Genomic DNA, 280,074 nt, shown 5'->3' with positions numbered 1-280,074 from the left:
TCTTTCACTGCCTGGGTTCCAGTGTCCCTCCCTCTAGTAAGTCTTTCTGACCCTCAGCTGCATCTGTCCTACTCGCCTGGTCCTACAGACTTTGAGCTTGATGTTGGGAGCAACCAGCTCACTTTTTCTAACTCATTCTCACAACCAGAATCTAACGTTACCGAGGACAGAGACCGTAAGTCAGGCTTCTGTCATCCTTACTACAAGGCACACAGTAGGCATTTGGTGTTTGCTGACTTTATTAGGCTACTCTATTAATGGTTCCCTGGTGCTTACAGGTGAAGATTTAACTCCTCAGAGTGACATTCAAGGCTTCCTTTGAAATACTGACACCAACATACATTTCCCACACCCTTCAGCACTCCTCCCACACATCACACTGGACTACATACAGCTACATATTGGCACCAGTGTTCCTTCTGCCGAAAGGCACCCCTCCCCCATCTAGCTCCCACCTCCTTCTTCACATGGGTAACTCCTCATTTTTCAAAGTCTAGCTCAAATGTCACCACCTCTGTGAAATCATCTGACTGCCCTCTCCCCAGCCCAGGCGGCAGTCTGACTCTCACTCCTCTCTTCTTCCTCAGAAACAGCACTGGCTGCACACTGCTGGGTGCGTGCTGGCCACCCACACCCTACCAGGGGTGTCCCACCTGTAGCCTGCAGGCTGCATGCGGCCCAGGATGGCTCTGAATCTGGCCCAACACAAAACTGTAAATTTACTTAAAACCCTTTTTTTGCTCCTCAGTTTTCATTAGTGTTGTGTATTTAATGTGTGGCCCAAGACAACTCTTCTTCCAGTGCTGCTGAGCGATGCCGAAAGGTTGGACACCCCTGCGGACCTAGACTGTGAGGTCCAGGCCATAGACCATGTCTTAAATATCTGTATCCAACAGAGGGCCTGACTCACAGAGGGCATCAGCAAATACTTGGATGAATTTTGTTTTCAGAACTGAGCACACAGCATGCAATCCAGGGTTTAAACGCATCTCCCAACTAGCCTCTCAGTGGGGAGAGGTTCCTGAGACACAGTGAGGGTGCTCTGCTACCCCTCCCTCAGACCAGCCCTGTTTGTAGCCCAGGTGGTGGAGAAACTACTTACCGGCTTGAAAATAGCCTCATAGGACTCGTCATCGATCCCATCTCGGAGCGGGTAGTTAACAGCGTAATACTTGCCTTTGCCAGCACCAATATCCTAATCAAGGGAGACAGTAAAGTAAAACTGAAAAGTGGAGCTAGGAGAAAGTTCAAGGTTGGGGGCTGGAAGGCTAAAGAAAGAGACAGTGGTTCTGAGAGAGACAAGCTGGGCCCATGAGGTGGGCCAGGGGCAGAGCAGGGACACCTTGGTTAGTGCCATTCTCCTCAACAGCAAATCTAGCTCACATCTCTTGTCATACCACTGAGCCTGTACCCAAACTGAGAACCGTTTACGGGGCCAGAGATTAAATATCCTACTCCACAGCACAAAGACCCTACCTTTGGATTGGGTTAGAGCTGGCTGGTGACTGGGTCACAGAACACCTACCCGTAACAATCCTTTTCAGAGAGCTTTCCTGCTCTCCCACCCCTACCCACCCACCCTCTCCTCCTCTCTGGGGAGGGATGGAGGGGAAGCAAAGGGAGAAAAAGAGTTCTTCAAAATAGTAAATGTTCAGTTACTCTTATGCTTGCCATACCACACAAAATAGTGCCACTTTTTCACCCAAGGGCTACTGGCATGACAAAGCAGCTGGTTTCACTGTATTCATGCTAACAACAGAACTGTTCGATAAAGTAGCTTCTGATGGTTCTTACAGGTCCACGGATGCAATAGTTAAGGAGAGGTGTCTATTAATTATTTGCTATCAGATGCAAAATTCATGTACTTTTCTGGGGAGAGAGTCCATGGGTTTCAGTCAAATGGTCAAATGGGAAGTAACCTAAAAATGTTGAGAAACCCTGAGATGGTTCATAAGGGTCCCGATTCCTAGCCAAGGGGAGAGAACATGATGTTTCTAGACTACAATTCAAGCCACGTGGGACATGTGAATAGCGTACTGCAATTCAGCTGTGGCCAGGAGGGAAGTGCATGAGTCAGGCGATCCCTACCCCTCCCAACCCTGTATGTCCCATCATCTCCTTCCTCCAGAATGAGGGAGGAAGGAGACTGTGGGCAGGTGTCCCAGGCTGGAATATGGTGTTCTAAATGGCAGAAGAGACAGGAAGTAGTTTTTGGTGACATAAGACCGGAGAGTTAGAGCTGGCAGCTGAAGGTGAGCTGGTTGGCCCCTGAGGGGAGTTCTCACCCGTAGGTCCCCAGTTCCTGGGAAGTACTCTCCATACTTATGAAAGGACACAGTCATGACCCGGTCTGTGGTATAGAAGGCCTCTTCCACACCATCGCCGTGGTGAATATCAATGTCAATATACAGCACTCTCTGGTGATACCTAGGATCAAAAGGGGGTCAGGGATCTGGGAGCTCTTTCACAGTGGGACGCGCCAAGGGCGCCAGGTCCCAGCTTACCGAGCTGGCTGCCTCCCTCAGGTATCTCTAAGCACCAGAGACGAGGAAACTGGCTGAAGTAAGGTAGAAGAGCGGCAGGGTGTCTCCACAGGCCTGACCAAGCCGACCAAGTCCGATCTTCCTACTCTATAGCCAGGGTCAACTCCGGCCACACAGGCACACTCTGGAGGCAGGATCTGAGCAGCACCTGCCCCTGATCTTGCCGTGGGCTCAGATCAAATCAAGACCCCGTCAAGGAAAGAATGGCCAGAGACACTCACCAAACATATCCTAGCCAGCACACCGCTAGGAAAAGCAAACTAGGGAGGCAAGCCCCGGGGAAAGGTAAGTGGGAACCTGGCCTAAGGTGCTCCTCCAAAAGACAAGGCCAGGCAGGCATACTTTAGCAGTTCCAGGATGGCCAAGACGATATCATTGACGTAACAGAAGCCAGATGCCTCGGACTTCTTTGCATGGTGCAGGCCCCCAGCCCAATTCACAGCGATGTCCGTCTGCTGCTTATTAAGTTTCACAGCACTTGCTGGGCGTGGGAAGAGAGAACATAAGCCTATTACCAAGCCACTCTCCCCCTCCCCCTCTCCCAAAGAAACCCAGAGAACCCAGTGAGAGGTAGGACCTGACTATAAAGACAGCTGTACTGTACAATCCAGCCAGCCTTCTCCCTCGCACCCCATTCCAACAGGGTTATAAACATGGGATTAGTACTTTAAAAAACTATTTTCTAACTGAAGGTGGTAACCCCTCAGTAGATCTTAAAGTTGGTTTAGTGGGTCATGACTAGTATATATATTTTTAAATGAAACAGTAGAGTAAAAATATGAGAATGACAGTAAAGGTAACTGCTCTTCAGTAAAACTGGCTTCAGAGGGAGAAAGGGTTTTGAGTGTGCGTGTGTGTGTGTGTGTGTGTGTATACACACAACCTGGACTGAAAGTATAAATGTATTTCTTACCATAGTTCACAATAAGACAAATTTTGAAGATACCAAAGGTGGTAGAGGCTTAAAGTACAAACAGGTCCAAGAAGTGAGAGAGAAATAGACACTCAAGTGTTCAAGTGCATTTGTGGCATTTGTTAAAGTGTAATTTTAACAGTAATTAAAAACATGAAACAATCCAAATGACCCAACAAGAGGGGACCAACTATATCAACTGAAGAAGGTCCATAACACGGAATAATCATGTAGCCATTAAAATTCATGTTGCATCTACCACAGATAGGGAAACTTTAAAGAATAACTAAGTAAAAAACTGCAGCCAAAAATCTATATAGATATAATGCACACATTTATATGAAACATAGAGGTATATATGTTATGTCAAGATATATACACATAGAAAAATAAATGGATGTACAAACTCCAAAACGGTGAGAATGGTTATCCATGGCAGTGTAATTGTGGGCATTTTTTTTCCGTGCACTTCTTTGTTTTCTGAGATTACACTGGGTGGTGGGAGGGAGGGGGGAGGAGAGAAAACAATGATCATAAGAAAATAAGTACTTGTTAAGCCCTGGCCAGGTAGCTCAGTTGGTTAGAGCATCACTCTGATACACCAAGGTTGTGGGTTCAATCCTCGGTCAGAGCACGTACAAGACTCAATCAAGAAATGCATAAATAAGTTGAACAACAAATTGATGTTTCTCTCTCCCCCACCCCTTCCTCTCTCTCTAAAATCAATAAGTAAAATAAAATTTAAAAAGAAAATAAGTACTTGTTAAGGAAAAGTGTTTAGAGTAATCCTAGAGGTAATCTAAAAGTTACTAATGGAAGTGAGCAATATATATGGCATCTTTGTGATCTCAAAGATAACTACCATGCTCTTTTGTAAGACACAAATGATACTTCCCATTTTTACAGCACTATGCAATTCACAAACTGCTTTTACATACAGCATCTCAACAACCCGTAAGATCAGCAGGGAATTCCTGTACGTAAGACTGCACGGCAGGAGAGGACAGTCAAGGACACCTGTCAGTACCATGTCAGAGGTTGAGCCTGGGTTGGGACTGAACCAGGACACTTGGAAGACCTAAGCTAAAAACCCACAGGACCATTTCATATGGTCACAGACCAACCTTACTAGGACAATGATCGCAAAGACAGATCTCACTATGACAACCCAGCACAGCGCTCAAGGAGGGAGGTGTGTTCCTTACCCACAGAGCCACCAGTAGACAACTGACAGAACTCAAACAGGCCGTCAAATACCGGACAGTCCTCACCAACGTTGACTTGAAAGACATAAGCGAAAGGTTATTTTCCAGAGTTTTCTTTAGTTTGTGTTTATGGATTTATGAGCTGATGGAAAAAACAGAATTTGGATTCAGAAAGCTTGGATTCTAGTCCAGTCTCTACTACTTACTGTCTGTGTAATTGGGTCATCTCAATTATCTTCATCCAGCTGTGGCTCATTGTAACAAGTGATCACGATACCCACCTCACCCCATTGTTGAGAAGATTAATAGAAATCTTATATGGGGAAGGACTTAGCAAGTAAGTACTTGGAAATTGCTGGTTCATTCCTTGAGAGAGAAAAATTTGGCCTCTTGTTCCAGCCTGGGTTTTTTCCTGGACCTCACTCTGGCTGACCAACAAGGAGATGAAGGACAGAGACCTATAGAACTATCGTTCTCTGAATGTTTAACAACACGCCAGACACTGCTAAAGGCTTTCAATACCTGATACGATTTATCCTCACACAACCATAATTGGTAAAATTTGGTTCTATTTTTTTAAATGGGGAAACAGGCCCCAAGAGGTGAACTGCTAGTAAATGGCAGAGGCAGTACTGAAGTATTGGTCTGTCTGTCCTAAAAGCCTATGAAAAATATACTCTGGCTTCTCCCCAGTGATTTCTCATCTGATCCTCATAACAACCCCATGAGCTGGATGGACAGATAACCCCACTGCAGAGGAGCAAACAGATATAGAGAAGTTAGTTGACTTGCCCAAGGTTAGTTACACAACCAGGCGACGGCAGAACCAGAATCAGAGTCCAGGCGTCCTGACTCTCATGGTCCAGTGCTCTTTCCACTATACCCACAAGTGACAACTGCAGTAAAGTTATTTCAGGCCTAAAGGGGCAGAAGTACCAACTAACACATAATGATGAAACACATGCAAACCATAATGTAAATGAAATGAAAAACGACAGGAAGGGAACCACACCTGACGGCTGTAGACTCACAGAGCTAGAGGAACCTTATGGCTCCAAGTCTCCTCTCATAAAAGGAAACTGCTGAGACATCAATGATAGACAGGAAGTTAGAGGCAAGGGTAGGGCTAGAGCCTTATTCTCTTGTCCCAGCCTTCCCACTGCATCCACTGTTATCAATAGGGGCTTCCAAATTAGAGCAAGGAGAGGGACAGCTAGGATGAGGAGAATAGGAGAGCCCAGCTTGGACTGTGGTGACCTCTTGAGACACAGCTGAAGCTCAAGGTGTGCAATAAGCACAAGAGTTACCAACTCGCGCAATGCCCTAAACTGGGAGGGTGCCCTGCCCTGATGTCCTGCCAACACAGTGCTCTGAGGAAGTGTGGCCTGCATGAGGGAGAGTGCGGTGGGTGGCTCTCCCCAGCTCCCTGGGTAAATACTGGGAGACTGTGTCAATAAGAACTTTGGTCCCTGGGGCCAGGCTATTTATCCCCTGACTACCAGTTCCCTGCTCTGGCTGCTTCCTCCTGCAGTGGATTTTGCCTGTCTGGGTTCCCAGAGTTTTGCTTGCATCCCCATTCGGGATGTGGAGACTACATGGGAGGAAATGGTGTTTCAGACACAAGGAAAAAATATTTCCCTCCAGGCCCCAAACCAACATGTGGCTCAAAAGGCCAGCCCATTGTTCCCAGCTCAATGAGCTGTGTGATTAGAGATGGAAAGAGGGGAAAATGGGAAAGCAGATCGTCATTTGGACTAATCTGTAAGGTGAGGAAGGACTTTTCTATGGGTTTTCCATTTCCTACTAGAAATACTTTTCTCATTCTTAGGCTGGCTTTAGACTGAAGGTGAGCAATATTGGATGAGAGATGGGGAGTGGAAATGGGCAGAGAGGCCGTAAAAAGCATACTGCAGAAAGAGATGCATGGGATTGAACACTGACTTCTGGACAATGCTTATACCTTGGCAGTGGTGGTAATGGGGGGAGGGGGGCATAGGAAAGAAAGGTATGTGATCAACAAGAGGTGCCTGGAGGGGCTCCAACTGTACTGGTAGTATTTTCTTTCTTAGACAGGTAATGGGTACATGGATGTTCGTTATGTTACTTTTTTATACTTCTTTTATGTCTAAAATACTTTACATGCAACATATTTTAAAACATTCCAGAATCAAGAGACTAGAATTCCATTTTCATCCTACCACTGAAGAATTCCTTTTTCCATTCTTTAAAAAAATATATTTTATTTATTTTTAGAGAGGGGAGGGAGGGAGAAAGAGAAGGAGAGAAACAATGATGTGTGGTTGCCTCTTGTGCACCCCCTACTGGGGACCTGGCCCACAACACAGGCATGTGCCCTGAGAGGGAATCAAACCAGCAACCTTTAGGTTCACAGGCTGACGCTCAATCCACTGAGCCACACCAGCCAGGATTCATTTTCCATTCTTGCTGTGTGACTCTAGCAAAAGCATTTTACCTCCCTGGGTCCCAGTTTGTACATCTATAAAACGGACAAGAATGGTTCCAAATTTTACCACCATAAATCCCTTTTGTCATGTTTCCACCACAAGCCTCATGTTCTGACAGACTATCTGCCCAAAAAACTGCATTTATTCATGTTCCCATTTTAGCTTCTTATCAAGCCTCTCAAAGACTCAAAGTGACCACAAAGCATTTATCATTCTAGCCAAGAGCAAGGAAACCTGACTTAGCTGGTCTTGTTACAGCTACTACAGGTACAATTTCCTAAGTTAGGTATTGGTAAATATTTAAAAAGAGCTCAGTTCTTACATCCCTGGTACTTCTGTAGACACCCCTGGTTATAAAGCACTGTACCAAGTGACATCTCTGTATAACCCTATAAATCAAGGCAATAAGGTGCCTTGTCATCCTTAAAGAGCCTCATTCTTCCTACTCCACATCTTCAATGAGGGAAAATCCCAGACCTAGTTTATGAATGTGTAAGTTTAGGGTTGGTTTCAGGAAAATTAGAGCAATCTGGGAACCAGAGCCGAACTTGTACACTCCCAAGGTCCTATTATTTTGTCTGCCTTGACAGATCTGAAAATAAAAAAGTTGTAAGTCATACTAGCAAAAGCTACTATTCAGTGAGTGCTTTGTTAGTGCTTTGAATACATTATCTCACTCATCCCCTGCCCCCAACCTCCACTACGAGATAGGCACTACTGTCTTCTTTTTAGAGAAGGGAAAACAGGCTCAGAGAGGCGAAGAGACTTACTCAAGAACATATTTCTATGTGGCAGAGCTAAGGGATTCAAACCAAGACATGAAACTCATTTTCTTGCCTTAATACCAAGCTGCTCCTCTAATAAGAGCCCTCTCTGCTGACAGTAGAGCCTGACTACTAGCCTACATAGGTAATGAAAACCCCTAAAGCCATCTAGAGCAAAGGAATGAATTTGTCTCACCTTGAAAGGAAATAAGACCCTGCTAATTCAGAGAGCAAATACTTCACTTAGAGAGGCCAGCGGCTCCTGCAGTTGTGAAATGTAATGTTTCAAAGAAGGTCTCTGTGGTTCTGTAATCATTACCTGCACAATTACTGCAACGAATAAATAACTTTCTGCTTCGGGACTCAGACTACCTTGTGGCCAGTAGCAACAAACAAATGCCATGGATTTCCTGATATTTCAAAATAAGCTGTCATAAGCTATCAAAACTTCTTCTGAACAATGCTGTTACAGTATGTTGTTTTACTGAGATCTTAGGTGCTAAGTGAGAATTTCTAAAATCACACAAGGGAAAAGTCATATGATAGTTCCTCCCAATTTTGAACACATTTTCCCCCCACAGCTAAAATATTCCCCCAGAATTCCTACAAATTGAGTTTTGCTTCTGAGATGGAACCTGTTCTGAGTTTCAAGTCCCAGAGGGCAGAGGTAGAATCACCTCAACTCAAAGATTGTATCAGCTAGAGTCTGTCCTAACCGACTGCTGAATTCTCTCTCTCTTTTTAAATTATAGTTTGATTATGCTATTATGGTTATCCCAATTTTTTCCCCTTCTTCCCTCTCCATCCAGCACCCTCCCCTCTCTCAGGTAATTCCCACACCTTTGTTCATGTCCATTAAACTCTCAATTAATACTAACACAGTGGGAGGTCAGTTGCACAGGATGACATCCAGTCCATTTTACAAAAGAAGAATCTGAGGGGAAGTGACTTGCCCAGTTAGTTGTCAGAGCCAGGAGGTGTATATATGTTCCCCACTCCCAGAGGTCAGTGCTTTTTCCATTACAGTAACTATGGTTTTCTTGGCAAAATGTTGTGAACCTAACTGGACAAGGTTCAATCTCTATTCCTTACCATCAGAAACAAGGAAAACCAGACTTGAGAAAAAAGTACTTTAGCACGTTTGGGAGGTAAGGGAAATCAGGTGTCAGGTAAATGCGAGGTACTAAGGAAAGCAGGGTGGGCCCCTCCAACTGAAAAGAAGATCCAAACGGGGGCTTGAAAGCAGGAAGAAAACAGAATGGACTTACATCTCTGCATCTGCTTGCTATACTCAGACATGTTGTCTGGGCGGATGGAGCGCAAAAATTTTATGTAGTCATCACTGTGATACTTGGTCATCTCTTCAGCATTGGCTTTGTGAGGGCGCTAGAGGGCAGAGAGGAGAAAGGGCGTGTTATTCTTGACTACACAGCAATCTTCACTCAGTCTAGTTTGAATGCATATCTGCCCAGCATTAAACTAGACGCTGTGAAGGATAAAAATAAATTATTGATTAGATTCTGACCTCAAGAAACTTACAGTCTAGTTAGGCAAATAAAATTATCAAAGGAGAGTCCTCATCAGAAGACCCAGACTGCAACTCAAACTCTGTTGCTGAGGCAAGTCTACCTCTTGAGCTTCAATTTCCTCATTTATTATATACAGATAGCATCCACCTTACAGGGAAGTTGTGAGAATTGAATAAGATTGTTAAATCTTTATAAATTGTGAAGTGCTTTACAAATTATTACTTCTTTTTTTTTTTTGTATCCTTGCCCCAGGATACATTTATTGTTTTGAGAGAGAGAGAAAGAAAAAGAGAGAGAGAGAGAGAGAGAGAAAGGGAAAGAAAAAGGGAGAGAGAGAGAGAAAATTCATGTGAGACAGAAACAAAGATTGCAGGTCATAGGACAATGCCCCAGCCAACCAAGCCACACCGAGCCAGGGCCAAATGATTACTTCTTTTTATTTTATTTCTTAAAGATGTTATTTATTTATTTATAGACAGAGGGGAAGAGAGGGACAGAGGAAGAGAAACATCAATGTGCAGTTACCTCTCACATGCACCCCACTGGGGACCTAGCCATAACCCAGGCGGGTACCCTGACTGGGAATTGAACCAGTGACCCTTTGGTTCGCAGACCGGCACTCAGTCCACTGAACCACACCAGCCAGGGCTACTTCTTTTTAATATTAAACATGACAATATATGATTATGGGCCAATGGCTCAAAAAATTCAAAAAGAAGGGGTGACTAATAATTAAACTACGAGGTCAGTCCAGAAGGAATCCAGCCATGTAATTTGAAAAATACGGATATCTACTGAAGATATAAGATACAAGAAACATTGTACATATGACAATGACACCTCAGTCCCTTTCAAAGGAGGCACCTTGGGACCTCATACAGTTTTCCCAATCGCCATTATCTGCCCCATTGTATTTTCCTGAATGCTATTGATGGTCTGAAGTCTCTTCCATTTCAAACGTGATTTTAATTTTGGGTAAAGCCACAAGTCACAGGGCACCAACTCTGGGCTGTAGGGGGGATGAGTCATCTGGGTGATTTGATGTTTCAACAAAAAACTCTGCAAGGGACATGATGCATGAGCGGGCACATCATCATCATGAAACTACCAATCACCAGTTGCCCATAGCTGCAGCCTTCTGATTCATCCGAATAGTTTCCATGGAGGAATGTTCAAGCTTAACACAAAATTTGGTGCAGACTAGTTGCTCTACTCATTTTGAATGCAATAGCCACACAGTACACATGCTTACTCAATGGTGTCTACCACCCCACTGACCAGTACAGTGAAGTCGTCATTGTTCATGCATGCACATTCCAATCCACTCTCCTTGGCTGCCAGGTTACATCGATGTCACGTAAACTCTTCTCATTATATTAACAGTGGCTGGACTTTTTTCAGATAGACCTCATAGATGGAAAATCTTTTATAAATCATCATTATGCCAACAATTCTGATGACATCCTTCCCTTTAAGTAATTTCCTGGGTAGCCCAACATTCTGATTTCTCCTTCCCTCTTTTAAAAAACTCTCTTCTCACTGTAACTGGTGTGGCTCAGTGGATTTGAGTGCTGGCCTGTGAACCAAAGGGTTGCTGGTTCGATTCCTAGTCAGGGCACATGCCTGGGTTGCAGGCCAGGTCCCCAGTGGAGGGGGGGTGCTTGAGAGGCAACCACACATTGATGTTTCTCTCCCTCTCTAAAAATAAATAAAATCTAAAAAAAAAAAAGTTATCTTCTCATGCCCTGGCTGGTATGGCTAGGTGGATTGAGCACTGCCCTGTAAACCGAAAGGAACCACAAGGTCGCTGGTTCAATTCCCAGTCAGGGCACATGCCCGCATTGCAGGCCAGATCCCTAGTTGGGGGCATGCATGAGGCAACCAATTGATCTCTTGCACATTGCTGTTTCTCTCCTTCCCTCTCTCCCTCCCTTCCCCTCTCGCTAAAAGTAAAATAATCTTTTACAAAATGATTATTAATACTGAACCTTTAAAAAAATTCTCTTCTCCTTGCCTCATCCCATCAAGGTAGGTCTTCTTCAAAGATGGCACTCTTCTAATTACAAATACATTTATAACTTATAAAGCATTTTCAACTAACATTCTCACATATAGCTAACACTGAGTGCTCGGTGCCAGTTACTGTTTCAGACACTTTATGTACTATTTCATACGGTCCTTACAATAGCCTTTTAAACTTCATACTATTATCATCCTCACTTTGCAGTAGGGAAACTGCAGCAGAGAGGTTCAGTAATTTGCCCAAGGTTAGAAACAAGTAAATTGGATTAGGAAACTCAGAAGTCTGGCTCCAGGTACAATCGGATTCTCATTTAATCCTCCTCACTAAATATAATGAGAAATGTAAGACTGAAAGATGGGCACTGTTTTATTTTAAAAAACCCACCTATACTGAAAGAAACAAGGCTTGGCTCCAAATACTAAGGTGTTTTTTGTTTGTTTTTGTTTTACTATTTTAAGCCCTTTGCTCTCTTGGCAATGTTATCAAAGCTCACTTTAACTATCTCCTCTAGACAGATGACTACCCAAACTCTCCATCTGAATCTCTGTTCTCAGCTCCACATTCACAATTCCAACAGCTTCCCAGCCAGCTCTGCCCAAGAATCCCAGAGGTACTTCGTATTTAACTTATCTCCCAGAATTCCTCTTTCACTATTTTTTGTGAATGATGCCAACATCCACACAGGCCGAAAACCTAAGTGCCAACTTAAACTCCATCCTTTCTTGCCTTCCACTTCAATCAACTGTCAATCCCTTTTACATTATCCCTCCATAAACTTGATCACATCCACCACCTTATTTCTCCTATGCTTCTCTTTCCTGGGTTTCCTATTCTAACCACCATCCACCCAGTTGCTCAAGACAGAAGTCTGAGTTATCACCCTTGATTCCTCTTTCCTCAACTACTACATTCAGCTTCTCCTGAAACTACTGCCACTGTATCCATTAAATCTGTCTACTTCCATCCCCAGGTCACCACATTTTTGGCTTGGATCAGTGGCAATAATCTCCTAACTGGTATCCCAGCCTCAACTTTAACAATTGTGGGTCTGTTCTCAATCCTACCGCCCTACAGCCAGAGTAATCTAAGTTTCAACTGAATCATGTCACATCCTCCTAAAAACCCTTCAGAGGCTTCATTACTTACAGGATCAAGTTTGAACTCTTTAACCTAGCTTGGGAAACCAAAATGATCTCGTCCTGATCCCTGCTCACCTTTTTAGAATCCCTCTAAATATTTTATAATCTAGCCCAGGAAATACCAAGTACAAAGCACTTAAAAGAGCCAGTAGGTAAACCAACCTGGTACTTAAACAAAAAATCTCATGCATTAATTGTACCATTCTGCCAAGCACAATTTTACTTGCAATTCTTCAATGGACTTCTCTCTCATCTTTAAAACTTTGCACATGCTATGGCCTACATTACTATTCTCTTCACCCCCTCTACTCAACCTTTAGGTTGCAATGGAAAAGTTAATTCCCCTAGAACACTGTCCTTGACGTCTAGAGTCTCAGTTAAGAAACTCACTGATGCCTTGGCCACCTAGCTCAGCTGTTAGATCATTGTCCCAATAAAGCCAAGGTTGCAGATGGATCCCTGAGGTCAGGACACACACAAGAATCAACAAATTGATGTTTCTACTTCTCTATAAAATGAATTAAAAAAGAAAAAGAAAAGAAACTCACTGAAGTAACACCCCTAAGAATCCTTACTTCCCTTATCACGTTCAAAGTGCACGGGAACTGCATTTGTTTGGTCCACTCTGGAAGGCCAGGAGCAGGTCTGTCTTTATTCTAAGCAACTAGCACAATGCCTGGCACTTAGCAGGTGCTCAGTAAGTACCTGTTGCCATAATAAACTCTCACTTGGATTATTTTTGGCCTCCTAATTGGTCCCATTTATAGCCAGCCTCATTCTCTTCCAATCCAGCTTCTGTAATGCTGTCACAAAAATCTTAAAAAGTCAATGCCCTGCTCTCAAACATTCAATGGCTCCATAACTATAAAAGATTCTGACCCTGGCCAGGTAGCTTAGTTGGTCCCAATATGCCAGGGTTGCGAGTTCAATCCCCAGTCAGGACACATACAACCAATGAATGCATAAATAAGTGAAATAACAAATCAGTGTTTCTCTAAAACCAATTAACTTAAAAAAACAGATTCTAAATTCTGACATGGTAATCGAGGAACTTTAGAAGTTTCCTTTTCCAATCAAATCCCTCCCTGCCCCGTTTCATAAATATTATACTGCAGACAAACAGCTCTTCTTCTACAAGACCTACAGAGCTTCCCAGCATAGTCTTGATCACGTTCTTCCTGCAATTTGAAATTCACCCTTATCAAATATCTGGAGGACAAAGCCCATCTCAAAAGCTGAATTCTTTTACAAAGATAAAGCAAATCTCACTCTAAGAACCCATATTCCTCGCCCTGACTGGTATGGCTCAGCGGGTTGGGCATCACCCCACACTGAAAGGTCTCCAGTTCGATTCCCAGTCAGGGCACATGCCTGAGTTGTAGGCCTGGTCCCCAGCTGGGGGTGTATGAGAGGCAACTGATAGATGTTTCTCCCTCTAACATTGATGTTTCTCTCCTGCTCTTTCTCCCTCCCTTCCCCGCTCTCTAAAAGTAAATAAATTTAAATCTTTCTTTTAATGAATGCATAAATAAATAAGTGGAACAAATCAGTATTTCTCTCTTTCCCTCTCCTGAAAATCAATAAATAAAAATTTTAAGAAAAGAAAATTGAAAAACAAGTAAATGAATACTATATATTGTTTAGGCACATGCGCATAGGATAACTATTTTTTTAAAAAAGCAAGAGAACAAACACAAAATTTAGAGGAGTGATTGGGCTGTAACAATGTGGATGTTCCTTGCATTATGAAAATATTAAGTAAATTAATTAATACATAGAAAATAAAATCAATTTTTAAAAAAGAAGAATTGAGTACGGGCCTTCTTTTGATGCTTATGAGCCAAGGATAATGATTAACCCTATTCTGTGCATCTGAGGTCCAGTTAAACAAAAATAAAACCCGGACAACCAAATGGAAAAATGGACAAAAAGCTTGAATAGAAACTTTAATAGGGAAACCTGAATGGTCAATAAATATCCAAAAAGATCCTCAAAGCCCACTAGTAACCAAGGAAATACAAGTTAAAGCAATCGTAAGATACCATTTCACACCTACTCAAATTGGCAAAAAAATAAAAAATACAAAAATACAAAATAAAAGTAAACTAAATTGACAAAATCAAGTCAAGAAATTAGAACAATGCAATTCTTCTACATTGCTGGCAACTGGAACCATGATGGCGCTATCTACTAAGTGTGACCATGTGCACACCTCCTACCCAGCAATTCTACTCTTAGTAAGCCTTCTAGTGAAATTCCAACGTTATACCTGCACACGTTTAAAAATGTTCACAGCAGCAGTGTTAATAATAGCACAAAACTAGAAACCAACTGAAGGCCCACCGATAATAAAATAGGCAAATTATAGTAACTCTTTCAATGAAATACAGTGAAAATAAATTCAGCCACATGCATCAACATGCATGATTCAGGAACATGATGAACAAGAAAAGCAAATCACATGATAAATATTGTATGGCTCCATCTATGTAACATATTGTATGGCTCCATCTATGTAACACACAAACATATAACACTAAAACATGTACTGTTTATGAACACACACTGGTAAAACTATACAGAAAAGTTAGGAAGTAATAACTACCCTCCCCTCTCCAAGTTCAGGGCAGAGGTTAACTCTGGGAAGAAGACAGGATCAGAGAAGAGCACAAGGGGGTTAGTAGTCATGTAAATGTTCCTCTTCTTAAACTAGGAGGTATTAATTGTAATGTGATTTGTTATACCTTATGTATTCTTTCTTTTAATACCTTACATATATTTTTATGAAAATTCCTTCATTTCTACAATATTTTATAAAAACACTTAAAAAAAAAAACACAAAAGAACAGCCCTGGCTGGTGTAGCTCAGTGGACTGAGTGCCAGTCTGAGAAACCAAGGGTCACCAGTTCAATTCCCAGTCAGGGCACATGCCCCCAGTTGGGGGCATGAGAGAGGCAACCGATCAATATATCTCTCGCACATTGATTTTTCTCTCCCTCTCTTTCTCCCTTCCTTCCCTTCTCTCTAAAATTAAATAAATAAAATCTTTTTTTAAAAAAAGAACAGAAGGTGATGAATAAGAAGTCTGGGAATATACAAAATTAGCATCCGAGGCAAGGAAGAGAGCAAGATTTTTGATTACGTAAATAGCAAGGTGCCTGGATGAAAAGTGGGGATGTAGATTCTAGGAGAGATTAATTATATGTATGGAGACAGAATTGGAGAAGGCACCAAAAAGGGTGAAATTGTTTGAAAAAGACCTCAACATGTCTCATTCATGTATAGGACAGAACACAGCAACCTCCCTGAGTCTAAGGGAAGTCTAAGGAGTATCTTTCAGGACTGACTCTCAAAAGCCATCAATTTCAGGAAATATACTAAAATGGCTACCTGTGCTTTGGAAAAAGAATGCTAGGATCATAGCTCAGGGAAAGCAGGAGAGAGAGAGATGAATACAGACAAACAATGTTAGGGGAATAGGACCAAAGATTCACACTCAGTGGAAAGGTAGGGCCAGAGAACGAAAAAGATCACAATAAAGATAATAAGGTCTAGAGATTTTGGAAGGAGAGGTATAATATTGACGTCTTGCTTTAGAAGTTTACAATAAGAATACCACACATACGAGATCATTGCCAATAAGGTATTTTATTTTCTGTGAGAGCCACTGTTGGTTGCTTCCCCAAGAGCCATTCATACCCTTCTCTTGGTAACATATCCTAATTTGCTTGGGTGTTAATGTACCCAACCCCAGGGGTCAAATGTGATTAGTCTAAGCCAATTGCTGGTGAATGAGCTAAGGATGGCAAATGACCAATTGAAATTTAAAGGGAAATCTGTTGGGAAGTTTCTGGAAAGAGTTTTCCTCTTTAATCAAAGGGGGAGTATAAGGTGGGAACAGTCAACAGCGATCCATTTACTCTTGTCCCATTCCTCTTTGGGTTCTGCTATATGAAGACATGATAGTTGGAGACAGCCATCTTGACTTGAAGGCAAAAACCATGAGGATGAAATCACATAAGCTAAGGATGGCTAAGCAGAAGGACAGAATAAGCCTGGGTCCCTGATGACGTAGGCAAAAAAAAAAATCCTAAGAACATCTACCTCTAGACTTCTTGTTAAAAGGTTGTTTAGGAAGGAAAAAAAGGACAAACGGACAGATACAGACACTGGAATCAGAGAGAGATGGGTTAGAATCTTAGCCCATCTATTAAAAGCTATGTGACTTTGGGCATGTTAATTATCTTCTCTGAGCTTGTTTCTGAGTTATAAGTTACAGTTATTATAAGAATTACACAAAATAGCCCTGGATGGTGTGGCTCAGTGGACTGAGGGCCGGCCTGCAAACCAAAGGGTCGCTGGTTGATTCCCAGTCACACGCCTGGGTTGTGGGCGGGGTCCCCAGTGGAGGGTGCCTGATAGGCAACCACACATTGATGTTTGTCTCCCTCTCTCCCTCCCTTCCCCTCTCTAACAATAAATAAATAAAATCTTTAAAAAAAAAAAAGAATTATGTAAAATAATAGGTAGCCATGGCCAGGCACCTAGCAATCATCAATAAATATTAGTTTATTTTTCCTGTCACTTGAAGATAGAATCCATTTTTAAATTTCTCAATATCTCTCATGGCGGTTAATACAGTCAGTCCCTGGGGTATGACAGTACTCAACAAAAACATGCTGAACGAAAGAAAGAGGGCTTGAGGTGATTCTTGAAGACGAGTAAGGTGACTGGGCCTAGTAAATAATCCTCCCAGTCAGGATAGGGTGGGAAGAGGCAGAATCTGATCTGACTGACTTAGAAGGCTAAAGGGGGAAGAGGCAGGAAAGGAGGCAAGTTGGGGCCAGATTAGCATGGTACAGGTGTGCAACAGACAGCTCCGGAAGGTCCTGGTGCTTACTACTCCACATTCAGGTATTCTCTTTCTCTACATTCTAGTCTGCTCTCTAGAGTCCCTGAAAATCTAGCTACCTTTTATGTTTTTCATTCTCAGCTGCCTTTCACACCTGAAAAACCTTTGGTCCCAAGGTATGTCTGTTCCTGTCTACCTTCTCCTTGGCTTCCCCAGCTGCCTCTATGGTATCGTAGAGACATGACACAGCCATCTGGGAAGGAAAACTCATCCCCTTTCATTCTCTGGTATGGTGAAAGATACTGCTGTTGCTAGGTTACTTAAGCTGCTGGCATACTTTAACAACAGACTCTTGTGCTCTTACCATAAGGCAACATGGGCCCCCAGATCCTCTTTATTTTTCTCACTTGGACCTTTGCAACAGCCTCCTAACTGGCCTCCATGCTTCTAAATTGTATGCCTGTTCCTATCTCTCTTTTACGTAAAATCCTTCACTTATTATTCACTGCCTCCAGAAGAGGTTCAAACTGGGAACCTTTGGGTCAAATTTGGTTCACAGATGTACTGATGTATTTTTATTTGTACAGCTTTAAAAAAAAATTGCCTTGGCTGGTGTGGCTCAGTGGGTTGAGCACCGGCCTGTGAACCAAAAGGTTGCTGGTTCGATTCCCAGTCACATGGATGTTTCTCTCCTCTCTTTCTCCCTTCCTTCCCCCCTCTCTAGAAATGAATAAATATCGCCTTGGCTGGTGTTGCTCACTGGATTGAGTGCTGGCCTGCAAACCAAAAGGTCTCCAGTTCAGTTCTCAGTTAGGGCACATGCCTGGGTTGCAGGACGGGTCCCCAATTGGGGGTGTGTGAGAGGCCACTGATTGATGTTTCTCTCCCTCTTTCTCTCCCTCCCTTACCCTCTCTCTAAAAATAAATGAATGAAACCTTAAAAAAAAAAAAAAAGCGTTTTTTTTAAAGTAAATGAATAAATAAAATCTTTAAAAAAAACCCAACTTTGGCTGACAAGTCTTTGCTGGATGGAGATCTTCGTTGGGGGATTTTACATAAAAACAATCTGGATTTCTAGCTTCTGTTTAAACACTGGAAGATGCAGCAAAGATCACTAGAAACTAAATCAAGAGGTTAGTCGGTCTATACTCTCTAGTAACTAGAGACTTGGTACTAGTTCAATACCCAATCACAATTTTTTTTTTCATTCAGACTTTCATTTTAAAATTTTAATAAAGTGGTTTTTTGTTTAAGATTTTATGTATTTATTTTCAGAGTGGAAGGGAGGGAAAGAAACATTGATGTGTAAGAGAAACATCGATAGGTTGTCTCTCGCACACCCTCAACTGGGGACCTGCCCCGCAACCCAGGCATATGCCCTGACTGGGAATTGAACCAGAGGAGACCTTTTGGTTCACAGGCCAGCACTCAGTCCACTGAGCCACACCAGCCAGGGCCCCAATCACACATTTTTTTAGGCATTGGATTGTTTGACCCTGGCCCATCAGAACTGTTTAGTACAGCATATCCAATCTTTGCTGACCTCCCCACTTCTAGCTGCCCTCACTCCCACCTGTGAACTTTGCACTATAGTAACACCTACACACTAAACTACATACTTCTATTTCCCCCAAACACACCATATTGTTCTTACCTTTCTGTCTTTTTGTATATGTTCTTCCCTTGGCCTAGAATACCAGCCCCCTTCCTGAATTCCAGGCTAAATTCCATTCGACCTTTAAAACTGCTCAGATACTAACCTCTGGGAAACATCCCAAGGCTCCCTTCCTCCTTCAATCCTCCTTATGCATCTTGAACATTTTTTAATTGTTGCACTTACACACTATAAATTATCTGTGTACATGTCAGTCTCTAGCACTAGAATGAACTCCTTAAAAACAGAATTTCTATCATTTGCAGTGGTATCTGCCACGTAACAGCCACTCAACACATTTGATGAATGAGTATTTAAGAGAATGAGATAATAAATGACCTAAAGGAAAGCAGAGCTGATGAGATTAGGGAGGGGAGGACCTCCCTGTAACTCACATAGATTTCCATTTTTCGGTAGAGACCATAGTTAAGCAGCAAATTGTGAGTCATGCGGATTCGGTGAGGCTTCATTGGGTGGCCTTGTCCATAATAGTAATTTCCAACATCCCCTGAAGAAGAAAGAGTGACAGTTTCAGTGACACAGTTAGACCCACTCCCAAGAGAACCCAGGAATTTTTCCAATATACTCCTGGGCAAACTGTCTTTCTGGCCCAGTGTGGCTCAGTGGGTTGGGCGTTGTCCCGTGAACCAAAAGGTGGAGGTTCAATTCCAGTCAGGGCTTGGGCTGCAGGTTCAGCCCCCTGGGGCATGTACAGAAGGAAACCCAATCGATGTTTTTCTCTCACATTGATGTTTCTTACCCTCTTCCTCCCTCCCACCCTCCCTCTTTAATATCAAAACTAAAAAAAACAACAAAAAAAAACACCACAACAAACCTCTTTCTGGTTCATTGTAATCTCTAAAATTCTCATGCACCTCAAAGAAAGATTACCTCCAAAAGAAAAAAAAAGCAGGGGATCCTGGAGAGGTCAGATGAATGTCAGTCTAGCCCAGTTTCTTCCCCTGGGACCCATAGGCACCACTAGACTGTGTGAGGGGTTCATTCCAAAGCTACTTCAGAACAGCAGCCAGTGAGGTGACACTGTATCTCCAAGGAATCTACTCCCACAACAGAAAAATAACCATCAATACTCAAAATTATTTTAAGCCACAGTTCGCCTCTTGCACATTGTGACACTTTATGGTGTCAAAGCACATTCACATTCATTTTCTCACTGGATCCTCACAATAAGCCTATAAAACAGTTAAGACAGGGAGTTTTATTCCCATTTTACAGAAAACTAAACTCTATCATCTTTTGCTTCATCTATAGCATTACCCTTCTAATTGGGCCCTCTACCTTCAATTCAAACTCTCTGCCTTACTATCTATCACTAGTTATTCCCCTCATAAACAGCTCTGATAATATCACCCCCCTGCTCCAAAATCTTTAATGGCTTCCCATACCCTACAGGATGAAGAATACAGAACAACTTCAGTCCTGGTTGGGGTGGCTCAGTTGACTGAGTGCCAGCCTGTGAATCAAAAGGTCACCGGTTCAATTCCCAGACAGGGCACATGCCTGGGTTTCAGGCCAGATCCATGGTTGGGGGGGTGTGAGAGGCAACCGATCAATGTATCTCTCACACATCAATGTGTCTCTCTCCCTCTATTTCTCCCTCCCTTCCCCTCTTTCTAAAAATAAATAAATAAAATCTTAAAAAAAGAAAAGAAAAGAAAGAACAACTTCGGTAACCTGGCATTCAAAGATCTTCTTAGTCTACCATTCCTGCTTTACCACCACCCTCCTCCACAACTCTCTCCCTCTCCCTGTCTATCCTGTAGCTGCCAGTAGACAAACTACTACAGCCTTTGGGCCAAATACAATTGGATGCTTGTTATTTTGTAAATAAAATTTTATTGGCACACAGCCATGCCGAGTGTATATATTGTCTATGGTTGACTGCACATTATAATAGCACAGCTGAGTAATTAAGTTATTGTGACAGAGACCCACCCATATGGCACACAAAGCCTAAAATATTTACTATCTGACCCTTTCCAGAAAGTTTGCCGGTATCTGCTCTAAGCATACTGGATTATTATCAGCATCCTGAACATGGCAATCGCCTTCACCAAATATCCTTAGTTCAGACTGTTCCTTTGACCTGGAAAGTCCTTCTGTTTCTGACAATCTCGTGCTACAGAGCCCAGCTCAAGCTCCAAACATATTCCTGATCAGAATAAATGGCCTTTTCCTCTCTGACAATTTGTATATAGCACTTAATTCATTTTGTTTTATGTCTGAATTACTGACATATCTATTTATGTCCACAAGACTAGGCGCTCCTTTAAGGCAAGGACAAATATACCCTGTATATTTGTATCACAGTATATTTGTATCACAGGACAAATATACCCTGTATCACAGAAGCTCAATAAATATTCAAAGACTTGAACTGAGACTCAGAGAAGTTAAGTTGAAGCTCAAGATGGCACAGGCAATGAGTGATCTGGGGTCCACTGGCTTCGAATCCAGTGTACTAAAAGCTACACTGGGTTTCCTAGGTGCCTACTTCAGTTCGCACTTAATCTAGACAGCTCTGTGAGTCTACTTGGTAGAAAGTTCCTGTAACAATATTCCAAAATCTAGTGAACTGCACACCCAAAGATCAATCCGTAGGAGTCCCATCAGGATGAGGCAGATTTTTCAGCATCAGTGAAAAAAGGTCCCAACCTCTTATCCATTGGTTTGGTGGTGCCAAAAAGGTTTCATTCCAGGGATCAATGCACTGTGGGGAATGCCACCAACAGCATCCAAGCCACACTCCAATTCTCTTTGATATAGACATGGCCTGGGATAATGAGAAATTTCCAAACAGTTGGATGTTTAGGATCTCATCCTCTTCTCTATTTCTCTTTAAACGGACTTTATTTTTTAGAACAATTGCAGATTTAGAGAAAATTACAAAGACAGTAGAGAGTTTTCAGATACCCACGACCAGTTTCCCCTATTAACATTTTACACTAGTAAAATAAGTATTTGTTATAACTAATGAACCAACATTGATACATTAACTCAAAGTTCATATTTGACTCAGATTTCCTTACTTTTTATCTAATGTTGTTTCATCCTCTTCTCCTAATCTTAGTGAGGCCTCTGAGAGCAGGGACCATGCTCTCAGTCAGAGCCACGAGCCAGAGTACAGCCTGAAAGTGGCATTCAATAGGGACCATTGTCCGTAGACACAGACTGAGAAGCGGTAGCAAGGAAGGCAGTAAAAAAGTTCTTGCCAGGGCCCCTCAAATAACCTTATCAGCCATGGTGATTGGGTAGAATAGGTTCTCAAGGTATGAGCTGAGACATCCAGATATAAATCCAATTTGTAGGCAGTCAGTAGTCACGTGGCCAATATCATGATAAATAACTGGATTCCTGCTTACCCAGTCTCTGGTATGGGCCTTGATCCCTAGCAACCCCCTTGCCTGGATCTAGCCAAGGCTTAGACTTGAGGAACTAAGATATCTTATCTATTTTTTTCACATTTTTAAAAAGATTTTATTTCTTTCTTTTCAGAGAAAGGGGAAGGAAGGAAAAAAAGCAAGGGAGAGAAACATCAATCTGTGTTTGCCTCTTATATGCCCCCAATTGGGGACCTGGCCCACAACATGCCGTGACTGGGAATCGAACCAGTGACCCTTTGATTCACAGGCCAGCACTCAATCCACTGAGCCACACCAGCCAGGGCATTTTTCACATGTCTTATTTTTTTATTTCAACACTTAAAATATTCAAAGATGGAGCAGTATATTCATTGACATCTCTATGGAAGATACACCAAACAAAGCATATAGGTATTCCACAATCATAAGATACCTTATCTAGAAGGCTAAGGGAATACCTGAGGGTGGGGCCCAGAGATGCCATCCTCTTAATAATTTTTAATTAGGTTTCTGAGAGACTTTAAATGAAATAATTCTTTTTATTTAGATACTACTTTAAAACTTTAAAAGCGCTCTCCCACTGTTTTCATAGGAGAATGACCTGAGGCCGGAAAGGTAAAGTGACTTGCCTAATACGACAAACCATCTGGGCGGCAGAGACAGATCTGAGTCCCAAGCTGGTGACCTCACTGCAAAACTGTTTCTTTTATTTCTTACTTTTTTACAATATTATTTATGCTATTACAGTTGTCCCAATTTTTCCTCCTTTGTCACCCTCTACCCAGTCCCCTCCACTCCCTCAGGCAATCCCCACACCACCGTCCATGTCCATGGGTCCTGCATATATATACTTTGGCTAATCCCTTTACCTTCTTTCAGCCAGTCCTCACCTACTTTCTCTTACAGTTTCTTAAAAAGTAAAAAGTCTTGACTTCCAGCTAAGATGGAGGTATAGGTAGATATGCTTTGCTTCCTCATACAACCAAAAGGACAACAACCAATTTAAAAACAAAAATGGCCAGAACTGCCAAAGAAACTAACTGTATGGAAGTCTGACAACCAAGGAGTTAAAGAAGAAACATTCATCCAGACTGACAGGAGGGGCAGAGATGGGCAGCCGGGGCAAAGAGGACACGTGGCAAGGCAGAGGCTGGGGGACTGGGTGGTCCCACATTCACGTGTGGATAAACCGGGAGGAACAACTGGGGTGCGAGACAAACTGTGCAACCCAGCGTCAAGCATGGGGAACTAAAGCCTCAAAACCTCAGGCTGTAAAAATCTATGGGGGTTTCAGCAGTGGGAGAAACTCCCAGTCTCACAGGAGTGTCTGATAAGAGGGACCCAGGGGGTCCTAGAATGTATACAAACCCACCTACTCAGGAATCAGCACCAAAAGGGCCCAGTCTGCTTGTGGGTAGTGGAGGAAATGACTGAGCACAGGGCAAGAGAGCAAGTGGCATGGTTCCCTCTCTGACCCTCTCCCCCACCCCGCACAGCACCACAACACAGCAAAGCAGGTTGTCTCACCCTTGCAAAAACCGAAGTCTCCACCCCTTACAACACAACGGGTGTGCTGAGACAAAGAAATATGGCCCAAATGAAAGAACAGATCGAAACTCCAGAAGCCCTGGCTGGTGTGGCTCAGTGGATTGAATGCTGGCCTGTGAACCAAAGGGTTGTTGGTTTGATTCCCAGTCAGGACACATGCCTGAGTTGCAGGCCGCGTCCCTGGTGAGGGGGGTGCCAAGAGGCAACCACACGTTGATGTTTCTCTCCCTCTCTTTCTCCTTCCCCTCCCCTCTGTCTAAAAATAAATACATAAAATCTTTAAAAAAAAAAAAAACCCTCCAGAAGTGACAAGGAGATAGCCAATCTATCAGATGCAGAGTTCAAAACACTGATAATCAGGATGCTCACAGAAATGAATGAGTAAGGACCCAAAATAAAGGAAGAAGTGAAGGCTATACAAAGTGAAATAAAGAAAAGTATACAGGGAACCAACGTTGAAGGGATGGAAACCGGGACTCAAATCAACGATCTGGAACAGAAGGAAGAAATAAACATTCAACAGGAACAGAAAGAAGAAACAAGAATTCAAAAAAATGAAGAGAGGCTTACGAACCTCCAGGACAACTTTAAACATTCCAACATCCGAATCATAGGGATGCCAGAAGAAGAGGAAGAACAAGAAATTGAAAATGTATTTGAAAATATAATGAAGGAAAACTTCCCCAATCTGGCAAAGGAAAAAGACATGCAAGGCCAGGAAGCTCAGATAGTCCCAAAACAAGTGGACCCAAGGAGGACCATACCAAGACACATCATAATTAAATTACCTAAGATTAAAGATAAGGAGAGAATCTTAAAAGCAGTGAGAGAAAAGGAGACAGTTACCTACAAAGGAGTTCCCATAGACTATCAGCTGATTTCTCAAAAGAAACCTTACAGGCAAGATGGGGCTGGAAAGAAGTATTCAAAATCATGAAAGGCAAGGACCTACACCCAAGATTAGTCTAGCCAAGCAAAGTTATTATTTAGAACTGAAGAGCAGATAAAGTGCTTCCCAGATAAGGTCAAGTTAAAGGAGTTCATCATTACCAAGCCCTTATTATATGAAATGTTAAAGGGACTTATCTAAGAAAAAGAAGATCTAAACTATGAACAATAGGTCCTGAATGGTGTGGTTCAGTGGACTGAGCACCCGCTTGTAAACTGAAAAGTCGCTAGTTCAATTCCCAGTCAAGGCACATGCCTGGGTTGCAGGCCAGGTCCCCAGTTGGTGGTGTGTGAGAGGCAACCATTCAATGTGTCTCTCCCTCTTTCTCCCTCCCTTCCCTGCTTTCCAAAAATAAAATAAATAGCCCTGGCTGGCGTGGCTCAGTGGATTGAGTGGTAGCCTGTGAACCAAAGGGTCACCGGTTTGATTCCCAGTCATAGCACATGCCTGGGTTGTGGGCCAGGTCCCCCATAGGGGGTGTGTAAGAGGTAACCACACACTGATGTTTCTCTTCCTCCCTTCTCCTCTTTCTAAAAATATATAAATAAAATATTTTTAAAATAATAATAAAATAAAAATCTAAAAAAATAATAAAAGTTTTAAAAAATAAACTATGAACAGTAAAATGACAACAAACTCACAACTATCAACAACTGAACCTAAAGAAACAAAAACAACCTAAGCAAACAACTAGAACAGGAACAGAATCACAGAAATGGAGATCACATGGAGGGTTATCAACAGGGAGGTGGAGGGGGAGAGAGGGGGAAAAGGTACAGGGAATTAAGTAGTATAACTGGTAGGTAGAAAATACACAGGGGGAGGTTAAGAATAGTATAGGAAATGGAGAAGCCAAAGAACTTATATGTATGACCCATGGACATGAACTAAGGGGGGATGGTAGAGAAATGGGGGATCAGGGCGGAGGGGGATAAAGGGGAAAAAAATGGGACAACTCTAATAGTATAATCAATAAAGTGTACTTAAAAAAAATAGTAAGAAGTCTCATCCTAGCCTGGTGGCTCAGTTAATCATCCCAATGCGCCAAGGTTGTGGGATCAGTCTCTGGTCAGAGCACATACAAGAAGCAATCAATGAAGGCATAAATAAGAAGAACAACAAATCAACATTTCTTTCTCTCTTTCTCTAAAAATCAACAAATAAAAAGTTAAAAACTTAAAAAAAGGTAAGAAATCTCTTCTCTAAAGTTTGGGTTTTTTCCCTTTTACTCTTTTTAAAAAATTGTTACTTATTGATTTTGAAAGGGAGGGTGGGGGAGTAGTAAGGGAGGGAGGCGGGGAGAGAGAACAGAGAGAACAACTTGCTGTTCCACCCAGTTACGAAACCACTGGTTGATTTCTGTATGTGCCCTGACTTGGGATCGAATCAGCAATTTTGGTACATTAGCACGACACTTCAACCAACTGAGCTCCCTGGCCAGGGCTCCATTTTTCTCTTTTTAAACCAGGAGTGTGGGGATCACGAAACTGCGTAAACTGATATGGCTGCAAATTTATACAATCCAGCCTCATATGTGCCCTCACCATTGCCCAGCAATCCTTCCAAATTCATTTTCTTAGCTCCCATTTTCAGAGCATCCATTTAACACTATCTGTCTTCAAGACTCCTACTGTAACAACTGCCCTCCCCCACTCTTGGGAAAAGGAATATTCTCCTACTTCATCTTGAAAATTCCCTCAACTAGCCTTATCAAACTTACCTACATTTGAACTTTTCCATGCCACTTGCCTTCTCATGAAGAAGGAGGTTCCTCTTGAAGACCAGTGTCCCTACTTGTGCTCTGGTATGCATCTCACCTGGTCTCCTCATGAGCCTCCATTACTAGTTCCTCTATCCTGCATCTTCAGCCTCCCCTTCTCTCTGGCTATTTTTATTTTAAAGATTTTATTTATTTATTTTTAGAGAGAGGGGAAGGGAGGGAGAAAGGGAGAGAAACATTGCCTTGTGCGCGCCCCCCACTGAGGACCTGGCCTGAAACCCAGGCATGTGCCCTGACTGGGAATCGAACCCGTGACCCTTTCCTTCGCAGGCCAACATTCAATCCACTGAGTCACACCAGCCAGGGCTCTCTGGCTATTTTCGATAAGAATTTGAATATGCTTGACTCTCAACCACTATATTTTCCCTTTATCAACCACCCTCTCTCTCTCTGCCCTGGACAAGCTTCATTAAAAAGGGTTCAGACTGATCTTCCCTTCACCCACTTCTTTAATTCCAAAACCTGCACAGGAAACAGTTCACAGTTCCTGCCAACACTTGGCCATTCCCTCCTCCCTCTTTCGGCTCAGGAACTCAACACTTTCTGGTTCACTTACATCTCTGGCCATTCCATGTGAATTTTTATTCATTTAGTCAACAAATATTCACTGACAGCCTACTAGGAGCTAGCACTGTTTTGGTGGTTGAGCATAGAGAAGTAGATAAGACATGGTCCCGCTCCCTTAGACATTTACTATCTGTAGAAAGCATGAACAAATAAATGGGCAATTCCAATGCACAGTGACAGTGCTATGACAGGGAGTACAGAGCAGGAGGAACACTAGACTTTTCCTCAGTCCACTTCCTTAGAATTCCACCCTGGATCCTCCCCTCTTCCCACACTATAAACTTCTTGGAAGACTGATTGTGTCCCCTTCTATGTATAGTAGAACATCTGTATGCTGACAACCATCAAAAATCTTTATCTTTTCATTTCTGTCTTATAAAACTGCAGACCAGAAAGTCCAACTGCCTAACTGGGCACCTCCACTTGACTATCCCCCAGACACCTCAACAAGTATGCAAGTATTTCTTTAAAAAAAAAAGAAAAAAAGAAAGCAACCCAAGTTATCAACTGACATGATCTCCAAATACTCAGCATCAAACTGCCCAAATCAGACACTTGGGCTCTTTGCCTTCCTTACCTCAACATTCATGAATTTAATTTCTGTCCCACAGTGATAGGTCTAAAGTATCAATCTGATGACGTCACTAGCCTGCATATAAAACTTCAATGATTCACAAGTGCCCTCAGAAGAAAGTACAAGTTCTTTAGGGGAGCATGCCCAGCCTCCATGATCAGCTCCCCATTTACTTCTCCAGCCTCATCACTTGCAACCTTTTCCTTACACCTTCTACACTCTGTCCTCGAGTCTGTGCCTCAGACATAGTGTCCACAAATGTACCTGCTGTTTTCCAAAGGTGCTGTCCTCGCTCTCATCTCTAAACTTGCTTTTAGCTTTGCCTTCCCTGCGCCAGGGTAACAACTCCTGTTCTTCAGGTCCTAACTGAGAAGGCACCTCCTCCCCTAACTCCGAAGGCTGGGCTGGTGCCTCCTCTCGTCGCCCCGATAACACTCGCGGTCCTTTATCCCAGCGCAGCACTGGAGAGCACTGCCACCGTCTGTCGCCACCTCCCTACTGAGCTGCAGAGAAGTGAATTAAGTGATCACCGCCCTGGCCCCAGCACCCAAGTGCTACCTAGTTCATAGTAAGCCTGCTGGATAGATTTCTGCTACATGAAAAAGTTGAATCATTTGCCTTCCAATCCCAGGGGCCCTATTTCCCTGTAGCACCTGCAGGTCCTGCTCAGAGTCTGGGGAAGGGACAGTGGTGACCACCAGCTGGTGATCCCTGAAGGACTCTCCCCAAAAAGGATAAGGAAGGAACGGGGCAGTGAAAGACCTCGGTGTTCTCAGCAGGAAAATAGACCCTTGCAACGTTCTCCATCATATTCTGCCTCCCCCTTCAGCCTCAGCCTCCCCTCTAGGAAGTCGCCCCCTCAAACTCTCCCCATCAGACTTCAGAATTCCCGACCAAGATTACTTCGGGCTTCCCCAAGCGACCCTCTCGGCCTCCTTTCCATTCCTCCGAGCCTCCTCCCTCAGGCCCGACCTCCTTTCCTCAGCTTCCTCCCTCAGCCTCGGTCTCTTTTCCTCTTGAGCCTCTTCCCTCAGTCTCGACCTCCTTCCTCCGCCCAACCTCGTTCCTCTCAGCCTCCTCCCTCAGCCCCGACCTCCTTTCCCCTCCAGCCTCCTCTCTCAGCCTTTCCCCAACGCCTCCAGCCTCTCCCAGCCTCCCGCTCCCGGATTCGGCCCGGCCAGGCCCCGCCCCCCCTGCGAGGACCTTGCTCACCGTCGTAGTAGTAACAGACTTTCCTCCGAGTGCCCTGTGTCTGCGCCATCTTGCTCGCCTCCCGTCCCTCCCGTCCGTCCGTCCGTCCGTCCGTCCGTCAGGCCTCCCGCCCGCGGCTCCGCTCCGCGTCCGACCCAGGGGGAGGGGCGGGTCCCCAGCCTGCTCCGCCCGCCCCTCCTGGGCTCACCTATAGCCGCGCAGCCCGGGCACTGCTCCAGCCAATCAGCTTGCGCAGGGACGGGCCCGGAACTCGGCAGGGGGCAAGGGCAGCCCGGAGAGGCAGCCCCAGGGCCCCCTGGGCCTGTACCAAGGCCAGCAACAGGGGGGTGGGGGAGCTGTTTAAGGACCGTACCATTCGTCTCGGGGGAAGAGAGCTGGTCCGTAAACTTCATAGTCCCGTTTAGGGGATGGAAGCGTGCTTGGAGATCAGAAGTCAACTTTGTAAATTTACAGAGAATCCACCGAGGTCTACGGGGGAGGAAGAGTGACTTGCACAAGGTCACTCAGCAAGTGAAAGGGCTGAACCTGCATTAGAACTCAGATTTGGAGAAGGGAGAAATTACCTGACAAAGGAAATGAAAGTGCAGTCGGCCTAGTACTTTACCAAGGTTATCTCAATTACTCCAATAATCCCTCACAACAGTTTTAGAGGGGGGCTTTTATCCCCATTTTACAAATAAACATAATAAAGTTGAGACCTTTGTGACTAAAATTCAGTTTTCAATTGTACACATATTTTAAATGCCTGCTGTGCACCAGAGACACTGTAACAAAAGGGCAGAACCCAGTCTTTCTTACTCCAAAGGCTACCTCCCTGATGTAGTCACCCAAGAGGGCTAAGGAGTGCCTTTAGACCACAGGTAGCAAACACAAGGCCTGTGGGCAATGCACATATGATGACAAATAGCTACTAACAGTTTCATTGTCTGGGAGCAATAGGGAGTGGAGGGGACTCTGGCAAACGGACAACTCAGGCCTCACCTGAAGGGGCGGGCCACTACTCAGCTCCATGAAAACAGATAATCCCAAGAGAACCAAATCTTCACTTCCTTTTTTTTTTTTTTTTAAGAGAAGCAGAAATCTGGATTTTATGCAAAGTCTCCTCAGTTTTATAAATTGACTACTAACTCAGTCTATTATCAAGAGATCAATAAGAACCATCCTTTTAAAATGTAAGACAAATCATTCCATGGCGGTGCACAAATCCCTTGTAAAGTCTCCTCAAAATGGCTCCTGCAAAGGCCACATCCCTAAGGTCTCCAAGCTGGCCGGGCAAGCTTCTGCCTCAGGCTGTTCCCTGTGCCCAGCTGGCTCCTCCCCTCCACAAGTGGCTCACTCACTCACCTCCTGCAAACTTTTGCTCGGTTGCCTTCTCAGAGACCTCCCCAGACCACCCTCTTTAAAAGTACCGAACTCCCCCAACATGACCTTTCTAAATCTCTTATCCTGCTCCTTGTTCTCCTCATCGCTCGTCACCTTGTCGCATACTGTTATCATTTACTTCTTTGTAAAGGTTGTTTTCTGTCTTCCCTTACTAGAACATAAGCTCCATGAGGGCAGAGACTTTATCTACTATATATCCTATGAGCTCAGAATTGTGCCTGACACAGTAGATGTTCAATAAATATTCATTAAATGAGTGGATTACCTCAAGATATAAAAACATCTTGAAGGTGAATCAAAACATATCTGAGGCCAAATATGCCCTCAAATCAACAGCTGTAAAAATTGCTATTGCCCCTATATAGTGGGAGGGGTAGGGTCTTGGGACACACCCACTCCCTAGGAAGTTCTGGGCAGGGGATGCCCTGAATCCTTAGGGGAAGGGGTTTAAAGAGCCATACAGGAAAGCATAGGTACCTCCTCTTGGTCTCCAGCATCAGCAGGGCTAGAAAAAGTTCAGACATCCCCTCATCCCATCTTTTACCCCAATTCATGGTTATCATCTTCTGAACCCCCACTCTCCCCTCCCAAGGAAGAAGAGATAGGAGTGGGGAGCAGAGAGATGTACAACCTTCATCAACAAACAAACATTTATTGAGCTCCTGATGTGTGCCAGGCACCACAGAGGAGCATAAAGAGGTATTAGATAAGGTTGCCCCCTCAAGGAGTTTCTTGATGATCAGGGGGCAGGAAAAGTGGGTGGGCAGAGCTGGTGTTGACCACAGGCCTCTCTCCTTTCCTAGGTAGTCTCAGAAAGTGGGAGGACCCAGAAAGGGACAGCTCGGACAGGTGTCCAAGACATATGCACAGGCTGCACGTGTAGGAGACGCATGTGCAGAGCCCACACAAATGAAGAACCGGTGTATGAGACGTGAGAAGTGTATGTGTCACATGTTGGCAGATTCACACACAGACTCCCTGTGTGCATAGGCCACGTAAGTGTGGCACAAGAACTGCTTCTCCCCAGCCAGGTTGGCTAGATGAGGGCAGGGCTCCAGGCCCCGGCCAGGACTCTCAGGGCTGGGGCTGGTACTGGCCCTCCGTGGCTGTGAAGAAGTCCTCCAGCACGCTGCGCAGGTAGTCAAAGGTAGGTCGGTCCTCTGGGTGCTCCTTCCAGCACTTCATCATGATTTCGTACAGCTCCTCTGGACAGTTGTCAGGTCGGACCATGCGGTAGCCTCGCTCCAGGTTCTGAATCACCTCAGGATTGGTCATCCCTGGAGGATGATGAGAAAGGACATCAAGACTCCAGGCTTTGGAAGCCCGCAGACAGGGGCAATGTTCAGGATATTTAGCTGTTTCAGTGTGAGCACTAATCCAAGAGGATCTCTGTCTTCATCAATGGTAAGGCCTTGCTATAGGGACCTGCCAGATGTCAGCTGTGCCACTTGGAGTGTCTGCTATGGCTGAAACACTCAGTAACATACACCTGTTGGCTGTGAGACATCGGGTGAGTCACCTCACCTCTTTGAGCCTTCATTTTCTCATTTGGAAAACAGAACAAATGAGAACAGAACAGAGTTGTTGAGAGGATTGAATGAGATAGTGCCTAGAAAGCACCTAGTGCCTGAAGAAAAACTGCATATATAATACTTGTGATTATTATTATTATCATGTGGGGAAGGACATGGTGGCCAGGGCCCAGGGCAGGATCAGAGCTCACAGCCAAGACAGTGGTGAGGCCTCTCTCTAGGTTTGGGACCAGGCACATGAGATGCTACATTAGGAAGCCAGATGGACTCTGGGCCCCAGCCAAGCAGACCCTGCACCGGGCAGAGGCCTACCAGGTCCCTCCATGACCCAGACGAAATAATTCTGGGGCCAGTTCCCTCTCTCTGTGCTGGTCCTGGCCCACCCGGCAGGCTCCTAGCATGTAGACCCCGAGGAGCTGATCTGGAGAACCGCATGATCATGGCAGAAACATGTTTCTAAAGTCCCCATGTGGCCTCTTATTTCTCCTTCAGTCTTCTGAGGGGAGACTGTGACAGGCAGTTCCCAAAGATTACACCCTTACAGGGTCCTGGCAAAACAGAAGTTTCGCTCCTGCAAAGCTTGGGACTGGACCCTGCTCAAAAGACATTGTCTTCCCCAGGCTTTGTCCCTAGGAGGCCTCCAGCTACAGGTCCCTCACATTTCCAATCAGCAAATTGGAGGACACAGGCTATTAAGAGCCAAGGCTTCGAACCCATAGGCTAAATCCAGCCTAAATATAGCCTACAGACCTACTTTGGTTTGGCCTCTATAGCATTTTTAAACTCTTTGAATCAATCACTAATGTTTGGAAATGGGCAAATTTTTCTAGAGCTGCCAGTTTTGGCTTCTCTTGAAAAAACAAAATCTGGTTTTGGGGCCCCCATGGCTTAACGGCAGCCATCTGCTGGAGCAGATACAAGTTCTCCCAGGTCCCCAGTACTCCCCTTTGTCTCCCTGACCCTGAAGCCATATGTCAGTTGCCATTTATCATCACGCTTTCAATACCTTTTTTTCTTCTAACAGAGGCATTCTTTATGGATTTGCCTCTATGGGCACAGTGGAGCGGTAAGGGCCCTTGGCAGGATGACCAGAGGGGGCTTCTACCCCCAGCACTGCCCCTGGACTCTGACGGGGCAAGTCCAGAGCAGGGAAGTCCTGTAGGTTCTCTCCTGATTCTAATGTACCTTTTTTTAAATTTTTTTTTTAGAGAGGAGAAGGGAGAAAGAGAGAGAGAAACATCGATGTATGATTGCCTATACTGCATCCCCAACTGGGAACCTGGCCCCGACTGGAGAATTGAACTGGCAACCCCTTGGCTCACAGGCCGGCACTCAAGCCACTGAGCCACACCAGCCAGGGCCTAATGTGCCTTTACTGTCCTAGGAGCGAAGTTCTGTGCACACTGCTCTCAGGATGTAGTCAGCTTCTACAAATCCGGCCACTGTGCTCCGTGACCTCTGTGCCCTGTCTTTGTGTTCCACTTCCTTTCCCCAGTTTCCTAGCAAGTTCCTTTCAAAAAATTCCATCCCTGTCTTGGCTAAATGCAAGGGTAAAGGACTTTGTTCAGGAGATAAAGGGAGGGGTGAGAGAGGGTGGGAATTCGCTGTTTACATGTCTCTCTCACTCTTTAGTCACAAAGCTTCAGAGGGAAAGGAAGTCAGTGTTTAGTGAACACCTATTATGAGTTTAGCTCTTTCACAAATACTTTTGTTTTTCATATCAAGAAACAGGTGAAGTCACTTGCCCAAACTCACTTGCCCTAAGTGATTATTAATAAAAAACCCTAACACTCTTGAGTGCTTAATAAGGGCCAGATAATATTTTAACCTTACATTTTATAGATGGGAAAAGGAATGACCTGATCAAACAGAAAGTTAGTATCATAGCAGACCTGGCAATAAAAGGAGGCGTCTTGTCTTCCAGACCAGTCCCTCCCCTGCCATACTAGGCTGCCAGTGTTAGAACTAAAGAGAAGAGCTGGGATTATTGACAGGAGAGACAGAGATCCAGAGACAGAGAGGGAATCCAGCGTGGCTAATGTGGTACCTCACCGGGGATACTGGAGTCACATCTCTGAGAAGATGGAGAAGCAGCTAGAAAGTTTTCAGATTCTGAGCCCGAGAAGTGAGTGGGAAGACATGGATTTTCTTGCCCTTCTCCAACATCCTATTCAGTTCCTGTCTTTGGCCCTGACCTGGGTAAGGGATGCGGCCATGGGTGACAATCTCCGTCAGCAGGATCCCAAAAGACCACACATCCGACTTGATGGTGAAGGTCCCATAGTTAATGGCTTCTGGTGCTGTCCACTTAATTGGAAACTTGGCCCCTGAGGAGAGGCAGAGTGAGGTTACCTGGGTCTGCTTGGCCAGACCCTGTGGGCCCCAGACCTCCCTTATGTCCCACACCTACCCTCCCTGGCTGTGTATTCGTTGTCCTCGATGAGGCGTGCTAGACCAAAATCTGCGATCTTGCAGTTCAGGGTGTCAGACACCAGGATGTTGGCGGCCCTCAGGTCACGATGGATATAGTTGTGCTCTTCAATGAATGCCATGCCCTCTGCAATCTGTAGGCCGGGTACAGGTCAGTGGTCGTGGGCTGGACATCCTTACCCCACTGACGTGTGCCCATGCTCACCCTCCCAAGCCTCCTTACTTGGGCTGCCATATCCAAGAGTTTGCTGATGGTCAGCTTGATGCCGGCAGAGGTCTTCAGAAAATCCACCAGGCTCCCTGTGGGCAGAAGCAAGAGCTGCTGACCCACGTTGCCCCAGGGGGGAACCCCCAGACCCATCTCCCCTAACGGGGGATGAGGGATGGGTTGCAGAGGCAGTATCTGCCATGTAGAAAGGGAGAATAAGGGCTGAAAATGGAGGTGTATGTGTTCAGGGTGAGGATGCCTGGGAAGGTCTTTTCCCAGGGACTAGGATGGGGCATGCTTGAAAGGATCTGTAAGCTTTTTGTCACCAATAAGGTAGAGCCCATACTCCTCAGCCAGGCATCCAAAGCCCTGTAGGGTCCACTTTGTAGTTTCTTCTCTTCCCTGCCACTCCCCCCCCCACCTCTGTTACTCTTACTGCACTCACCCTAGACAATTTTGACATTTTTCACATGGACCATTGGGCTCTCACCCCAAAGTCTTTTTATTCCATCTCTGTCTGATAAAAATTCTACTTTTCCTTTCATGGCCCAGCTAGACTATTCCTCTAGGAAGCCTTCTAGATCCTATCAGACATAATAACTTATATCATCATACATCCCCTGTGACATGCTGGAACTCTCCTATGGCACAAACTCTGGTTTTCCTACTGTGCATAACTAAAAAGAGATTTCCCTGATAGCAGGCAGCTTGTTTTGTCCATCTGTGCTCCAGTGTTCAGCCCAAAGTCAGCAGCAACAAATGTGTGCTGAATGCATTAAAAAGGGCATGGGAAGAGATGCCTGGGGACCTGAGGGGCTGGGAGTTACTGGATTGGAGCTAGTGACTGCTGTCCCTTCTTAAGAGTTTAAATCTCACTGTGAAGATGACAGCAACCTAAGTGTCCCCACTATGAGTGCTGAATTAGTCACTAAAGATAAAGGCCTCACCAAGACACAGCAACTATGTGACATGTACTGCCATTCCTCCCTTAGGTCCACGGTAAACATTATTAATCGATCCTAGCACTCCCTTCCAATGAGCCTCAGAATCCTTAACACAGAACTCCAAGCAGCTACCAATTAAAGTTGGCTCACATGATAAAACCTATTTGCTATTTCCAGAATTCATCAGCCAATGAACAGCTTTTTTCCCTTCCTGAAAGAGGGAGAGATCTTGTACTTCCAAAAAATCAGAGCAAGATAACGCCCTCACTTAGCACGTAATATGTGACAGGTACTGTTCTAACTACTCTGTATGCATTAACTCTTTCATCTCCATAAAGACCTATGACGAAGTTACTATTGCATTATAAGCACCATTTTACAGATGAGGAAACCATGGCAAAGAGGAGTGAAGTTATTAGTTCCCCTTTGTGAAGCCAGAATTCTGAAGGCACAGAATTGTGAAGCCAGAATTCTAACCCAAGCAGTCCGACTCTAGAGACCTTAGTAACTTCTCTGCATTATTTCTGGGTGAACCATTTAGACTTCTGCTGTTATCCTTAGGGGAACTGAGCACCAGATGCAGGTCAGGGACTTGGCCTGTGCCATACAGTAAATCAGTGGCAAAAATTGGCCTGAAAATTCCTATTTACCTTTTTGCAGCTCTTACTGTGTCCAATAGCAGACCAAGGGAGGGGAAGGAGCTCACCCAGAACTGAAAAAGGGCTTTGGGGCAGATCTGGCCTCCCAAGGCTCAGGGTCAGAAGGGAGAGAAATGGGATTAGGGAGCCCCTCATTTCCTGAGAAAAAGCATACTTAGATCAATCAAGGTAGGGCTTTGAAGAAGGCAAAGGGACTGCAGGTCTTGGAAGATTGGGGCTGAATCCTCTTTCAGAGCCTGCCACCTTAGGCCGGGCTCTCAGAGACTCAGAGGACACATCCTCTTCTCGACACTTGAAGGCGAATATTTGGCAGCCCAGGAAAGGTCTAGCAACTTTCAGTGCTGAGCCAGAAAAAAAATCTCTCTCCATCCTCTAGATAAGGAGCAGAGGGGGCCGGCAGCGCCCCCCAGCGGCCGCGCACGGCGGCGGCGCCCACCATTCTCCATGTATTCCGTGATGATGTAGATGGGCTCCTGGGTGACCACCGCGTAAAGCCGGACCAGCCGCTTGTGTTGCAACTGCTTCATAAGGTTGGCCTCGGCCAGGAAGGCGTCGGGGGACATGCTGCCCTGCTTCAGGCTCTTCACTGCCACCTTCGTGTGCCCGTTGTAGTACCCTGGGGTGGGGAGGGGTTGGAGGAAGTCACTCGGAGCCTGGCTCCTAGACGGTCACTGTCGTGGGACTCTCACGACCTCAGCGGAGGCCTCCCCTCCCCCTTTCCCGCAGCCCTGAAGGGCCTCACTCACCCATCCAAACCTCCCCGAACTGGCCAGCCCCCAGCCGCTCCACCAGCTTCAGCGTCTCCCTGGGAACCTCCCACTCGTCCTCCCACCATGGCTTCTGAGGCTTCTGGGTCTGGCAGGGGCGGCTCAACCGCGTGCATAACCCGTCAGGATTATCTGCAAGGACAAGGGAGGGAGTAGGGCGGTGAATATGGCGGGACTCGAGCACCCTCACCCAGTCCCGTCTAGGGGAAATGGACTGGCAGGGGGTGTGCGGGGCTGTCACCCGCATCTCATCCACTGCCGGGCATGAAGGAGCATACTTAGTGATGGGTAGAGGGTATCCCCTAGAGGGCCTTGGGGGAGGCAGGCTGACAGGGCACAGGTGAAGGAGCCTCAGGCCCACGTTTGAGGGGTACTGCTGCGCTCACTGGTGTAATGGCGGACCAGCTCGTGCAGGCCGGGAAAAGTGATGCGGGGGGAGATGTAGAAGCCTCCTTTGTCCAAGTTACGGATCTTGTAATGTTTCACCACCTCTCCCTGGTTCTGGTCGAAGTCCCGGACGGACAGGGAAAACGATCCTGAATAAAAGAATGGGTAAACGAAAGCAAAACAGGGAGAGGAGGTGCCCCCCTGCGAGCGGTGCCTCGGCCACCGCGCCGCTCCCCACGGGCTCTCCAGGCCCGCACCTGGGCTCCCCTGCGCCAGCCCGCGGCCCCGCCCACCTCGGCCCCGCCCGCTGCGGCTCGGCCCCGCCGCTCACCGGCGGTGCTCTCGCTCTCCCGGATCAGGAAGGATCCGTGCGTGTTCCCGGGAGCCAGGAGTTGCCGTTCTGCATCTTTGCGGCTCAGGTTCTTGAAGAACCAGCTGCGCAAGGCAGAAGGGAAAGCCGTCATCTGTTGGAAGATTCTTCCTCCATCAGCCTTAAACATTCACCATCACCCCTCCTCTGCTGCGGGATCCCTAAATCTGCTTCCCCCGACCCATCCCACGTCGAGTTCCCACGTCGAGTTCCCACGTCGAGTTCCCACTCACGGTTCCGGCTCCAGGCTGTTGGCTTTGGCCACGAAGTTGTAGGGGATGAAACCTTCCTGGCCGGTGGTCAGGGACTGCGCCTTCCACCACTCGCCGTTCCTGAGCAACAGCAGATGGTCAGCGTGGTCTGCTCAGACTTGGACTCAGCAGCAACCCCCACGCTGAGAGCCCCAGTCATTACATGCCACCCCACCCTCCAGCTCAGCACTTTCGAGCCTCCCATTTTGTCTCAAGGGCGCAAACCAGTCAGGACCTGCAGGAGGGCTGTGGACCTGGGGATCCCTGCTTCCTCATTACTACAGGGCAAGGATGGACGGCAGAGAGGGGGCACTCACTGCTCCAGGATACGGAGCTGTTCACCCTTCTGGAAGCCCAGGTCTCCATCGTGAGAGGGATCATAGCTGTGCAGGGCGACAACCAGGTTATCTGTAAAGACAAGAAGACGTCAGGGAGAACCAACCTGAAACAGGCTGGGGGAACAGAGTTCAGGAGTTAGAGGACAGAGCACAAGACTGGGGGCAAGAGAGGCAGGACAGAGTAGAGAGTAGGTGGGGAGGAGGGCAAGGCTGCTGTACAGCCGGAAAGCCAAGGATCCTTAACTCCTAGGCCCTGCTGACTTGAGGTCACCTTGCAATGGAGAAGCTGGGGGGTTGGAGCCCTCGTAGTTGACCAGTGGGTCCCGCACCTCAGAGCCATTCCGCATGGGCAGCTGTGGAGTGGGGGATGAGAACCGAGATTAGAGAGCAGGAGGCTGGGTCGGACCCTGGCTCCCCTCCCAAATGCCCTGCTCTCCTTCACTTCTTCAGCCTGTCTGGGTCTTATCCCTGAATTTGCCAACTACTTGCTGTGTGATCTTAGGAGAGTCCCTTTCCCTCTCTGGGCCTCTTCTCCTTTCTGTGTTGCAGGGGAGAGGGCCGCTCTTTTATTTCAATGACCTATAGTGATGGTCCATTTTGTTCTGAGTTGTGCACTCCACTCAGCTCCCTCACCAACCCCCCCCCCCCACCACGTCTTGCCTCTTACCACGGACTTGCCATCCAGTGGGACTATGGGGTAATGGCAGTTCTCACATACATCGATGTTTTCCATCCAGTCATCTTCAGGGTTTGAGCTGCAGCTACAGCCCATGGTCCCTGGGGGAATGGAGAGGGGATTTAAGGGGCTCCCCCAAGATCTACTTACCCAACATCAGAAACTGGAAGTTCTAGAGGTTCTCAGACATTCCCCAGATCTGGGAACTTCCAGAAGTACCTGGGACTGCCAGCTCTCCTCCCCAGAACCCCATTCACCAGCCATAGGAAAGCTGAAATGGGGCCCAAGGTACCTACTGATGCTCCCTCTGAGCTCCCATGCCACAAATCGAGTCACACCAGGCCCCGCCTTCCCACCTGGGATGGGCAAACCGCCACAGGCACCTTTGTTAGTCTAGCTGCCCGCTTCCTGCCTCTCCCCCAGCCTCTCTCTCTGCCCATCCCCCATGTTGGGGGACTACCTACTAGAGATCACACACTTTCCCCAAGCCCTGGGGGGAGACCTCAGTTTTGATCTGCCAGTACCTGAGAGGTGTGCGTGCCCCAGCTCCTAATACAATTCCCTTCTACAGTCCAGGAAGCTGAACAGGAAAGACTCCTGCTCCCAAAAGTCAGCCATGAGGCCTCTGCCCCCTCACCCCTCCCACACACAAAGTTTCCTTCAGAGGGTTCCTTCTGCTTCTCCCCAGAAGAAAATCCTTCAGCGGCCCTATTGGTGGTAACCTTTTTCTTTGGTTGCTTGTTTTAGCAGTGGAAACTTTTTGTCAGATGAAATCAAGCAGAACCCCATAGAAAAAGCAGGCAAAAATGGAGTTGTTCTGCGTGAAGTAAAGTGGGACCTCTCTCTGAAGACCCCGAGACACCTCCTTCCCTGGGCTGCCCCTCAAACTGCTTGGAAAGCACTAGTCCTCAGATGAAGTTTAAGTTAGTGTGCATTCAAGACGCTTTAATAGCAAGATCCCCTCCGTCTATTCTGCTACAAATACACACACAAACACCCCCACCCACGCACTCACACAGCCTGTATTTTGAGCTCCTCTTGTCTCCCCCAAGCACCCCACACCATTTTCTTACTTCATGCCTTTGTACATGTGATTCCCCTGGCTTGGAATGCTCTCCTTTTGTCCATTCATTGAACTCAACCTTCCATGCTCAACTCACATATCAGCTATTCTGTGACACCTTCCCAACGCTCTTTGCTCCTACAATTCTACTCAGAGCACAATCATCACCTTAGGCACTGAGTGCCATAACTAGGCTGATTTATGTGTCAGTCCACTGGCCTCTCCCATCCCCTTTGTGAGGTGGGGGAATTCCTCAAGGACAGAACCTGTGCTTTATTTGTCTGAATGCCCCAGCACCCAGAACTAGTTGTCATTAACAAGTGCCGACTGGTATGTGGAGGGTTAATGCACAGATTCTCTCCCAGATGAGGAAAAGCGAAAGAGTTCAGCATAACCAAACCAGTAACACAAGAAACGTTAAAGAGACTTGTTTAAGAAGGAGAACAAAAAGATAAAAATATGAATAATAAAATAACAATAACTACATACCTATCAATAAGTATTTTAAGTGTAAATAAATGCTCTCATCAAAAGACATAGGGTGGCTGAATGGATAAGAAAACAAGGCTCATACATACGCTGCCAACAAGAGACCCACTTCAGGTGGAAAGACACACACAGATTGAAAGTAAAGGGATGGAAAAAGATATTTCATGCAAATGGAAATGAAAAAAAAGCTGAGGTAGCAATACTTACATCAGATGAAATAGACTGTGAAACAAAATCTGTAACAAGAGACAAAGAAGGACATTTCATATATAATAGCCACAATTTGGAAGCAACCTAAGCGTCCATCGATAGATGATTGGATAAAGAAGAAGCGGTGCATGAGTATATACAACAGAGTATTACTCCGCCAAAAACAAGAATGAAATATTACCATTAGCAACAACATGGATGGACTTAGAGGGTACTACGATAAGTGAAATGAGTCAGAGAGAGAAAAACAAATACCATATGATTTCACTTATATGTGGAATCTGAAGAACAGAATAAATAAAACATAAACAAACACATAGATACAGAGAACTGGTGGTTGCCAGGTGGAGGTGGAGGTCAAGGGGCTGGGTAGAAAAGGTGAAGTGATTAAGAACTTCAGATTCACAGTTGCGCTGGCTGGTGTGGCTCAGTGGATTGAGTGCCGGCCTGTGAATCAAAGGATCGCTAGTTCGATTCCCAGTCAGGGCATATGTCTGGGTTGTGGGCCAGGTCTCCAGTAGGGGGCACATGAGAGGCAACCACGCATTGATGTTTCCCTCTTTTTCTCCTTCCCTTCCCCTCTCTCTAAAAATAAATAAATAAAATCTTTTCAAAAAAGTTCAGATTCACAGTTATAAAATAGTTACTGAGTTGTAATGTACAACATAGAGAATATAGTCAAAAATATTGTAACAACTATGTTTGATGCCAGATGGGTACTAGACCTAGTAGGGTGATCACTTTGTAAGTTATATAAATGTCTAACCACTATATGTACACCTAAAACTAATATACTATTGAATGTCAACCATGATTGAAAATTTAAAAAATTTTTAACTCCATACAGGCCTTTATTTTTTTAAGGTTTTTAAATTATTTTTTAATGTATTTTTTTCCATTACCGTTTATCCCCCTTATAATCCCTTCCCCTCAGCAATCACCACACTGTTGTCTATGTCTATGAGTCCTTTTTCCTTTCTGAAAAACATTTTTTAAATGCAGGTTCTCCCATATGCAAAGGTCTTAGCAACCACAAATCTAATCTGATTTTAGGTGAACAAACCAAGGCCCAGAGAGGCCTGCTTAAATTCACATAACTTTTCTGGCTAGAACAAAGCTAGAATTGTTAATCCATGCTGGGCCCAAGTAGAAGTGGAAGCAGTGGAGGTTTGAGTTAGCAAAACGTAAGCACATATGTCAATTATAGCTCAATTTAAAAATAAATAAATAAAAAGACTCAAGGGCAGGCCATAGAGTCAGAGAGACCTAAGTTCAAACCCTGGTTCTGACACTTACTATGTGACTTTGCTGAAATCATTCTTCCTAAATCTCCCTTCACTTTTTCTGTTAAATGGGGATCATCATCGCCCCATAAACTTACATAAATGTTAGCTTAGTTTAGAGCTTAGAAAGACTTCCATCAATGACCATTCTGCCCTACCAATCCCTGCTTTGGAGGGTGGGAGGACAGTACTGGTAAATAATCCTCTTTGCTTTAAGCTCCCCTTTCTTCCTTTCTTTCTCTTTCTTTCTTTCCTTTTCTTTTCTCTTTTTTATTTTTTTAGATTATATTTATTTATTTTTAGAGAGAAGGGAAGAGGGAAAGAAAGAGAGGGAGAGAAACATCAATGTGTGGTTACCTCTTGCCCACGCCCCCAACTGGGGACCTGGCCTGCAACCCAGGCATGTGCCCTGACTAGGAATCGAACCAGCGACCCTTTGGTTCGCAGGCCAGCACTCAATCCACTGAGCCACACCAGCCAGGTCTCTTTTCTCCTTTTTAATTTATTGATTTTCCAGAGAGAGAGGAAGGGAGAGAGAGAGAGAAATATCGATTTGTTGTTCCACCTATTTATGCATTCATTGGTTGATCCTTGTATGTACCCTGATGGGAGATCAAACCAACAACCTTGGTGTATGGGGACAATGCTCTAACCAACTGAGTTACCTGGCCAGGGCCAAGCTCCTGTTTCTTACACTAAGATACGCATAACCTCTCATGGGTATGAGTCACCCGTGTGCATCCTCCCAGAGCATCTTTCTCAACCTTCTTCATGTAGTTAAACCTACATCTATAAGAGGAAAATGCAAAATATACATGGAATTTTAAGCCAAATCAAGGAAAAGGGGACACATTCGCTATTCCCCCTACTGTTTAGGAGTCCTGGAGGGCAGTGGGGTAGATGTTAGAGAAACCCTTTCAGTCACAGTTCCTTCATCTGTGGCTGCAAATGGCTTTTTGACTGCTACTTTTATTACTGCCAGGAACTGGTTAGTAGCAAAAGTGCCCAGAAAAGGACTGATGACAACCTAGAGTCAGCCTAAGATGAGCTGAGCCATGCGGTAAGGTCGCAAGCATCCTGTTGTTTGCAACACTCGAACAGGCCTTGGAAAACCACAGGTTGGTTATGTTGCAGTGAGAACGCCAGTACCAGATGGAGTGTGGATTGAGATCAGTGAGGTCTCTTCCAAGCCTCCTTAGAGGCTTCCGAAAAGGGTAGGAGAAAGCCCTGGCTAGTGTGGCTCAGTTGACTGGGTGTCATCCAGTGGAGCAAGAGGTCTTGGGTCAATTCCTGGTCGAGTCACACGCTTGGGTTGGTTTGGTCCCCATACTGGACGCGTGCGAGAGGCACCCTGTCAGAGGCAGTCAACTGATGTTTCTCTCCCTCTCTTTCTCTCTCCCTTCCCCTCTCTCTAAAAATAAATAAATAAAATCTTAAAAAAAAAAAAAAAGAAAGAAAGAAAGAAAGAAAGAAAGCAAGCCTGGAGGAGAGGCCAGTAGAAGGGCAGAAGAAATCTAGACTGAAGATCATGGGGCTGGTACCTGGTCCAGTCTGGGGTTACCTGGGGAGGGAAAAGAATCCACAAGGCCTTGGGTTAGGATCCAGGGGGTCATGCAGACAGCACCCGCTCCTGGACTGAATCTGGGCCTTCCAGAGAGGACCCGACATCCCTAAAGGCGAGGACCACGAGTGCCAAACAGTCAAGCTGTGTTAAATTAAGCCGAAAGGAACTCTAAGTGTGCAAGTATCTGACCCCTGGTGTTTCTTCGGTGCCTTGTTTTATGCTCCTGAGGTCCTCCGGCTGCAGGTAGCAGACCTGCTCTCTACAAAGGGTGAGCATTGGAGTATAGGGCCTGGCGGCACTCAGGAGACCCTAGGACCTGTGGATGGCAGCGATTATTCTGGTGAGGGGCAGAAGCCACGGGCAGTGACATGCTCCCAGGAGGTCCCAGGATAATGCTGTAGGTCTGCAGGTCATTTCAATATTTTAACAATCTGAAGGGAAATTGTATTATTATTTGTTTCTAAGTTTGATAAATTGTAATTATTGTTTCCTCAGTGCCAACTTAGTTAAGTCTCTGATTAAAATTTGAACTAGTAACCAAGAAAATTGGTACCTAAATGAGGTAGTGTAATGGCAAAAACTTCAAAATCATGAGCTCCATGGTTGTGGGAGGGGGCGGGGGGGGGCAAGCATGACAGGGGAAGGGCAAAGGAGTCCTCGGGAGGGGAGGGTTCAGATGCACTAACGCAGTGCACCGGCTTCATTTTAGACATGGAAAAGCTAGGCGTCAGAGAAGTTAAGTGATTTTCCCAATAGGACACGAGGACTCTCGGCAGAGGCGCGACTCAAATCAGGGCCCCACCTCCTCCACCCAGGTGCTCTCCTCAACTTTTGATTCCCTGGGAAGTCTAAAGCGGGTGGGGGATCCTGAGAGGTCATGGAAGAAATGGGCAGGGAGGTGGGTCTGACAGAGTGGGGTCCACTCTTCACCAAAAGTGTAATCATTGTGCTGTTAACAAAGTCCTTTCTCTTCAAGGTTCTCCCTCTACCTAGAATGGGCGTTTCCGAGCGTACATTTCTCTGACGGGTGGGTGCAAGTCCATGCATGTGGAGGCCTGTGATTCAGTGAGCATCGTGCTAATGCGCGCAGAGCCATGCGTGTGTATGAATCGTGGGTGCAGGCGGATGTATACAAAATGGGGGTATATGTAGTTTGTGCCTGTCCCTGTGTAATTGTGAGATCTTATACGCATATGTCTTTTTATATAAAATATGAGTCCCATTCTTCTGGTCTTTGTTTGACTGATATTGCTGAATAGCCAAAATGGAATAACCAGGTTAATAAATGAGGTCAGTAAAAAGAAAATCAAAATTAAAGCTTAATATAAATTTCTCATTGTCTGGAAAAAAAAAAAGAAGAGAAAAAAAATTCAAGGAATCCCCAGGGCTCTCAGCACCAGCAATGAGGGCAGATTCTGGGGTGAATAAAACAGGGCATTGTCTTCTCCCAATGCAGGAATTCAAGGTCAACAGCAGGAATTTGTAGATTCTAGACCTCCTATGCCTAGGGTCTGGAGTGTTCTCTGGTCGACCTCAAGGCTGCCCGTGGTCCCCAGGACATTTTGTGCCAATCAGAAGGGCCATTCCTCCCTGGGGTTAAATAATTTGGACAGCAGAGGGTTAGATTTCAGTCCCCAGCCCCTCTTGGCCCTCAGTGAAATGCCCAGCACGCACAGTGGTCCTGCTATGTAGAACTGGTCAAAAACCCCAGGCGGTGGGAAGTCCTGGGCTAGATTTTCTCGTCCCAGGCTTGTTTAGGAATCACATCAGGATGAGTTCTGATTCTTGCTAACTTTTACTTTTATGAATTCCTTAGACATTATTGTACACATTATCTGGCCTGGCTGGCCCTAGAATGTGTTTTGCCTCCTTACCAAAAAAAGGCAATACTTTTCCTCCCTTCAACTATTCATGTATTAACATTCTGTCCAAAATGTGTGCCAGCTTCTTGCCTGGGTTTCTCAGGTGAACCCTGTAGGTCAAGAACAAGCAGCTATGCCACTGCAGACTACTGATGTACTCTGGGCCACCTTGTGGCAAAATCAGTCAGGAATAACTTCCCTGGCCTTTTTCTTTGGCCAAGATTTGGTTATTGGCAAAGGCACAAATGCTCAATGAAGAGTTTTAGCTACAGATGCCCACATAGAATTCAAGAATCAGGGTTGGCAGGCATGGGAAGTAATTTTTGCTGGGTGAAACAGGGATGTGTCCTGAGTTGCCTGCTTTTTCCAGATGTTCCTTTTTAATAGAATGCCACTTTTGAATGGACTCTGTGAGTTCAGAGTTCCCAAAAATAGAGGACAAAAAGATGAGTCTTCTCTTACATGTAAACCAGTTGGATTTATTCTCACAAACTAGGAGTGGCTTCAACATAGAACTGATTCTGCTAGTTCAGTGTTGCCATAAACGAGGGCTATAGAGCAGTTATTCTAAAGCTGGCATTTTTGGCAGAGGCCCTCCAACTAGTAATTTACATGTACTTAGTAATCCCGTATGGCGGGCCCCTCCCTCACGCACCGCTGTGTGCATTTGGTGTCACGGAGATGTTATCAGAACGAAGCCTTACTTACAGCTTGACAATCCATGTTGCTTTATTAAACTTTCTGAGAGTCTGCAGGTCACGGAAGCTCAGCTCACAGCAGCCATGTCATAGTGACCCAAGTTCAGTCCAAGGCCTCCTAGTCACTTACTGGCAGAGGGCCTTTGGGCAGGTAACTAAATCTTTCCCAGCTTCCCTCAGTAACTTCTACAAAATGAGAATAAAAATAGGGCCCACATCTAGGGCTATTGTGAGCATTACATATGATATATAGACGATGCCACAGAGCAAAGTGCTTAACACGGTGCTTGGCATACAGTAAGGACTAAATTAATGAGAATAATAATTATTTGAAGATTGCATGAACGTTTCATTACACCAGTGTTAAACATTTTCCAGACTGAAATGATGAATCATTTTTCTTTCTTTCTTTTTTTTATATTTTGGCACTTTCACGGACCACCTTTTCACCTTTAATATATTTACTTAAAATGAAACTTTACTGCAATTAATAGAAAACTAGTATCACCAGCCATAAATAGACATTAGTATACAGTATATGTTAAAATAAACACATAACATAATACACGAATTTGCATTTGTAAACGTCCATTCATTACCCCCGACAATCACTCACCCACAGCAACGGTGCAGACTGTATTTTGGGGGCTGCTGTGCCGTGAGGCAACTTGGAGCTCAGGCCTGTGTTAGTGAGTTAGGGGAGGCACAATTTTCTTAATTCTCTAGCCTAGTGACAAAATTTAATAGGCGTTCCTTATGTGCCAAGTTCTGATCTCGCACTGGGGACGCAGAGGGAGCAAATACACAAGCTTCCGTTCACCTGGCCCTGCCCTCTGTGACTGAGGTGGGTGCCCCTCTGGCAGGTCACTCACTCCATTTTCACAGGAAGCCAAAAGGCCTCTGTTCAGCTCACTGATCGGCGATGTATGTGACTCCCAACATTACTGACAATACCAACCGGCGACACTTGCCAGGAAATAGGAACTCAAAATCACCACAGTTACCCACGTACCAAGTTAACAACGGTTAGCTAACACTTAAAAAGATGGGGTAGATTTCCATGTGTTGACATGGAAAGACGTTCTAGATATAACATGGTAAAAAGTTACAGAACAGAATACAGAGTATAAACCTGTTTGCATTTAAATATGTATATATAGGAGATTCTTTTAAGCTGGGTTCCATGCTATGCCTTTATTTGCATGATTTCACGTAATTCTCATAATAATCCTATGAAGTAAGTGCTATTATTATCCCCATTTTACAAATGCAAAAACTGAGGCCCATACAGGGTGAAGCGATTTGTCTGATGCCTCATCACAAACAAATCAGTGGTGGGCGGCCTTCGAACCTGGGTCTACCTGCCTCCAGAGACTCGGCTCTTAACCGCGAGGCTTCTCAGTAGTCATACGTAGGAAATTCTGGAAGGATGCACACCCAATTGTCCCCAGTGAGCATCTCCCAGGAGTGGGATTGGAGGGAGCTGCATTTCATCTATTTCTTTATATGCCAAGCCCTGGCTGGTGTGGGCTAGGTCCCCAAGTGGGGGCATAGGAGAGGCAACCATTTGATGTATCTCTCGCACATCGATGTTTCTCTTCTTCTCTTTCTCCCTCCTTTCCCCTCTCTCTAAAAGTAAATAAATAAAATCTTTATACGCCTCTATACTGTTTGAATTTAAAAAATTCAAACCCTGTGCTAATTTTTGTGCTTGAAAAACAGAAAACAACCAGACCACCCTCAGTGCAAACACTCTGCTAAGAGACACAATCATTTGAGGACGATCAACTCTACAGCCCACCCCTCCATTCCTTTCCTTGTCTGAAAAGGCATAGGCATGGAAGAAGTGGTACTGGGAAAGAAAAAGGTCCTGTGATCGAGGAAGTTCAGGAAACTCTGGGTCAGACAAATCAATCTGGCTCTTTCTCTGGAGGGACTTGTAGAGCTTTAACAAGCTCGCGTTCACCGTGAAGCCAATACAGGACAGTTTGCCGCGGAGGCCATGTTGATATGACCCCAGAACCCTTTTCTTTCCCGGTGCCTCACAGAACTAGCGTTCTTTAGGACAAGCACTGGAAATGCAACTCCAGATACTTTCAAGCCAACACTGAAGTTTGTTGTTACAGGAGGCCACATCCCTGGATGGTATCTTGGACCGGCCTGTCCCCATGCCGCCCACACACCAGCTTCTCTCAGCATTGTTTTCACTGAATGAAGCTTGGCCTTGAAGTTGTCAGCTTGCGGGGGTGTGTATGGATTTGTAGGGTCCAGTGTGTGTTGTACGTGTAGTCCCTGCCTCTGCCCCTGCACATACACGCACACATACCTTTTCCAATGACGATATGTATGGTGTTTGGGATGGGGAGGGGGTGTGAGTGTGTGTGGTTGTGTGGGGGACCCTCCTCTAAAGTAGACCTGCAGCCTAATCGACAATTCTCACACCCACTATACACAGGAAACAAGCTCATTTGCAAAGCCACACCACAAGTGTGAGGGAATGGGTGGTGTGCTGGCCTGCCAAGTGCTGAGCAGGAGTAATTCTGGGTGTGGACTGCCCTCCCTTTGGTGCACACTTGCAGGAGGAGAGAGTACCAAACCTCTGTTTAGCACCTACTATGTGTCAGGTATTACCCACAGCATATCATAGTCAGTATTTTCCTCTTCGATTAGCCACAAGCACTCTGTACGGGAGCGATTCATTATTGCTTCTTTACAGATAAGTAAACTGGAGTTCGGAGAGGCGAAAACACTTGTTCAAGAAAATGGCAGATCCGGAATTGTACCTGGGACTTCCTGCCTCTGAAACGCGTGTTTTTTGCACTGGCTCTCCCGCATTTGGTTTTGATCTGAGGTCTCTGCCCTCAAGGTACGCAAGGAACAGAGCCCAGAGACAGTGACCTTGGCTTCACGTTTTAGGTACTCTCCAAAACAGGTTTTTGTCCTCAGAACTTCCTTCACTCTTCCAGGAAGCCTTCTCCAAATCGCCTAAGCAATGTCTTCTCCCATCCTCTCAACGTTCAGCCTATCCTTTCGCCCCATCGCCTGGCCCTTTTTCCCTCTGAGAAGAACATCTGACCCTCAGCCCGGAGTCATCTATCAGCACAGGCTGGTAGGGGGCTTAGGGGACTATTTAAGCCTGCCCAGGGTGTGGATAAGCCTCGGTCAAGTGCAGGGAGAGCCAGTGTGCTCCCTGGCTCCCACAAAAGCCTGCAGTTCTGGAGCTAGGCACAGAAGCAAGGTTGGCATATGCTGACTAGATGGAAAATGTGCGTCAAGAAAACTTCCAATGGCAGGGGAAACGTGGAGAGTCTGGAGCAGGTGGGGACTCCCCCCATAATCTGAAGCCTGAGAGACAATGAGGGGGTGGGAAGGTTGCTGAATATGCTTTCCTGGGCCTCCACCTTGCTGGGGTTTGAGCAGGAATCCACAGGACCAACTGGCCCTACAAATGCCACGGCTGTGTGCATGGGGCTATGGAAGCGAGCAATCGAGGGGAGAGAGGAGGGCATCCGTGACACTTAGCAGGGGCAGGAGTGGTAACTTTCCAGATGGAAGTTCACACGTTCCTTATCCAAGGCCAACCGCACCCCTGTCTGGGATAAAAATAGCCCTTCCTCTCTCCCTTTCCCCTCTTTCCCTCAGCTCCAACTTCCCAGCTTCCGGTCAGATACTTCCACCCTGGAGGCCCCATTGCAGATGATAAATATGTCCTCACACATCCATCCACTCCCAAAGGGAGACTCCCCCCTCTCTCAGGCAATGCTGGTCACTGAGGCTAAAATTACTTCACTTGTGTCCATCTGGAGGCTCTGGGCGACTCTGGTCTCTCTCAAGAGATTCTTGTTACTGGGATCTGCCCCAGCAACCAGAAGGATTCCTGGGTCCCTTCACTAGAGCCTGTCCATTGCACTGCTCCATGGGAGGGGGTCACAGCCTAGACCATCACTCTTTCCCAAGACCTGGCTCTGCCACTGCGTGGCTGCGGGGAGGGAGTGCCTGGCCCTCTCGGGGTGTTGGGCGGCTCATCCATCATGGGATGAAGGATGGACTTGGGGATTGTATACGTGCTGCCAAAGCGAGCATGGACTTGGGGATTTCTGAAGGCCTTTTTAATACCTGACAGTCCAGGTACTAGATCTCCCAGCGAGGGGGAGACCACGGTGAGCAGTGTGGCAGAACCAAGAGCCAACACTACACTGGAAAGAGGATCTGGCTGCATTGCATGCCTACTACCTGACCTCCAGCAAGGTTCTTCAGTCCCCTAGCCTAAAGGGCTGCTGCACACCCAAGTAGCCTGGCACCATGGTGAAATGAAGCCCCCTGCTATGAGGCCCCCCACCACAGCCCCTGAACCCCTGTTCCCAGGACTCCTTACCTGCCCAGCCCAGGAGCCCTCTGGCCCCATTCACATGGTCCTCCTGGCCTAGCTTGGCTGCCCAGACAGTTTCAGCTCCCCTCGCCGTCGTAGCCACCACCTGACTCCTCGCGCCCACGTCCCACCCTGACTTCCTGCCTCCTCCTGAGGGCTCTGCAGCCAACCGGGCCCCAGCAGCCCAACCACAAGCCTCCAGCACCCAGAGCTTCCTGCCACCATAGCCCCCCATTCTTCAGTCCCTGAGGGTCCTGTACATCTCCAGGCCCAGCCCTACTCACGCTGAGGGTGGCACTTGGAGGGGAAGGGAGGATATTTGGGGGAATCTCCCTTCAGGGCACACCTGGACAAGAGATCAAGGGCAGCTTTAAACCCCAATGAGCAGGGGCAAGCAGACAGACACACACTCTGTGTCAGAGAAAGACGAGAAGCACTGTTGTCACAGTCTGAGAGCTGGAGGACCCTTTTACCACAGTCTGAGGCAAAGGGAACATCACTTCAGTGGCAGAGGAAGAGACCAGGGTCCCTGCTAAGTAGTTGGGGATAGTCAGGTGTCTGGCTAACAGGACTGCTGCAGCCAGAATAACAGCTACATCATTTCAGGGCAGCGGACAACGGCTTTATTATAGTCAGAGGGTTGGCTGACACTCCTCCAACGGAGACAGGACGCTGGACAACAAGCTGTCTAAGGAAGCGTCTGCGGGACAACACTCACTAATTATGGTTGGAGAGCAGGGGGTCACTTCTAATTCAGGTAGAGGCAAGGCCACAGACCCTGTTAAAGGTGCGGGGCCTGACACCATCTCCTGCAACAGGTGGAAGACAGATCAAACCCCCTTCCTCGGGCACCCAGCTGCAGGAAGCAGACTGGCAGCACTTTTCGTTATAGGCAGGAGACAGGAACCCTGTCTCGAACAGCAAGCAGGCCAAGAATCTCCCTTTAACCTAAGGCCACACACTGAGGCTGGCACCCGTCACAGGCTGAGGGCCAGGTCATCAGTGTTACGAGAAACTGCTGGTAGCCTTTATCAGGCCCGAGAGAGCCTTAACCCCTCCCAGAAAAAAGTATAGATGCGTCACCAACCCATGAGCTACACTGAGTGAGCAGGTTGGGGGAAGGGAGCCCACAAAGCATTGTTGGGGTTTGTGAGGTGGAAGCTGATGCTGTGTACACCTCAGCTGCTGAGAGAAGGGGGAGACAGGAAATGGGTGGGGGGAAGAGGAAGCCTGAGTTGGAAAGTCAGACAAAGAGGGTAACACAGAAACAAAAGCTAAGAGATACAAAGTTTAAAAAAAAAAAAACAACCTACAGTGACAGAGTGCAGAGTCTGGGCTACAGGCCTCAGCCAGCCCCCCTTGTTATGAACCTAAGCACCTCACAGGAAATCTCTGGGCCTCTGCACAGTAGTACTACCACTGGGACGGTAATGATAAGCAATTGGTAGTTCACGTTTATAGAGTGCTTACTATGCATTATCGCACGTAAGACATGTCCACCTGCTTGGGGAGTGAGAACTAGCACTTGCGTTTTAGAGGTAAAGAAACAGATTCAGAAATTAAGGGGCCTCCTCAGGGTCCGATAGAATGGTGGGGCCAGCTCTGAACCTGGGCCTATCAGATGCTGCATTCTTCAGCTGCCCATTTACCCAAGTCACCTTCCACGGGGGTCATTTAGGATTTTAAGGTCTTTCCCAGTTCTGATCTTGACAAGATAGATAGCTAGAGCTAGAGCTGTGGAGGAGATGGGGATCGATTAATTCATGTCCACCCTAAATCCAGACCTTCCTGCAATGGAAACCCTGGTCTCAGCAACAGAAGACGTTCAGAGACCTTGGTCTGAATAAATGAAAAGAGACCTTGATGGGAAGCAGAGAGAGCATTTATTGAGGAGACTGGGGGTCTGTAAGCTCCTCCTCCCCACCCCCACACACAGCTGGGGCAGCAGCAGGAAGAGGATGCTGGCTGGTGCTTTATGCTCCTAGTTCTGAGTGTACCCACCAACCCCCACCCCTGCCAGGTGCTGGCGCCTCTGGGGCACCTCTCGCTTCCCCCTGTCCAGGAGGGGAAAGGGTAGCCGGTGGCTCAGTAGACACGCAGGTTCTGCTCAGCAGAGGGTGAAGCGCCGAGTGCTGATGTTCATGCGTGTGAGGCCGAGGTGCCGCAGCGGCGGGGCCAGGGCCAGGGCCAGGCCGGCCCCTGGCTCCAGCTGCAGCTCTAGCTCGGCCTCGTCCAGCAGCTCTTGGTGCAGGTGACAGGCTTGGTCCACCTTCAGCCGGTGCAGCTGGGCCCGCAGGCGAAGCAGCTGCCTCGCCAGCTGCCGGTCCTGAGCCTGCATCTCCCTCTGCGGTCGAGAGGGGGCATCAGCGGGCTGCATCGGCCCTCAGCTGCTCTCGCCCGGTTCTTCCCTTCCTGTCAACACCCTGGGTCTTTGCACTGTGGCTGTGTCCTCCAGCTTAATTCCTCCCCATCTCTCTGTGCTTGCTCCACACTGGTGTTTCTAAAACCAAGCTAAGAAGCCATTATTAAACAAATACTGGTGCCCGGGACCCCATTCCAGATAATGAAGTGGAATCTCCAACTGGGAGTCAGGGCCTCTTGATACCTAACACATGTTAAGAGCCACCTACCCAACATTCACGTCCTCAGATTCTGCCTCCATTGTGGTCAGTGTCTCATTTTGTACTTCACAGTACCTTTGAGTATAGCAATTCCCAGAGTAGGGGAACCCATGCCCTCCCCATCTACAACCGGTGCCCTGAAGGGCAGGCTCTGTCCCTTCAACCACAGAAGCGCAAGGTCGGTAGACTGAATGGAATCCTTCAGCAAGTCTCCCTGAATAAAACACTGAGCAAATGCATTCCTGACCCCTCAGCCCCTGAACACAGCCACAAGAATGGACAGTTGCTAGAGGTGGGGTGTGTTCTCATCCCTGCCCCACACCTGTGGTCTTGGAGGATTATCTCTAAGGCCCTCTGCAAGGCTGCCCACCCCACCAGACTCACCAGCTCCCGTCGGAGCCATTCCAGGGCAGAGTCCATTGAGCCGAAGCCACAGATGGCCCCAGGTTCCCCCGGCCCAGGTGCAGCTCGGGCCCTGCGCCAGGTCTGGCTCTGGACCTGGGCCGTCCACTCCAGATACGAGGGCCGCCGTGTTTGCAGCCGCAGCTTGGCCGTAAGTGCCTTCACGGAGTCCAGGCTCTCTTCCTCCTCATCCTCCTCATCTTCTTCACCCACTGCCTGGAATTTCAGTGGCCCCAGGGACATGGTAAATTTGGGGGGAGTGACAGAACAAGGCTGCAGCTCTGGGGTTAGGGAAGGGCTGGCAATATTGCCCAGGGAGAGGTGGCAGAAGCTGAGGGTGAGAGAAGGGTGCCAGGGAGTAAGCGACAGTAAATGTTCAGGGTGGGGTGGGGAGGCTAAGTATGTCAGGGTGAATGAGGAGATGGGCGTGGGAGACAGTGTGCAAGGGCTGGGATTTTCCTGGATGGCTAACCCTGGGGCCACGTGATGTCTATCCGTTTGGGGCAAGAGAAGCCCTGCTCCTTTGGCCCCTTGGATGAATTTTATTGTCTTTGCTCAGAAGGAGACACCCAGTTTCCCAGAAAGGAAGTTGCTCCAGGATGAGAAAAGCCTCACCAGCACCAGCATCTTGGCCCTCTTCCCAAGACCCAAGTAAGGGAGTAGGGAGGGATAGGAGGCTGCTGACAGGCTGCCGCAGTCCTCACTCATGGCACCGGCCCTTCAGCAAAGGAAGTGTCCAGAGCCCTGGCCCAGAATCAGGAGGCTTGGGTTCTAGCACTGTTTGTGTGGGGCCTTGGATAAGTCACTGACTCTCTGCTGGGACAGACCTTTGATTTCAAACTATACTCTAAGGAACTTAAGTTTCCCTTGGAAATCTTTCAGGGACTGTGTTAAGGATAAGGGCACAGCTATGCATGAACTCCTAGGCCTGCCCTTCACAGCCCCTCCCAGGGCTTCAACCAGAGCAGTTCCCTTTTGTAAACTTTGCATTGAAATATAACATACAGACAGAAAAATTCACATATCATAAACACATGGCTGGATGAATTTCCCCAAACTAAACATGCTTATAACCAGCACCCAGACCCAGCAACAGAACACTGCATCACCACAGTACAGGCTGGCACAGCTTTTGTGCCCCTGGCCTGTCACGACTCTCTGAAGGGTACTACTACCCTAATTTCTCTCAGCACAGATTAGTTTAGCCCTTTTTAAAAATACTTTCTGGTGGTTCTCAAACTTTAGCACGCATCACCTGGAAAATGTGTTAAAAAGATTGCTGGGCCCTGACCAGCATTGCTCAGTTGGTTGAGTGTGGTCCTGCAAAGGGAAAGGTCTCAGTTAGATACCGGGTCAGGGCACAGGCCTGGGTTGTAGGCCTATTCCTCCCCACTCCCCTTTGGGGTTCATGCCAGAGAGAGAGAAGCAACCTATTGATGTATCTCTCACACATGGATGTTTCTCTCCTCTTTCTCCCTTCCTTCCCCTCTCTAAAAATAAGTAGATAAAATTGTGGAAAAAAATATTTAAAAGTTTCTTTGTAAAAAAATTGCTGGGCCTCATGTATGGGGGAAGGGGTGGAATAATTTGCTTTTTTTAAAAATTTTTCTTTATTTATTTTTAGAGAGGGGAAGGGAGGGAGAAAGAGAGGGAGAGAAACATCAATGTGTGGTTGCCTCTCACACACTCCCAACCGGGGAACCTGGCCTGAGACCCAGGCATGTGCCCTGACTGGAAGTCTAACCAGGGACCCTTTGGTTTGCAGGCTGGCACTCAATCCACTGAGTCACACCAGCCAGGGCTAATTTGCATTTCTAATAAATTCCCATCCCAGCAGTTGCTGCTGATCTGGAAGTTTACAATTTGTACTTTTATGTCTGGTTCCTTTCATAGAGTATTTCCAATTTTATGTTTATATTATGGGGGTCCACCTATGACTTTTTTTAATTGATTGAGTTTTTGGAGAGAGAAAGGAAAGAAAAGGAGAGAAACATCAATTTGTTGTTCCACTTTTTAATGCATTCATTGGTTGATTCTTGTATGTGCCCTGACCGAGAATGGAACCTGTAACCTTGGTGTATCAGGACAATGATGTAACCAACTGAACTATCTTGCTGGGTCTGATTTTTTTTTTTTTTTTTGATTTGAAAGAAGGGTTTTGAGCATCCAAGAGCATATGCAGGTGAGCGCTTTCTCTCTCTCTCTCTCTCTCTCTCTCACACACACACACACACACACACACACACACACACACAAAAGCTTGGAACCTAGTGGACCAGAAGGCTCTTTGAAGGCGGAAGTCCATTTTATTCTTAGTAATCAGCGCTTAACACTGTGTAGGCATGAACACAGTGTAGGCATCAGTGTTTAAGAAATGAAAGAATAATTGGATGGATAGATTGATGAGTCCTCCAGCAAATTGGTTTAATCTCACGTAAATTACCAGTTGAAGTGTGACTCTGGCCAGACAGAAAACCCTATGAACAGAGCTCAGTCATTCTTTGGTTCCAACACTAAATACAGAGCCCAGTTCAGTGTATGGGCAATTCATATTTGGTCAAAGGATGGAGTGATAGAGGATGGGGCTCCAGAGGACAGGAATAAACCAGAAGTGGCCACCACAGAGGGCGCCCTCAGGCAGGCACTTCCAGCTGTGGTGGGGGAGGGGTGCCAGCTACACAGCTGCTTGTATTTAAGGTGGACCAAGGGATTTCCCCCACCCAGCCTCAAATGTACAGGAGGAAGTAGGCAGTTCCCATTTGTTTACACCCACACTTTCCACCTCCTTCACCAGGGTCCAGGAGAAGGGATGGCATTTTTCTTTCTTTTTTAAGTCAACAGGAGTGCCAGCAACCCAGTCTAAAAAAATTTAAAAATACCCTTTCTGTTGATCCGTGGCAGTTTATGGATTCACATGAGAAGAGACAGTTTACAGAGCTAGCACTGTTTTGCCTCCAGTCTTCAGAGGTATATTCTGCTGTTTTGTGAGACATTCTGGGGGGGGGGGGGGAAGGAAAGAAAAAAAAAGAAAAGAAGTAAAAGAAAAAAAATATTTAGTGCCTCCTGAGAATTAGGCACGAGGTTAAGGGCTTAAGCAAGATTATTCTCCCCATTTCACAGATGGTGAAATTAACGTTTCCTTAACAAGTTCTGTCTGCGGTTCTCGGTAAGAGGTGTTGGCAATAAGAGGGGGAAATTCCTTTGAAACTGTGTGGTCCCATCGTCCAAGGGGCCTCCTTAACAGCTGCCCAGCCAGTTCCTGTCCCTTTCGGAGCCCGCGTTCTACCCTGCCTGACGCTCCTGGAGTCTGTCCTTTTGCTGGGCCCCGGGCCCATCACAGGCGGAATGGAGTTTTCGGAGCTGATTCGCACCAGGCAGGCCCAAGCTGAGCTCTTGCGGGGTCCGGAGGCGCCCCCACTGCGCGGCACGCTTTGTGTTACCGGCCACCACCTGCTGCTGTCTCCAGGGCCCCAGGCGACAGACCTGTGGCTGCTGCTGTTGCGTAGTATCGACTCCATTGAGAAACGGTGAGCTTGGCAGGGGCAACCCGGAGTTGGGGACCTCGCGCCTCCGCTGGGAGAGGGGAAGGGGCAAGGGCAGATGGAGCTGGTGCATTAGATACAATTTTATAAAACTAGTTTCTCCTCCCCTAATGGATGGCGGGGGATACTAAGCCTAAACCTGCCCATCACCAGGGTCGCGGGTGACTCTGGCACCATCACGCTGCGCTGTAAGGACCTGCGCGTGTTACAGCTGGACATAGAGGGAGTGGAAGCGACGCTAGACATAGCCCGCTCCATCGAGGTATGCCACGGGTGCACACGAGGTTCTTAAACTACCCCTTTCCTGCAACAAGGAGAGTAAACAGCAGCTACTGAGCAAGTGTATTCAGCCGCCAGTGTTATCCCGGGGCACAGCTAAGGGCTAGGGGATGCAGGACTAGTCTGCAGTGCTTGGGGAGGCGGGAGCTGCGGGATGAAGGGGCTGGAAGGTCATGGGTGAGATGATTCCACCGTTCCCACATCTTCTGCCTTCCTTCCCCAGGCGCTGTCCTCCCTGGAATCGGTCATCACCTCCTATCCGTTCTTCTATCGTCCCAAGGGCTTGAGATTGGGCGATGCCTGGCACTTCCACCCGCCAGAAAGCCACTACAAGAGAGTAGCTCTCGAGGTGGGTGCGCTCGTGGGGGCCTGGGGCTTTGGAAGGGCCGGGCCTGGGAAGAGCTCCGGGAAGTGTCACACATTGGGTACTCTAGACCTGGCCTTTCCCACTCCCTGCGCCGCAGACCGACGCATGGAGACTGAGCGAGGTGAACGAGGACTTCAGCTTGTGCCCCAGTTACCCCCGCGCGGTGATCGTGCCTCGCGCTGTGGACGACGCCGCCCTGGCACGCAGCGCCCGCTTTCGCCAGGGAGGCCGCTTCCCTGTGCTCAGCTACCACCATGCTCGCAGCGGAACCGTGAGCCCCGCCTCTCCCCAGACTCGCCGTTAGGACCAACCTCGTCCCTGCTGGGCCCTTTCCTGCAATGGCCCGGCCAATTCGCTGCCCCGCTGCTGCCCCGCCTGCAGGCTTGCAGACCTTTCTGGCCGGGCTAGGTGGTGCTGACCACAGGCCCCGCAGGCTCTACTCAATTCTGGGTTCCCCATTCCGGCCCCACCCCTCTCCGGGTTTTCAGAGTCTGAACTCCCTGGCCCCGCCCCCTGGCAACTGCTGTCTGTCTCTTTGCTGTCTACCCAAGACCCGCTCACCGTCTACTCCTCCGGTCCCTCCCAGTCCTGCCACAGCAACCCAGACCCGGTCTGAGGCTTGCCAGTTCCGTTTGTAAGGCCCCTGTGCCCCAGCCCGCTCCTGCCAGCTCTGACCCGCTCCAGTCTGTAGACCCAGCCCATGGGCTCTGAGCGAATCCCTGAGCCAAGGCTGGTGGGTATGGCTTCCGGAGCTCAGTCCCTGTCTGCAGGTACTGCTACGTTCCAGCCAGCCCCTGATCGGGCCCCAGAAACTGCGCTGCGCTGAGGATGAGGAGCTGCTGCGAGCTGTGCTGGCGGGGGCTCGCCCTGGGGCCTGGGGCTTCATCGTGGATACGCGCTCGGCCCAGACCGCCAAACAGGCCCGCATGACTGGAGGCGGCACGGAATCCAAGGCCGCCTACCCTGGCTGGAAACGGCTGCACCGGCCCCTGGAGAGGTAAGGGGCTTCCCATCCTCTCCCAGGCTCTCCTGCAGGACTCTTCATGGATGCGGGAGGGGGGACTAGAGGAGGAAAAGGCTGTGTTATAGGAACTTTGAGGACTGTTAGGCCTTACCTGTACCCATCCCGCCAGGTGGGCATCCCCACTTGCACAGCCCCACTCCAACTTTGCAGGAAAGGAAAAGCACCTCTTTACAGTAGACTGGAAATTGTCTTCCAGGAGTAACCTCGCCACAGACACACACACACCCCCTTCTGCGGTGGTCCCAGCCCCCTGCCCTGAGGATTGTACCTGCCCAGCTGGACCTGTCCCCTCAGTCTCCAGATGATGGTAGTACCAAGCAGAGGCCTGAGGTTTTGTACTTTGAGGAGGGTGCACTGGTACGCCGCTCCCCTACCCAGAACACAAAGCTCTGTCTACTCATTTATTCAACCAACACTGAGCGTACAGGCTGAGATGGTGGCTAGCCCAGACATGGCTGAGAGACCGGCAGTAGACGGGCAGTGGGCAGTTAGAGTTCAGGGTGATCAGCAGCAGCACAGAGGAGCAGCCCCCCTCTCTTAGTGTAGGTAGTCTACCAAAAGATTCCCTGAGAATAGGATGTGTTAGCTGAGCCTGGAGCGAGCAGGAGGAGTTGTGGAGGGTGGGAGAATGACATTGCATGTGGAAAGCAGCGCAGGTGTGTAGGAGCTGGGAGCCCTGATTGGGGAACTGCAGACAACACTCGGTGTTGGGGGAGTGTCGTGTGTGCAGTGGAGATAGAGTGGGGCAAAGAGGCGACAGGGGCCAGAGCTAAGATCTTCAATGCCCTGACTATGAGCTTAGACTTTGTCCTAAAGGCCGTGGGGAGCTACTGAAGGGTTTTAAAAAGAGGAATGTAAGGCCTGGCCGAGTAGCTCAGTTGGTTAGGGCATCATTCCTGATACACCGAGGCTGCGGGTTCAATCTCCTATCAGGGCACATACAAGAATCAACCAATGAATGAATCAATAAGTGGAACAACAAGTTGATATTTCTCTTTCTATATATCTCTCTTCCTTCCTCTCTCCCTCTGACAATCAACAAGTAAAAAATAAAAGTAAAATAAAACAAAAATGGGATGTAAAATGCAGCATAGGGAATTAGTCAATCATACTGTAACAACTGTGGTGTCAGGTGGGCACTAGACTTATGGGGTGATCACTTTGTAAGTTACATAAAAGTCGAACACTGCATTACACACTTGAAATTAATATAATATTTTGTGTCAACTGTAATTAAAAATTAACATTAAAAATTAGATTTTCTGGCAGGAAGTTACTGGTGATCTTCAGCAGAGCTGTCTTGGGGAAGTAGGAGCAAATACCAGAATCCCTAGAGTGTGGTGTGTCTCCTGTCAGAAGGGGCTCCCCAGGAAGTACTGTTTTTACTCCCTTCAAATTGGGGTACTTCAAGGCTACTATGATCCTTCCATCAAACTGGTGGTTTCCCAGGGCTTCCCCAGAGTGCTGTGAGACCCCTCCCCAGGTAATGCTTGTGTGCCGCCCCCCAACAACAGAATAGGTCTCCCGAAAAGGGTAATGGGTCTCCTGCATCAGATTAGGGAAGCCTCAAGGATACTGAATCATTTCCCTTAGATTAGGTGGGCTCCCCAAAGGGTCCTGGGTCCCTCTTAGATCCGCTCCTCTGAGGGTTCTATTCCTCCCTCTGGTCTGGAGCATTTGTTCCCAGGCTGTGCTCACTGGGGCCTGGCCTGGGGGAGGGGTTAACAGACTCCCATTTGTGCAGGGGGCGGCCCCTACAGGAAAGCTTTGTGCGCCTGGTGGAGGCCTGTGGGGACCCGGAGCAGAGCATGGGCCGCTGGCTTAGTCGGCTAGAGAGCTGCCGCTGGCTGGCGCACGTGCAGGAGGCACTGAGCACTGCCTGCCTAGCAGCCCAGGGAATGGACAGGTAAGGAGTACAGGGTGGGATGGGTGGGGCTCTCAGTCTTTGGGCAGAGAATCATATCTCAGTAAGCAAATACAGCCTAGAACTATGCCAGTTCTACTCCTGGCCTGGCCACCTCGGGCAGGGAAGGACTAGCCAATGTTTATAAGCCCTGGGCTCACAGGGAAGGGGCCTGTGTTCTGGTGCACGGAGCTGAAGGCATGGACAGCACCCTGCTGGTGACATCACTGGCCCAACTCATCCTGGACCCCCTGAGCCGGACCATGGCTGGATTCCAGGAGCTGGTGGAGCGGGAATGGATCCAGGTAAGTGGCCACCCAGCCCAGCCCTACCCCTCCATCCCAAAACCCTGCTTCCTTGTGCCCATCGCTCTGCCCCTCCTCAGGCTGGCCACCCCTTCCAGCTGCGCTGTGCCCACTCGGCCTTCTCCCACGCCCGCCCCAAGCACGAGGCACCCACCTTTCTCCTCTTCCTGGACTGTGTGTGGCAGCTGGGCCGCCAGTTCCCACTGTCACTGGAGTTTGGGGAGGGGCTGCTGTTGGCGCTGTTTGAGCACGCCTATGCATCCCCTTTTGGCACCTTCCTCTGCAACAGCGAAAAGGAGAGGTGAGCTATGGGGGTGTTAAGGGGGGTCAGGGGACAGGCACAGGACAGGGTCAGATACCTGCTGTATCAGCACCCTACTTCCTTAGAAGACATCTTTCCCTTTCAGATGAGTTTCTCAGGAGAACTCCAGGTGTCCTCTCCTTTCCTACCTCCATATCTCGCTCATTCCCCTAACTTAACCCAGATGGGTCCAAGGCCAGTCCTTTGGCCCTACCCACGCTGTCCATAGTCAAGAGCAGTTGCACCCCTTGCTTAAAAACAAGGACTGAAAGATAAATTTGCTGCAAAAAGAAATCATTTCTGGGGCTCTTTACCACATTAGTGTTGATTTTAGTGAAGCAATAGAGGTTGAAAGCTGCATCCAACTGTTTGGGCTCAGATTCCTGAGATTCACTCACCTGCTGGATAATCAGAAGCGAACCTGAGCCTCAGTTTACTCATCAGTAGTGAAGGGAGGATCGTAATCATAGCCATAATCTACGGGGGGGGGGGCGGTGGTGAGGGTTAGCGGAGCTGAAGCACAGGGAGTGCTAAGCACAGTGGCTGGCAGGCAGTGGGCACACAAGTCCGTTATTTTTATTATTCAGTTGGCTTGTTGCATATGCCCCCAGTGAGTCCCGAAACGCCACCTTTCTCTCTTAAGACTCACATAGGGATTCAGTCCTCTCCAGGAAGATGAGTTACCTTTTGTTGCCTAGCCCGCCACCCGCTTTGTTTTTTACTAATGCCACTCATGGGTCATCCAGGTCAGAAACCTTGTCTTGTTTACCGCCCCCCCATCCTTCATATTTAGCCTTTCTCCTAAAAATTTCTTAGCCCAGTCCTCTCCTATCAAAGGCCCCTTCTTTGGGACCAGCCCCAGTCCAAACTCACATTCCTTCCCCTGTGGACCACTCACATTCCGCACGGCTCTCATTATCTCCACTTTCATCATTTATCCGTTTTTTTTAAATCACCAGCCCTGACCTATGAACAGTCATGTAGGGCCCTTTTCCACTTTCTCCATTTTGCCCCCACAATTCCCCCTCCTAAGTGAACACCTGGTAAACTTCTGCTGCTAGAACCAGCGCGCACACGGCGTGTACCTAATTAACCTTCCCTGACACCTTCAGGGAAAGCCAAGTGGAACTTCCTAAGAACTAGGCCTTTGTCTTGTTCTGCTTTATTCTAGTGCCCAGTATAGGATCTGACTGGCAGTAACATTTGCAGGAAAAAGGAGAGGCTGTCACTGCCCCAGGGTGGCTGTCCCCCTACTGAGAATCCCAGAGCACACAGCTGAGTCTGGAAACTTCCTCCCTCCCTCCCTCCCTTCAGATGCCTGTGTGAAGTCAGAACTCAAACACACTCCTTGTGGTCTGGGCTCAGCCAGTCAAAAGAGCAGCGAAAACTCAGGAACCCGCTCTACGTTCTCAATCCTTTGGCCATCTGGCCCTCTGTGGAGCCCCAGAGCCTGCGACTGTGGCAAGGTGACCCTTCCTCCCCTCCCCAGGGAGCTCTCCTCTCCAATCCACTTTCTTACCTGTCCTCCTCTTCCTCAGGCCTGTTTCTGCGCTGGACCCGCCCACCTGAGCACTCAGAGGCCGTATGGGAGAAGGTGTGGCAAATAGTGACAGATGAGGAAAAGACCGAAGACTCTCAGCCAGTGGTTTCAGCCTCTGAGCCCCAGCCCTAAGTGCTGGCATCCGGCAGAGTGGCCGAGATGTTCCCGAGACCTCTCCAGGCCCCTCCACACCTTTGGACCTTGGATGAGGGTGCCTGCGACCAGCCTTAGTCCGTAATATTCAAGTTCCAGGTTTGAAGTGTAGAGAGGTCAAAATAATAAAGGTATCAGCTCACTGGGGTGTCACACTGAGAAGGGAAAATGATTAAACAGATCCCACAAAATATCTGCCCAGAAACCATGTATTTCCAAACTAATTTATTATGTCTCAGTCCAAAAGTTTCTGTGAGCCCTGGCCCGGAACCTTTTTCCCTGGCCAAGATGGACATCCAGCTTCTTAAGCCTCAAACTCAAATTCAAAGTACTGTGGGTCGAAGTAGTGGATGCGGACATAACCATCTTCTCCACCACTGCTGTAGCTGAAAAGGGAGAGCCAGGGACCAGTCAGAGGCCTGCTCTGGGGGGAGGCAGGCCTGTGAGGTGGGGCCTGGGAAAGGGGTGGGGGTGGGGCAGGGACCAGACCAGGACCAAGCTCAGCTCCCTTCCCCCGGCCTACCTCTTGCCATCGGGATGGAAGGCAACACTGTTGATAGGTCCAAAGTGACCCTTGACTCTTCCAAACTCTTCCTCAAAGGCCAAATGGAAGAACCTGGAGAAAAAAGGGTGGTGATATGGGGCACTTTACTCTCCACCTCCTTCCAAAATTCTTTGGAGGTACCACTCCCCAGTACAAACTATAAAGTGGGGAATCTGGGATATGGGGAATGAGTGTGAACATTAAGTTCGGGGAAGATTAGGCCCAAAGGTCTGCCCGCATACACAGCAGACGCTTCCTCGCCATGTGCTGGGCAGGGCTCTGACAGCTTAGTCAGTATTGGCTCATGTATTTCATCTGCACGATCTTATGAGACTAGCATGTTATCACCGTCCCCACAGTGTAGCCGAGGATAACCTGGCACAGAGGAATACAATGATGTGTCTAGGGTGCCAGAGTGAGCCCAAGAGTTCATGCTCTTAACTGTTTGCTACGCTACACACTTGTCACAGGGGGGCCACCAATCCGGCTCCTTAGTTACCTGGTTTGTGTCCATGATGAAACATAGACCAGGAGGTTTTAGTGTGGAAGAGCTCCCTCCCCCTTTACCTGGCCTCGAACTTGCCGATCCTGGTGGAGGTGGTGGTTACATCCATGGCTTCCTGACCACCGCCCAGCACCACCTGGAGGGAAGAAGGAACTCTAGACAGGCCCAAAGGACAGGCAAGCCCATTTTCTGTTTTTTCCCTTGCCGCGTAAACTTTTAAAATCTCCCACACCAGACTGGGAGGGTACTAAGGGCAGGGGACAAAGAAATACTTTAGCCACCCGCTACCCTACTCCTGGGGCTTTTCGATTGTTCAGCCTTGTTGATGCTTGGGGAATCTCTGCCAGACACTGCTTCCCCCCAGAGTTACAAACATCTAGACTCCGGAAGCACAGGGATGCTTTAGTGAGCAGCCTGGGTGGGATTCACTTACGTGGTCATAGTTAGGAGAGAGGGCAGCTGAGTTGACAGGACGTTCTGTCCGGAAGGTCTTCTGATGTTCAAGGGTAGTAGAGTCAAAGAGCTGGAGAGAGAAGTGGTGGGGGTGGGGGACTCGGATCTGTAAAAGGAAACTACCTGGGGGAAGTCAGGCAACTTGAGGGCTGTGCAGGAGTGTGGGAGTAGCCCTGCCAGACCCCTGCCCAAGCTCACCTTGGCTGTGTTGTCCTTGGATGCTGTGACAAACATGGTCATGTCCCTGGATAACTGGATGTCATTGATCTGCCGGGAGTGCTCCTTAACATTCACCAGCACCTCTCCAGACTTGGGGAGGAAGAAGAGTGAGACTCTAACCAGCCCCAATCCCACCGGTCCCATTCCTCAGCCAGGATTCTATACTGCTTCCTGTCCCATCAAGGGGTCAGGGTGTTTGGGCGAGGACTAAACACCCCCTGAATCGACATTTACTCCCTCTCCAAACCCAGCCTGCATCCTAACCTGGCCCGTGTGTACACAAGTTTCAGAAACACTGCTGGTCCATCCAGGAGAACACATGGACCTATTCATTAGTCACCACGCAACAATGGTAGAGCAGTTTCCATTTATTCCTTTTTTCAACAAATATTTATTGTACAGCTACTAATTGCCAAGCATTGGGCTAAGCACTTAACACCTCCTTCATTTAATCCTTACAACTATCCAATGACGTGGATACTTGAACGGAAATTTTAAAAGGAGGACACTAAGGCTCAGAGAGGTGGCATGACTTGGGGATCATGCCAACAGTAAGAGGCAGAACGCATGAGCTTATCCCTCTTCCCAGCCAGGGCCTGCACCACAGTTCAGGAGCACTGCTGCATGTCCGCCTTTTCTCCGGCCTTCTTAAAGGGCCATTTCACCTGCTTTCCCTTCCCACAACCTGCTAGACTGTGTCATACAAAGAGCAGAGTTGAGTCTGTCCCTAAAAGTACTTCTCTGCCTCAGTTTGTCTAGAAAACAAGACTGCTAAAAGCCCAGTGCCCAGTGCACTGTGAAGATACTGGGACTGTGGTTTCACTTGACTTTGTTGTGACAGGCACCTGGCCTACATCCCATAAACAGGTTAGGTGACTGAAAGGCCTTGAGCACTGTGCCTCACACACACACACACACACAGCAGACCCTCAGAAAACATTCATTTCCTGCCCTGGGTGGGTAGCTCAGTTGGTTAGAGCATCGTCCCGATACACCAAGGTTGCGGGTTCGATCTCTGGTCAGGGCACACACAAGGATCAACCAATGAATGCATAAATAAGCAGAACAACAAATTGGTGTTTAAGATCAATGTAAATAAATAACATTCATTTCCTTTTCTTTATTTCTACCTATTCTGAGTGAAGAATGTATTTTTGTCTCCATCAGTTTGGACACATGCTAGGGCTATACTGGCTCCTACATTCTGGGGAACACGCACCAGTTTTGCGGTCTGGCCTACTGGGGGCACAGATCAGTTCTACTATTTGCTAGTGTCAACCATCATTTATGCCTTTGACCTTGGTTCCCGTTCCCTTCCTGCAGGTGCCTAGTGGACTACGGTCAGTGCTCGCTGAGTGAGTGCCTAACTTCCATGGTATTACACCCCAGCATTCCCCAGGAATGCAAGTACCTGAATCAGAAATTTCTGATGGCTAGGACTTTATATCCGTTCTTCCCCCCATCCATCTTACTGTTGTCAGTCACCCTGAAACATCTCTTGACTGTTAGGCACTCCATGTCCCCAAGGCTACTGCCTAGTTCAGGTCTGTTCTCCAAACTGTAGCCTGCAAAAGCTTTCTAAAGAGGAAATCTGATCATCAATAACCATTTAGATTCCTTACTGCCTAAAGGAAAACCACTCCTTAACTCCTGACACTTGGAAAATCCAATTCCTGTCCACCTTCTCCAGTACCACGGGCCAGTGATACCAGATTTCCTGGAGGACCCATCCACTCCCTTGGCTCTGTGCCTGTGGGAGGTACCTGTCTTCCTGTGTGTAGCTCCACTCACTATACACGGCTTAACGTATGTGTCACCTCCTCTGCGACAGAGGACGCTTTCTGCACTTGACTGAGACCTCTACGGTGGCACAACTCTATCTGACTCACCTGCTAGGTGTTTGCCAGACTGCCTCCCCCTGGGGCGGGGCCCTGGGACTCAGTGATGGCAGGAAAATACTCTACTGTGACCATCACTAACAGATCCTGAGACCTTCGCGACAAGTTTTTCAAACACCTGACTATATTATTTTTTAAAAGATTTTATTTATTCTTATAGACAGGGGAAGGGAGGGAGAAAGAGGGAGAGAAACATCAATGTGTAGTTGCCTCTTCTGCGCCTCCAATTGGGAACTTGGCCCACAGCCCAGGCACATGCCCTGACTAGGAATCAAACTGGCAACCCGTTGCTTCGCAGGCTGGCACTCAATCCACTGAGCCACACCAGCCAGGGCTCAAACGTCTAATAATTATTAGTTCCTTGTAACATTTTACAGATAAACAGGCTCAGGGAAGTTATGTAACTTGCCTGAGATCACATAGCTCAACTGTGGTAAAATCTATGTTTAAGTCTAGCCCTCGCTCTTAACCACTGTGCAATCCTGCCTCTTGTAGGGAACCATTCTGGTGAGCTCAGGCCCCACCCAGCCCCTTACCTTGGCACTATACTGGTTGAGCTCTCCACTCTCATGGCCCGCAATGATGCACTCCCCTAGTGGTCCCCAAACGGCACTGGTGATCTTGGAGTCATTGCAAGGGATCTTCATGTACGGCTCATTGTTGTCTGTGTGGGGCAGCAGATGTCAGGCCTGGGGCTTTGGGAGGCACCCTTCATCTCAACCCCAGCCCTAGGCCCAGCCCTTACCGATCTGGCTCGGATCCCGCAGGTCAAAGAAGCTCACAAAGCACTGGTAGCCCATCTGCTTGTCCGTGGAGAACATGATGATATTGCCCCCAAAGTCAAAGCCACAGGTCCGGACAGCCGAATTGGTCTTGAGTAGGGCCAGCTGCTTCCCTGAGGGCAGAGAGAGGGCTACTGCTTGCCTGATGCCATAACAGGGAGGCGACTACACCTGCCTATCACCATGTCTCACTGTTTCTCCTGCTCTAGTGACTCCAACCCACCACCCTCCTCTTCCTTACTGCTATGCTTTGGCTCAAGTCTCTGAACAACTTCTCCACTGTCTCTCCTCAGACAGCCTGCTAATGTGGCACAGCTCATAGTGGAATGCAACACAACTGTCTCCTTCTCAAAATGCGCTCCGCTACGGCAAAGACCTGTTCTAATTTCTCTGCGCGTCCCCAGTGCCCAGCATAGACCTGGCACAGAATTGGGTGCCCAGTATATATTTACTAAACTGAGCAGCTGAATAGGATCCCATCTTTAGTCTCAGTTCTTCCAGTGCTCCCCACTACTACCTGATCCTAGAGAAAACTTAACACAGACCATCACTCTTCCCTGCTCAGGGACCTCCACAGCACGCAGCGTATTGCAGAACAAAGCCAAGCTCCTGACCTTGGCATTCAAGGCCTGTTCTGGTCCTAGCCTGCCTCATCGGCCCCGCTATCTATTTCACTCCCCAAGAAGCAGGAGCTCCCGTCAGATCAGATGACTTGGACAGGACACTTGCCATGCTTTCATCCCTGCATGTGCCAAAGTGATGACCTCTTTCTCATCCTTTAGGCCTCGGCCCATGTGACATTTACCTTGGGAAATCTTTCTGGGCTGCTCCCATCCCGTTCCAGGCAGTCAATCTATGTGGCGGTCTCTGGCTTTCCACAGTGCTCCACGCTCCCTCTGACACGGCCTGCCTCCTGTCTAGTCGGTGTTCCTTACTCTCTCATCTGTCTCTTGCTCCCTAGACTAGGAACCATCTCTGGATTTATCTCTATTTCCTCAGACCCTATTTGCTTAAACAGTACACTGTAGGCCCTCACTGTTTGGTAAAAAAAAAGCGTGACCCAGGCTTACCTGTTTCACAGTCCCAGAGACGACAGCTGTTGTCGGCTGAGCCGGTGAGGACATGTTTGGTGTCCCCTGCAGAGGGTGTTAAGAAACGTGACCAAGTTCACCCGAGCCCAAGTGAAACAGCTCCCTGTTCAGCCCCAGAGGGCCCTCCTTCCTCCCTTATCTGGGAGCACTCTAACCTTGTCAACCAAAAACGAACTTGTCCTAAATGTCCTCCCAACTGGTGAACAGACTGGGGAGTAGGAGGAGATGTGTAGACACACAATAGCACCCCAAACTCCCAGCTCCGAGTCAACAGACTCCCCATTGCTGGCAGACCCCGGAACACACACTCAGAGCAAAGACAAGGATACAGTCAGCGTCTACACACCACACAGCTCCAGTGTGGCCCATGTAGGTTCCCAGCCTCTCACCATTCACAGAGTACCAAACATTGACAATCTGGAGGGGTCAGAGACAATGAGACGGGGCGGAACACAGCCAGGGAGAGCAGTGGCTTCGTATTTTGCTTCAGGAACCCTCAGCGGCCTCTAGCCAGGTCAGACTCTGCCCTCTCTTGCGCATCTCCTGGGAAACAGCTGATTGCTGGCAGTAAGATTATTAACTCCTGAATTCTCTCCCTTCCTGCACAGAAGTGGCAGAGGAGTCAGAAGGCCTATAAAAATGTCCCCATTTGCCTTTGTCCCAGCCCTCCCGCAGACTCCTAAACCTTCGGGGGAAGAAAAGGTCAAACTGAGAACAAGTCCAGAAAAACAGGAACTTTGGTGTCCTGCCCGAGTGGGACCTGTTGGCAGTAGAATAGCCTGGGTTTTAGCCAGCACTCTGCCACTGCCTCACTGTATTAGCTCAAATACGGTGCTTCTCCATTCTCCACTTCAGTTTTCCCACCTGTAAAAGATGGCCATGACAATAATGCCTTCTTCAAAGGATGGTTGTGAGGCTATTCCAATAAAATGACGTCTAAGGAATTAAAAATGTAACTGACTGACGTTAATTAGGCACTCAGACGCACCAGGTGCTGTGTTCCCCTCTTTATTTGAATGATCTCATTTAATCCTAAAGACAACCCCATGAAGGAGGTACTATTAGTACCCACGTTTTATAAAACAGGAAACTTGAAGTTTAGAGAGGTTAAATGAAATGTTCAAAGTCACATTGTTGGTAGATGCAGGAGTCAAGATTCAAATCAGGTCTGTTTGGCTTCAGAGCCCCAGCTGTAAGCCACTAGAGTTCATTTTCTCCATATGGAGGTACTTCAAAAGGTAGCAGTGCGAGGGACTGTTTGCATTCAGTGAGTGGCAGGCTGGAACCCAGAAGGACTGACTGAAAGGAGCCCAGGAGCACCTTCCTTAAGTCCTCTGTGTCTCTCGCTGCCCAAGGTTCAGCCTTCCCCTCTAGGAATGGTCTGCTTCCCTATCCTGGTAGAATAGATCTGTTCTTTCCCAGAATAGTCTCCTTCCGGCCCCCTGAACGAACTGACCCTCGTCCCGCCCCAATTCCACCATGGTCTCTTGCTTTTCTTCTTCCCAGCTACTCCTTCTATTAACAATCGAGTTCTTTGCCACCATTCCTGGTACAATGCTCTCGCCCACCTACCCCCGGGATGGTCATTCCCTACTTCTTAAAGTGGGGCGCTCTTTCGTTCCCTGCTCGCGGCAAAACTGGCCTGGCTACCCATCACCCTGGCAAACAGAACTTGCTCCCTCCCGGGCCCCCTCCGCACGGTCCCACCGCCCCGCCCTCTGGGCGACGCTCACAGGGTCCTTGGCCACCGTGAAGAGGAGGTCTCCCTCGCGGTTGTATTTAATCTGCGTAATAGACCGCTCATGGCCTTGCAGCAGGATCGGCTTCTGTGGGAACAGGACGACAGCGTCAGCTCCCCAAATCGGCCCTTGCCCCAGCCCCGGACCCCCTCGGTAACACCTTCAACTCAGTGAAACTCACCATCCCTGCGGTGACACCAGGAAAGAAGCAACGTGAGTAGGACCGGAAGGAGTTTTAGCGCCACTTCCGGATTGTGGGTCTCCGCCCTTTCATTCCCGGAAGTAGAAGGGAGCAGCGTTGCCATGGCGGTGTCTTTCGGTGTGTAGACGACCCATCCTCTCCGTGGACTTCTCACACCCCCAGAGCCCCATATCCCAGAGTCCATTTCCTACTCCATTTCATCACCTAACTCAGATCCCTGCCACAAGCCCGAACCCCGGGCTCTTGGATCCATCTCCCCGGCCTTCCGGGATCTGTCCGACCCGCCAGTTTCATCCGAAAGCGAACGAGGGCTGTGGGGGCGGCTAGCTGGGGATGGGAGGCCGGAGGCTGGAGGCTGGCGGGCCCGGCGAACTGCCATTTGGTGGCCGGGAGAGGGTCACTCGCATCTTCATCCAGGGCAGGTGCTGGCTCTGGTGCTTGTGGCCGCTCTGTGGGGCGGCACACAGCCGCTGCTCAAGCGGGCCTCCTCCCGCCTGCAGCCGGTTCACGAGCGGACCTGGGTCCGGCAGTTGCTGCAGGAGATGAAGACCCTCTTCCTGAATATCGAGGTGCGTCTGTGAATGACCTCTCGGGGTAGCCGCTAAGAATTTGATCTCTGGAGTCAGACAGGTCTGGGTCAGAATCTGCACCCAACCACTGACTCACTGAAAGCTCTTGGAAAAGTCACTTGTCTTCCTTGAGCCTCATTTTCATCATCTGTAGGATGGGAATAATAATAATGGTGAGCATCTTAAAGCACAGTTGTGAACACTGAGGTGAAGCCCATAAGTAACTTAGCATTGGGCCTAGCACACAATTAGTGCTCAATCTATGACTGCGATTTAACATTTTTATTATGGTGATTCAACAGATGGTTTCAGAGGGAGGGCTTGGGGCTCAAATTTCCCTAGGGAGGGAGCATAAGGAGGGATGTGGAGAAATACCTCTGACCCCAAGGCTGCCAGTCTAGGTATGTGGGAAAGACAAGACAGACACAGCCACCTGGCAGGGCTAAGGTCTAGGAGAGGCACAGATAAAGTGCTGCATGAGTCCAGAGGAGGCAGGTTGGACCTAGGGGACTCGGGAAGGCTTCTTGGAGGGAGTGAGATTGGCATTCAGGGACTTGCAGGGCTGAGGGAGAGGGCATTCCGGGCAAAGACAGTCAGTGAGTTCCCCTCTGCCCTGGAAGGGTCCTTTTCAGAGGGCTTAGTTCCGTGGGTCCTTGTAGCTATTCCTCCCTCCAAGGCAAGGCATTTCTAGGAGCTAAAAGATGGCAGTGCTGCTCAGCCAAGCCATCCCACTGACTTCAGATTTCTTCTGTTTCCAGTACCTGGTGCCCTTTTTTCTCAACCAGTGTGGCTCCCTTCTCTACTACCTCACCTTGGCATCAACAGGTGGGTCTCTGGCTTAGAACAGTTGTGCTTACTGGTGGAGGCCACTCATGAGTCGTTTTGGGGAGGGTGCCTGTAACACCTTGTTTCCCCGAGTGAAGGAGAGTCCACCGTCTCCGGTTCTCCCTTTGCACCCCCTTCTCTGAGCTGCGGAGGCACAGCGGGCTGGTTGTGAGTACGCTGCCAGGCACTGGAGTTGGTTTGAAGTCTGGCAGTTTTGTGCAGCAGCAGAGGAAAAAGGCAGGCTCATTTTGCAATTCATTTCACCTGTCTTAAGACCTACATAGCATGTCAGTGTAGAAGTTTTTGAAGCCATGTATTACCTAAAGTCTATGTTTCTGAATGTTGCTATGAGAAGTCCCCCTGCTGTAGTTTCACCCCCCCACCGAGTTTCACCCAGGCCCCCCAGGGTCTTGAAGGGAGTTTGGGCCCCAAATAGCTTTGGGGAACCCCTCAGAAACCATGGGAAGAAGGGTGAGAGGATAGGCTAATCTCCAGACCTGCCTCCTCGGCTTCAGCTAGAGTCACTGTACTTTTCATCCCTTTTACATTTTGGGCTCCTCATAGTGCTTCACTTGAAAGTTTGAAAGCCTCTGGAGAGCTGACCGCACTGAGCCATTTACCAAGTTTTGAGCAAATTGCAGCTTTAGGACCCGGTTCTCACCACCGACTCTGCTCCTGTCCTTTAACATCCAGCCATTCTAATAATCAGAACAGTGGTCACTGTTAAGCATTTCCTTTCAGCTTCAGCCAGGGCCTATAAGTGCATTACCGTATTTCACCTTACAGCAACCCCATTGTAAGGAGGTGTCATCTTGCTATCACTATTTTACGTGTGGGGAACAGGCTCAGAGTGTCTGAGTGACCTAAGATTAGTTAGGGAGACCGATGTCTGCCCCACTGCAGTGCCCTCGCCCTTCCACCCGCCACAGCGGCCCCACCCCCACCTACTGTCGCAAGCCAGTGGTCAGCAGCCACAGCACTCAGTGAAAGGTGTATAAGCCTAAGGAAGCATCTCCGAGGTAGTAGGAGTTGTGTCAATCTCTTGGATGGGTAATGTCAGCTATCGTGGGGCCTTGGAGGGGATGAGGAGCAAGACAGTTCTCTCCTCCTCCACCTGATGTGGGTGAGGCCTGGGAGTGCTGGGAAAGAATGTGCTAGGGGCCTACCTGAGCACCCCAGTCTTCCTGGCCATTGTGGGTCTGTCTTGTAAATAAGTAACTCAGCTTCTGATATATCCTTGTGTTTTGTTTGTTTTGTTTTGGTGTGTGTGTAGTGAGAACACTTAATGTGAAATCTACCCTCTTAGCAAATTTTGATGTGTAATTTAAGTGTAATACACTTTAAGTTAACCGTGTTAACTCCATTAGTCTTTTCCAAGTTTGTTTATTGGGAGTCACCTCCTTGGAGCTTCAAAACTAAGGTACGGATCCTGGGCTTTGGTGACCTCTACCTAAGGTCCAGCCCTGCGAGGTCTGTTCTGAACAGAGATGACTGGCCTCCTACCTCTGATATCTTTTTCTCTTCTTTACCTCTGGAAGGCCCGGGCCAGCGCTGAGACATGGTGTGCTTCCCCTGCTGTTTTGAGTTGTTCATATCCGTTCGTTCAGTAAGGGCACAGCTTTGCAGTCAGGCAGACCTTGGTTTGAGTCCTCAGTTTGCCTCAATTTATGTGATTTCTTTGAGCCTGTGTTTCCTTACCTGTGCAAAACAACGGCAGTGCTTTCCTTGCTGTGTGGCTGTGAAGATTACGTGTGGTGTGCGCACAAAGCACCTGGCGTACCTGATGGCGGCTGTGTTTGGCATCACTGCGGTCCTTCTGCTGCGTGCTGATGGCCTCGTGATCTCAGGAGCCGTCTCTGAGTGCAGAGACCTCTTCCTTAGCAGCACCCCGGGCGCCCGAACCCTTGTAGCACAGGTCTTCACGCTGGAATCCTGAGGGAGCACTGAGTTTGGAGTCGGGACACCTGACCCCACCTGGGGAATGAGGTCTCTAGATATCTTTTTTTAAAGGCCCTCTTGACGATGAAATGAAAGTGTTTTGTGCTCGGAAAGGCATTTTTTGCCTCGCAGTAATTCTTTTCAATCTGATCGCTCAGATCTGACCCTAGCTGTGCCCATCAGTAACTCTCTGTCCATCGTCTTCACACTGGTTGTCGGGAAGGTTCTTGGAGAGGATATTGGTGGAAAACGTAAGTCAGGCCACCGTAGGTGTGGGAAGCAGCTACTGGGTTAGTTCCTTCCCAGAGCCATCTCCCGTGGGCGGGCGAGGAGAGGACCTTCCCCCAGCCCTGCACCAGCTCTGCTGGCGCGGCTGGGCTCAGTGCCACTCGAATTCTACCCATTATCCCAGGAACATTCGCAGGCATGGTGCTCACCATGGCCGGAATTACACTCTGCATCACAAGCTCAGTGAACAAGACCCAGGAACAACTGTCCACCCTTTAAGTGGGCCAACGCCACTCTCCAGCTCTGCCGTCTCCAGGAAGTCTGTTGGGCCATGAGGTGCAGCCAGTGGGCAGATGGACCTAGCACTTCCCCACTGTGAGCCTCAGCTTCCTCATCTCTTATGGGGATAACAGCTACCTCGTGGATCACAATAAGAGAACCAGAGTGAAAGGGTTTTGTAACTTTAAAGGGCTGTTCAATGGCTAGGATCTAGCACAATGACTTCACACTCTCCCAGCAACCTTCCTGCTGTCATGTCAGGCCCCAGCCCAGCCACTGTTACTCTGACCTGCCCTGGACTATCACGGCAGCAGGGTTGGCGGACTGCACAACCCCAGCTGCATGGACGGGGCCAGCTCCAGTCTTTGAGCCAGAAATGTAAACAGCAGGCCTGCAGGACCCCGTCAGAAACCTTGGCTGGTGGTGGGGGAAACCGAGGAGAGGAAGGTGCATCAGAATGGCAGATGTAGGGAAGAGGGGCTGGCTGCTGGCCTTGCATATCCCACCCATGGGGTGGGTGGCAATCCCCAACAGTCCGCCCCTCTCAAACAGAGAGACGACTGTGAGCCCCAGCACTGCCCAACTCCAGCATTTTGCGTAATGCCTGGTGAGTGGTAGCCTGTAATAAATCTGTAGTAAACAAGCGGAAGTAAGTATTCTTTTATTGTGACAGACCCACTCTCAAGTTTGTGGTCTCTCCCCCAAGCTCAGCTGGCTACCTCTTTCTGTGGCCAGAGAACCTCATAAGGAAATGACCTGCTCTGCTCAGAGAGGAAAGGACGATTGGGCTGTGGGTTTAGGAAGACTGCAGAGGGTCTGAGGGGACTGAAGTACCCTATGGGTCCAGGGGAGGCACTGCCTCCTCCAGTACAGGTTGCTGGGGGCTGAGGACAAAATGTGCTGCAGAGTGGCAGTCCCCCGTTACTGGCTGGGACTGCTGGCCCTCAAGATGGCAGAGCAGGTGCTGAGGTTGAGACAGCAGCCCCAGCCCCAGGCTGGTTTTCCAGGGTTTCTTCCACTATCTGTGCCGCCCTCTGGATGAGGAGAAAGGCCATACAGGGTGGGCCATTAGCATCCCACCTCCAGCCTCTAGCCCTCAGCCAAGTCTCCCAACCCCAGGAAGGGAAGAGACTTTAGAAATTAGGATCTGCCCTCTGCTTAACACGGTAGGAACTGGAGCATTGAGATGTTAGGAGGTCCGCTCCAAGTCGCAGGGGAAGAACTGTCCCTGGCACCCAGGGCTGACAGTTTCTGTCCAGCCAGGACGCTTCCTGTCCCAACATAATGTGTCCAGCCCCAGCCCACCTGATCCAGGGGTTCCTCTGTCCAGGTGTCTTCATCATCTGCTACTTCCCGGGCCCCTTCTGTCTCCTTTCTTGGGTGGGGAGCCCTGTACACTCCCTTAACTCCTGATGAGGGAGGGCAGCGTTAGCTGATTCCCAGGCTGAGGAGTGCTCAGGGCTCTTTCCCTTGACCTCCTGTATCAGCCTCTTCCCCTGCGTTTTGCTCCACATTCCTCGTTACCTTGGAGCATGGCAGGGTAGTTCAGAAGCAGGCCTTTGGCCCCCATCCCCGTCCCTTCCGACCCCTGAAGTCTCATTTCCTTGAGTTTCCATGTGCTTGTTTTCACATGCCAAGTCCCTGCAAAGGGGCCAGGAACTCGGACAGCTCAGCGGAGGTCGGGGCCAGCTCCATCCCTGGGCATTCTGCCCCCATGGACCGTCCTGTGTCCCAGTGAGAAGGTGGCTGGGGAGAGCCTGGGTCCCAGGGTCCCCTCACCTGATGGAAATGAGAAAGTGGGGAACATGCTTCTTGGCTGAATAGCCTGCTGGCGTCTGGCATAGAAAGCAGATGTCTCAGTTTGGCTTGGTTCCTTTGGAGAGGGCTGGGTTGCCTGTGCCCTGTGGCCATGGGCCTGTAGATGGGACACTGAGCTTGGGCCGTGGGCACTGGCTGTTCTTACCTTCTCTACTACCAGTCCAGGCTTGAATGTCCCTGGTGCCCATGGGAGCTTTGAGAGAAGCTGTGCATCTTCACAGGCTGCATCCACCCTCTCTGCTCCCTCTTCCCATCAGGCTGCCTTGTCCAGGGACAGAGCAGTTGGTGCCTGGCGCTCAAGAAGCCCAGGGAGTCACGCTGTGTCGCCCTCCCCCCCTCCCCCCCCGCACCGATGCTCACTGGCTCATCTGATGGGAGAGCTCTGGCCTGGGGTAAGATGTGGGGGGGTGGGCAGGGCAGGATAGATAACCTCTCTGGGACCCTGCAATGACAGATATGCCACTTGTCTTTCCCAACCTTGAGCCTGGCGTTAGGTCCAGGAAGTCAGAGTCCTGAAGATGCTCATAGAGCCTGGATGAGCCGACTTTCAGCCCAGCTCCTGGTCTGGCCCCTCCCACTCAATAACTGTGTCACCCTGAGCAAATTACCTCACTCCTTTGGACTTCAGTCTCACCTCTGGAAACGGGAATAACAACCTCTCTTGTGGTGCCCTCTCCCTTCTACCTCTTCTTCCCCCAAGGTATGTTTCCTCTGCCTTTCTCTCTCCTAAGCTCCAAGGGCCTGTCTACTACCTCTCGAGCTTTCTAAATAACTTTCTCTTAAAAAAAAAAAAAAAAATCTCTTTCACAAGATCATTGAGAGGATGCAGTGAGGTAAGGACAGAGCCCGAGCTGCAGGGGGAGCCAGCCAGTCACTGTCCTTCCTCTCCCCTACTGTCTTTGGCCTCTCACATCACCTACCCCCTGCTCGTGGGGCCTAGGTTTTGGGTCTCGGGGATGCCTGTAATGAAAAAGAAAAAGCTGGTAGTAGGCAGACGAGGACCTGGAGTCGAGGACCTGGAGACCTCCACTCTAACCAGCTGCCCTGCCCACCGCACACATACATACCAGCAGCCCCTGGGCAGTGAGGGACTAGGCACCAGCAGCTCCAGATAGGGGAGGGCCTTGAACTCATCTTCCCCAACAGCCACATAGTAACGGCCACTCACCAGTGCCTCCCTTGCTGACAGTGGGAGCCCCTCCAGGGTGCAGAGTCTGGGAGAGAGGCAAGAGGAACAGGACTGGTGGACAAGATGCTCTTCATATTTGGCAAACTATGAGGGGTGGGCACAGCTACTCCAAGGTGTCCTTTGGCCACTAGCCCCTTGGGCACCAGGGCCAGTCACCTCGGCTCTGCCCTGGCTCCAAGAACTGGGCTGGAAGAGCCTCTCCCTGTGGCACAGAAGGAAATCCCGCTTGGGGAAGTGTGCTTCTTTTTGCCTTTTCATCCGTAGGGACAGCCAGAACCAGTAAGGAGGCTCCCTTTGGAGACTTTGGGGAGCCCCGGGCCCCATACTCACTTGCACACAGCCCCAATCCGTAATTTGGCCTTCTCGGTCAGGAGCTTCAACACTGTCTCCCAGTCCTCATTGGCAGCCTGGGACAGCTTCAGGCCAAATGGGGGACTTAACAGGTCCCCATTCCTGAACACACTGGGACAAAGAGCAGCCTGGTAAGGGGAAGGGTCCCCAGAATTTCCTACGTGTGAAAGGAAGAAGGGGGCACGGGCCAGAAGGCGGTTCAGGAACCAATGCATTGGTCCATTTTCACCCAGCAAGCATGTTGGACTTTTTATAACCAGGGACCAGGGACTCCTGGAACAAACCTACTCACATTTTCTTGGTCTCACTGAAACAAAATTCTATGTTTCTTCTCTCAACACCAGCACTTACTGGATATAGCAGGGGGAACCTGCAGGTAGCCTCCGTCCAAGGGCCCCATCACCTGGGTGCTGAGTCACAGGACAACCCTGAAAGCCAAGTCAAGCAAGAGTTGAGGCCTTTGGTCAGGGGTGGGTCAGTGCAAGTGGGCAGGTGAGGGAAAAGAACCAGACGGGGGCTGGAGAGGAGGCAAGGAGGGATGAGACTAGTCACACCTTTACCAAATGGTGCTTCAAACTCCCTAAGTCACATTCTAAGCACCCCTGCCCCATGCGTTTTACAGCTTCTCTTTCCTTGGGGACCACAGCCTGAAGACAAAGTGAAAGGCTGGGAAAGGAGCAAGGGGGTAGTGTCTTGAAATCTTACACCCAGGAAGCACACCAGCTAGTCCAGAGTAGGTGTGGAGACTGCCCGCCATGGGACTGGCAGATTCTGCCCTTCCTAGGGCCCCTGGCTCCCCAGACTAAATTGGGGGCAATCCCAGGAGGAGTGGGAAGACTTACAGGTAGTCTGCTGCTTTTCCCACCTCGATCCTTCCCTCCAGGGGGTGAATAGCTGAAAGGACAGGTAGGTCACAAGTCATCTTGGGGAGCCTGGTAGCTGCCAGAGTTTGGGGCTGGAGTCTAGCTCATCCCTTCCCATTGGAACAGTTCCAGTCATCTCAGTCCAGAATCAGATGCTGGCCATTGAACCTGCCTTAGTGTCCTGAGTTAGGCTAACACAAACCATAAGATTAAAGGTTGAAACTAGTTCATTAAGCATCCTACTGATGTCAGAAATTTCCTCATTCACGAGGTAGGTGGTTTTATCTCCTGTATGAAATTCAGAGTGACTCACCTATAGAAGTGACAAAGCCCAGGTTCTAAGTCTGTCTAGCACCCAGCCCCTTGCTCCTCACAGCACAGCAAGTGACCTCAGCTGAGAGCCGAGTTGGGCCTGGAAGCCAGATCTGAGTTAGGAGCTCAGATACCCAAATTCTTCTCCCATCTTGGAAGGCACAGCTCCATCCTGCAAAGGGGAATGACCCCAGCCTAATGCAGAGTATGGGATGCCTAGACGGGGCAGAGTGGAGTGATGGATAAACTTAGAGTGTTTGGTGGTGGTAGAAGACGCAGTTAGGAAGAGCCTTTGGTAAAAGGGGCTCAGGCTGCAGAACGTTTTCCTTCCCACAGGCTGGTCCTGGCTGTGATGAGCACAAACGTCAGTATCAGACTTCAACCTAAACTCTGGCTCCACTATTTGTTACTTAATTTCACTGTCTTGATCTCCCCTTGTAAAGAATTGGGGCAAGACCAGCCCCTTCGTAGGGTTGCTGCCCTCCAAGACAGCGCATAAAGCACCTGCACATAGTAAGTACTGAACACGAGCTATTGCTGTTACATCCCTCCCTAGGCTCTCTGATCAACCCCAGCCCACTCACTGGAGCTTGCAGAATCTTTCAAAGCCAGCAGCCACGTACTGCCCTCCGTTCTGCAGGTCGGCCAGGTCGGTGACACGGTGGCCATGACAAGGCGTGTAGAGGGCACGCACAGCCAGTGAGGCCTGCACAGCTGATGTTACCTCACTGAGGAAGGCCTCCATGGTGGGGAAGCGGCGCTGAGAGACCACCAGCTGGCGGCCTGGGCAGAAAGGGTCCCCATTCCGGTATACCACTATCCTCTTGGCTGCCATAGTGTGCTCTCAGTTGGAGACGCAGAGCTGTTGCCAGGCAACTAAGGCAGGCCTGGGAGCAGTGCCAATCGGAGGTGGAGGCCTGGCCTCTCAGGAGCGCAGGGAGAGCCTCAGCAGGAAAACTTAAGTAGAGTCAAGATCTCATTCAATCTGCCCTTGGAGCGGGGGGGATTCACCAGAGTAGAGAGGGTGTGATCACTATACATGGAGGCAGACACTGGGGCCCAGTGGGAGAGGCACTGGTGCAGAGCACACTGAAATACAGGTGGTCCAGTACTGGAAGGATGGAGGGCTTCTCAGAACCTCCCTGCCACTCTACAGCCCAAGGGCTGAGCTCAAAGGAGGATCAGCTCTGGAGTCTGCTCCCAGCCAGCTCTGGGGCAGATACCCCAGGCTAGTAAGAAGTGACAGGAAGGCCCCGAGTCTATCCTTACCACAGGCACAAGATGAATGCAACCAGGCTCAGAATCCAAGAAAAACCTTTATTCTCCATGTCTCCCACTTACCATAAGATTAACCAGGTAACTCCCTGTTCGGAATTCACACTGAGCCACAGGCAGAGGATGAAAGCATGTCCTTCACCCTCCTCTCCCTGTACTGGTGCCAGCTTTTTGCTCCAGCAATTCTTGGCCCCACTGGCCACAAGGGAGGGGTAGGAGGTAGAGCTGGTACCAGAGATCAAGGATGAGGACCTGTCTCCTTGCCCTTTCATAGCATCTCCCTTTGGAACCTGTGCCTCCCCAGGGACTAGCCTGGTGGTCCTGTTTTCCACAGCTTGCCCCTCCAGTGGTTCTCTCCTATGCTGTCTGACCCTGTGGAAGACAGTTTTTCAGGTGGCCTTGATCTCCACGATCCAGTTCTCTGGTTTTTCCATCCTTCAGAGCTGGGCTCCTCGGAAGCTCTATCTCTGGAGCTGTTATTACTGGGAGCCTGGCCCTTGGGTGGTTTAGTCTTCCAGAGATCCCGTCTACCATGTTCTGCCAAAGTCCCATCCCAGATGACACGGTCTTCTGAGAGGTCCAACTCTCGTGGCCTAGCCCTTTGGCACTCAGGCTTTTTGTGGTCTGGCCCTCTGGGAGACCTTTCTTCAATCTTCGGGTCTACATGGGGTGTGGGAAGCTGTGTTCTGGCCTTTCCAGAACAGGGGCCCTGAGGCTTGAGGCCTTTAGGGGTCTGGTCCTCCAGGAGTTTCCTCAGCTGCAGGCAGGCCCCTCCAAAGGTCTGGTGCCTGTGGTGTGGCTCTTTGGCAAGCCTATTCTCCATGGCCTGGTTAGCTGACGGTATGGGCAGCTGTGGTCCAGCCCTCCTGTGGCATGGGTCCCTGTACTTGTTCCTGACAGTGGCTTCATCTGTAGTGGCCCATCTTTCTGGGGATTTGTGGGGTTGTGACTTGGGCCTCCAGCAAGAGGCATCTGCATGGCCTGGCTCTCCAGTGGTTCTGTCTCTGCAGCACTGGTCTTCCAGTGGTGGGCCTGGTTGTGACCCAGCTCTCTCCCAGGCCTGTCCCCTGTGGTCTGGGCTCGCCTCTGGGGATTGCAGTGTCTGTCTGAGAGTTAGGTACTGTTGGGGAAGAGAACAGACACTGTACCGGGCAGGCCGGAGTGGGCATGGCAGGAGGCGTCTCTTGGCCCTGAATGTGCACAGAGGGGTCCAAGTTAGCGCTTACCTCCTTACGGCTATTGATGGCCTGCTGTAGCCAGAGCAGCTCCATGGCCAAGTGGCTGCGGCGGTACTGGAGCTCTTGGAGCTCAGCTGGGCAGTGGGGCAGTCCTGGACCTGCAGCTTCTTCGAAGGAGGGAGGAAAGAAAGAGAAAGCCTGAGGGGTAGACCCTGGGCACTGGCCTAGCGGTAGACCCTGGGACCCTCCCCCTGCCCATGAGTAGCCCTCAACCAGGCAGAAGGAAGAAGGAAAGGGATCCTTTCACTTTTCAGGCGGGAAAGCTGAGGCTCAGAGAAGGTCAGGGGCTTGCCTTGATCTAGCAGAGACGAACCTGGGTTCTTCATCCTTGACATGTCTTTGGTCTTCTCTTGGCTGGGTTTCCTGGTTTTCCTGCTTTGCTCATCCTGAAGCCACGGGCTGTCGTCTCTGCAGGGAAGACTCTCCGAGTTTGTTGAGCTCTCTCCTGACTTCTTCAGCATCATCTTCTCCGGGACAACTTCTCTCTCAGGCTCCTTCCGTGAGAAGCAGCTCCATAGTTCCTGTTCTGGCTTTGGTACTCTCTCTCTGGCTTTCCAGGTCTGGTGGGATTTTGCCTTCTGAGCAATCAGTCAGAGAGGTATGAGAACCGCAGGGCTAAACCCTCCAAATACCTGAGTGCCAGGTTTAGCTTACAAGTTGGTGGGGGTTCAGGATTTGGGTGTGAGAAGGTAAGTCTGCTGCCTGTTCCATCAAGAAAAGCTCGTCAGCAGGAAGGGTGGATTCTACCATTCCCTCGAACCCCCCACCCAGGTCCCTCCTCCCTCTAGGATGTGTACTACCTGTGGAAGAAACTGAGGTCTGGGAATCCAGCCGTCAGTCCACTGCAGTGTGCCCACATCACCCTCGAGCTCTCGTACAACAGCCTCATACTCAGCCCGCAGACTCTGGAACTGTCGTCGGACCAGAAAACCCCGGGCGCAGGCCTGGTGTGGAAAAGGAGGGGAAAGAAAACCCTCAAGATTGCAAAGGTGGGGGCATCTTTAGGGATTTTCCCAGGGAGGTCATCCCAGTGGCTGCAAGAGGGGACCCAGCCTCGGGAAAAGAGTAAGTGATGCTCCGCGCTGGGGCTCCGGGGCTTCAAGGGAGCATGTTGGGCTGCGTCCCTCTTTTCGATTTAAGGCCCTTGCTACCATTTCCCTACTGCCGCAGGAGCGTGTGGTGGGAGCGGCGGGTGGTAGTGCCGCGGGGGGGGGGGGGGGGGGGGGGGGGGGGACAGAGGACAGAGTCCGTGAGTGCCAGCATTATTCAGCGCAGTGGGGATGGGCCGATGTCTCCTGAGGTGGGCACGCAGATAGGTAACTAGACGGAATAGCCCCATCTCATTTGAAGGTCCCAGCCCGAGATCCCATGGGCGGTAATCACGTGCGCCCGCCGGCCGCCCCGCACCTGCAGCACGACCACGTTCCGCACCAACTGCTCCCGCTCCATCGGATGCCAACTGCCGGCGCCTACACAGGGCGTCATAAGTCCGCGCGCCGGCCAGCGTAGGCTCCGCCCCGCCCCGCCGTCTCCATGGTGACCGTCTCTTGGTCACCAGCTTAGGCTGGAGGCATGCGAGCGCCAGCCCCCACCCCCCGGAGCTGCAAAGGAGGGTCCAGGCACAGCCTGACCGCCCAAACCAAAAGTGTGCCGCGCAGGGGTGTATTCACAGCGGCTGGGGCGCCCCAGCAGAGTAAAGATGCAGTGAGGAGACGGAGGACACGGAGCCGCTTTCTTTCTGGTTTAATTCCATCTAATGCCCCCCTCCCCATAGCACCTGGGGGGCTGCAGAATATACAGTCGAGTTCATAAAAAGTCACAGTTTTAAGGGAATGAGAGGGGCAGCCTGGGCTGGGTCCGACATCTACACAGCTGCCTGTTCCTCGGGCTCCGCGTTCTCGGCCAGGTGCAACTTCTGTCTGTGTCAGTCAAGGATCGGCTGCTTTAGACCCATCTTTCCAGCCCCGTCTTCCCGTCCCGCACAGGCTGTTTGCTCCAACTGCGAAAAGGGGCTGCGCAAGGGACTCTGGGGTGGTCCTGGGTCTGAGGTTGCAGTCCTCGCCTGCCCTTCTTGCTAGGTGGCTTACCCCATCACCTTTTGGTCTAAATTATATAAATCATATTTCTGACTAGGATTAGTAATCTAAGTCGGTGACAATAATTGTTGCGTGCTGAAAGATTAGGAAGCCACTAGAAGCTTTGCCATGGATTAGTGTCAAGATTTCAATAAGTAGGTAAAATGTATTTCCTGCAACCAGCTTTCTCCTAATACTTGGGAAATTCTTCCTGCACTCCTTTTCTTGGGTGGGGTCAGCCCGTGGTTAATTCTGACTCAGTGGGACACAAAGGTGTGGAGACACTGGCTCTAAGTAAATACTCCTGGATGGCGGTGGGGAAGAGGAAACTGGGAGGCACATACACACGTACACACTATCGGGTCCCCTGGAAAGGATACATAGAATTACTAAGATCTTCCAGCTGTGGAGAGAGAGAGAATTTCCTGTCAGGAGAGGCACCAGGCCGAACCCCAGATGTTCTGGGTGCCATCTTCTAGTGGAGATTGAGGGGCCCAGAGCTCTTAACCTCATGCACCCCAAGCTTTTCACCCAGAGGCCAGTAATGGCCTTAGGAGCATGTACCTCCCCCACCCCTTCACGCCCCCAGGAATCGAAGCACCCAGCCTTGACCCACATTGCTAAGCAGCTGGTCCAGGTTCCGGTCAGCCATGGTCTTCTTCTGCTCCTCAGGCAGCCCCTCAGTGACCCCATCCTCTTCCTCCTCCTCTTCCTCCTCCTCCCCACACACGTCCAGGCTGAAGTGCAGCCGGGCCAGCTTCTCCTGCATTTCCCGCACGTGTTCCAGCTGCTCGAAGGAGCATTCCTTCCCTGGACAGCACCTGAATGAGCCCTGGGAGCGACTCTGGGACCTCGGTCCCAGCCGCCCACCAGAGACCAGGTCCTCCAGCCCCACCCATACACCCTCTAAGCCCAGCTCCTAGGACTCACCGAAGGCCTGCAGCCGGCCTGAGTGGAAGTCATTGAGCAGATTCAGCAGTCCCCCCTCCATCTCATAAACGTCGGTCACTTCAGTCAGGAATGAGTGCTGCAGGGGGGTACCTGCAGAGCCAGCCCCACCTCCAGCCAGCACTGGGCGGCATTTCTCCTTGCCTACCCTGGGGGGTGGACATGACCAATGACCAAGGTCACGGGGTGGGGGCAGCTAGGTACCCCCAGGTCTCTTGTGCCACCTACGTACTAATGCATCTTCCTGTCCACTCACCAACATAAATGGACGCTTGTTCTTGTGGCCCCGCCCTGGACACCAGGACTGGGAAAGGGAAGGGAGCAGGTGAGGAGGGGGTGAGGGAAAGGAGTCAAAATGTCTTTTTCTGCTGCTAGTACAGCCAGAGCTCTGCCTAGAAGGGGGCTCCTGGGTTCCTGTCTGAGCCCCCACTCATTCCTCCTGTGACAATCACTTGTTTTCACTGGTCCTCAGTGAATTGGGGACAGTGACTCCCTTATTGCTCTGAGAGCCATCTTACCTCTCCCCACAATATCTTTCTGCCCATCTTCTATTTAAAAACTTTTGAATTTTCCATTGCCCTCAGGGTAATACTTAAGGACCTTCCCAGCCTGGCACACCCTCCACCCCATTCTCCTGTCGCATTCCTTCCTATTCCTGCCCCAGCCCTGAGCTTCAGGATGCCCACTGTGGCTGTCCCCACACATGCCCTGAGGCAGGGGCTGTCAAAGCCACAGGGAAGCAAAGCAATTGCAGAAAGAACACACATAGACACAGGCACGTTCTAGGGTGGGATGCAGATTCCCACTCATTAAGCCAAGGATAGACATTGACAACGTTATGCTAAGTGAAGTCGGTCAGTCAAAAAAAAGCTGAGAACCACATGATTTCACTCATGTGGGACGTAAAACTGAAACTCCTAGACACAGACAACAGCGTGGTGGTTACCAGAGGGAAGTGTGGGTAGTAGCAGGTAAGGGTAAAGGGGGCCAAAGATGTGGTGACAGAGGATGATTTGAGTTTGGGTGGGTGGTGGGCACACGATCCTATATGTGACACCTATATGATCTTATTAACCAATGTCACCCCAATAAGTTTAATTAAAAAATTAAGCAAAGAATTCGAGTTGTACACCTGAGTATCCCCTTGCCACTCGCTGCTCCACGACACTCCAGGGCCACCAAAGCACCTGTGGTTCGCTGACCCTCCCAGGCAGTACTTTTCTCCCATGAGAATGCCAGGCAAGCCCCTTAGAACATTCTCCCTGTCCAGCACGCTGACCAGCCTCCTCAGCCTCTGACTTCCCGGCAGGCCGTGCTGCTCACACCCTGCTGTGCGCGGTGTCACCACACTGGCCTTTCCCCACACACCCGAGGGTAGGGACTGGGTCTGAGCGTTTGGGTCCTCAGGGGCAACCCCAAGGAAAGTACCAATTATTGCTTAGTGCCCAAAGGCTAAGGCTCCCTTTACCTTCCTGCCCGTAGGGCTCTGCGCAGAGTTAGGGCGCTGCGCAGAGTTAGGGCCCCGCGCAGAGTTAGGGCCCCTCCCTCCCTGCCCTGCTGTCCTTCTGTACCCACCTCTTGAATTTGGCCCTCTGTTTGGGGGACGGCAGATGTGGGAGGCCCAGGGCTAAGGAGCCACTGTGGCTGGTGGGCACAGGGACCCTGCGGAGTGTTCCTGGGGCTGCAGCTGGCTGGGTCAGGCAGGGCTTGGGACTCCTTTTCTTCTTCTTGTCCTCCATTGATGCTGGCTGGGATTCAGGCCCTGAGTGGGAGGCAGCCCCACTGAGATGTGAGGGGCAAAGTCATCCCTTCGCCCGCCAACCCCTGAGAATTTCAAAGGAAGGTCCCCTGTCCAACTATCCTTTAACATCTGTCAGGGTCTCTGTCCCCTCATCTGTCCAGTATGGGCAGAGCCCAATGCCAGCCGCTACAGCTGGGGTCACGGATCCGTATTTGAAGGATCTTCAGAGGCCCGCTCAGGTCCCCACCCCGTCTCCAATGCTGCCTGAAAGGGCTGCTCCCCATTCGATTCTCCTGAGGCTGCTGGAGTTTCCTGCCCCTGTAGCTGAGGGGGCGGGGCTGGCCGAGGAAATGTGGAGGGAGGGACAGTGGATGTGAGCTGGCAGGAGCTCAAAGGATTAGGGGTGTCTTAGCCAGGCACTGTTCTATGTATCAACTGCCTGGGCGACGCTGACAAACCTGGGAGCATCTACATGGGAGGTGACTGACGTGTCGGTACACCAAGCACCAGCCACCAGAGGATGGCTAACAGCGGGAGAAGCCATAGCATGTAGGGCGGGGCGCAGAGTGGGTTTTCCCCCAACCCCCAACCGTAAACACCAGGCAACTCCCAGAAGTTCCCTGGGACATGCTTCCAGCTGCTTCACCCTCCCCACTCAGAAAGTCCCTGCTGGGTTCAGCTGGAGTGGGTGGTGGGAAGCAGCTGGCTGGCTTGGCCTTGACAATGGCTCGCCTGTGACAGGCACTGCTCCGCCTCCAGTGCGACCCTGCCTACAAGCCCAGGTCTGCTGAGGCCCTCCCCAGGGAGGTCTGGGGGCCCTTTCTGTGGGTTTTCCAGAGCTGCTCTTTCCAAGCTGCCGCCACCAAGCCTGATTCTGTACTTTGGGATGGTGGTGGTGCTGGGGGCATAAACCTTTAAATTGGCACCAGGCTGGCTGGCACTGAGGGGTGTGGTGGAGGGGAGACCTGCGGCAGCTTGGGCCAATTAGGGACTTGATAGAAGAACTGGAGTGGGAGCCTTTGCTGCCCGGGAACCTCTGGGGACAACCTAGGATCTATTTCCCACGCTCAACTCCCTAAGCCATGTGCCAAAAGGATAGCTCGGCTCGGGAGCCAGGACCCTAAATGGAGTGCCAGACCGAGTCATTCTGCCCCTCCCCTCCCGCCCCACCCCCCTTACCTTGGGGCGACTGACCTGGAGGTTTGGGGTCTGGAGTGACGCTTGGATGCGGGTTCCTCCGCCCTCGGTACTCTCCTACTGGGAACAGAAGGGGTGGAAGCCTAGCTGGCAGGAGGTAATTTGCATTTAAAGAGAAAGTGACCTTTAGTGCTGGGGACAGAGTAAGATGGGAGAGCGTCCCCACATTTGTTATGCTGTCCCTTTCATGACTTCTCCTCACTTGAACAAGGTGACTTCGATGGTTGTGTGATGGCCATCCCAAGACCTTTTCATTTTTCCCATCAGTTTTGGAGAAAAACTACAGTCTCACAAAATGGTGGTGGCTTTGTGAGAAAGAAGAATGGAAAGGGGGAGAAGAAAGAGGAAAAGAACAAACATGCAGTACAGGAGCGGCAGCAGCAGCAGGAAGAAACTTCAAGACAAACATCAATCAAGGGGAGCCCAGGTCTCCTGTTAAGCACTTTATGGTCATTTGACCCTCAGCAACCCCGACGAAAGACACTGTCCTCGTCTGGTTTTACTGAAAGCCAACAATAGTCTTTCAGGGCAACAGCGCTCCTCCCACCATACCAGGCACCTCCTCGCTGCTAAGTGTTGGGGGCTGAACTCAGTCTCTGAGGAAGTGCTGGGTCCAAACCCGCCTCCCTCCCCACCCCAGGCCCAGGAGACCCTTGTGGAGAGCATCAGGTGAGTGGAAACGGGGGAGATTACCGGGTGCTTGACTGCAACGGCTCCCGTCCCACCGGGGAAGCCTGAGTGGGTGAGGGAGGCTGACCCTGTGCTGCTGGTGCTGCCCCAGGTGGGAGGAGGGGGGCAGATCAGTGGGGCAGCTATTTAAAGACCTGGCCTAGGCTTCCAGCTCAGGTCCTCAGAGAAGCATCTGATGCAACAGGAGACGGGCATTTTCTCCGCCAGGCTGCCCTGCGGTCTCAAATAACTCCCACAGGGCAACCGCACAGCTGCCCCACCCCTTCCCCTACTGCTGGGCAGGAGCCACTTCCCAGGGCCTGAGCCTCAGGCTGAGCTAGGGAGGGTCAGGCCCTGCTTCCGCTGGCTCCTGGTGTGCAGGACTCTTCCTAGTGCTTCCAACGCCCTGACTGCTCCAGAAGGGGGGACGTTAACCGAGTGCTTTTTCAGTGAGCAGGGATCTGAGGGACGGGCCTGCCTAAGCAGAGAGAACACTTGGAAGCCGCTCTCCTCCCCTACCAGAACTGGTAGCAAGTGGCACCAGGGGTCTTCTAGGATAGTGGCAGAGGGTCCAGGAGCACCTCTAAGGTAAAGAGATGCTTGGAGTTGCTTTGCTCAGAGCTCCAGGCCTGTGGAGGCCTCCTTTGACCTCCTCCCAAGGACCTTTGGAAACAGTGTGGCCAGCACAGAAAAATATCAATGTATTAGGACCCTGACTGGAAGGGGCAGCTCTGTGGAGACTGTCACAGCCAGTGTGGACACGTCTGCCTGTGGAGGCCTGGAAGGGACACTTTCGTCTGTCCTTTGTTGGCCATTCACGTATGGTCCTTTGTGCCAGACTAGCCCAAGCTGCAGAGAGAACAGGGTGCCGAGTGAGGCATCCAGGATGTCTGCCACACGGGAGCCTCAACTTTTATACCTAGGCTGGGGGTGGCTGAATAGGAGTGTATAAGAAGCCAGTTCATTAAAAAAAATTGATTTGAGAGCGAGAGAATTTGTCATTCCATTTGTTTATGCACTCATTGGTTGCTGCTTCTGTGTGCCCTGGCCAGGGACCCAGACAAAGCTATAACCAACTGAGCTACCTGATCAGGGCAAGAAGTCAAGTTTATTCTTAAGAACTGCATGCAGAATGTGGTCTTGTCAAGGAATGGCCCAAATCAAAGGAACCTGGAGGTCCCTAGTGGGCCAGGGCCAGAACATGCTGCCCCAGAGAGTAGTGATGTCCACTCACCCCAATTTGGACCTCAGTTGGTGTATGCCTAGATCTCTGCTGTCCTTGCCTTTTGCCTTCCTCCTGGACCCTACCTGACCCCCTGCCCTCTGGATCTAGCCCAAATTTCTTCACCTGGCACATAGGCTCTTGGTGATTTATCTGGCCCCTGCCTCATCGCCTCCACCACGCTCCAGTGCACCTGCATTACTAGGCGGACCAGTTACTAAAAGAACTTCCACCTGCCATTTGAACCACAGGCCCTTCCTGGTATCCACGCCTATTCCCTTGCTGAAAGGTACTGGGCTTCCTTCCTCTGCTCGCACAGCACCACCATGCTTTTTACATCTCAGAGCTCCTTTTCCCTCACCAGCCCGTGAGCCCCCAGGGGGCAGGGACAAGTTTTGACTGAGTGAAAATCACCTCTGGTGCTCCTACATAGGTATCTGCACAGCCAGAGGCTTGGCAGCAGGTCCAGCAAATCAGTGATAACTGGATGAATCCAGAAGCACCAAATGACCACAAAAGTCAGAAGAGAAACAATAAGGCAACTGACTTTTTTATTTGTGGTTTAAAATACATCAAAATCAAATCCCTGGCTGTCGTGAATACCAAAATGAGGGCCCCCCCCCCCCAAAAAAAAGCTATCAGCACAGCTTCAAACAAACCTGGGAGGTCAAGTTGGGCCAGGAGGGAAGCAGTTATAGGAACAGATGGCAGCACCCCTCCCCCAGGCAGGTGCCCGGCTGTCCCCAGGGTGACCCTCTGTACTGTGCACGGTGGGAGCAGCTGGAGAATCAGCTGGGCAGGCCTCAGCCCTCCCCAACAGACACCAGGGCAGCCCCACTGGCCTCTTGGTCAGCCCTCAGCAGGGCCACCATGATGAGGGGGGAGGAGAGGGAAAATAACCATCTTTACAGACATAACATTCTCCTACAGAAAAGTGCCTGAGCCTGGCCTGTGGTCCAAAAACCTCACAGAAAACAAATAAAAAACAAAAGTGCTGCGACACCTCTCAGTCTGGTTGGTGCACATGAAGCTCTCAGCCAACATGGTGCTGAGCACAAATCACTCTCAGCAGAGACAAGGGCTCTGGGCCCCTGGAAGAAAAGCCAGCAGTCTAAGAAACCAGAACAGCTCTTGGTCCTAGAACTGAGGTCATGTGCACGGGACTCACCCCAGTGAGGAAGGCACTGGCCTTCAGATAGGCCACCTCCCCTGCATCTGGCCCAGGCTCCTGGCCTGCGTGGGTAGCACCCAGGTACCTGGGCTGACTTTGGAAAGCAGAGCAAGCTAAGCAGCTGTAGTGATTAAGATTTGGTCAATGGCGTTAGAGGAATGGGGTCCCCATCCATGCCTGGCCAGGATGCCCAGAGCTGAGAGTAAGGTGCTATCTACCCTGCCCAGGGCCTATTATTTCTGACCCGTTAAGCTCAGCTGGGGCCACTTTGCAAAGCTAGACTTGGTTTCAGAGGGCTGCTGTGCTGAGTTCCCACCCCGCCACCCTGGGTTCCAACAGCCCCTGCCCCACTAACTCCCATAGGCTTTTAAGAGGTAGCTGAAATAGGCAGGGAATCGCGTGGGCCACTGCAGGCCTACCTGATCTTTAAAGGGGGTAGGCAGGAGCTTCTGCCTCTTCCCTTTCTATAGCTCAGCAAACCCTGTATGGGGCTGTGGCTCTTGTATAACTCAGCCTGGCAGAGGTTGGGGGCTGGAGCCTTACTGGAACAGGAAGAGGCATGTACAGGGACCATTCTAGACACAGGCATTTCAGAGGGAAAGACCATAGGAAACATTTCTCTCTCCACAGGAGAGCAGTATCATAGCCAGGGATAGTAAACGGGTCTCAGCACTTACACTGGCTGCTGAGTGAACCATGAGAAATGAAGAAATACCAGGAAGGAGCAGGAAATACTCCAAAGCAGATTAGTGGTACCTACTATGGCGGCAGAGAAGAAATAGTGTACCTTGCATTAGCCATCTCTGGTCTAAGTCAGAACACAGTTTAGGAGTACTTAACGCTCTTCATGAACCTATTTTATGAGAGGGATTTTAGGGCTGAAAGAGTGGGCTAGTTTTGGAAGATGAAAGGGTCTGGATGAAAATGGAGGTGGGGTATATAGCACCCCTATACCAGCAGAGCCTTGCTTCCTAACCCAAGACTATGCTGCTCCAGAAAACTACTCTATTCAAAGACTGGCTAATACCCGAGGCAAGTGTGCAGCCAGCAGAACTTTCAGAGTACAGAGGAACATGTAAGGGGTGGGGAGTATGGGGTATGGGATAAGGACTGACGCAAATATCTGTAGCCATTTTGTGGATTTCTGGGGTTCAGTCAATTGCTAAGCCTCATTCTTACCCTTCAGTTGTCAGATGAGAGCTGGGACTCCCACACAAGAAGTGGGGTGTCAAGGACACACCTCAGATCTTCCCTGGACAACGGAACCAGAGCAAACCTCAAGGACTGCACACTGGGGCGGGGGGCAGGAAGCAGAAACAGACTCATACAGCCAGTGGGGACGGTTGATCCCATGGGGCGCAGCAACTGCTGCATGGAGACAGCGGTGATGGGAACTGGCGGTGAGACCCATACAGACGCTTGTGGTAAGATCATCAGAAGCCCTTTCCTTTCTCTTGCTACAGTTTGATTCCATCAGATGGGAAACCTAAGCACCAACACGACAGAGGTGCCAGGTGGGGTGGGGAGGGTGGGGGTCACCAGAGGACAGGAACCCAGGCACCACTGACAGAGCACTTCTCACTCTGAAGGTCCTCAACACAAACACTGTCACGTGCAACAAAAACCAAAACCAAAACACCTTCAGAAAGAATCCTTTGGGTGATCTCTCGTCAATCATTTGTGCAGGCTAGAGGCACCTGTGAATGATAAGGCTACTGAGAAGCATCACTGGCCTGGTCCTGCCACTGCCAGCGGGCAGGAGAAGCGGTGCCCAGGGGGCTCCCTATCAGCACACCATCCTGCACAGAAACATTCTCCAGGTCCCTGTCCTGGGCAGGAAAGTGGTTTGATCACCAGCTCTGAGTGCCCTGCCAAGACTCTGCCTGGGGACCCCCTCCAGGTTAAGAACAGCAAAGAAGCTCCCAGGAGAGCTAGGAGAGCCAGAGCTGCCCAAGCCCCGCTAACAAGAGAAACACAGTCAAGGCCTGGGTGTGTCACTTGTTATGATCCCTGAAGGGCAGGGAGGGAGGGGTCTGAGCCTCAACTCAGGCAGGAAAACGTTCCAGTTGTCCTGCCAGGTCACTGTGAAGGCGGCTACAGATGACAGCTCCTCTTTAAGACTCTTCAGCTCACAGAAGAGCCACTGAGTTCATCTGTACACACCCCACCTCAATGCAAGCCTCTTTTACACTTACAGATATAAATGTATGAGGCCTTGCGCATCCTATGTACGTAAAACTGACCCACAAAATCCAAAACTGCAAAGTGTCAGATGCCAGCGCGGTCAGAGCACCCTGGACCTCAGCACTGAACTGCTTAGCAGTGGGAGCCTCGCACAGGACAGGCCTGGCTGGGTCGCTCTCCCTTCCCAGCATGCCCCCAGGGCCAGGCTCCCTAGGCGGTGGAGGTGGCTGGCTCCTGGGGCCCTGTTTGGCCTGATGCTTCTGTGCTTGGTGTTCCAGGGCAGCAAGGAGCTTCTGTGGCTCCTGGGGAGCTAGGTGCTTGGGCCCTGGACCCCTCGCCACCCTGCTCCTTGGAGGCAGTGGCAGCCTCTGGCCTTTGTTCGGGGCTGCTGTCGGTGAGGGGGCCCTGGCCACCAGCACTCAGGTCCTGGACCCTCTTGTTCAGGTCATTGCGCTCTGTCTGCAGCGCCCGGCACAGCTTCTCCAGCCGCTGGATTTTCACCTGCAGGCCCTCCAGCTCTTTGTCCCGGAGTGTTTTCTAGGGAGAAAAGGGAGCCCTTCAATGTCCTGCCATCAACCCTGCACCTAACACTGCCACTTGGTAGAAAACATTCACACTTTAATAACTCTGGGAACAGACTGGAGTCCAAAGTGGCTCCTTTCAGGTAAACAGCCCTGGTTTACGCCAAGACCCAGCTGTCAGTTGAGGACAGTGTGGTGTAAGGGAGGGGTATGGCTTAGAGACAATATATTCCTCCCTTTATCCACCAGATGATCTAGGTAAAGTATTTGGCTTTTGAGAGAATCTCTATCTGTTAAACTGGTCTACTAACATCAACCTCACAGGTCTCGAGGGAAGGTTCGATGAAAGGGCATATCAAAGACATTCAGCAGGTCTGGCTGCAGTAGATGCCCCAGCACCGGGTTATTCTCCTACATCTCAAGCCACAGAACCAAATGACCAGGGCCACTGCATACACACCGCATGCATCACTGGCACCCCTTGTTTTCCCTGCTCCTTCATTCCTTCCTCCAGTTTACTTGTTGCTTCCAGTGTCGGCCTGTGACTGGCCTCACCACCTCGCCTGTGGAGAGCTGGCCATGCCCTAGACTGAGACAAATGTACCTGGCCCCACCTCATGCTAGCTGTGTCAATCACCTAAACTACAGAAAACAACCCAACACTCGGTAACGGCACCCCCCCGCCCCTGGCTGCAGAGTGCACGCGGCCCACCTCTTCAGCCATCTCCAGCAGGGCCTTGTTGCTGCTCTCCCACCGGGACCGGTACATGGTCGTTTCTTTCTCCAGCTTTTTGATCTTCTTAGTCATCTGGGTGAAATGATAGGCAGAGAAAATGGTCAGGGCACAAGACTATCTGCATCTGTGTCCCCAAGGTGGGGAATGGTCCCATGGGGGCAAGCAAGGCATTACAGGACAGCACTGCTGTCTGGGCTACCTTAGGACCTCTCAAGTTAAATGTCCACTGCTCCTAATAGGAAACGACAAGATAGCCCCTCCTCCAGGAAAACCTGGAAGGTGCACACACCACCGACACGTCCTTGACAGGGAGCAAAGGCTGCGACCCTTCCTCACAGCCCGGATCACACTGGGGCTGAGAACAGCCCCTGTGAGGCGCCCGTTCGGAAGGGTGCCGCTTGTGCCTCTAGAGCCACACCCGGCCCGGGGCCAGCGCTACCTTTTCCATCTCCTGCTTGAATGTCGTGAACACCTCACTGCTTTTGGAAAGAGTGTTCTGGAACTCTTCAAACTTCTCCGTGTACAGGGCGAGCTGGGTAAGAAAGAAGCCCACAGGTAAGACCGGACTTCCCTCGCGGGCACTTCTCATCAACAGACTCAGGCCCACCCTTGGCCCTCTGACCCAACAGTTTCACTGAGATGCCCTTTTCCTTTACAGAAGCCTAGAAAGGAGAGTTTGGGGTGACACATTTTGCCTCTCTGTTTGTTTTCTTGCTTTGTTTTCTCTTTCTTTCCTTTTTTTTAAACAGAGTAAAGTTTTTATTCACTTTCCAAGAAAGGAGAGGGGCATGGTGTGGAGAGATACACCAGCCTGTTTGTTTTCAAATGTTTTTTCTGGAATTAAGTATAGTTTATAGAATTAAAATCCACCATCTTTCTCCACCTCCTTGAAAGCAGCACAATACTTCTGACTAGGAATGAAGTCCTTCGAGCTCACCTAGCCACCTGGTCACCACCGCACAGGTGCTGGGTGGGGCCAGAGGGAACGAAGACTCAGCAAGGTCACACAGCAGTCAAGGTAGTCCTAGAATGAGGGTCCCATTTTGCTCCCCCAGGATGGGGCCCAGTGAGGGGAACTTGGAGGCACAAGGTCAGGATATATGGTCTCACCTGCTGCTTCAGGTGGGTCTCCTGTTGCTTCATCAGCTCGCACATCCTCTGGGACTCCACTGCCTCTTTGAGGAGCTATTTCCAAGACAGGACACCAGACCCTGTCAGAAGCTCCAAGGGACTGTGTGTGTGTGTGTGTTGCCATACACATCAGAACCCACAGAGGCTTCCTGCTCCCTGACTGGTATCTGAGGAAGCAGTGCCCTGATCTGGCCAGGCAGCAACCTTTCCCATATAAACCTGACTATGAGCTAAGCCAGAACCCAACCCACCTCTTCCAAGACCCCCCACTCCCAGGGCCTGAGCCTCACAAAATCCTTCTCCCGCTGGTGCCTCTCCTCTGCCTCCTTCAGCATCTCCTGGGCCTGCTGGAGCTTGGCGTCCACCAGCTGCTGCTGCAGGTCCTTGTGTTTGAAGACTTTGTCGATATGCTGCAGGAAAGCATGGTGGGAGGGTCCACCCGTCAGGAGCTCCCTTTCTCAGGGAGGCCCAGTGGCTACAGACACCCTGCCCAGCCTTCCATCTCAATCCGATGTGCTGGACTCCCGTGTGCACTGTAGGATGTGGGCCCCAAGTCCCTGGAGAGTCTGCTTCCCAACCTCACCTTATTTCTCTTCCACTGAGTCAGCCCTGGGTGAGCACAGGGGTTTGTGGATGAAATCAGCTCCCAGGAAGCCAAGCAAAAAATATTTAAATCGCTAGCCCCAAGAAAGATCAATCCATCGGCTGACAACCTCACTTTTGTAGCCTGCCTCCCTCGTAAGTGGGGAAAAAAGGGCAAACATGACACCTCTGCTGACACAACAGCTCAGCTCTACTGGCAGAGCTCTGCTCTACCTATAGGTGAAGATTTGCTATCCCGGGGAGTGGCTGTCCGAACTGTGGGAGGAGCCCTGGGAACCGGGACAGGGCGAGAGAACAGAGACAGGGCAAAGGTGGTGGACTCAAGTGCTACTTCAAAGGTAAAAGCAACTGAAAAGCGGGATGTGGGAATTGTATGTATTTTTTGAATCAGAAAGGGAAGGTGGCTTGGGGATGTGTCCAGTTTGAGACGTGATGAATTTCAGTTGCCCATGATCTGAAGTCCAGAGGCTCAGAGAGGACAGGATGGCAGTGCCTGATTCTGATGGGGGGGCAGGGTGTAAATGAGGAGCACAGGGCCTGGGCGCCTGTACTTCTACCTCTGCAGGCAGTACCAAATCTTATTGTTTGCCCTGGGGTGAAGTGGGGGTGGGGGGTGGCAGGAGAGGGAGAGAGTCCTCAGATTCTTGAAGTAGGTGCCTCTCTATGCGGTGGCTCAGGAAGCCTCCATGTGTCTCAGTGCTAAGGGACAAGAACCAAACCAATTCGTCTCAAACCAGATGCATCACAAGCAGCCCTGTTCCCAGAGAACAAAGTATAGGAAAAGATGGGGTGGGTCAGGGGACGACCCTCTAGGCCCTGCACACAATGACTGCCACACTGGACTGCGAGCCCAAGAAGGCAGGCTCCCGCCTGGCCCACTCATCACCTATCTGTCACCACATCCCCAGGGCCTAGGAGGCAACCTGGTCTGGAGCTGTAAGGTAGCTGCCAGTCTCCCTTTTCATGACAAGGAAACAGAGGCCCAGAACAGACAAGTGACTGTCACATGGGGACCCAAAGAGAGTGATTGAAGTGTCCTGGGAAGCAGCCAATGCCAGCCAAGGCAGTGACATCCTGCCCTTTGTGGGGATAGGGGCAGCAGAGCAGCAAGAGATCAAGAAGATGTAGCCTTTGGAGTTGATCAATGACCAGAGGTCCTGCTCCTCCCTTGTGATTTCAAAATCTAAACAATTCTGAAACTGAAATTGTCAAAGGTGGCCGACAAACCTGACTTGTACCTGTGTATGGCTAATTATGATCTAGGTGCGTAGACTCTGAAATTGCATAAATATTAACGTGTCTGATTTGGGGGTGCTGCCACAAGCAAGGCCTGGCTGGGGTTGTGCTGTGTAATACACAGAACGTGAACGTATCTCCATTCCAACATGAGGACAGTTCTAATTCTACAAGATACCTGGCCTTAGCATTTAGGACAGACACTGTGGATCTGTGGTTGTGTGGCTCTGGGCCATTCTCTCTTCCTTACCTCAATTCCTTGTCTACACGAGGACGCACAACTTTGCTCCCTGCCAAGGAAGGAGGAGGAAGAGGGGGGGAATGGAAGGAAGCCTGGAGAGCGCTGTCCCGGTGCCTGCCACACACCCAGAACCTCCCACTCTCCTGGCTACAGCGGCTGTCCGCACACCTCACCTCCTCTCGAAGCTCATACTGCTCAATCAGCTTCTTGAGCCTCTCGGCCAGCTCCATGTTCTCCTGGCGCAGCTTGGAATTGCGTTCATTGTGCTGCTCCATCTGCAGCTGAATGTCATTCAGCGTCACCTGGAAGTGGGAGGTCACCTCCTTGCGTTTCTCCTCTTCCTCCCGGGCCCGCTGCACACCTTCTTCCTGAGAAGAGAAGTCAGCCCTTGTTCCACCATCTATTGTTCCCCAGCCATCAGCCTTACAAGGCTCCCCCGACTAGCCCAGAATGATCTGTCAACAGCCCTCCCCGCTCTCAAGTGAGGAGTAGCCACAGGCTCCAAGATGTCATGCAGTGGGGCTCCTAATGGACCCTTCTGTATCTCAGGTGACATCAAGTGAGAGACTCTCTCCCTAGAAAAATGCAGGCAGACATATAAGTGCCATTCTAAAGAACTTTGGATCTCCTGAAGCCTGTTCTTCCAGACCTATTAAGTCTCATTTAATGTGCTTCATCTTTGACCCTTCCACCCCCAACCAAGTAGTTAAGATTCAGTAATACCCAGGGTTGACGAGGCCGTGCAGAATAGGCACCCAGACACTGTTAGTGGGAAGGCAGCCTGGGAAAATCTATTAAAATTTAAAATTTGTACACTCTTTGACCCAGACACTTCACTGATGAGATTTATCCTATAGATAAATTCTATATAATTAGCCAGGCACATACGTAACAAGAATTTTCACTGTAGCTCTCCATATTTAATACGGAAAATGAAAATGCCTAAATACCTAAATTAGGACACTTATGAAATATAATATATCCATACAATGATGTTGTTAAAAAGAATGAGACACCCCTATATAAACTGGCAGGGAAAGATAAGGCACTGTGTCAAGTGAGGATATGGCAGAGAACATGGAATACATGTATAATACTTTCATTTAAAAAACTGTACGTAAGACTTTATATGTAGGCAGGAAAGTGAAAAGGTTGCACTTTAGGTTTCCGCTCCAATGCTTTCTGCTGGGCACTGGGGTTTACAACAGTGGGTGACTATTATTTTGATTTGTTATGCTTCTGTCACCTTTGAACCCCCTTACATCAGATTTATATTAAAATTGTAACATTTTAAGAGACAAACTAAAAACAAGGAAAGCAAACTATAAAATACCATACATTACTGTTCCAAATTGTATGAGAAATACATAAAGGATATATGTGCAAAAATGACCTGGAGGTCACAGCAGTGACCAGGCTTTAACCAGAGTGGCCCCACCCTATAACAGGATAAAGGGCCCACATTCTTGACTGACCAACTTTGGGAGAAGAGCTGCGGGTTGGCGCTGGACTCCAGATTACCTGGGGACTGTGATGGAATTGAGAACTCCCGAAGGCCTATACTCTGGGTTCTCTTTGCTCCTTAGCCACTACCCCCCCCAAAGGTTTTATTTATTTATTTTCAGAGAGAGGGGAAGGGAGGGTGAAAGAGTAGGAGAGAATCATTGCTCTGTTGCCTCTTGCAAGTCCCCAACTGAGGACCCAGTCTGCAACCCAGACATGAGCCCTGACCAGGAACCGAACTAGCAATCTTTTGGTTTGCAGGCCGGCGCTTAATCCACTGAGCCACACCAGCCAGGGCTGCCCCTTGGCCTTTACCTTACCTAATACAAGTACATGTCAAACGGTTCCAAATAGTGCTTGCTAAGGCAGGGTGTTACTAGGGAAACCTATTTCCACACTGGACGCCTGTGCTAGTTTTTAAGAGGAGAGCCACGAGAGAGTGGAAGTCAAGGGAGCCAGCTGACTCAGGGCCCAGGCAGGCTACCTTGAGGGATCGGTTGTGGCGCTGCAACTCCCGGCACAGGCTCTCGAGCTTGCTGCGGGCCAGGACGGCCTTGCTATGCTCTCCGCGCAGGTGGTCCTTCTCCTGCACCAGCTGGCTCTGCTTCTTTTGCAGGAGCTTCATCTGCTTCTGGGAGTTCCGGTGCTCCTCCAGCTGGGGATAGGAGGGCAGTAAGTGCCCTGTGAGGCTCTCCCCATGGCGATCCAGGGTGTCCTGAGCTGACCTGACCATCTTCCCTGACTCCAGCTGTAACAGCTCGGGCCGGACACTGTGGAGGTGCTCCACATGCTCTTGGCAATAACCCAAGGGCCCTTACCTCAAGGATACAGAGATGGACACTCTGACAAGGCCAGCAGAGTTATGCAGCCAGCAGACCCCCGCTTTCCTCCCAGCCCTGACCCAGGGACAAAGCTCTCAGGACTCTCAGACCACTGCATTCCCCCAACTCTGGAGACACTCAGGCCCCTCAGATGAGACCACCTGCTACCCCTCTGTGTGCTCAACAGACCCCATCACTCCCTCCTCCAAGACTTTTAGCACTGGTGCACCATTTCTGTCTTCAACACGACTCCTATTATCATCTCGGCCTTTTCATTCATTATTGACAGGCAATCCTTCTGACTCCCTGGCCTCATAGTCCTTAACTGCCCCTCAGTCCCCATCCTCTCCTAGCTTGGCTCCATCTCCCATGAGCCTGCTCATGCTGTACAGTAGACAGAACACAACTCAAGTGTGCAATTACAGTTGCCTAGTGGCCACATTAAAAAAGTAAAAAAAAAAAAAAGAAGAAAAGTGAAATTAACATCTAAATATTATAATTTCAATCTGTAATCAATGTAAAAATTTTTGATATATTTTACAGTCTTCCTTTTCCTTAGGTCTGTTAAACCCGGTGCGTATCTTATACTGACAGCACACCCAGATGCAGACCAGCCACATTCCGATCGGCCACCGTCTCCGCGCCCAGCACACACACACCTCCAGGGTTCCACCCCAAGCCAGCACCACTACCTATCTTCCCAGCTCATCCCCTCTAACCACTACCTGTGGTCCCAGAAGACCTACTGCCCTACTGGACCTTTAATCCACTGACCCAACCAGCCTTTCAATTGCTTTTATTTTTATTTTTTTAAAAAAGATTTATTTTTCAGAGAAGGGTGGATGAGGGGTGGGGAAGAAAGAGAAGGAGAGAAACATCGATGGGTTGCTTCTCACAAGCCCCCAGCCAGAGACCGGGCCCACAACCCAGGCAGGTTCCCGGACCGGAAATCGAACTGGTGACCTTTTGCCTTGCAGGAAGATGCTCAATCCACTGAGCCATGCTGGTCAGGGCCTTTCACTTTCCTTTAAATAATAATTACTTACCTTCTTACCCAGCTTAGATTCCTTAAGCCCTCAACTCTTTTGTCCCTCTCTTCCAGAAAAATCCCAAACCTAGTGTATCAACTTCCTGCTTACCCTGCACTGGTGGCCCTGAAGCAGCCCTTGCTTAAAGAACCTCACTTTAAAATTCACGACCACCACTGCCCCTGGCCTGCCTAGCAGCTCTACTACATTTCTCATGTTATTCGCATTCTTACAGGCAACTATTTCATCCTTGTCTTCAGATCTCCCCCGCCCCGGCAAAAATGACCATTTCCACTTCCCTTGAGGACACAGAAGCAACCAGAGGAGCAGGGCACAAGCTCCACACCTGCCAGCCCACCTGCACCTGTCCTCTCGTTGCGAGGACCTGGCCCTGCTTTTCAGCACGGCCAATCCCTCTCCTGGTGTAACGGACCCCATCTCCTCTCACCTACTCAAGAACATCATTCTAGCAACTCACTTCCTCCTCTCTTCTGCCACCATCGATCTTTCCATGGCTGGATCATTCTGAAAGAGCGGTATCTTTTTCATATCCTTTGCTTTACTTAAGCATCATAATAACCCATTAGGCAGGCATGATTTGCCCCATTTTATGGATGAGAAAAGTTCCTTACAGGAGAATTCCAGCTACTAAATGTGAATGGAATGAAAGGATTTAAAATTAAGTAATTAGGCAATAACCTTCAGTGGATGAATCTGTTAATTCAAACTCTGACGGGGAACGACTACACTGTTTTTCCAGTGATCCACCCACAAAGAATTCTTGTCAAAACACTTGAACCTGATTTGGACCAAGCTTCTAGAGCTAACTTCCTCTTTAAGGAGGTAAACGGACAACTGAAATGCCACCACAAAGCGAGAAAGGAGGGTGCTCTACAGGAGAGCTGATCTGCGGTAAGTCAATGTTGTAGGAAAAAGAGCAGGGCAGGAGGATGAAAACTGCTTCGGAGTAACAAGGGAAAAAATGTCATAACCACCCAGTGGCACACATGGATCTCCTCTGGCCCCCGACTCGGTCAAACGTGACATTTTTAAACAACTGGGGAATTTAACTGTGGACTGGGTGTTAAGAGAATATTACGTGATTCATTTTATTAAGTGTGATGGTGGCACGGGGCATTTCCATATTTGGGGAGATGCATATTGAAGAACAAGGGGAGAGGTGTGACATGGTATGTGGGGCTTAGGCAAGCAACTAGGTCTCTACCACTGGAATGCGAAATTTCTCCTCTTACTGTCAGCCTGGAAGAGGCTGGCTGGGACTTGACCCTCAAGTGAGATGAGGAAAAGGCTCAAAGAAGTTGAACGGGAATTAAGCCACCCATCTGCCCCTGTACCCTCAACCCCACGCTGGGTGGCGTGCTGACTTTCCAAGGCAGAGACGGTGTAAGGAGAACGGGGAGAACTGACCAGTTCAGCATACTTCTTGCACAGAGCTGCCAGCTTCTCCTCTGGGGTACTCAGCGTATTCAACGTCTGCATCAGTAAAGTAATCTCCTTTCCTGCAAAGTACAGGGAGCAAAGGCATGTGGCATGTACCATGTACCCCCTTCTCTGGAAGTGCCTTCCAGGCCTGGGCCCATTCTCTTCCACCCTGAGACAGCCCTCCCCTATCATACTTTACATCTGCTTGAACTGGCTGCCTTCCCTGCTAGTCTGTGCTCCTTGAGGGCTGAGACCAACTCAATTCTGCCTATCACCGTAGCCCGCTGCTGCCCCTAGTGCCCATCACAGAGGACATGCTCGACAAACACTCACTAAATGAATGACTGAACCTCTGTGGAATCTCCTTGGTTAGCACCAGAAATGGGAGAAAAAAACCTGCCTGCTCTGCCAACAGGTTTAATAAGTGCCCCACCTGTGAATTCACCACTACTGTTCAATGTAATTAAGGCCCTTCTGTAAGAGGAAGAATGCAAAAAGGAATAGGTCTCCTTTAGAACTACTTTATCCAGAGGTAGCCAAACAGGGAACTTTCAAATGAATATACCTTCCAATATTTAATCCTAAAATTAAAAACAAACAAAAGAACTTTCTTTAACTTAGGATGACAGGGGGTGGGTGAGCAGGCACTAAGGCATGGGTATAATACCACTTAACGTTGATTCTTTAAGACACACTACCCCCCTACCTCCACCCTCCCCCAAATGACTTTCGCCCACTGCCTGCGCCTGAGTCAGATTCTTCTGTCTCCCTGGAGGGCCACACACATAGCACAGCGCCAGGCTTCTGAAGTGGCAAGCCTGGGAGGCTCCGAGAGATCAGTGTGGAGACCAAATTGCACATAACTTTGGCTCTTCTTAAAAAAAAAAAAGAAAAAAAGAGGAAGGCTAGACTAAGCCTGTAGTTTTGCATGCTGTCAACTTGCTTGGACCAAGTGGCAGTCAACCCTTTGGACGACTCTCTTGGCTAGCTTGGCTTATCTGAGCTTCCGACCCTGGTCTAGTCCAATTCTCTTACTGCAGAGAAGTGACAAATAGGGACCAGGGAGGAGAAAGGCCTTGCCCAAGGTTGCACAGATTAGAAATGGTGCTGGCTGGCACAGGAGTTCGCTAGACCCCCTGCTTTCCATTTTCTCAAGACAGCAGGCTGGATTTCGGTTCTCACTTGCTCCCAAGGCCAGAGGCCATTGTGCAGTGAACACACACACCTCTGTGCTACGGCCCCATGCCCTGGCTGTGATTAAACCAGTGGGACACACTGCTCTGGGAAGCAGGGTTTGCTCTGAATCCTAGCAGAGCAGGCAAGCCCAAGGAGTGTCAGATCCAAACTCCCTCCCCTCACCAGCTGCGGCCCTCTGCTCACCCAGACCCTTGGCTTTCTTCTTCTCCTGTGGCCTTCGGTGGTCTCGGTCTCCCATCTCATCACTTGCTCGGATCTCGTTTGTGCCTGGCTCCCCCTTGGAGGTCTCCTTCTCACCATTGACTACTGGAGTCTCTGGCTCAGGCTCCCCATTCCTTGTGGCATAGGTCCGGGACTTCTCTGCATCTTCAAGTTCAGCAGGCTCACCCTGTGCACCATCTTCACCTGGGCCGCCCTGATTGTTGTCCACGCAGTATGTACTCAGGATATCTTCCAGCTGGCGGCTTAGCTCCTCAGAGACATCACGGAGGGCCCCAGACTGGGCAGTTTTGGCTTGTGCTCCTACTGCAGGAGAGGATGAGGGGCAGGGTGCAAAATAAGATGGTTATATCACTGGTAGGGATTTTTCAAGCCCAACTGGTTTGGGTTAAGTGTTGCCTAACTTTTTAAAGCCTCAGTTTATTTACCAATAAAATGACATGACTATTTCCCATTACCACACAACTATGTTTGTTGTAAATATGAGACCAAGTAAATAAAGCATCCAGCACGCAGAGATGGCATGCAGCAGGACCTCATTGTCTAGCCAATCCCCTTCTCCCCAGGAAAATCATTTCTTGATATTAAAAAAGTTCCAGAAATGCCTCAAGTATAAAGCGTGAGGTATTCCTAACCTGGACTTGCAGTTTGATGTCTCATTTGACTGCCACCCTATTTAATCCCGTCATCCCTAGGACACGGTGGGGATCTCACACTCCACACTGTCGTCCCCTCATTCTACATTTTCTTCTTTCTGGGTAAAAAAGGCCCTCTAACTCCAGGAGCTAGACTGGCACACCACAAACTCCTCCCCTCGCCCGCTGGAAAAGCCGAGCTGGCACACACCCTCGGTATTCCCCGGAGCCTGGCTGGTGGAACCTTCAGCTTCTGTCGCAGAGGCCGACTGGTTCGGCAGCCCCTGGGCTCCCTCTGTTCCTGCTTCCGCTTGCCCCGGGTGGCTTTTTGGGTTGGAAGTGTTGCCGGATTGTTTGGCAGCCCCATTCTTTTTGTCTTGGTTCTTCATTGTGGTCTGCAATGTCAGGTGAGGAGCAGATCCTACAGAAACAAGCACTCTCGCTATTTTCCAGACTTCGAAATTCTCAGCCTGGAAAAGAAATCCCGGTACCGAATGCACAAAGCTTCTTAAAACAAACTGGCCGGTTTTCCCCGGAGGGAACCAACGGTTCTCCCGGTCTCTGGCGGGTCAGGGGAGCCTGGTGTGCCCTAGCAGGTTTTTGGGGAGCTGTTCCAAGAGCGGAGGAGGAAAGGCCTCCTTTTTCCTGCAGCCTCTTCCCGGCACAATGCGGCCCCCTCAGGATCCGCTGAGCTTGGGATTGGCTCGTGGCCGGTGACTGACGTGGCGGAACGCTCACTTCCCGGTCCCTCCCCCGCCTCCCGGGTTCCACGTGGGTCCCCCCTACCTTCGCGCGCACAGCCACCTACACTCCGCGCGCCCTCCCACCGCGGGCGCCGCCCGCCCTCGGGCCGCCCGCGCATGCGCACAAGCCTCAGCCCTGCCCCCACGGCCTGAGCCCCCGTGTGTAATCTGTGTGATTCTCCCTGCTGGGCGACAAGCGCTCAGGAATACAGACCCCCTGATAGCCTTGTCCCTTTAGTCTTCGGGGTACGGACCCCACCACCGACGTCCTGATGGCCTCGCCCGCTCTGGTCTCGCACCGGAAACCCTGGGTAACCGCTGCCGGCAGAGCCGCCTGCTCCTCGCAGCCAATCAATAGCCGGTGCTCGCGCGGGGCTTGATGGGAAAGATGAAACGAAGCGGCCTCTGAGGCAGGCGAGTAGGAAAGGAGAGGAGGAGAAAGGACTACACTTCCCGCCATGCACCAGGGCCCCAATTCCCGAAATGCAATAAAAGGGCTTTAGTTCCAGGAGCCGGATACTCTGGAGGTCCGGAAGGAGCCAGTCATTTTGTACAGGCGTCCACGTCTGCCTCGTTTATGTCGTTCAGAAGCTATGATTCAGCTCCGAAAGCCTTATGCTTGGCTCCTCTCTCTTGCACACCTCCATCAACCCTTCCCCTCTGCTGTGAACACGTACGACCGTCTGGTAACTGAGGAAGAGGGACAGAATACTGGGCAGGGAAGCAGGAGACCTGTATTGCAGTCCTGACTTCACTCATTTGCTCTGTGACTAGGCATTCTTTTCTCTCCCTGGTCCTCAATTTCCGTATTCAGCTAGCAGCTTTTAACAATAGCAGTTCTCTGAGCGCTGACGACGTGCTTTACCGTTATGTATTAGCTTAACTCTCATAACTACTCATCAAGATAAGTACTACTTGTTATTCCTATTTTACAGGTGAGAACGGTAAAGCAAATGTTAGGTAACTTCTGCAAGGTCACATCGCTATTGAGTGGTTAAGAGCAGGAAGTCCGGAACTCCTGCACACCCTGCCTCCCACTCAGAATAACCCTCATGGCCCACTTTCCCTAAGGGAGAGTTAACGTAAAAACTTGTGAAAGTAGATTATATTTTCCCCCCTCTCCGTAACCAGCACGAGTCCCTCTTAGGAAGGGGCTGAGGGGACCCTCTAAGAACTTCAGCCTTGGCAGATTCCTGAGCCTTTCCTCTGACTGACGCACCCTCCTTTTGCACAGGGGCTAAAGGTGAAAAAAAGTCAAAATTTTCTCCAAAAGTGAGATAACAATTCTTTATCCCGTTGCCTATAGATAATGGAATGAAAACCAACAATCCACACTCCTAGAATTTAATGCATACATGTCTGGCTTCGATTTCCAGCCAGTCCTGCCCACCCACCCCCCCCTCCGCCCCCGTGGTATTTTTGCTCCAAGTACACTTATTATTTCCAGGTTTTTGCAGTGGCTATTCAGCTTCCAAAATGCTCTTCTGGCAAACCCAAAATCTTTTGAAGCCCAGCCCAAAGGTTACTTCAGTGCCTTCCAGTGCTGCATACAGTCTGTCCTAGCTCCCAACGCCTGGATATAGAGTTCGATTGGACCATTAGGTGTTGAAATTATTTGCCAACAAGTCAGCGAACATTACAAGATCCGTTGGCTAAATCCTCTAGTCCTAAAGCCTAGGATTTCTGGGGGTAGAGAATGTTTTAATTGTGCAAATCAGCATCGTTTTAGGGACCTTAAGGTATGAAATATTAAAAAAAAAAAGTGTACTACTACTCCTGGACAACAGTATGGTGATTGCAGGGGTGGGTGGGTGGAGGTGGAAAGGGCTATGGGAGGATAAATAGTAACAGAAAAAATACAACTAAAATTTTTTTTAATTAAAAAAAAATGTTTTTTCCCTTTAGGGACTCCTGGGCAGTGGTCTTTCCCTTCCTTTAGGCAGCACAAGGTCACGTTTACCGGTAACCCTGAGAGGTGATATGGTATATATTATAATGGTGAAAATCAAGCCCAGAAGTTTTGGAATCCAGGTCTCAAGAAACCAAGGCCTTATTTCCGGAAAAGCATGTGGTAAATCTGTTGAGGAATTAATATATAAATCAGGCCTTGATGGATTTCCATAGGAAGGTGTTCTAGGTAGGTAGAGAATATAATATGCAAGAACAACGTGAGAGGTGGAATAGTGTAATAAAGATCAACAGGGGCCCACAGGGGCCAGTTGAGTAATGAGTGGACTAAGGCAGCAAGGAATAAAATTTAATGAACATGAGTTGAAAAGTTACTTGCTCCTTTGCTATCAAAGAAAACAGCAATAATATGAAAATCTGCCATGAGGGAGACCATTGGGAATGGTGGTGGTTGTGGTCAAACAGAGCTCTTGGAGACGTTCAAGCAGCAGCTCAGGCCTGGTACTACCAGATATTTTTCAAGATATTTTGACTTTATATTTTATTTTAAATTGATTTTAGAGAGGGAGGAGAGGAAAAAGAGGGGCGTCAATTTGTTGTTCTACTTATTTATGCATCTGTTAGTGGTTTCTAGGACGTGCCCTGACCAGGGATCGGAACTGCAACTTTGGTGATGCTCTAACTGAGCTACCCAGCCAGGGCTATCTTTATTTTTTTAAATGTTGGCAACACATCAAACCTTAAACACACACTATCAGCCAACCAAAATCCTCCTTTCGGGTTGAAATCTACTTTTTGGCTGCTTGTCTATAATCCCTGCTTTAAGAATTGATCTAAACCAAAGCAAGTACAGTCAAACCTCAGTTGACTGGTTGTTGAACAGTTTGGTTCCTAAGTTGTTCACGGGAAAAATGTCTCGGTTGTCTAACACTTTGGGTGTCGATTCTCTACTTGACCACCCTTTCATGCTTGATACCTGTATGACCAGTTACAACAGAGGAAATTTGGTTTTCGCACACATCTCTTCTCGAACGAAGCGAGAGCAAATTAAGTTTGGGAACTCCTCAGTTCTCAAACTTAGTCTGAACTGTATGACCTTTATGGGCTCTCTAAATTAGTGATAAAATGCAGATCAATGGTTGCTGGGGGTTGAGTGAGGATTCCTAAGAGACATACAGAAACTTCTAGAGGTAGTGGATATCACTTCACTATCTTGACTGAGGTGATGGTTTCATGGGTATGTATGTCAAAACCTATCAAATTGTACATTTTAAATATGTGCCATTTACTGTGTGAGTTGTATTTCAACAAAGCTGATTTTTACAATTATCTGTATAGCAGGAGTAGGCTATTGCATTTCTTAATTCCACTGTTAGGCCCAGAAGTTTAAATACACTCTCCTCATTTGCTTCAAAAAAATCCAGTCTAGGACCATCCCAAAGAAGACAATTTAGAACTTTGCAACAGGTTTTTATTTTTGCTTTATATCTATTACAGTGTTTGAAACCTAAAGAAATACATTTTCTCTTCAAATTTGGATGTGTATATAAATATCATTTGTCTGGACTCGGCGCACTCAATGCCACGGTTTCTTGGCCTCTGTCTGCTCTGAAATCAAGCTTTTCTGTCTACCCAGGGGTCCTGAGAATATAGAAAATAGCCAGAGTTTATAGTTCTTTGAAAACTAAAAGCAAATGGATCCAGAAAGAAAAGCCAGTGAGAAAAAGGGTTCAATTCACCTTCCTAGGGTCTGTAGCTGGTAACCCAAGCTGCTTTTGAGGGACATCTGGTTTGTCTTGGGTGGCTGGGACTTCATAACCCCTTCACTACTTTAGTGGTTCAATCAAAGGCAGTTCCCACAAAAGTTGGCTGAAAGAGCCAATACTCAACAACAGGGCCTGAGGGTTCTCATAGAGGTGGACTCTAAGCCATCCTGAGCCTGAGGTTCCCAGCCTGTCTCAGGATCTGAGCTTTGATTTCCTTCAGGGCATGACAAGATTTTCTGTCCTCAAATCCAGGGGCCGATAATCTGACCTACACAGGGGAGTAGGACTAGCATTTAGCAGAGGGGTTGGAGTATGTTTTAATGTGGACCTCAGCAGTCAGGCTGGCCCAGAAATAGCAAGGGAGGCCCAAACTACAGACTACACAAACCCTTCTCCTGCAGTGTCCTGGGCCCAAAATTTAATATTGCCTCTTCTCTCAAACCCAGTTTTGGTTCTGCAAACAGCCCAGACCAGAGGCAAAATGCCCTCAGAGGGAAAATAACAGCTTTAACTCAGACTTGGTTGGTACTAACCTCAAATTCTTCCCTTGCTATGGTCTTAATCTTGGGCTGGGGCTGGCGGCTGGACAACAGGATGACTAAGTCATTTATGATGGCCTTGGCCAAAAGCAGCTAGTGCCCACAACATGGGTCCCCACAGGGCCACATTCTCAGCTTGTTCATCTAACAAAAGAACCCAAAAGGTAAGACAGAAAAATTACTGGACAAGATTGGTCTAGAATCCTAAAACGGCTACGGAAAAACCTACTCTGAGCGATTTTGCAGTCTCACACTCGCTCATTCCTAGGATAGTCCTATCTAGAAGATGTTGCTACTGGTGATGAGCATTTTCTGTGGTTTAGTGTGCCAAGCAAGCAGGTAATCATACACATTCCTGAGGCCCCCAGCCAGCCTGGTTTCCCTACAGGTCTCTATAGTTCCTATAGGGACCTAGAGAATGTGGCTCTCTGCTTTCACCTGAGTATCCAGAATCTGAGCCCGTAAGATGGATGAAACTACAGAATACCCAAGATGATGGACACCAAGATGATTGAGCCTCAGGGATAAGAGATGTGGCCTGAACATGAGCTGAGGCATTCAAAGAGGCGTGTGCGGATGAGGAGGGAAGTATTGCCCGGCATTTGTCTTCCCTCCTAGTTTGCTAGAAACAGGATGTAGGGAAAAGGCAGGCAGACACGAGAAAATGGAAACCCATTTCACTCTGTAGACCGTTCTTCCTTTTAAGCTGGTTTGGCTTGAGAGAAATAGAAAGTCTATGCCTGAGAGCCTTGCTTTGCTCTTCCCTGACTCTACAGTAGCAGCTATATAATCTGTGCAGTTCAGCTCCAAAAGAATGGGCTCCTGGAAAGTAGCTTCCAGGGCAAAGAGAGTAGAAGGAATAGATCTAAGGGTCAGAGGTAATGGGGAACAAGGCTCTCTGGAAGCTGAAGTCATCAATGCCTGTTCCTTGGGCCACTTGTACCCAATGACCCAAATAACCAGGCTGGCCAGCTAAGGGTGGAACCCACGTGGTTCTATCAGAAGGTGCAGCCAACACCAAGACCAGGTATCACTGGGGATCACTCAGAACTGAAGGCAAGCTTCTAAGACCAGAGATCCTGTTAGTACTAGAAGATGAACTGGAGATGGGAAGCCCAGAGGGGCTGGCAATAAAGAATAGCTGGCATTATTCAAAATAGGATTTGCATACTTTAGCTAAGAAAAAGGATCCTTGTCCCCTTAATCCACACCTCCACCCCCACCGAAGATCTTTAAATGGACATACCAGCCATGTGCCAACATATAAAGACTCCAAAACCATGTCTTATCAGGCTGTTCCCTACGGGAGGCTGGCAGCCCTCCATCCTTGCCACATCTGCTCAAAAATCTACCTCTGACCTCAGCTAGGCCAGGGTCTAGAGTCTGACAGGAGCTGCCCATGAAGACTGGCTGTCAAACTGTGGTTAAAGAAATACTATTTTGCTTTCCAAGATGGCTAAAGGAGAGGAGGAGACTCAAAAGATGATGTCACTCTGTGGGCGGGAAGAACCTCACCTGTTGATGGAAAGGGGCTGGAGGAAGGTTATGGGAAAACACGGTCCGAGGAAGACACTCACAAAGGAAAGCTCCTAGAGGCCACTTTTATCTGATGAGAACTCTGTCCTCATATTGTGCCCTGGGAGACTTCAGTCTTTGAAGTCCTTAAAGAAAATTGACTTTAAGCAGCAGCTTGAGGATCAAAAATCTTCCATCTTGTACAGGGCCAAGATTTAAAGGGAAAATAGATTTTGGAGGTATTGTTGGGAAAAGCAGGATATGTATGTCTCACAGTAAGAATTTGGCCCCAATGCCAGGGACTTAACTATTGCTTGAGATGTACAAAGTAGGTCCTAGTAAAGTGCTCTCCCCTTTGGACAAGGGTTGGGGTGGGGTGAGGGTGGAGTTTTTCCTTGAACTGTAGAGTAGTTTTGTAATGGAGTCCGCAGGCCACGTGAAAAAGGTCCTGCCTCTTGCCTGCTTGGCAGACTGGGGGTTGACAGTCATCATCCCCAAGCTGAAGAGTAGCATCTGACTCACTACGGTGGTACAGCATTGGTTTGACTTCTCAGTGAAATGCTTTAGCCCCAACCACCTTTTTCAGAAAATGGCTGTGGAGTTGGATCTCACACTAGAAGGAGGGCAAATTCAAGACCAATGGCTGACAGCGAGCACCTGAACTTTAGATCTGTAAGTAGAGGGGCATGGATTTCACCTGAGCCAGAGGAGGTGTGCAGAAACAAGAGCAAGAATGGCACTGTTTCTGGGGAAGGGAAAGAACACCTTGAACAGGGCACCTCTGACTGACGAGAGCTGCAAAGCAGGGGCAAGGAGGACTGGACCTTTTCACGGTTAGTCTATACGCAGCTGGCAACTTTCTCCCCCCCCCACGCCCAACAACTGGGCTTTACTCTCATATGTAATCCACCAAAGCATGGGCAAGCCACTGTGGCACTGCATTAACTTTACTCAAAGAGGAAAAAAAGACATTAGGATTATAATTGTCACAAGGAAGGGCAAAACCCAAACCAGATACAAGGATCCTAAATAGGGAAGATAACAATAACTTACAAAAGTCCTGAGGCTGCCACGTTTCTGTAATAGTACTAGAGGAACCACGTACATTAACTTATGTGAACAAGGGCCTTTGAGACCAAATCTGAGAAGGCAGACTGCTTCTGGGTTTCCCGATGCAGGCAGGACGCTCAGCAATAAGGATTACAGTGGTAGACTTCACCACACCCGGGGCCATCCTTGCTTCCTTCGGGTGCTGGGACAAGCAGCCAGGCTGACCTGCTATGTAAAGGTTCCAGAGCTGAAGCTGGTCCCAGGTGGGGGCCCAGAACCCAAGCAGAGAAGAAAAAGATCAAGCTCAGGCCTCCTGAGTGAGGGAGCTTCCACATTTCCTTTTGGTCTTCCTCACAGTATCCTACTTATAGAAATTACAATAGTTCTTCCTCTCGAGACCAATTAAGATTGACCTACTTAATATATAGAATATAAAAAAATACAGAACTTTTTGACATTCTCTCCTTTGGAAGTAAAATATACACAATCCAACTATGGAAGAGGAAGAAGAGGAAGAAAGGCCAAAGGCAGGGATCCCTGGCTATCCCAATACATGACACTCTCACTCCAACCTCCTCTGCAACTTATGGGTCACCAGAGCAAGGACTTTCTCCTCAGGAGAAAAGGAGGACTAGAGCCCCCCCATCTCATGCTTAGGAGAAAATACAGCTACCTCAGAGGCTCATTCATCTCTGAGGGGAATTTTCAAGTAAACAAATGAAGTTGGGTCGCACCATTGGAAGGTGGGTAGGAAACATGGGGTCAGTAGCGACACATGGGAAGCCCTGTGTGAAAGGCCTGCGCTCCCCCGCTCCACTCCCACTGGTGTACTTGCCCCAGGAGAGTGAGGGGATCTCCCAAACTAAAGAGGTCTGGGAAGGGGTTAGAGGGAAGGAAGGGAAGGGCCTTTGTCTCATGGTGACCTCCCCCTCAGCCTCTAGTCCCAGACAATGCTGGCAGCTGGGATTCCTAAAACCAGGAACTCACGGTTCTTGGAAAGAGCAATCTTAATACAAGAAAAATGTGCAAAAGAAAAAAATTAAATAACTCAATCCAAGCATACAAGATTAATATTCTGTCAGAGCAAGAACACTTTGTTTTGGATTTTCCCCCTCCCGCCCCACCCCCATTTCTGGAATATTCCACCTGCTCAAGTACCCAAGAAGTTACACAGATCAGGGCAGAGAACTGGGAAGAATGAAGGAAGATAAAGGGAACAAAGTCACCACTAAAGAAAAAATAAAAATAAAAAAGGTGCAAAATTGATTACCTCAGTCCTCCTTTGTCTACCCCTGGGCTCCTGGGTTAAAGACATATGTGCAGCCAAAATATAGTGTGAGGAAGAAAAACCCAACACGTCCCCTTCTTGTCACAAAACCCAAATGTGAGCCTCAGATGGTTCTGTCTGTCCAGAGGGTGCTCCCTCCAGGGAAGGGGGTGGAGCAGGTCAAGAGCACAGTTTCCAGGGCAGCAGAGGTGTGTGGTGGCTGATGGTGGGGGGCTGGTTTCCCCCTCACCAGAGGACTGCTCTTCCGCTGGTTGGTGGTGCTTCCCATCCCATCCCCTTCCCGGAGGCAGACATTATAGCTGGAAGCCCTCCATGGGGGCCTCAGGCTGCTGGAAGATGAACTGCTGTTGCGTTTCATCCACTTGGGGAGCCAGGCTGCTATCATCATCTTCTACACCAAAGTAGTGCTCAATGAGGTCGAAGGCCTTCTGGTAGATCTCCTGGTTCTCATGGCTCTGAAGAAACTCAATTTTATCCAAGCCTATGGTGGGAAGAAGGAAGAAGGCAGAGTAAACTTGCACAAGCGCTTTCCTATGGCTCTGTGGAACATTTACCTATGTTTCTTTCCCAGAGGTATGTTGCTGTTTATAAACACAAATATGATCAGATCTCTTTTTGCTGTGAAAGAGGAAAGCCAACATTTCCCTCCAAACTACATGACCCCAAAGGAAAAAGACCAAAATGTCAGTTATAAACCAGAGGTTCTGTGTGACCGGGGCAAATCGTTAGCCTCTCTGAATCTCTCAAGAGATTAATGATGAGTACATACTGCACTCTAACTGGAACTTGCTAGAAACTCAGCTAAAAACACACCTCCAGTGCCTGACTCTATTATCAGTTCTGGAGCTTTCTTTTTGCATCCGTATCATATCTATTCGCTGGGTAGAGTCCATCAGAAAGAGAAGAGATCTAACTGTCCCACAGAGGAAAAGGAACCGGTAGGACAGAACCTTGCTTTCGGGCCCTGGCCAGGAGCTCAGGTGGTTAGAGCACTGTCCCGATACACTACGGTTGCTGGTTTGATCTCTGGTCAGGGCACGTACAAGAAGCAACTAACGATTGTGTACATAAGGGGGACAACAAATCTCTCTCAAATCGGTTAAAAAAAAAAAAAAAAGAACCTTGCATTCAACAATGACTCTAAAAAACATACACCCGCATATGTGTATACAACTCTGGAGGCCTACAGTCCCAAGACTCTGACCTAGAACCTCTCTACCTAAGGCAGAGATGACGATGGGGAGAGGGCACATACCGTAGGCTTCTTCGATGAGGCCACAGTAGGGATTAACCCCCGAACCACTGCGCTTGCCCTCTTGCTCTCCAAGCCGAAGGATGTTCTCCAGTCCATTGAGAGCCACTTGCACAATCTTTGAATCCATCACAGTCAGCAAGTCACACAGGGGTTTGATGCAGCCCAGTGAGACCAGGTACCTGGGGACCAGAGACCAGGCAAGTTCTAAATTATTGCAGGGCAAGGGAGGTACTTGATGCCTACCCGTCTCCCTCATACATGTCAACATGCTGAGCAATTCAATCCTACTGAGCCTTCCCAACCACCCATCCTGTATCTGAATCTCTCCACCTCCCCAGTGCTAATGGTCTAGCTCAGCAATTTTCAACCTTTTTCATCTCATGGAACACATAAACCAATTACTAAAATTCTGTGGCACACTGAAAGTATATCTTTACTGATCTGACCAAAAAAATTTTGATTCATGCACACCAGGTGGCTACTGTTGTGTTGGCTGTTGTCATTTTTTTTTTTTAATTTGGCAATCTAAGGGAAAAGAGGTCAGTGCCCCTGACTAAACAGTCAAGTATTGCATGTTTAAAAATTCTTGCAGCACACTGGTTGAAAATCTCTCGTCTAGTTCATTTCCATGTGGAAATCTGCCAGATTTCTCCTCCTCACCTCGAATGTGTCCTTGCTGCAATATTACCATTCTGATCACGTCATTTCCCTGCATAAAAGTTTTCACGGTCCAAACTCTGCAGGGATGACAATACAGACCCTCTCCAATCTGGCTCCTACCCTCTTATTCCAGCATCGCTTCTCATCCTTCCCTTCTAAGGACACTCCGTTCCACACAAACACGCAAAGGTTTCCTGGTGTCTGGTTCTTGGACCTTTACTTATGCCTCTTCCAAAAGGCCTCCCTGACTGGTGTGGCTCAGTGGCTAAAGGCCTTTTACAACCCAGTTTTATCCTTTAAAGATTAACTTAATGACTATGCCTTTTCTCCTACAGCTTTATACATACAGTCAGGTGTTGCAAAACAAAATTTTAGTCAACAATGGGCTTCATGTATGACGATGGTACCATAAACTTATAATGGAGCTGAACAATTCCTATCATCTAGTGACATCATAGCCATCATAACAACGTCACAGTGCAACACATAACTCACTTGTCTGTGGTGATGCTGGTGTCAGCAAACCTGCACTGCCAGCTGTACAGAACTAAAGCGTATACGATTATGTACAGTGCATAGTGTTTGATGAAGACAGGCTACTGCCCCTCTTGATCGCACCATTTTCTCTCGTGCTTGATTTCATCTCGTGTTGCTCTGTGCGGTAACAAGTGGTACAGGCTTGTAGCCCAGAACCACAGGCTACACCATACAGCGTAGGTGTGTCGCAGGCTAGACCTCTTGGTTTACTAAGCGCACTCTGTGATGTTCGCACAATGACAACATCGCCTACTCTCAAAATGTATTTCTGCCATTACGTGGTGTGTGAACTGTACTGCATATACGTCCCTTGCTGAGGGCAAGACACTTGTCCGATTCCCACCCCTCCTACAAAACACACGAACTCAAAATAGCTATCTGCTTCTCCCATGTATCACTCCCAAAAATGATTTCCCAAAGAACCTGCTCTGAACACACCATAGCAAGCGTGGTTCTCCTTCATCTGTATTGACAATTACATGTATGCTCTGGCAGGCAGGAAGAGGTACAGGAAAGACAGATGTACGTGTCATAGGTTTCTATTCTCCAGAGGGAAAAGAGGTACGTGGTCTACAGGTATCTATTCCAGACTCCAGTGCCACTGTAGCAGTTTATTAGTTCAAACCGACTGCAGCTGGGTAGGGCAGACTATCCCAGAAAAAGCAGTTTGGAGGTCACGTGTAAACCATGAGCCAAGAGGGTAAAAAAGGTGATACCTGATCTGCTCAGGAGTTCCTCCAGATGTGGCATTGGTGATGGCCCAGGCTGCCTCTTTCCTTGTACGGAACTCTGCTTTCTGAAGAATTTCAATCAACACAGGGAAGATGTTTGTATCTATGACAGCCTGAGAGAGGATTGGGGTGGAGTGGGAAGGAAAAAGTAAGTCACTTCAAGAAAAGAAATCAAATCAGCCCACAAATCAGCTAATATTTACACATCTTCATTTCCTGGAAGTCTCCCTTTGTTCTTGTTACACAGCTGAGAGGCTACAGGGGAACCTGGCTTCTGCTACACAGAATCTTTAACCAAGAGTACACGCAGACCCCAATTTCTAAAGGGAAACAAATTCTTCTAGAAACAAATATTCTAAAACCTCTCATGTCCCTATGCCTTCTAACCTGACATCCCTGCCCCCTGACCTCCCTCCTGCTTGTTCTACCTGTATTTGAGCCCTGTTGCCAGCAGTAATATTTGAAATGGTCCAGCAAGCTTCTTTTCGGATTGACTCCTTGGGGCTGCTCAGCAAGTGGAGGAGGCAAGGGAGTGCTGAACAGTTGAGAATGACCTAGAACACCAAAAGCACATGTAACAAACAAAATTAGATAAATGGATTAATCAAAATTGAAAACTTTTTTGCATCAGAAGGATACCATCAACAGAATGAACAGGTAAACCACAGAATGAGAAAAACTATATGCAAATCATATACCTGATAAGGATTAATACCTAGAACATATAAAGAAATTTCTACAACTCAACAGTAAAAAAAACAAGCAACTCAATTTAAAAAATGGACAAAGGATTTGAATAGACATTTCTCCAAAGACATACAGATGGCCAAAAAGGAAATGAAAAGGTGCCAAACATCACCAGTTATTGGGGAACTGCAAATCAAAACCAAAACGAGATACTACTTCACACTTATTAGGATGACTGCTATCAAAGAACCCAGAGAATAAAGTGCTGGTGAGGCTGTGGGAAAAACTGGAACCTGGAACTTTGAGGGTGTGAATGTAAACTGGTGCAGCCACTACGCAAACCTTACAGGTGCTGTTAAAATATCAAACACTAAATGAACATATCAGTGATTCCACTTCTGGGTACATATCCAAAAGAACTGAAAGCAGACATTCAAACAAATAACTGGAACGCCAATGTTCAATGCAGCACTATTCACAATAGCCAAAGGTGAAAACCACCTAAGTGTCCACCAACAGATGACGGATCAACAAAACGTGCACGCGCACAATGGAGTACTATTTAGACATAAGAAAGAATGAAGGTCTGACACATGCTACAATATGAGTGAACCTCAAAGACATGCTAAATGAGATAAACTGACACAAAGACAAATGCATATGGTTCCAATGCTATGCGGTACCTAGGGTAGTCAAACTCATAAAGTAGTATCACAGGGGCTGGGGCAGGGGGAAATAGGGAATTATTATTTAATGGGTACAGATTTTCAGCATGAAATGAAAAAACTGCGGAATGGATGGTGGTGATGGTGGAATACCAATGTGAATGTACTTAATGCCACTGAAATGCACTTGAAAATGGTTAAAACGGTGAATTTTATGTTGTGAATATTTACTCATGCATGCACACATTAAGAATGACCTAGAAAATGAGAATGTGGGTTTGAGTGAGATTTCTCACCTGTAAAAAAATGTCAAGAATCCCCCCAAATTATACCAATTACTCAAGACCCAAAGAATACCCAGATCTCCAGCCTTTGAACAGAAGAGAACCCTGTTTACAGTGCCCTCCCTAGAGGTGTTATTAACACGAGATTAACAAGAGTGGAGTGAAGGCGGGGAATGGGACAACTGTAATAGCATAATCAATTAAAAAAAAAAAAAAAAGAAAAGAAAAGAAAGAAAAGAAAAACAACAGGTAGCGTCCACGGGATCCTAAAGGCCTAGAAAGTAGGAGTAAGGTTCCATAGCTTTTAGTATCTCGAAGGGACCAGGACTCAAAAAATGTTAACAATTACCTTACAATGTTCCAGGTACTAAGGTTAATTTAGTGTTCCCTCAAAAGCACAGAATGGATGACGACTTGCTTCCAATTTATAGAAGAAATGAAAGCAACCAAGTTGCTCATGATTATATAGTAAGTAGCAGAGCTGGAATTTCTCACTCAAGCCCACGTTTTCTCTCCTAGACCATGCTGCCTCTCCTCATCCTTGGTAGGGAAGGGTTCTGCCCACAGGCAGCTCTCCTCTTCCTTACCTGGGTTTGGATGTCATCCCCAGTGACGATGTTACCCACAGCTCTCAGTGCAGGAGAAGCCACTTTGTAATCGTTATGCCTGCGGAGGAGGGAGATGTGGTGAGTAGAGGGTCAGCCCTGATGACCACCAAGGCTGAGAGCACGCTCATGGCTCCAGACCTGAGAACAGGGCAGTGGTTCTTTAGTCTGAGCGTGGAAGGGATTAGGGAATCTGTACCCTTTCTGAGACCACTCACATTAGAAGCTCTACCAATCTCCTGCAGACTCCAGAGTCTATGACTGCTTGGATCTTCTCATTGGGGCCATCGGACAAATAAGAAAGGGCCCAGCAAGCATCTGCCAGCAAGTCTGAGTCACTGCTGAAGAGAAGGCGAGACAGCACAGGCAAACAAGGGGACACCTGTTGGAAGCAGAGTGAGAGGGACTTATAGCTCGTCAGCTCTACTATTACTACTAACACTGCTGCCCCCTCCTTTCAAGTAATTCTAAGCCCTGGAGATCCCTACTATATTAGAACATCAGGCCTAACTTTCCACTTTATCATCCATGCCCATGAGATCACCTACTTCATTGACAATGGCCTCTTTCAATTTTCCACGGGTTGAGAGACTCTAAGGGGTTCTCCAAGGACTTGAAAACTCCCATATAAAAATTCCTTCGTATGAAGAAACCTGATATCCCCCTCAGGAACCTGTAAGAAGCTCTCTCACCTTTGCAAACTCTGGAGGTGGGTTCTTCCCTCGGCAGAGGTTTGACAGGGCCCAGACTGCATTCCGTGTCATTGTCAGTCGTGTGGACTTTGTAAGGAGTCTGAAAGAAAAAGTGAAACCAGATCCTGAGCAATGATGTCCTTGCATAGAGTTGTTGCCAGTAAATCCCAGGAGCAAATCCAACCAGAGTGCTAAGACTCTGGCTGCCTGTTTCTTCCTACCCGTTGAACTAAGTTAAGTGAGCCTGTCTGGGCCAGGATTAGGACCAGTGCTATGGGTAGTTAAGACCATAGTTAATAAGGTAAACAGAGGGCTGGATCTTAAGAAAGCTTGCAAAGTTTTGAAGATAGGACATACTGTACACCTAACTATGGCCAAAAGTTCTAAACAAGAAGTACTTGTTCTCTTTGGAAATGAAAACTGAAAATGTATTTTCTGTGAAGGGCCCAAGAAGAGTTATAGTGGTAGCCTATGAGATTGTGATTTCTGAAGAACAATTTGCCCATCTATTTTGTTTACATGTAATGTAGCTCTACTTTAATGGTGAGGGAGGGAGGGATGGGAGAAGGATCTAGATGACCTTTCACGGGGTCTTTGACCTGAGGCTTGAAACAGAGCTCTCCAATGTACCTATGCATAAACTCAAACAACTCAATGTACGCTGTAGAGAAGGCTGGATTTTTCAGATGGGCTACTCCTGCCTTTCTCCCTGCCTCAAAGCAAGGCAGGTATGACCAACATGAAATTCCACAATGCCCTGAAGTGAAGAAGCACGAGGTCTGCCTTGGCACAGACCAATGGCACAGGATTCTTGCCCTTAAAAGACAGTTGTCTTTTACCTTGGCAATCAAAATGTACTTTTAGCATTTTTGTATTTACTTATCATCTTGAAGTAAGCTGCCCTATGGACGCCCCAGGTACAGATGATCATTAATTACTCACGTTAACAGAGGATTAAGGATGGAACAGTTCAAGACGTAGTCCCGGCAAACGGAGCTGTCTCCAGCTATGTTTCCCAGTGCCCAGACTGCCTGGAAAGGGGATGATGAATCTGTCACCCACGGAGCCTCGTGGCTTCTTTGAGTACTTTATACTTACAACTACAGAGCGAGCACCCACCGATAATCAGGACGAAAACCATATCAAGTCTGAGACACACTAAGTTAGCTCAGGTACCATTCCTGCTGACATCTTTTTTGAGCACTTGCTCTATGAGGGCCTTCCTTCTGAGAGTTCCTGGATCAGTGGCAAAGACAGACTGACCTCTGTACAGAGAAATCAAACCCAGACCTTTCTATCCCCACTCCCCAGAAAAGGAGAAAGTGATTATAAAAAGTTGCTTTCTTGTAGTCTCACAGGACCAACCTGACTGTAATGGACCCAGGTACCACTCTCCACTTCTATCCCAACAGCAAAATGCCAGTGGAAGAAATGGAAGTTGTATCTTTAGCTCTGTGATCTGTAGGTAGTCAGAAACGGACATCGTGGTGTCTTTTTTCCACTACCACCTCTGATGCCAAATGTGTGGAAATTTTTCCACACCAACAACTAATTATCTGATACCAACTGCCCAACAATACAATTAAATCCTAACACTTCAAGTTAGAACAGACCTCATAGGTTAAAGTTCAGTTCCACAAGACTGGCCCCACTTTAGACACTAGCTGCAATCCTCAGGTGCCACCTGTACTTCTGACCCACTGGCTCTAAATTCAGGAGTTCCCACAATGCCCTCCTCAGGTTCAGTAATTCACTAGAGGTTCACAGAACTCAGGAAAACAACATGTACCAGTTTATTGTAACAGCTACAACTCAAAAAAGCTAAATGAAAGTGAGAAGTTGGGGTGGAGGAGTAAGGGAGGTTAAAGGGTTGAGGCTGAGATTTCTCACCACCTAATCCTATGTTTGGTCTTTCTGATGATCAGCCACCCCCACCTGAGGAGCCCCACTCTGAGTCACTGAATTACCACGGACTCCATTGTGTTCCAAAGGGGCTTGTTATAAATAACAAAAGACACTACTATCGTTCAGAAAATTCTAAGGTTTTTAAGAGCTCTTTGCCAGAATTGGAAGCAAAGACCAAATACATTTTTTATTATACCACAGGTACCATCAAGAATTAAGCCAAATTTGCTCTGGCTGGTGTGGCTCAGTGGACTGAGTGCAGGCTTGCGAACCAAAGGGTCACCCATTAGATTCCCAGTCAGGGCACATGCCTGGATTGCGGGCCCTGTTCCCAGTTGGGGGTGTGGGAGAGGCAACCCATCTATATTTCTCTCCCTCTCTTTCTTCCTCTCTTCCCCCTTCTCTAAAAATAAACAAACAAAATCTTTAAAAAAAAATGAATTAAGCCAAATTTGAGCATTACCTGTTCCTGTACATCCTCAAAGTCTGAGTTAAGCAGCTCTATAAAAATGGGGACAGCCCCTGCTTCAATGACAATTTTGGTCTGCTGAGAGGTTCCAGAGGCAATGTTCGTCAGAGCCCAGGCAGCTTCAAACTGAAAGTGAGATTAAGCCATGATTGACAGGTCATTCCAGACAGGGCAGCCATGCCTACCCTACCAGGTGGCTCACAGCAAGTCTCTTGCTCCTGACTAAAAAAAAAAAAAATCAAAACACAAGCCTTTTCCTCTCCCCCTTTAAACAGTTGAAAGAGGTATCCTCAGTGACATAACAGTATTGGAGCCAGAATTGGGCTTCAATGATCCAGGACTATTCCTGCACTACTATAGCACCCCTGAGTCCTTTAACAAATCCCTTTTTTATTTCCCAAGCTTCACTTTTCACTTCTGAAACCAGGATTAGAGTGCAATGGAGCTCTCAAAGTCCCTTTCGGCTGAGTTTCCCTAAGTACTTAAAAGATTGACCCACCAACCATTTCTGAGATGAGAAACCCAGAGAGGCTAAATGATTTGCCTCAGGTCACATGGGTAACGTGGAAGTCGACTAGAACCTCTGATTTATAACTAAACAATCAATCTGTAATATTCTTTTATCTTTCCTTTGAGATTATTTTAGGGAAGAGATCTGGGCTGGGCTCTCCTGTTTGAGGCCAAGACTTCTGAGGCAATAAACTGATAGCAATAGCTTCTCTTAAATGTTTCCTCATATTATTTGTCTATTTCCTGAGAGATATGGCTATAGAAGCATCCCACTGCAACTTCTTGGAAGGAGGGCTTTCATCTGGCATCCCTCTACCCCAGGTCTCACTTGTAATGTACAATTCTCATTCCTCTTCAGAAACTCCACAAACCGATCCACCACTCCTGGAGTGTTGATAACTTCATCTATTGGAGGGCTAGGCTCTGGAAGAGGAGAAAGGAAGGAGAAAAATTCAGGATAGGTTTTAGCAGATGAATTCATTGGAGTCCACCCACTATCCTTCCTATATACTTCTGACCATCCTTATAGAAATTCCCAAACTCCCTTTCGGTGAGGTGGTTTTAACAACAGTTGGTCATTGTTGAACTATATGATACAGTTGGTATGTTAAAGAGTAAAGCCCATCCTAATTTAAGTATGCTTACTTTTGGCTTACTGAACCTAAGCAAGTACTGTGTTTTTTGGAATAGAAGACAATTTGGGAGGAAAATGGGGGTGAGTCTTACAGTCCGAATGTAGCTTACATTTACATTGGTGAAATATTATGTTATTAAATATTTAACACATTTTTTGCTTCAAAATTCTCCCCATTTTCCTCCTCTAAAACCTAGGTGCGTCTTATGGTCGGAAAAATACGGTACGTAACCTTACTTACCAAAGCAAGTAGGGAAGTAAGGGAGAGAAGACAGCTCAAGGGATGAGCAGTGCTAGTCTAAACATTTTCCTTCTAAGACCAGCATTCTTTTCTTGGGAGGACTGTTTCATATACTGAGGCAAGAAGTATTTTTACTACCAATTGTTTTACTACTGAGCACGCACAGTGTGCCGAGCACAGTTCCAGGTACTGAGGATATGGCAGTGAACAAGACCTAAAGTCTCTGCTCTCAAAGAGCTTACATCCTAGTGAGGATAGACATTCTATTATGATAAAAGGTAATGAATGTAACAAGGGAAAAAAAGAACAGATAAGGCAGGGTAACACGCTTAAAAATGCTGAGGGTAGGAGGATGGCCTGGAATTTTAAATAGGGTGTCAGGGTAGGCTTCAGGTAGGATCTGATCGGAGAAATGAGGGAGTTGTCGCACAGATATGTCAAGTCGAGGCTATCGGGGAGGAGGAGTAGCCAGTGCAAAGGTAAAAATGTGGGTGGCTTATCTAAACACTAAAGCCAGTAGGACTAGAGCAGAAGAGCGAGGAGGAGTAGGTTGAAACAAGACACTGAATCATGTAGGGAGTCTCTGGGGAGGACCAGGCTTTGTACCTTTGGAGAGCAGTTTCCGGAATTTCTGAGTGGTTGCTAACTGCAGGTCAGAGTCATCAGAAAAGAGCATCTCTACCATCTCTCTTGTGATCACACTCTCCTAGAACACAAAAGAGGTTCAAGGCTTTGCAAACCAACACTGGAGCCAGATAAGAGCACATAATCCTGTGTGGCACCCTGCTTTGTAACGAGTTGAGGGCAAGAGGACGGCCCAACAGACAGGCTCAGGAGAAGGTGTCTGTTTAGTCCACGGCTGCTTCAGGTTGGGACATTGGACAATGATTCCTAACTTCTGAGGCAACTGATAGCTTTCCTTAAATGTCTCCTCAGGTGTCTCCATCAGAGATGAATCCTTGTTGACTCTTAAAGCTGACCAGCTACGAAAGGGCCCATGGAAGAAAGAGCTTAGCATGGCTGTCAGCGAAACTACTAGATGATGTAAACTGCTCAATCTCTGTTCTGCAGAAGCAGGTACGTGCCAGGTCTGCATGAAGCAAGGGCCTTACCCCAGTGGTAGAGCTCACATAAGAGTCCATGAGGAGACTGTCGAACATGGCAGCTTCTTCATTAATCATCTCCACATTTCTCCGTTTAAAAAGCTGCAAGTAAAGAGAAGAGATGGTGGCAAGACTACTCACTGAAGCAAACACAAAAACAAAATCAAAGAATGACCCGATGTTAAATTATGGCATAACTGTCAAGGAAATGCTAGCAGGGTTGAAAAAATGCCAAGTTTAACATACTGACATGGAAAGATGTTCAAGGGCTTTACCTTTTATTATATCCAATTGATTGAATTTTTTAAGGGACCACTTTTATTTTTTGATTTTTAGAGAGAGAGAAGAAGGGAGAGAGAGAGATAAAAAAAACATTGATTTATTGTTCCACTTATTTATGCATTCACTGGCTGATTCTTGTATGTGCCCTGACTGGGGAGTGAACCTGCAACCTTGGCATATTAGGGTGATGCTCTAACCAACTGAGCTACTCTGCCAGGGCTAAGGGATCATTAAAAAAATTTTTTTTATTGATTTTAGAGAGAGAGGGTAAGAGAAGGAGGGAGAGAAAGAGAGAGAGAGACATCACTTTGTTGTTCTACTTATTTATGCGTTATTTGGTTGATTTTTGTAGGTTGTCTCGTATGACTGGGGATTGAACCCACAACCTTGGTATATCAGGACAATGTTCTAACCAACTTAGTTACCCAGCCATGGCTAAAGGGAGTGTTTTTATAAACAAATCAATCTTTAAAGATTCTAAATTCCTCTGTGTAAAAGGTGAAGAGTATAAGAGACTCTGAAGGGAAGGAATAATGGTAAAGCAGGGGGGTAGGCAAAAGCAGGTAAAGTGACTGCATGTTAGTCTGGGCAAGGCACCAATTTAGTGGGTGTGTGGCAGAGCATAAATGATGAGCCATTAATATATTTTCAGGCCTAGGATGACTTACAAAGAATGGACCCAATAAAGAGAAACAAGGCAGCTGATGAACCTCTTAAATGGCCAGGCTTGGAGCTGGGAACCGATGGCCAGGCTTACACTGACTATACTATAGTCACTATAGGGTAAGGATGGGGGAAGGCAACGAGGGGCCAGAACTAGTATGTTATATTGAAGACACAAATGATGTCTTAATTGTCCTAAATTATGGAAAAATAAGGGCTTGATTTTCTCTTTCTGGAAGCTTCCAACATTTCTTTACAACAAAGGAAACCATTGAACATGGCGGCTCAGCTACTTTCCTAAAGGGAGGGTGAGAGTACAAGGTGGAAGCCAACTGTGGCATCTGGGTCTTTTCCCTAAACAGTACATTTAAGAATATTTGGTTAAGCCCTGGCTGATGTGGCTCGGTGGATTGAGCATCGGACTGGGAAGCAAAGGGTCACCAGCTTGATTCCCAGTCAGGGCACATGCATGGGTTGCAGGCCAGGTCCCCAGTAGGGGGCATGTGAGAGACAACTACACATTGATATTTCTCTCTCTCTCTCCTTCCCTTCCCCTCTCCCTAAAAAAAAAAATAAATAAATAAAATCCTTTAAAAAAAAGTTAAAAAAGAACATTTGGTTAAAAGAACTTATATGTACAACCCATGGACATGAACTAAAGTGGGGAAATGTGGATTGGAGGGGGTGTGCAGGGCAGAGGGGAATAAAGGGGGGGGGAATGGGACAACTGTAAAAGCATAATCAATATAATTTTAAAAAAATTATTCAACGAGAAAAAAAAAATTTGGTTAACTCACTTGCTGCTCCCGCTTCTGCTTCCGAAGCTGAATGCCCTCTTCTTCTCTTCTTCGCCTCATTTCCTCAGGGTTTAGGGCATTGTTCTTATAGCTCTTCATTCGATAATTGTCCTTGCCTGGACTTGCCATGGTTTCTAGAAGAAGAGATGATACAAACACATTGACAAAGGCTCTTAAGACAGAATTTTTTTCCCACTGGGCTTCTGTCCCTACCCACCCCCCTACTCAGGGAGACCCCAGATTCTCAAGGAGGCCTAATAATCTCAGTAACAGCACCTGACATCTCTAACACTACCAGCACACAGTTACCTTTAATCATAGTAAGCTGGTTAAATAAGTGTAATTACAGCAGTTGATATTAAGCCTAATAGTCAAAGGTGTAGGCCCTGGAGCCAGATTATGCAGGTTCAAATTCTGGCTTTTCTACTTCTTAACTGTGCAAACCTTCAATAAACTGCTTCAATCTTGATGCCTCAGGATCTCATCTTTAAAACAGTTCCTACTTCACAGAGTTGTTAGAAAAATTAAATAGGTTAATACATATGAAATACTTCTTGGAACAATGCTTAGCATGTGGTAAATGCTCACATGCCATGATCACTTCCATGACAAGAGAGAATCATATGACCTTCCCAATAAACTCGAATATATTTAACCTAGCCAGGTGAAATAATTGTAACATATACAATTCAGTGGAACATGATTATCTTTTTACAATGACCCATATGCCTACCAGTCATTTTTTAACTAAAAAATTTAAATTAATCTGTAATGTTTGATATATACAAAAAGAAACAATGTTGTTACCAAGCAAAATAATACAATGAGAATCTGAAAGCCCATTACCAAATCTAAGCTCATTATCAATATACCTGAATTCAGTTGCGGGCTCTTCCCCTATTCCTTCATCTCCACTCCAACTCTAGCCAAAAAAAAAAAATAAAACAAAAAAACGCTATCCTGAATTGTCATCTTTGTATTTGTTTTTAATCACGTAAGTACATCCCTAAATATTGTATCATACTGTATTTAGGCTTCGGAGAATTGCCCCAACTCCACTGGGTTTCTAAGATTCACCCATGTTTTTCATGGAGCTGTATTTCATTCACTTTTCCTGTTATATTATTTCACTGTGTAAATACCACATAATTTAACCATTTTTACGTTGGTCTCACCCCTGCCCCACCCCATTTTATTCTATTACAAACCTACTGGACAGTTGAGCATTAGGTGGTATATACAAGTTTTCTGAAATTCTCTTTTCACTTGAAAGCTGTAATTTTATCACTGGCAACAAATACTGACTGACTTCATGCATTTTGAGAAAATGCTGGCCAATACCTAAGTCTGAATAATGAGTTTTTCGGGCAGCCATTCTTCCAAGTAAAAACTGTGTCAATTTAAAAATGTGTGTAGTTTAGCTAGTTACTTAATAAGCCCACAAGGTGATTTTCCTCCAGACACATTTTCAAGGGTTGAATTTATGCTGTTACATCAAGGACATTCTTAAGTGCAAGTAGCATCTTTTTTCCAACAGTGAGTGGGAGGTGGTGAAGAGTAAGAACACGTGGGTTACTAGTACACCTTGGTGCCACTGTCTTGATTTGTGCTAAGGTGCCAACAGTTGTACCCACCATTGCTTTAAAAACATCAGTACAATTGTCACATGCAGTGAAAGTAGCAAGTAACACCTTAAATTTTTTTCCTGGCTTTATTGAGATATAATTGACACATAATATTGTGTAAGTTTAAAGTGATGATTTGATATACTTCTATATTGCAAGATGATGACCACAATAAGGTTAGTTAACATATCCATCATCTTGCAGGGTTACCTTTTTGTTTTTAACGGTAAAATTTTAAGATCTACTCTCTTGGCAACTTTAAATATATAATACAGAGTAACTACAGTTACCATGCTGCACATCAGATCCCCAGAGCTTACCTTTCAACAGGAAGTCTGTACCCTTTGACCACCTTTGTCCATTTTTCCCACTGTGCCCCTGGCAACCACCCATCTACTACTGTTTCTATGAGTTGTGTTGTTTAGATTCCACATAAAAATGTGCAACTGACCTTGAACAACACGGGTTTGAACTGTGTGGGCCCACTAATACAGATTAAAACAATGAATCTGCATGTTTTTTAAAACTGTTAGTGGACCCACACAGTTCAAACCTGTGTTGTTCAAGGGTCAACTATATTTGATTTGTCTTTCACCGCCTGGCTTATTTCACTTGGCATAGTGGCCTCAAGATTCATCCATGCTGTGATTTCATTTCAGAGAAGTGGGACTGCTGGATCACATGGTAGTTTTATTTTTATTTATTTATTTTAATCCTCACCCGAAAACATGTTTTTATTGATTTTTGAGAAGGGGGGAGAAAGACTGACTTGTTGTTCCACCTATCTATGCATTTATTGGCTGATCCTTGTATGTGCCCTGACCACAGACAGAACCCAGCCTTGAAATATCAGGACAATGCTCTGACTGAGCCACAGGGCCTGGGCCTAAACAACAGACTCTGTTTTTTTTTAAGACTATTTATTTATTTTTAGAGAGAGGGGAAGGAAGGGAGAAAGAGAGGGAGAGAAACTGATTGGCTGCCTTTCACACACTCCCCAACCAGGAACCTGGCCAGCAAACTAGGCATGTGCCCCCACCAGGAATTGAACTGGTGACCCCTTGGTCTGCAGGATGATGCCCAATCCACTGAGCCACACCAATCAGGGCAACAATGGATTCTTTTTAAATTAAAAAAAAAAATTTTATTGACTTCTGGCCAAGATGGAGGCGTAGGTAGACATACTGTGCCTCCTCGCACAACCAAAATAAGGACAACAATTGAAAAACAAAAAACAACCATAACTGCCAGAAAATCAAACTGTATGGAAGTCCAAAAACCAAGGAGATAAAGACGACACATTCAACCAGACCGGTAGAAGGGGCAGACACAGGCAGCCGGGCAGAGAGGACTCACAGTAAGGCTGTGGCTGGCGACCCAGGACTCCAGCTCAAGGAAATAAAGACTCAAACCACTGGTTGAAAACACTTGTGGGAGTTGAGGTAGCAGCTGGAGAAACTCCCAGCCTCACAGGAATTCATTGGAGAGACCTGCAGAGTCCTAGAATGTACACAAACCCACCCATCTGGGAATCAGCACCAGAAGGACCAAATTTGATTGTGGGTAGCGGGGGGAGTGACTGAAATCCGGCAGAGAGCAGAGCACCATAGCTCCCTCTCGGACCCCTCCCCCACATACAGAGCCACAAAGCCCAGACGTGGGTTGCCCCACCCTGGTGAACACCTAAGGCTCTGCCTCTTTACATAACAGGCATACCAAGACAAAAAAAAAAAAAAAGGCCCAAATGGAAGAACAGATCACAGCTCCAGAAAAAATACAACTAAGCAACGAAGAGATAGCCAACCTATCAGATTCACAGTTCAAAACACTCATAATCAGGAAGCTCACAGAATTGGTTGAATTTGGTCACAAATTAGATGAAAAAATGAAGGCTATGCTAAGTGAAACGAAGGAAAATGTACAGGGAACTGATAGTGATGGGAAGGAAACTGGGACTCAAATCAACGGTGTGAACCAGAAGGAAGAAAGAAACATCCAACCAGAAAAGAATGAAGAAACAAGAATCCAAAAAAATGAGGAGAGGCTTAGAAACCTCCAGGACATCTTCAAACATCCCAACATCCGAATTATAGGGGTACCAGAACCCCTATAGGGGAAGAGCAAAAAATTGAAAACTTATTTGAACAAATAATGAAGGAGAACTTCCCCAATCTGGCAAAGGAAATAAGACTTCCAGGAAGTCCAGGAAGCTCAGAGAGTCCCAAAGAAGCTGGACCCAAGGAGGAACACACCAAGGCACATCATAATTACATTACCCAAGATTAAAGAGAAGCAGAGAATCTTAGAAACAGCAAGAGAAAAGGACACAGTTCTCTACAAAGGAGTTCCCGTAAGACTGTCAGCTGATTTCTCAAAAGAGACCTTAGAGGCAAGAAGGGGCTGGAAAGAAGTATCCCAAGTCATGAAAGGAAAGGACCTACATCCAAGATTGCTCTATCCAGCAAAGCTTTCATTTAGAATGGAAGGGCAGATAAAGTGCTTCCCAGATAAGGTCAAGTTAAAGGAGTTCATCATCACCAAGCCCTTATGATATGAAATGTTAAAGGGATTTATCTAAGAAAAAGATAAAAAATATGAACAGTAAAATGACAGCAAACTCAGTTATTAACAACCACACCTAAAACAAAAACAGAACCACAGAAATGGAGATCACATGGGGGGTTATCAACATGGGAGTGGGAGGGGGAGAGAGGGGGAAAAGGTACAGAGAATAAGTAGCATAAATGGTAGGTAGAAAATAGACAGGGGCAGGGTAAGAATAGTATAGGAAATGTAGAAGCCAAAGGACTTATATGTATGACTCATGGACATGAACTAAACGGGGTGTGGGAGGGGGTGTGCAGGGCAGAGGGGAGTGAAGAGGGGGAAATGGGACAACTGTAATAGCATAATCAATAAAATATATTTAAAACAATTTATTTTGTTATCCTCACCCAAGGACATTTTTCTCATTGCTTTTAGAGAGAGAGGAAAGGAGAGAGGAAGGGAGAGAGAAAAACATCAATGTAAGAGAGAAATATCAATGGGTTGCCTCTGGTATGTGCCCAGACCGGGGATCAAACCTGCAACCTTTTGGCTATGGTATGATGTTCCATCCCATAATTTAGTTTCATTATGGGATGAAGCTAAACTAGTGTTGTTCAGCCATACTGGCCAGGGCTAAACAACAGATCCTTAAATAATAAAATTGGAGAATTCACACTTTCTAATTTCATAACTTAACTAAAAAGCTATAGTAATCAAAACACTGTGGTACTGAAATAAGGATAAGCATATAGCTCAATGGACAGAATCAAGAAACCAGAAACAAATTCACACATCTACTGACAGCGAACTGATTTTACAAGGGTCTCAAGTTCATTCAGTGGGGTAAGAACAGTCTCTTCAGCAAATAGTGTTGGGCCAACTAGATTTCTAGATCCAAAAGAATAAAGTTGGATCATATAATATAAAAAAAGTAAGGACCAACAACCTAAATATATAAGCTAAGACCATAAAACCCAGGGAATTAAAAATAGAAGTAAATTTTTGTGATCTTGGATTTGGTGATGGATTCTTAGCTATGACATCAAAAGCATAAGCACCAAAAAACAAGTGAAAAGACAACTCAAAGAATGGGAGAAATTATTTCCAAATCATTTATCTGATAAGGGTTTAATACCTGGAATATGTAAAGAATTCTACAACTCAACAACAAAAAGACAACCAACAACCCACTTTTAAAATATATAAGGGGCCATGGCTGGCATAGCTCAGTGGATTGAGTGTGGGCTGCAAACCAAAGGGTAGCCGGTTTGATTCCTAGTCAGGGCACATGCCTGGGTTTCAGGCCAGGTCCCCATTGGGGGCCACCTGAGAGGCAACCACACATTGCTGTTTCTCTCTCTTTCTCCCTCCCTTCCCCTCTCTAAAAATAAATAAATAAAATCTTTAAAAAATAAAATAAAATACACAAGGGGTCTGAATAGACATTTGGCCAATGTGCACATGAAAAGATACTAAACCCAATTAGTCTTAGAGAAATGCAAATCAAATCCACAGCAAGATACCGCTTCATACCTCCTAGAAGGGCTGTAATGAAAACAATGTGACAAAGATGTTGAGAAAGTGGAACCTGGCGCACTGTTATGGGGAAGTTAAGACAGTGTAGCCTCTTGAGAAAACAGTACGGCAATTCCTCAAAACAATTAAACACAATTACCATGTGACTTAGCAATTCTACTCTTTTTTAAAAAGATTTTATTTGCCCTGGCTGGTGTAGCTTAGTGGATTGAGCAAGGGCTGAGAACCAAAGGGTCGCCGGTTCTATTCCCAGTCAGGGCACATGCCTAGGTTGTGGGCCAGGACCCCAGTCAGGGCCACAAGAGAGGCAACCACATACTGATGTTTCTCTTCCTCTCTCTCTAAAAATAAATAAAATAAAACCTTAAAAAATATTTTAATTATTTAGTTTTAGAGAGGGGAAGGGAGGGAGAAAGAGGAGAGAAACATTGATGTGTGGCTGCCTGGTGAGCACCTCCTACTGGGGACCTTGCCCAAAACCCAGGCATGTGCTGACTGGGAATTGAACCAGTGACACTTTGGTTTGCAGGCCAGCACTCAATCCACTGAGCCACACCACCCAGGGCTACTCTTTGGTATATCAAAATGAACGGAAAACAGAGACTCAATCAGACATTATATGCCAATGTTTAATGCAGTGTTATTCATAATAGTCAAAAGATAAGAATAACCCTTGACAAACTTTTACAAAAAGCAAAAACAAAACCAAAAACAAACCAGGTGTCCATCAACAGATGAATGGATAAATAAAATGTGGCATATACATACAATGGACTATATTATTCAGCCACAAAAAGCAATGGAGGTCTGACATATGCTCAACATGGATGAACCCTGAAACAGTGAAATAAGCTAGACTCAAAAAAGACAAATATATTATTTCTAGTTATATGAGGTGCCTAATGTAGTCAAAGTCGTAAAGAGAGAAAGTAGACTAGACAGTGGAGTTCCTGTTTGGGGTGATGAAAAGTTAGGAGACAGACAGTGGTGATGGTGGCACAACACTGTAGATGTAATTAATGCTACTTAATTGTACACTTCAAAGTGGTTAAGATGGTAAATTTTGTTATACTTTGCCACACACACACTTTTTAATTGCAGCATACTGTATCCAATTAAATCTGACATAGAATCCCTGTTCTATGTTTTCTTAGAGTCTGTTTATCTATTTGCATTCATCATCATGGGGCCAATTATTTTAACTCTATTTTCTTATTTTCTATGTTCTTGAAGTTCTGGTATTTGATTTTAGGGCCTTACAGACCCAGGGAGAGACTGCCCTTCTCAGGTCTGCTAATTCCTAAAGAGCATGTCTTTGATATGCAAACTAACCCATCAAAGCCACAGACCCCAGACAGCAATATTCCTCTGCTTTAATCACCCCATGGCCAGGTAGTAGGCAACTAGAGACTACTCCTATATCCCAAACCCTCTGGAATTATTCAAACTAGCTTAAGCCTAAACTGTTTACTCTGCCCTGTCTTCACTTCTCTCAGAAATCCTACACTTGTTCCCTGCAGCTGCAGTGACTTTATGACACCTTACATTTTTACATTATTTAAACAAACTCAAGATTTTAAAAACTGACAAAAGAAGACTTTTAAAAGTGACTTTATGACACCTTACCAACTAGGTTCTCCCTCTATAAACATTTCTTTTCCTCTAAATTTCTAATCTGAAAGTTACTAAAAGTATTGCAAAAGGAAAAAAATTAAGTTTTATATGCACACAGAAAGGAAAAACTAACTCTAATATTGCCCTTTTCTGGAGTGGTTGGGGTGATTGTGATGAGAGTTTAAAAAAAACACTGGCCCTGACCAGGTGGTTCAGTTGGCTGGAGCGTCGTCCCATACACCCAAAACGTTGTGGGTTTGATTCCCAGTCAGAGCATATACCTAGGGTGTGAGCTCTATCCCCAATTGGGGCACGTACTGGAGGCAACAGTTCAATGTTTCTCTTACACCGATGTTTCTCCCTCTCCCTCTCTCTAAAATCAATAAACATATCCTCAGGCGAGGATTAAGAAAAAAAAGAGGCGGAGGTCTAAGGCAGCAGACATGCCCCTTCCCCTGGGTCTGCTGGGCAGCGGCGCAGCGGATGCGGCAGAGACCTGCATGAGGGCTCCCCGAGCCCCTCGCCGGCCATGAGCGATCCTTCGCAGCATCATAACTCCATCGCATCCAAAAAACTTTTGACTTACGGAAGATGGCGGCGTAGGTTGACACACTGCGCCTCCTCGCACAACCAGAACTGAGAATCGAACAGCAAGGGGGACTGACACCAAGGAAATAGAAAATAAACATTCATCCAGACTGGTAGGAGGGGCGAAGACTGGCACCGGGGTGGAGAGGACTCGTGTGGCTGTGGCGGGACTGAGACTGGCAGAGTGTGGGACAAATGGCGCAGGCAGTCCGAGCACTAGCAGACCCTGTGGCCCCACATTTGCACAGATAAACCCAGAGGGCCGGACTCAAAGTGGAGGAGAACGGGGCAGGCAGAGCAGCGGGTGGCACACAGCGGCACCACATTCGCCCACAGATAAACCAGACGAACGGCGGGGAGGGAAGCAGACTGCGCAACCCAGGGCTCCAGCTGGGGAAATAAAGCCTCAAACCTCTGATTGAAAGCGCCCCTGGGGGTTGGGGCAGCAGCAGGAGAGACTCCCAGCCTCACAGGAGAGGTTGTTGGAGAGACCCACAGGGGCCTAGAGTGTGCACAGGCCCACTTACTCGGGAACCAGCACCAGAGTTGCCCAGTTTGATTGTGGGTAGCCGAGTGAAAGATTGAAATCCGGAGGAGAGTGAGGCGGGCGCCTTGCTCCCTCTCGGCCCCTCCCCCACGTACAGCATCACAGCGCAGCGAGCAGCATTACCCCGCCCTGGTGAACACCTAAGGCTCCGCCCCTTAAAGTAACAGATGTGCCAAGACAAACAAACAAACAATTCAAAGCTCCAGAAAAAATACAACTAAGGGACGAAGAGATAGCCAACCTATCGGATGCACAGTTCAAAGCACTGGTTATCAATATGCTCACAGACTTGGTTGAATCTGTTCGAAAAACAGATGAAAAAATGAAGCCTATGCTAAGAGAAACAAAGGAAAATGTACAGGGAACCAATAGTGATGAGAAGGAAACTGGGACTCAAATCAATGGTATGGACCAGAAGGAAGAAACAAACATCCAACCAGAAAAGAATGAAGAAACAAGAACTTGGAAAAATGAGGAGAGGCTTAGGAACCTCCAGGACACCTTGAAACGTTCCAACATCCGAATTACAGGGGTGCCAGAAGGAGAAGAGGAAGAACAAAAAATTGAAAACTTATTTGAACAAATAATGAAGGAGAACTTCCCTAATCTGGCAAAGGAAATAGACTTCCGGGAAGTCCAGGAAGCTCAGAGAGTCCCAAAGAAGCTGGACCCAAGGAGGAACACACCAAGGCACATCATAATTACATTACCCAAGATTAAACGCAAGGACCTACATCCAAGATTACTGTATCCAGCAAAGCTATCATTTAGAATGGAAGGGAAGATAAAGTGCTTCTCAGATAAGGTCAAGTTAAAGAAGCTCATCATCACCAAGCCCTTATTATATGAAATGTTAAAGGGAGTTACCTAAGAAAAAGAAGATCAAAAATAGGAACAGTAAAAATGACAGCAAACTCAGTTATTAATGGCCACACATAAAACAAAAACGAGAGCAAACTAGGCAAACAACTAGAACATGAGGGTTGTCAATAAGGGAGTGGGAGGGGGAGAGGGGGGTAAAGGTACAGAGAATAAGTAGCATAGATGATAGGTGGAAAATAGACAGGGGGAGGGTAAAAATAGTGTAGGAAATGTAGAAGCCAAAGAACTTGTAAGTATGACCCATGGACATGAACTATGGGGGGGGAATGTGGGAGGGAGGGGGGTGGGCAGGATGGAGTGGAGTGGAGGGGAAATAGGACAACTGTAATAGCATAATCAATAAATATATTTTTAAAAAAAGAAAAAAAAAAGAAATCTCCCAGCACACACCCTCCTTGGGGCACTTGAATCTCCTTTTCCAATGAACTTTGTCATAAACTCTAAGGGTCCCCATGAGATTCGCAACCAGGGGACCAATGGGTAGCGGCAGCTGGTCCTGGACTAACCCCTGGAACCTATGTCCATGGCTCCCTTTTCTCTGATTTTCCAGTGAGCTGACAGCAGCCTGGCCTTGGCTCACTTCTTCTCCAGAATGCTTCTAGAGAGCCAAAGCAGCCCCGCCTAGGGTCTCTCCTATTGCTTCTTCTTTCCTAAACCCTTCCTTGTTTCACTGTCCCCAGCTTTAATATGCACACCGTATCTTGCTGTGTATAATGTGTACTTTTTGCCCAAATTCTGAGGGGAAAATAAGGGTACGCATTATACATGGTATGATGACTACATACCATGGGTATAATAGGTATATTAAATAGGTATAGACCCTATTATGGCCTGAATTATGCTCCCCCTTCATATATTAAAGTCCTAACCTCCAGTACCTCAAAACATGACTGTATTTGGGATAACGTCTTAATCCTGGGGTAAGGCCCTAATCCAAAGTGACGACTAAGATGCAGACGCACACAGAGGAAGTACATTATGTGAACACGAAGACATTATGTGAGAACAAAACTGTGATCATGCAGCGTACACAGCAAAATACAGTACTCTCGAAAATAAACAAATCTCTCCATATATAATGTCTAACCACTATGCTGTACACCTGAAAGTAATACAGTGACTGTTGACTGTAATTGAAAACTTTTTTTTTTTTTGCCCTGACTGGCGTGGCTCAGTTGGTTGGGCATCGTCCCACAAAGTGAAAAGTTGCCAGGGTCAGGGCCCATGCCTGAGTTGCCGGGTTTGGTCCCCAGTCAGGGCACTTAAGAGAGGTAACCAATCGATGTTTCTCTCCTTCTCTTTCTCCCTCCCTTCCCCTGTCTCTAAAAATAAATATAAATCTTTCAAACATTTTTTTCATTAAAATTAAATGTCTATTAAGTCTATTAAGAGAATCTGAGCGAAAGAGAAATGAAAATGAATTGAGGAGAGAGGTGAATTCTGGAGCTTGATACAGCGGGAATGAAACTTCAGAGATGGTGTCTCTGGTCATTCTAGAAAGTAGCTCAGCAAACCAATAGTGGCTTTGAGTGTGCAAGCCTCCATACCCACTCTGCAAAGCCAAAGTGGATTTATTGTTAAACAAACCAACAAAACAAAAATGAAAACAAGAAAGTTCTAGAGGACTGCAGGAGCCTCCCTTTGGGGTTCCTAATTACCTCTGTGCCTAGAGACTAACAGGCAGAGGACGGGTTCCTAAAGTTGGCACTGTTGACTGTTGTTCCCCATTACCTGACAGATGGTTTTTCATCTGTCTGAATCTGAGCCTGGGCTCTCCTTCTAGCACAGCTGACAGTGAAGCTGAAAGGAGAACCAGTTTGTGCTTCTTTAGTCACCATGGTGACAAGAAACTATCACAAATATTTGCTTATGACTTCACTGGAGAAGCCAGGCAGGGAAGGTTAGATTGGAAGGAGGAATATCTGCAGAAGCACATCTGGAATCAGCAACCTAAGGGAGGCTGGACTCTTGTTTGGGGACCAGCAAGCACTCCCTTAGTTACTGGAGCTAGGCCAAGAAACCCACAATACAAATATACCTTTTCTAGCACCTGCCTGTTTTGGGTTTTCCTAGTGAAGGAACCTTCTCTAAGTGAATAGGTCCCTGAAGTTATACCTCCCATTTCTAGGAAAGATGTGTCTAATATTGACATGCATTTTCTAAGCTTTAGAACCATGAGACTAGCAATAATAATATAAAATAGGTATAGACCCTATTATGGCCTGAATTATGCTCCCCCTTCATATATTAAAGTCCTAACCTCCAGTACCTCAAAACATGACTGTATTTGGGATAAGGTCTTAATCCTGGGGTAAGGCCCTAATCCAATGTGACGACTAAGATGCAGACGCACACAGAGGAAGTACATTATGTGAACACGAAGACAGCCATCTACAAGGCAAAGAGAGAAGCCTCAGAAGAAGTCAATCCTGTTGACCCCTTGATCTCAGACTTCTACCCTCCAGAAATGACAATATAAATTTCTGTTCTTTAAGCTACCTGGTCTGTGATACTTTGTTATGGTAGCCTTAGCAAATTAATACAGGCCCTAATTGACAGATGAAGACCTTGAGTCTCAGGTCACGCACTAGGTGAGTAGCAAGATTACGGTAGCACTCCATTTAATCACTGGTATGTTTATAATTTAAGATTCATCAAATTTTAAAATCATGCATGTTTTTTTTCAGAAAAAGGAACACACGATACAGTTAGCTGTCCTGTGTCTGGGATGGGAGTGACAGTACAGCACCTTCAAGCTCACTTCCTAGACATCTGCTGGCTGTAGGACTCTCCTACATAAGACATAAGTCTCATGTTCATGGCCTGGACTTCAAAAAGTTACCAAGCAATCACTTGAAGGCATCTGCCCAAAGAACCTGAAAGAGCGACATTTAGGAGATGGGGAACTAGCCTTATTGTCTAGGTAATGACATGACAATCTTCAAGGAAACTGGCCCTCCAACACTATGAAGCAGTCAGTCTTTTCAAATTACTTCCCTAGTCCTGGTGCTAAACTGAGTGGGTGCTCCTCTTTGAAGAGGGAGGCTTTCTAATAGAATGCTATTGCAGCTGACCAGGCAAAGAGAATGAGCTAAGGCTTTAATTTAAATCAAGCTAATTGACTACTGGGATATGCTACAGTTAAGAAAGTTTTACAATTTATCAGAATGCATAGAGAGTTACTTAATGGCACTGGGAAGAGATAGAAAAGAGATACACTGTTATTTCCCAATTTAAGACCTCTTCCTTCTACAATGTTGGAAACATAATTCTTCCCAGGCTGGACTTGCTTTTCTTTTTTTCCACTGGCCTCTCTGGCTTTTCACTAGGAACTCATGGCCACATGCTAGTTAATTTAAAAAGAAAGGAGTTAGATTGAGTGTAAGTCCATAGCCTGAGTGGGCTAGTAAGGTTTGATAACGTGTCAAATTTTTTGTAGATATAATATGTAATCTTCACAACAATCCTGAGAATACACCTTACAGATGAGAAAAATGAGACTCACAGGTTAAGTAAGAGCCATGATGCTAAAAAGTCATCCCTGACCTGTTTGGTCCCAAACTCCATATTCTTTTTATTTCCTAAAAAGAGAAGTGACTGGTCACAGCAAATCTATCAGAATTCTGGATTGGGAACTGCTCCATCACCAAATAAACAAATCTGCTCATATCCCAGAATTTCAGTTAACCACAAACTCAAATGCCTTAAAAGGTAAAGTAAAGAGGTTAATGATTTTTAACAGGGCACTTACTGCTCTCATTCCCAATTTTTACATAGTGCCAGCCAAACAAAATTTGACAGGGGCTTTGTTAAGTAGTTAAATAAATCCCAGCATCATATTTCTGTTTTCAAAAAGTGTTTTCATACCCAGGATCTGACTGACCCCTGTGACAACCAATCAGAAAGATTATCAGTTAGCAGCATATCCAGTTAACAGCTAAGGAACCAGGTTCAGAGGTGCTGTGATTTGCACAAATTGTGAAGCTGGACTCCAAATTAGACCCTCTAATTCCAAAGGCCTCTTTTTATCCAGCTTCTGAGAACTACTTCTTTCCATCCTCACAATACACATAAAATTCTATCCAGTTTGGGTCCTGCCCTTAGACTAGATTCTATCTAGCTTCATCTATTTACTCAGTCATTTTAACCTGAGAATTACTGGCAATTAAATCTCTAATTAGTGCATATGAACAGGGAGCAATTGAAAAACTGTTATGAAGATATCTGCCTGAGACTTTCCTCCATCTCTTTCATCTAAGGTACTGCCAAATGCTGCCCTAGTTTTACCTCCAAAATACAACTCTCTCAACTCTTGACCCCCACCCCATCCAAGTCACTATCACCTCTTGCCTCCCTATCTCCTTCTAATCCAGTACCAACAAACAATAAAACCAGAGCCTACTACTGTTCCTACGTAGAATAAATACTTACAATTCATGGTCCTGCTTTTATCTTCATCTCATTCAGCTGTTTTTTTTTTTTTAATTGGTTCATGAGAGAGAGAGAGAGAGATGCTGCCTTGTTGTTCCACTTATTTACATATTCATTGGTTGATTCTTGTATGTGCCCTGACCTGGGATCAAACCCACAACTTTGGCTTACTGGGATGATGCTCTAGCCAACTGAACTACCTAGCCAGGGCTCATTCAAGTCTTTACCCTCACTCATCACATGCTCCTGTCGCTGTTGCCCTCTCAGTGTATGGAACCCATCAAGCTGTTTCCTGCTGCAGTCTTCACGCTTCTTGTTTTCTTTCTGTAGCTCTTAGAATTGCTTGACCCTTGCCTAACCCAAAGAAAGCTACTTCATTTTTTGTCAGAACACCTGCTTTACTTCCTCCATTACACCATTTACAATGAATCTGTTCTCCATAGGCTGTATAAGTTCTCCACAGGTTGTATGCCCAGCATCATAGGCTCACAGGTATCTGTCGAATGAATCACTGTTCAAATATTTATTCAATACTTAATGAACATTTGCACTGTCCCAGACACAAGGCCTACCTATAAGAGCTACTTATTAAATGTTTGCCAGTAAGTGAAAAGCTATACAGCACAAAAAAATCTTTGTTGTGACTGGAGTGGAGAACTTCCAAAGGCAGATTTTAGAAGGGCTTCTTACTAGAAAACCAGAAACCATGGGTTTCCTCCAGAATTTCTTATGAAAACTAAATGAGAACTCTGTTTTAAGACTACAGGGCACAGATGCCTCAGAAAAAGACATTTAGACTGCTAAATCCAGTGACCTTGTCAATATTCATTCTATTTTACGTTTTAATTTGTCGCTAATGATCACTTTCACCCTGTTGAAACACTGCCCATGATTCTGGACAGTACCATGCTCTCCCAGTTCTCTTACCTTCCCAGCCATTCCTTCTCAGGTTTCATACTGTGTTCCTCTTCCAATGCCAATCTCTCAATGTCAGTGTGTATCAAAATTCTACTTTTTGTCCTCTTAGCAGGAGCAGCCCTCTCCCCAAGCAATCTCCCTTAGCTTCCACCTCCACTTTCAGATCAAGTACCAGTTCCCCATAGTCACAACCTCCTACCTAAAAGTACATTTGCAAATGACCACTTGCTGTCTCTACCTCACTTTCTCCTTAAAAGTTTCTTCTATCTTCCTAGTTCGGAATTAAAGCCATTACCATTCACATGGTCCTCAAGTCAGCCTAAAGTTTCACCTCCCCCAAAGACAACAGGTTTGTAAACTGATTTTTACCTGTGCCAGTCTCTCTCCTTAACCAAATTCTATCCAGTCTCCTCGAGCCCTTTCTCAACTAGGCCTCGACTTTGGCCTATGAAAACTTGAACAAGCCCTGACCAGTGTGCCTCTGTTGGCTGGGCATTGTCCTGCAAAGCTAAAGGTCGTTGGGTTTGATTCCCAGTCACATGCCTGAGTTGTGGGGTCAGTTCCCAGTCAGGGCATGTAAGAGAGGCAACCAATCGATGTTTCTCATATCAATATTTCTCTTCTTCTCTTCCTCTCTCCCTCCCCCCTCTCTAAAAATAAGTAATAAAACAGACTTGAACAAAGCACTAACATAGAGTTTCTAACAGCTCAAGGTCACATCACTAGAATGAACCTAGCCCTTCCGTACAGTGCCTGCCCGAGAAAATCGCAAGGCTGCCAAAAGAATTTACTTTGTTCTAGCTAACACCTGAAAATAGGGTGCTCTGTGGGAGGAACAAGCGCCAATTAGCAAACCCAGATGAGGTTCACATGGACCAAACCTCTTCCTCAAATTTTGTAATTTTTCACTTCTGACTCTACTGAGCCCCCTCTTACCCTCCCACTCCACTTCCTAATCCTCCCTTTAAAACACCCTGTTACCTCTGTACAGATCGAAGTTGAGTTCAGTTCATACTTATCCCTATTGTAATAAAATCTATCCTTACCACTTAACCAGTATAGGGCTTTATCTTTGACACTTGTTACCCCAAAGTGGTACCTACTGACAACTTCCAATGATATTGTTTTAGTTCACAACTCATCACCTCTCACTTCCAGACCACTAAATCTTTGTGAGCAAGAATCTCTGAATCTACTACACAATGCACAGCACACATATGCTCCCAAATGTTCAACATCTTCAATTTAAAAAAACATTTCATTTATTGATTTGGAGAGAAGAAGGGGGAGAGGGGGAGAGAGATGGTAGAGAGAAATATCGATTTGTTGTTCCACTTATTTATGCATTTATTGGTTTATTCTTGTATGTGCCCTGACTGGGGATTGAACTCACAACCATGGTGCATCGGGATAATGCTCTAATCAACTGAGCTGCCTGGCCAGGGTTCCAATCAACATTTTAAACTTCAATTTTCCAAAGGATGTGAAGTGGTTTATAATAAATTCAACAAAAAAATACAAAAACAAAAATCTGAAATAGGAATATACAAATTTGTGTAGAAAATAGGGAAAGATGAATGCAGATAAGCAGGACCCAAAGAATCATTTAATTATTAAAACTGAGCTGCATTTTTTTCTTCCTTGTTTTTTTTTCTTCTTTTAAAACTGAGTTGCATTTTGACATGTCCACCTGACAGCCAAAATAAAGCAACAGGAGTGAGCCCTTACATAACTCTCGCTATCCATGGTGGTGGCCTTTGATGCACAAGAGTCTTATATTTTGACTAAGCCCAATTTACCCCCCATTTTTTTTTTAAGCTGCGTGTGCTTTTCCTGTCATATCTGTTATCTTAATCTCAGAACATTAAGATTTAGCCCAGGCTGGTGTGGCCCAGTGGATTTAGTGCCAACCTGCAAACCAGAGGGTCAGGGGTTCTATTCCTAGTCAGGGCACACGCCTGGGTTGCCGGCCAGGTCCCCGGTAGGGCAACCACACATAGATGTTTCCCTCTCTTTCTCCTTCTCTTCCCCTCTCTAAAAATAAATGTATAAAATCTTTTTTAAAAAAAGATTTACTCCTGTTTTATTAAGAGTTTTACTGGAAGAGTTTTATAGTTTTAGATCCTTACATTTAAGTCTTTGATCCACTGAGTTAATTTCTGCATATGGTATAAGACCAGGGTTCAGCTTCATTCTTTTCCATATGGATACCTATTTTTTTTAGGCATTATATATAGCAATTAGAACATTAAGAAAATAAAAATAAACCAATGATCCACCTAAGTCCTTTCTTGATGAATTTATCTTTAATTGAGATGCCTTTAAAGTTAATGGTTTTTATAATTCGAGCAATCTATCAAACCAACAGGCTACTGCAGTATATACAAGTTCCTTTCCTGTGTAACATTATTTATTGTATTGGCCGAAAAGTTCATTTGGTTTTTTCCATAAGGTGGCTCTAGTAGCACTTAGTTTTGATTAACTTCATTCGAAACAATTTTGTTTGATTGTATTGTGACAGCTGTCATATCAGCATGAAATAAAAAAAAACATCAAAATTGGTGAATTTTTGTGTGGCCATTTGAATATGGAAGATGGAGGAAAATACACATTTTTGGCATATTATGCTGTACTATATCAAGAAAGGTAAAAATGCAACTGAAACACACAAAAAAGGTTTGCGCAGCGTGTGGAGAAGGTGCTATGACCAGATCGAACGTGTCAGAAGAGGTTTGAGAAGTTTCATGCTGGAGATTTCTCAGTGGACGATGCTCCATGGTCGGGTAGACCAGTTGAAGCTGACAGTGATCAAATCAAGACATTGAGAACAATTAATGTTCTACCACGCAGGAGACAGCAGACATACTCAAAATATCCAAATCAATAAAGCTACTGGCAAAAATGAAAAATGTGTATTTTATGGAAAAAACCATATAGACTTTTTGGCCAACCCAGTTTTTCCCCATCCTACTAGGAAGCCTGTGCCAGTTACCAAAGTTGAAAAGGATCATGATACTCCTGCCAAGAAAGTTACACACCTGTGTCCTTACTGCTAGATGGAAAGCAGTCTTCTCGAGCTTAGTCCAGAACGCTTTCCAAAGTTTCTGGGCTTGGTGAGAGGTATTACAGTCATATGTCACATAACAACTTTTTGGTTAACAACAGACTGCCTATTATTAATAAAATGATGGTCCCATAAGATTATAATGGAGCTGAAAAATTCCTATCACCTAGTGACGTTAGAGCCTTTGTGATGTCACAGCACAATGCATTACTCACGTGTCGTGGTGATGTTAGTGTAAAGAAACCCACTGTTCTGCCAGTTGTATAAGAGTACAGCACATACAATTAGGGCTGTGCCACCTAGGTTTGTGCAGTATACTCTATGATGTTCCCATAATGATGAAATTATCTAAGGACGCATTCATTTCTCACAACGTATCCCTGATACGCGGCACACATCTAGTATCTGTATCTAGTGAATCCAGACTAAGAACTGAGATAACCCTTTGAAAGATCCTTCAAATATCCCAGAGTCAATCTCTGACTTCTATGGAAGGGATGTTCCCAAGGAAAATTACAATAGTAATGATTTGCTTAGCTTTTAAGTCTAAGCTCTTACAGAATTCCCAGTTCAGAGGTGGGGAAACTTAAGCATAATTTGCAAAAGGACCCAGCTAATAAGTGAGAGATTCTAATCCAGACCTTTCTAACTAAAGACAGTGCTCTCTCCATTACAATACTTATCTGCACAGCCACAAGGGAACCCCCTGGAAGGAGTGTCAATATTTCATTGCCTGACTCAATACCTTAAATATTATGTGTGTTCTAGTTCTTGCCAAGAACAGGGAACACATATCAGATGATATCAACACTGAAATGAACAGAGGCAGAAAACTGTAGGGATTGGCAGGTAGTCAGGTAGTCATTTGAAGGTTGTCTGCCACTTCAAAGAAAAACCAAAAACCATTTGAGTTAAATTTCCCTGCTCGTTTTCCTGGCAACCACTCTGCAGAGTACGTGCACGTGTGCCTGTGCGCAGGGAGGGACTGGTGATGGCAGCAGCTGTGTTAAAGGAAACACAAAGCTGAGGGAAACAGGACGACCTGAGATAAATGCCACTTAAGTCTGGAGTAGGGTTTGAAAATCTTTTTAAACCTCAACATTATGTGGATGAATGGACTATTTTCAAGGGTTTGTATTGGAAATACCTAGGCGAGAGAAGGCAGCTGTGCTGGCAGGACCACAAACAGGCACCCTGGAGAAAGTCCAGTGTGGGTGAGAGGACCCAGGAAGCCAGACCGTGTGATCTCTGGCCCTGCCACTCAATGCATGTGCCACCTCGTGTCTCACTTACCTGTCTCCATTTTCCTCCCCGTACCCTGTGTGCCTCAGAGCTACCGTGAAGATCCAATGGGAGAATATGTGCAAGTACTTCGTAAATAGCTAAATGCTGCGCTGATAAGGTAGAATTAAGTTTGGTACCAAATTTTCAAAGGTCTGGAATTTCTCTCAGAGCTCAAGACAAGGAACTACTGCAAACAAGAGAACAGAATGGAGCAGGTCTGACTACATGAGGTGCTCAGAGTGTTACCTGCAAGCCTGTTAGGACTGCCAGTCACCAAGACAGTGAGAGAGACTCCTCTATGGACAACTGGGTCAGTTCACAATGGGGCCACCATAACAAGGCTGCTCACATTCTAGCAGATCCTCACAGGACTGGGCTAAACGGGGATCACGCTAGAAAACAAATCTGAATCTATAGTAGGTGGTTTGCCTAAAAGACCATGTGGGGAAAACTATCATCTGCTCATACATCTGTATATTCAAAGCTTGAGGTCTCTGCTTTGTATGGCACACTGAGGTGTAAATCAACCAGACAACTGACAGCCCCAGTTCTTTTGTTCTCTAATCCTAATTCCCTCCTAGGATTTATTCGTCCTTTTAGCCCTTGAGTCTATATGTAAAGGCAATGCTCAGACCTAGGGACGGGAGGTAAGGAGTACCAAGGGACATAGGAGAAGACTAAGGATAGCTACAGTCCAAGTGTTACTATTTCTGTTACCTATAACATGAGAATAAACTTTATAGCCCTAGAGGATTGGTGAGGTAATGTGAAAATGTCTAGGGCCTAAATGCTAAATCAACACAGACAGACGAGGGCACAGTGGTTAGTTACTACAGGGAAGGGGGGATAGTAACGTGTAAAGGGAACCGCATATACGGTGACGGAAGATGATCTGACTTTGGGTGGTGGGCACACAGTGTAATATACAGATCATGTATCACAGAAATGTATACCTGCAACCTACATGACCCTATGAACCAGTGTTACCCCAATAAATTTAATAAAAATAAATAAAAATAAAATAAATGCTAAATCAATAGTTATTTCCCTTTTCTTCTCAGCTCCTACTCCTCAACTGCCCATAAGGGCAATTTCTAGGAAGTTGGGTCAAAGACAACAACTGTATTTTCTTGCTCTGTATTAAGGTAGTTTTTCCTTCCTCCTAACACTGTAGCTCCTTTCTCTTAATCTTTATCTTTCTATTCCATTTTCGCTCCCTACAAATCTAGGTTATAAGGACCAGCAAGCCAGAATTAAAAAAAACAAAAACAAAAACCCTGCTTTCAATCATTTACCTTACCCCAAGATGAGCAATTCTAATCATGTCTCATTAGACAATTATTATAACTATTGTCTCTTTGGAAAACAAATGCTGATGACTTCTGAATCTGTATCTGCAGCCCACACCTAATACCCGAGAGGTTCCCTCAACTCATGTCCCATAAGTACCTTGTATGTTTTTTTTTTTTTAATTTAAAAGTCACCATCTCCATAAACCTTCTCCTATACATTCTTAATTCTTAATTTTTTTTTTCTTTTATTGATTCCAAAGAGAGGGGAAGGGAGGGAGAAAGAGAGGAAGAGAAATATCGACTGGCTGCCTCTTGCACATGTCCTGATAGGGAATCCACCCCACGACCCTTCAGTTTGCGGGACAACACTCAACCAAGCCACAACTAGCAGGGTAACTTTTCTTAATTTTTTAATTTAATTTAATTAATTTATTTTTAGAGACATGGGAAAGGAGGGAGAAAAGGAGAGAAACATCACTGTTTGGTTGCCTCTCGTGCGCCCCTACTAGGGACCTGGACCGCAGCCCAGGCATGTGCCCTGACTGGGAATTGAACTGGCGACCCTTTTCTTAACTCTTTAATTCATGATTCACGATTCCTCATTTGAAATTCTGAAATCAAAAGAGTTCTGAGCCCCGGCTGGTGTGTCTTACGTATACTTGTATATACAATCACCAGTATTAGCAAGCATATATACGCCCATTTTACATATACAGGGTCCAGCACAAATAACACCCCTTTTTTATTATGAAATCATAAGCATATAATTCTGTAACATAACAATATCATACTCAAGCACACTATAGACATGTTAGGTGAAAAGTTCAAAACTATAAATTATTACACCCATATTATTACCGGGCCAACCACACTCAAGCAGGCCTTACCTCTGCCAGACCCTGTATAATGTCTGTTAATACTGGCAGTTTTGGTCAGATGGCCAAGTTTTCCTGAAGAAAGTCTGAGAGTTATACCAAGCAGGTGAGGACACTGGCTCATTCACATTTAACATACTTGCAACATATTGTAGTTTATGTGCCTAGTTTTAAGAGGATTTATAAGTTATCTAGTTTTAACTAAATTAACATTCACAAAATGGATAAATGGTTTTGAGTCCTGTAAAAAAACTGAATGGAAGACAATAATCTAAGCACAAACGGAACAAAAAACCCCAGCAGAGTTGATGTCTCTGGAAGTATGAGCTCCTAAGTACCAAAATTTCATCTGCTGTATCACAATAAGACAAAACAAAATAATGTAATGACCAACTAATCAAAACTAAGTCAGCCAAAAAAAAATTATCTAGAAGACTATTTAAAATATGGACTTACAACCTCTTGTTTATCTTACTCCAAACATATATTATGCTTAAAAAAATATCTACTGAACACAAAATGCTACCATGATTAGCAAGATGTTTAAAAATACTCGTCTTCATCATTTTAATATGTATTTTTAAATACACAGAACTTGGTAAAAATACACAGACTACGTAAGAAATATTTTAGCCCTGTTCAGGGAGCTCAGTTGGTTGGAGCATTGCCTCAATTTGCCAAGGCTGAGGGTTCAATCCCGTCCGGGCACACACAAGAGCCAACCCATGAAGGCATAAAAAAGTGTAACAACAAATCGACGTTTCTCTCTCTCTTTAAAATCAATTTAAAAAGAAGAAATTTTATAAAACATGGAATATTAATTCAGGCAAAATTTATAAATAAGACAGGCATTTCTTGGGCTATTTTTTGCCTCAAATATCCTTATCTTTGGTTAGCTTATGTTTTTAGATTTTAAAGTTGTAATGTTCACAAATGTTTAATCCATTAATATCATATGAAAACTCAGATTTCCAACTTCAAGGGGGTGAGGGATAATGGAAAGGGACAGGAAATTAAGCAGTGAGGCACCACTAGACCTATATTCCCCCACAGCAACAACTGCGAGAGATCAGTAGACTGTATGGGGCTCTCTACTTGGCGGACAGTCTCCATTTGGTTGATTTCACTCAATTACCCACTAGAATTTAAACTCTGGGGATTTCAACAAAAAGACAGACTTTTGTCTATTTTGTTTACCACTGTACTTCCAGGGCCCTAGAACAATCCCTGGCACATAGGCATTCAATAAACATTTGCTGAAATTAATAAATAATTGTTGCCTGCCTGGCCCCTAAAAGTATGAGTTTCTGACAAGCATTCATGTTTCTGCCTTCTGCTCAAAGACAAATTGATTCACCTTTATATTTAGCATAGGGCCTGACACATAGTAAGCACTTTATTTGTTCACTAAGTGACTAACAGCAATTAGTTATTACTTATTAAGTGCTTACTGTATTAAAGCCACACTAAAATGCTTTACACACATTAGCTCATTTAATCTCCCTAAACTCCAATGAGGTATATACTGTTACCCCTACTTTAGAGGTGAGGAAAATGAGGCTTTGAAGGTTAAGTAACAGGCTGAAGAACTATATCATAGAATGAAATAACTAACACAAGAATGAGTATGAAAAGGGATATGTAAGAGGGAAAAACAAAAGCACTACAGAATTCAGGAGAGTTCACTTCCAGTTTGGAAGGTATAAAACAGTTGGGAAAGGTTCATAAAAGTGGTGGTAGCATTTAAACTAGATCTTAAAAAACAGGCAAGATTTTCATAGAAAAGTTCAAAGGAGGTACAAAGGAGGTAGTCCGATTGGAATGCAGGATATGTAGATAAATGTTAAATGGAATAAGATTAGTAAAGTCAAGAAGGCGGCCTTGAATATCACACCCTATGGGTTATGATTTTATTCTCTAGACCAGTGGTCCCAACCTTTTTGGCACCAGGGACTGCTTTCCTGGAAGACAATTTTTCCACGGACCAGGCTGGGGGGAATGGTTTCGGGAAGATTCAAGCACCTTACATTCAAGCTCATCTCCTGCTGTGCAGCCCTGTTCCTAACAGGCCTAGACGGGAACAGGACTGAGGCCAGGAGGCTGGGGACCCCTGCTGCAGACAATGAGGAATCAGCGAAGGTTCCTAAACTAAGGAGGAGAGTGACAAGAGAGGGTGGTGGTTTAGCAATGTTGCTGCTGCAGAACTGGTAGTGGTAGGGAGGCTACTTCAGAAGGGATCTGGAGGGCCTCTTAGGTTATAACACCTTTTCAGTTGACACTATTTTTTGACAGCTAGTAATTCACTGAATCTTCACTTAACAACATTAATAAATAGTGTTATCCGTATTTTCACTTTAAGGAGCCTGACACTCAGAAAGGTTGCAGACCACAGAACTAATACTCTTTGTGGCACTGTTGTGAGAAAAACCCACACGAAGCAATTTAGGGAGGACCTCAGTAACAGGATCACACAGCATCCAACAACTGCCAATACAGAAAGGGAAGAAAAGAGTGAGAAAGCGAAGATAGTTATGATTTCTGTCTTATACCCTAGTGTCTGGGCCAACGGTGCAATCATTAACAAAAATGCAGGAAAAGCAGGCCAAGAGGGAGTTCAGTGCTCCTGAGATACTTAGGTGGTGACTGATGGTTTAGTGCCTTCTCTGCAAGTAGCTATTATGAACTGTGGGGTGGGTGGGCAAGGCTAGAAGGAAACTGAAAGAAGAAATGGGCTAAATTACTTTCTGACCCAGAAGGGTGATCAGTTACAAAGGTTAATTGCACCCAAAAGCAAACTAGAAGTGGTCCTCAGCATTTAAGGCCAAGGATAGAATAGTTCCAAAGTTGGCTAATTGAGTGGCTCAAAAACATAATGAAGAGATCAAATTCTTTCCATCTCTACCCTCACACTTACAACTGCCTGCTCTTATGAATTCTGCCTCATGATTCCAGCACTGCAAATAGCAATTTCAGAGTCAGAAAGGGCTCTTTCCTTTCCAGAGGCAAAACACTGCCCTTCAAATAGCCCATATTTTGGTTAGAACCTTCTACCTGAGTAAGTGGTTCCTCTATTTGCTATCTCTGACCTTTCACAAGTTACTGAACCTCTCTGTGCTTCATTTTCCTCAACTAGAACATGAGAATCTGAGAATTAAATAAATCAATATTACAGTATTTAGTCATTAGACCTCAAAAAAATATATTACAGTACTTAGTACCTAGCACATATGAAGTTCTATATATTTTTGGCTATTATCATAGCTTTTTTAAATCTCTCTCTTCTGAGGTTCTCACACTTTGGTGATACCTGGATTAATATATAAGCTGGGCCCTGGCTGGGTGGCTCAGTTGGTAGGAGCATCATCCCATACACTAAAAGTTCGTGGGTTCAATTCCTGGTCAGGGCATGTATGGGAGGCAAATAATTGATATTTCTCTCTCACACTGATGTTCTCTTTAAAATCAATAAACATATCCTCAGGTGAGGGGTACACACACACGCGCGCACGCAAAAAATAATAAAACATATGGCAAATCTCTTTTAAATAAGGTAGGCCCTGGCTGGTATGACTCAGTGGACTGAGCGCCAGCCCCTTGGGGAAACTGAGGGGTCCCCAGTCGGGGGCGTGTGAGAGGCAGCTGATCAATGCTTTTCTCCCTCTCTTTCTTCCTCCCTTCCTGTCTCTCTAAAAAATAAAATCTCTTAAAAAAATAAGTAAAATAGAAATAAGGAATGCTTTTCCTGAAGTCACCCAGACTTCCCTTTACATCTGATTAGCCAGAACTGCAACACATGCCCACACCTGAACCAATCAGTGCCTAAAGAGTTAAAATGACAATAACTGGTTTTGAGTTTATATTAATCAAGACCTATCCCTGGGGCTGGGGAGGGGCTGCCAGATTCCCCGTTAACAAGGTGTAAGGAATGATGACAAAACCCCCAGTGTCAAAAACAACAACAACAAAAACCCTACCAGTGTCTGCCAAGACAGTCTTTGAGAAGCTGCGGGTCTCTGCTAGGAAAGGTTAAAATACTTAACTCGCAGATTTGCATGCAGCACCTCCACAGGGCTCCTCTGGCAGTGACACCACTACAAAGGCCTGTGAAGGCTAGTGAAGTTTGGCAAAGGAGAAGGAGCACAGGATATAGGCCAGAGTTCAAGAAGCGTATGAGAGGAGGTGAAATACAGCAAGTTCCAGATCCATGTAAGTGTGGTGGAGGCCACCAGCCTTGGACTAGTTACCTAATCTCAAAGCCTCAGTTTACTCATTTATAAATGAGGAAAACCGAAACTAACTCAGATTCAATGTTAGAATTAAATGTATCTTTACACTAGTTTCACTCCCATGGCATAAGGATCAGTCAAAACCAAAAAACCAAACAAAGACCCCACAGTATGGGGGTGGTCAGAAAGACAGGGTGGATGGGGAGATGTACCTGAAATGAAGTCGGAAAGAAAAGGGGAGGCAGTCTGACACTAGATCAACAATCTCTTTCAGGACCTTGGTCAGGTTTTGTTGCCCCAGTGAAGAACTTTCAAAGTCTACCAGAAAAGGAATACTTTACTTCACACCTTCTGTCTTCCAAGAGGTTTGTGCGCAGCAAAATGGGTAAGAATCTAATTTGTGGCTTTGCTGCTTACTGTGTTATCTGCTCTGAGGTAGTTTCCCAATCTGCAAAAACTGAGAAAATCTCCACCAATTTGATTTCACTGAACTTAGTTACTAAACATCAGCTCATTCCCTTCAGGCATCAGTGTTCCTGAAGGTGCACACGCACTGCAACTTCAAAATCTATAACATTAAAGCCCCTAAAATTTCTCATCGATACATAAAGCTGCAGTTACAAAGACAGGCTTATCAGTCTTCATGGAGGATTCTGGAAACCAGAGTATTTAAGAGAAAGGAACTAACATTATCAAAGGTGGAAAATAATCTGTTCTGATATTTTTCTTTCTTTTTCTTTTTTAAAGGTTTTATGTTTTTATTTATTTCTACACAGAGGGGAAGGGAGGGAGAAAGAGAGGGAGAGAAACATCAATGCGTGGTTGCCTCTCACAGGTCCCTTACCAGGGACCTGGCCAGCAACCCAGGCAAGTGCCCTGACTGGGTTCGAACCAGCAACTGTTTGGTTCACAGGCTGGCACTCAATCCACTGAGCCACACCAGGCCAGAGCTCGCTTTCTTTCTTTCTTTTTTAAGATTTTATTTATTTTTAGAGAGGAGGGGAAGGGAGAAAGAAAGGGAGAAACAGCAATGTGTGGTTGCCTCTTCCGCGCCCCCAGCCAGGGACTTGGCCTATAACCCAGGCATGTGCCCTGACTGGGAACCATACTGGTGACCCTTTGGTTCTCAGGCTGGTGCTCAACCACTGAGCCACACCAGCCAGGGCTGTTCCGATATTTCTAGAGTTCTTACTAGACTTCCAAGACTGTGTTGTATCTTTCGTTTTCAAACACCTTAAGAACACCAACCCTTCTCCTCTTCCCAGAGATGAGGAAATAAAGGCTCAAAAGAAAAATAACATTTATTGAGGCCACACTAGATACTTTCCATATGTATCACTGCATTTGACATCAAAGTGACTTCTCTGGATGAGAGCTAGGAAGCCGCAGGCAGGATTATACTAGATTTGATCCTACAGTCAATGCCTTGCAGCTCAAGGGACTGATTTGTTTTCTCAGGATCAGGGGTCTTAACAAAACTCAACCCCAGAGTCTCATTTAGCTCCCTGCCCCCACACACAAACAATATTTGGTGTCAGCAATTCAATTTGCGCATTTCCAATTTCCTTCAGGCTAAGGATTTCAAAGTGGGCCCACTAGCAAAAAAAAAAAAAAACCACCAAAACTCAAAACACCACCTTTACAACTTTGCCTAGGGTTCAAAGCTTTCTTTCCCGCTATTACAGCCCAAACATTAGGCGGCCAGACTATAAACTATGGCTCTGGAGTAATCACCCTGTTTTAGGCACTGTGTCCTTGGGTAAGTTACTTTATCTCTTTAGCCTCAGTTTCCTTATCCATAAAATAAGGATAACAGTAGTATCAATCTCATTAGGTTGTGCATATCAAGTAAAACGTGACATGTAAGGCATTCAGAACAATACCTGCACATAGGAAGTGCTTAATACATTTATTTATTTTTGCCGGAGAATAAATACCACTGATGTTTCTGTCCCTAAGACCAAAAGCTTTGCCATAATATTCTCCCTGAGCACAAACCTTGCCAGCCGGAGTCCCCTAAGAAAGAGCAACAGGTCGCTCCTTTTCTCTTAACCAGGGCCAGGCCCAGAAACCTGAAGACCCCGACCTACGTGTGGCCCCAGGTCTTGGCTTTTAATTTTCCACCACTACAAAGGCTGTCACTCTGAGCCCAACCGAACCACCGCATTTCCGCCGCGGCTCGGGAAGTTCTCCCGGCCTCCAGCCGCCCAGCCTGTCTTTGGCATGGCTGCCCTTGGTTCCGGGCCTGGAGGTGGCTCGCCTGGCCTCCCCTCACCTACCTGCGACGTAGGTAAGATTTCCTTGACTTCAGGGGAACAAGTGAATACAGCCAACATGCGCGTCGTTCAGTCTCACGCCTGGAGGAGGATCCCTGAGCGCCGCCCGGGCCTGCGGTGCGGAGCCCGTCCCCCCAGCCCTAGTCTCCGCGGCGGAGGCCGGAGGATTGGCCCCTTTCTAGCCCCCAGAAATGCTTGGGCTCCAGCCCAGGGCCACCACGTGGGGGGCTCCAGGCGTGGCAACGCTGAACCAGCCCCCTAACACTGCTGCCCGCATGGGCCCTGGCCGGCCCCATACTGGCCTGAGCGGCACTCCCGGTCTGGTTTCTCCCCAAAACCTATTTAGAGGGGCCTCAGATACCCCTTGCAGATTGGAGGCAGACTGTCGCCAGACCCCAAACCCTGAGACTGCCTTCGCTCGAGTCCCAGTTGCCTGGTATCCTTACTCACCCATCGCGGCTCCGCTCGCTCCTACTTGGCGGCGGCAGCGGCGGCAGCTTCAGCAGACAATATGGCGGGTCTGCGAGACGGCGGCCCAAAACGGACAAACAACTTAACATTCAACCCCAGGGAGAAAGGCGCTCTCAGCCCTACCGCCTAGTTTACACAGGAAAGCACTTAAAGAGACCGCAGCTGTTAAGGGCGGGGAGTAAAGATGGAATATGCAAGAGGTGGGTGGAGATTGGGAGAGATACCTACCAAAGAAACCGTGGCTAGGAGTTCTCAGCTTTTTCTGTCTCGGTTTCCTCATTATAGTGCAGTCTCCTCCACTGCAAACTTTTTCTCCCAGACAGTAATCCTTACTTTCATAGTTAAAGCCAATCTTAGATCATGAACTGGGTGTAAATAAGGACTCACGTGAAGAGGGGAAGTGACTTGCACAAGGATATAGAGATAACGAAATGAAGAAGTCAAAAATAAACAGGATTACAATCTTATTGGGAGATAAAAGTAGAAAAATGAGATCAGTGCAGTGCTTTATAGTTGACAGAGCTATTTCACTCCCTCTCACAGCACGTCTGAGTGCAGAGGTCAGTTCTGTATTTTCATCACTATCTCCACCTAGAACAGTAGTACGTGTACTCCGTAAGTAATTGCTGAATGAATAAACAAACGAACAGGTCTGTGAGTTACAAAAAACATGAGAAATGATCTCTCTTTTAGAGATGAGAAAATTGAAACCGAGTGTTCATGTGCCTTTTGAATCATGGAATTTATGGCTGGTATACATTTGGCCTCTGTTTTTGCACAATAGGCCACTCCTACTGTTCCTCCCCTCAGCACACAGAGGAAAGCTGACTTCAAGTCACTGGTCCTAAGAGGGAGCTGGTTTTTGGAAGCAGAATGAGGACCTGGGCTTCCAGGTCGTGTCACAACAAATAACCAGTTCTGGTTGTGTGCCTCCTCTGTTAAGGGAAACAACTCAAAAAGCCAACTTTTAGAACTCAGGGTCAGGAAAGGGAGTACTAGCCTTCTCTTTCTACTGCCACTCCTCAAGGTCAGACCTGTTCATTATTTCCTGGTGTATTTCGCCTACCTTCACCTGGCCCCAGGCTCGCCCACTTGTACCTACCATCTCCTTAAAAACACATGCCTTATCATGTTATACCTCTGCTTAACAACTTCCTACTGTCAGTCCTTAGGCAGTGCCCCAAAATTTCAAACTGAAACACAGGCTGGTGCTTACTGGCTTCTTGGGCCACTCCAGGATCCATCCATATTTAGGAGACCAGTTTTCCCCAGATATGCTATTGATGGGGGACTCAAGAGATGGAAAATTTTAGTTTAGGTAGTTGCTAATAAGCTTAGTAATCGATACATGTAAAAGCTATTGTTCCAGGACTGAAGTTCCACCTTTACTCCAGGAGACCATAAATAGTTCCACCATTCTGCCTCAGCAGGACCGCAAGCAATTCAAGATGGTATCTGAGCCATTGTGCTCCAGGGTGAGACATCCAGCTCCCAGGACACAGATGAAAGAATGCTGCACCTTCTATCTGATTAACTTTTTCCCTGAATTCCAAACCCCTTGCCTACACTTTTCTTCTCCTTATAAGAAGAGTCTGTTTAAAATGGAATTTAACAATAATAAAACACTTTAAAAATGGAATTTAAGACAGTCTGGTAGGGTACATAACCCACTATCTTCTCAGATCACTGGCCATCTGAATAAAGTGCCCATAGAGATTCAATACCTGTCTCTGCCTATTGGTTCTGGAGGTGACAGGCAGCATGAATGCTGGCTTTTCTGGTTTCATATTCTGGCCACTCCTCCGGGACAGACTTTGGAACTCTCCAGTAAACCTGGGTATTTGGCAGGGAGTCCCACTGGCTGCCTAGATTGGGAGACCTTGCGGGGGGGGGGGGGGGGGGGGAATGTGGATTTGGAGACTCCTAGCAACTGCCAAGTGATTTCACTTGGGGACTCTCCTCCGATCTGCACCTCCTGTCCTCTTCGCTTTTGACTGAATCACTGCTCTTTCTGGTTCAGATTACAATCCCAGGTCATGATTTAGATCGGCAGGAATTAAGGTACCTTTTGTTTTACAGAGCTCTGTCTGGTAAAAAGGTGCCTTCTGGTTCTTTTGATGTCACAGAGTTCTGTCTGGTAGAATTGGGGGGAAAACCTCCACTTCAGGAAACAGCCCTTTTGGGAAAGTTTTGGCTAATTGGTCCACCTATGCTTAAAAACCTGGGACTAAAAAGAAAGTGGTTTTTATTGTAATACTGTTTGGCTTATGTATTGTATAATCTAGACTCAGGAGAGAGCTGGCTGCTGAAATTACTGTATTAAACTGCAATTGGAGTTGTTTTGTCCAAGATCAGGGAAGTGGAACAAAGTGCCTTACCTAGAAACTTTCATGAGTTTACATAATAAGGATACAGGATTAAAAGATAATAGATAACTGGTCCAGAGAAAATGGAATTTGCCTGTGAAAGATAGCAGAAGCTCAGAGCAGAGAGCCCAGGAAGATCCGGATATTGTGGCTGCTGCTATCATGGTCAATGTTCCCATGGCCCCTCCAGCCCTGGGGGATCTTCCTCCTTACTCAGCTGAGGGAACTGGGGAAAGTGAGCCGGAACTTGCCTCAGTGTCCTGAACCGATTAGGGAACCAAATTTGGTGGAGGACAAGCCCCTCCCAAGGGGTTTTGTGAAGACTTCCAGTGGGAGGAGAGACAGAGGGCCAACCCACTAGATAATGTATTCTGCTTTCTACATTAGATCTGTTAAATTGGAAAAACCCTGAAAGGGCCAGAATATATCCCTTTAGAATGGTGAAGGAGTGCACTCAGGCTTTTGAGTCCCTGAAGGTGTACCTGGCTTCTTGCCTTGGGACTTTGAAACCTTCTAAAATGCTCTCAATTATACGTTCATGAAAGGCAGGGCATTGCCCTAGGAGTCCTCACCCAAATGCCTAGTGACGTTCCACAGCCCATCACATACTTAAATAAATTAGATCACACTGTCCAGGGGTGGCCAGCCTGCTTGAGAGCTAAAACAGCTACCTGCAAGCTCTTACAGGAAGTTGAAAAGTTTTCTTTGGGACAGCCATCGCCACTTACACACCCCACAAAGTGTTGAGCCTGCTGGAGCAAAAGGGAAATTTGTGGTTCACTGCTGGAAGAATGGGCAGGTACCAAGCAATTCTTGACAATCCCAACATCTCCCTCAAAAGTGTGAGTTAAATCCTGCTTCTCTTCTCCCGGAGCCCGACTCAGCTGCTCTGATACATGACTGTACTGAAATAATTGATGAAGTTTATTCTAGTCGAAGTGATTTAGAGGACCATCCTTTAGAAGAAGCAGAATGGAATGTATATGCAGATGGAAGCAGTTATATGGACAAAGGAAACAGAAAGGCTAGTTATGCAGTTGTGACTCTTGAAGAAATAGTGGAGGCCAAGGCCTTGCTGCCAGGAACCTCTGCTCAGAAAGCTGAACTGATTGCATCGACAAGGGCACTGGAATTGTCACAGGAAAAGAGAGTGAATGTGTATACCCGCTGAAGGTACACTTTCTTAATTTTGCATGCACATGGTTCAATCTGGAATGAGAGGTGACTATTAACCTCCAAATAAAAAGGAGATTAAGCATGCAGCAGAAATTTAAAAATTATTAGAGGCTGTTCAGGTACCTTGACAGGGGGCAGTTATGCACTGCCTGGGCATCAGAAAGGGGACACTGAAGTGGCTAGAGGAAACAGTCTGGCTGACCGAGCAGAGAAAAAAGCTGCTAAAGGAACGTTTATAATGCCTTTGGTACCTGATCTAGACTTGTCACAATTTGACCCCGGTTATTTGACTGCAGACTTAGAGAAAGCTGAGAGATGGAGTTTTGATGAATAAGGTGCTGATAGTGGATGGAGAAAGAATAAGAAAGGAGTTATACTGCTTCCTGAACACTTGGTAGAGCCAGTCGTGAAGCATTTGCATGAGGCCACTCACTATGTAAGGGACTTGTTAACCATGTGTGTTAAAACTGTGGCTCATAGGTCCTGGAATTTCTAAAGCCATATGAAAAGTAATTGCTAGATGTGTTGTGTGCCAGAAGAGCAACCCCAAGACAGATCCCCATCAAAAGAAAGAAGGGAAACAATACCAAGGACAGAGCCCATTTGAGAATGGGCAAATAGACTTTAGCCAGATGACGAGGGTCTGATGGAAATATTTGCTAGTCTTTGTCGATACCTTTCCAGGATGGGCAGGAGCCTATCCTACTAGAATGGAGTAATCCCTGAGGTAGTGAAAGCCTTACAGAAGGAAATAATTCCTTGCTTTGGCCTATCCAGTAGCATCCAGAGTGATAATGGACCTGCTTTTGTCTCAGAAATTACACAGAAGGTTAGTGAATTTTTAGGAATCAAGTGGAGCCTCCACATGGCATGGAGACCTCAGGCCTCTGGGAAGGCAGAGAAGATGAATCACACCTTGAAGAAAAACATAGCCAAGTTGTGTCAAGAAACTCATCTCCATTGGCATCAAGTTTTACCCATTGCCCTGCTCAGGATGAGGGTGGCTCCTCGAAGTGGGATTCAGTTGAGTCCTTATGAAATTGTGTATGGGCAACCATTTCAGGCTATGACTAGGGTGGGAGCTATGTATATAGATCAAAAAGTGAAGGTGAAGAAATATGTACAACATTTAAGTCAGACCTTAGCTGTCATGAGTGACCTTGCTGGTATTAGAGACTTCTCCCCACAGGTTTGGCTACATTCCTGTGAGCCTGGAGACAAGGTGTCACTCAAGACCTGGAAGACAGGATCTCCAGAGGGCCAACTAGAAGAAGAGTGGACTGAACCTTGGGACGTGCTCCCCACCACCCCCACCGCAGTGACATTGGCAGAAATAAAATCTTGGATTCATCATACCCGAGTAAAGAAAGCACCAGAGAACAATGGACTGCTGAGCCTCAAGAAGACCTGAAAGGTCTTTTGAAAACAGTAACATATTCTTTTCATTACTTTTGGTTTAACCTCATGTTATGGAGAACTTGTTCCTTTCAAATGAGATGAAAATATTTGGGTATATTTAGCAAAAATGTTGTAAACATCTCTTTTGTCTTCTTGCAGGAGGAAGCTAGGTTGAACACACTTTCACTTCATGTTTTATAGGTGTTTGTACTCCCCTGGAAAGCCTTCGAAATTATACTTTAAGCATATCAATAAGAAAATAACCTACTTCGATATTTGTAACTGGGGACCTGTGGTAACTCTAAAGGACATGGAAATGTTTTCCTTAAAAGCCACTAATGTAGCCCCAGCTGGAGAGTGTGCAGTTTTTGTCAACTGTGCTAAAAACTGTTTTGTGCTTTACCACAGCTTGTTGTTGCCTACAATGTGCCCCCTTATGTGGATCTGCAGCTCAGTGTATTCCTAAGCCCCCTACCAGACGGTCTAATGCTAAGATTCATTCCCAACAACAAAAGAAGCACTTCCATAGGAAACTGATCTCACAAAAATAAGATGGTTTAAACTAACAGTGGGGGGATGCTGGGGGACTCAAGAGTTGGAACATTTTGGTTTAGGTAATCACTACTAAGCTTAGTAATCAATGCCTGTAAAAGCTATTGTTCCAGGACTGAAAGTATGACCCGCCCTGACTCCAGGAGACTACAAGCAGTTCCCCCTTTGTGCCTCAAGGGGAGAGCAAGCAATTCAGATGGTATCTGAGCCATCACCTTCACTGCCCAATAAAGACGACCACCTAGGACACAGATGGAAGAATGCCACACCTTTTATCTGATTAGATTTTTCTCTGAATTCCAAACCACTTACCTACTCTTTTCTTTCCCTTACAAAAATGGCCGGTTTAAAATGGAATTTGAGACAGTCTGTTAGCCCCGGCTGGTGTGGCTCAGTGGATTGAGCGCTGGCCTGCAAACTGCAAGTGGCTGGTTTGATTCCCCATCAGGGCACACGCCTGGGTTGTGGGCCAGGCCCCCGGTTGCGGGTGTGTAAGAGGCAACAGATTGAGGGAGAGGCCTCTCCCTCACACAATGATGCTTCTCTCCCTGTCTCCCTCCCTTCCTGTCTCTCTAAAAATAAATAAAACCTTTAAAAAATTCTCGACCTTTACATAAACGAAATAAGCAAAGCAAATGCCATATATCTGTGAGGGTTTATGTGAGTCAAACTGACAACATATGTTGGGAAGCAAAATCTCAAATGCTCCCACAAATGCTGTGCACCTGAAATCAATTCTCTATAGATTTGGACACTATGTTCTCAGAATCTTCCTCATCTTCGTTTCTGTCCCAGTGTCTAGAACAATGCCTGCCTCAACAGAGACAACAGAAGCATTTGTTGTAGTGTCTGTCTCCCAAACACCTCTGCGGGCTCATCTGTGTCCTGTGGTCAAAAAGGGCTCGGGGAACACAGGCAGACCAGTGACTGTCTCCTGTCCTTCCAGGCCCTGAACTATGCCCCATAGGAACCTGGCGGCCCTCCAAGCAGCTCTTTCCACTCTGGCACTTGGCCTTGCTCACAAACCCTCCAGTCTAGAGGCGTCAATCCTCCCTGATGCAGGCCCTGCAGACCTTTCCAGCTCCACCCCACCCCTACCGCTCTCCTCATCCTTCCTGCTCTAGGAACCACCCTCGGCTCGCTTACCCTCCCCAAATACACCAGGATCTTCCGAATCTGTGCTATTGCCCATGCTCTTTTCTCTGAAGTGCCTTTCCCTTGTTGTCCACCTAGGAAGTGGCTGACACAACTTATTCTATCCCCTCTTCCAAGAAGTCCAGAGAACATTAAACGTTCTTTCCCATGCTACTGTGTACCTCGTGACTACGATATCCACCGCAGTGCAGTATGGCTTGTTTGTGTGTTGGCATCCTCACCACCTACCACACCTGGGACAGAGCACGGTGGCAGTGACTCCTTGCTGAACAGGACATCACATTCTGCTAGTAGTGTCATCACCTCTTTTGGCCCGGCTGTGTCCTAGCTGTGTTACCTTGGGCATGTCACTGAGCCTGTTCCCATCTAATGACTAGGAGAGACAGTCCCCACATCCTAGGCCTGTCATAAAAGTTGGACTAAGTCAAGGCCTGTGATACATCCACATAATGCAACATCTGGTAAACAGCGAGCATTCAGCTAGCAGCAGTTTTCACTGTGACCGTGACTTCTGGTGCCTCATCTCCTCTCCACTGGAGAAGGCAGAGCCCGCACGCCCCAGAAGACACACTTGAGGCTTCTGGCCCAGAATCCCAAACCTCTGTACTCTGCCTGACAGGCAGGGAGTGAAAGAAAGAGGACACGGGCTCATTAGGAGTATAAAAATAGGACTTTTTTCCTCATAATCATATCAATTATCAAAGAAAGAAACAGTATGTAACAAAAATACAAAGCTCTGGTGGACTTTTTGTGTGTGTGTCAGTTTTTGTCCCCCCCCCCCACCCATCCCTCTCCCAAAGTCCCTTCCCAGGTATCCCCTGGCTGAAGCCTGGGTCACCGTGGGGCTCAGGAGAACCGGTGGTCCAGGTCCCTCTGGGGGCTGGATGAATAGGAGTAGGCCTTGCCCAGTACTAGGCGGTCCCGCAGCAGCTTGAAGAAGGCATAGTAGTTGCTGAAGAGGATGAGCGCCAGCGAGATGGTCTGGTGCCACTTTTCAGAAGACATTAAGGAGCACAGCTGGTAGACAATGACAGCGCCCTCCAGCAGCAGAAGGATGTTGAGGATCCGCAGGGGTTTGCTGAAAAAGAACTGGCCAGAAAATAGTAGGCATGGACTGGAAAGTACGCTCCAGAAACCTGACTCTTCGATGTGCTTGGCGGGCCAGTGAAGGGGATGAGCTCCTGGGGCCCCATGCAGACTGGGGTGGGGAGGAAGACTTCGGAGCGTTGGGCACAGACTTTGCCGCCTCTCTGCCTTTGCTTGCGGTTTCCTTCTGTCAGGAATACTCCTCCTCTCGTAAGTTGTTTAAGACCCTGTTCAACGTCTACCTCCCCCGGGGAACCTTTTCTTGCTTGCTCTCTCAAACTTCTCCAGTCTAAAATCAACACCTTTTTCTCTGTGATCCTCCTGGGTACTCTAAGAAAGACCTGAACAAATCAGAATCTCAAGACATAGGCATGGAAACTTATTAGAGGCTCTACAGCCTGCACTACCCACTACTCCATGTGTAGCCCCTCGCCAGCTAGGCCAGAAGCTTCCAGGGGATATGGCGATACCTCGCTGCTAGCTGGTGTTTAGTAGACACTCAAGAGAAAGGTTCTGATCAGTTCAAAAGAGTGATCAGTGTCCAGGGATGTAGATTCTGCAGGAGCCGAGCTACCTCAAGAGCTGCTTATAGGATGGGGGAAGTAGCAGGAAACGGGAGTCTAAGACACCAGCATGCCAGGCTCAGCTCTGCAACTGACAGGCTCTGGGACCTTAGGCAAGACCCTTTCCTGTCTGGGCTTTAGGTTTCTCTACTGAGAAAGAAGAGATCACCCAGATCAATGATTCCTCAAACTGTGTTTCTTAGAGCACCAGGTTCCGAGGAGGTTATTTTAGGGACCATAGCAGTGGTGAGTGGGAAGAACAAGGAAGTCCAAGCCTTCCAAATAGAGCAGTGCCATGAGGTCCCATATACTGGACGTTACTCTAGGCCTGTATCGGGCGAAGGATTTTTTTTTCTAATTTTCTCAAACTTTATTCTTTTTTTGATTTAATCTTTATTTGTATTTTTTCCCATGGGCAAAGGATTTGACCGCAAAATAAATAAATACAATGGAGACCACTAGCCTAGATGATTTTGAGCAGACTTTTTCCCATAGCGGACATCACTGCTGTCTGTTCCCGAGTTTCCCAGGAAAGCACCCCTGAACAAGGTGAACATGTTAAGCTGACTTGGGCATCTGAAAATGGGGAGAGTCCAGGCATTTCTCCCCTACACAAGGTTCCAGTAACGGCTCATGGAAGGGCGCAGGGCGAGTGCTCACCACGGTGCCTGGCACACAACAGGAATGATGACCGTTATTTCACCACTACGAACCCCTCCTTTACTGTATCATCTTTCCCGCCTCCACCCAGTGTTTCCAATGACCTGTCGTTATGAAGCGGTTGTTGGTGTGGCTGTCCTTGGTCTGCATGTGTGCACTGTCTTCCTTTGGATTTGGGAAATACTAAAAATAGCTTTCTCGTAGGACATCACCTTCCTGCCCCTCTGATCCTCCTGCCCTCGAGATCAGGCCCCACCCCTCCTTCCCAGGGGAGGAGACTCACGTGGAACCGGAAGTGGGAGACATCAGAGGGAATGGCCACATTGTAGTGACCCACTGCTTTGTAGACGTTCTTGCTGTGCTTCACCAGCACGCCCTGTGGCCACATGCACTCTTCAGTCCACCTGGAGGCACAGCCCAACAGTGCCCTTTACTCCCAGCTCACCCGCAAAAGCAGGTGCCAGAAGACTGGGCATGAGAACAGACTACCAGGGCATGATTCCCATTTCTACTAGACACAGTGACTTTCCTCTTCTGGGTATCAGCTCCCTCCTTTATAAAATGGGGTAAGAATCAGTAGAAATTCACTGTACTGGAAGTCACGGGGTCTAGGGCTGACATTAGTAATGTCTAAGGGACTGTCAGGAAAATCCTTTTCCCTTGCTAGGGGCATTTTCTTCATCTGGTCTCACCTGTAGCCTCCAATTGGTCCATCACACAGCTGCCTAAAAAGTCTTAGTAAAATACCTAACTGAGTCTATTTTCTGCTCAAAACCCCCGGAAGGTCCTTGCGGTCACATCCCCAGTTTGGCATGGTCTTCCGTGGCTCCCAACATATAGCTCATGTTCAAGCCATTCAAAACTTTCTAGGTCCTCCAGGATACCTTACTGCTCATGTCTCTGCACAACTTGCTCCCTCCAGTTGGGCTGCCTTATCCTTTTGGCAAGCTCTTTGTCATCTTTTATACCTCAGGACCCTGCAGAAAGCCTTCCTCTGACTCCTCACAGAGTTCACGAGCCTCCACCTCCCCCTGAATCACATTAGTGACTTCCCTGTATCCATCACTAGGCTGGGAGCCCTTGGGGACAGGGATGGTGTCCAATTCATCTCTGTGTTCTCGAAACACGCCACAAGGCCTGGCACACAGAGGCCCCAGTGAGTGTGTGAACGAAGTGGTGGAGCCAGTGAGCTTTCTTTCAGCGTTCTGCAAGACCTGTTCAGGAGCTCTGAGGGTGCCGGGCTAGAGGACTGAGAACCACTGTCTGCAAGCAGCTCAATCTCAAGCTCCTGCCTTGTTGATTCATTCATTCAAAAAACAGTTACGCTGCTATACACAATAACACGAGTGAACCTTGCAGATAATAGGCTGAGTTAAAGAAGCCGGACCCAAGATTTCATTTATACGAAGTGACAGAACAGACAACGAACTATGGTAAAACCAAGTGGGAAGGGCCACGAGGAAACTGAGGGGCTGGAAGATGTTCTGTATCTTGATGGGGGTGGTTACACGGGTGTATATACCTTTATCACAACTCAATTATACACTTTAAGATTTATACATTTCATTGTACACAAATTTTACCTTTAAAAAAAAGACTACACACAAAAAAATGTAACAAATTTGCTGTGGACCTAGTTTATAAGCCAGGAGCTCTGCCAGGGGTGAGGACACGGCTGAGTGCTTGAAGGTAAGGAGCCTAATCTCCAGGAGCTTTCGTCCTGGAACGTCACGCAAGTCACTAAGCAAACAGAGTAGAAAGGTTAGTGCGATGATCCTGGCAGTATGGGACTGCAGGCGCATGGGGGAGGGGCACTTGGGTGGTCAGCAAAGTATTCCTGGAGGAAGTCAAGTGCTAATAAAGAATGAATAGGAATTAATCAGAAAAAGAAAGTTGGAGAGGGCATGGCAGGCAAAACATGCATCACGTGCAGAAGCCTAGATACAAAAATGCATACAGAATTTAGGGATCTGGAGAGGTCTGGCTTAGCTAGAGCAGAGTATGACTTGGGCATGGTAACAGGTAAGGCAGAAAAGGCTGGCAGGACCCAGGTCATCAGCTGGGGAGCCATGTGAAAGATCCTGGACCTTATGTGCAGACCATGTTGAGCTATGGACAGGTTTACCCTCATATTTATCTGTATTCTATCTTTCTATTCCTCCCTCCCTTCAAAGCCCAAAGCTAAGCTGAGCCCCCTTTTGGCCCATTTGGCAGTGCCCATCCCCTTTCCTGGACAACCTGGACAGAGGCTGAGAAGGACCCTGACTGGCACAGAGTAGGCTTGGCCTGTGTGCCCTCCCCTTGCATCTCTGCTTCCAGGTGGGCCTACCTCTCAAACCTGTCGCAGTGGCTGGCCTCTTTTCTGCCAGGCCTTGTGCTGGGCTGAAGACTCAGATGTGATACAGAAGTGGCCCCAGCCTTGAGAAGCTTCCAGTCTAATGGGGCAATACAGGCAGGAAAATTGGTATTATCTGGGTGAAGAGCACTGTGGTGAAGAATGCTCTGCACGGTGAAGAATGAGCAAGGCTGCAAGAAGGACAGCCTAGCACCTCAGGAATCCCAAGCAGGGTAACTGGTGCCTCTGCTCTGGGTGCAGTACCATCTTGCAGCTGGGCCTCTTTCATGCCACTCAACCTAACTATTTGCGTGCATAGCTGGCACCCTACCAGACTGTGAACTCAAGAGTCTCGTCTCAGTTATTTCCTCCCTCTGTCTTTTCTTTCCTGGTTCACCCTGTTACCAGACTGATGTTTCTTAGATACCCTTGGAACCGGTCCCTCCACTACTCAAAACCTTCCATAGCTCGCCTCGGCCTGCAGCTCAAAGCCAAACTTCTTTGTCTGATACACAGCACCAGGGATGGTGTGGATTAGGTGGAAGTAAATGTCTGCTGAAAAAGCAGATGAGCTAATGATTGAGTGGATGAGTCAGCAGTTGATGGTGGGGGTGAAGCAATAAATAGATGCATGAGCAAATCAATCAATGAGTGAATGAGTAACAGTAAATGAGAAGGTCAATGAGCCTGTGAATTTACGGCTTGCCCCTCCCTTCCCTCTCTTCCCACCTCTAGTACACTACAAGTTACCTTAGGACAGGGAGCATGTGAGCCTCGGGCCCTGCCATACCCCACTATGGCCAAAAGGTGCGCCATACAAGATATGCTCCTAACTGTTCGCTGACCGAAGGAAAGAGTTGCGGAACAAGGAGGTGAGTGACTCCAGACACTGACCAGGAGTGTTGGGGTTGGGCAGAGAAGGGGAGGGCAACTCACGGGTGCTGCAGCACGTTGGAGCACAGCGCTGGGTCCACCTTCTGCCAGCAGCCCAGGTGGGCAGCGGCCTTGTGGAGTAGGTCGCAGTAGCTGGCAGGAAGCAGGTGCTGCATGAGGATCACTGAGGTGCTGATGGACACCAGAAGGAAGAGCTCACAGGACCAGCGCTTGTCATAGTAATGTGTGTTCTGGAGGCAGGAAGAGGTGGGTAAGGCCTGGGACGCCCATAATGGCCTCACTCCATCCCCCTTCCGTGATCCTGTCTGCCTCAAAGATCGGGACACAATGCTGGAGAGAACTCAGGGTGACCTGAAACCAAGGATATAACACCTAACAAAAAAGGCTTCATCGTGGGCATCACCGCTCTGAGCCAGGGCACAGGCTCCAGGGGACAAGCATGGACGCTGGAGTCCGACAGACATGAGTTCAAATCTCGGTTCTGCTAGCTATCGGTACCTGCTACTGTGTAACTGTGGGCAGGCCATTTCACTGCTCCACGGTCTAGTCTCCTCCTCTGTTAAATGAGGATCGGAGTAACCACCACCTCTGAGAGGACCCTGCAGGGTCTGATACTCATGAAAGCTCTAGTGTACTGTGGGTGCTCAACAGACTTCAAGTCCTCTCAACCTCAAATTACTCACTGTAGTGCATCCCTGTAGAAACGCTTCCGGCCTACAGTCAGCTGGGCAGATACCTTCCCAGAAGGCCGCACGAGCCAGAGAGCGAGCACAGGCCCTTGCAGTCACTCACGCGTGGGTGAGTCCTGGTTTTCTACTTAAGGACACTGTGGCATGCCTGTGCCAAAACAGCCCAACTGAAATACAAGTCACTGCTCTTTGTTATCAACTATTATGAATAACAACGCCACGTCCTCCTTATTGGCTGGGGACGCTGTGCAGGTCACTTCACTTCCTTTCAATGAGCTTTGTTCTCCCCACTCTAAAATAGAGGCAGCAGGTCATTCTAGCCCTTGAGAGGACACATAGAATCTCATCAAAAACAACTCAGTTATTTACGCAGGCAGGTCTCCTGGGGGGCAGGCCCCATCCCACCTCAAGCTGAGCTACGCACCTTCACAAACCAGACAGGCACAAAGGCCACATAATAGGCACTCAGCATGGAGCTGACCAGCACCTCCTTCATGCGCCAGTTGAAGTCCATCTTGAGGAACTCCACCTCGCTGCGGATGAGGCTGGGTGACAGGCAGCAGGCGTGGGTGGGCATGGCGTCTGGGCCGTACAGCTGCCGCGTGTGCTGCTTCCATGTCTCCCTCAGAGTCAGCAGGTAGTCCCGGCTCCGTGCCAGGCCGCTGACAGCCTCCCGGGGACCCATGGAAGCTATGTGGCTGAAGAGATTTGTCTTGCGGATGTCACAGTTCAGCTGCAGGAACGGAATGTACATCCCAAACCTGCTGGGGAAGACAACAGTGAGGGCAGGCCTGCCCAAAGGCCAGGATCCCAACCCTCAGCCACTGAGCAAATCCTCTTTCCTTCCATGGGCCTTAGCTCTCCTGGCTGTTCAGAGGGGAGCATTTACCCATCCTTCTACCCATCCACCCTCCCATCCAACAGTCAGCCATTCAACACACGTGTCAGCACTGCGTGTGTGCCGAGTGTCAGGGGCAGAGCGGGAAGCAGGAGACGAGCTCCTGCCCTCACAGTCCACTGCTGACCAACAGCAACCCTAACAGCCCACAGTAACTGCGTACAACCTAAGTCCCAGACACTGCACTAAGCCCTTTGTGTGAATTCTCTTTTTCTTCCTCCTAAGAACACTGGGCATTAGGTACTGTTATTTTGTGCCCTTTTCAGACAGAGAAGTTGTAGCTCAGAGAGGTGAAGTGGATTCCCAAAGGTTACACAGTTAGTAAGGAAGAAATAGAGCAGGGATTCAAACCCAGAACGGTCTGATGCCAAAGATCAGGACAGATGCTCAACAAATACTGTGAGTAATGAATTAAGTTAAAATGTACAAGGTGCTGTGAAAGAGATGTATAAGTTGTTAGGAGTACATATGTTAGAGGCAGCTCTTCGTGTGCAGAGGGCCGTTCACGAACAGTATCTGTGTGCCTGTTGTATGCCACACACTGAACTGGACCCTTGAACAGTACAAATCCCTTCCTCTGAGCAATACGCTCGGGTTAGGGCTGGTGCTAATTAGTCAAGGGGTGTTTTGAGTGTCTGGCTGGTATTGTTTGACAAGAAGACTGGATGAACCCATAGCCCAGAAGGGTAGATAATGATAAAAGGTGAGCAAGTGCTGAGCACAGCACAAGGAACAGTAGGTGCTCTTTACAAGCATTCCTTTATTTAGCCTGGGGCCTCTCCATTTCCCCACATCCTTAGACGCAGACCCGAAGGATCCCTGGGCTGCCCCCTAGAAGTTAGGGTCAATGAGAATGCTACATTTTCTTATCAACAGTAATTCCCTTTTCCTGTTTCTCAGGTTCCAAGAAGGGAAATACGAGTATCCTTGGGCAATCTGCCTCTTTGGGTTTTTCCTTTTTGTTCTATAAAATGGGGAGGCTATCATTCTCCCTGGGGTAAGGCCAAGTAAGATAACTGAGAGAATGTGGTGGAGAGAATAACCTTAGGGGTCACATAGGCCAGGATTAAAATCCTGGCTCTGCCATTTACTAATTGCTGTGATTTGGGCAAGTTACTTAACCTCTATGAGCCTCAGTTTCCTTAACTTGCTTTAAATTACACAGCTTGTATTAATTTCTATGCTCAGCCAGGCATTATGCTAGTGTTTTCATAAATACTCTCTTAATCTTTGCAACCCCCAGCACAGTGCTTGGCTCAGAGTGTATCAATACAATTTCTTTTTAAAATTTGTATTTATATATTTTTAGAGAGAGGAGAAGGGAGGGAGAGAGAGAGGGAGAAACATCAATAAGCGAGAGATGCATCAATTGCTGCCTCTCCAATGCCCCAAATTGCAGACCTGGCCCGCAAACCAGGCATGGGCTCTGACTGGGAATCGAACCAGCGACCTTTTGGTTCACAGGCTGGTGCTCAATTCACTGAGCCACACCAGCCACGGCTCAGTACAATTTTGTTTAGAAAAGAAATAGGCCAGTGATTCTAAGGGACAGGAAAGAAGACTGAAATGAGATTACCAAAACATTCTTCAGGATACCCTGTGGGGACGAGAGGGTGGGGCACCTACAGGAATACAGAAGGGATTCGGAGTCAACTGAAGGGCAAGGACTTAAAATCTCCCTGGCTCTGCCGCTGAGAACTGCAGATTCAATTAAATTATGTGGTAACAGCAAGAGACTGCTCTGACAGGTCATGCGTTAGAAGCAGCTTCACATGCAAGATGGGGGATTCCCTCCCATTCTCTCCACCCAAGACTGACAGTAGGAATTAAATCTGTATCAGCAAAAAGAATGGGGCGGGTTTATGGGTGCACAAGTGATTCTGACAAATTGAGAGAGCAGACAGAAACATGTTGACAGATGAGGAGGGAAGCCATCATCTAGAGCACTGCTCCTAACAGAACTACGAGAGTCACACGTGTAATTTCAAATTTTCTAACAGCCACATTAAAAAACAGATACAATTAATTTTAGAATATTCTACTTTACTTAACTCACTATATGTAAAATATTATCATTGCGACATGTAATCATTGTTTATGAATAATATGGTGTACTTACTTACTTTTTGGTTTTGTACTGAGTCTTTAGAATCCGGTGTGTACTTTACACTTACAGCGCATCTCAATTCACATTAGCCTATTTCAAATGTTCAATAGCAAGGCGGCTAGAAACTACTAAGCTGGATGGCACAGGTCTAGAATATGCCGTGAGAGGGCTGTACTGGAGTAGGAGCTTATCTGCCTAGAGTGACCCAAGAGAGACTGGCTCGAAGTGGGCACGTTGACAGATGGCAGAGGGAGAAGCAGGGCTGAACAAATGGGATTAAACAAAGATCTGTATTTATATACAAGAATTGATTCCTTTCTTCTCTTACACACCTCACACAATGCACCCAGAAAGATTTTTCTCTAAAGAAATTGAACAAAGTGTCCGAGAATTGAGGTCTCCAATCTGGGCATCCTAGAGTAACACTCAGTCCCCTTTTTCTGCCCCATGGGGGCCCACAGCCTGAAAACTAACACCTTACTCAATTACCCTAAAGCAAAGTTTGCTGGTCAGTGTGCCCTGCCCACGCGCTCGGAGCCCCCAGTCAAATCCCCTATTCCTGTGTACAACCGCAGAGGGAGAGAAAACGCACTCTAAGCTACTAGGTCCTTCATTCTTGAATATAAATAGACAACCAAAGAAACCAACTATATTGAGAAAACTAGCAGCGTGAAACAGAAAAACTAAGTCAGGTGGAAAGACAAAATTGAGGGAACTTAAGAGATTTTAAAAGCAAGAACAGAATGCTATGAAAAAAGAATAATCAGAAAATAAGAAAGAGGCCTTAGAGATAAAAAATATGATTGCTGAAAAAAATCTCAAAAAAAAATCTGGAAGATAAAGTGGAGGAAATCTCCCTAAGGCAAAGTAAAAAGAGAGAGACAGAGAGAGAAAGAAAGACTGAAGGGAGCGAGAGGGAGAAAGATGAGAAAATATGAGAGAAAATATAAGAGGAACAGATGACCAATCTATGAGGTCTATCAAAGAAATGACAGAAGAAAATTTCCTTGAGATGAATACCTAAATTTCTCTTTTTTAAAAAAAAAATTATTTATTTTTAGAGAGAGGGAAAGGGAGAGACAAAGAGAGGGAGTGAAACATCATTGTTTGAGAGAAACATTGATTGGTTGCCTCTCGCACACCCGCAACCGGGGACCTGCCCTGAAACCCAGGTATGTGCCCTGACTGGGAATTGAACCTTTGACTTCTAGGTTTGCAGGCCAGCACTCAATCCACTGTACCGCACCAGCCAGGGAGAATACCTAAATCTCTTGGTTAACAAAGTCCTAGAGTACTGATAAGATGAATGAGAAAAGCTCCACACCAGACAAATCCTTGTGAAATTTCAAATAATCGAAAGATAAATAGAATATCCCAAAAGACTTCAGAAAGAAAAAACAAGTCATCTACAAAGTAATTGGAATCAAACTGGCATCAGTCTTTGGAAAGTAGGGATGCCAGAGACAATGGACCAGTATCTTCAAAATTCTGAGAATATAAATTTGAATTTAGAAATCTACATTTAGCTGAATCATCAACCAAGCGTGAGGGCAGAATAAAGACATTTTTATACATGCGAGGACTCAGAATGTATATGACTCCCACATACCCGCTGTTAAGAAAATTACCTGGTAATGCACTCCAGCAAAATAAAGGAGAAAACGAAGAAAGAGGAAGACATGGGATCCAGGAAACAGTGGATCCAACCCAGGAGGGTAGTGAGGGGAAGTCCCAGGCTGAGGGCTCTACAGCAGGCCTAGAGAGCAACCGCTCCAGATTGGAGCAGGAGGATGGAGGGATGGCTTTGTGGTGGCGGGGTGGGGCGGGGAATGAACTCCAGGCAACAGGTAGCATGATTGAGAGGCTGGATAAACTTGAGGATATGTTGAAGGCCCATCATTCTTTTGTCAACAAGAAAAAAAAAGGCAATTAGAAACTTCAAGATAATTAAAAAGCTGTACAAGAAAGTTACAATCTAAATATGAAGCAAACTAAAATATGACACAATTTTAAGCAACTGATGGTATGTAAGAAAAGAGAAACCATTCGACCTTGGCACTGGAGCATTCTTTTTTAAAGAGGCCCAGGATTACGACTCAGTAACTACAGAGAAGGAACGTCACCTATGCATACTACTTGGCCCTACACTGAATGGTATTTGCATATTCATAGCATCAAGGCAACATTTGTTTTTAATTTTTAGAATTAACCTTAGACAAAGAATGAAGGACTTAACTGCGCTTATGTATAAGAGTGTGAATATCAAGCTTGACAATATAAAAGAAAGAGTATTGTTGCCAGGAAGTGAGAGGAAGAAGAGGGGAGTAAAAGCGGATGGGCAGGGTTCCTAATATCCCCTTTACATAAAAGCAATGAAGATACTGGCTATTGTTGATAGAATAAAAAATACAGGCATATACACACTACTGTAAAAAGATAACCAACAGGAAGCTACAAGTAGTAAGTTATCAAATACTGCAAACAGCAGGGATGGAAGAGTGAGAGAAATCTTTCCTCTGTCACTGCACGTGCACTTGTGTGTGTGTACGTGTAAGCGTGCGTGGGCATGCTTGGATACGCAAAGGACATTTATTTCCAGAATATGTAAGCAACCAGAAACACTGGCGGCTACCTCTGGGGAGGAAAACTGGGTGGCTGGGAAACAGGAGTCATGGGGAGACTTTTTCATTCATATTTTTGTACCTGTAGAATTTTAACTCCGTAAAGCTATCATCCCAACTATAAAATGAATACATTTTTGGTTCGTTGTCTGGCACTCAACCCACTGAGCCACAGCAGCCAGGGTTCAAAACATGTTAAAAGGAATAAATAAAAGTATAAGGACACTAGAATTATGGAGGTAACCCAAAACACACTTAACACCAGGAACAATGACAGAGATGGCTTCTGAGAAGCAGGACTAAAACTCTAGTGGGTTGGGCTGGAGGCTAGTTTTAATTTAAACTTTAGCCTACTGGATTTGATTATTTATTTAAATATATATTTTTAGATTTTATTATTTTTTAGAGAGAGGGGAAGGGAAGGAGAAACAGAAGGAGAGAAATATCAATGTGTGAGAGAAAGTTGCCTCTTGCACACTCTCAATGGAGGACCTGGCCTGCAACCCAGGCACGTGCCCTGACTGGGCATCAAACAGGTGACCTTTGGTTTGCAGGCGGGTGCTCAATACACTGAGCCATACCAGCTAGGGCTGGTTTTGATTTTTAAATAGGTACATGTATTATGTTCATAAAAATCTAAAAATTAAAAAATAAAGCAAAATATGAACACTGGATGATGTCTGTATCCAAGGAGAATGGACTTATCAGAGAGTAACCAGAAAGGGTCAAATAAAGAGGACTACTGACAATTTTAATCAGTACAACCACACTGGAGGGCCATTTGCTAATATCTATCACACATGTATATGGAGCCCTGGCAAGTGCGGCTCAGTGGATTGAGCACCAGCCTGCAAACTGGTTTGATTCCTGGCCAGGGCACATGCCTGGGTTGTGGGCCAGGTACCCAGAGGGGGCATGCAAGAGGCAAAAGACTGGTGTACATTTTGTACATCGATAATTTCTTTCCTTCTCTTTCTCCCTCCCTTCCCCTCTCTCTAAAAATAAATAAATAAAATCTTTTTAAAAAAGGTAAATGGACATAACTTTTGGTGCAGAAATTCTACTTTTGGGAATCTGCGATACAGAGACATTGGACAAATGTATAAAGGTGTATGCAGAAAAATGTTCCCTGCCCTCGCTGTTTTAAATAGGGAGAAGCTAGAACTCAAAAATCTACCAATAGAAGACACAACAAACTGTGAAAAATCTATACAATGGAATAGTACGGGGCCATTAAAAAAAAGTGAGGCAGACCGTCAACTACTGCCATGGAAACATAGCCAAGTTATCTGATTATGAAAAAAATGTAATAAATTGCACCACATCACGCACCGTATACAGTATTTTTCAGACTATAAGACACACTTTCCCCCCAAATTTGAGAGGAAAATGAGGGTGCGTCTTATAGTCCGAACGTAGCTTACCTGGCTGGGGGGGTCGGGGGAGGGGGCCTGGTGGTGGAGCGGGTTTTTTTCCCCCTATTTTCCTCCTCTAAAACCTATGTGAGTCTTATGGTCTGGTGTGTCTTATAGTCCCCAAAACATGGTGATCCCATTTTTCTTTTTAAAGAAGTATATGTGTGTGTTCTTGCACAAGAAAATACATGGAGGGGCCCTGGGCAGCGAGCGCAGCTCGGTTAGAGCACCACCCCAGCTCGGTTAGAGCACCACCCCATACACCAGAGCGCTGCAGGTGTGGTCTCTGGTCAGGGCACGTGCCTGGGTTGTGGGTTTTGTTCGCTGGTCAGGGCTCGTACAAGAGGCAACAACTGACATTTCTCTCCCTTTCTCCCTCCCCCTCCCTCTCTTTAAAATCAATAAGCATGTCCTCTGGTGAGGATTAAAGAAAAAAATAGTCCATTAGAAAAGAAAACATGGAAGGGTATGCTGCAAGCTGTGGTTTTCTGGGGGGCTGAGGTTATGCGGACTTTTATTTTCTATGTTAAAAGTACCTCTGAAGTTCAATGTTTTTATATGACATGTGTCATTCTTCTAATGAAAAATGAAATGTAACAGAAGCAACAGTGGTGGTGTTCCTCCCGCAACAGTGCCCTTTCGGCCAAGCCGGGTAGAGAGGGAGGAGTGTCCAGCACTGAAGTTCCCAGGGAACAGGGCTGGTCCAGCCTGGGGAAGCTCATAAACCAGAAAGTTCAGTGGCTGGGAAGTAACCGTTGATGCCCGGGCAGCCAGGAGGCTGCCTCAGGAACAGCCACAGTGGACATCTTGCCAAAGCCCTCCCCAGTTCCACGTCAGAAAGGGACAGTTCTGGGCTCCTCTCAGACACGACCTCTCCATCCTCAACAACCTGAGTTCCAGCAAGATAGAAGGAGTGAGTGACCAAAACAGACACAAAAACAGACACAGACAGATGCACGTCTGTGTGCTTCATGCAGAGACACCCACAGAAAACATGCATGCACACAGACCTGTGGGAGGCACCGAGAGCTTACATAAACACTGGCATGCACAGAGAAACAGGGAGAGAACCAGAGAGACGGGAGGGATGAGAGACGGAGATGAAGCGCGTGCAGGCTCCCTCAGGGACCTTCCTTTGGGACATATATTCAGATCTGCGCCCCATTCTGATCTCCCTGTTGGTGGCACCTTGGGTAAGTTATGCCATCTGAGTCTCTGCTCTTGCAAAAGGCGGTTGATCACTCTGATCTCAGGGGGATACTGTCAGACAACGTGAGGGGTATTGTTGTCGCCCTGCCTGTGAGTCTTCTATGCGTGGGGGCCTGGTGACCCAGCTACACGCAGGACAGAGCCAGGTACTAGGCAGTGAGGGGTGAAGGGAGGGGTACTCACGGATAGCAGAGGAACAGGAGGTTCAGGAAGGAGTAGGTCCTGAAGAGGTGGATGAGGGAGCGGCACAGACTCCAGCCTGTTGCCGTGAGAACGGTGAAGCGAGTGAGGAACAGCAGGATGGAACGAAAGAGGGAGACCTTCCCCCTCTGAGAAGCCTGGGTCAGGGCGAGACAGGACGGGATGGAGCCTCGGATGAAGGCCACAGAGGCTCCCAGCATGGCCTGTGACCCCACCCAGGGAAACACGGGGCAGCAGGTGAGGCAGAACCCGGCAAGGTGAGCCCTGACACCCAGTGAGCTCCAACATCTGAAGGGATGAGAAGTGTTCTTCAACCAAATCTGAAGGGAGCCCCAGGGAAATGCCTCAGGGTTGAAGGGCTCCACGTGTCCCCTTGGTACCCCCAGGGGAATAGGAGTCCCAAAGTTCCCAGCCTCTAGGACCCAATCACCTCCTTCACGATGGACCCAATGAAGCGGCGGCCCAGAACGATGGTGGTCACCATCAGCAAGTTGAAGTCGATCAGGTGGAAATTCTGTGGGGGGCAGAGGCTGGGGGTCACGTGGGCCCCCTGCCCATGTACAAACTATTGTCATACCCACCTCCCCCTGCCCAGTCCTTTCCATAGGGACTGTCCCCACTCTCTGACCTTCACAGGCCTCCAGCTGAGTCAGGACAGGAAATTACCTAGAGGAGTAGAACAGGACCCAGAGGAGGGAAGTGGGAACGTCCCTGGAGATAAGAGAGTGGTGTGTGAGCCCTCATGCTCAGATCACCCATGCCCCTGCCCCTGAACCTCTCTTTCTGCATGGAGATCTTTCCACTCCTTGAACACTCATGTGTGCCTGTGGCTCATCTCCCCCACAGGACTTAAAAAGGTACTCCTTTAGGCAAAATATCAGATTCATCTCTACTACTCTTACAGTGCCTGGTGTGCCTAGCACACCAGGATTGAGTATTCAGGAGTCACTAGTTTCCTGTTCCCCACATGAGGCCAAGTGTACAGGGTGCTAAGTAAGCTGTGCTAAACTGAAACCACACATCACTCAGTCACACACACACAGCTGGTCCTAGCTGGGCACCTACCAGGGAGGTGTGGGAGGGCGGGTGGGAGGGTGGGTACCACCACACTGTCTTGTAGATGTTGATGTAGTGAACGAAGAGGGCTACGAGCTGGCAGAAGAAGAGCTGCAACTCAAACAGAATGCTGGCTTGGACTGGCAGCTCGGGGATCTTGCAGTGTTGTAGGGGCACAACCGTCTGGGTGGCCAGTGGGGGGCTGGAGAGACCCGGCCCAGAACTGCTCCTGGGGGTAGAAAGGGAAAACATCAGGAGCTGATCTGAGAGCCCTACAAAGAAGGGCTCTGGGGCACAGGATTATAGGATAGGATCAGAAAAGCAGCTCATGGCAAGAATGGAGTCCCTAACTGACTGTCACGCAAAGGAGTCGACAGAGCCTTTTTCTATCCCTGATCTTGTTCAGGCTTCCCAACATTCCCCATGAAGGGAAAAATTGTTAGGTCTGTTTTACAGATGAGGAAAAGGAGGCCCAAAGAGGGGAGACACCCAACCAAGGCACCAGCAAATTAGCAGCAAAACTGCAACTAGAATCCAGGCCTTTGGGATTCACTATGGCCAGCTGAAACTGTCCAAATGACCACCCTCTGGGTTTTCTCCGCTGCTCACTGCCTTCTGAGCCCCCATCTGGAATCTGAGGTATCGCATCCTAGAGCCCAGTCAGGGACAGCTTAGTCCACACTGCCCCTCTGAGCCCACAGTGAGAGGCAAGAGACAGGAAGGTGATTTACCTGGTACGGGAACGGACACTAGTGACTGATGTGCTGGAACTGTGGCCCCCACCAGAGCCCCCAGAGGATCCTGGCTCACAGAGTGGATTTCGACAGTAGGATGTCCTGTTGGGACCCCTTCGTCCTCCTGTGGGGCTCAACATAAGGTAGATGCTCAAGCAAGAGGGCATATATCAAGGGTAGCACCAGTGATCCTGCCACATTACCTGGTGTCTCACTTTACTGTTTAATCGCAGAGACCTATGATCTCTTCCCTGCCTACCTCTTTAACCTCATATACTATTTTCTGTCTCACCTTCATGCTTCAGCTACGCTAGCCTTTCTCTCCCTAAGTAAACCAAGCTTGTGGCTACCTCTTGTACTTGCTGTATCCTCTGTCTGGAGAGCCCCTCCCTGATTGCCATTGTTGAAGTATCTGCTTCCATTATTCTCCCCTCCACCATGACAATTCACTCTTAGAATTTATTTTATTTACTTGTTAACATAGTTATTGTCTGTCTTACTCACTAGTATGGAAGGTCACTGAGGTCACTACACTTACGTCTTCTTCTGTCGTATTGCCCTACCCCTACCACAGTGCCCAGCATTAAATAAAAGCCCAATAAGAATATGTTGATGAGTGAATAAAACCAGCAGGGTAGGTTTTCCAGAGTAGGAAACTGAGTTTATACTATGTCTGGATCCTGTACTCTTAGGTCTGGTGTACACGCCCCATTCAGATACTACACAGTTTCTATAGGCTTACAATTCTGGGCACTCTTGAAGCTTTTTCTCGAGGACTGGAGATCCAGTTCAAGGGGCATCCTGGTGTCTTATGGTCAGGACTCAGGGCCCGAGCACAGAGTCAGGGATGTGGGCTTTGGGAGAATTGTGTGGTTGGGGACCCCAAACTTGGACCTATAATCTGTTTCTCTAGCTTTAGCAGTCTAGCCCAAGCTCTCAGGCGCCATCCTGCTCATAAGCCCTACTCCAGTTCTAGTTGAGGTTATAGCCTCCTCGTTCATACCCCTTCAGGGCAATACAGCAACCTACACAACACACACCCTTTGCCCTAGTTCCTCAGTTTGGAAGCTTTTCCTACAAGTTTCCACAAAGCACTTGTCCACAAACTCTGCCCCCAACCAGCCCCCAGCCCAGATCTATTCACACACTATTATAGTTGGCTTAGAAAATCCCACACAAGCATCCTCAGCCCAAAAGCTCTGCCCACATTTACTCTCCCCTCTTTAGAAGCTCTGCACCCACACAAGCACTCTCAGCCCAGAAGTCCCGCCTACATACAATTGTCAGTCCAGAAAATCCGCCCACAAGCCAATAAAAGCTCTGTCTGTCCAGAAGCCCCGCTCCAGAATGGGGTCCCTTAATCTAGAAGGTCCCCTTTCCACCCCACCACTGCCAGTTTAAAGCCCCGACAGCTCAGAAACATCGCCCCCTCCCCAGCTCCAAGGCCCCGCCCCCAAGCCTAGCCCCGTCTTCACCAAAGCCCAATCCCCCACAAGCCCCCTCATTTTAGCAGTTCCGCCCATCACTTAAGTGTCCCGCCCCCACAAAAAACGACAGGAGGGGGCGGGGTCCCTCTGCGCCAGCGTCCCCTCCCTCTCCCCTCCCCGGGGTCCCGTCCGCGTGTGGGAGCAATTAGCAGTTCAGCCATCCCAATCCCCGCGCCCGCCCGCCCCCCGGGCCTGGACCAGCTCTGCTCACCCATCTCCTCCCCCCGGCGCTCTCCGCTTCGCCGCCGCAGCTTCTGCGGGCAATATGTCGGAGGCGACGGCGGCCGGGAGAGGACCAACCGCCCCAACCCAGTCCCTGTGTATCTGCCGCGCGCTCCCGTACTGCCGCTAAATTTGCATACAAGGCGGGCTAGAACACGGGGGCGCGCTCCTTAAAGGGGCCGTTTGGACAAAGGCGGGGCCCGCGCGGTCTTTGTCTCAGTCCCCCACGCCCTTCCTGCAGCTGCTGCTGAAGAAACCCAAGAGGCAAGGAATCCCATGTCCTGCTCTTCCGTGCGTCCCTTCTCCCAGCACCTCCTCGGGCCCGAAGGAGAGGGCTGGAAGACGCCTCTCATCTCAGTTCCTACCTGAGATGGACTGTATCCTTGAGTGGCCCACAGGCTCCTCTAACTCAACACCTTCCGAATTGGGCTGTCACCTTTCTCTTCGGCTTTATTGCACTTTGGTCCACCCCAGTCAAAACCTGGGAGTTATTTTCCCATTTCCCTCGGCCCCCTTCTCATCTTTTACCTAGTGTTACCGACTCTAAGATCTAAATATTTCTCACATCTGACCCTACTCTGCCACCACCTGTTCAAATCCTAACTCTGCCAGTTCCCAGCCTTGAAATACTGTTTCTTGCCCTTTACAGTGAGGCTGGTAATATTCACCTTATGTCTTGGGGAGGATTAAATGAGATCATGCATGTAGAACAGAGTCTGCTTTATACATGTTAGCCATCATTATGATGATGATGTATGGCAAGCATTAACACAGATCAAGTGTTCAATAAATGAGGTACTATTACTAATTGTTATGATTTCTTCCCTCATTAGACTTATAAGCGGTGTCAATCACCTTAAATTAGTAAATTCTGTAGTATGTTAGAAGGGAATGGTTGCTGTGGAGGAAATTGGAAAGGAGGTTGGGTAGCAGGTCGCCGTTATATACAGAGAAATCAGTAGGCTTCACTAAGGTGACTTTCGAGCAAACACTTGAGGAAAACAAGTGAGTCAGTCATGCAGATATTTGGAGAAAGGGGACCTTCCAGGCAGAGGAAATCAGTGGGAAGGCCCTCAGGCACCAGCTTGCATGCCAGGTGCATTGAAGAAACACCAGGAAGCCCTGCCTGGTGTGGTTCAGTGGACTGAGCGCGACCTGTGAACTTAAAGGCCATGGGATCGATTCCTGGTCAGGGCACATGCTTGGGTTGCTGACCAGGTCCCCCATTGGTGGCGTACAAGAGGCAACCACACATCGATGTTTCTCTCCTTCCCTTCTCTTTTCTCTTATTAAAAAAAATAAAATAAAATCTTAAAAAAATTAAAAACCAAGTAATTAATTTTAAAAATAAATAAAATCAGCCCTGGCTGGAGTGGTTCAGGGGATTGAGTGCTGGCCTGAGAACCAAAGGATTGCTGGTTGGATTCCCCATCAGGGCACATGCCTGAGTTGCCGGCCAGGTCCCCAGTAGGGGGTGTGTGAGAGGCAACCACACATTGATGTTTCTCTCCCTCTCTTTCTCCTTTCCTTCCCCTCTCACTAAAAATAAATAAATAACATCTTTTTAAAATCTTAAAAGTAAAAAAATATAATTTAGTTAAACAAAGAACTCCCCAATCTAGCATACCTTCATGTGTTTTTTTTAAAAAAAGAAACAGCAAGAAGGCCAGTGAGCTTGGATAGAATAGACAAGAGAGTAGGATATGACAAAGGATGAACCACATAGGATTGTGTGGCTTTCTTCTGAGTAAGATGGGGAACAGTTGGAGGGTTTGAACTTCCCATTTTTAAAGACTCACTGTGGCCTGCTCTGTGAGAATAGAATGTAGGGGGCACAAGGTTGGAAACAAGACCAGACATGACCCTATGGCAGTGACCTTGGGAAGAGATTTAATTGGTTGGTACCAGATTGAGTGAGGTGATAAGACATGATTGGATTTTGGATTTGAAGTGAAAGTCAACAGGATTTGTTGACAGATATGTGGAAGAGAAGACCAAGGATTACTCCAAGGTTTTTAGCTTAGGCAAATAGAAATACAGAGTTTAATTCCACACATACACATCTGTCATAGATTTTATGCCAAGTCAGGGCTTTCCTTCTAGGGAAAAATAGGCCTGGAAGCAGTGGGGGCTGGGGAGAGGGAGGAGAATGACCGGGTAACGAAGCACAGTAGAAACCAGGGCAGATTATATATATATATATATATATATATATATATATATATATATATATATATATATATATTTTTTTTTTTTTTTTTCCCCCCAGCTAAAGAAATTCTGGTAGAAGAACTGGTTCTGGCCCCTTTAGAGTGTGAAATGTAGCTCATTAATTTCTGGATCCTCAAAGCATAATACTACTTGGCATACAATAGGCATTCAAAGTAAGTTTTAATTCAGTCGAATTGAGATAATGGCAAATTGACTCTTGAAAGGCAGGCCAATTGGGGAGGGAAGCTAAATGGTTTTAGGAATATTCTGAAGATGCTTGAGGACAAGCCATACCTGGGAACTCATTTTAACTCAGGCCAATAAACTTTGAGCATCTAATATATCATGGACACTAGGGATACAGAGATGCCCCTCATTACTGGAAGAGACAGAGAGAAGAATCAATAATTTATGGTACAGTGTGATATTATCAGTATGTATCAAGTTCAGGGGTGGATGGAAGGTGACTAATTCTGACTGCAGTGGTAGGCAAGAGGCGGCTTTATGGGAGATGAAATCAGAGCTGGTATCTGGGAGATGAAGAGGAGTTTGCCTGTTACACTCCTATGGGAGGAGGCAATAGCTTGGGTCTGGTAACTTTTACTAGAGGTGGTGTCAGAGGAATGTCTTGCTCTGCATTTATTATGTGGAAGGTGCTGGATGTTGCACATCGTGAATACTCAGGAAATACTTGCCAAATGATTTTAGGGCATTTATACAACCCAGGGTAAGAGTTCACTCAAACGAACTGTTACGCATGTGACCCATTCATTACCTGCGGCTCTTGCCCACCTTGTACAGGTTGACTATTGGTTTTGCCTACCCAGCATCTGTTCATTCCTTCTTCCGGTAAGAACACGGAGTTTCCCTTGGGGAACTACTCTTCCTTCCCCTCAGTTCCTGCGGTTTTGTGCAGGTGCCTCACTCTGCAGTTCCAGTGTGGGTAGATGGCCCAGGCCTGGTGAATTAAAGCATTCCATCCCTGCCACCCCAGTAACAGTGACTGGTTGCAGGAAGGGGGGCAGGGCATGGCAGTGACCCACTGAAGGCCAAATGAGATGCAATTCTAGGATCTTTCCTAGAATTATTGGGAAATAATTTTAACTTCTGGAATGGCTAAACAAATAAGATGTAAGTATGTAAGTGTGGAACTCTTGGTGGCTATCTTGCTACTTTTAGGGAGAACTTAAAAGGAAACCCAACCATATCTGAAGCCTTTATGGAATTTCCTATTACAAAAAGCCAGTTTGTGTTTGATGTCTGACAACTGCCTCTGAAACAATCCAGAATATACACTTGTGTCAGTCTCTAGCAGAAATATCAGGGTCTAGTCTTTTCACACAGGCTCTCTGGGGAAAATAATTATAAGATGGCAGGATGTTGGTTAGGTTCTGTTCTCCAGATCTGAGGCCACACATTTCAGCTGTTTTGTGATCTGAAAGCCGTCACTTCCCTTCTCTGTGTCTTCATTTCCTGATTAACTTGCTCTCTATCGGCTCTTCTAGGAGACTGAGATTTTGGAGGAAATGCCACTGGCTCTAGGCCAGTTCTGTGTCATTGGGTGTCAGGGGTTAGAATCTCTTCCGTGGTCATGTTATTCAGGGGCCAAGGCTGGCATGTCTGTCCTCTAGATCAGTGGTTTTCAACCTGGAATACGCAGACCTTTGGTGGTGCACTGTGGGGGTGCTGAAACCACAGGGCAAACCACAGTACTGCTTTCTGGAGTGCCAGTTTAATTCATGGAAATTGTAAGGCAATATTTTCAATACCAAAGTGTAGTTATTCAGAGCACCTTTTCTGAGCCAGACTTAGATGAATTCAAATCCTGGCTCTACCACTTACTAGCTGCAAGACCTTAGGATTACTTCACCTCTGTGTGCCTCAGTTTCCTCAAACTACGAAGGTAGTATCAGTACCTATCTTACGAGATGATGGTAAAAATTAAGTTAGTCTGTGCCAAGTACTTAGAACAGTGTCTGGTCTATAATAAGTACCATTTAAGTACTATTACTGTTAAAACATGGATATATTATGAAGTGCAAAGAAACTAGTGTAATTTTAAGTTCCAAGACTTTGAAGAAATGTCACCTGCAGCTCTGACCCAGCTGCCCAGGGATTTGCTCTCACTTTTTTCTGCCAGCAAGAATAGTTACATCTGTGGGGAAAAGGGAAACCCTGTGCATTGTTGGTGGGAATGTAAATTAGAGCAACCACTATGGAAAAGTCTAGAGGCTCTTCAAAAAATTAAAAATAGAATGATCCTGCAATTCATCCTTGTGTATTTATCCAAAAATGAAAACACTAATTTGAAAAGATAGAGGCACCCTCATGTTCACTGCAGCATTGTTTACAATAGCCAAGATATGGAACCTTAAGCCGTCTATTGATAGAGGAATGGATAAAGATGATGTGATATACAGTAGCATATTACTCAGCCATTAAAAAGAACAAAATCTTGCCATTTGCAACATGGATGGACCTAGAGGATAATGTACTAAATGAAATCAGAGAAAAAGACAAATACTGTATGATTTCATTTATAAGTGAAATCTAAACAGCAAAAGAAATGATCAAGATAGAAACAGACTTGCCCTGGCTGGTGTGGTTCAGTGGATTGAGCACCGGCTTGTGAACCCAAGGGTCACTTGTTCGATTCCCAGTCAGGGCACATGCCTGGGTTGTGGGCCAGGTCCCCAATAGAGGGGGTGGGAAGAGGCAACCACACATTGATGTTTCTCTCCCTCCTTCCCCATTCCTTCCCTTCCCTAAATAAATAAATAAGTAAATGTTAAAAAAAAAAAAGCAGATGCATCGAGAACAAAACGATGGTTGTCAGAGGGGAGTAGGGGGATGGGTGGGGGGATAGGTGAAGGGGAATGAGGTACGAATTCCAATTATAAAATAATTAAGTCACAGGGATGTGATGTATAGCATAAGGGCTATAGTCAATAAGAGTGTAATAACTTTGTATGGTGACAGATGGTTACTAAGCTCAATGTAATCATTTTGTAAGGTATTTAAATGTTGACTCACTCACTATGCTGTACACCTGAAACTAATATTGTACATCAACGATATTCTTTTTTAATCCTCACCTGAGGATATGCTTATTGATTTGAGACAGAGGGAGAAACACTGATGTGAGGAAGAAACATCGATTGGCTGCCTCCAGTTCACGCGTTTTGACCAGGGATCGTACCTGCAACCCTTTGGTGCACAGCACGATGCTCCCATCAGCTAAGCCACCTGGCCAGGGCTTTCAACTACACTCTTTAAAAAAGAATACTTACATCGGAGTTTTACTATGAGAGCCTGCAAGAGACAATCCAGGTGAATTCATGTTCTTCTAATTTCCGGGACCATGCTCACTCCACGTATATGTCAGTCTCTCCTCCCGCATCCTAGGCAGCCCCCCACCCCTTGTCATCCAGACATTTACCTTCCATGTCTTGTACTTGCTTATTACAAAGATAATATATGCAAGCTTTAAAAAATAACTTCAGTTTTTCAAATAGGGGATTTTGTTAGGTAATGTACTTGGTGGGGGGAAGCAATGAAGAAGCTGGAAGGAATGGCATGAGTAAAGGTCCAGAGGTTGTGTTCCAGAAGAGCAAGTCCATTTTGGCTTGAGAGTAACTGAAGATGAAGCTGGAAAAATAGGTTAAGTTTAATCACTTGAAGATCTTGAATGTTATGTACATTGAAGAGTTTGAAGTTGATTTCAACTACCTAAGCTTGTTTCATCTGTAAAATGAGGATAATTTCTATCTCATTGAATTGTTGTGAGGATTAATGACAGAGAAGCAAAGAGATGGACGGAATATCCTATATAAGAAATGGGAGAGTTCTGCACGTTGTCAGCCCGTCCCCCGAAGCAGCCATTGAGGAGCAGCAGCCATGGCTCTCTGCTACCCCATGGCCGTGGGCCTCAACAAGGGCCACAAAGTGACAAAGAATGTGAGCAAGCCGAGGTACAGCCGCCACCGTGGGAAACTCACCAAGCACACCAAGTTTGTGTGGGACATGATCTCAGAGGTCTGTGGCTTTGTCCCCTATGAATAGTGCGCCCTGGAGCTGCTCAAGGTCTCTAAGGGCACGAGGACCCTGGAATTCATCAAGAAAAGGGTGGGGATACACATCCATGCCAAGAGAAGAGAGAGGAGCTGAGCAATGTCCTTGCAGCCATGAGGAAGGCAGCAGCCAAGACAGCCTGAGCCCCATCCCCTGTGTAATGAAACCTGTTCAGGAAAAAATAAAACAGAAACAAAAATGGAATGGCCCTGATTGGTGTGGGTCAGTGGGTTGAGCGTCATCCCGCAAACCAAAGTCACCAATTCAATTCCTGGTCAGGGCATATGCCTGAGTTCTGAGCCAGGTCCCCACGTGGGGCACGCGAGAGGCAAAGGATGGATGTTTCTCTCCCTTTCTTTCTCTCTCCTTTCCCCTCTCTAAAAATAAACAAATAAGCAACTAAAAAGAAAATAAAAAAAGAAATGGAATGACTCTCTTACAAGTTGGAGATACAAATCCTTCTTGGTACAGAGTAAACCCTCCCAACCTGCCTCAACTTTCGAGATTTTATATTCCTGCAAGGTACATATCAACCACCACTAGAGGGAGCTCAATACAAAGAAATCAGAGCTCCCAGCTCAACAGGAAAATTGTGGTAGGCCAGTCTGAGTACGGATGTGGAATCCTGGAGCCATCCAGAGCTTCTCAATGGTAGGGGTGGGGCCTGGGTATAGGTGCCCCCCTTCTGGCCCCCTTTTCTTTCTTAGAACCATCCTAAGTACAGGGGTAGGGTATACTGTTACAGCCTAGAGTTCAGCCACTAGCCAGGTGTAAGATCTCCAGGATGGGGGGCTAGAAGGGGAGGGCCAGATCTAGTTTGGGGGCCTGAATTTCTGTATCTCAAGTAAAAAGAGCTTTAACCAACTCTGCTTACAAGCCACTGAGTCCCAACTCCTTAAAATATCTGATGCCAGGTCAGGTAATCTGGCTAGACTTGGGAACCTTAGAAGAGGGGCAGGGCCAGTGTGAGGAAGCGGGGAGAAAGGGATGCAGTGCCGTATCTGGCACTGCCCTGGGACTCCAGCCTTTAGGGCTACAGGAAAGGGTTATGGGGCCTAGCTTCTCCACTCGTGACTACTTACTAACCTAGATCTTCATAATTTTCTACAGAACCTTTGTCTTCTCCACTTACTCGCACTGAGCAAAGCAGGGTTTTTTTTGTGCTGATGTTAAAATGAAAACCTAGAGACATTCAGCAATTTACCCAAGATCAAATAGTACTCAAGGGCAGAGTTGGGCCTGAAAACACGCAGGAGTGGCTCTGAGGGGCCCAGGAAAGGGAGGGCAGGCCAACAGAGCAATAGCCTTCAGAACTGCCACAGCAAGCACGGGCTCTATGCCAGGCTTCCTACCCCTCACTCCAGGGCCAGCTCTGCTGCTGGGCCTCAGGCTGCCAGCCCAGCCTCCACACTCCCGCCCCAGTCCCCTGAGAACCCATCAACCTGGCAACAGCCACTGAAAAGCCCAGCTAAAATATTTATGGATCAAACGAGTCCAGAAACTTCTGATGGGGGGATGGGAAAGTTTGATGTCATTCCTTCTTTGCTTGCAGAGGAGGTGACTGACTCGCAGGATGGCTGGGTGTGTGGGCCAAGCCCAATAGATCAGGGCTCTCCAAGGAAGCTCCCTAAGGCTGTGTTAACGAGAGGAGGGAGGAGTCTGTATGTGACAGATGACAGGACAGGGTAAGAAAAACAAGTCAGAAAAAAGGAGGAAGGAAACTCAAGTGTTGAGAGGTATTACATATAGACCTTGTGCTAGGTATTTCACACACATTCCGTTTGCTTCTCAGATCCCGTTCAGTGGGTAGGGGTTATTATGCTACCTTCATGGAGTAAAGAGGCCCAGAAAAATACACAGCAAGTGATGGGCTAGGATTTGAATCCAGACCTGTGTTTTCCGTAAAATTCCTTGGCTCCCAAGTGGACGCCCTGCATTTGGAGCATTTAGCTGCCTAGGAACTTAGTGCTGGCCTCTCAAATGGTGACCCCAAACTCTGTGGCTCCATTGATCTGTTACCAGGATGTTACCTCAGCCCAAACTCCACCCCTGCCTGCTGAAGTGAAGCAGGTCCTCAAATGCTACAGCACGCTGGTCAAAAGGGAAGGCCTAGGAGACCAAGAAACCAAGGCAACTGCAGCCTCAGTGGGCAATCCTGGAGTGAGTCTCAGTGCAAACACAGGTTGACAAACTTCTATCAATTTGCCTGGAACGTTCCTGGTTTCAGCACCCCAAGTTTTACATCCCTGGAAACCTCTCAGTTCTGGATAAATATGACAGTTTGTCATTCTTAACATATCTCTTACACCGACACAATGCTTTACTGCTTCAAAATAGTGGCTAGAAGAGGTACAAACAGGTCAAAAAGAGGGACTATGAAAATCTAATAGCTCCCTTTTTTTAAACCTTAGGTACATTATTTATCTTCCTGGACCTCTGTTTTCTCATATGTGAAATGGGTTGGAGGATTAAGTGAAACAGTAAATATAAATGCTGGACATAGTACCTGGTACATACTAAGCATTCAATAAATTATTAGCTATTATTCATAGTAATCAGTAGTGAATATAAAAATGTGTTCAGAGGTTAAATAACTTGCCCAAAGTAAATCAACTGATTTCAATATCCCTTTCCTGCTAAGAAATAAATCTAAGATTAGAATGCCCCAGGCTCAGTTAAAAGGCAGACAGGCTCACCCTGGCCAGGTAGCTCAGTTGATTAGAGTGCTGTTGTCATCAGTGCTGTTGTATGTCAGTTGTTGTCCAGATATACACCAAGGTTGTGGGTTTGATCCCTGGTCAGGGCCCATACAAGAACCAACCGATGCATGCATACATTAAGTGGAACAGCAAATCAATGTTTCTCTCTCCTCCCCCCAAATCAATCAATTAAAAAAAAAAAAAGGCAGGCTTCCCCCCCAAACTCAGCCCTTCCCCTTGATCCTTTGTTAGGGTAAACAGCCAAAGGCATTAAGGGAAGAGTGCAGTAGGAGAGGTCCCTAACCTCTCAGGAAGCTCAGTGTAAAACCAGCCTAGGACATTAGGTCATAAGAAACCAAAAGTCTGTATCAAAAGGCTGACCCTCCAATCCTTCAAGAGAAACATGAGGGCCAATAGCTAGCCTAATATAACTGGAAGAAAGTGGGGGCTACACAGGGGTGGCTTTGGCTCTCTCCCAAAGTTCACAGAAGCTACCAGAGTGGGACCACCCATCACTTGACCAAACTTTTATTGAGCCCCTCAGTGCTGGATACTTGCTAGGGAAGTGATACAGTACAGAGAAAGCCCTACCCTTGAAGAGCTTTTTGAACAAGTTTAGTAATCAACAATGAAGAGAAAAACAGGTGCAGAGTTTAAATAACTTGCCCAAAATAAATGAACCTTCTCACTTGACTTTCCTCAGCCTATTAGAGGTGGTGACCAGTCTCTTTCCAGGAGCCCTCTGGAAGTGTCCAAGGGCTCCCAGGCTGGCACCCACAACACAGGTGTGGCAGAGAGGGAAATAGGAGGTGGGGGGTGGGTATTGGTAGGGTGTTGTAGCCAGATCTGCTGGAGGCTAACGGGAAGCAGGCAAACTGGGAATGACACAGCAGGAGTTGCCAGTTTATTCGGATTTAGGATGCCATGCTGAGGATACTATTAGTCCCCTTCAACTGTTTCAAGTTGTGAGCATGTTTAACTGTGCATATCACAGTCCCCTGCAGCCCTGAGCACTCCATTCTGGGCCTAGAAACTCTTAGGGAATCCTGGCTGGCTTTCTGTGGGTAATCAGACAGATCAAAGAGGTGGGTGAGAAAAGACTGTTGATCTCTCTTGGGTTTCTCTGTGCTCAGCAAATGCCCTCAGGCCAGCCTTGACACAGCAGGCAGCTCTCCCGGTTCCGGAGTCCTCTGATAGCTGCAAAGACACAGGTAGAAAATTAAGAAACATGAAGCTGCCACATCAGGGGCCTCCCACATGGCCAGGCTGCCTCCTTTATAATCCCCCCATCCCGCAGCATAACGGCAGTTGTTCATTCAGTACAAGGCTTCTAGGTGCACAGACGAGTAGAAAAGAGAAGCCCACTGCTTATCTATCAGCTCTCTTTTCACGTCAGTCAGGCAAGTGGACCCTCCCACCTCCCAGGCTTGACCATCCCTAGGCTGAGAGACCCAGGGCAGAATCAAGAAAACCTTTGGGGCTTTTAGTTAGACAAGCTTTGGGACCTCCCACTATATACAAAGGGTAAAATGCTTTCTGCTCTCCCAGAGATGTAAAAAAGATAGAGATGAACAAAGAGCTTTTAAAAGCCTTTGGAAGAAAGGAAATGGGGAAATAGGCACCTTCTAGTACCTCGCTGCTAGGTTTAGGGGGTCCCTCTCTTTTGGCCTTATAGGGGTTTGTCCCAGTCCCAAATAATCGGGTTTATCCACGGAAGAGGTACATCCTAAGCCTGTGACACAGGGCAGGGCCCTGATCTCACACCAAAGTCTGTAGCAGTGCTCCCCATCTTTTAAAAAATGGCACTCCGATCCTCCCAATTCAAACCAGTAACCTGGGAACCCTCCTCTTCTCCCACGTCTAATCAACCACCAAATGATATTCATTCTCTCTCCTGAGAGTGCCGAATCCATTTATTTCTCCACATTTTCACTTCTATCACCCTGCTAGAGGTATTTTTCATTTCTTGCCTGGATTATAACCCATTCTCTACTCAGGAGCAAATGAAATTTAAGCAGCAGAAGTCTTATGTCATTCCCCCTCCCTCACTCCAGGATTCAGTGGTGTTCAGCGATGACCACAGAGTAAGGTCCTGATTCTTACCTGACCTTCAACCTGCCTCAGTCCTACCCTTTGCCTATAATGTGCTCCATGCCCTTTCCCCAAACCCTCTCCTAAGCGCCCTCTACCTTGCCAACTCTTCCATTTACATGTCAGCTTAAACATCACTTCCTCAAGGAAATCCCCCCTTAGGTTAGCTCCCTGCTTTGCGCCCTCACAGCACCCTGTTCCTTTTCTTTCATAGCATCGATAAGCACAACTAATGTTATTTATAAGTACTATCTGTTTAGTGTCTGTCTCCCCAAACATTCTGCAACCCCCATAAGGCCAATTTTAGCTTATTCATGTGCCACTGACTCTCCAGTGTCTATGGAGCACATAGTAGGTGTTCTGATTTAGGAGGGAATGTTAAGAATAATGAATAAAACGGGCCATGTATACTGATATTTGGAGAGAAGCTTCTGAAGCATCATATTAGAGCATAGGTATTTCTCTTTCTCAAAGGCAAATGCAATTTGTTCCCTACATTTTAATCCTAGAGAGCCTAAGAGATGGGTAGCAACCATTCTGTAACTAAAGTTGGGCCACGGACAGGAAGCATGAGCCTGCAGGAGTCAGGAGACCCCAGAAAAGAATTACCCCTGTATCTGAACCCAAATGCTTTTTATCTCAAGTTCTCATACATGGTGCCTAGGGAGACCTGGGAGATGAGGTGGGGGTGAAGAGACCGGCGATCCTGAGGTGGGCCAAGGGGGGCTTTAGAGGTTGACAAGTGAACACCTAATTCAGGCATCTTAACAGAGTATGAACAAAAACAGTGTCTGAGTTTCCGTCAATGCGCTCTACTTAGCTGATTAATCTGGGGCAGTAGCCTGGCCATGGCTCACACTCTGGCTAGAAACACCTCGAACAGGCTGTCTTTTTTCAGGAGTTCCCATGACCCTCCCAGATTTGCCTTGAAAATGGCAAGGCCTCCTTGAAGCAAAAAGCTCCCTAGGTCTAGATGAGGGAAGCATAAGGATAGCTTTCGCACCTGCCTGAGAACTCCCCTGCAATCACCACAGCATAGGCTAGGAATGAGTAGGACACCTACTGATGACGGGCTACTGCATTGGTCCTCAAGGAATGTCAAGAGGCTAAGCCCCAGCAGCAGCACAGTTATGAAATTCAGGTCCCTCCCCGATACAAGTCTCCCTCCTTTCAGAAAGGAGCTGTAGTTGGCAGAACAGGGTATGAGAACACATTACCCGTCTCAGAGCCACAACAGGCCATAGAGTAGAAGACCTTCAGCCCAGGGGTTGGAAAACTGATTCTAGATGTCAGGGAACGTAAACTGCTCCCCATTACCAAAATTAAAAAAGGGGTTTGGTCTGCTGCTTGAATGTAACATCCTGGGGAGCTCAGGGCAGCAATCAGGCCACACCGGGACTAGGGTGCAGTGCCCACCATAGGCCCTTGCACTGAACGGGCTAGGCCAGGGAACAAAAGAAGTAGTTAGACTGTGCAGTGCACTTCCTCCCCTCCCCCCAACAGCTGCTGTCTCAAGACAGCTGTATTCAGCCTGTCTGCTCAAGGCTATTAAATATTCATCAGATGCTTGCTAGCTTCAAACATGCAACGACTATTAATCTGGAGAGCAAGAGGTAGATAAGGGTCTGGAAGGGATAGGGGGTGGGGGGGAGAGGAAGGGAGGGAGGAAGAAAGAATATGAATATGTGCTTAGAAGGATACAATTCTTTCAAGTCCAGGAATATGGAAACCAAGCCAGGGGCACATATCCTGTACACCAAAGCTGGGAACTACTTTCAGTGTAAACTGATCTTCTTGTTGCCACTCTTAAACACAGGAGGCAGCTCAGTGGGAGCACAAAGACCTGGGTCTAAGAGCCAGCTTTTGGACCCTGTGGTCATCCTAACCTGTACACATCAGTTTTTACTTCCCAGTATCATCCTTGTTTCACAGGATTGTTCGTGAAAATTAAATGGGATGCTGTATATGATACTCCCAGCACAGAGCACAGAATGAAGAGCTTGGCAGAGACTTCATTCATTTAGGACAGAGTGGTGAGAGCAGTTTCTATCAGTGGAGACTCAGAGAGTTTTAGCCTCCAATTCACAGGGTGGGTGAAAGGGACAGGATGTGGGAAGACTACTAACACATGGTGAAGGCTTAACACCCTACCCTCGTGTAGCTCAAATGCTATCTGAGAGGAGAGATGATTTTCCTTTCTGAGGAAGAACCAAAAGGCCTTCAGACAAGAGGGAGACAGGAAGAAATGCTAGGTGAGGGGAGACCATCCCCTTCACGCTCCCACGAAGGAGTGGTTCCATTTAGAGATGGCTTTTTCTTCTGGTTCCCTTACTTAGCTACCTCACCACACAATGGCTAACACAAGTGGGTTCTTGTTCTTAAGCCTCCAATAGCTCCCTACACTTTAGAATAAAGTCCAAATTTCTTGCCTAACATTTACCTTTTCAAAACTGGCACTAACCTACTCTTCCAGCCTCTATTTACGGTTAAATGTATTGGGTGCTTACTACATACCATGTTGAATGTTTTACACACATTAGTTCACTCAGTTTTTACAGTAATGTTGTAAAATGATTATTATCCCATTTCATAGATGATGAAATTGAGACTTAAGAGAGGATAATTCATCTAAGATTCCAAAGCTTTGGATGAGGCAGAATTTGAAATTAGTCTGTTTAAAGCCATAGTAAAGTGCTATGCTAATCTGTATGTCTCTCTGGTAAATTCTTAGTTATACTTTAGGACTCAACTCAAATTTTGTTACTTCCCTTCTCCAGCACTCCCTATGCCTTTCTCAGCAGCTCCTATAGGCTCCAATACTCAGTTCAGCAACAGAAACGATCACACACTACCGTAACTTCTGTAAGACTGACTCTTTCCCATTAGACGGAGTTTTTTTGAAGGCAGAGACTATGAACTGATGTAGACTGAGCACAGCCAGCACAAGAGCCTAAACGACCTCGGCAAATGTTCACTGCATTAGTAATAATATTCTTGCAGAATAAGCCTCCTTCCAGGATACAGAATGACTCAACAAGCCTCTTGGGATGATTCTGGCTGATGGGTAAAACTTCTCAATTCCAATATAATCTAGTAGTTAAGACTGATCATAGGCTCTAATCAGACTGCCTGAGCTTGAATCTCAGCTCTGCTACTTGACAGCTGCATGACCTTGGATAAGTGATTTGATTTAATTGTTCTGGGCCTCAGTTTCATCACTGCGTAAACAGGGGTTAATAATAGCTACTCTACCTGTGGAGAAGACAGGGCATGGCATACAGTGAAGAATGTTAGAACTGACAAAATGCCATAGTAGCTAAGACATTTCCCCCCCCAGATTTTAACAAGTCTGAAATCAGGGTGCACCTTACATTCAATATAAAAAGAAACCATTGTGTCGGTTTAATCGGTTGTCTTCTTTCTTTGCAGTACTTAATAATACATCTTATAATGGCCTCAGTTGTCAACACAGTATTTTATAGAAGCAGCATACTTGCAGCATATAAAATGGACTTTGGTGTACAAAAATGGTTGTACACTTTAAATGGGTGAGTAGTATAGTATATGAATTATAGCTCAATAACCTTAATATGTCCTTAATTTACATTAATAGAAGCTAACCAAAAGCCGCAAATTGGTAGGCTGCAGGTAGCATCTGGCTTGTCGTGGACATTTAACAGGGCCTGTACAAATCTGAGCAAACCCTAAACAACTGGTATAGAAAATCCAAATTTTAGTTTTGCTTCAAATCAGATCTAGCAAATCTTAACAAATAACTCTGGAGCTGGGACAGAAACATGAATGAAAATGATCTTCCAATACTGAAAAGGATATTCAGGAGTCCAAAGAAGAACCAGTACAAGTTTCTGGAGTGACTCATTTAACATAAGGGAAACTTCCAATAGCTGGAGCTGTCCGAACCAAAATGGGCTGCTTTTGGAAGTAATGTTTCCTCTCACTAGTGTGAAGTACTGACACACGCTGTAACATGGATCAACCTTGAAAACATGCAAAGTCAAGGAAGCCAACCACAAAAGGCACATGTTATACAATTCTATTTCTTTTAAAAGATTTTATTACGTATTCTTAGAGGGGGGGGAAGGGGAAAAGAAAGAGAGCGAGATGAAACATTGATGTGTGTGAGAGAAACATCGATTGGTTGCCTCTCGTACACTCCCAACTGGGGACCTGGCCCACAACCCAGGCACATGCCCTGACTGGGAATCGAACTTGTGGCCTTCTGTTCGCAGGCTGGTGCTTAATCAACTGAGCCACACCACCCAGGGCTACAATTCTATTTATAGGAAATGTTCAAAATAGGCAAATCCATAGAAACAGAAAGTAGATTAGTGGCTGCCGGGGACTGGGAAGATAAGGGAATTAGGAGTGACTACTAACAGGTACAGGAGTTCTTTTGGGGTAATGGAAATTTTCAAGAATTAAGTAACAATAATGGTTGCACAGCATTGTGAGTATTCTAAAGCCACCAGGCTGAATACTTAAAAACGGTTAAAATGGTATATTTTATGTTATGTGAATTTTATCTGAATTAAAAAGAAAAAGGTAGAAAGGATCAAATGAGATAATCCTTATTAACTGCTTAGGATATTATGATGCATATAGTGATAAATGTTAGCTATTATTACCAACTTCCTTTGATGATAAATGACAAGGGGTAAGGGTTTTCTTTCTGTCAAAACAAAGTCAAAGGCTATGATGAGGCAGAGCCAGGATGTGTCCCAGTCTTACCTATCTCTAAATTAGCATATAGAACTGTAATAAGTTCACAGGTAGTGACAGAAAGTTATAGAAATCACTGGGACCAACTGGCTAAACTATACACCCAGATCACAAACAGACCTTGGTCTGCCAACAGTGGAACCTGCTTTTCCAAGCACAGGCCAAATGACAAAAGATGTTTCCCCAAAATGCTGTTCCTTCAGACCACCCTAGGCAGATTTGAAACTAACTTCTCTGCATTCATGGACTTTCCCTTAAATTTTTCTACAATTCATGTGATCAGTATCATATTCAGGACTTTCTGGGTGCTCTTAAACCATGCTCAAGACAAATGGCCCTCCTTAAAGTCTCCAAATCTCAGAGACTCCTGGCTCAGAGGGGGGCTTGGAAGAAATGGTGTCCAAAACGCAATTTCTCTGTCAAAGGCTTTAAGTGTCTTTGTCTCACCCCTAGGGAGATCTCATCTCCTCAGTGCTATCACAACCCTAACAACTCACTTAGGGGCAGAGGGGAAATCATGCCGTTAGTTCCTTGATGGCTTCAAGCAATAGGAAGGCTTACTGAGTTGTCAGCGTGAGCCCAACTACCCAAACAAGGGGGTTAAACTTTCTTAGGGAAAAAACACTGTTTACTATGTATAAAGCATGGAATTGGTTGGCCTATACACAGAAAGCCCTCAGTTTGCCAGACACTGAGAGGTGTACCTTATCACTATCTTCCTTCCTAGGTACGGAAATAAGGAAAGTGATTTGTTTTAGATCACTAAGCAAAAGATAGCTCATGGATTCAACTCCGGGTTTTTGTCATAGCAGAAAGGCCTATGTCCTTTCTACTATAAAATAATATCCCTAACTAGGGGTTTCCGAAGTGTGAGAAATGTGAGAAATACCTAAGGGTGAGCAATACCTCTTTCCTTAGATGATAAGCAGTGCAGTATTGTGTAAGTCAAGGCATTAGGTTCTGGTAACACAAATGTGGGCTTGATTACTGATAATACTAATGAAGTGACCTTGGGAAGTCACTTCATGTAGTTAAGTCTCAGTTACTTCTGTCAAATACATATATTACTGGACAACTGTTTTTTCGCTGCCCAGAATCCATTTCCCTTTCCTAACAACACCCTGACTTTTTAGGAATGACCTTTTTCTTATTGCACACTGTGAAGCATACTGCTAAGGCACGGGCATGTGACTCAAGCTAAGCCAGTCTGACCTGCCCTTCCTAGAACTTGAATCTCGAGGGGGAAAGAAACCAAACATGGCTAGAGTTTACAAACTACGGCAATAGTGCCTAAGCAGCTATTGCTGCTTCAGGACCACTCTTGGGGCCTAACAGCGCTGCCTCAGTTCTCTGCAGCTACTATGGTTTCTAAGCCAGATTTTCTAGTCTTTACACTGAATCTATAAGCCCCTAACAACCTTCTAATAAATTCCCCCTTGTTTACATTAGCCAGTCATTTTGTTGCGTACAACCAATGAACTCCCAACGAAACACTGCCTTATTAGGTTACTGACAAGGTAAGAGTGGGATTCAATAGCCATGCTAGTCATTACAAGTAAATTCCATATGTACTGTGAACAAACATATAAACATAGTTGTGTTGTAAATATGATACAAACGACGTACAGAAAAAGGGCCACCCATCGGTCACCTCCCAGGCTACCTCCTGGCAGAACTGTTTTATAGTTAGGATAAAAGTCCCACAATCCTTAATAGAAAGCCACCTTAACATACCTGACAGGGGTCTTTACTACCCATTCTACTCCAGGAAATATCTCAAGTTTTCGATGACCTGAAAATGGAGAATTCAGAGATCAGTCTTTTGATGAGGAAGTTTTAAAGACACACAAAATAAAAGATAGAGATCCTGCATGCAGTTACACATTACAGGAGAGAAACATGCAACTTTAAGGAAACTTTAAGCAACATTTCATTGTGAATATCAATATGGGGACCTATAGGGGCGCATCCTTGTACATTTTAAAATAGCTGAGCAGAAAGCTTTACTTTGGGGAGCAGATCTAATCTACAGTCATTGAAATTTTACATTGTGTCATTTAAGATGTCAGACTTTGTGCCCAGGTTACATTACAGTTCACTTGTGATGGGCAGGATTATTAAGAGTTATGGCTAATTTATGCGGCAGCATATGGTTTTTCTTTTTACAGCTATTTTTATTAAACAAATTTTGCAAAGTTTTAACATTAAAATTAACAGCTAAAGAATTGTTTATGCAAGTTGCTGTCACAGTTTATGTAAAAGAGAAATATGTGCTATTAAAATCAGACATTTAGGTTACCTTTGGTTTTTTGCGATGCATGTTAGCTTTACACATCCTGATTCTCTTGCGATAATTTTCCTTTAAAAAGGGGGGTATAGAGTGATCTCTTTTCATCAAAACAAGACATAATGCCCTGAAAGCTGACTTCAAACCATGGTTGAAAATTCAGTTATTTACACTTTATCACAATCTACAAATACATTTTTTTGTTGGTGTGTTTTAAAAAGAAAAAAAAAGTCCATCATGCACTGCTGCAGGCAGCTTGGCACTTCATACAAGAGGATTTTTCACCCCCGAGCAGTTTTAGGTGGCTCACTTAGAGAAGGCATTCGAACCCTGAAAATTGACAGCGCAGGGGAAACAGGGCCAACCAATTCCATCATTTCCTCCTGATCTCAGGAGGGAGTGCAGAGCCAGCCTATCACACCAGATCCTGCCCCAATCCAGCTGATTTATTAACAGTGTTTCTGGGATTAGAAGGGAAACCCTTAAGGGCACCCAGGGTTTGCTGAATTGTCATCTCTAAAAGCAGGTGCTATTCCTTTCCAAACTCACAGAGATCATTTGGTGTCACTCTTAGGACCACCTAGGGGCGCTACAGGAGATGCAAACAAGGATGACTGGCACTTGAAGTATTGACGCCTCTGTAGGGAAACCAATCCGAGTTTTGGTTTAGTTGGGTTTCTCTCTCCAGAAATTAGATCTTGTGATAGGATTAGATAAAACTGTTTTCAACAACTTCCAGGGGGTGAAAAAGCTTTGGTTATTTTTAAACTAAAACTTAACAACTCGATAAACTTTTTTTGGTAAACTTAAAATAAAATCCCCACCACCACTTTTAAGAATGTCTCCAACTTTTAACAAGCCCATTAACTTTAGAATTAATTTAAGTTTATTTGAAAGAGAAAACTATTTTATTGTCCACCCACAAAAATGACAATTCATCACATTTACTTTGATTAAAAAAGGACTAAACTTTATTGACAAACTGCTGCAGACATTTTGACATAGGTTTAAGCTACCTATTTAGGCAGACTTACACATGTAGCATTTAATTTTCCAAGAACAAAATGGGAGGATGGTACAAATCCAATTAGGACTTTAACTTATGTACAAAGTGGATTTTGATTCCTTTTTCATTCAGCTGCAGTGTCCCTTTTTATATCATGCTAGTGTTGAGACATACTTGACTATCTTGGGAACAGTTCAATATTGACAACCGTCAACTAAAGAAAATCCTCAGCTTTTGGCCCCAGTGTCCAAGTGAGCTTTTTGTGGAGTGCAGAATCTCAGATGGACAAAATACTTTGTCTTTTTAAATACTGAAATTTTAATTAGTACTATTATCGAAAGATAGTTTGTGGCTAAAAAGCTCTGCATCGAATTCAATTTAGGTAGCCAGCCCCTCTCCCCCAATCAACCGCTTCAAAACCTATTCTCCACTAAGTATCTCTCAACACTGTATGTCTGGGGCTAGATTTCAAAACCCACATAATGAAAAAGTCATTTTTACAAACCTAATCTTGTTGTTGTTTTTAAGTCAATTAATGTTAAAAATTGCATCAACTATTTAATTCATGAGGATCTTTCATATTAAAATTTAACCTTAAGATTCAACCGCCATGTGCTTTTAAAGGAAACGTTTTTAGAGACGTCTGAGCTTACTTTTACATGGTGGCACCTACTGCCGTTAACGTTTGTGATTTTAAATCTTGAACAGCCCTGAATTTTGAAATGTAGCCTAGTTTGGGATTCTGCAACTACAACTATACGGGATGCCTCAAATCAAAACTAAGATAAAGGTAACAAGCCTTAACTTCAGAACCTTTAAGCAAGCAATGTCACTTGTGAAACTAACAGGTTTGTGGCTTTTTTTTTTACTCAACTTCTTTTTTTTATTATAAAAGGTACATTTCTGTTTATATTTAAACAACAAAGAAAAAAAGCATCTACACACTTAAAAAAATTAATTCGGTATTCCTAAATCTATTTTAACTCATTTTAAAATACTACATACAGAAGCCAGAATGCAGAGTTAAGAATGGAGTAAGGTGGGGAGAAGAAGGGGACCACGAAGAAAAACACTTAGACAATTACTTGTCTGTTGTGGGTAAAGCAACAGGAATCCTGGGAGATACAAGAAATCAGTAACAACTTTGCTCATAACTGATATTTTCCCCTCATGTTTGTTTCTAATAACGTCCATATGGGTGCTCTCTGTACGCTCCCTTCACCGGCCTAGCTGGAGGGGCCTTCAGTGATGGCCTGGTCCCATTCCAGTCGTCTTGGCCTACAGGGAAAGCAAGAACAGTTTATAAATCATATGCTAATGGCACTTGGGGATGAGCAGGGGTAAGTCAGCTGGTAAAGAAACACTGCTTTGGGCCCTGGCTGGTGTGGCTCAGTGGACTGAATGCTGGACCATGAACCAAAAGGTTGCCAGTTTGATTCCCTGTCAGGGCACATGCCTGGGTTCACAGTAAGGGGAATGTGAGGGGCAACCAACTGATGTTTCTCTCACTCTCTTTCTCCCCATCCTTCCCCCACTCTGAAAATAAATAAGTATAATCTAAAAAAAAAGTTTTAAGAAGTAAATAAATAAAACCTTAAAAAAAAGAAAAAGAAACACTGCTTTGCTTCCAATGTCTTGCCACTTCCCCAGTGGTCCACACTTTTCCCTCGACTGTGCCATACTGAGCAGCTTAAGCAGTTTCCCAACTGGAGGGCAGTTTTGAGTCGACAGAAACAGCTCAAAAGGGCTTGGTGTAATCTCTAGCAAAGAGGCTTTCCACAGGCAATGTAATCTATATCCAGCCCCCAAACCTCGGTAAACCCAACACTTGCTGAGGCAATGAGGAAATCAATTTCAGTGGGTCTGCAATGCCCTTTCCTGTTCCAAAACAATCAGACAGCCTCAGGTAAGGTGAACTTATGGAAGTCTTCAAGACTGGAAGCAGCTGACTCCCTTTCCATGTAATAGCAAGTCAGGTTTCCCCGCAGAGAAGTGTTCTCCGGCCCTCCGGGAAAAGCAAGCAAGGACCATTTCTCATGAGGCTTTCCAACGGCAGAGCTGAGGTCTACTGCTCTGGCAGAGGGAAGTACAATCAAATGTGTTTAGAGCACTGATCAGAGATTTCATTATTCCCTTTCTTATGTCAATAGTCCAGAGAAGACAGAAAACATGGGTGACATCCTCAAACAGTTTTCCTTCTTGATAGGGAAAAGGCTGAGGGAGAGAATCACTAGAGCTGACCTCCCATAACAATGAGTTGTGTTTATAAGTGTATTCTTCCCACTCACTGCTACACTTGACCCATGCCAGTTCATTCCCCAAGTATTTCTCCAGCTGCCTGCATTCATAAACATCTGCCTCCATCACTATAGGTTTAAAATCACCCATATGGATCTAGGGTCACACAGAATCCTATCTAAACCTGTTTCTATGCATTGTGTAATAGGCATGTCCAACACTTTCCAAGTTGCTTCTGGGTACCAACAAGGTAGTTTATTTTTCTAATTCTGTTTATAAAGGCAGAAATCAGAACAGATTAACCATGGCAACATCATACCAGGAGCACAGGGAGCAGTCTGCCTCTTTCAGTCCAGTCTTTTATCCAGTGAAACAGAAATGCAATTTAGTCAACACATACAGAGGCCCCATTGTGCTGCCTCACTGATGGAGGGAAATACGCCAGGGCAACCATACCACCCTTCTGAATAGTGGTGTATGAGCAGAGCAGTGCAGTGTTACTGATGGCAACTGACCAGTGCCATTTAGCTAGAACTAGTAAAAACTCTTTCCCTGGGTAAGCAGCTGACTGGCTATTACATACTGTGCTGAGGAGTTAAGCTCAGCTTGTCCATCTGTGGGAGGCCCTAACAGTTTCTCCCTTTTCAGCTGGGGGTAGGAGGAGACTGTCAACTAGTATCTTAAGAAGAATTGTCACCCTGACTGGTGTGGCTCAGTGGGTTGAGTGCTGGCCTGCGAACCAAAGGGTTGCAGGTCAGGTCCTCAGTAGGGGATGTGTGAGTGGCAACCACACATTGACGGTTCTCTTCCTCCTTCCCCCCCTCTCCCAAAAGAAATAAATAAAATCTTAAAAAAAAAAAAAAAAAAAAAAAAGAAGAAAGAAAAAGAAAAAACTGTCAACTGCTGAATCCCCTGGCAAAGATTCTGAAATTCCTTCAGGTATGTTTAAAATACATCACATGTAAAAGGGTGCTCTCTCTCTGCCTGTCTGTCTGCATCCACTGCTACGTGGCACTCCCTCTGAGGCCAATTAACACGAGGCCATTAATTGGATCTTAAGGACACTCTAGAGCAATGTGTTTTTAACCAAACCTCAGGGAAGGTAGTTTGGTCGTACAGCCATTCCAGCCCCTATAGCTCTCCTGGGATCAAGGACTAAGTTGGGATATCTTTTTCTTAATTTCTTTCTTTCTTTTTTTAAATATTTTATTTATTTACTTTTAGAGAGGGGAAGGGAGGGAGGAACAGGAAGAGAAACATCAATGTGTGGTTGCCTCTTGCGCACCCCCTACTGGGCACCTGGCCTGCAACCCAGGCATGTGCCCTACCCAGACTGGGAATTGAACTGACGACCCTTTGGTTCACAGGCTGGCACTCAATCCACTGAGCCACACCAGCCAGGGCCTGAGTTGAGATATCTTTAAGACAGTGAGAATCTTAGGTCAGCACTACCCTGAATTGGCTTCAGTCCCTACAACCTCTAACCTGAGTCTAATAGGTGCTATTCTTACCCCAACCTGCTGCTCTGGCTAAGTACTTACAATCTAAGTCCCTTTCAGCTATCATTTCCTCTACAGTGGGAATCTTTTCGATGAGATCCAAAATTGTTTTTAAAAGTGAGGTAGAGCCCTGGCTGGTGCTGTGTTGGCCAGTGGACTGAATGCTGGCCTGCTAACTATAGGGTGGCAGGTTGATTTCCAGCCAGGGCATATGCCCGGGTTGTGGGCCAGGTCCCCATTTGGGGGCATGAGGGAGGCAACCAACTGGTGTTTCTCTCACACACCCATGTTTCTTTCCTTCTCTTTTTCCCTCCCTCCCCCTCTCTCTGAAAATAATAAAATCTTAAAAATCATTTAAAAAAATGAGGTAGAGCAGAATATTAGAGTTGGATATAATTAAATTCTTACTATCCACCAATGTGGCCTATGTGTCAGCAACAAAGGCCCAACACAGTAACATAACCTAGGTCTAGCCATCTCCTGGCTTAAAGTAGGAAAAAAAATCAACATCAGCTTAAATGTCTGCTGTTCCATCCAGGCCAAGGTGAACCTGAGCCCTAGTTTAGGACATATGCTTAGCCTTCCAAAAGTAACAGTACCCCTATCTCTACTGCACAACACAAAATTTAAGTAAGAGTAGGATTCCTATTATTACATCTACCAAACATCTTTGCCTTTAAAGGGTTCTCCTTGGGTATGTGACTGTCTGATCCCCAATAATCCAGCATTCTCTCAGGCACTTACTTGCACATTCTGCCCCACCACAGAAATAAAGACATACCATATGCTTCATAAGAATCTTGAACCTCCCCATGTCCATAGTCATAATATTCTGAGTCCCTAAAAGCCAAAGACAGAGTGTTAGAGAGCCATACAGCAACTATGTTTCAATTTCACCTTTCTCCCAAATACTTCCAGTATTTCAGTCATTTTACTATGTGTATAATAGAGGAAGATGTTCATTCCCACCTTCAAACCACATGTATAGCAATGTACTTATTTTAAAAAAGGTTAAAAACTACAGCAAAGAAAAATGGATATCACACAATTTAAAGTGGAAAAGCACAACCACAAATGAACCATAATGCACATACACATGTATATAGAGGGCTCACTGGAAGAGAATAAACAAACATGAAAAAGACTTGTTCTGTCCCCCACTGTAGAATTATGAGACGCTTTTTCAGTCTATTGCAGATAAGAGACATAAAAATAAAAATGTTTTTAAAGAAAAGTGCAGAAAAGAAGCTAAGTTACTGCGGTGAGATTATAGTTTCCTCTTCAACTTTTACACAACTTCAATGTGACCATGATATTTTTAAATAATAAGTCAAATTAATTTAAAGGCATTTTTCCTTTGTTTCTATGTAGTCACAGCTCAGGAATTTTTCATCTGCTATTCTAAGATTCTACAATATAATTTAAAATTCACAATTATCCAAATCTGTAGATTCAAGTATGTGCCTTACATATGTTCAAAGCTAAAAGATATACCCCCCAAAAGTAAGCCATACCGCCCCATAGAGTTGTGTTGCCTCAACCTCTCAGGCCCTCCTTCCATCCATCCCTAGGACAAGAGACAGAACCTTTATTGCCTGACTCACCCTTGGCTCTGGCTGTAATAGCCTTCGTAGCCTTCATAACTCTGTTCTGCATATGTATCATCATATCCCTAGAACAAATAAAATGAAATAAAGTCAGAATCACAGAGAGCAGGGAAGATAAGCATATCCCACAGGAGGATGGCAGGTTTCTACATTAACAGAACGTGAAATTTCCCCTCAAAATGTTAACACCCATTGTGGAAAAGTCAAGAAAGGGTTGTTTTTTAAAAATGAAACCAAACCAAACAAACAAAACAGAAACAACTCCCCAAAAACCAAATAAACAAAAAACCCCTTCAAGTGTGGGCAGAAAATAAGGTACAAAGTTGAACTTTAGTAGCAGTAGTAGTGGGAGACCTCTTAGTAAAACACTGTACATCAAGGCACAGCTTATTTCCTGTTTAATCTACATACATATAGTAGTAAACCATGCTTAAAATGGAGAAATCTTCCCATAGGTTAACATTCACGGTAAGAGAAAAGAGCAGAATCTAAATCTTATAGGCAATCCCTGCCACCCACAAAAGGGCCAAGGCCCTGTCATTCCACTTCCTTTGGCAACCTTCTAGGTAGGGGGAAATAGCACATTGTTTAAACTTCTTACATAGTCTTCATATGTTTCTGGTGCAGGGGGTGGAGGCAAAGGTATTCTCTGGATGCCTGCTGTCCGTGCTCTTGGTGCTGGAGCACCCCTCACAGTAGGTGGGGGTGGCACTCCTCGAGTCACGGTGGCACCTCTGGTGATGGCTCCTCTCACTGGTGTACCACGCACCAAAGCTCCTCGAGGTGGTACAACACCACGGCCCCTGCAAAAAGAAAGTTTTCCCTCCTTCTTATTGAATTTATTGGGTGACGCTGGTTGACAAAATTATACAGGTTTCAGGTGTATAATTCTACAACATACCATCTAAAAAAGTTTATTTTAAATAAAGCTTTTTATAAAAAGGCTACGTTCACGGTTAGATTTGTTTACAAATTCTAGAGTTAGCTAGATTTCATGATGTCTTAAAAGGACGATTATTAAAACATAGACGAATATATGGGTAGATAAAAGACCCATAATGGAAGATTCCCCAGGTCCCAGAGTAGACTCCCGTAAAGAATCTTAATACTCCAGAAAGAAACAGTAACAAAAGGTAAAATTCTGAAGCCAGAGATCATTTAAAAAATGCTGGAACTGTTCAAAATTAAAAGACCCAAAGTTTCAGCAGGACTTTTGCCCTTGACCACAGCCAAAGTGCCCAAAAACTAGAATTCTACTTGGGACAGGATACAAATTCTGATACTATAAGCTGGAAACGAGAGCACCACTGAGAGAGATGGTACCAGCAGTCAAATTTACATCCTCTTTCTGGTAGTCTCTATTATTTTTACCTGGGAACAGGTGGAGGAGGAGGAGCAGCTCCCCGGCCTCTCACTGGCACCCCCCGTCCTCGAGAGGGCTCCGGTACTCCATTCAAGTAGGAGAGCTCTAGAAATTGCTCCTGGCAGATATCATCCATCATGTCCTACAAACGAAAGATAATGAGAAGGAGTGTTGTGCACCATCTCTACCTTTTACTGGGAAGTCATCTAGCTCACATGAGCCTTGAATACTAAGAACAGATTTGAAAGCCCAGATGAAGTCTCAGAGGTCATTCATTCTCTCAAGTCAAATGGTGCCCTATCTGTCACATCCTTGAGGCAAGTACCTCATCTTCATTAAAATGTCAGAGTTCTTCATGAAGTCGTCCCTGTCTAGCTCTCCAGATCATCACTTCCATCCTCCCTCCAAGTATAACCTTTCAAGCCATGCTAAACAACTTGTAGTTCAGAACCTGGCATAGTCTTACACATCTATTCTTGCAAATAGTTTCCTCTTCCTAGAATAATAAAAGCCATCATCATCAATTAAGCTGTATGCACTGGGCATTATATAATAAGCTTTATATAGATTTTTCAGTTTAATCTTCAAAATAACCCTGAAGTAAGTAGGCAGATCTTCTTTTTTTAACAGTTGGGAAAACAGATTCAGGGAGTATAAAGAAACCAGCCCAAGGACATAGTGCTAGTAAGTGGCAGACTCTAGATGTGAATTCAGAACCTAGGCTTTGAATCATTAGACTATAATGTCCCCCCCTTTTTTTGGTCTACCTGAAGGACTCTAAGCCACTCTTATAAGACTTAATCTAAAATACTACCTCTTTTGAAAAACTTTCACTGGATGCCATCCCCAGTCCCACAGCATCATGTTAATTTTCTCTATCCAGGCACTTACCACATCATTTTAGAGTTGTCTGTCTTTCTCACTAGACTATGAGCTGCCAGGAGCCATTTTTGTACTGCAGACCCAAGGCACTAACATGTGTTTGAGATGAACAAAGCTCAGAAAAGTGACATAATAATTTGTCCAAGCCCTGGCTGGTGTGGCTCAGTGGACTGAGTGCTGGCCTTCAAACCAAAGGGTTGCAGGCCACATCCCCAGTAGGGGGTGTGTGAGAGGCAACCACACATTGATGTTTCTCTCCCTCTCTTTCTCCCTCCTTTCCTTTCTCTCTAAAAATAAATAAATAAATCTTAAAAAAAATAATTTGTCCAACATGATACAGATAAAGCTCCCAGTCCGATGACCTTTCTATTGTACCAGGAAGTTTCTCTGATTATAGTTCATGGTTCTAAGGGGAAATGAACAACTCTGGTCATGGATGCAAAAATAGGCTTATTTTTTTCTTCACAAGAGGGAAGAATTGAGATCTGCAAATCTTTTCACATTATTTCCTGATGAGAGCCATTCAGTCTTTTTTTCTTTTTTTAATTTATTGATTTTTTAGAGAGAAGAGAGTGGGGGAGAAAAGCATCAATTTGTTCTTCCACTTAGTTATACATTTATTGGCTGATTCTTCTATGTGCCCTGATTGGGAATTGAATCCACCACCCTTGGCATATCGGGATGATGCTCTAAGCAACTGAACTACCCAGCTAGGGCCAGAAGCCATTCAGTCTTAATATTTGATGCATTTTTACACATTCCAGCTGGATACAGCTTCAAGAATAGAAAATTCTTGTCTCCATAGAAATGTCCCTTCATAGCTCTTCACCTTTTCCTCCTACCTTACACATTACTGCTGCTTGAGACTCATATTGGAGAATCAAGTGACCAATGACAGCAATTTGCTTAGAGTCTCCCGACCACCACATCAACACCGAGGAAACCCAAATCTCCCTGGCAGGCATCTTTTTTGAAAATCCACTTATATAGAAGCCTTATAAATCAATTCCTTTTGAGAAAAAAGCTGAGCTTAAACGATAAAGAAAAGATGGGCATTCCCCTGTCATCCTTCAGCAAATGGATGACTCAGGCTGCTTCAATATAACGCCACACAAAGAATTTCCTAAGGGTAAAATTTACCAGCTCTGGTTTTTTTCTCCAGCATATTTAAAATTGGCTGTTTCATGTTCAACATTGTAATGAAAACAAGGTACTTGGAAGCAAAGCAGCTGCTGAGACACTTGCGACAGGGTTGGAATCCCTGGGGCTCAGCATTATAGGTACATATTGCTTATAAATTTTTGCTCTACCAACTTTCACAATCTCTGATACCACATTTAGTTCCAACTTCCTCATTTTACATATTCAAGAAAACCAAGAATTATAGCTCATCTCCTCTTAGTTTCAGTGACGAAAATACAATGCTTACTCAGTTCTAGTTCAATAGTATTCCAAATATTTTCTAAGGTTCCAGGTTCAACCTCGGTTATTAAATATTCCATAGTACCATATTAAATCTAACGACTACCAGTCCTTGCTAAAAGGCAAAAAATTATTCAAAGAATAGATCCTCTGACCAGGCGGTAATAAGCAAGACAGGTAACCTTGCCCATCCTAACTCTTCCTGGGCCTCAGTTACATTCTCAAAGGATCTGTACACCAGCCCTGGCTACACAGCTCAGATGGAGCATCATCCCGATAAGTGAAGGTTGTGGGTTTGATCCCATATCAGGGTACATACAAGAAACAACCAATGAATGCATAACTAAGAGGAACAACAAATCGATGTTTCTCTCCCTCCCTCTCTCTAAAATCATTAAATGAAAAAAAAAAAAAGGAACCACACACCAATCTATTTAATACCATCAACAGTCAAACCTGTAATAATCACGTCTCTTTTAAATCAAACTCTGCTTGAACACACTCCTCTAGGCAAAAAAGCCCTGAATGCACCCACATCAAATTTAATCCATGAAGATTAGATACTAGAAACTTCTTGCTGTTATTCTCTAGACACTCTAGACATAAACCCTTGAGCACAAGGAGTTTATGACCATCTTAGTCACTTTCCTATCATAACCTCCTGGTCCCACACTAGTACCAAAATACTTAGCTCAGTGAAGATCCTGTTAAATCTTTGTTAACCAGGTATTAGAATGCCAGACACATTGTGGGTTTGAGATACTGACATGTAACTAAAACCATATTAGACAAAGATGGATAGAGTGGCCTTGGGGCAGGGTGCTTAGAAAACTTGGAACAAGTAACAGCCCACCTCATGAAAACAAACAGTAAGTACATGATTTGGTATGCAATTTCAGGTTACGAAGCGATGCTGGTTAAGAACCCCTGCCTTAGCAACAGCACAAGATGCAGTTCCTTCTTGCTCAAAAGATACAGGATATGAATTTCCTTACTGGTACTAGAAACTTCTTGACTTCCTCCATAGCATGGGCCATAAGAGCATAGGCTTCACACGGGGGTCCAAAGACTTCAATGAAGACATGCAGATCCATATTCAAATGGGCATATTTGGGGTCTCCACCTTTGCGCAGCTCTTCCTCCTATGGAAAAATGAAAACAAAACATCGTTATCACACCAGTTAGGGAGTTAATGACACTTTTACCTCAAGGCCAAAGGGATAGCAAGAAATAACTGTAACATTTAAGGAACACAATAAAGCATAAGAAGTGAGTAAAACAAGCTCTGGAGAACAGTAATTTATATAACCTGCTATACCTGCAACTGGCCTGCTGCTGCTAAAAGTTAACTACTGTGTTGAATCCCTGCTGTAGTCACTGGAGCTCTTATTAGAAGGTATAGGAAAGACAAACACAACTCCATCTCATTCAGATAGTAGCTGTTGGCCAATTATTTAATTTAAATTTTTTTTTTTTTACTAATTTTTAGAGAGAGGGAAAGGGAGAAAGAAAGCAAGAGAGAAACATCAATACAAGAGAGAAACATCAATTGGTTGCCTCTCCTATGTGCCCCTGACCAAGGACCAAACCCACAGCCTAGGCATGTGGCCTGCCCGGGACAAAGTGGCAGCAACCTTTCACTTTGTGGGATGACGCCCAACCAACTGAGCAACATGGGTCAGGCTGTCTGCCAATCATTGATTCACTGCCAAGCATTTGCTTTTATTTAGTTTTATTTTTTTTTCCTTAATTGTTTTCTGCCCGAGTCCTCTCCTAGAACTACAATTGCATATGTGCTAGATTGCATGATAATGTTCCATAGGCAACTAAGACTCTGTTCATTTTCTGTCAGTCTTTTTTATCTTCATACTTTGGCTTGAATAGTCCTACCCTTAGGCTCTCTGACTTCCACTCCCTCCTAGTTTTTTTCTTTCAGTCTTACATTATCTTATGCTCATCAAGTGAAATCTGCATTTAAGCTATTACATTTTCATTTTCTATAATTCCATCTCTACTTGTTTTTCCTCTACATCCTTGAAAAAATTTATTATATTTATAATAACTATTTTAGAATCTTTTCTGTGAATCCCAAAATTTCTATCCTTTCCAGGTCTTTTTTCTATCAACTGATTTTCTTCCTTTGTTATGGCTCACATTTGATAATTTTCATATGTTTAGTAATTTTTTTGACAGGCAGAAATAAAAGTGAAAATAAAAAGCACAGTAAAATAAATTTTAATTAATTTTATTCCCATCCCCTCACCCTTTCCCTTTGTCAACCATCAGCTTCTTCTCTATGAGTGTTTCTATTTTGTCTATTCATTTACTTTGTGTTTTTAAGGTCCACATATAAATGAGATCACATAGTAATTGTCTTTTTCTGACTTATTTCACTTAGGATAATATGTTCTAGGTCCATCCATGTTGTTGAAAATGTCAAATTTCATTCTTTTTTATTGCTGAATAATATTTCAGCGTGTGCACATGCACCCCCCCACCCCACATCTTCTTTATCCATTTATCTATTGATGGACATCTAGGTTGCTCCCTTATCTTGGCTATAACTAGCAATGCTGCAATGAACATATGGGTGCATATATCTTTTCAAATTTGTGTTTTTGTTTTCTTCAGATAAATACCCAGAAATTATTGTATCATATGGCAGCTCTATTTTTAATGTTTTGAGGAATCTCCACACTGTTCACCAATCTTTGACTCATTCATTCATTGCAAGCAGTTGCTTTTAAATCCCAGGCAGAACTATTAATTACCAGCCCTTCTTATCTGCTTACATGGCCTGGGAAGTTCTAGAGGAAAGAAATCAGGATAGAGAGAAGAAAACCTCAGGCAAATCTGATTAGCTAGAATAACATACTTCAGCCCTAACGGCATTATTCTTCTAGTGAGAACTGGGAGTGGACAAAGAGGGTATGAGAAGACAATGTTCATCAATTAGGCTGCATAAAAGGAGGCCTGAAAGAGGAAGTTTTAAGGCTGTAGCAGGTCTGTCTCATCTAAAACCTGACTCTAGGAGGCTAAGACTATTCTGTTTTGGCGGGAAGTTTCTCAGTACCTACAAAGAGTACAACACGTATAGGGCTATGGCAGGAAAATAAATAAGCATTAGGTTCTGCTGTCAGGATTACTCATGCCTTCTTTCAGCAGGGCTCACATTCCAGCTGGCTGTAAGACAAACCAGACAACTAATCCTCAGACTTACCTGCACTTACATTATTACTCTCACTATTCCATGTTACTGGAAAGGGAATGTGCTATTCACATTTTAGTGTTTTTAGTCTGGGTAAGTTTTAGTACAGCTCCCCTTCCAAGTTTTCACAGATAAGATTCCTAATGCCATAGCTGCCACTGCTGTTTTCATTACTAATGCAGTCATAAGTCAGAAAGAAAACAAACACCAGGGTGCACACATGCTCTTTCAGGGTTACCAAGCAAGTAAACCAACTTGGTCTATAATCTCTTACATCCACTACATATTTAAAGGAGTCACATTCTGTACATATACAAGTGCTAGCTTCCGTAAGGCATCCGTACTGGATCCTGAGCTACGAGGCGGCATTAGGGTGTCTTCTTGCTTCACTATGTGAGCTTACCTTGGCTTTGTCTCTCATGGAGCCCTTTCCCAACACAGAGATCTTTGCACCAGTCTCTTCTTGCAGTCTTTTGATAGTATTCCCTTGTGGTCCAAGGATCTTCCCCACAAAATTGAACTGACAGAAAATAAAAACAGATTTCTAAGTATACAAACTCCTATAAAACATTTCCATATCTATTGTCTCATTTGATCTTCAACAACCCTGTAAAACAGGTAGAATTCCACTCCCATTTTACTGGAGGATATACTGAGGCTGTACTGATAAAGTGACTAGCCTAAGGTTATGAAAGTAGCAGTTCCTACGCTTAATTTTGGGATTCCCGATGTAGTCTGATGCTCTTTCCGTATCACACTACAACTTCTAGTACTTTAACGTATACATAGACATTTTTAAGGAAGTCACCTCAGAACAGACATATGGCATCCTTTTTTAGTAAAATTTTTTTTTTTTGGTAAACTAAATACAATGAATTGCTTTCCGGAAAAAAAGGAAAAAGAAGAGGAGGAGAAAGGATTTATTTAAAAGTAAACCTCTGAGCCCTGGCTGGTGTGACTCAGTGGGCTGAATGCTGGCCTGTGAACTGAAAGGTCGTGGGTTTGATACCTGTCAGGGCACAGGCCTGGGTTTTGGGCCAGGTTCCTGGTCGGGGGTGTGCGTCCATGTTTCTCTCACACACTGATTTTTCTCTCCCTCTTCGCCCGCCCCCAAAATAAATAAATGAAAATTAAAAAAAAATTATTTTTTAAAAATTATTTTATTGTTCAATTACAGTTGTCTGCACCCCCCCACCCCCCCCAATCCCAGCCAAACCCACCTCCCTCCCTTGCTTCCACCCTCTCCCTTAGTTTTGTCCACGTATCCTTTACAGTAGTTTCTGAAAATTCTTCCCCCATATTGTCCCCTCCCTTCTTCCCTCTGGCTATTGTTAGATTGTTCTTAATTTCAGTGTCTCTGGTTATATTTTGTTTGTTTTTTTCTTTTGTCGATTATGTTCCAGTTAAAGGTGAGATCATATGGTATTTCTCCCTCACTGCCTGGTATTCAAAATAAAATATTTTTTAAAAAGACAGTTTAAAATAAAACTTTAAGAAATAAAATTAACTCCATCTCATCAAGGATTTATGTTATAATGTCCTTTATCTAGATTTCATGTTAATCTTTTGACAGAACAGCTCTTTAGGGTTCAGTTTTTTACTTTGACCTTAGAGCTGGAACAAACATTTGAGGATAAAATTTTCTGATAAATAAAAAGATGATTACATTTCTTTCTTGGGGTAGCTATGCAATTAGTTATGGACTTATCTGTTTCAACCGCCAGAAACAAGTATATAAGTACAGAAAAGAAGCTTCACAGGCACACGTTTCTGATGCATCATGATCTCTTAAGTCATTATTACAGCCCGTAACGCACATGTACAAAGACAGAAAAGTGATGCACTTTTTGCCTTACCTTGGGATACTGCTTCACAGGTATCAGTACCCGCTCCTTCAGCTTCATGTTCTTATGAGAAAATAAGTCCAAGTAATTCTCCTCATCATCCTTTTTTGAAAGCCCCTTCTGAATCTTCTCAATTTCTGAATAAACAAAACAGAATTTAACTAAGTTTTGTTCTGGTGAATAAAGGCAAATTTCCAAGTCTGCATAAAGCAAAAATGTGAAGTACAATGTAATGACACCAAATGGTTCAGATGAATGTGCTAATTTCAGATAGTGACTAAAAGCACCAATGCTAAATGAAATTGACTAGGAAACCCAAAGCCTGCTTCTAGTAAGAGCAGCTTCCTCTTTTACCCCACCCCCACGTGAATGTCTCTATATCAGAAACATTCAAATGTTTCTTGGAATAAACAAATTTAACCAAACTAATAGGGAGAGATAGGAGGAGGGGATAAATGAACTAAAAAACCCAAAAGTAATCTGCATTAAGAAAAAGTACAAAGTCGTATCTTAATGAAGAAATAAGTCAGTAATTTATTTATTTTTACATTTTTATTTATTTTTTAGAGAGAGGGCAAGGGAGGGAGAAAGAGAGGGAGCAAAACATCGATTGGTTGCCTCTCACATGCTCCCAACCAGGAACCTGGTCCTTAACCCAGACATGTGCCCTGACTGGGAATCGAACCAGTAACCTTTTGATTCTCAGGCCAGCACTCAACACACTGAGCAACACCACACAGGGCAAAGTAAGTCAATAATTTAAATATACAACAGAGTCCTTGCTGGATGGTTCAGCTGGTTGGGGCTCATCCTGTACATGAAGGGTTGCAGGCGTGTATCGGAGGCAACAGATCAGTATTTCTCTCTCCCTTCCTCTCTAAAATCAATAAATATCCTCAGGTGATTAAAATAACAACAACAATAATAAAAATATAAAATGGAGAGTCCCATTAAAATTCCACTGTGACAGTAGAACTTTAAATTTTTTTTTTTATTGATTGATTTGAGAGAGAGAGGTAGAGAAACATAGATTTGTTGCTCCACTTATGCATTCATTGGTTGATTCTTGCATGTGCCCTGACTGGGGATGGAACCCCCAAACTTGGTGTGTCGGGATGATGCTCTAACCAACTGAGCTACCCAGTCAGGGCAACAGTAGTACTTTGGATAGTAGCAGTCCTTAAGAGTCTGAAAGATCTGGTCTTTATTCTGCCACTCACTAGTTGTATGAGCTTAGAAAAGTTATTTAATTGCTCTGATTTTTAGTTTCCTCATTTATAATATAAAATGAAGGCGATATCTACTTCATGAGGTTGCTATAAAAACAGAATAACATACATACACATGCTAATTAAAGCCTATTCCTTGCAAAGTGTCTATAGTAGCTAGCTCAAATTCAAGGTCCTAAAGGAAAAAATGCACCAAGGTACTTTAATTCACAGATTAACGTAGTTTCATCAGATAGAACACCTTAGCAGGCAAAAATATTTCTTATCATTAGGGAATTTCATTTATCCATTCACCTGTTGGAAGTGTTTGAGTGCTTTCTAAAAAGAGGCAGAAGAAAGAAGAGACACAGGTATAATCATTAATCACTATGCAAGACTTACTGCCCTTGCCAGGCACCTATCCTAAGTATAGGCGACACAACATAAGTCAGGTATGGTCCCTATCTTCAGTATGTTTATGTACTGAAGTCCCTAATCAATGAAGTCAGCAATGAAGTATAGTTAACTGCTATGATAGGAATACTAACAGAGATGGGGGCAAAGCGTGTAGGTAATGAACAGCAACTAAAAGGTTTTATGGTTCACTGAGAACAGTCAATAATTGATATTCCTAAAATCAGTGCAGCATTCTAAGAGAACACAGAATGTTCTCATATAACATTCCCACAGTGTTTCTATATTCTATAATTTTAAGGCAAGGGGGATCTCAAACTTCAGTACGCATCAGAATCACCTGGAGGTCTTACACACTGGATTGCTGGGTCTAAACCCCAGTCTGGTATTTGTGTTAGGAATTTGCAGTTCTAACAAGTGACCAGGTAATGTTGATATTGTTGGTCTAGGGACCACACTTTGAAAACCACTGGTTTAGGATAAAAATATACTACTTCAAAGACATTCTGCAAATGTATAATTTCAACAGTTTTAAAAAATGTCCAGCTATAAAGTACACAAATAAAGTTATTTTGACTTTAACAGACTGTAAGAGTTCAGAATTTCAAACAAAAAGCTTCCCGTTTATTAAAAAGCCTAATTTCAGATGTTATAGTATACAGTGAGCTAAGTGACCTACTTCTGCCTGAGAGTACATACTTCCTTGCTTTATGACAAAACTGCTAATCATATTCTAAGCATTCTTAACTAAACATTTACTCCTATGAGAAGAACTGTAAATGGCAGTGCTTTTCATATGCTTATGTTTCATTGCTTGGAATAGAAAACAAATCTGACTTTATAATTAACAGACTAAAGGCTTCACTGAACATCTATTTGTTTGCTGTTTTGCTAGTGGAATATCCTAACCTCCACCCTTTCCCACCTACTGCTAATATTAACTTTTTGTAGTTACTAGTTTTGAGCCTCCCATCTCTGAACACATCTTTTCTTGAGTTTTCAGGCTGGAAAAGTGGGTACTCAGTTCTCAAAAGTTCTAATGCCACATTTTTGATATAAAAACATCACTGAGGAGCTTCTAAAAACGTGGAACAAATTACATCATTTTATCTCTGTCCCTCAGTGTTTCTTAATTGCTATTGTCTAGTTAGGGCCTTCAGCTGTATTTTAAACCACTTTCAGGAAGCTTTATTTGATTAGTGCAAGATAAGATTCAAAGTCTATTAATCAGTTGCACTCTATTGGAAGCGGGAGGACAAAAACTGAACCTAGTAGTTTTGTTTATATGCACTGTAATAGGGCCTGTGAATTTAAGGCTTTTCTACAACACGCATCCTTCTATATTTTGACTAGTCAGATCTTAATTAGAATCCCTCTGTTCAATTTATCTCACAACTTTTAAAAGAATAATAAAGCATTTTTAGAGAACAGAAAAGAACAATGACTGAAATAAAACTGAGAATTGAAAAGAAAAGGATCAGAGGAGGTCAGCCTGGAAAGCAAAAGACAAAGGGGCAACTCGAGTCTTCAAGAAGGGTCATCTTTCATGTTTGGAAGGGGAAGGACCGAACACTTACTTACTCAAATGCCTACTTTGTATAAAATATTGTACAAATACTACCTTACTTATCCTAAAAAAATAACTCAGTGAATTAGATGGCACAATCCCCATTTTCGAATTGACAAAACTGAAACTCAGAGAAATTGACAAATCACAAAAGCTAGTAAAATACCAAAAATACGGATTAAAACCCAGGTTTTTAAGCTCCCAAACTCATGCTTTTATTATTGCCTCTCAATGGCAGGTGTGTGTGTGTGGGGAGGGGGGGTGCTTTCCTTAAACAAGAAAAGCTTATTTTGTATAATTTTGGGAAGTAACAGTTTATAATCTCAAATACTGTCACGCAGCTAAAGGCAATAAAAGAGCTCTGCAGGTGCCTCAGATGTTCAGTTTAGTTGCCTTATCTTTTCTTTTATTTTTCAATTCTATATTTCTCTCCTTAGCCTCATTTCTCTTGGAGAGTTAGGAGTACGATGTAATGGGGAGGGGGGTACTCAGGGAGAAGCTTCCTAAAAATGGCTTACCCTCAGGCAAAAGTACTTTCTAGACAACCTTTTTGAAACTAACTCCTTTAAATGATCCGGGCCTCTGGAGACCTTAAAAGTCTCAAGGGTCAAAGAGAAGAAAAGCTAGGGTGTAAACAACAGAGAGATGACCCATCTGTTTCCTTGCCAGACACTTTCAATAATCATATCCAATGCCTTTTATGTGTCAGGAATTTTGTATTGTTTCATTTTGTCTTTTTAACCAGGATTAACCCCATTTAACAATTGGACAAACCTGGGCTCAGAAGTTATGTAACTTGTCCAAGATCACAAAACTAGGGACAGAGCAGGTACTTAAATCCATGTCACTCCTTGTATCAGTCAGAGCAAATTCAACTAATCTTGTGCATTTCCTTTATTCTTTTCCTATAACTTAATCTTTCCATTTTGGTAGCTCCTGAGGATGAGAATTTTTTAAATGTATGTTTCAAAAGAAAGAGCATGAGTTTTGAAGCTAGACATTAACTGGGTTTGATTCCCATCTCTGCTACAAGCTTGGTATGTGCCCTTCTTAGTCTTCCCTTCTTACTTTTAAAGAGAATGGCATATCACCCATGGCATCCCAGATCTCTTATGGCACAATTTAGAGGTTAGGGTTAGTTTTCTTAAAATTTTTTTCAAGGAAATTGTCGATTTAGGTGCAGTTGTAACATATGAGATCTCATATACACTTCACCCAGCTTTCTCTATAACACTTTGCATATCTACATATAACATTATAATCAGAAAATTAACATTAATACTATCTATTGACTTTATTCAGTTTTACATGCCACTTTTTTTTACCAGTTTTATATGCACTGATTTGGGCCTGGCTTTAGTTCTATGCAATTTAATCAGATTCATGTAACCAAGACCACCATCAAGGTACAGTACAGTTCCATCTCAAGGAATCCCCAAGCTACACTTTTCATAGCCACAGTCCCCTCCTTCCATTTCTTCCTCACCCCTAATCTGTTCTCCATCTTAGTGTCTTTTCGAGAATGTTAAATTAGTGGAATTACAGAGTATGTAACCTTTTGTTATTGTTTTTCACTTAGCGTAATTCTCTTGAGATACACACAAATTCCTGCATTCATCAATAGTTCATTTCTTTTTATTGCAGGGTAGTATTCCATGGTATGGCTGTATCATGGTTTAACTATTCACATATAGGAGACATGTGGTTTGTTTTCGGTTTTTGCCTATTGTGAATAAAGCTGCTATGAACATTCATGTACAAGTATTATGTGAACCTAAGTTTTAATTGCTCTGGAATAAATGCCCAAGAGTATAATTGCTGGGGGGTACACGTTTAATTTTGTAAAAAACTGCTTTATCAGATATAGATGAGGTCTGTCCAGAAAGTATCCAGCCACGTACTATGAAAAACAGACATTTATTAAAGGAGATACAAGAAGCATTGTACAAAGGACAATGACACCTTAGTCCCCTTCAAAGTAGGCACCTTGGGACCTCATACAGTTCTCCCAATCACCATCAGGTGCCCCGCTGTATTTTCCTGAATCTCACTGATGGTCTGAAATCCCTTCCTTTTCAAAGGTAATTTTAGTTTTGGGAAAAGCCAGAAGTCACAGGGCACCAAATCTGGACTGTAGGGGGTCTGAGTCACCTGGGTGATTCGAGGTTTCGCCAAAAAACCGCACGAGATGTGATGCATGAGTGGGCTGTTGTTGTATTAAGCCCTTAGGTCTTGTTTGACTTAATTTTTATCAATGTAGCAGGTTTTTGTAATTTTCCTGTCTCCAAAATTCTTCTCATTTATCATTATGCATTCTTTAAAAGTTACTTTATATTCACCATGTCAAGTTGAAAACATAAATTCAGTTAGAATTAGTTTGGAAAATGCAAAAAATCAACATGCTATTTAAAAAATTCTGTCATCTTGCCCCAGCTGGTGTGGCTCAGTGAACTGATTGCTGGCCTGTGAATCAAGGCATCGCTGGTTCGATTCCAAGTCTGTGCACATGCCTGGGTTGCAGGCTAGGTCCCTGAGTGGGGGGTGCACAAGAGGCAACCACATGTTGCTGTTTCTCTCCCTCTCTTTCTCCTTTCCTTCCCCCATCTCTAGAAATAAATAAATAAAAATTAAAAAAAAATAAAATAAAAATTCTGTCATCTTTATAACACTATTTCTTCTTCCCTTCCTCCACATTCCCCCCTGCAGGACATATTTCTCTTTTTATTCAGATCTTCCTTATCACCTTCAATAAAATTTTAAGTTGGCAATGTGATTACAATATTCCTCATCTGTAATATTATGATAAAAATTCTTTCTGCCTCACAGAATGGCCAGGAGGGTGAAATAATGAGTAGCACATCTCATGGCACATGTTAAATGCTCCATAAAGGTTAAATATTATTATTGTTTGTTATGATTATTCACGTACATTTTGAACTGACTTTTACTGCTTATCCCATGACATTGATACTATTCTAAAAGTGAGACCATTTTGCCCTGGCTCATATAGCTCAGTGGACTGAGTGCTGGCCTGAGAACCAAGGGGTCGCCAGTTTGATTCCCAGTCGGGGCACATGCCTGGGATGTGGACCAGGTCCCCCCGTTGGGGGCGCGCAAGAGGCAGCCACACACTGAAGTTTCCCTCCCTCTCTTTCTCCCTCCCTTCCCCTCTCTCTAAAAATAAATAAATAAATAAAAATAATAAATAACTAAAAATGAGACCATTTTGTCAATTAAAATTGGCTAATGCTGGCAGATCAGAAACCTACTGATTTGTGTATCTTTATCTTGTAAATTAGTCACATCACAGACCATTTTTCTAGGTAAACAATCAGGATATTGTGAATAGTGATAATATTTGCCTTTCTTTCCTAATATTTATATTTATACCTGTATTTGATCAATAATTTCTTTGCAATTCCACTTTCTGCTTTAAATAGGTCTTCTAGCCCTGTATAATGAATGCAATGCGTACATCTAGATATGTCTCTATAGTATACTGTAAGTGAAACAAAGGAGTTAACTACTTTAAAGTTCCAACAGACTGTACATGTTCCCTACCGACTGCTTTTGGAAGATAGATTTCTAAGTATCCTTTCAAGATTTTCTGGGGATTGTTAATCTAGTCAAATGTTTACTTATTCCTGAATTATTTATACTAACTTATATTTTCTTAATTGTAGAAAGTAGAAAAATAGTGGTATACTTAAAAGTACTGTATATTTATTATGTAAATATTTAACACAATTGATAAGATAAATTATTTTTGTTTCAGAAAACAAGTATGGGTACACTGAGTCCTTGCATCTGCAAATGCATTTAATTGTCATCACAGTTAAATATCAATTTTGCTAATACAGAAGTCTATACTCAAAACCTAAATCCCTTAGAATTGTGTTGATATTTTTCTATCATGCAATGAATTATCCATCCATCAAATATTTAGTAAGAGGCCACTCTGTGTGACACTCTTCAAGGAACAGGAGACACAGTGGTAAACAAAGCAGACAAAAGATCACTACTGCTGTGGAGCTGACATTCTAGCTGTGAAGGAGAAGGGGTGATCGACACACACATAACTACAATATACGATTCATCAGCTGCTGCTAAGTGCAAATAAAGTAATAGGACAGGGAGAGAGAGCTATGTGAACAGTAAAGGAAGGGCGGTTTGGCTCTTGTGGCAACTCTTTGGAAATGGGTAGAGGTCCCTCCGACTAAGTGCTAGGCGCTGATCTGTGGGCTTCCTTTTTCCGTATCTTGGCCTTGTCATCTTCACTGCCGTTAGCTAGCACTGTAATGCATTCAAATGGGTTTTATAGTATTTTGTCCAAGAGTACAAAATATTTTTTCAAGTACAACTTGTTGAAGGTAATATGAGAGAGCGAGAGAGGCTTAGGTGTGTGGATCCAGACTCCGATTGACTTCAAACCCTAGTAATGCTGTTTACTAATTGTGTTACCTTGGGCAATTTAATCTCTGTATGCATGGTTCCCTCACCTGTAAAAGTGAGGATAATAAGAGTAACTTCCTCATAATATTGTTCTGAAAATTAAATATTTGATGTTACATGCTCAGACCAGTACCTGGCACAGTGTTAACTATATTTTTCTCACATGTAATCAGAGCTTAAATACCACTATTCTGTCTTCTCAATCTCATACTTCCTTGCAGCTGCTGGTTACCTTCACTACAACCCTTTTCCAAGATCATTCAAAAATAACTTAAAAGGTGAGTCCAACATATATCAAGATTTATCCATGCCAAGAAATATATTGGGTTGGCCAAAAAGTCCATTTAGTTTTTCCCATATTTTTCATTTTCACCAATCACTTTATTGATTTGGATATTTTGAGTATGTCGGCTATCTCCCGTATGATATTTATGTCTCGATTTGATCACTATCAATTTTTAACTAGTCCACCTGACAGTGGAGCATCGTCCAGCAAATCTCCAGCATGAAACTTTGCAAACCACTTCTTATCACGTTCAGTCACAGCACCTTCTCCATACACTGCAAAAACCTTGTTTCAGTTGCTTTTTTATCTTTCTTGAAATAATAAAGCATATTTTCTTCCGTCTTCAATATTAAAATGGCTACATAAAAATTGACCAATTTTGGTTGTTGTTTTTTTTTAATGCATGCTGGTATGACAGCTGTCACAATACCATCTAACAACATTGATTCAAATGAAGTTAAAGACAACTAAGTGCTACCAGAGCCATCTTAAAGGAAAAAAACAGAATGAACTTTTTGGCCAACCCAATATTATCTAATGATTACAAGTCAAAGGGAACTGTGCTTGTGCTTTCATACATTATTTAATCCTCACAATCACCATCTTACTTTATAGTTGAGGTTACTGAGGTTCAGAATGTTTCCCAAGAGTATGTAACTAAGGTTCAGAATTTTGAGCCCAAACCTACCACTTAAAGTCCTGAAGTTTGTTATTTTAGTCTCACAAATTTTACTTGGACTAATTAAAGACTTGAGGAAATAAAAATGAAGACTACCAAGTCAACCTTTACCACTTAGTCTGACATTCATTCCTAAATCCGGATGTACTTGCTTCCAAATCCAAACACCTGGTGTTTGCTATATGCAAGACAATAAGAGAAGTATAAAGATAAAAGACATTCCTTACTCTCAAAAAGCGTGCTTGAAGAACACAACAGTAATGGTTCAAACAATCTGATTGTATTACAGACCAGCAAAGCACTGAATTGGAAATGTAAGCCCTTTAAATGTTTTTATTCTTGACCACCGCGTTTTATCCTTTTAAAGACCCCATTACCAGTTAATGATGGGAGATAGAGAACAATGCAACGAAAGTTTTTATAACCATTTGTTCATTATATCAACCTTGCCAGAGTCCAACTACTGAGTGCAGTGTTGAAGGCCGAGAATTTTTACTTAAGAAAATTTCGGTATCATAAGAAATACTTATTAAAACAATGTTTCAACCAGAAGTGACGGCAAAAGAGAGGGCTGTAGGGAGAAATCAGAGCGACTAGGTCATTGGCTAGTATAGAGCAGGAAAGGAGCGCTAGTCTACCGACTACAGAGAACAAAGACTACTATTTCTTATCTATTTCACTACTGAAGCAAAAAGAAAAAATCAGAAAGACCAAGCCTTTCAGGTACAAGCATCGTACAATTTCTCAATTTCTGTCCATCTCGCTGGAGAATGTCATGCAACCAACCACCGTTTACCTCTCTCTACCCAATTTCACTGTCTCTAGGGTCATCTTTCCCTTTCCTGAACGATGGTGAACACACTTTGTAAAATAAAGGGGTCCAACCCTCCGACTCTGTAACAACTATTTTATGTGTCAAAGTCAGAAATCTGATTTGGAAAACCTCAAGTGTCGATTCCCACAGGTTGCTCCTGCCTCGGAGGAACTTAAGCTCCAGTTACCGCCGAAGTCCGAGCCGGCACCAGCGCCGCGGCGCGCTGGACAGGGCACTCCAGCCTCACCCGGCTTCACCCCGGCCCCCCCTCCCGCAGGCCCTCCCCGCTCAGAGCGTCTTCACCTCCTACACTCTCCGTTGAGGCGCCTACCGCTACCAGCAGTCAAAGGAGCTTTCCCTCTGGGGGGAAGGGGGAGAGAAAGGCTCATTGATCGAAGCCTCCGAGCCCTCAGAGCGTGGGGCAGCTGCAGGAGGTGGGAGGGGAAGGGTCGGCAAGGGGCGGGGAGCTTCGCACCATCCATCACCAGCTCCGCGCTACGAGATCGCCGGGTCCGCTCCGGGCCTCCACTGCAGCCTAGACATGCTCCTTCGCAGCCCGGGCCCCGACGGAACTACGAAATCCAAGCTCCCGAAGATGAGGATGAGAGGAGAAGGGGAGTTCACTACTGCTGCGGTCCCCAAGGGGCGGGAAGCGAGAGAAACAAAGCCTCCTGGGTGGCCGGGCGACCCAGAAGGCCGGCTTACCTGCCGTCAGCAGCTGCATGGCGTGAGTGAAGGACGGGTCGAGCGAGTCCTTCTCGGCCATGAGTTCGGGCAGGTACTTGTTCTCCGGCTCCATCTTGACGGAGGCAGTGGCTGAGGGGGGCAGCAGCGGGGTCGGCGCCGGACCGCCCACTGTCGCGTCGGGACCCGTGGCCGAGGGCGGCAGCAGCGGTGGCGGCTGCGTGGCGGGCGAAGCCCGGGCTGCCCCCCGGGACCCTCCTCCGCCTCCCCGGGACCGGTGAGGCAGCGGTGGCTGCCGAGACGGCGCCTGACGCACTGAGGGGTGGGCACCTGAGGGGTCCATGGAGCCGCTGCGGCCCGAGGACCGACTCATGCGCGCGGCGGGGTCGTCCCGGCGCTGCATCGGAGAGGATGTGCGATCGACGAGTGGAGAAAGCGACGCGGCGGCGGCAGAGGCCCGAGCGGCGGTTGGCGGAGGTGGAGGAGCGGGAGCGACGGCCACCGACGCCGACCCGAGCGACCCAGCGAAAGAGAGCACCGGAAATGAGGCGGCGCGCGTGCGCAGCCAGGCACCGGCGCCGCCCTTGGGTCTCTCCGCGGAGAACAAAGTCCCCAGTCGTACCACGGCGCTTGCGCACTGCCGGGGAGGCCGAAGAAGTCGCCACTCCGCTCTCTTCTTCCCTCCGCGCGGAACAGGCTGGAGCTTTGTGCGCGTGCGCGGATGGCCGCGGGCTTCGTTCGTTTTCTTTTCCACGTGACTCAGCGCTAGCTGGACACGTGTCTCCTCCCACTGTGCGCGGAGGGGGCGGGGGCTGTGGAATGTCTTTGTCTGCGAGCGGGCCCGCGGAGTATGGGGCGGGAGACCTGTTACTCGCGGGGCCACGCCCCCTCCAACGGCCGAGGCAGAGTGGGGCTTTGCTCAATGCGCGGGTGGGGGATGGTCGTGGAAGTATGGACACACTATAAGATTGGCGTGGGGGACGCAGAGGTGGAAGTTGCGGGGGAGGGGTAAGAAGAAAGAAGTGAGGTTGTCTGAGCTGGAAGACAGGACAGAAGGGAAGAGACCGGGCACTGGGGAGGGGTGAAGAAGGGACCGCTGAAGGAGGGTCTGACGCAAGGGTGAGGGGTGCAGATGGGGAAGGGAAGCTTGGAAGAAGAACTTGAAGAAGGACGCGACAGTGGAAAGACTGAAGGCTATTGGATGATTTGAACTAAGATTCTTCCGCCAAAGAAGTGGGGTAGAGGCAGGTACTTCATTCATGATGGCTGCTTGGTTAGAGTGACTCCTACTGAAGTGAGTGCTAATCCTCCTGTCTCTGCTGGGCTCTTTCTTCACAATGGATTATGTTCCAAACTTGCTCAAAGAGACCCTTGCCTCTGCTCTCGAGGCCAAGGTGTATACTGGACAGACTCCCACATTTTCCTTATTCTGGGGTGCTATATGCACAAATTCACAAACGTGTGGCGCCTTCTCTAACGTTTCCTTCCACAGATTTTTGCTTCCCCCATTCGAAGCATTTCCATCCCTTTCCCTTCTGAATCAGTTTCCCAAAGTTTGAGCTTGAAACGTAGGCGCCTTCAACTAGGAAATAATTAAGGTCTGGCTACCTTCTTGTGGGTGGGGGAGAGAAATCACCCACATAAATTAGAAGAAAATACAAATAACTCCATAATTTATCTCATGCAAATTACACGGATATATATCCAGTGTCTGGTGCAGGACTTTGAGGTCACAAAAGTAGTTTATAGTGAAGTAGGAGAATAAAAATGTTTTGAATAATTGTAATGAAAAAATGTAATGTGACAAGTGCCAAAAGATAAGCAAATATTAAGTGAGATTGGAGTTCAAAATACAAGATAGGTTTCAGACAGGGGAGAATGAGTTCCAGGCAAAGGAAAGTGTGTATAAATGAGCAGAGGTAAGACTGTCAGAGATGCGTTTAAGAATGGGAATAATCTAGTTGCAACTGTGAAGTAATGGGTGGGTTGGGACAGCAAGGCAGGAGGGGAAAGGGGGCAAGGAGATTTATAGCTCTCTCCCAATTCATCTCTGCTGCTGGCCTTCAAAGTTCTGCTTGGGTGGGGGTGTGACAAATGGCTGAAGTGTCCTTGCTCTGTAATGAGATGCCTAGATGGAAGTACCGTGAGCTGGGCCTAATAAAACTTTGATAAAGAAGTGTCTGAGAAGGCGCTGGGTAGTGGTATCGGCGGGTTTCTGGACTAGAATCAACAGTTTTACAGGATGGCTGCCAAATCTTTGTTACTTTCACTGAAGGTTGTTGGGTTGAGGGGAGGTTTGAGCCCTCTTTCTGCTGAGACACACAAACGGTCGGCCGTCCTTGGAGCGGTGGTTGTGCAGCAGCAGAGTCCATACCTGCTACACGGTGCAGCAGCCATCCACCGGGGAGAGGGGGTGGGGATGGGGAACCCTTCCCTGGAGGGAGGGAAGAGTAATTAATTCCCATCCTGAAAGCCTAGAGGTCTGGAGTTCACTTTGTGTGGACCACAGAATGCTGCCTCAGGTTCTCCTGAAGGTATCAACGGTATGGCCTTGAGAAAACACTGACTTTGGAGTGAGGCGGGCAAATTCCAATCCAGCGACGCCTTGTCCATGCTGTGTGTCATTGGGAAAACCGCAGCCTGCCTGAGCCTCAGTTTCCTCCTCCATAAAGTGCACCTACCTTGCACTGTTGTGTACATTAACAAATACCAGTGTAAACCTCCTGGCAGTGAGGCTTGTAAGCAGAAGTAATAATCATTGTTATGCCATTCAGAGCTGAATAAAAGAGTTTTGGGTGCTCTTGTGGTCTGTGAATCTGAACGACCTCGCTCTCTAATCTCTCCTGCTTTCACTGATGCTGGCTAGACTTTGTTTTGGAGCACGGAGTTTCCATAAAGACTAAGCTGCTTGTACCCTATTTCCTTCCATAACCCAGTTACTATGGTAAAGGGTGCAGGAGTTGGGGCCGAAGCTGGCTTGCTCAGCCTGTTTCTTCCTCCTAGATAAAACAGGACTCATAACAATAGCTACTTCAGAGCTGATAGGATTAAAAGAGGAAGCGTCTGTGAAGCACTCAGCACAGGTGCTGGCAATTAGTAGGTGCTTGGTAAGTGATAGAGGCCATTGTTATTATTACTATACACAAGTATTGAGTACCTTATTTTAGACTTTCACTTTCAAGTGAGTCCCTAATGTGTAGGCTGGAAAGGTTGGAAGTTTGCCTGACCTGTGTGATCACCACAGATGTGCCTCTCCTGCTTTGCAGCCAGTTCCCAGAAGGGCTCCAGGCCTGGGCAGGAGAGTTTTACTTGCAAGAGTGTGGTTCATCTGTCCAGTCTTAAACACCTACTTGGTGCCAAATATGTGGAGGCTGGAGAAGGACACAGGGAGACCGAACTTCAACATTTTAAAGTGTTTTTCTAAGATTTTGAATTACAAAAGTATATACTTTTAGCTCTAAGAAAAATCCAACGATGATAATAAAGGCATAAAGTGAAAAGTAAAATTTCCCCCCAAACCTTGCCCATTCACTTCACTGCCTTCTTTCTTTAAAGATACTATTTAGTGTTTGCTTGTGTAGGCTTCCAGACATTTTAACACATCTATATGCAAGCCTTCCTTTTTGTTTTAAATACAAACTGTAGCATTCTATACAAACAGTTTTTGACTTATTTTTAAATGAAATATTCTGGTCACCTTCCCTTGTCAGTATGTACAAGTATAAAACTACTTCATTTATTTTTCATGGTCACAAAGTATTACATTGAGCTCTTTTAACCAGTTCACTTTTTAAAAAAAGTGATCTGAAGTGATTTTACTTTTATTTCCTTTACTTTAAGCCAATCATGAAATTTCATGGCGATTCAGGCGCGGGGGCAGAAGGAAGGTGATGTTAAGAATCCTCAGGCGGTGGCCTACACGGCCTGAGGAGGTACAGGCAGCGCAGACCTCACTGGGGTAGCTGGAGGAGCACCGGCTTCCCGGCCAGCAGGAAGGTGATGTTCCAAAAGCATGAGAACTGGTATGCGATGTCCTCTATGGCTTCCAACTTGTGCAGCTCAATCAGGCCATCAACCGCAGTAGCAAGCGAGTTGGCCATCAGCTACTTCCATTCTGGCCTCCATGTGAATTCCCCAGCCACACGTACTTTACCTCCTCACTTCTGATAAAAATACAGGTTGATTTTAGCTTTTCAGTATTACAAACCATACTGCAATGGACATTACCATACAGAACATCTTTGTGCATAATATCAATATATTGATAGGAAATTCCGAGAAATGGCATAAAAGGCTGCACCAAGTAGCAGGGTGGGCAGCATCCTCTTCCCCCACCTCCTCAATCAATTCTGGGCATTATTTTCCCATCTGTTTAGTCTTCATCAATGTGGTAGCTGAAATGGCATGAGATTCAACATGCAGTGAGAGAGCCCATGCCCTCAAGGAGCTTCCTGTTTAGTGAAGGAGACAAATATGTAAACCAAGAGTTACTGTGTAGCAGTGTGAAAAGTGTTATAATAGAGCACTGTACAAATTGTGAGAATACACAAGAAGAAGTGACTGACCAATTGCTGACATAAATTAGGGAAGTTGGATCTTAGAGAAGTTGCCAGGTGGTGTGCAGGGATGTGCGGGGCACATTGAAATGTTGGGAGTTCAGTAGAGCTTGGTCCTGTGCCTATACTCCCTCCTCCAGCTCAGGGCTCTGGAATTTATTTATTTATTTTTAAGATTTTATTTATTTCCAGAGAGAGGAGAAGGGAGGGAGAAAGAGAAGGAGAGAAACATTGATATGTGAGAGAAACATCGATTGGTTGCCTCTTGCTCACCCCCAGCTGGGGACCTGGCCCACAACCAGACATGTACCCTGACAGGGAATCGAACCGGCGACTTTTTGGTTTACAGGCCAGGGCCCAATCCATTGAGCCCCACCAGCCTGGGAAGGGCTCTGGAATTTAGGTCTCTAGCTCAGACTTCCTAGTTCCAAATCCAGATATCCCCTTCAGAAGGCCCTTCAGAGGCCCTTCAAACTCAACATGTACCTAATACAATTCAATTTACAGCCACTAGCAGTGCTCCTTCAGGGCACAGGTGACTTAACGTAGCACGTGGCTTGGGAGAAGCTTCTTTTTCAGGACCCAGGCCTGTTCCAGCATCTCGAGAACACCCAGACCAGCAAAACTTAAGGAGGCATTCACTTTCAGGGCCATTCTCTTTGCTGCCTCAGTCTAGTCATGGGCTGCTCTTAGCAGTCCCACAGGAGACACCTTTGCTGGTGGTGGTGGGGAGGGACAGAGAGGATTGGAGCAAGGCTGGTGTGCCCCAGTGCTTTGTCCTATAGCCTCATGGGAAAACTCCCCAGTACTGTTCCAAAAATACCGGAAGGGGAATTTGCAGGGGCAATAACAGGAACTCAGGATGATTAGTGTTCATGTGGGTTTTTTGACTCCCCAGGCTGGCAATCCTGCGTGATATTTGGATTATAATAATCTTTTTTTCCGTCTGTCCTCCCAACCAGAAGATGAATGGTTGTAGGAAGGAAACATTTCTGTCTTTGTATGTACAGAGACTAGAAAGGAGCAGGCATTGTAAATATAGCAAAATAATTAAACCCTATTCTCCCTGTTGTCTTTACTTCTGACCTGTTCCTCGTTCAGTGTCCCCCATTCTAGGGACAGTACCCCCAATTCATCGCATAGTTGGAAATCTGGGACTCAACCTTCTCTCCATTGCTTCACCACTCTATCCCTGCCACATACAATCCATGACTAAATCCTATTGTTGTTCACTTCATAAATATTGCAAATTCCACCCATATTTCTCTATTTCCACTACCTCTGAGTCCCATCTGAGCTGCCATAATGCCTCACCTGAACTTCTGAACTTCTGCGACCTCTGAACTGGCCCCCTGCTTCTACTCCTGCTTCAACACCCTTTCTGTATTTTCCACCCAGAAGCCAGTGTAATATTTTCAAAATGCAAATCTGATCATGTCTGTCCACCTGTCTGTTTCTCCTACACCCCGCCCCCGTCTTGTTAAACCTTTTCAGTGACTTCCCGTTGCCCTAGGATAAAGACCAGGACCCTTATCACGACTGCATAATAGCCCCTGCCTGCATGGCTAGCCCCTCCTGGCTTTCCTGCTTCATCTTCATGTCATTCTCCTTAGTTCCTGTCTTGGCAACCCTGGACTTCTTCAGTTCCCCAAACAAGCCAGACTCCTGCCTCTCCCAGACCACACATTTTCTAGTTCCTTTGCCTAAAACTCCAATCACTGCTCCCCTCCCCCTAGCCCCGCCTCTGCCTGCCCCAGTGGCTCTTTTTCTTAGATACTGTAATTCCTACACATCCTTCAGATACAGTATATGAAAATGTCTCTTTTTCAGGGAAGCCTTCCTAGATCCCCAGGGCAGGTCAGCTTAGCTCTCGTTGTTATGTGCTCTCATGGCTCATTCTTAACACCTGTCACATTTTAAATTTGCTTCTTTGTGTCATTAGTCGAGATGACGTAGTCACTAGAGTAGAGAAGGAAACCGGGGGCTCACAGGCCATATTTGGCCCGGGTATATGTTTTAATTGACCTGGTCAATTAAAAAAATTGAAATAGTTGCTAGTACTTAAACATTGGGAAATTTCACATTTTAAACAAATTCTGTGTTTCTAGTTTTTCTTGAAACATCAGATGTTCTAGGAACCCTGGGTTCATAGTTGTCCAAGTAATTAGCTTCCACCTTCAGAGGGCACTGTCTCTAACTCACCAGGCATTTCTGCTATCAGCCCACTCTCTAAGTCAAGTTAGTGACTCAGTTCTAGGGGGATCATTCTAGTGGCAGAATGGGAGAAGAGATTGCAGTGGGTGGGGAAGGGCAATGGCAGCTGGAGGAACCCAGAGAGAGAAGGGAGTTCACATTCAAGTTGGGAGACACCTAGACCCAAGAGATACTGCATCTGGACTAGGCCCAGGCTTGGGGTTGGGGAGGGGATAAGTTTCAGTATCTAGTGCCCCTCTTCCACCATGAGAAGCTTGGTTTGGCCTAAAGAGAAGTAAAAACAAAACGGGAAATGTGCTGCAATTCTGGCTGATCTAACAGTAAATGATTGGAAACTTTGGAATTTTAGTAAGATGAATGTTGTTCTTCTGGGCTCACCCTTGCCCTCCCCATGTCTCAGAAAGATTAAAGATGAATAAGATCATGGTCCCTACTGTAGAGGAAATTGACAGTCGTGTGGGAGAAGACATTTAAATAACTAAATACATAATATGTGCTAGATAATAGAATAGAATCTATTCATTCAACAAGTGTATTTTGAACATCCACCCTGTACCAGATACTGTGCTAGGTGCTGAGGATATAGTCATGAAGAAGACAGACGTGGCCTCTGCCCTCATAGAATTTATACCTAGGTGGTTTGGGAGATTAGAGGATGATGGAATTAATTCTGAAGGAGGTTTACATCAGTGGGAATTCTGGAAGGCAAACATTTGAGCTGGGCCTGGAAGGAAGAAAATATTTTGTTAGGGCTTGGGTTGGAACATAGAAGAGGGTTTTTTTTGTTTTTTTTTTTTTTAATTTTATTCATTGATTCTGAGAGAGACAAACAGACAGACACTGCGATTTGTTGTTCCACATATTTACACATTTATTGGTTGATTCTTGTATGTGCCCTTAACCAGCAATGGAACCTGCAACCTTAGCGTATTGGGGCGACACTGTAATGAATGGCAATACCTGGCCAACGCAAGGTTTGTTCTAAACAGAAGAAAGAACAGGATGCATGAGATGTTTAAGGAATAGTGAAGTATTCGGTTGGAGTGATTATTTTTAGAAGAGAAGGAAGCAAATTGTTTAGACTCTAAGTTGCCTTTTAACCTAAATACCATTGGATTTTTTTAGATAGAAATTGGTGTCTCTAAAATAGAACTATTTCAAAAATAACTAAAATGAGAAACCAGTTCACAGGTGAAATACTGTTGCCCCAGTGTATAAAGTTTCATCATAAAATAAGGTAGTTCTTTTAAATCAACACAACGCTCCAGAATTTATGTGTTCAAATTACGTGTTTACGAGAGGTTTTTGGATTCCTTTTTTCAAATTATCTTCAGAGCCTAAAGTCCATTTAACAAATTTGTCAGAGGTGACAAATTTTTTTATTCTTGAGGGTAAATTTAATTTTAGAAACCAAATAATTCAGAGCCAAAGTTAGTGAATAAGATAGAAATCAAGTGGGGGAGAGAAAAGAATTAGGTGTGGCTACAGACTAGTGAATCTGGTTTTCTTGTATAACTTTGAAAGTGATCCTGAAGTCAATTCTGAAAGATGAGGTCCCCACATAATTTTGAGCAATGGTGGCCCTGTCAGAATAAGGGGAGACACAATCACCCAAATCCACTACTTCAAGGACAGCATTTGTTTCGACCGTGCATGCATTCATTAATTCATTCACTCAGTAAATATTTATTAAATACCTAATAGATGCCAGGCATTGTTTTAGGCATTGAGGTAAGTGGTCAATAAAAGAGAGTCCCTGCTTTTGTGCTGCTTTCTAAATAGAGGAGACAGGTAATCACCAAGTAAGCTAAGAGGGTTGAGATAAGTTTTAGCAATACAATAGAACAAGATGTTGTGGCAGAGTGACTGAGGGGGGTGGGGTTGGATTGGGTAGGGTAGTCCAGGAGTCTTTCTGAGGGAGAAACAGCCAGCCATGGCAGGGGCTGGAGGAAGAGTACTCTGCGGGGAAAAAAGGAGCAGCAAGTGCAGGGCCCCCAAGTCAGGAAGTGGTTGAGTGAATTTCAGGAACAGAGAAAGGCCATATGGCTGGAGGATAAAGTAAGCACAGGGGTTGGTTATAGAAGTGAGATGGGTGAGGTAGGTAGGGTCAGAATCCAGGGTGGCCATGTAGGCTGCTGTAACTTTTCTCTGGCTGTTGTATAGAAACTGGGGGAAGAACAGAAGCACAAAGACTAATTAGGAGACTATTACAGTAGATATTCGACAAGTACTTCTTGAATATCTATGTGCCAGGAACTGTGCTAGATGTCAGGGACATAATGGTAAGATGTGGGTTCCTGTTCTCAGGTTGCCGATGACACTGAGGGATACAGACAAGTAAAGTGGCAACTGTATATCAGTGTGGTAAATGGTAGAATAATCATAAGTACAAGGTGCTACAAGAGTACAGAGGAGCCCTGGCTGGGTAGGTCAGTTGGTTGGACCATTGTCCTGATATGCAAAGGTTGCGGGTTTGATCCCTGGTCAGGGCACATACAAGAAGCAACTAATGAGTGCATAAGTAACTGGAACAACAGCACTAACAGGTATGGCTTGATTGGCTGGGCATTGTCTTACAAAGCAAAAGGTTGCTTATTCAATTCCTTGCAAGGCACAGCCTGAGCCTCTCTCTCTCCCATCTCCTCCCTCCTCCCTTTCTTGTCTCTCTAATAAATAAATAAAATAAAATAGTACAGAGGTGGGTCCCCAGTCTGGGGGGTTAAGCTTGCTTCTTGGAGGAGCAAGCTTAAGCTGTCTTTTAAGCTGAACTTGAAGGACCTCAGAAATTAGCCAGGTGAAGGGCTGTAAAAGGACATCCAGGTGCTCAGAGGACCTAGAAATGAGAAAGAATTTGGTGAGTTTGAGGACCCGCAAGTAGTTCAGCATGGCTGGATCTTAGAGGTGTATTTCCTGTAAAAAAGAAATTAGCCTTCAGTTAAAAAAAACAAAAAAGAAAAATCTCAGCCCTGGCTGGTATAGCTCAGTGGTTTGAGTACTGGCCTGTGAGCCAAGGCATCACTGGTTTGATTCCCAGTCAGGGCACATGCCTGAGTTGTGGGCTGGGTCCCCAGTACAGGGCGTGCAAGAGGCAACCACACATCGATGTTTCTCTCCCTCTCTTTCTTCCTCCCTTCCCCTCTCTCTAAAAATAAATAAATAAAATCTTTAAAAAAATAAGTCTCCAGTTTGCATAGGAAAGGCAGTCAAAGGTTTTTCAGCAGGCCGAATGACATGGTTCAGGGGCCTGCCCACCTCTCAAATGCCTCTCTCCCTAATCTCCTCAAACCACTCTTAATAATAATCTGTTGAGCTGTAGCTTTGAACCTGATGTTATACTCAGTGTTTAAAAAGAGCGTGCTGTTGAACACCTCTGTTCTCCCCTAACTAGATGAAAAGATACAGAGGAGGGGAGAAAATCACTACTCTCTGAGTAAGAGAAAAGGCCTACCTACCCAGGAAACCACCTGGGACTACTTAGACCCCATCATCTGTGAGGCTACAGCCAGGGGTACAGTGTGGAAAACAGACTTGGGCCTGTTTTAAGCTTTTTTATGGACTTTGGAGGAATCCCATTTATCAACGAAAGGGACCAGTCAGTTGATTCCATGCTTTAATAAGCTGACTCATTAATTTTGTCCCTAGCCTCTAGGGTAGCTGTGCATGAAGCAGACTCCGTGTTAGCACTTGGTCTGCACAGTGGCTCACTACCTGTGCAAGCAGACCTTTTCCTGAGACAAGCTCACTGGGGTCCTGAAGACTTTCAGATACCTTTTTAAAAAAAAAAAAAAAGATTTTATTTATTTTATTTTTAGAGAGAGGGGAAGGGAGGGAGAAAGAGACAGAGAGAAACATCAAATGATTGCTTCTCACATGCCCCCAACTGGGGGCCTGGCCCACAACCCAGGCATGTGCTCTGACCTGGAATTGAACTGGCAACCTTTCGGTTGGCAAGCCCATGCTCAGTCCACCGAGCCACACCAGCCAGGGCTCAGATACCTTTTTTGATAGGATAGGCCATTCCCACTTCTTTCCACAATGCATTCCTTACTAGGGACTTGGAGCCACAGTAATAATAAATAATAATAGCCAACACCAACATGTGTTCAGTTTATTTAATTTTCAAACAGTCCTATGAGGCTATTACTGTTATTCCTATTTTATAGTTGAAAAAATAAAAGCATAGGGAAGCTAAGTCTATTACTCGAATTTACCAGGGATTGAACCCAGGTAGTCTGACTTGATAGCCCAAATTTTTAAATTCTATGTCATAAGTATGACTAACTTAAGGCTATAAAGACAAAGAAACAACCATAAACCCCTAAAATTATATAAATTGGTACATTTTGGAATCTAGTTCTTTAAAACTGGGCATCATTATACTGATGCCCAGTGATTATACAATGGTATCAATACAAAGGCTACAAAAAACACTTACAACCCATAAAAGCAGGATTTCGTTGTACCATGAAGTTGACCTAAATGCATTAATTTGTTCTCAAACTATTACAATATTAAGATGCTATGAAAAAGCTCATGTTAAGCAAATGTGCTGCTTTCTTAAAGTTTATCAAGTATTTTTTATTTTATTTTTTGTGGTGTGGGGAGAGAAGGAACATCGGAGAATAATCCAATGTTCTCAAAAAACAATCTGAAGGAAATTAAAGTTGGAGTCTTTTTCTCTTAGTAAATTTCCCTATTACAAATAGAAACTTCCAAAATTTTTCATTCAATTTAGAACCTAATGTCTATAATCCTTACTACATAATAACTACTGCAAATCATGATTATTAACATTTTTAGGAATTTAGCATAGGCTAGGCTCTGTGTAAGCCTTTAAGTCTGGGAGAAAGGACTACAGTTACGCCCACTTTACGAAGAGGAAGAAACCAAGGCTCAGAGAGTTTAGGTAATTTTCCCAGATTACCTAAGTGGTTAATTAAGGTTTAGAACTCAGTGTCTTTTGATTTCAAAGTCTAAGTGCTTGAACTACAAATAGTTGTAGAGATTTGTTGTAAGACATAGATACTTATTTAAATGTATGAGAATGATTATTATAATGAGGGTGTTTCTTCTACAGTTTTGAACAAGTCAGACTCTTCATTTCAAAACACTCCTCGGTTTACGTTATCAGATCGAAATATGAACTAGGAAGCATTAGAGGCTTTTATCTTTTGTTCTTGACTTCAACACAGGGCCCACTCGACACTTTGGTGATGTGTTACAGAGCGTACTGCACTTTGTGAAGCCACAGAGTTACCAGGTTGTCACTAGCAATGGTTCTTAGCAGAAGATCTAAAACATTTCTGTGAACATGGCTGATACAGACATGGTGACACATTTGCCACTAGATGGGGTAAGGCAATGAGAGCTGAGATATGAGTGATAATTAGGCATCAAATAGCATGGCAAAAGCCAAGTATCTTAGGTGGGGTCTGCTTGCAGAACCTAAAAAGATCATTATAGAGCAAAAGTGGTTTTTATTTCCTTGGTTTTGTCTGTTTTAGTGATGAAAATGCAAGGTGTTCTCAAATAACCAAAATACCTTTTTCATGGAGAGATGGTAAAGCCATCAGCAAAAACTTCCAATTCAGATGTCACACCTTAATACAGGTTCTGGAGGATGGCATAGAAATAGCTTAGTATATCACAGCCAGGTGGTTCCTGGGAATGTCATCTAAGAGACAACAATCTGCAAAATTGGGGTGATGTCAAAGAATGTGTATATGACTTTAAAAAGCTACTGATATATGGTGCCGTCTTCTCCATGACCAGAATACAAGGGTCCTGGGTGGAAGTGGGAGTGATCCTTCTTGCATTTTTGTTGAATAATTTACTTATAGAATTTTTGCTTTTTTCCCTGTAATTCTGAGTTCAGTGGGTTTGGAGTTCTTATTTCCCAAGGAATGCTTCCTCCAGGGAATATAAACATTAAATTAATTTCTTTAAATTGGAAGCTGAGACTTCTTCCTAGTCATTCTGGTTTCCTCAGGCCATTGAACCAATGGCAGAAAAAGGGTTTTCTATATTGGCTGGGGTGATTGATCCTGATTATCAGGTGGAAATTAGCTTGCTGCTACCAAAATGGGCGAGAAGAATTATGTGTGTTCCCAGTGGATTCACCAGCATATCATCTAGTGCCCCCATACCCAATAACCATCAATGTAAAACTGTAGCAAAGCATTAAAAAAGGACCACCTAGAGGTGAATCCTGTGGAAACGAAGGTTTGGGTCATCCCACCAAGCAAAGACTCCCCTCCAGCCAACATGCTGGCAGGAAGTAAGGGGAATACGGAATAGATGGTGGAAGAAGGCAGCTATGAGGACTCGTGATCACCTACAGAGGCAAGATCTGTAGCTACTGTGGATATCTTATATTCATTGATTATTTCTCCCTCCCCACTTCCCTACTTCTCCCCAGGCCCTACTGTCTGTCGCAAAAACCACTAGTGGTGGTTAACTTCACAATTCAGGTTCCAGGTGGAAGAATCACTGAGCTGTCATCACTCAGCGACAATGTGGTTGGTAACTGATGGATTTTGTGCCTCCCTCTGTTGCCCGCCCCCAGCCATTCTCTTTTTGTGTTTGCCCTGTGCCCCAGGAAACTTAAGTTCCATGGACTGTATCCCCTGGGCTTATTGCTCACTTGGGTTCCACCAATGGGAGGTACTAGCAAGAGATGGGCATGCAGGGGAGTGAGTTTGGAGTTTTCCCCTGCCCTGGGCCACATTTTCTCATTTTCTGGCAATGGCTGCTTCCTTCCAAGACAACAGCTTCTGTCAGCAGCCCCTCTTCTGTGGCTCAGGGTCTCTCTAGGTTCAGGAAACTCCATTTCCTTCCCTTTGCCTTTCATGCAAGCATGGTCATAACTTCCTGCGGCTGTTAGCCTCTGGCCACCTCGACCTCCCTTTTTGGTTCCCTTAACTGTGCCCATACCTCTTGAATGGTTCCTTCATTAAAGTTTCTTGAGTCATATGAATTTAGTTCAGTTTCTTGCTGAGACTCTGATAAATCAGTCATTTAGAGGTGAGATGCAAAATTCTCAAAGTAAATCTGTTTCTTATTAAAAAATAAATCTAGCCATAAAATCATATTAAGAAGGATGGGAGATGAAAGTTAAGTCATTCTTTACAAAAACATTTACTGAGTGCTTCCTATGTGTAAGTTAGGTGTTGGGAATATCAAAATTAATGCCAGTTGCTGCCCGCATGTACAAGCCAGCGGCAGGCAGAGGCGCACACAAACTGTGCAATGAGATAGGTGCTCTGTGATAGAGTTGCTGAAGTGCTATGGGGCAGACTTGAAGCTTACTCATTCATTTTACAACTTGGATTTATTTTAATCCCCTTTCTCCCCTGGCCCGGAAAATGGCATGTAAAATCTAAGAGAAACACTATTATTTTTAAAAGACTATTTTCTGCCCTGGCTGGTGTAGCTCAGTGGATTGTGTGCAGGCCTGCAAACCAAAGGGTCACAGGTTCAATTCCCAGTCAGGGCACTTGCCCGGGTTGTGGGCCAGATCCCCGGTAGAGGGCACGTGAGAGGCAACCACACATTGGTGTTTTTCTCCCTCTGTTTCTCCCTCCCTCCCCTCTCTCTAAAAATAAGTAAATAAAAATTTAAAAAAGATTATTTTCAAATCCTGTCTTAGTATGGGATATTAATTCCCAGTGTGACAATAAAAGATCTGGAGGGATGTTCACCCAAATGCTCCCGGTTGTTATCTTTGCGAAGTGGGAATAAGAGAAAAATTTCATCACCACTTTACACCTTTCTATATCATTTTACCTTTTTCAATTTTTAATTTTAAAAATTGTTAAGAGCTCTTTGTAGTTAAATATTCATATAAAGGAAAGAGAGAAAGGAGATAATGCTCACGGCAGGTCTCAAAGAGGAGGACATGGATTTGGGCCTGAGAGTATGAGCAGTAGAGAAAGGGGAGAGGATGAAGCAGAATCCCAGAGTATCTTACCCTTGTTACAGATTGTTGGGGTACCTCCTTCACACCTGCCCCTGTGCATTCATTTGTTGACAGTACCTTGTCAGAAAACAAGTATATATTGAGACCCTGCTCTATGCCAGTGCATCAGATACCAAGGCAGTATAAGTCAGTTCCTGCTGTCAAAGCATTTACAGTCCCAATGGGGAGTTAAGACATTCTTAGAACAGAGACAGCCCATGGTTAAGAGCCAATGGGTTTGGCCCGTGAAAGAGCAGGAAAAGCTGAGTACGATGCCAATGTTTGAACCTCAGAGCCTTGGAATAGCGGTGCCATTTATAAAAATGGAAAGTTGGAAAAAGAGAGCTGTTTTGAAAGCAGATATACCTATAGTAAAATATCACAGTCTGTGTAAATTACACTTTGACTATGCAAATGAGCAGGGTTGCAGAAGCGTTGTTTAGACTACAGGTTGCCAGGAACTATAATAATCTCTACTTTTCATTGAATGTAGACTGGGTGCCAGGCACTGTGCAAAGTCATTTGCATACATTATCATTTAATCTTCACAACAACTTTATGAGGTCATTATGATCCTTATTTTTAAAAAAAATTATTGATTGATTTTTAGAGAGAAAGAAACATTGATTTGTTGTTCCACTTGTTTATACATTCATTGGTTGATTCTTGCATGTACCCTGACCAGGGATCGAACCTGCAACGTTGGTGTATCATGACAATGATCTAACCAACTGAGCTACTCGGCCGGGGCATGGCCCCTATTTTTCAGATGAGAAAAGTAAGATTTGGAAAGATTAGGTCACTTGCTAGGCCTTGCAACCAGCGGGAAAGTGACAGATGAGGAGTTGAACACAAGTCTGTCCAACTCCAAACCACTGTGACACTATGCTTTGTCAGCCAGGAGTATTGTTACTGGAACCCCAAATTTTTTTCCTTGAGTCAGCCTGCATGCACTGGCTCAAAGAAATGCACAAGCAGGAATTTGCAGTACAGAAAGAAAAAAAGTTTAATATTGAATTGGTCTGTAAGGAGATGAAGAGCTTATGCTCTAAAACGCAACTCCCTGATAGCGTGTAGGTTACAGATTATATAGGGGAAAATCACAAGACACCGTGGGTTAGGGAGTTCAGGGTCGTGCTGGGAGCTGATTGGTTGGAGGTGAGGTGAAGGTAATTAATCATTTCTTCAGGTCTTGAGGATGGTTCTGAAGTCTTTTTCTCTGTCTGGTCTCATGGGGAAATAGCCAGGGTGTTGTTTCACCCTTAGGGCTTAGGAGCTGAACATAATTATGTCAAGATGTTATCTTTAGCCTGCCAGAGGTCTGGGCCAGGTGACAGTCAGGGTACTGTCTTCTGCTGCCTCACAGGTTGCTGATTATCTGGGGGAAAGTCTAGGTTTCTGAGAGGTATAACATAGAGAGAGATGTGATTTCTAGAGCTAGGCTTTAAAATTAAATTTAAGCAAAGTCATGGGGACCCTCAGTTTCAATATATTAGGGGATATCAACTCAGACAGACGGCTCCATCACCACCACCACACCAACATCATCGAAGGAAGCTCAGAGAAAGTGATAACTGTGAGCAGAGAAGTCTTCAGGAAGAAGTTGAGTTTTGAGCTGTGTCTTAAGAGACAGACTGATTTTGAACAGATGTGGAAATGGAGGGAGGACACTCCAAGCAGAGGGGGCTAGAGATGCAAAGAAGAGAAAATGGACATGGAAAAGGCATGCATGGAATGGAAAGTCTGGACTGGGACCTGATAGAAAGTCAGATCTAGCCCTGACTGGCATGGCTCAGTTGATTGAGCATTGTCCTGCAAAGCGAACGTTTGCCAGTTCAATTCCTGATTGAGGCACATGCCTGGGTTGCCGCCTGGTCCCTTGTTGGGGTGTGTGCGAGAGGCAACCAATTGATGTCTCTCTCACACATCAATGTTTCTCTCCCTCTCTTTCTTCCTCCCTTCCCCTCTCTCTAAAAATAAAGAAATCAAATATTAAAAAAAAAAAGTCTGGTCTAGATGATCAGATATGGAAGGCTTGAAATTCTCTTGAATCTGCTGAAGGAAGGAAAAGGACTTAATAAGATTTTTTTAAAAGATTTTTTTATTTGCCCTGGCTGGTGTGATTCAGTGGATTGAATGCTGGCCTACAAGCCAAAGGGTTGCGGGTTCTATTTCCAGTCGGGGCACATGCCTGGGTTGCGGGCCAGGTCCCCAATACAGGGCATGCAAGAGGCAACCACACATTGATGTTTCTCTCCCTCTTTTTCTTCCTCCCTTCCTCTCGCTCTAAAAATAATAAATAAATAAAATCTTTCACTCAATCCACTGAGCTACACCAGCCAGGGCCTTAACAGGATTTTGAATAAAAATGGGAAGGTGGTGAAAGGCATGCTTAAAGTGATCTTTAGAAAGGCTGCAATATTCAGGGTGGATTGGAATTAGCCATTCAAACTAGATCAGATTTGAGTTGATATTGTTCTAAAGTAGCAAGAGGAAAAATGGAATAAAAGGAGGTAGATGTGAGACTGTTTTGAAAAAACAAAAAGATGGAGATGGTGTCTGAGCCATTGGGTTCCAGGGAGGGAACGCCTGTGATGCAGATGAAGAATTGTTGATCAGCAGGTGAAGAAGTACTAGGATCACTGGACTGCAACTCTTATCTAATTAACCTTTTTCCCAAACCCCTTACCTACCCTTTCTTCTCCTTATAAAAAGGTCAGCTGGAAATGAGATGTTAAGATGGTTTTTGAGGGTACATAACCTGCTGTCTTCTCAGATTGCTAGCCATCTGAGTAAAGCACCCATAAAGATTTTTTTTTTTTTTAATGGAGATGCTTGGCAATTGCATGGCATTCAGAAAGAGAGGAAAGGAAAAAGACAAGAATCTGGGATTTGATTTGTGGGTGGGCAGGAGAATAAGGATGCCTTTGAAATCAGACTGAGCTTTTGGTGACTGTGTGTGGCCTTTCTCTGAGAGAGAGCAGGTAGGATGTGAAACAAAGGACAGAAAAATAAGTGAAGGAGGTAAAGAGAAGAGGCTGGAGAGAACGAGAGAGGGAGGGAGAGAAGAGGAGGAGGAGGAGGGAGAGAGAAAGAGAGAGAGAGAGGGAGAGAGAGAATAGAGCATCACTGAATCAAGAAAAGCAAGGGAGAAGGGAAGGTCTCAAAAAAGACATAGGTGACCAAGGTCAGATAGTATAGAGATGGCAAGACAAATTACAACAGGAAAGAGGCCACTGACTTTGAGAAAATATGCTATCCCAAAGTAAATCATTTTTTAAAAATTTATTAATTTGTTTTTGAGAGAGAGAGAGATTGGTTTGTTGTTCCACTATTTACGCATTCATTGGCTGCTTCCTCTATGTACTCCAACCAGGAATCGAACCCACAATGTTGGTGTCATCAGAATGATGCTCTAACCAACGGAGCTACCTGACCAGGGTCCTCAAAGTAAATCTCTTTGGCAGGCTGCTGTCTCTCACTAAAAATTACCAAAAAAGATTGGAGGAACCAAGATGGCGGCGTAGGTAGATACACTGCGCCTCCTCACACAACCAGAACTGACAGAGAATCGAACAGCAAGGGGGACCCACACCAAGGAAATAGAAAATAAACATTCATCCAGACTGGTAGGAGGGGCGGAGACGGGCACTGGGGTGGAGAGGACTCGCGTGGCTGTGGCGGGACTGAGACTGGCGGAGTGTGGGACAAATGGCGCAGGCAGTCCGAGCACTAGCAGACCCTGCGGTCCCACATTTGCACAGATAAACCCAGAGGGCCGGACTCAGAGTGGCGGAGAACGGGGCAGGCAGAGTGGCGGATAGCACATTGCGGCACCACATTCGCCCACAGATAAACCCGACGAACGGCGGGCAGGGCAGAGAAGCAGACCGCTGCGCAACCCAGGGCTCCAGCTCAGGGAAATAAAGCCTCAAACCTCTGATTGAAAGCGCCCCTGGGGGTTGGGGTGGCAGCAGGAGAGACTCCCAGCTTCACAGGAGAGGTTGTTGGAGAGACCCACAGGGGTCTAGAGTGTGCACAGGCCCACTTACTCGGGAACCAGCACCAGAGGGGCCCAGTTTGATTGTGGGTAGCGGAGTGAAAGATTGAAATCCGGAGGAGAGTGAGGCGGGCGCCTTGCTCCCACTCGGCCCCTCCCCCACGTACAGCGTCACAGCGCAGCGACCAGCATTACCCCGCCCTGGTGAACACCTAAGGCTCCGCCCCTTAAAGTAACAGACGCGCCAAGACAAACAAACAAACAAAAAAAAATGGCCCAAATGACAGAACACTTCAAAGCTCCAGAAAAAATACAACTAAGCGACGAAGAGATAGCCAACCTATCGGATGCACAGTTCAAAGCACTGGTTATCAATATGCTCACAGACTTGGTTGAATCTGTTCGAAAAACAGATGAAAAAATGAAGCCTATGCTAAGAGAAACAAAGGAAAATGTACAGGGAACCAATAGTGATGAGAAGGAAACTGGGACTCAAATTAATGGTATGGACCAGAAGGAAGAAACAAACCTCCAACCAGAAAAGAATGAAGAAACAAGAACTTGGAAAAATGAGGAGAGGCTTAGGAACCTCCAGGACATCTTGAAACGTTCCAACATCCGAATTATGGGGGTGCCAGAAGGAGAAGAGGAAGAACAAAAAATTGAAAACTTATTTGAACAAATAATGAAGGAGAACTTCCCTAATCTGGCAAAGGAAATAGACTTCCGGGAAGTCCAGGAAGCTCAGAGAGTCCCAAAGAAGCTGGACCCAAGGAGGAACACACCAAGGCACATCATAATTACATTACCCAAGATTAAACGCAAGGACCTACATCCAAGATTACTGTATCCAGCAAAGCTATCATTTAGAATGGAAGGGAAGATAAAGTGCTTCTCAGATAAGGTCAAGTTAAAGAAGCTCATCATCGCCAAGCCCTTATTATATGAAATGTTAAAGGGAGTTACCTAAGAAAAAGAAGATCAAAAATAGGAACAGTAAAAATGACAGCAAACTCACAGTTATTAACGACCACACATAAAACAAAAATGAGAGCAAACTAGGCAAACAACTAGAACATGAGGATTGTCAATAAGGGAGTGGGAGGGGGAGAGGGGGGTAAAGGTACAGAGAATAAGTAGCATAGATGATAGGTGGAAAATAGACAGGGGGAGGGTAAAAATAGTGTAGGAAATGTAGAAGCCAAAGAACTTATAAGTATGACCCATGGACATGAACTATGGGGGGGAATGTGGGAGGGAGGGGGGTGGGCAGGATGGAGTGGAGTGGGGGGGGAAATGGGACAACTGTAATAGCATAATCAATAAATATATTTAAAAAAATAAAAAGCATTAACAAAAGTAAAATAAAATAAATAATAAAAAGCACAGTAACCTTGGTAAAAAAAAATAATAAAGTGATTATTGATAGGTAAAAAAAAAAAATTACCAAAAAAACAAGGTGAAGGATACCAGGAAGGGAGTGGTGATTCAGAAGCAGTGCAGCTACTATCTCCTGATTTGATGCACTCAGGCTCAGGTGAAGGCTGGACCCTGTCCTCTTGACCAGACGGGTGTCATTAATGTGTTCTCAGAGAGGGACACCGAAGCTCAGAGAAATCAGTGAACTCTCCCATGGCCACATCATGTAAGAAGTGGGACCAGGGTTTCAAACCAGGGCTGCACAGCCCTCAAGGCCCCACCGTCCTCCACCTTACTTCAGGGTCTGTGCTGTGCGTGGACGGCTTCACAATAATAACATCGAAAGCTACCATTTCACGAGCACTTCCTGGGCACTGAGGACTGTACTAAACAGTTTGTCTATGTTGATTTTATTTTATGATACCCTTTGAAGTAGGTATTATTAACCCTGTCCTACAGATGGGGAACTTAAAGCTCAGAGAGGTTAAGAGATGTGGCTAAAGTCACACAGCCAGAAAGTGGTTGAAGTAAGCTCTATGTACAAAGCTTTGGGCTTCTCCCCTGGCGAGTGTGGCTCATTGGTTGGGTGTTGTCCTGCAAATCAAAAGGTCGCTTGTTCAATTCCTGCAGGGCACATGCCTGGGCCTGGTTGGCAGCATGTGAGAGGCACCCTATCAATGCTTCTCTCTCACATCGATGTTTCTCTCCCTCTCTTTCTCCTTCCCTTCCACTCTCTCTAGAATCAATAAAAGAAAAACAATAATAAAGCTGTGGGCTTCTATTGCCTCAAGAATTTCTTTAAAAAAAAAAGATTTTGCCCTGGCTGGTGTGGCTCAGTGGATTGAGCACTGGCCTGTGAACCAAAGGGTTGCAGGTTCGATTCCCAGTCAGGGCACATGCCTGGGTTGCAGGCCAGGTCCCCAGTAAAAAAAAAGATTTTATTTATTTATTTTTGGAGAGACGGGAAGGGAGGAAGAGAGGGAGAGAAATATCCCTGTGTGGTTGCCTCTTCCACGCCCCCTACTGGGGACCTGGCCTGCAACCCAAGCATGAGCCCTGACTGGGAATCAAACTGGTGACCCTTTGGTTCGCAGGCCAGCACTCAATTCACTGAGCCACGCCAGCCAGGGCAACCTCAAGAATTTCTTAAAGGAAGTCTATTTGGGACTCAATAGGTGATTGGTTAGTGTGCTGAAGCTTTTATAAATCAATAATTGTATAAAGCCAGTATCACATGCTTCCTGGGTGATTTTTGGTGCTTCGAATGCCGAGCTTCGGTGGCAGACTCCCTGGCTAGCATCGGCATCACTCAAGACCACTCTGTTGAGTTGCAGGGCTTTCTCTGTATCACATTCCTTGCTTTACCCCAGGGATTGAGACCAGTCTGTGGTTTTTGACCTTGCTCTTTCATCAGCGAAGGACAAAGCATGAGAGTTCATCTACTGCCTCAATTGTTAGAAGTATTTGGGCAGAATCAGGCACTTGTGGCTGGGCAGTGCCTCTGCCTGGCAGTCCCAATGGCCGGCATCACTTTTCCTGACTGAACTCGGTGGGAAGAGGGTGGCTAAGTGGATAGCGGCATCTGCCTGGCAGCCGGAGACCTGTGAGATAGGGCTCTATTTCCCTCCCAGCAACCTTAACTGCAGCCTGGGCAAGACCAAGTGAAGACACTCTTAGTGACAGCAGCTTGGCTGGAGAGGAGGCAGACATGGAGATTTCCCTGCGGGGTTCTGGGCAGAAATAAGCAGGAGCTGAGTTGACACTGTGATTGGTAGTCCAGAACAAGGAGGGGGCCATTAGGCCAAGTGCCTCTCTTCCCCTTGGTCGTTAGTCAGAGGGCCTCAGGGAAAATGTCAGTTTTCCTGATCTAATTTCCAGCCCCCTGCTGTATAACTGAGTGACTCTCTCCATAACTGAGTGATTCTCTCCGCACATGGTCAGTAGCAGATTTTTCTCAAGGTGAAAGCAATTAGGCCTCCATCTCCTCCATCTCTTCCTCCCCTACTGCTGGAAAGCAAAGGAAGATGGAAGGGAAACTGTCCCTGCTTCTTCCAAGGTGAGCCAGGGTGTCCTGGCCTGTTCCAGTAATTGGCTCCCTGACCTGCTCTTACCACTCACAGGTTGTTGCAGTCTCAGGCATTTTGGTGTCCCTCAGGGAAATGAAGAGGTCAGGAGATGCTGCTTTACATTTCCCTCCCAAACCAGAGACAGGCCATCTCACCCTGCCCTGGGCAGGGAATTAACTGGAACACTATGAGGCCAGCTTGGCCAGCAGCACACACACAGAGCTGAGCTGCTCCCTCCTCTCTCTGGAAGATTCAAAACCAGGCAGGAGAACTCTTTGGAAGGTGCAAGAACTCATTTGTTTGGTTAACAGCTATGCCAAGCACTCTGCTAGGAGTTCCTGGTCTCTGTCTTCTTGGAGCTGAGGAGAGCATGGTGGGTGCAGGAGGTAGAGGGGTAGGAGAGGTGATGAGCAGAAAATCACCAAGGTGCTGAATGTCACAACAAAGGAGGGAAAGAAAAGATACCATGGGAACCTGATCTACAATAGAAATCAGGGAAGGCTGCTTGGAAGAAGAGACTTTTGAAAAGGGATAAAATCTCATGGTAAACTATTTAAAGGTAAAAAGAGCAAAAATTGAAAATAGAAGCTTGTGATTATCCCCTTGCATCCTCCCTCATGGTAACAGCTATTAATATAGTGTTCTGTACTTTTCCAGGAATTTTCCATATGTAGCCAAGTGTAAATACGTATATATGGCCCTCCCTTTAAAAAAACAAAACAAAACAAAAACAAAAAAAACCCAGGATTGTATTGTGCACCCATTTTGCTGGTTACATTTTTTTCTCTTCAGAATATATCCAGAGCATTTTTCCATGTCACTGGAGAGAGCTTTGCCTCGTTCTTTTTGAAGGCTGTGTGTGGTATGAAGAAGTGAAGAAGTGATTTTCAAAAGGTAAAAGCTGAAGAATGAGTGAGATTAGGAAGGCAAAGGGGTGGTTCTTTAAGGAAGAGCCTAGGAAAAGGAGAACTGCGGAGATCTCCATACCTATACTTCCTAATTTGCCCCTCTTCCTGTTTCCAGACCCTCTCCCTTTCCTTGCTGCCACATTTTCCCCACTCTAATTTGCAAAGCCAGTCAGTTCCCTTTGTCTTGCCCTATCCCTGGGGAGCTTCATTCTTCTTGCCAAAGCAACTTATTAAGTATTTTCCTAAACAAAGAACCATTTACCTAGAGAAAAATTATACCACTCCCCTAACAGACAAAAGTAGCTGCAGGCAGTTGTGGTTTTAAATAGCAATTAAGAAGAAAAAATCTGTTATACACATAAAGCACCTGGCAGGTCACAAATGGTGGTTGGTTGTTAGTAGTATTATTTACATGTGCTGATGGATAACTTGGCTGCTGAAAGAACCCATCCTTTATCCTGGAGCACCCACCTTTTGATTGGTAGCTATTAAATGCAGAAATGGTGTTTTATTTGTCTTCATACTCCCAGCTCTCGGCTCAGGGTCTGACATAGAGTAGACACACGGGAAATGGGTGTTGAGTTGAACACTCAAGCGCTCTGAGTGTGCTGCTCTGAGCAGATACTGAGTCATGGATGTTGTGGGTCTGCCGTGAGCTGAACCCAATATAGATGCTTTGGGACAGTAGAGCTAAAACTTTTTATTTATTTATTTATTTATTTATTGAGAGAGGGGAGGGGAAGGAGAAAGAGAGGGAGAGAAGCATTAATGTGTGGTTGCCTCTCACACATCCCCACTGGGGACCAGGTCCGAAACCCAGGCACGTGCCCTAGACTGGGAATTGAACCAACGACCCTTTGGTTCACTGTTCGGTGCTCAACCCACTGAGCCATACCAGCCAGGAGAGATAGAAATTTTTAATAAAGGCTTCTTGCCCTGGGGGACTTCACTCTCAGTCTGGGCCTCATGAAATGTAGTATCATTTCACAAACTGTAAAATACCCTGATAGTCCCTGCTATCTTTGGTTGTTTTGTCTTTTGGGGAAGGGATAAGCTCTCTCCCAACTTAGGCATAAAATAGATACAGTACTGTGCACAAATCTTAAATGAACAACTGAGTAGATTTTTATACGTGTATGTACCTTTATAAACACCCTCCCCCACCAAATCAACATACAAAACGTTTCCAGCATCAAGAAGGCTCCGTTGGCCTATTTTCAGGTATAGCCCCTGCCAAAATCACTATTTCTGACCTCTATCACCATTAACTTTTAAAACATTTTTTTAATTTATTGCTTGCTTTTTTTTAGAGTGAGAGGGAAGGAGAGAGAGAAAGGGAGAAAATCATTGATTTATTTTCCCACGTATTTATGCATTCATTGCTTAATGATTCTTACATGTGCCCTAACCGGGAATTGAACCTGCAACCTTGGCATATCAGGACAATGCTCTAATCAACTAAGGTGCCCAACCAGGGCACCATCAACTGTTTTTAAACTTCTTATTGTTAAATGAAAAAATCTTTAACTTCAACAATTAAAGTCTTTTTTAAAGTGGGGTTTTATTGAGCCAAAAATGCTACCCAAAAGACCAGTATTGGGGCCTGGAGTCTAAACTACCAGCAGCATGGCTAGGTAGAAAAGACAGTATGCCCATCATTACAGAGTTCTTACAAGCATTTTGATACATCAAGTAGGGGTAAAGGGGAAGAAAGAGGTAGTCTGAAGGAATTTACATGAGCTTTAGGCAAAGGGGTGGGAGAAGGTGAAGCAAGCCAGCTCTGAGCTTGCAGAGTCCCCATAAAAAAATGTTTGCTCCTGTGGCAGGGCTGTGGGCAGCAGCCTGGAAAGCCCACCTGTAAACAAGCGGAGGCTCCTGGAGTTAGATGGTGCCTGGCTGAAATAGTCTGTGGAAATAGCCACCTGGAAATCAATCCGAAATTTCAACAGGCAAAACAGGAATGTGGTAAGTCCTTAGTCACCTGGCCCTCAGCCATTAGCAGACTGACAGTTCTGTCTCTTTCTCTCACTCTCTGACCACCGTAATTTAATTTAGAGCATCTCAGAATTTTTTTATCATTATAAATGGAATCACACAGTATGTCTCCTTTTAGGTTTGGCTTCTTGCACTCAAGCTGTAAGATTCATCCATGTCAGCTCTTAGGTCTTTGTGTGTATATGTGTATATGTGTGTGTGATATAGTGTCTGTTGAATGAACATATAACAATAGGCATTTGGTTTGTTTCCAGCTCTTCTGAATAATGCTGTTATGACTGTTCTTTTACACATTTATATAGCCAAGAGAAATAAGTGTTTATTTCTCCTGGCTAAAAAGGTGTACATGTGATACACATATGAGTAAGATTGCAAAGTCATTTCAGGATGCGTGTATTTCCCTTTCGTATGCTGCCAGTTTTCCAAAGTGGTTGTGCCCCTTCACACTCCTGTCAGTGACGTGTGGGAGTTCCAGTTTTTCTGCCTCCTGGTCAACAGGTGGGATTGTCAGTCCTTTTAACCTCAGCCATGCTGGTGCACGTGTAATGGCATCTTACTGTTTTCATGTGCTTACGCTAATACGTAATGCTGTTGATTTCACATGCTCATTTCATATGTTCATTGGCCGCTTGGACATCCTCTTCAAAGAGTCTGTTCAACCTCGATCTTCTCACCCAGAGATGTCTCACCCACGATTGCGTCCGTCCTTGTGCTGGTCACATCCTTGTGCTGCCTGCAGAGATCCTGCTCCTAAACCCAGCACCCTCATATCCAACTGGCGTTTGTAAGCTCTATCAGGGTGGTCCACACGCCCCCGAGATCCACGTGCCAACTGAAATCTTCAGCTCCTCTTCAGCCCCAAGCCCATTTTCCTTCCTTTCCTCTCAGGCCTGCTTTGTGATCTGGCCCATCATGTTCGTTCTCACTGCCCCGTCCACACCCTCACATTTCTCAAGAAATCCGCACAGCTCGTTTCCTTTTCCCACCGCACACCCCTCCTTGCCCTGAGACCTCCTTTTTAAGTCTCATTTCACGTGTCACTTCCTCTCAGTTAGGTGTTTCCTATGCACCCCTCCAGCGCCAGTTCCACTTATCACACTGTGTGGTAATTACCAGTATCATTGTCTGAATCCCCAAATCAGACAGCTGTCGTCATTGCGTCCTCAGCCTTCATTCCCTGCTCCTTGGTTAGTACTCTCATGCTCCCTGGGAACCATCACTCCACTTTCAGTCCACGTGGTCTGGGTGGGGCTGTACAGAAGGGGGTGCCTGTCACCCAGGCCTTGTTCAACCAGCATATTCCATCCTTAAGCCCCATAACTGGGTCCATGTTAAGCATGGCATCAAGGCAGTTCATCAGAGCCAATCTTAGGGTTTTTACTGGAACAACTGGGGAAGAGATATTCTTTTCCCGAGCGGGTTACTGACAGGCTGAGATGAACGAGTGGAGCCAAGGGCAGCCATCAGGCCGCCACAAGGACAAGGCTACCTGGGAGTGAAGGACCCCAGAGAAGAGTAGGGTTAAGATGTGAAGAGACATTTTGAGCCTCTCGATCAACAAACCTGACGTCCATCCTACTTTCAATTAAGTGAGCCAATAATTCTCTTTTGCTTTAGCCAATTTGAATTGGTTTCAGTCATTTGCAACCCAAACTGTGCTAATACACTCCCCCACTAGACTGCAAACTCCGTAAAGGCAGCACTGCCTGGCAGATAATGGGAATTCAGGAAGTAGGGGTTTAAGGAAGGAAAAACAGAAGGGCTTCTCTTCACTTTGCTGGGTCCTTCCTCCTGACTTCCCCGGCCAGATATTATTCCAGCCATTCATCCACAAGTCCACAACCTCACTGGTCTGAGGGCGGCTCACTCATTCTCAGCCATGGAGCTCTGCTCCCTGATCCCTTTGAAGTTTACTTGCCTGTCCCACTAGAGACTGATGGCTGTTTCTCAGCCGTCTGTTCTCCAGGTTCTCTTTGCTGGCCAGTCCAACCAGCCACACTTCTAGGCGGAAGCTTTCTCCTTCACATCACTGGAGCACATAGATTCTAGAATAGAGCACTCCTGCACAGCCCTTTTGCCTTTTTGGTGCTTTGATGGATTTTGTAATTATTTTTACTTAGATTTATTGTCAAACTACAGAGGAGTAGTTGCTAAAAGCACAAGCTCAGAAGGCTAACTCTAGGGTTCAAGTCCTGGCACTACCAGCTGTGTGACTTTGAGGAAGTTACTTAATCTCTCTGCGCCTCAGTCCTCATCTATAAAATGGAGATGATAATGGTACTTAATTTATAGTGTTGTTGTGAGAATTAAATAAGTTGATCAATGTAAAAAGACGAGGTTACCCTGTGGGAAAAATCACTCATGGGATATTTCACAAAGGAAGTGAAAACAAGGCCAGGTTTCCAAGTGACTAACAATGGCTTAGTTGGTTACAGGAAATGCAGCAGAGTTGTAGCCTGAGTGTCTCACCAGTAACTTCGAATGAGCTCCCTTGTTTTCTCTATTTTATCTGTAATATGTTCTTAATCTCACAGTGACATCACTAATGAAATTATTTTCAAGTGTTTGGCATCTCACTGGGGTTCAAGAGCCAGAGGTGTTACCAATTACACAAAGGGACGGTGGTGTTCGCTGCATAACTTGCATTTTTTTTTGCATTCTTTGTATTGTACAGAGAATGTATTTCACCTGCGTACTAAGTTTGGTTCCGTGATTCCAGCACGTAGACATCCACGTTACAGAGAAGGTTTAGGGACCCCCCCCCAGCCAGTACCACACTATGGAACTGCACATGGCAGGGAGACGGCAAAACACCGCAGTTTCAAGAGCATGGGCTTTGCAGTGGGTCATATCTGGATTTAGATTTCATCACTGCTTTTTGCTTGCTTGCGTGAACTTCAGCTATTAATTCCTCCTCACCGAGCCCCCATGTTCTCCTCTGTAGAAATCGGTAAAGTAATTGCTCCTAAGTTTGTCTCCTGGCACAATCAAAGGATCACCCATCACAACATACGCTGTATCTTGATAACATCTACTCTACAAGGTGGTCGTGCAGGTTACATGTGATTATTTCTGTAGGGCAGGTAGCTCAGCATGGGCGCATAGAAAGCACTCAGTAAATATGAGTTGCTATTATTAGTTATTTTACATGTGGAAGTACTTCTGAAATCATATCATAATAACAGGAGAGTGTAGAGTCAGGCGAGTTAATGAGGAAGGCTTTCTGAGGAGATTCTAAGTTTTAAGCTGGATTTGAAAGGTGGGAAGGAACCTATTTTGGCAAAGAAGACAGGGTGTTTCGAGAGGGAAGAAGAATGAACAGGTGTCTATGTGACCAAAATGAGCTACTTGGATGCAGATCAGCCCGGTCCTCAGCGCACTGTTGGGCCCCTGCCAATAGTAGGGAATCCCAGAAGCTTCTCTGGCTTGGCTGCAGAAGGAAACAGACATCTCCCACAGAGAGAAAGGAAGTCACGGAGATGTGGTCTGGTGGTGCCTGAGATTGGGGCTGAACTGGCCAGGGGACAAATTTCTGTGTGAGCAAGGGAGCTGGTGGGGTGAGGGCCTGAGGGTCAGCCCAGGACTCCTTGGTCATGTGGGCAGCTGGGCTGGAGGCTTCTTTCTCTCTGCAGAGTTAGCAGGCTGGTTCAGAGGCTTCTTCCCAGGTGTTCAGAATCCCAGTCCTCCTATGTATCATCCTTATGGGCTCTTCTCTAGGGAAGGAAAGAGAGCACTGTGTAGGGAAGAGCAAAGGGAACTCTGAGAGTTTTAAAACTCTGGTCTGAGCTTCCAAGAGGTCATCAAGGGACAGTGAGAGAGACAGTGAGACCAGGCTCTGCTGATTTCTTGTTGGGCCAAGTATGTCCTGTCTGTCCCTCCAGATCCACACTTCACCCTGTTCTGGGTCTGGCTTGTTTCAACACATCAGCAGACTCCTTTGCCTTCTGGCTGCAGTCTGGGCTCAGCCAATGGGAGTCTATGGATGAGAGGCAAGAGGAGAAGAAGGTTGGGAAATTTTTTCCCTTGGCTCCCTCCATAGACTGGCAGTATGCCTTGATTGACACTCAGTGATCTTCTTAAGGAGGCTGCGTCTCCAAAACTCCTTCCAGGTTCAGGTAACCATCTTTCCTCTGTCCCTTCAAGCCTAGGGGCGGTGACAGCTCCTTGGTTGTTTCTAGCCCTGGGTTACCATGCTATCCCATGTGGTTCTCCTACAACACCTATACCATCACAAATGAACCCTCTTCGAATTATTCTAATTTGAGTGCCATCTATTTTCAGTTGAGACCCTGGCTGATATATTTGCCAAATAAGGATTCTTTTCGTTGTCTCAAGGGGGAGAGAGAGAGAGAATATGAATATAAACTATTGCCTCATATACCTGAAATTGAAGGTACAGACTTTAGACATGTCTGTTCAAGTGTTTAGGCAAGAGCTCAAAGTTTACAGGCTTCAGTTTCTTTCTATCCTTTAGCTCTGTTTCCTTTGGATTTGCTTTGCACTCAGGCACCCTTTCCACCTAGGAATCCACAGTAGCTCCAAGCTTATATCCTCTCAATGTCAAATTCAAAACAGGCTCATCTCTCTCTCCCATGGATTCAACAAAGTTCCAGCATTCTCATTGACTCGTCATGGGTCACAAGTCCACTCTGAAACCAATCCCTGTGGTTGGAGGGATGGAATAAGCAATTGGCCAGATCTGGGTCACATGCTCTCCCCTGGAGCTTGAAATAGAGGTGTCAATCCCACTCATATCAAATGGCCTGAGAACAGGGGAAGGTGGTTCCCAAAAGAGGGTGAAGGTACTCTAACCAAAAGAGGAGGCTTGGATGCTGAGTAGGGCAAAACTGTGAGTCTATTCTACTTGACTGTGTGAATTTGGATGAGTGACATAATCTCTGAAATTTTGCGTCCTCTTCTCCAAGAGTTCTAAGAATATCTAATGATTATTGAGCAGTTGTAATGTGCCAGGTATTCCACTAAGATTTTACCTAAATCTTTGGTAGGTACCATTATTTTCCCTAGCTTACAGATGAGCCAACCAACTTAGTCAGTGATTTGGAGCCCAGTTTGCAGGTTGTTATGAGGATTAAAAGAGATATAGGAAAAATAATAAGCCAATATTTATTGTACTCTTACAGTATGCCAGGCCCTGAGCCAAATATTCTACATGGATTCATATTTAATCCTGGCAACAACTCTCTCAGCCCTGGAAACACCTAGCACAGGCCCTGGTTCAGTACGAACTCACTGGCAGCTTCTCTCCCCTTAAGCTCCCTGACTGTTCTCTTCATGTTGGTTCAAGTTTCTCCCCAGTGTTGACCATCCTAGGTCCTTCAAGGTTGCACAGGGTCTCTGAGCTGTTTCCCCTGCTGCTTAGAAGCTGAGAAGAACCAGGCTCAGGGCCTGCAAGAAACTGAAGTCCTGATGCGGGGTCAATCAGGACTTGGGGTCAATCAGAGGAGGGCCGATGGGAAAATGGGCATGGTGAAGTGATTGATTAGTGTCACCCAATCAGTGGTTTTTCCTGTGCTGCTTTGGGCATTTTAAACATCCCTGGAGGGTTGAGGTTTACCCTACTAGAGAAGTGAGAGGTAGAGGGTTGTTGAGTCCAGGGCTCCCGGAAAGCTGGTATGAAGACCAGACACATATTCTGGTTTGCGCTACAATCCCCTGGACTGCTTTCACCCTGAGGCTAGTTCTCCATCATCTTTGTCCAGTCAGGTATCAGGACCGATGATTCTCCCAAACGATTGTTGCTACCTGAGAGGTTCTTTGTTGAAAGCTTTGACTAAGTTTTCTTCATTGGGATTGAGGGCAGGGACTGAAAAAAGATCTTTCTTTTTTAGTGTTTCCAGCAACTATATACATGTTTAATTGAACTTAATAATAGTGGTAATTTATTCAGAGCCTCCCGTGAACCAGTTCCTTTACTGACCATCACATTTAATCCTCACAACAACCTTGTGTTACAGCTACATTTTTTATCCCTATTTTACAGAAGAGTAAAAAGTGTGACTCTGAGAAGTTAGGTGACTTGTCTAAGGTTGCAAGGCCAGCAAGTTAAGTAAATGGTAAGCTAGTAAGTGGCTTGGAACTCTCTCTGGAACTCCAGATGGGCACCTCTAGTTGCCTATGTGACATAACTCACTGGAATGTCCAATGACATCTGAAAATTAACACATCCAAGACTGAGTTTCTGGTGTCCACTCCCCCAACCTGTTCAGTTAATTGCAACCGCACCTGTCAGTTGCTCAGGACAAAGACCTTGAGTTATTTTTCTTTCTTCCTCACATGCTCTAGTTCTCATCCATCAACACTCTCCGTTAGCTCTACTTCAAAATAGCCTCAAGGATTGATCACTTCTCACTCTCTCTACTGCTCCCTTTCTGGTCCAAGCCATCGACATTATTCACCCGGATTATTGCGATAACCTGCCTCCTCACTGGTTTCCCTTTGCTGGAAACCCTTGAATGGATCAATTGATGAGAAAAAGCCAAAATCCTTATTCTGAGCTGCAAGTAGTATTCTGAGCTTCCTGAGACTTCTCTCACCTCATTTGCAGTCTCTGCGCTTCCTGCCCTCCCACCCCCTTCACTCTGCTACACTTGCTTTTGCTTAGACCATGCACTCTCACTTCAGAGACTTTGCATATGCTGTTTGCTCTGCCTGGAAATCTCTTCCCCCAAATACCCACATGACTTGCTTCTGGATCTCTTTCAGGTCCTTATTCCAAGGCCATCTTCTTGGTGGAGCTTTTCCTGGATACCCTATGCAAAATTTCACACCCTCCACTGATATTTCCTATTCTTCCCTTTAAAAAAAATTTTTTTTTTTTAGGATTTATCACCTTCTAAGATAATATATCTATTCTGGTTCATTGTCAGTTTTCTCGCTCAAATGTACATTTCATTATAGCAGATTTCTGGTCAGTTTTGTTCACTGTTGAATCTCCAGCTCCTTTAACAATGCTTAACACATGCTAGTTGCTTAATAAATATTTGTTGAATAAATGTTTGTTTACCTTTCTGGTGACTAAATGAATAAATGAATGTAGAAGGAGAAATGAAGTCCGTTGACTCATTCTATTGCTCCACGCCAGCTATCCAAACTCCATGTCTCTGTGACACACAAGTGGCTATTTGATGGTACTCACCCCAGGCCCCCAGTGCTGCTGGGCTCTTGGGGATTAGCCGGCACCCTCCTTGCTTGAAAAGGTTTTGAATCATTTGAGAAATAAGACAAAGGAATAAGGCATATGGAAATCATTATGCCAAATGATCAAACTGATATTGAAGGTAGTGGCTTATGTCTGTGAGTAGTTGTGCTTCCTAATATTATTGATCTCAGAATTGAACCAATTTTACCACCCGTTCATTGGCGGTGCTTGATAGTGCGTAGACCTTAAGGCACAAAGAGATAGGAACAATGCCTTTCCAGGAGGAGATGATGAGTGTTGAGCTGCAAATACCTATTCTTTCTCCCAAACGCATAGATCCTTTAGGTCACTTCTCTCCTTTAGGGGAGGAGTGAGTTGGAGGAAGAAGTAAGCCAATGGATACCTTTCCCATGGAGGAAACAATGAGGATGAGTGTTACTTATTTAATAATCCCCAACTCTTTTTAAAAAAAGATTTTATTTATTTATTTTTAGAGAGAGGAAGGGAAGGAGAAAGAGAGGGAAAGAAACACTAATATGTGGCTGTCTCTTGTGCGCCCCCTACTGGGGACCTGGCCCACAACCTGGGCATGTGCCTCCACTGGGAATGCAACCAGCCAGGGTTTACTACTTTTTTTTAAAGAGTTGGGGATTAGGCCTGGCTAGTGTAACTCAGGGGATTGAGCACCAGCCTATAAACCGAGGGGTCGCTGGTTCCATGAAAGGTGGCCACATATTGATGTTTCTCTCCCTCTCTTCCTCCCTCCCTCTCTCTCTAAAAATAAAATATTTAAAAAAATAATAAAACAGCTTTATTGATATATAATTCACATACCATAAAATTCACTGTTGAAATATACAAGTCAGTGGCTTTTAGTATATTCACAGAGTTGTGCAGCCAGCACCACACTTCAATTCCAGGATATTTTATTGTCCCAATGTCCTTTGAAACACAAAAGTTTTTAATGTTTACAAAGTCCAATTGATCTATATTTTTCTATTGCTGCTTGTTCTTTTGGTGTCATATCCAAGAAGCTATTGCCTAAAACAATGTCATGAAGATTTACTCCAGTGTTTCCCTTTAAGTTTTATGGTTTTAGCTCTTACGTTTATGTCTATGATACATTTGGAATTAAGTTGGTTACATGGTGTGAGTAGGAAGAAGTCCAGTTTCATTCTTTTGCATGTGGATACCCACAACCTTGGCGTACTGGGGACCAAGACTGTGACCTTGGTGGGATGATGCTCTAACCAACTGAGTTACCTGGCCAGGGCTGAACACTTTTTTTTTTCAAGATTATTTTGGTTATATCCCTTGCATTTCCACATGACTTTTAAAATTAGCTTGTCAATTTTTGCAAAAAAAGCCAGCTGAGGTTCTGATGGTTCTGATAGGCACTGCATTGAAGCAGTAGATTGGTTTGGCGTTTTACTCCTCAGAATGCTATGTGTTCATTCTAGTCCATGACCATGAGGTTTCTTTTCATTGAGGTCTATGACACGTTGTAGGTCTTCTATTATTTCTTTCAACCATGTTTTGTAGTTTTCAATGTATTAAGTCTTATACTTCTTTTGTTAAATTTATTCCTAAGTATATTCTTCTTTTTTTTTAAATTAAGATATTTTATTATTTATTTTTAGAGAGGAAGGGAAGGAGAAAGAGGGAGAGAAACGTCAATGTGTGGTTGGCTCTCGCACACCCCCTACTGGAGACTCGGCCAGCAACCCAGGTGTGTGCCCAGACCTGAATCGAACGGATGACCCTTTGGTTCTCAGGCAGGAGCTCAATCCGCTGAGCCACACCAGCCAGGGTATATATTATTCTTCTTGATGCTATTGTAAATGAAATTATTTTCTCAATTTTGTTTTTAGATTGTTCATTGCTAGATATTATGGAGTGAACGTTTGTGTCCCCACAAAATCCGTATGTTAGAATCCTAACCTCGAATGTGATGGTATTAGGAGGCTAGGCCTTTGGGAGGTGTTTAGGTCACCAAGGTGGAGCCCTCATGAATGGGATTAGGGCCCTTATAAAAAGGGCCTCAGAGAAAGCCGCTGTCTGTAACCCGGAAGAGGACCCTCACCTGAACCTGACTGTGCTGACAGCCTGATGTCAGACTTCTAGGCTCCAGAACTGCGAGAAATGAATTTCTGTTATTAAAAATCTATGGAATTCTATTCTAACAGCCCAAATGGACTAGTGTATAGAAATTCATCTGTTATTTGTGTATTGATCTCATATCTGCAACCTTGCTGAACTCATTTATTATTTCTAATAGTTTTCTTTTTGTGGATTCCTTAGGATGTTCTCAGATATTCCTTAGGATATAAATAAGAGCATGCATCTACAAAGAGAGATAGTGTTATTTCTTACTTTCTAATCTAGGTGCCACGATCCCCAACTCTTACCCTGCCTTTCATTCTTCTCACACATAGCCTTTAGTCTAATCTTTCTAGTGTTTGGCTTTCAAGTTGGAGTAGGATGTGGAGACCCATGTTGGAAGCCATGTTTGGCTGCTGATCCATTCCTGTTTCTTGAGGCACAAAATTCTTTGAAGAAATGACAAATTAAAGTGAGATAATATGTAAGTAAATTGTTATTTCCCCTCTATCTACTAGGTACCAGGCCCCTGTGTTCAACCACAGGGCCGCCACAATGCTCCTCTTCAGAGAGCGCCGACCATGTAGAAGGCAGTATGGACGATGCCCCCCGAAGACAACAGGGTTGTCCTGATACCAAACGCTTGTCTCTAAGTCTCACAACGCCATGAGATTGATGTTACTAATCGCATTTTAGATGTGAGAGAGCCAGACTTCAAAGTATTAAACAATTTTAAGGTAAGTCTCAGACTCTAGATTTGAACCCAAGTCTTTATGATTCTATTATATCAAACCGTCTTTTAAAAAATAATACTTAAAATTTTAAATTTTATTAGCTTGAAAAATAATACATGCACATGGCAAAAAGTTTAGCAGTTCAAAAAGATGTATAGTGAAAGTAGTTCTTTCTTACTGCAACGCCCTCAGTACCGCCATCCCCAGGGGTGGTTATTACTAGCAGTGTCTGGCATTTCCTTCCAACATATTCCATACATAACTAAATACACATGTCTATAGTTACATGGCTCTTTATTTAAGACACACTCGCACACACACTCAGACTTACCGAATGTTACACATCTTGCTTTTAAAAAAACTTAACAATGAATCTTGAAGACCATTCTACAGCAGCACATACGGATCTCCCTCATTCTTTTTAGCAGCTGTATGCTGTTTCCTTTTGTCCAAATGCTCCCATACTGAGGGATATTTAGAACATTTCCAGTGTTTTGCGGTTACCAACAATTCTGCAGCAAACATTCTTGTATGAATTCACTTGTACATGTCAAGCTGCTTTGGAAAATAGTTTGAAAAGTAAAAAAAAGCGTACAAGGACAGGGCTCCTATGATTAAGAGGATTGCTGACCATCAGTGCTCTCTAGCAGACAAGGAAAGCTCTCCATCACTTGCTCTAGCTGTCGGAATTGAGTGTCTGTCTGGCTTGGAGTGGACAGCGCTGTCCAGTTGGGTTTGCAGTTATTAGGCTCAGCCTGGCTGAGCCCAGGTCGTGGCCTATTTTAGGCTGATGTGCTGAGCTACTGATACTGGTGTACAGCACTCTGACAACTGCAGGAGTAGCCAAAAGCCTTGCCTCTGGGATGACCTTGGATGTCAAGGTGCCCTGGTGCCGTTGTTTAGCTAGAGCAGGCTCTGACCTCTTCTGAACACGAGAGGGCAGTAGTAAGCTGCCTAGCACTTTTGCCTGGCTCCTGGAAGGCTCTTCTCCCCATACCAATGGTTTCTGTCTGGAACAGCTCCAGGGAGAACCAGGCAGCCAGGTAAATCTCTTGACTCTTGAAGAAAGAAGATTTGATAGAGGAAATTTGGTATAACATCCATTGAGGATAATTTAGGAGAAAATAGAATTAAGGTAGCTTCTCCCACCATGAAAATAGCTTTATTTTTTTCCCATAAATATTATGCACACACACTGTAAAAACTTGAAACAACACATAGAAGTACAAAGAACAAGAGAAAAACTGCCTGAAATCCCATGGCATAAAATAACCACTGCTCACATTTTTGGCAATATTTTTGAAACCTGCATTTTTTTTTAACCTGGAAGAAGTGGACATCTATCTATGTCAATACCTTTAATGTTCGAGGCCTCAGGGCTTGTACGTACATAAATGCTAATTAAATTTTTCCACCTGTGTTACACCAAAGGCAGAGAAGATGAAGGAATGTATTGCTGGGCCAGTGGTGTGCGAGACAGTGTATGGTGCTGAAATGTAAGAGGGAGGGAAAAGCTTCTTTGACATTATTGTGTTTTTACCTGAAAAATTCAGACAAGTTTTGCTTTATACCTCATTACATTTTGCATTCTACACCATGTTTATTTCTACTTTAAAATATTGTCTTTTCCCCTTCAAATCTTTATAATATTCTCTATTCTATTAGAGCAAAACACAATATTGAACATTTAAGTCATTCCAATTTTTCTCTACTATAAACACTACTGCAATGAGCGTTCTTATGCATATGTATTTTCTCTGGTCTGAGTACATATATCATTGGAATAGAGTTCTACATTGGGAACTTTAAAATAAATTTTTTTAATTTATTTTTTTTTCTAGAGAAAGGAGGGGGAAGGGGGGAGAGAGAGAGAGCAAGAGAGAGAGACATCAATTTGTTGTTCCACTTATTTATGCATTCACTGGTTGATTCTTGTATGTGCCCTGACCAGGAATTGAACCCTCAACATTGGTGTATCAAGACTATGCTCCAATCAACTGAGCTACCCAGTCAGGGCTAAAATGGGCACTTTTAAAAATAAAGATATGCCCTTTCTCCTCAATGCTTTTGAGAAATGGACACAAATGAGATGAGAAAGGGAGCTGATGGAAAAGGGGTTGTCCCTTTGAACTTCCTTTCTCGTCCTAGCTGGGGACTGGCTAATGGTGGACTGGCTCTAGGGTTGGACCCAGCCCCTCATCAGCATTCATCACATACCAATTACATGGCTTCTTGGTGCCCAGTGCTGTACTAAGTTCCTCTTTCCACTTATCTCGTTCAGTCTTCACAACGGTCTGGGAGGGTAAGCTCTTCTATTCCATTTTACAGAGTGGGAGCCAATACAGTGAATCCAGGTGTGCTGGTCGAGGTTACACAGTTAGTAAGTAGATGTGGGGGGTGTCTTGACTCAGGAAGCCAGGGTCTTTGTCAGCCTAGTGAATAGGACACCTTGGCTGTAGACTTGCTTCTAGGACAGTTGTCTACAAACCTTTTAGTTACAAGTCAAAACCAAACCAAACCACCACAAACACTGAAGCTATTTTGCTGTTGTTTTTGTTTTTAAAGGTAGGATGATGGTGGGAGAGAGAATTCTAGGCACACAGAGAATCTCATGGAACCCAAGAGGAGAAGTAATTAGCCTCATGAGGGATGAGGAAGCAGCTCTCTCTCTCTCTTTGTTGCTCTCTTCTATTTTGTTTTTCTCTTTCCTCTCTTTCTGGGAAGTCATAGCCTCTGGCCTCTGCTTCAATGTGTGCGTCAGCCTCATTCTTCTCCTTCAGCAGATAAGCTTCTCTGCTGCTCCACGAATGTGACCTTCTCCCAGCTCCCAATTTTACATCTGCTCAGTGTAAGCATGCAGCTCAGACTGAACTAGGATCTCTCAGTCCTAAACCTGAAACCCCAGGAGAGAGGATCTGATCTGATTGTGCCACAATGTGTATCCACTTCTGGTCCAACCAGTTGTGTCCTTGGGGCGCAGGGTTCAGAAGTATAAATATGGCTGTTACTCTAGTCTGGGTGTATGGGTGGGCCTCCAAAAAACGGGATCACTGGGGGCTGGGAAAATTCCTACAAAAATGTATGTCTCTGTCTACTGTGAATACGGACCTATAAAATCCAAATGTTAACCAGCACTGTTTTGGATATAAGTGACAGAAACTCTAGATGACTTCAACAAAACAAAAAATAAATAAAGGGAGCAGGGAGGGAATTTATTGTCTCTAACAGAATAGTCAAGGGCTTGTCTTCAGGCACAGCTAGATCCACTTGCTAAAAAAATACTGTTAGGAACCTATCTGTTTCCATTTCTTAGTTAGACCTTTGTGTTTGCTTCATTCCTAGGTAGGCTTTCTCCTTGTGGTGGTAATATGGCCACTAAAAGCTCTAGGTTTATAGTCTCATGATTTAGCTTCCTCTATAGAAAGCAAATTTCTCCTTTCCAATCATTTTAGCTCTGATTGGTTTTGATTGAGTTATAAGCCCATTCTGAACCAATCACTGTGGCCAGGGATAGTTTCCTCTGATTGGCTATCCCTGGGTCACATGACCATTTCTAGAGCTAACACGGTTCAACCAAATTGAGTGGAGTCAGGGAAGGACAGTTTCCCAAAAGAAAAATGGGATGCTATTACCAGAGATTCCAGAAACTACTATTTTAAAACAGCGAATTGAAATTTGCACCAATAACCTCTTAGGACATGTTCAACAATCCTGGTGGAGGGTGAGGAGATGCCTTTCATTCTTTTATTCAATATACATTTATTGAGGGTTCTCTATATGCTCAGCACGGTGCTAGGCTCAGGGAATACAACAGTGAATCAGGGAGACAAGATCGTTGTTCTCATGGAGCTTACATCTCAGTAGCGTACCAATAAATAAATGTTTCTTGAGCACCTACTGTGTACGAAACACTGTTCCTCCCCACCTCCATATAAAGAGAGCTAACGTGCCTTTCTCTCTAGAAGCTTACAACGTACCAAAGCAAATAAAATCATGACAAGTAATAAGAGCAAACGGTAAATGCCCTGAAAGTTATACAAGAAGGTGCTTAGAGAGAGAGGACTGGGCTGAGGAATGATACTGTTACCACTACTAGTGGCAAAAATAAAAATAACTAACATTCATTCAATACTTACTGGCTGCCAGGCACTGTGCTAAGCAGTTTCTGAGCAACACCTCCTTTAATCCCACTAACAACCTTATGAAGGAAGCACCCTATTTGAGAGAGGAAGGAACTGAGGCTCTGAGAGGTGAAGTGACTTGCTCAAGAGCTCACAGCTGGGGGGTCGCAGAGTCAGCACTTGAACCCAGGTCTGTCTGACTGCAGAGTCCACAACTTCAACCATTATATAGTCCTGGGCCTAGGTAACAAAAGGGCAGGGGGTGCTGGGTCAGGAAACGTGGGCATGTGGTATACCTGAGAGCAAGGAGCCTGCAAGAACAGGCTTTGCTTTTCCCTCTCCACAGAGATGCTTTCTCTGCTTCTTCATACAAATGGCGGAAAGTGGCTGTCCCCGGCTTTGGGTCCAGTGCCTAAACTTAACTCTCTGGTGCTGATTACAAGCTGGCAGCCCTGGAGGCCAAATATGATGCACAAGATATTCTTAGTCTGTGGCAGTTAAGAGAATGAATTAGTGCCCAATATTCAAAAATTGGGAAATATCACATAAAAAATCTAAAAAATTAGAATATCTGTCAAGTCTGGACCTATATTCCCATGGCAACCATCTGCTAGAGGAGAGTAGCAGCTGCTACTTTTAGACAAGACACAGTCTCTCCATTTGCCACACTGCCCATTCCCCATAGTCTCTCATTGGGCTGTTTCACTCATTTTCGTTACTGATGACCCTTGGGGGCATTTGAATTAGAGTCACTATACCCCCAGTTTCAGAGTTCCAGGGGCTAGAATTCAGTCCAGCTTTGGTCAAATGTGCACCTGTGGTTCAGATCACCATGGTGGCAGCAGGGCGGGCTTTGGGTAGGTCCACGTGGAGTTTATGACCGCCTCCTCTTCAGCAAGGTGTGTGGGCTACAGTGGGCTCTCAGGAAAAGGACTGTAATTGGGAGATACTCCAAGACAAGTCTAGTAGAAAGGGGGAAGAAATTCAGGTTATTACTCACTTTTAAGGTGTGTAATAATGAAGTCATAGTGAACGCCTGAACTGAAGCAGAAACAGAGGGGATGGAGGAGTAAGGGGGAGATTTATAAGATGTTAAGAGCATGGTGATTTGTGGGTAGGGCAAGGAGAGGACAAGGGTGACGTTTGAACGTCTGGCTTGTGTAACAGGGTAAAAGGTAGTGTTATTCATCAAGATCAGGATCACAGGAGGAAGAGCAGGTTTGGGGGAGGGGAGAGAAAGAGTTCAGTTCTGGGCACATTGAGCTTGTTCAGCTCGGGGTCGTGCAAGTAGAGCTGCGTAGCAGGCAGGTAGCATTTGGGGGCAGATCTTGCCTGGAGATACGGTTTGGAAAGTCACCAGCCAAGTGGTGGATGTTAAAAGACGTGGGCACTGATTAAACATGGGAGGGGGCATGAAGTATAGGAAGAGAAGAGGAGTAAGAGCAGAATCACCAAGGAACAATATTTAAGGGATGGAGAGCAGCCGGCAATGTGCCAAAAAGTGCTGGTCACAGAGGGAGAAGGAGAACCAGTGGGCTGTGGCTTCAGAATTCCAGGAACGAAAGTTCAAAGAAGAGAGTGGTCAACATGTGTTTACTTTTTATTTTTTAAAAGATTTATTTACTTTTAGAGAGAGGGGAAGGGAGGGAGAAAGAGAGGGAGAGAAACAGCGATTGATTGGTTGCCTCTCACACCTGCCCCGACCTGGGACAAACTCACAACCCAGGCCTGTGCCGTGAAGGGGAATCTAACCCGTGACCTTTTGCTTTGCAGGACAGTGCACAACCCACTGAGCCACACCGGCCAGGGCTCAACGGGGTGTTTAGAGATGAGAGAAAGGAAAGGCCGGGAGACAGTCTTTTGGATTTGGCAATTCAGAGATCACCAATGAGTGATGGGAGTGGAGTGGTTGGGCAGAAGTTACAAGGGCTGAGAAGTGAGTGGGCAGGGAGGATGGGAGACAGGGTGTCGACTCTCCCTAGGGCTGGGGTGTGGAGGGAGGGAGAGAGCTTGTCCAAGGGCAAAGAGTTTGTGACAAACAAGATTCCACTGGGAGGCCTGGCTGCAGGTAGAGACCCAGGTAGAGCTAATGTCTTGTTCTGTGTACATGTTTGGGAGGGCCTAGGAAGGACTCAGCTGCCAGGTGCTGTCTTGTTTGTGGAACTGGAATGGAAGCTCATCCTAGGGGCCAGCAAAGGGAATTGCCCTAAGAGGAGGCCCAGGCTTTGTGGCTGGGTTTTCCCCGCTCTGCATCTAGTTTCCTTGATCCACTGATTATCTTGGGCCGGTTTTGCTGAATGACTCAGGAGCTTGAGCAACATTTGCGTACTGGGTTTCAAAGCTCTGGGGGAGGGGAAGTCTGATTCTTTCCTGATAACTGAGAAACAGTCATTAGATATTGAAAGAAGGACAATTAGCCCCAGCTTTAGGGGAAAAAAAAAAAAAAGGGTCTCTAAGCACTAGAGAATTCTAGCGCTTGGATCTAGGAGCAAACAGCAGATGCTGGGGTGCTTTTCCTCTCTGCCTCTCCTTAAGTCTTAATAAAAATAACAATATCTAGCAGTTACTGAGTGCTTTTGTAATTATCAGACATTGTTCTGTGAGCCTACAGGCTTTACCTCGGACATTGAGTACTCTTATTGTCCCATTTCACACGATGAAGTTGAGAGTTAGAGAGGTGACATGACTCTCAGTAACTGGAAGAGCTGAAAACTGACTTCCAAAAGCCCATGTTCTTTACCACTGCGCAACACTGCACATCCCAGGATGTCTCTATGGGACCCAGCAAGGCTGTGGGATTAATGAAGTTCCCCTGGAAAATGGCTGGAAAACAAGGTTCTTAAAAGAACCTTCTCTCAGCTATCATTTCTACTGGGAAGGAAGGGACAGGATCCTCTGAGCTTGTTCTGAGGCTCCTGGTCACCTGAGACCCCTTCTGTGGCTCCCCCCCCCACCCCGCCCCGACTAAGCTCAGTGATAAAGGGTCTATTCATTGGGCCTCCCAGAGTTGGGTCTACAAGCTAGTCCCTCCCTCCTCCAGTCTGCCTTCCCTGCCCCTCCTTTTGGACTCGACACCTGGTATCTTTTTCTCGTGTCCCTGAGCCCAGGGCGTGTGAGGCCCAGACAGGCACAGTATCACTTTCTTCCTAAACTGTCCCCGAAGCAGGGACGATTTTGTGTGCTGCCTGCCCCCACTGTTAGTGTATACTTCCAAGGGTTCCTGTGGAATCCAATCTCCGGTAAACACCCAAAGGGGAGGAAGTGGGCCAAGCAATGAGCCTGCGATTGCATCAGGGCTGACGCACTCCCTCTGCCTTTTCCCCTATCTCAGTCTCCAGAGGAGCCCCATGGGGTCAGGCCCAGGCCCTCTCCCCTTCATTCAGCCCAGGAGAGAGGCTAAGGTTAAGGCGAAAAAGTAATGTTTACAGAGTGACGACCAGGCACCATGTAACAATAATAATAATACCTGACTTAGGACATGTCAGGCACTGAAACAGCAGCTCTAGTTCTGTAATAAGAAGCAATTAGGATTTTATTGCATGCTGCTGCTATGTGGTTTACATATGTTATCTAATTCTAGCAGCGCTTTTTAAAAAAAGATTTTATTTATTTTTTAGGGAGAGGGGAAGGGAGGGAGAAAGAGGGAGAGAAACACTGATGTGAGAAAGAAACATCAATTGGTTGCCTCTCCCACGCCCCAAACTGGGACCCTACGGAAAGCCAGGCTTGTGCCCTGACCAGGAATTAAACCAATGCTCTTTCACCTTTGAGGGATGATGCCCAACCAACTGAGCCCACCTGCCTGGTCAGTGCTAATTTAGCAACACTGTTAAGAGTTAGCGTGATTATGATTATCCTTTTACAGATGAGGAAACTCAGACTCAGAGGGGTTAAAGTTCAGAATTATCCAAGGTCATTCAGTTGGTCATTGGAGAGTTGGGTCTTGGATTTGGGTGTTTTTCTTTCTTCTTTACTTCCTTAATTAATGTAATTTTTCTCAACAAGGGTAGTTCTTGTTAACTTTGGTTTATAAATGAGGAAACTGAGGCTCAGAAAAGTGAATTGACTTGCTCGAGGTCAAAGTGCAAGTCTCAATGTCACCCTTAATTAAATGCATTCACGCTGAACTATAGTGGGCCCAAGAGGAAGGAAGCCTTGCTGGAGTGTTCCTAAGACTGTCCTCAATGCCGTGCGGATTTCATATCATTTCCCCCCTCCCCTATCTCTAGGCAGTGGTGGAATCAGCAGCTGCCTCTGTGAAGTTACTTTTCATATTGGCCTGTGGTCATCTGCTGACCCAGCCTTCCCTCTGGACTGCCAGCTCTCTGAGGGCCAACTCTGGCTATTCAGTCATCTGTCTGTAGTCAATAGTGCCGGACCCATAGGAGGTCTTGTCTGAATGAATAGATGGATTCATTAGGAGCTGGGATTTGAATCTACGTCTTTTCGGCTCTGCCAGAGCCATTTCCACTCCTTTACCCGAGTCAGGGCCCTCTCACCCAGGAAGGCCAAGTGACACAAGCGGAGAAGCTAATGGCCAGGCAGCAGGCAAGCTGACTTAGTTAGAATCCTTCCCCTCTCCTTCCCTTTTCTTTTTCAGAAGCCAAGGAGAAATACAAAAACTCAAATGTGCCGTGAACCAGTCTCAGCTCCCAAGTCAAGGAATGCAAAAGGTAAGAGTTGCCATGGTAACAGCAATGCCAGGTGTGTTGCTGAATACCTACCTAGTTCCTGCAGCAGCGGCAGGGAAAGCCTGCCCAGTGCCTGGTTGAAGGCTTGCATTTTCTGGCTACAGGGGAACTGCATTTCATTTGTTCCTCTTCATGGGACATAACCGGAGATTTTGCTTTTCATTGCTTCCATTTTCTTATAAGTGAAAGGGGAGGAAAAAAACCATTTCCTTCCCCTCCCACCCACTCAGAGAAATGCCAGAAAAACACCAACATTCCCATCAGAGGCTCTGCTGCTGCCAGTCATGAAACCCATCATCACTGAAATCGCATGCTCTACTTTAAAGGTTTGTGAAAACTGCACCAAATCGATTTTTTCCATATCACTTCTATCTGTTATTTCTGTGGTTTCTCCTCTTCACTGCTGCATTTCCCAGGGGCAAGAGAGAAAGTGTATATGGAAACTTAAGGTACTCTTATGTGGTTTGGGAACCAAAAAATAAAAGGATTTGGGAGGGTACCAAATTGTTTTTCTTCTACTTATTCACGTACATACATATTTATTTTTACCCTGGGTCTGTTGAAAAGGATTTGGTTCACCGATTCCAAACTCAATTTAGCTTCAGGCCTTAATCATGTTTGAGCAGAGAATCTTGTGGCCACAGGGATGGAAAGAACTTTGGAAGTCACCTAGCTCAGAGGTCTTCTGACTTTTACACATTATTAGTGGTTAAAACTTCAAAAAACGAGAAGGGGGCACCAGGACATGGTTGCCAGCTTTTAGTCTGGCCAAACAAGAACGTTAAAGAAAAATGACTATCCTGTTACAACCATTGCTTCATAAAAGGAATGATATTTTAATACCCAAAAAAGTAGGAAGGGTATACTCTCAGAATGAAAGACTGTCCCTTAAACTGAATAAATTTAGCAAAAGTCACCACTGTATCTTTATTTTTCTCCTTTTCCCATACACTAGCACCAGTCTGAGGGTGAACATTTGAGAATCACTAATTTGGTTTCATGTTCCTACAAGTATTTCTTGGAGATGGTGTCTTGTTCTCTGTTTGTATACCTCTGGTGGCTGGGGCGCTCACTACTTAATCTCTTTAGATAATCCAAACTGTTGCTTCTTTTTCATTGCCCCTCTCTTGGTTTTGCCTGCTCTGCTTCAGGCCGGTTAATGTCCGTTTCCTGTGCTTCCTTATGTCCCCCCAGGTGACCACTCTTGCAGTTCTTATCTCATAGTATTGTAATTGCCAGCTAACATATCCGTCGACAATGAGACTTTCAACTTCTTGAGGGCAGGTCTACATCTTTTCACTGTTGGATCCTCAGGCCCATCCCATGGCAGAGGGTCATCAATAACTGTTGATTGAAGGAATTAAATTCTATCCACCAGTCTAATGATGTTGTGAAATAACCGTCACAATAATCATGAAAATAACTACTATATACTTAATGTATATGATAGCCTAAGTACTTTATGTGATTTTAATCAGGAATGGGCTTTTACGTCAGGTCGTTTGGAATGAGATGCAAAGGATAATTTATGAAGCATATTATTTTAAAAGGAACAGTTCATCTGGGAATTTGTCCTACAGATATCCCCTAGAAGGGTTTCCAAGTCGTATATGCAAACATGTCCGGGGCAGTACTGCTTGTAATAGCAAAATATTGGAAACAATCCACATATCACTAGAGAACCTATTAAATAAATCGTAGTTCAGGCATATTATGTAGGCCGTCTTTGAAAGAATAAGGTAGATATAAATGCACTGACATAGGAAACTGCCTAAGACATATTAAGAGAAACCCATTTCTTCTAAACACACATGTGCACACACATGTGAGTACATAGAAAAAGTGTGAAGGTACAGAGAAAAACTTGAAGGAACAATATAATACAAATTGTTAAGAGTGGTTCTTTCTCTGGGTATGATCATTGGGGACTTATACTTTAATAAGCATTCATCTCTGTAATTAAAAAGTTGCGTAAAAGCTTGTCTTATTTTTAACAGTTTTATTAAAGTATAATTTATATGTCATAAAATGCATGTACCATTTTTAAGGCTGGGGAGCAGGGAAAATTTTTTAAAACACAACTAGAAGGAAAGTCTTCTGCGTTGAAGCTAATCAATCTTTTGTCCCTTCGCCTGTTCCCTTCCTCACAGTGGGTTCCCCCCACCCCTTCTCAATAGCTCTTCTTGGCATGGAAAACTCCTTTCCTTTCCCTAGGCCTATAAAAGGAGGGGTTGCACTGACTTCTGAGATTCTTTTAGATATTAATTTGGTTAAGTTCATATTCCTTCTGCTTTCTCTCATATCAAAACTCATTTTCAGGAACAACTGTAATAGCATAAACAATGAAAAGAAAACCTGAAAAAAAAACCCCTAAACTAAAAAAAACAAAACAAAACCCCAAACTCATTTTTAGGGAGGATCTGATCATTTTGTTCTCATTACATGAAAATGTCTGGTGAGGCCCAGTTTAATTTTTCTTTCTTGTGATGTTTGCATTTGAACAAAAGATGAAATATTATTTGGCTTTAAACAACCCCCCCCATCAACTGTGCAGTTTATATGTATACTACCTGAAGATGGGGTAGGTCATATGTTTTGGGGGGCAGGGCACCTTTTCAGTATCCTTGAAAAACAAGTTAGAATCACTTGTGTGGAGATGGGTACTTGAGGTTACTACTAGGGAAACTGGGACCCACTGTGGAGGGGATGTCAACAATCTGGCCACAGCACCTGACAGAATTAAGACAACTGTGCACCTGCTGGGAAAGGAGTGCTCTCAATTTCACAATGTGACCTTGATTGCCCCATTTAACCTGGTGCTTTGATGTCTCAGTGTGTAGAAACATTATCACAGGCAGAGAGCATATATTAAACATTTATACACAAACAGATCATCTAAGTCACTCTGAAACAGGTTGCTATAATGAAAGGAGCTTGCACTCTTAAACCAACGTCCAGAATGTAGGTAGACTGCAACCACATTCTCCTTTGAGAAGCAGAGGGCCCAGTGGCTGATGGTGTGTGGACGGTCCTGGACCAATATTCCCAATATATCCTGCCTCTACCCTATCCTATCTAGGTGGCCTTGGTCAAATTCGCTTAGCTGGCTCCGCTGTTATTCATCTGTTTTCCCATTTGTAAAATGAGGATAATAATAATTTCCAACTCCTAGAATTATTGTCAAATGATCTTAGTTAATAGACATAAAATGCTTAAAACAGTACTTGGAACATAGCAAATGCTCAATAAATGTTACCTGTGAACATCACTACCTCCTAATCCCTTTGTAGTGTAGGGAGATTTGCCACCTCACTTCCAGTTGTTAATAAATTTTTTGATATTTCCCAACTTCCAAAAGGGGAAACTAAGTCTGGAAGTATTGCACAACTCTGTGAGCTGAAGCCAACACACGGGGCAGCGCAGCACCAGAGGTTAAAGTACTGGCCTGGAGTCCGCTTCTGATTCTCAGTACCGCCCAGAGCAGATCCCTGCCTCTCTGGGCCTCAGTTGCCTCATCGTTATTATTAATAAAACAGGAAGTTAAGCCATGTTTTATATATATATATATATATATATATATATATATATATATATATATATAGCCAGTTTTTTTTTAACTTTTCCCTTTCCCTCACTCCGAGTTCCGGAGATCGTTTCTTTTCTGGATTTCTGGGTGAAATCCAGTTACACCTGACCGAGGTGGAGAAGGGATCTTGATAGCTGATTGGCCGCGGAAAGGATCTCCAAAGAGGCCGCGGGCTTCCAAGTGCACTCAGGCCCAAGCACAGATTCAGCTGCAGCTTCCCAGTTCCTACCCGCACTAGGAGAGGGAACTCCCCGCCCTAGGCCCTACCCCAGGGAGCGAGCAAGAAGTCTCCCGGAATTCACAGCTCCTCTCCCTCCCCGCTGGGCTCCCCCGAACTCCACGCAGGGAGGCAGCTAAGAGCAAACTGCCCGGGTGTGTGCAAGACTCCCAGGGGCTTCCCGCAGAAGCTGATTGGCAAGTGGGGCTTCCTGCAGCCCTTGGTAACCGGTGCCCTGCCCCCTCTGCCTCCAACCCAGTAAAAGAGCGCTGTAAAATTCCGGAAGAGAGATTAGAGGCAGGGGATGGGTGGGGCGGTGAATCAGTACATTCCTTTCCCCCTACCCCTCCTCTCCCGCTATCACTTTGGGAAGGTTGGGTCTTCTCATGGCCTTCTCTTGACCAAGTCTACTGGGAGGGTCTAGAAAAGCTAATCAGTGCTGGGCGGGACGGGACCCTCCCCTCCCAGGACCCTCCCGGGACCCTCCCAAGCTCAATTGAACTTTGCAAAGCCTCGATCGCTGATTTTGCAGCTCATGACCCATTTGGTTTCTGGTTGGGGAATTTTGGTCGTTGCTTCCAACTGGGTCCTTTCCATGAGAGTGGCTTCTGCTTATTGGCTTACTGAGCAAGTCCCTACTGTTCAGTAAGTCTGTGTTAGGTCAGTCTTATCGTCCTAAAACTTTGCAATGCAGGCATACCTTACCAAAGTTAGAGGCAAGGAATCTGAAAGCTGAGAGATGGTAGGTAACTTGCTTGCTGGAGGTCACACAGCGGAGGAGCCAGGGCTAAACCCTCCGACCCATCCCTTGCTTCCATTAATTTCCCACCACACCCTGTGGCTTCCTTTGCTTTAGGACATAGATAAACAACACTTACTAGGCTGTAGGGAAGTAACATGTATGGACCACCTCCCACCGTGCTAGGTACTTTAAACATACTGTCTTGAATGTTTTAATTTTTCACAACATCCCCCTGAGATAGATGTGATCACTATGCCCATATTACATGAGGAAACTTTAGAGGTTAGGAATTTAAGGGGCAGACCTGAGATTCCTGTACAGTCATAGTACAAAACCGCAGTTCATGTTTGTATGGTGCTTGACAGTTTATAAAGCACTTTGAAGATATTCATTTCAGAGCAATCCTATTTCACAGATGAAGATAGAGGTTCATTCATGAAGTTAAGCCACCTGTCCAAGGTCACAAAGCTAATAGTAGCAGAGCCTGCAATTTTTAAACAAACTCTATGGGACTGGTAGTAGCAAAGCTCATTCTATTTATTCATCTCACAGTGACAAGTACCATTCTAGTAATTGTCTTAATAGATAACATTTATTGAACACTTCCTCTGTGTCCAGTATGGTGCTACCTGAGTTATATACACTAACTCCTGTAATACTCAGAACTACCTTCTGAGCGGAGTATTGTTACCTTTTCCATTTTACAGATGGGGACATTGAGATTGGATTAAGTAACTTCCCAAAGTCACACAGCAACTAAATGGCAATGCAAAGATGCTTGATGTAACAGCCTGGAGTCCCCTGGTATGAACTAGGCACCTGGGTTGTGTCCCTACTTCTGTCTCAACCACTTCTCCCAGGATTTTGGTTTCTTTGTCACACCGCCGTTACTTCTTTCTTTAACCCCTGTGTGTGGCAGGCCCACACAGCTTCTGCTCTCAAGGAGCTAATGGTCTGCTCTAGAAAAGCAGTCAGGGATACCGCCAGCTCTGCTTCACACGGGCACTGGGAGGATTAATAAGCTAATGGCACTTGGAATGCTTCAACAAAGGAGGTGGATGAACTCAGGGCCTTATTATGTGTAAAACTCACTACCAAGGGTGTGCATGCTGTAATTAGGTGCCTGCAGCCCAGTTCCTGATCTGTTTGAGATGTTCAGTCTTCCTTGAGAAACCGTTTGGATGAGGTCATTCATGCCAGGAGTTAGAGCATTTCCCTGCTGTCGTAGGGTGTGGGGAATTGGTGGTGCCATGGTCTCTGGCATTTTGCTCTCAGAGGTGGGTATTTTGGCATCTCAGAAGGGATTCCAGGTGAATCTGAGGGACATCAGTTATTGACTGGAGTCAGAGACTAACATCATGCTTATCTGGGCTTCAGTGACAGGTACCTGGGCTGAATGAATCCTGCTTCTCTGGCTTCATTTCTCTGAGCCTCCAATCCCTTTAAAAATGAGAACAAATAATACCTTCTCCATAGGGTTATTTTGAAACATAAACTTGATAGTATATTTTAAAACACCTTGCCCGCAGCTTAGAATAGAACAGAGTGGATGCTTCATAAATGGTAGCCGTTATCGTAGCCATTATTGTTACCCTTACGTTGTTTTTACATCATTTACTGACATTTTAGGGCCAGGCTGAGAGGTAGGTGGAGGGAAGATTCAACAGTCTACTAGACTGTTGAACAGTCTAGACCGTTTGTTCAACAGTCTACTAGACTGGCCCAAGTAGGACAGTTCACGTAGGTAAGTAGGGGAGAATCATGAAAATGGGCATTTATAAAACAATGTGATAAATGCAACCATAGATAGGGGATTGCATAAGGTGTTTTGAGACTTTAGCAGAAGAATGAATAACCAGGAGACTCAGCAAAAGTTTTGCAGAGGAGATAGTTGTCTGATTCAAGTGTCTGCTTGGAAGAAGTAGAAATGCTGCCGGCAGGAGGCAGGCAGAGTACAAGTGCAGCTAAGCTGTGTTTTTCACCCAAGGGCAGTGAATCTGATCTTCAGTCTCTCTTGCTTCAAGGCCTGTCAACTCCTACACAGCCCTGCCAACCAGCCTTGCCCTGGAAGACCCTCTCCTGGGCCGCTGGTGGTGGACATCCAGGTTTCTGTGCTGTGGCTTGACGTGGCTGAGTCATAAGACCTTTCTTTTTACGGCTAAGTTCTAATGGCAGCCTTTGGTCAGGAGCAATGCCCCTATCTCCTATGGAAGGCCTCATGATGACTACTGGCCGGTGTTTCCTCCTTCAGGGCCAGATGAATAGGCGTGCGTGGTGAGTGGGTCCAGAGAGAGGCAGTCCCAGGAACAGTAATCACGTCTATACAGGTGCTAGTTCTGGGTGGGTGAGACTTCCAGGGTGGGTAGGGAAGACAGAGCACCCCCCTCCTCTCCAGGCTTATGGGTAAGCCTCCAGTCTTTGTCCCAAGCCAGCCTCCAGTGCCTCTTTCTGGCTGCCACCTGGCAGTAGCCCAGACCAGTCTCCCCACTCACTGGTGACCACATTTTCCATAGTCTGACAAATAATTAAAGAATTTCTGGCCCTGGCTGGTGTGGGTCAGTTGGTTGGAGCGTTGTTCCGTGAACCTAAGGACCTGGGGTTCGATTCCCAATCGGGGGCACGTGCCTAGGTTGCAGGTTCTGTCCTGTTGGGGCACATAGGAGAGGCAACCAATCCGTGTTTCTCACATGTTTGTCTCTCTCTCTCCCTCTCTTCCCCCTCTCTAAAATCATTAGGCATGTCCTCAAGTGAGGATAAAAAAACTTTTCTCTGGCTGCCTTTAAAATTTCAAGGATAATCAATCCCTATCATTAAAGGGGACATTAGGTTGGAAACCTTGAAATTCAGGGTAGCCTCTTTATCAGGCATTTTCTTTTTCATAGTTTTATTATTGGTATGTGAAATAGCCCCATGAGGTAGATGGTAACTATTTCCATTTTAATATTTGAGATACTCAGAGAGAGGAAATAACTTGCCTAAGATGCTACATCCCGGAAGTTTGAATTTTGGTCCGTCAAGGAGGGTTCACAGGTCTAGGTGTGTGTGGCGGCGGGGCTGCGAAGGGAGGCGCAGAGAAATCCTTCGCAATTGCAGACGCACACGCCATTTATTTGGGGCCTCGAGGAAGGGCAGCCAAGAACTGAGCTGCACTGGTTCTCACTTCCGAGTTGGAAATCCCCAAGCAAAGGGCTCGGTCACCGCCCCGTCCCAACAGGATCTGGTCCCAGGCCCCACCGCCTGGGATGCAGGTGGGGGTTAAGAGCCCTTTGACCTTGCAGCTCACCCGGAGGCCTCTGGCCCTCGCCCCAAGCCAGGTGCGGATGGGCGGGCCACAGCGTGGGCGAACCACTCGCTAGGTCTTGTTCTACCCACTCCCCGGTCACATGGACGCGCTTCCGCAGCCAGGAGCGTGGAGCGGAACGAAGGGCGAGGAGAACCGGGCGAGGTGCCGAGGGCAGTGGGTCAGCGCCCCGCGGGCCAGTGGGCGGCCCGATTGCCCTGCGAGCCCACGGGCCAGCCAGTCAGCGCGTGCGGTGGGCGGGCCGCCGGCTCGCGCCGCGCCCTGCAGCGCCCCCTGAGGGGCGGCGGCGGGAGCTGGTTCCGGCTGCGCGCGCAGCGGTGGTGGCGGAGGCGCGATCAGCCGGGCTGTAACCGTCGTCCGTCCGGTAGCGGCTGGAGCGGCAGCGGCGGCCGGGCACGGCGCTAGGCGACGCCACAGGGCAGTGGCGGCAGCGGCGGCAGCAGGAGACACAGCGGCGGCAGCAGCAGCAGCAGCAAGACGGACTCGTGGACACGCGCCGCCGCCGCCAGGCCGGGCCGGGTGTCGCGCGCCGAGGCTGGGGGGGAGTCGTCGCCGCTGCCGCCACCGCTACCGCCGCCGCCGCCGCCGCCGAGGTGACTGAGGAGAGAGGCGCCTCCTCGCTCCCGCCGCCGCTGGACGTCAATGCCCAGTCCCCAGCTCGACAGCGTAAGTGCGCTGCTCCCGGGCGGTCCCCGCGCCGGCTCCCGGGGCCTCGGGGAAGGGGAGGGCGGGAGGCGCCGCAGCCATTAGTGCAGGCCCGAGACACGTCCCCGGAAGGAGGGCCGGGCCGGGACCGGAGAGGGGGGAGCGCGGCCGGGCAGGGTGGGTGAAGAAGGGGGGGATTGAGTGTGTGTGAGAATATTGAGTGTGGGTGGGTAAAATGTGCGTGCGTGATGGGGTGAAGAGTGTGAGTTGGGGAGATGTCTGAGTGTGCATGTGGGGGTGAGAGAAGGGCGAGTGGCAGAGGAAGAAAGTGTGGACGGGGGTAGTTGGGGACAGTGTGGGGGGGAGTGTGTAGGAGTGTGGGGTGAGTGTACAGCAGCGCGTGTACGGGGGGATAGTGGGAGTGCGGGGGGGAGAGTACGAGTTGGGGGAGGAGAGTGGGGGGGCCGCGCGTGGGAATGAGTGAGTGAGCACGGCGTGGGAGGGGTGGGGGTGAGTGCCGCGGAGGGAGTGTGGCAGGATGTGCCTGCGTCCGCCCGGAGTGCGAACGGACGGCCTGCAGGCTCTCCCTGATCGCGGTGTCTGGCCGTGGTGACTCCTGGCGTCCTCGGTTAGGGAGCTCTTTCCAGGAGCGGCTTGTCCCTGGGTTTTGGGGTGCAAGTGTGAGGCAAGGGTATAGGAGTATGTTCCCCTGGCACTGTCATCTTTTGGTTCTGGGATTTTTTTTTTAATGTGCTTTATTTGGGGTAATCCCCCCACCCCCCTCACCCCCCAGTTCATGCCATCGACATAAATTTCTAAATTCGTCGAGGATATGGTTGTCATCCCGTTTCAGTCTGGGGGTGTGAGCGCCACCTAAAACTTGTCTGCTGCTCAGGACCCTGCGCTCTTGCCTTGGAGCTCAGAAGCATGGACTCTCTTGCAAAGTTCGGTTAGCTTTGCAGGTGAGGCGAAAGGTGTTTTATTTTTAGGTAGACTGAAGTCATAGTTTTCAGGTTGTGGCTCTTTCCTAATCTTCTGGAGAAAAGCTGTTAAAAAATAATACTGATGATGACGATGATACGATGTAATGAGGATGGAGGAGAACTCTAGGCTAGTTTATTATTTTCTGGAATTTGTCAAGAGACAGGTAAAGTGCCTAGCAGTTCTCGCGTCACTGCAGCTTGTGTGTGTGGAGTCACCAGACGGCAGCCTCTGCTGGATTAGAATATGGTGGCTGTTTGCTGGCGTGCTCTGTATGGCCGAGTGGTTTCAGGCAGGAAGTGAGTGAAGTTACGCTTCGTTCAGTGTGCAGAGAGAAACGAGGGCCCCGGAGTGACACTTCAGCAAGGCTTCCGAGTCACTTGCCAGCACACCATCGTGGTGGCGAAGGTGGTGAGAAGTTGTTTGCTACTATTCTGAACTTGATATTTTAAAAGTTGCTTCATATTGGATAGTAAATGGACTGGTCTCTGTCACGGACTTTTCCCAGATTATTGTGTTGTCGAGTAGGGGTCCTTTTTTTTTTCTTTCTTCTTCTTAAGATTTTATTTATCTTTTAGAGAGATGGGGAGAAAAAGAGGGAGAGAAACATCTGTTGGTTGCTTCTCACATGCCCCATATTGGGGGCCTGGCCCGTAACTTAGGCATGTGCCCTGACTGGGAATTGAACTGGTGACCTTTTGGTTCACAGGCCAGTGCTCCAGCCACTGAGCCACACCTTCAGAAGTAGGGGTACTTGGATATGGATTTTGTACCTTAATGATGGGACTTTGCTTAGAAGTTGGGAGTTTTTCAGTATGATAAGCAAACAGTAGGGTGGTTCTTTTGATAGTAGACATAATAGAATTACAGGCAAAAGTAGTGATGTATCAGAAATTATATTTTTCTGAGCGCATTCTTTTCCTCAATACTAGCATGCCCTGTTTTTGAAAATAGTAACTAATATTGTTACTATTCAGTGGGGAACTGGATTAATTAGTATTAAGTGCCTACTATGTACCAGGAGCTTTTTATACTCTCTCATTTAATTCTCACAGCTACTAAAGGGTGGTAAGTGTCCTTATTTGTATTTATTTGGCATATAATGAGGGTTTTCTATTTGCAAGGCACTAGGGATACAGTGATGAGCCCTCAATGACTTAAAGTGATGAAGAGACTCAAAAGAGGTTAGGTAACTTGTCCCAGGTCACAAGTAATAAGAATTGGACATGGATTAAAAACCTAGGTCTATCTGACTCCAAAGTTCTTGGTTTTTCCACTACATAATTACTATCTTCACATTAGGTTGTCTCACTTCGGGAACCTATCAGCTCCCGTACAGGTGAGAGACGATGAACTTAAAGCAGAAGACTGAATGGCTGGAGGCAAGGGGATCATTAGGAGATGCTGACTTGAGGCTCTTTGGGACCTAAGCAAGGGTTTTATGTGGGTGGAGATTCTGCCTTAAAACTCTCTTGGGGCCCCAGGGTGTGCGCTTTGAGACAGAGTTTTTATGATGCACCTGGGACATGTCTGGGAGAGGGAAGTCTGATTAAAGAAACTCAGCAGCCTTTTATGATTTTTATTTTGGAGGAAGAGTGTATTTACTGGGGGGGCTGAGAGTCAGCCAGAAGTTGTCACTTCTTTGTGAAAGTCTGTTCAGCTGTGTGGGGTATTTTCTTTAGGAGATTGTGAACATCAACTGAGAAAATATATGAAAGCACTTAGTTAATTATAAATTGAAATACAGATTCAAAGTATTAAGACTTTTCTATTAACACAACAGTTTGTTATATTTAGTAGCTGTAAAAGGGTAGCATTTTAGAACACCTATACACATGAGACTTCTTTAGAACTGCTGAACCCTGCATATTCTGACTCAGAGCAGCAGCAGTCAAACCACTCCCTCCATGAGTCAGTCAAGTAATATTTAATTTAAATGAACCAAATTTATAGGCAGAAACTATTTACAACCTCATTGAACTTTGGTGGCATGAGGGAAGAGTAAATGTTTGAATGCTTTTTGCACATAACTTTCTTGAAAAGCCTGAAAACATCATATTATATTTTACTTGAAAATACATTTGTGTGTACAAAGTAAAAAAGACTTACGTTTCTATTTTTAAATTTTATTGATTTTTAGAGAGAGAGGAAGGAAGAAAGAGAGAAACGTTGATTTGTTGTTCCATTCATTGGTTGATTCTTGTGTATGGGGACAATGCTCTAAGCAACTGAGCTACCTGGCCAGGACAAGATTTATGGGTCTTAAGATTTAACTTTTTACTCATTTTCTCTTTCAAAGGTAGCAGTTTTGTATCTAGTAGTTACAGAACACTATGATTTTGAGGCACAGAATTGAAATTTAGTAGATTTATTTTATGGAGTTTGTACTTTTTTTGTTGTTGGAATGTGGGGTTGGTAACCAGTGAAGCCTCTAGAAAAAGCATTTACAAATAAGATGCAGAGGAGCAGTACAAAGATTTTTAGCTGTTGCTCTTGAAAGAGTGAAACCTAAGTTAGGTCGATTTCTTTAAGTGCTATATCATTAGCTGTACTCCTCATAGAAGTTGGGGATTTACAAAATTTTGAGCAGCTGGAAATCAGGATCCATAGGTTAGCATGGTAGACTTAGTTATATTTATTGAGAAAGGGTAGTGGTACAGTTCTTGAGGTCTTGGAATACTTGTGAAGTCCAACATTAGGTTTCAGTATTTCCTTCTGGAGATCATGTCCTTTGTGCTGAATCACAAATCATCTAATTTATAATTCATAATAATCCTTTAAGTGGCATGCCTTCACTTTTACAAATAAGGAAATTGATTTATAAACTAGTTGTTGAATCCCAGGTTTTGGGACCTAATTTAAACAGTATTGGTAAAATAAATGGTAGCAGATAAAAACATATTTCCCCTTGGGGTTTGAAGTAGTTAAATCTCTGGCCAAGCTTTTTTCTTTCAGTTAACTCTAGTCAGTTTACAGGGAGCTATGTAGGAGTTAAGTAGATGCTAAGGAAGTTGGCCTTTTTTGCTTGAATTTTATTTTATTTTTTAAAAGAATACTTCAGGTACTCACATACTTTCTTTGCTCTTTTGGGGATGTTGCTGCTTTGAGGTTTTTCTCAAGATGCTAGTTGGGTTATTTAGAAACTGATGATTCTCCAAGTTTAAAAAGTAAAGAGACCTTAATGTTACGGTTCGGTAATTTTGTGCTTTGGATTTGTTAAATGAACAGTTGATGCCACCAGTTATCATTACTTTGGGAAGTGTGATTTGAGTCTATTAATCTGGAATATTAGAAGAGCCTTTTACTCATTTCCAGCTTCAGAAATAGTATATGTATAGAGGTGTCTATTAGCTTCTCCAGTTATCCTTTGTTTTATTGACTGAACCACATTCTCTAGTTCCTTTGATTTCCTGGCTACTGTTGGGATTTGAAGCCTTCTTAGATTGCTTGGTGTAGAGTTCAAGTGGCTATTGTATGTAAATCTGTTGCTCCTTAGAGTTGTAGAGCTCTAGGCTGTACCAGAAACTGTCACTACTCTAACCTAGATAAAAGAAACTTCCCCGCGCTGCAGGCTTTGTCTACTTTCCACAGTTACCCTGCGGAGTTTCCAGGACCCAGGTGAGAAAATGGCTCTTCTCCGGCATGTCTTGTGTGGTTTTCCCTGCACTATCTGTGCAGTCAGTGTAGATTTATGAGGCACAACATCTTTCGTAGAGAAATGACTATGAGGAGGTGACAGATTATACCACATTTTTTTGTGACTTTAATACAAATGGTTTTTATTTGCCTGAATGGATTTCTGTCCCATAGGTTCTATAATACAGCACCTACTCTTATTTTAAGTGGCCTAGAAACTAAATTTCATCATTTGAATATAAATTTATATTTCACAACATTGCCATTTTAAACTGTAGAGAATTTTAAGATCAAGTTTTTCTGTGACCTGTTTTTTGATAGTTGAGCCTGCTTTGAAAAAATATTTTGAGTATTAGAACAGTCTTTACCTTTAGAGAATTGGTGTATTTAATTCCTTTCATGGTATTTTTGGGTTGAAATTTCATTCTTCTCAGAAAATGTTAATTCTTTTGGCATAAAATGCACACATGATATATTTGTTTTAGCAGATCAGATAAATTACTTTATATTTTTATTTCTGCAGTGGTCAAAAATGTTGGCTCTATACTAATGTATCATTTGACAAGAATTCAATTAACAATCAGGTTTGCTTTCTTCTAGTCATCCTTTAGTTTTAGTTGAGATTAAAGCATAACTTTTTTTTTTGCATTCTTTTATAGGAAATATACACTATGTTGTGCCACCACAGTATTTGTAAATTGCATTTATATACATACCTTGATACTTACTGTTTTTGGTAGCAAAACAAATTGATGTGTTTTCTACTTTCCACTATTGGTGAAAAGTGTATCATGAGGGAACAGAGTGACTGGTTAGTGCAGAAGGATATGAGTCATCAGCAGGATTTGTCAGCAAATTGGGAAGGATATGATGGAGAAACAATAGATTCTAGTGACATTATTCTTCTTTCCACATGTGTAGTTACAAACAAATTTCCTTTTGGTGATTGGTTTAAATTCAAATAATTTAGATCTTTCTGGATAAAAAGTAATTCCAGTTTTAAGTCACAGACTATGCCCTGAATTGTTTTTCTAGTGAGATGAGATCTTTATTTGGAGGTCATCAACAAGTAGAATTTAGTTAAACTCACCTGTTTACTAGGAAAAATAATGCATCAGGTAGGATTTAGTAAATTGAGAGACTATTTTTGTGAAGCTTGTTGGTAATTATGGAGTTGCTCAGCAGATAAGAAATCCCTACCAACATGGCAATACAGTTGACCCTTGAACGACACGGGTTTGAACTGCGTGCATCCACTTATATGTGGACTTTTAAAAATAGATGCCTCCGCTGTTTGGGATCCGTGGTTGGGAGTTGCAGATGCAGAGAGCCAGCATATGTATTGGTCTATACCATGTTATATAGAGGACTTGACCCATCCGAGA

At 45.9% G+C, this 280,074-nt stretch overlaps 13 protein-coding genes and 1 pseudogene across 33 annotated transcripts in view; 3 read left to right on the top strand and 11 right to left on the bottom strand.

Annotated features, from left to right (window-relative positions):
* Window positions 1-29,256, bottom strand: part of HDAC1 (histone deacetylase 1) — a 32,657-nt gene extending 3,401 nt beyond the window's left edge. The window contains exons 1-7 of one of the 2 annotated variants that reach the window (XM_024554521.3): window positions 29,102-29,256; window positions 19,484-19,596; window positions 9,159-9,276; window positions 4,662-4,736; window positions 2,886-3,024; window positions 2,286-2,427; window positions 1,103-1,195 (exon numbers count right to left, since the gene is read on the bottom strand). In XM_024554521.3, coding sequence (XP_024410289.1) covers window positions 1,103-1,195; window positions 2,286-2,427; window positions 2,886-3,024; window positions 4,662-4,736; window positions 9,159-9,276; window positions 19,484-19,596; window positions 29,102-29,150 — 729 coding nt within the window. In that variant the 5' untranslated portion in view covers window positions 29,151-29,256. Of the gene's footprint in view, window positions 1-1,102; window positions 1,196-2,285; window positions 2,428-2,885; window positions 3,025-4,661; window positions 4,737-9,158; window positions 9,277-19,483; window positions 19,597-29,092 lie in introns of both variants that reach the window. The other variant, XM_045190785.2, reaches the window with a different exon arrangement.
* A 1,864-nt stretch (window positions 29,257-31,120) lies between these two features.
* Window positions 31,121-50,705, bottom strand: LCK (LCK proto-oncogene, Src family tyrosine kinase). Of its 2 annotated transcripts, XM_053921376.1 has the most exons (14): window positions 50,591-50,705; window positions 40,806-40,834; window positions 39,038-39,147; window positions 38,642-38,723; window positions 38,350-38,440; window positions 38,015-38,113; window positions 37,743-37,846; window positions 37,411-37,560; window positions 37,004-37,156; window positions 36,694-36,873; window positions 34,670-34,746; window positions 34,427-34,580; window positions 34,212-34,343; window positions 31,121-31,761 (listed from the first exon to the last, which is right to left on the bottom strand). In XM_053921376.1, exons 3-14 carry the CDS (start codon window positions 39,140-39,142, stop codon window positions 31,559-31,561), a joined length of 1,530 nt encoding a protein of 509 aa, XP_053777351.1. In that variant the 5' UTR covers window positions 39,143-39,147; window positions 40,806-40,834; window positions 50,591-50,705; the 3' UTR covers window positions 31,121-31,558. The 2 variants fall into 2 exon arrangements, with proteins under 2 accessions (XP_053777351.1, XP_024410286.1); XM_024554518.4 differs by lacking the exon at window positions 40,806-40,834 and having other exon boundaries at window positions 50,591-50,638.
* Window positions 50,706-52,455: 1,750 nt separating this feature from the next.
* FAM167B (family with sequence similarity 167 member B) lies at window positions 52,456-54,049 on the bottom strand. The gene is made up of 2 exons (XM_024554493.3): window positions 53,590-54,049; window positions 52,456-52,928 (listed from the first exon to the last, which is right to left on the bottom strand). Exons 1-2 carry the CDS (start codon window positions 53,848-53,850, stop codon window positions 52,692-52,694), a joined length of 498 nt encoding a protein of 165 aa, XP_024410261.1. The 5' UTR covers window positions 53,851-54,049; the 3' UTR covers window positions 52,456-52,691.
* A 2,398-nt stretch (window positions 54,050-56,447) lies between these two features.
* Window positions 56,448-63,228, top strand: LOC112299314 (myotubularin-related protein 9-like). Of its 4 annotated transcripts, none has more exons than XM_045190775.3 (12): window positions 56,448-56,574; window positions 56,728-56,773; window positions 56,948-57,134; window positions 57,303-57,411; window positions 57,652-57,777; window positions 57,893-58,066; window positions 58,566-58,792; window positions 60,564-60,725; window positions 60,886-61,027; window positions 61,108-61,328; window positions 62,643-62,794; window positions 62,867-63,225. In XM_045190775.3, exons 3-12 carry the CDS (start codon window positions 56,953-56,955, stop codon window positions 62,998-63,000), a joined length of 1,629 nt encoding a protein of 542 aa, XP_045046710.2. In that variant the 5' UTR covers window positions 56,448-56,574; window positions 56,728-56,773; window positions 56,948-56,952; the 3' UTR covers window positions 63,001-63,225. The 4 variants fall into 4 exon arrangements, with proteins under 4 accessions (XP_045046710.2, XP_024410284.2, XP_053777582.1 ...); XM_024554516.4 differs by having other exon boundaries at window positions 56,914-57,134; XM_053921607.2 differs by lacking the exons at window positions 56,448-56,574; window positions 56,728-56,773 and having other exon boundaries at window positions 56,890-57,134; window positions 57,893-57,916; window positions 62,867-63,228.
* A 3-nt stretch (window positions 63,229-63,231) lies between these two features.
* Window positions 63,232-70,513, bottom strand: EIF3I (eukaryotic translation initiation factor 3 subunit I). Its single transcript, XM_024554517.3, has 11 exons — window positions 70,434-70,513; window positions 70,247-70,339; window positions 68,843-68,930; window positions 68,493-68,558; window positions 67,386-67,535; window positions 67,177-67,304; window positions 64,722-64,832; window positions 64,504-64,593; window positions 64,133-64,206; window positions 63,545-63,637; window positions 63,232-63,407 (listed from the first exon to the last, which is right to left on the bottom strand). Exons 1-11 carry the CDS (start codon window positions 70,434-70,436, stop codon window positions 63,326-63,328), a joined length of 978 nt encoding a protein of 325 aa, XP_024410285.1. The 5' UTR covers window positions 70,437-70,513; the 3' UTR covers window positions 63,232-63,325.
* An 8-nt stretch (window positions 70,514-70,521) lies between these two features.
* Window positions 70,522-88,099, top strand: TMEM234 (transmembrane protein 234). 4 transcript variants are annotated; one of them, XM_024554515.3, is made up of 5 exons: window positions 70,522-70,571; window positions 70,872-71,023; window positions 71,782-71,848; window positions 73,945-74,037; window positions 74,199-74,513. In XM_024554515.3, exons 1-5 carry the CDS (start codon window positions 70,556-70,558, stop codon window positions 74,291-74,293), a joined length of 423 nt encoding a protein of 140 aa, XP_024410283.2. In that variant the 5' UTR covers window positions 70,522-70,555; the 3' UTR covers window positions 74,294-74,513. The 4 variants fall into 4 exon arrangements, with proteins under 4 accessions (XP_024410283.2, XP_045046718.1, XP_053777584.1 ...); XM_045190783.2 differs by lacking the exons at window positions 73,945-74,037; window positions 74,199-74,513 and adding an exon at window positions 87,568-88,099; XM_053921609.1 differs by lacking the exons at window positions 73,945-74,037; window positions 74,199-74,513 and adding an exon at window positions 76,369-77,192.
* DCDC2B (doublecortin domain containing 2B) lies at window positions 74,939-79,661 on the bottom strand. Its single transcript, XM_024554511.3, has 9 exons — window positions 79,411-79,661; window positions 78,494-78,545; window positions 78,003-78,079; window positions 77,631-77,762; window positions 77,179-77,325; window positions 77,032-77,071; window positions 76,073-76,208; window positions 75,599-75,702; window positions 74,939-75,327 (listed from the first exon to the last, which is right to left on the bottom strand). The coding sequence occupies exons 1-9, from the start codon at window positions 79,659-79,661 to the stop codon at window positions 75,238-75,240; spliced, it is 1,029 nt and encodes a 342-aa protein (XP_024410279.2). The 3' UTR covers window positions 74,939-75,237.
* On the bottom strand, window positions 80,130-82,860 carry IQCC (IQ motif containing C). Its single transcript, XM_024554509.3, has 5 exons — window positions 82,747-82,860; window positions 82,140-82,283; window positions 81,653-81,917; window positions 81,328-81,446; window positions 80,130-81,221 (listed from the first exon to the last, which is right to left on the bottom strand). The coding sequence occupies exons 1-5, from the start codon at window positions 82,822-82,824 to the stop codon at window positions 80,409-80,411; spliced, it is 1,419 nt and encodes a 472-aa protein (XP_024410277.2). The 5' UTR covers window positions 82,825-82,860; the 3' UTR covers window positions 80,130-80,408.
* CCDC28B (coiled-coil domain containing 28B) lies at window positions 83,068-88,057 on the bottom strand. Of its 4 annotated transcripts, none has more exons than XM_024554514.4 (7): window positions 87,994-88,057; window positions 87,283-87,360; window positions 85,938-86,124; window positions 84,345-84,511; window positions 84,031-84,224; window positions 83,795-83,817; window positions 83,068-83,258 (listed from the first exon to the last, which is right to left on the bottom strand). In XM_024554514.4, the coding sequence occupies exons 3-7, from the start codon at window positions 86,099-86,101 to the stop codon at window positions 83,204-83,206; spliced, it is 603 nt and encodes a 200-aa protein (XP_024410282.1). In that variant the 5' UTR covers window positions 86,102-86,124; window positions 87,283-87,360; window positions 87,994-88,057; the 3' UTR covers window positions 83,068-83,203. The 4 variants fall into 4 exon arrangements, with proteins under 4 accessions (XP_024410282.1, XP_024410280.1, XP_024410281.1 ...); XM_024554512.4 differs by having other exon boundaries at window positions 87,298-87,360; XM_024554513.4 differs by having other exon boundaries at window positions 85,938-86,144; window positions 87,298-87,360; window positions 87,994-88,056.
* Window positions 88,100-89,720: 1,621 nt separating the features above from the next.
* Window positions 89,721-104,968, bottom strand: TXLNA (taxilin alpha). Of its 4 annotated transcripts, none has more exons than XM_024554508.3 (11): window positions 104,818-104,968; window positions 104,072-104,330; window positions 103,190-103,531; window positions 101,795-101,886; window positions 99,002-99,172; window positions 97,188-97,382; window positions 95,225-95,344; window positions 94,914-94,988; window positions 94,243-94,335; window positions 93,780-93,875; window positions 89,721-93,083 (listed from the first exon to the last, which is right to left on the bottom strand). In XM_024554508.3, the coding sequence occupies exons 2-11, from the start codon at window positions 104,247-104,249 to the stop codon at window positions 92,757-92,759; spliced, it is 1,689 nt and encodes a 562-aa protein (XP_024410276.2). In that variant the 5' UTR covers window positions 104,250-104,330; window positions 104,818-104,968; the 3' UTR covers window positions 89,721-92,756. The 4 variants fall into 4 exon arrangements, with proteins under 4 accessions (XP_024410276.2, XP_024410275.2, XP_045046708.2 ...); XM_024554507.3 differs by having other exon boundaries at window positions 104,072-104,281; window positions 104,818-104,966; XM_045190773.2 differs by having other exon boundaries at window positions 103,190-103,528; window positions 104,072-104,281; window positions 104,818-104,966.
* A 2,992-nt stretch (window positions 104,969-107,960) lies between these two features.
* Window positions 107,961-153,689, bottom strand: KPNA6 (karyopherin subunit alpha 6). Of its 3 annotated transcripts, none has more exons than XM_024554504.3 (14): window positions 153,545-153,689; window positions 125,390-125,523; window positions 123,657-123,749; window positions 123,151-123,250; window positions 121,998-122,092; window positions 121,154-121,285; window positions 119,728-119,816; window positions 118,786-118,885; window positions 118,312-118,475; window positions 118,076-118,154; window positions 116,281-116,406; window positions 115,838-115,965; window positions 113,925-114,103; window positions 107,961-113,150 (listed from the first exon to the last, which is right to left on the bottom strand). In XM_024554504.3, exons 1-14 carry the CDS (start codon window positions 153,546-153,548, stop codon window positions 112,963-112,965), a joined length of 1,611 nt encoding a protein of 536 aa, XP_024410272.1. In that variant the 5' UTR covers window positions 153,549-153,689; the 3' UTR covers window positions 107,961-112,962. The 3 variants fall into 3 exon arrangements, with proteins under 3 accessions (XP_024410272.1, XP_045046706.1, XP_024410273.1); XM_045190771.3 differs by lacking the exon at window positions 153,545-153,689 and adding an exon at window positions 153,098-153,193; XM_024554505.4 differs by lacking the exon at window positions 153,545-153,689 and adding an exon at window positions 126,262-126,296.
* Window positions 153,690-160,863: 7,174 nt separating this feature from the next.
* Window positions 160,864-178,492, bottom strand: TMEM39B (transmembrane protein 39B). 4 transcript variants are annotated; one of them, XM_024554503.4, is made up of 9 exons: window positions 178,379-178,448; window positions 176,678-176,804; window positions 175,956-176,175; window positions 175,321-175,404; window positions 174,873-175,027; window positions 166,864-167,200; window positions 165,793-165,980; window positions 162,805-162,925; window positions 160,864-161,301 (listed from the first exon to the last, which is right to left on the bottom strand). In XM_024554503.4, exons 1-9 carry the CDS (start codon window positions 178,380-178,382, stop codon window positions 161,059-161,061), a joined length of 1,479 nt encoding a protein of 492 aa, XP_024410271.2. In that variant the 5' UTR covers window positions 178,383-178,448; the 3' UTR covers window positions 160,864-161,058. The 4 variants fall into 4 exon arrangements, with proteins under 4 accessions (XP_024410271.2, XP_024410269.1, XP_071076971.1 ...); XM_024554501.4 differs by lacking the exons at window positions 176,678-176,804; window positions 178,379-178,448 and adding an exon at window positions 175,519-175,601 and having other exon boundaries at window positions 175,956-176,013; XM_071220870.1 differs by lacking the exons at window positions 174,873-175,027; window positions 175,321-175,404 and having other exon boundaries at window positions 178,379-178,492.
* A 6,005-nt stretch (window positions 178,493-184,497) lies between these two features.
* LOC112299083 (large ribosomal subunit protein eL36-like) lies at window positions 184,498-184,814 on the top strand (annotated as a pseudogene).
* Window positions 184,815-188,246: 3,432 nt separating this feature from the next.
* On the bottom strand, window positions 188,247-222,348 carry KHDRBS1 (KH RNA binding domain containing, signal transduction associated 1). 2 transcript variants are annotated; one of them, XR_008426393.2, is made up of 11 exons: window positions 221,683-222,348; window positions 211,570-211,694; window positions 210,117-210,233; window positions 207,501-207,647; window positions 204,210-204,343; window positions 203,440-203,641; window positions 202,836-202,903; window positions 202,013-202,071; window positions 198,580-198,772; window positions 195,936-195,993; window positions 188,247-188,567 (listed from the first exon to the last, which is right to left on the bottom strand). XR_008426393.2 is itself a non-coding variant. In XM_045190769.3 (9 exons), the coding sequence occupies exons 1-9, from the start codon at window positions 222,062-222,064 to the stop codon at window positions 198,675-198,677; spliced, it is 1,332 nt and encodes a 443-aa protein (XP_045046704.2). In that variant the 5' UTR covers window positions 222,065-222,348; the 3' UTR covers window positions 197,495-198,674. The 2 variants fall into 2 exon arrangements, 1 of the variants encoding a protein (XP_045046704.2); XM_045190769.3 differs by lacking the exons at window positions 188,247-188,567; window positions 195,936-195,993 and having other exon boundaries at window positions 197,495-198,772.
* Between the last annotated feature and the right edge of the window lie 57,726 nt (window positions 222,349-280,074).

Source organism: Desmodus rotundus, chromosome 3 (assembly GCF_022682495.2).
Source record: "Desmodus rotundus isolate HL8 chromosome 3, HLdesRot8A.1, whole genome shotgun sequence".
Classification (NCBI taxonomy): Eukaryota; Metazoa; Chordata; class Mammalia; order Chiroptera; family Phyllostomidae; genus Desmodus; species Desmodus rotundus.
This window is presented reverse-complemented; position numbering and strand designations above follow the sequence as displayed.

What these genes read in the sequence shown, in the direction of transcription:
- FAM167B (XM_024554493.3), bottom strand. Translation starts at nt 53,850, where the DNA reads ATGTCCCTGGGGCCACTGAAATTCCAGGCAGTGGGTGAAGAAGATGAG. An exon ending in AATGGCTCCGACGGGAGCTG is followed by an intron (nt 52,929 to 53,589) that starts GTGAGTCTGGTG and finishes TCTCGACCGCAG; the next exon opens with AGGGAGATGCAGGCTCAGGA.
- IQCC (XM_024554509.3), bottom strand. Translation starts at nt 82,824, where the DNA reads ATGACGCCCTGTGTAGGCGCCGGCAGTTGGCATCCGATGGAGCGGGAG. An exon ending in GGAACGTGGTCGTGCTGCAG is followed by an intron (nt 82,284 to 82,746) that starts GTGCGGGGCGGC and finishes TTTCCACACCAG; the next exon opens with GCCTGCGCCCGGGGTTTTCT. An exon ending in GTCAAGGATGAAGAACCCAG is followed by an intron (nt 81,447 to 81,652) that starts GTTCGTCTCTGC and finishes CCTCCTTCGAAG; the next exon opens with AAGCTGCAGGTCCAGGACTG.
- CCDC28B (XM_024554514.4), bottom strand. Translation starts at nt 86,101, where the DNA reads ATGGAGGACAAGAAGAAGAAAAGGAGTCCCAAGCCCTGCCTGACCCAG. An exon ending in CAGAGGGCCAAATTCAAGAG is followed by an intron (nt 84,512 to 85,937) that starts GTGGGTACAGAA and finishes TCCACCCCCCAG; the next exon opens with GGTAGGCAAGGAGAAATGCC. An exon ending in AGGCCGGCTGCAGGCCTTCG is followed by an intron (nt 84,225 to 84,344) that starts GTGAGTCCTAGG and finishes GGTGCTGTCCAG; the next exon opens with GGAAGGAATGCTCCTTCGAG.
- TMEM234 (XM_053921609.1), top strand. An exon ending in CCCTCTTCCTGAATATCGAG is followed by an intron (nt 71,024 to 71,781) that starts GTGCGTCTGTGA and finishes TTCTGTTTCCAG; the next exon opens with TACCTGGTGCCCTTTTTTCT. An exon ending in CCTCACCTTGGCATCAACAG is followed by an intron (nt 71,849 to 76,368) that starts GTGGGTCTCTGG and finishes TCTTCCCATCAG; the next exon opens with GCTGCCTTGTCCAGGGACAG.
- TXLNA (XM_024554508.3), bottom strand. Translation starts at nt 104,249, where the DNA reads ATGAAGAACCAAGACAAAAAGAATGGGGCTGCCAAACAATCCGGCAAC. An exon ending in GGCTCCGGGGAATACCGAGG is followed by an intron (nt 103,532 to 104,071) that starts GTGTGTGCCAGC and finishes CCTCTCCTGCAG; the next exon opens with TAGGAGCACAAGCCAAAACT. An exon ending in GCCACAACCGATCCCTCAAG is followed by an intron (nt 97,383 to 99,001) that starts GTAGCCTGCCTG and finishes TTCTCTTCTCAG; the next exon opens with GAAGAAGGTGTGCAGCGGGC.
- KHDRBS1 (XM_045190769.3), bottom strand. Translation starts at nt 222,064, where the DNA reads ATGCAGCGCCGGGACGACCCCGCCGCGCGCATGAGTCGGTCCTCGGGC. An exon ending in CCTCCTCCACCTGTTCCCAG is followed by an intron (nt 203,642 to 204,209) that starts GTAAAAATAATA and finishes TTCTTTTTGCAG; the next exon opens with GGGCCGTGGTGTTGTACCAC. An exon ending in TATTACAGCCAGAGCCAAGG is followed by an intron (nt 202,072 to 202,835) that starts GTGAGTCAGGCA and finishes TTTGGCTTTTAG; the next exon opens with GGACTCAGAATATTATGACT.
- EIF3I (XM_024554517.3), bottom strand. An exon ending in GTGGTGTGTAGACGCTGACT is followed by an intron (nt 68,559 to 68,842) that starts GTATCCTTGTCT and finishes CACCCTCTGCAG; the next exon opens with GGGACACCAAACATGTCCTC. An exon ending in TCTCTGGGACTGTGAAACAG is followed by an intron (nt 67,536 to 68,492) that starts GTAAGCCTGGGT and finishes CTCTGCCCTCAG; the next exon opens with GGAAGCAGCTGGCCCTACTC.
- LCK (XM_053921376.1), bottom strand. Translation starts at nt 39,142, where the DNA reads ATGGGCTGTAGCTGCAGCTCAAACCCTGAAGATGACTGGATGGAAAAC. An exon ending in CAGCTCCGTATCCTGGAGCA is followed by an intron (nt 38,114 to 38,349) that starts GTGAGTGCCCCC and finishes GCTGTTGCTCAG; the next exon opens with GAACGGCGAGTGGTGGAAGG. An exon ending in CGAATACACAGCCAGGGAGG is followed by an intron (nt 34,344 to 34,426) that starts GTAGGTGTGGGA and finishes GCCTCTCCTCAG; the next exon opens with GGGCCAAGTTTCCAATTAAG.
- KPNA6 (XM_024554504.3), bottom strand. An exon ending in ATGTGAGCTCTACCACTGGG is followed by an intron (nt 123,251 to 123,656) that starts GTAAGGCCCTTG and finishes TTTGTGTTCTAG; the next exon opens with GAGAGTGTGATCACAAGAGA. An exon ending in CACCTCCAGAGTTTGCAAAG is followed by an intron (nt 118,476 to 118,785) that starts GTGAGAGAGCTT and finishes TGCTTCCAACAG; the next exon opens with GTGTCCCCTTGTTTGCCTGT.
- LOC112299314 (XM_045190775.3), top strand. Translation starts at nt 56,953, where the DNA reads ATGGAGTTTTCGGAGCTGATTCGCACCAGGCAGGCCCAAGCTGAGCTC. An exon ending in ACAAGAGAGTAGCTCTCGAG is followed by an intron (nt 57,778 to 57,892) that starts GTGGGTGCGCTC and finishes CCTGCGCCGCAG; the next exon opens with ACCGACGCATGGAGACTGAG. An exon ending in TGCAACAGCGAAAAGGAGAG is followed by an intron (nt 61,329 to 62,642) that starts GTGAGCTATGGG and finishes CCCTCCCTTCAG; the next exon opens with ATGCCTGTGTGAAGTCAGAA.
- TMEM39B (XM_024554503.4), bottom strand. An exon ending in TTGGGTCCATCGTGAAGGAG is followed by an intron (nt 175,028 to 175,320) that starts GTGATTGGGTCC and finishes GCCCTGACCCAG; the next exon opens with GCTTCTCAGAGGGGGAAGGT. An exon ending in TCCAACGTGCTGCAGCACCC is followed by an intron (nt 162,926 to 165,792) that starts GTGAGTTGCCCT and finishes CTGTGCCTCCAG; the next exon opens with GTGGACTGAAGAGTGCATGT.
- DCDC2B (XM_024554511.3), bottom strand. Translation starts at nt 79,661, where the DNA reads ATGGCAGCCAAGAGGATAGTGGTATACCGGAATGGGGACCCTTTCTGC. An exon ending in TCACTGCCCAGGGGCTGCTG is followed by an intron (nt 77,072 to 77,178) that starts GTATGTATGTGT and finishes TTTTCATTACAG; the next exon opens with GCATCCCCGAGACCCAAAAC. An exon ending in CACTTTCTCATTTCCATCAG is followed by an intron (nt 75,703 to 76,072) that starts GTGAGGGGACCC and finishes CTCCCTCATCAG; the next exon opens with GAGTTAAGGGAGTGTACAGG.